Genomic DNA, 206,196 nt, shown 5'->3' with positions numbered 1-206,196 from the left:
TTTATAAGGAGCATAACATGCAGTAGGCTTCAACTGTGTCTCTTGCTACAAATCAGCAACCAGTTAACGCATGAGTTGAGGCTCCTAAAAGAAACACTTTATTAGGCTGACCTGCGCCTACTAAGAACTGCACAACTTCGGGGCAGCGACAGCAGCAAATGTGATCGGCTGTCAACGATGAACAGGATGCCCGCCACTCTCGGCCGAGCTCAATTTAGAGCCGGTAAGGAAACTTCAAGATAACATGCTAAAGACAACGACAAAATTCTGGAACCCGCCGCATAGTCGTGCGTGGCTCGGATCAATCGAGATAAATGTGGTCGCATCTCGCGTCACAGAAAAACTGATAATTCGACGTGCCGGCCGTTTTAAGAATGATCAAACAAACAAAAGCAAGTTTCGCGGCCTCATTCTAACCACACAGGGCTGGTACCTACAAGCGGACAGGTGCATACTTTTCTCCTTCCTTATCCCGTGGAAAGCGAAAACAGCGCATGCCTTTCGTTGTTGAGCCGGCACACGGTAGCACACAGCACCCTGGCATGCTAGTCTTTGTACGACGGCGCGCTACATCGAGGCGCCCTAATCCTACCCATATTGGGGACGAGGACTTACGGAGTCGCCATCTGTCGGAAGCGCCTCCCTTGCGTAGTATGAGGGATCACGCGGCGCGCTCCTCACAGGTTTCGCTTACGGCGCTCAGTAAAAACACCACGCGGCAGCCCTCCTGGACATTTCTGTAAGTACTCGCAAAACGAGGGAAGTTTTTTTTTTTTTTTACTGTCGAAAGAATGATCATGGGCAAATTGAAAGCAGAGAATCGTTTACAGACGCTCTTTGCCGAATACGTACAGTGAGTGCCACTGCGCGTGGTCGCCGCGATGGAGTCTCCCGAACCGGCTTCTTGCGTGAAAGGTAGGCAAACGCTGAGAGAAAACCATGTGAAATATGCTCTTTTAGTGCGCTGTCTGTATAACTAAATCGAGTATAACAGAATGAGGCCTCAGTGCAGCGATTGCACGGGTCTGCGGTGACCGACAGCGCGCCCTGCATCCATGTACGCGCACAATGTTTCCCTTTCGCATCGTGCCGCGGGCTTTATGCAGCAGCACATGAGCATTTGACAGCACGCAAGCAACAAGTGTTGCGTGGTAACTATCAGAGCTGTTCAAAAATAATTTCGTTATAACTACGGACTTCGACAACTACCAGGGCGACTTTGGATGTTCCGTCGCGATGATTGAATCTTTTTTTTTTCTATATAGCCTTGGACCTTTAAATACCATTATTTCTCAAGTTGCCTCGCACTGTACGTTTATCGGTCTTCTCAGGGAGCAATTACCCACTGCTTTTAATTCGTTTATTTAATGCAGTACATTTCATTGTTTGGTGCTACACAAGCGTGAGCATGTCATGCCTCTCTTTATGTGCTTTTTATGGTTCTCTTTCCATTACTGTGAACTTGCCAGTATCTAGCATCAAAAAGTTCATAGACCAAAACTTTATGACATTAGCCGGGCAGCGCGCGGGCAAGCGTCTCAGTGCGCGCTTTGTGCTATCACGGAACATCGCAGCCCCGACGCCGTAGCAGAAATATTCCTCGCGTGTCACACTCGAGTTGTAGCCGATGGGTGTCTGACGAGCCAAGCTTCACGCAGCTTCTTGTCCTGCGGCTACGAGTCAATAAGACTGGCACCGGGCTCCGTTGCGTACGTCCGGCACTGCGGCACCGAGCAGTAGCCTACCATGCTGCATGCCTCCAAAGGCAGCCACTACCTATTATAGTGCTTTCAAATATCGTCAACCAGACACCCAAGGCGGAAAAGATTCACCGCTTAATCAGAACCGCAGCGCAGGTGGGACTTTAAACTTTCGTTTTTAGTTCGCTTCGGCACTTCCGAAGCAGCCGACGCGGTCGCTGTGTCCACGTTATCCCTCATGCCATGTCACGCCGACGGCGTCGCCAGTTTTTCCAGTGGTGGAGCTCGCCCCGTCTCGCGTGTCCTCCCCGCGTGCTCTCATCTGCGCAACCTACGTGTCCAAGCACCGAGTTTTTATAAAAAGCACGGATCATTATAAGTGAATGTGTTCTTAGAGTCTTGTTGAAAAACCGCCACATAGAGAGATAAAACTTTTATGTCCAGATGGGGTTAGGGCAACACCCTCTAGAGAACTCTAGGTTAGGGAGAAGGGGGGAGAGGGAGAGTCGCTCCTTCCTTCTCGGGCGGCGGCCACAGTAGAAACGTAGATACGTAGACGTGACGTAGCTCGCGCCTACGTAACGCCTCGAAGAAAATGGCGGAATGTCCAGAATATTGGGGGCGAGCTCCACCACTGGAAAAGCTGACGCCACCGTCGGCGTGACATGGCATGAGGGATCAGCATGAAGGTAAGTTCGCTCGCTGCTGCTGCCGCGCTTCATCACTCCAGTGTTTTGATAGCGCATTTCCGCAGTCGTCGAGGGAGATGTGTTCATGTTTACCTGTGCGCGCGTGACACCCTGCTTGTTAATTTTGTTAGTAAGCGAATATTTGCAAGTTTATACGGCAGATAAAACTAATATCCTTATTTCGTTTAGCTATCTACTAATTTGCAATCGCAATAATGCTTCGCGTTTCGTGCGACACTGCGACTTTTAAAGCGCAATAAGGACTGCACTAAAGGAAGGTCAAACACAGGACAGGCGCCATGTCCTATGTTTCGTGTTGTTCTGGTATCGACGGGGCATGCACGGCTCATGCGAATACAGGGCCCCGCTACACACAATAGCACTCCCAGAAAGAGCTGACTAGCACAGAAATGCATATCTTCTGAAAGAAAATAAGTTGTAATGGCCTTACATGTCTGTTTTATTACAATACACTCGCAGTGTATTGTAATACACTGCGAGTGCAGGGAGACTTTAAGCCCTGGATTGAAATATCATACCTCTTTCTTTGAGTGCAGACAGACGATTATATGACTGCGAGGTCACGCCGAGACAGCATTGATACTAACAAAGAGTAAGTTAATTCGATTCACTACGAGCCGCGAAATTTTATCTTACATTTTGAAAATTCATGATGAGGGGCCCGTTCACCCTCTGAGATCATTTAAAGGAGCCCATCTGACAATTTCATTGAGTACGGATCCATATATTGATGAGCAACACTCTCGACTTTATCCGTCTCTGCCACGGAGGAAGGAAACTAAGGAGAGGCCCTGACGTCACTCTTTGTTAAGCAAAAGTGAAGCCGGAAGTTGGCGTTGCTCATGGCGATGCTCCGCCTTTTGGGCCACCCTCCTCTCTTGTTTACATCTTTCGCGAAACCACGCCGCGCTGCGCGTGGTTTCGCGCGCGGAGCGCAGCATCCGGCAGAGCACGGTGCAGGTAACACAGTGCAACAAGACACGGTGACTAACGCAAACCCGCCCACACAGCGCCTTTGCCACGGCACGAAACCTACCAGAGCAACACGTGTGAGCGCTCAAAACCATAACAACGCCGCCATTGTGGCCCAAAAGGCGTGGCCATACAGCAAAAAAAAAAAAAATAAAATAAAAAAACAGCAAAAAATTCAGAACCTACTACGTCATTTCCGCCACACTTTTCTCCTAGCGCGCGGAGGGGGTAGGGCCTCTCCTTAGTTTCCTTCCGTTTGCTATCTGATCCAAACCGCTCTCTTTCTGTCTCTTAACTTTTTGTCTAGCAATCTTCTTTACATCGTTCTCAAGCTTCTTTGTCAGTTTCCAAGTCACTGCCCCATATGTCAGTACCGGTAAAATGCACTCATTGTACACCTTCCTTTTCAATGATAATGGTAAGCTTCCAGTCAGGAGCCGACAATGTCTGCCGTATGCGATCCAACTCATTTTTATTCTTCTATGAATTTCTTTCTCATGATCAGGGTTCCCTGTGATTAATTGGCCTAGGTAAACGAACTCCTTCACAGACTCTAGAGGCTGACTGGCGATCCGGAACTCTCGTTCTTTTGCCCGGCTATTCATCATTATTTTTGTCTTCTGCATATTAATCTTCAACCCCACTCCCACACTCTCCCTGTTAAGGTCCTCAATCATTTGTTGGAACTCGTCTGCATTCTTGCTGAATATAACAATGTCATCGGCAAACCAAAGGATGCCAAAATATTCGCCGTCGATCCTTACTCCTAAGCCTTCCCACTTTAATAGCTTGAATACTTCTTCCAAGCACGCACTGAATAGCATTGGAGAGATTGTGTCTCCCTGTATGGCCCCGTTCTACATAGGCATCTTCCTGCTTTTCTTCTGTAGAATTAAGGTAGCTGTAGGACCTCTGTAGATATTTTTGAAAATGTTTACGTAAACGTACGGTTCTGCACTCCTTGATTACATAATGCCTCCATGACTGCTGGTATCTCTACTTAATCAAATGCCTTTTCGTAATCTATGAAAGCTATATAGAGAGGCTGACTGTGCTCTGCGGATTTATCGATTACCTGATTGATGACATGTATGTGATATACATTGTAGAGTAACCCTTCCTGAAACCTGCTCTGTTCCCTTGGTTGACTAAAGTCCACTGTTGCCGTTATTCTATTGAAGATTATTTTATTAAATACTTCATATAATACTGGGAGTAAGCTAATGGGCCCATAATTTTTGAATTCTTTAACATCTCCCTTTTTGTGGATTAGTATAATGTTTGCATTCTTCCATTTTTCTGGGACCCTTGCAGTCGATAGGCACTTTGTATAGAGAGTCGCCAGTTTTCCAAGCGTTATGTCTCCTCTGTCTTTGATTAAATCGACTGTTATTACATCTCCTGCCGCTCTTCCCCGTTTCATGTCTTGCAAGGCCCTTCTGACCTCATCGCTAGTTATAGGAGGAGTTTCTGTATCCTCTTCATTACTGTTTCTAATGGAGGTATCCTGACTCCTTCAGCATAGAATTCTTCCGCTTCTTTTACTATATCTTCGAGAGTGCTTATCATATTACCATGCTTATCTTTCAGTGCATACATCATGGTTTGTCCTATGCCAAGTTTCTTTCTCACTGATTTCAGGCGGCGGCCGTTTTTTACGGCTTGTTCAGTCTTCCTCGCGTCATAATTTTGAATTTCACTTATTTTCGCCTTGATGTCATCTTCATCTCTTTGTTCTAACGCTGCATATTTGTTTGCAAGTACCAGCCTGAATTGGTCTGCTTTTACCCTTACTGCCTCTAAGTTGACCTGTTTCTTCTTGAACAATTTTACTCTTTCTCTCTTCAAATTGAGGCAAGTCCTGGCCCTCACTAACCTATGATCACTGCAGTTTACCCTACCTATCACTTTTACATCCTGCACTATGCTGGGATTGGCAGAAAGTATGAAATCAATTTAATTTCTTGTTTCAACATTAGGGCTTTTCCAGGTCCATTTTCTGTTGCTACGCTTCCTGAAAAAGGTGTTCATTATCCTCAGCTTATTCCTTTCTGAATTCTACCAGCATCTCTCCTCCAGCGTTCCTAGAATCGACGCCGTAGTTGCCAACTGCTTGTTCACCAGCCTGCTTTTTCCCCACTTTTGCACTGAAGTCGCCCATTACTACAGTATTTTGAGTTCGCGCTTTTCTCATCGCTAATTCAACCTCTTCATAAACTGATCAACTTCCTCATCATCGTGACTGGATGTTGGAGCGTAGGCTTGCACTACCTTTAATCTACACCTCTTATTAAGTTTGATTACGACTACAGCTACTCCACAACGATGCACGTGCTTCATAATCAGATTGTGGTTTTGGCGCACTTGAAAACCCTTAGCGACCATTATCAGCCGTCGAAGAGCGTTAGGATCACACCTCGTCAGCAAAGAGCCATTATAAATACTACACTAAGCAATATAGCCCGCTGGTGTGACATATAGGGAATGGAAATTAATCTTAAGAAAAACACAGTGTATGACCATAACTCATAGAAAGTCGATCTTTAGCTTCAATTACACATTAGTGGGCAACGATTTAATACAAACTGACACAGTAAAATATTTAGGCATAACCTTTACAAGCGCGTTAAAATGGAATACCCATATCTATAATACATGCACGAAGGCCTTCCGAACACTCGGTTTCTTGCGAAGAAAATTAACTGCAGCACCATCCTATGTGAAACTAACAGCATATAAAGCTTTAGTAAGGCCAATTCTTGAGTATGGTAGCACAGTGTGGAACCCGCACCAGAAAGGACTCTCATAGAAATTAGAAAGTATTCAAAATAAAGCGTTGCGATTTATATACCATAAGTATTCTCGACACGAAAGCGTAAGTGCTCTTAGAAGCCAGGCAGCACTGCCTACCCTTGTTTGTCGGCGTCGTGTGGCTGTCATGAAATTTCTTTTTATGCTACGTAATGACCACATTAATATAGATAAGCGAGATTACGTGCAGCCACCACACCGACACTCCAATAGAACCTGTCATAATAAACACATCAGGCAGTATCCGACACAGTGCGGCACGTTTAGATATTCATATTTCCCATGGGCAATTGAAACCTGGAATTCGTTGCCAAAGGAAATTGTAGAATCAGATTCTGTGGATGGGCTTTGTCGCAAAATTGGAGCCATATTTTGGCTGTTCATGAAAGTATTTGAGTGCGTAGTTCAAAGGTAATTCGTTGGTTGAGTGATTGGACACTAGTGCACGTGTGATTGCATACTGCCTTATGATATCAAATGTAAATATTGCAATGTGCTGAATAGTGGTGCTTTATAGATCCACGATAACTACAAGAATATTATACGACTAATATTGCAATTGTTTTGAGCACCTTTTGTTATTCCTTGATTCATGAGAAACAAAGAAAGTGTCTTGTGTTGAATACCAGTGCTGTTGTATGGCAGTTTTTTTTTGCTTTATATATATATTTTTCTTTTTTCCTGTTTTTCCCATGCTCATGCGTATATTTTACAATCCGCTTCCTGTTTGGGCCTGTGCAAAGGCCTACAGTATTGTTAAATAACATAAAATAAATAAAATAAGTATGTCAAGCAAAATTGCCCAAGGGCCGACCATATGTTCTCGGCACATGATCATGGCGGCATGCAGAGCCGTATAAAAAAGGTCGACCTATGTTGCCGACCTCGCCGGGAGGCATAATGGCGCGCGCGAAAGTTTTGGCTGAGACATCGGCTTCACGCTGGCCCGACGCTGCTGTGCACACTCTAAAAACAGTTGCACCCTTTGGGGTGTATATTTGCCACACAACCATAATCGTCATCTGTCTTGTCCGCATTTCCTTTCTTTAACGCGGCGAGCCCGGTATTTTCCAGTGACGAACGGCATGCGCGTTATCAGCATGACATAGCATTCCCGACAGGAAAGTAACGAGCACAGCGTTTTCAAGAAAGGAAATGCGGGCAAGACAGATGACGATTATCGTTTTGTGGCAAATATGCACTCCAAAGGGTATAAAATTTTCTTTTACTCCAATCTTAGAAATATTTACACCCTTTGGGGCGTAACTTGTCCCACAACAATAATCGCCATCTGTCTGGCCCGCGTTTCCTTTCTTTAACGCTGCGAGCCTGGTACTTCCCAGTCACGAACGGCATGCGCGTTATCAGTGTGACGCAGCTTCTCGAAAGGAAAGTAGCGAGCGCCGAGCTTTCAAGAAAGGAAACTCAGGCAAGTGAGATGACGATTATCGTTGTGGGACAAGATAAGCCCCAAAGGGTGTAAATATTTCTAAGAGTGCAATTGCTTGCGTTTCCTTTCCTGAAAACTCGACGCTCGCTACTTTCCTGTCGAGAATGCTGCGTCACACTGATAGCGCGCATGCCGTTCGTTGCTGGAAGTACCGGGCTCGCAGCGTTGAAGAAAGGAAACGCGGGCAAGACAGATGACGATTATCGTTGTGGGACAAGATACGCCCCAAAGGGTATAAATGTTTCTAAGAGTGTAGAGTGCTCTCTAAAAAAGTTTATACCCTTTGGGTTGTATATCTTCCACATAACGATAATCGTCATCTGCATTGATGCGTTTCCTTTCTTGAAAACGTCGCGCTCGCTGTATACTTTCCTGTCGGTAATGCTATGTCATGCTGATAACGCGCATGCCGTTCGTTACTGGGAAGTACCGGGCTCGCAGCGTTAAAGAAAGGAAATGCGGACAAGATAGATGACGTTTATCGTTGTGTGGCAAGATACGACTGGAAGAGTGTAAACTTTTCTTACACTCTTAAACTGTTGCACCCTTTGGGGTGTATATTTGTCCCACAACGATAATCGTCATCTGCCTTGCTTGCGTTTCCTTTCCTGAAAACTCGGCGCTCGCTACTTTCCTGTCGAGAATGCTGCGTCACACTGATAGCGCGCATGCCGTTCGTGACTGGGAAGTACCGGGCTCGCGGCGTTAAAGAAACGAAACGCGGGTAAGACAGATGACGGTTATTGTTGTGGGACAAGATAAGCCCCAAAGAGTGTAAATTTTTCTAAGAGTGTAAAGTGGGTCATCGTCCTGTCTTGCCCGCACTTCCTTTCTGTAACGCTGCGAGCCCGGTACTTCCAAGTCACGAATGGCTTGCGCGTAATCAACATGACGCAGCATTCCCGACAGGAAAGTACCGGGCTTTTTTAAATAAAGGAAACGCAAGCGAGGCGGATGATAATTATTGTTGTGGGACAATTATACACCCCAAAGGGTGCTACTGTTTAAGAGCGTATATGTCAAAGTGTACGGCAAAAATGCCTTGGTGTCATCGCTATTTTCCTGGTGCACGGCGAATATAAACAATGCTCGAGGAAAGTAATCGGGACACCAACTTAGTTTGCTGACTTTGACTTGCTATATCTCGAAATTGGATCGAGTTGGTTCCAAATGAATAGGTCCGGCATGTTGACGGGCTCTAATTCCGCCATTACAACTTGTGCCCTAAAGCGATTAATCAAAAAGATTATTAGCTACATTTTTGCCAATTAAATGCTTCTGCACTCGTGACTTACCCACAAGTTCACTGCCAATTAAGATGACCCAGTTGAAGCAGCGAAATATGCTGGTAATATCTGCTACAAGGGGCCTTAAAAATGTTGACCCGAGGAGCACTCGGTATACGTGGCTAAAAAAAGAAACGTAAATATGAATACCGGCAAAAGAACGCTGGCCGCGGACAAGCAATGCTGCTGCCGTTGTAGGGAAGTCGTCGGCCACGATGCTGTAACCGGCGGTGATGACGCCGGCCCGGTGGTCGCCACACGGGCTGGCCACGTGCAAAAACCGAGCAGATGGCCCAGATCGGACCGTCTAGTATTTTTAACTGGCCGGAGCCCCGATCTTACGCGGGGCTCACTTTCTTTTTGCTTCATTTAAGCTGCAATGCGCGCGTTTTACGTGCACACGACACGACGATGATGGTGATCGACCTTGATGTGTTTGGCGCCTAACCACTCACGGGGATCGACCAAGAGTCGGGCAGACTTTACATATGTGTTGAGGTAATAAATTTATCAATCTATAGTTTTAATGAATAAATTAAAGCGAGGAAAGTTCAAAACGATTCAGTAGACAGTCATTCAATCAAAAAGAAAGAAGTATATGTAATATAAATGAGGCAACAAAGGAGGAATGAAATTAATAATACGGTCAAAATGAAATCGGTTTGATTCAATAAAATTTTTTTCTAAGGCGACGCATACATTCCTGTGTGAGTGCCCAAGCACAGACGCTCCGAAAGACAGCAGTACCGGAGTGTTCAAATTTATTAAAGAAAAAAAATGCTAACAGTTTCTTCCCAACTGCCTCACTTATACATCTGCACCCTGCCCAGTCGTGCGCACCAACCCATGTAATATGAGATCGGGCCTGCAAGCTGGTAAAAAAAAAAAGGAAAGAAAAAAAAGGAAAAGAAAATAGAAAAAGAAAACCGAATAAAAACGAATATTCACACTTCAAAAGCTGATAATGCCAAGTGAGCACTATCTGTGATGACCTCTTCCAATACACGTACAGAAAGAAAGAAGATGAAATTAGGAACGCTAGCAGCGCAACAAGAGCCCATTGCGTGGCGTAGATAGCGTAACGGCGTAATTTACTAATCAGGTAAGTGGTGCCTATTGCAAATTAAGCTCGACGGCGATAGCATATGTTTTAAGACATCATAGGCAGCTGTACTGGAAATGTGCGCCTCCGCTCGCCAAGTAATTAGTAAAATTAGACATTGGTGTATTCCTCCTCGACCCCCAAGTGTGTTCTAGCATACCGGAATTTACTAATCAGGTAAGTGGTGCCTATCGCAAATTACGCTCGACGGCGATAGCATATGCTTTAAGACATCATAGGCAGCTGTACTGGAAATGTGCGCCTGCGCTCGCCAAGTAATTAGTAACATTAGACATTGGTGTATTTTTCCTCGACCCCCAAGTGTGTTCTAGCATACCGGAACCATACTGCCGTTATCGTAATGGATCTCTGGCATCTTCACAGGCGCTAACTAATCCGCGTTGTATACAACGGGCAGATGACCGGCGTAGTAATGGTAACACTAAACGCCTTATTGTAAATGCGGGTGTCAATCAGGAGCCTCAATGCAAGCTTTTATTGCGCTTACGTTCTTCCTTTCCACGCAGAAACGGTGCACACTGGACGCGCAGCAGCGATAGAATTAGTCTCCCAGGCGAGACAATTTTTTTTAAATGTTTAGCAGTGTAGACAATGTAGACGCAATGCGTATTGAATGGATGGATGTTATGAGCGTCCCCTTTGGAACTGGGCGGTGGGTTGCGCTACCAAGCTCTTGCTATTATACTCTTTAATGTCGTACCCAAGTTAAAAAAAAAAAAAAACACTACGAACTCCCACAACCACATTTTCTGACCCCCTACTGCGAACTTTGCTTTCGTACGTCTCTGTTTTTTATTTCGTTTCCCTACTTTTCATCCACCAATCTTCCAATCGCCTCTTACCAATCTCTTTTGCGGACATGTTTACTTTTCCCCTGCTCTCGCTGAACCCAAGGGGTTCAAGGAAGCCAGTGGTGCCTAAATCGACCGCTGGGCATGGGCAGATGTCTTCATTGGTCTTTCGCACGCAGCGCCTCAGCGCGGCCATTCAGAGGTGCTGCCACTAGTTCCGTATTCCGTGCTCGCAGCTGCGTACCTAGGCGTGTCTTGCTACTTTAAACAGATGGCGCAAACGTTTGTACAAGTTTAAACCATACTACGTAATAAGCACAAATTAATTTTGCAAACGTTATGAAAGTGAATAATCGGGGAAGACGAGCTGCACAATTGCCTTACGTTTCGTTAGATACGTGGAGACACACCCACGTGACCAGTAATGGCGAATCAGCTTTCAGATGGCTCCCATTTCGGTTGCCGCTCAGTGGGGAGGGACGCTGGCTTTCTTCGGTGGACGGAGCTTTTACTTAAGAGCGCGTGAGACGGCGACGCTGGGACATATAATTCAAACTCTGTGCCTACCGTGGATTTTGGACACACATTCACCTGAGTATGCCCCTCGGTTGGTTCGAAAAGTGCAGAAACGTGAAGATCGGTGGTCATGTGATCCGAACTGACCAATGGGATATTCGCATTTGAACGTCCTCATATAAAAGGCGACCTTGCACTGCGTAGCCATTGCTGTTTGCAGATTCTGATATTCGGGAGACTAATCCGGGTGGAAAATGGATATTGCGAGCCATCCGACAGAGAAAGGCTACCTGCAGTCTGCGCGCAGCGTCAGCAAAGGGTACTATGCTATTATTTTCAACTTGGAAGGCTATTCGAATGCTCTACATGGGTTTTATGCGAGCACGATTCCTGTTGTGGCCCCTCCGAAGGACAGCCATTATTGATTCAGCAGTGAGGCTTGCTAGCGTGTGCCGAAATGTGCTAAACTTTAATAAAGTAGTGTTTTTTTAGCGACGAACCGTGTATCTTGTGATTCTCTGGTTCTTAAGGCACAAGAACGTTGCAGTTGGAACTCTTAACTGTGCCTGCTAATTTGACACGGAGCGAAATAGTGTGAAGCCTAACGTCGGTGGCGTTTTGTTCCTGCGAAGTGTGTAAAATCCGCCATATTCTGGCGCGCCGAGTATGCGATTGCTCGCCGCTTCATGCCTGCCGGCGGTAAGCGTGTTCGACGTCGCCGGGACTGCCGCCTTGCATGCCCGGGACTCTTGGCGGGCGATTGCGCATCCCGGCCGGCGGGCCCGAACCGTCAACCGCCGGGGGCATGATGCGCCCAGTGATTTCTCGCGCTGTGCACCGTCGAGGCGGCCTTCGCGCCTCCTTGTTTAACGTGCACTACCTTTTTTTCCCTAGCCCGTGCAGTGTATGATCTGCAGCGAAGACCCTGGGGAAGCCCTCTGGAGCGTCTTCCCTCTCGTCGCGCGCCCATCAGCACATCACTTCGGGAGATATGCATGGAGTGAGTAGTGGTTTCCCGCCCTCGTGTATCGGAGTCCAAGGGTTTTTCGTGCAACAGTCTGGCCATTGGTTGTGCGAAAAACTCTAGGCTGCGAAGTTGTTTGGCCGACTTAGCCGCTCTGTGAAGTGCATCTTTTGTGTGGTGGGTGCATGTGTAGTCGAAGCGTTGTGCATGGTTTCTTGCTAGGCTATAGCAGCCACCACGGAGGTGCCAAACAGTGAGGGAGATAGCAGGGCATCGGCGACAGCACTGACACAGAGTTATACTGGGTGTGTGTAAACACATGTCCTTTCAGTGCATCCTCGTCTGTGCATCATGGTTTCATTGATCTTGATATATGCAGGGCAGGATGGTCGCTGCCATTTTATAATCCCATCGTTGCCACTTGTGGCTTTTGGGGTTCGCATGCAATTTTTTGTTCATAAATGTTTTAGATGTACATCATGGTGCTTTATAAAACGCATGGCAACACCAATGGAATAGACAACTGGCACCAAGTCTGACAGGCTTTCTCTCACCTCACGCAAATGACAAAAATTTAACAATGAATCTCCGCTCTACTTGAGAGTGAGGGAAGGCTTGTGTAGCCTACAATCTGGGTTGCTTTGGCTGGTGACAGCAGTACGAAGCTCAATGAATTGTTTAGCGTTAATGTCGTCATCATCAGCCTATGACGTAACATTTGTCCACTGCAGGAAAAAGGCCTCTCTTTTATCTTATGCCTGCAAGTTTGCTAATTTCATCACACCAGGTAATTCTGTCATCCTCGGCTGCACTTCCCTTCTCGTGGCACCCATTCTGTAACACTAATTGACCATTGGTTATCTGCCCGATGCTGGTAATGCGTTAACGCTTGAAGTTCCTGATGAAAATTAAAATATGTATGCCAAAGGCACTTCAGTGATTTACTATTTATGTAGCCAGAGTGAGGCTTAATTTGTGAGATGCTAGTCGTGTAACCCTGTGAAATGCCTTTCCCCAAAGTATGCAGTGTGGTTTCTCTTGTGAATGGACCTGATGCTTATGAGAAGTGTGTGTGTAGCAGCAAAGGATGTAGGTATGCATGAGCTGGGGCTACTCTGGTGCGTTTCAGCTTGAGAATGGCACAGGGGTCTCGAGACTACTGCTTTTATTGATGTGAAGCAGTCGCATTGTTTTAAATGCAGAACACTCTGTGCGCATGCATAAGCATGGTGAATTGTTGCATTTATAACATGGTATCCTGTTGAAGACAACCACTTTGCAAAGCCAGCAGTTCAGGCATGTGTGCTTGCAGCTGCTATAGTGCTTTCACAGCCTTCCTCCTCGGCAGCTTGGAAGTGCGTCTTGGGTGTAATTGGCATTCTGGTCGGCAAGGGATGCATGCATCAGTGTCTGGATGTCTCAAGTCGTCTATTGGGTGCATGGCACAAGGGTCTTCTTGGTGGTCTTTCCCTCAAGGGGGGCCCGGTGGGGGGCTGTGGGTGAAAAGGGGAAATTTTAGAGTGTGATAATTTGACCTACAAGTCCCAAAAGATAGCATAAGCAGCGATTTTTGCAAAGGCCAAGCAAGACTGTATACTTCTTTATTTGGGGGGGGGGGGGGTTCAGTAATGCAAGTACTTGTTTAGATTTCTCTCCAGATGTGGCATAATTGAATGTGCAGTTAGTATGTTTGAAAATGCCAAGGTAGCTGCTCTTGGCTCTGAATTGCTTGAAACTGCATTGGGCAATGTTTGCTTGGAGGAGGGTGAAACAGTTGTGTGGCACGAGGCTTGTTAATTGGTCTATGCTGGCTAATTCAGTTTTATGGTCCCTGTTGGTCTACCTTATCATCAGACCTACTTGACTGGTTGGCTGTAACATGCCTGACCTCGGTGGTGTGACTTTTCTGCCAAAAATTGCCTATGAAGTAGAACTGCATTGACTGCAGTCTGCATAATTGCCATCGCAAGGTCGTGGCAGAGCCCATGTAGGATGGATGACAAAGGAGTACCCACCAAGTCTCTATAAGTTTAAGAGAATTTGGGCTTGTTTTTATGAACATAGCACCAAGTTTTACCAGCCTTCCTTTGGAAGTCGTTTTGCTGTGACCTGAAGCAGGCAACAGCCAAGTCAGACATACAAATCTAAATAGAATGTGTTTACTGTTCTAAGCTTGGTGCTGCTTAATTGCTGTTTGTGAAAGTAAGTCATTGTTAATAAAGTGCATATGTATCCCACAACAGGCTGATGCTTAAAAGCAAGATAATTGCGCTACCCTTCCCCGTCTTTATTTTAGTACAGCATTTTGCAAATGTTAAAGTTTGCAGGTTAGCAAGTATTAGAAAGCTCATTTAAAATATGATTTACATGCTAGCCAGTGGCAACGCAGTTGTTACATGTTTTTCCGTGTTCCATAGAATTGTCTGCATTGCAGCTGAACTTGCCGTGGGCCATCATCCCATGTGCAGTTGTTGCTAAGTCATCGGATAAATGGGGAACATGAAGTGCGATAGTACGGGGGACGACATGTTGAGGTCCATAGATAATGGTGAAGTACCCCCTGACAATGGGCATTAAGTATGAATTCCCATTCTGTGGAGACAAAATGAGCTGATGTCACTTTTTTTGGTGATTTCCAGAACCGGAGGCATGCTGTATTTTTCCTATTGAAAAATTCGGTCTGCATTAGACTTCGTTTGGAAGCTGTCATTTCTTTGATAGTTTCTAACCCTTTCAGTGTTGGGTGTATTTGAAGGTGACTCAGCCGCAGTGTCATTTTCTTTTTGCTGATATTGTAAAATGAACATAATTTTTTTTTGGTTATGCAGAAGGGAAAAAAATAACGAGGGTAATGGTAAATATACTGTTAGTATGGTCGTTATATTCCTATCTAAGTTTTGTATGTTCTACCTAGTTATGACGCGCATGCTTTCACGATAATGCCGCTGAGCCAGGTAGCAGAAACGCTTATCATGTGCGAACATTTAGAATGGCCACGGTATAGTGGTGCATAAAGTTCAAGAGCCAGCTGTGCCATCTGCACGGCTTAACCCACGGAGGGGTGGGTTTTTCAGCGCATTGACAAAAACCCAGACTGTGCTTCTTGAAATACACAACAGATGCCAAGTTTGTGTGACTGGTGCCACTGGATGGTTAGTGACAATGCCTTTGGGGGGTCGTCAGAATACTGTTGTTCCTTCATCATGAAATGGGGAGGGGCCTCATGTCATCTAAGGAGTGAGGTGTTTCAACAAATCTTGTAGCTAGTTTGATTTGGATGACTGAAAATGAACCTGGGTTGAAACGGCAAAGTACTGTTTGTAAAAGCGCATGTCTGACATAGGTCACATGGAAAACAATAAGCCAAGCACAAATGTGAAAGGATCGTCCAGCATGCCCTCCCAATCGTGCCTGTGTTGTTCCAACCCTAAGCTCCTGCAAAGGTAGTGCCTCTTGTTTTCCTAGCTTCTCTGGAGTTGACTTGTGTGTTTTTTCTTCTTCCACTCAGGTTGGCAAGAGTTCCTGCAATGACTGGTCAAAATTACTTCCCATTTGACCATAGTAGCTGACGCCAGCTTTCTCAAAATCCACCGTGCAACGATGGTAAAACCTCCCTCACTTCTATTCGCCTCTTCCCCCCAAGACCAGTGGTTGTAGGATCCGTGGCTTTGGATGACTTTGCATGGCTCTGCCTCATGTGAACTCACTCAAATGCGTTATAAAGGAGGAGGAGGAGTGCAGTGCTTCTCGTGGTGTGCTTGTGGGAAGCACTAGATTGCTGCATCATGCTTCCGTGGTATTCCTTGCACCTTTTATATAGTGCAACATCTGTTAGGAACGCTGCATTATAATGCCACACTGTTACCACATGTTTGGATCTAACAACTGAAATATGTTTTTGCTGCACTTGTGCATCACATTTTTTTTTAAAGCAATTTTCTTCGAGACAAATTTAGCCAGGAGATGTCACAGTACAGTGCGTTCTCTAATTAAAGGGACTGACAACTAAGGACCTAGTATTTTATGGCGCGACGTAAGGACTTGGTAGTGTTTACACCTGCAGCGGTTACTTCCAAAAGCTCATGGATATTTCGTAGGCAAAATTAGTCGATCTGAGCAGCCTCTAAAAAAAAAAAGGAAAAAGTAAGAGTCCCTCCACCAGCAATGCTGAGAAGTGAGAGCGATGTTCATAGCCTGCCTCGCAATTTGAAAGCTGCCCATCTTTCTGCTTCCACAGGAGTGAAACTCTGGTTAACCACCTACATTTTGACCTTTTCATCCACTTTTGAAAATAAGTTCTCATTGTACAGACGTTTCTTATATTCCTACCACGTTTTTCCCCAAGTACACACCTACGTCATGGCTGGCTAGCCCCCATCGTCGTTCTGTTTATATACGAGCCGAGCCAACTCGTTGAAAACGAAGGCAAAGGCAGTGCCATTTTTCTGCTCACTACAAAAGGAAGCTTATCTGCACATTGTAAGTCATGAAAAATTATAATAGTAAAATGTATACTGCATTTCATTACTAAAAAAAAGACCAAAACCGCGTACACTAGAAGGTCCCGTGATAGACCTCTTAGGCAGCTTTATGATTTTGCCGCGTGGTGCGCCAAAGGTCATTTTGTCCTACCTTTAGTGATGAATTAAAAAAAATGAATCCATATTCAGTGAGAAAAACATGGTTCGTTTTAGCCACTATGATAGGGAATCATTCCATCAGCGGGGTTATTGCGACTCGTGTTCTGAGCGGTTCTGTCCCTTTAATGCAACTGGTTCAGTAGTCTAAAGTGGGAGCCACACTTAAGTCGGTCAGTGTTGTCTTTTCACCAAACAAAAACATCCGTGAAAAAGGTATGTTTGTGGGAAAAGCAGCTATCATTTCTTTGTGAAAAATCTTCTGGAACCAAGCCCACTTCCTTTTTTTTTTATTCTCTCTCTCTCTTCTGCTGATGTGTCTTGCGAGGGGAGATGCATTTTGTGAAGCACAGATCTGCCCATGGGAAGTGGTGGGAGGGGGGGGGGGGAAATTGTGGGTCCACTTCAAAAATGCATGCCCACTGGCTAAGGTAGGGAACCCTGCAAATTTCTGGACTCAATCCACAATGGCCTATGGGCACGTCAGCCTGTCCAGCCCACTGTACTCGTGGACCACTTTTTGTGACAATGAAAAGAAAGCCACGGAGCGCACACAAGTAAGAGCGCACTTGAATATAGTCTCACATTCTCATCCGTGCAAGTTTAAGCTGGCGAAGACAAACATCTTATTTATGACAGTAATACTTGACTGTGCATTAATCGATGGGGGCGAAATGCGAAAACACCCGTGTACTTAGATTTAGGTGCACGTTAAAGAACCCCAGGTGGTCGAAATTTCCGTAGTCCTCCACTATGGGCTACCTCATAATCAGAAAGTGGTTTTGGCATGTAAAACCCTATAATTTAATTTTTAATTTTTTGACTGTGCATTGAGTTTAATTATTTTCCACTTTTTCGCATGTGGGCAAATGCAAAAATGTTGCATGTGAAAGCTATGCCGTTCCAAGGAGTCCCGTCAAATTAAGCCAGACTACTTGACACAGTATGTGCTCTGCCCCCACCCTTCATTGCCTTGGAAAAATGTAGCTGACATCGGCTGGGCTCTCCCCATGACAAGGGATGTCACATCCCGAGCAAATTGCACTAATAGTCGCTTTCATAAATATACTAGAGGTGGGGAATCCTACGAATAATCAAATGCAGAGACGCGTGTTTACAGGTGGAATATTTATTTCTGTATAATTAGTTACATACCTGTACTGACTAGTTGGACAACAAAATCAGTTTTAAAGGGGCCGGATTACCCATCGGAATTGGTGGAAATGCAGTCTGCGGATAGCAAACACTGCTGTGAACATTTCGGCAAAATTTTGCAGTCGTACGCGGCGCGTGGATCTTGCAAGCAGAGAGCAGTCACCTTTCTCTTAAATAACTCTTTTCAACAGAAACGTGCTCTTCAGTCTTTTCTGGATGCTTTATTTCACAATATAGCGGATTCCCATACGTGGCTGCTGTTGTCCAGTAGCTGACATCAATCAAGCAGGGTGTTTGGATTAATGCATATCTTCCTACTGTTACTGTGTATATTTATTGACACAGTTAATAAACAGGCTGAAGTCAGCAAAAATCTGCTTTCGTATTTTGTTAATAATTGCGTACTTCAGGAAGAAGCTATTGTCTGCTCATGCTCGGCCATGGCCACCCGTGTAGGAATGAAAACTTTGGCCACCCTGTTTATCTGTGTTGTAGCTGCTGCGTCTTTACACTTTTGGCTACTTTTGAATGCTTGGCTAGCCTTGAACCACGCGAAAGTTAATTTCGTACCACATGCACGCTGGCTCCTGGCTTTATCTGGTTAGGCACCGTGGCAGACTTATTGGTAGCGCTTCAAAATGTGCAAGTTGGAAGTGGCTATTCTCTCTCTGTCAATCTAGTGTGCAGGACAAAGCCGGTCCACACCACGTTAGCACGGTCAGACCGTAGCATGCGATCACACTCTAGCCCCGTTGTGCACAAAGCAAACACTGCAGTTGCATGTAGCTACAGTCTGCAATGTAGCATAGATGCCGCAGGGTGCCGCAAAGAGTCCACTGGTTGAGTGCACTGTGGCTCGCTGATTTGGTGCGTCGTAGGCGCCAAAATGGGGAAGTAGTATCTATGTGAGCATCCGAAATCAAGTTTGAAGTCCGTGCCACAGTGACTCGCGTTCAGTAGGTGGAGCGTTGTGGGCACGCCCCGCTCTGCTGTAGTCTTCGCAGTGGAAATTGAAGGAGCGGAAGCACCGTGAACAGTGCATTTGATTGCCAATAACTCTGATTCTGCTGAATGCATTGAACTTTTTTGTGGCAAAGTATTTCTGAAATAGTCTAATTCAACTTCAAATGTATTTCTCGACTTAAAGTGGTTCAGGGCCGCTTTAAGCATCACTAATTGTCATTAAAGAAAACACTAATAGGCACTCGCAAATACGCTTTTCAAGAATAGATGGCTGCTGTATGGAAGGGAGCTTTACAAAAATGGTATATAAATGGTTCCCAAAAACGATCGCAAGTTTGGGGGGGAAAAGCTGCTAAAGGACTCTTGTGCCGTAAACGTGCGATAGGGGCCGTCGCAAAGAAAACAGCTGGTCGTAGCGTAAAAGATAAAAGTTCTACTATGTGGCTAGGCTGCCAAAAACACTAAATAGACTACAAGCAGAACCTGCAGGTTGTCACGGCTTCTGTTGTAAAACCGAAAACGCTATTGTGTTTGCATTCTTTCGAAAACTGTTGTTTTACTTGTGTGAATTGGTTATACTTTACTCAACAGATGGAGAACAGTAACCAGACTTTTAACAGTTAATTAACTGCAACTAATTAACAGCAACTTGCACGGTAACGTACACCACACGGAATCGATTCTGAATGTTCACAGTCTGTTGTTAGCTATAAATAGTTATAGGCCATTTCGAAATGAACTTACACATTGTCAAACTTAGCCATAACAAATGCCCAACTTTATATTTTTCTATTATCAAGTTGGGCATTTGTTATGACAGTTTGACAACTTCGCTACAAAATCGCCGAAAACAACTATTTATAGCTTACGACACACTGTGAACATTGAGAATCGATTCCATGTGGTGTACGTTACCGTGGAGGTTGCTGTCAATAAGCTCATTAGGCCCTAAACAAAGAAAATCCCGTTTTGGAAATCTTGAAAAGTATATCTAGAAAAAAACATTTTATTTTTGAGATCAGCTGGTGAAAATACATTACCTGTGCAAATTTCATCAAAGTTGTTTTAAGAAAAAGTTCTTTACTGTGCCTCGTACCTCCTTAAGAGGGAAGGGTCTGTTCTGTAATGGCTGGTTTTCTTAAGTCAGAATTGCTGCAATATAGCAGTGTGATGCTGTGAAGCAACTAAAGAGTGGAAAGGGTCTTCTGTCACGGGCCAGTCTCTGTTCACGGTACGATGTGCTGTGAATGAACGCAGCCATTCAGAGCTGCTTCTGCTGTGGCCCAAGATGAGCGAATTTTGTTTTGTCGGTTAGGTTCCATGTAGTGATGTAGGCAAGGCCAAGAGTGAACCGATTTTATTCCTGCTCTTCTTGCCTGCAAGGCACCAAAGTATCCAGTGAGCTTTGAGACTTTCCCCTTGAAGACATGAGTTCCCAGTTCTTCACTTAATTTGATCACTGTATGTGGTGATGAAAATGGGGCTTTGCACAAGGGACAGGTGCTGCTGCACTGCAGGAACACTATGACAAACCTGAAAGTGTCCGTGCAACCTGTGTTGGCAGCCTGACTCTGTGGGATGGCAGCTGGGTTAACAAAGTAATCACTCCCAAACAGTGTCTTGTATTCTGGAGGGGCCTGCTTTAGCAGGTCGTCTGTTATCTGAACTTGGTTAAATGGGGCGGAGCTCACTTGGTTCTTCACTACAGTAACGGTATGCCAGGTATTCACTAAATTGACGCTGGTATAGCAGAAGCCACATTGAACTTATTCTGCAACTCATCTCGTCAGTGCCGGTATACTGTCACCGGTATACAACAGAATAAATTTTCTGTTTAAATGTTATTGTGTGCGCAGTGCAAGATCACTTCTAAGGTATGCCTAGAAGCGCACCAATGCTGTTGCAGGTCACTTGAAGCCTTTGTTTAGGCTGCCCAAACAAACTTCATTTATCGACAGAAACACATGGTTGCAGTTCTAAAACCTAATGTCATTGCATATTGTATATTGCACACCATGCAGTTAGGGGTATATTTAATGACCATAACAGAAAGGCACTTGAACAGCTGAAAAACCTGCAAGAAATACCTGAGCCATTGATACGTGGGTGTAAAAAAATTTTTTTTTTTTTTATGTGAGAGTGTCAAATGGGCCCATTGAGTGAAAAAGCTGGCGTCTAGCAGTGAAATGGCTCCTAAAATCCCATTGGCTATGATGCCACGTCACCCTCGCTCTCTGAAGCCTGTGTTATCCGTGCGTTCCTTGTTCGTGCAAGCTCTCACCTGCATTCTAATTGCACCTCTGTAATTGCTGTAGAGATATTGATGTATAAGAAAAAGCAATAAATTCAAGAGGAAAAACATTGGCAGTTGTTTCGAACCTACGACCCCGCGCTCGGAAGCCAACTGTCTTGCCCACTGGGCTAAACCTGTGCCTCGTGGATACCAGGCCTGTGCATTGCAACATCGTGCTACTTGGACCGAAATTTCCATTGCCAAGCCCGTCATGACGAAAGCGGTGACATCAACATTGCCACAGCTTACTTCGGAGCATCCATATTAGATTCTGTGGCAGTCGGGCAAGGTAGCACAATATCACGTGTTCAAGTGCACCGGCCTTGTGCTATCTAGGAGGCATTGTTCAAGCATCTCAATGCGCTCGCTTGCCTGCGAGTCGTTCATGACTCTGACTGCTCAGTCGTGTTCAATTGGACGTAATGCTTTTGCATTCACAATTCGTAAGTGCTTAGGAGTCCTTGGATTTTTCTTGCAGTTTGGTTGAGTACAAGTTTAAAATGTCGTCCGACCTTTATTGTGCTTGCTTTAATGCTTTTTTTTTATAAAACGGGCCCAATTCTCTTTTTTTTTTGTGAAAGCTTTACATTACTGATGTATGAACAGCAAGCAAACACCCTGGTATATTGCATGCTGATTTCGTGAGTAGAAAATGTTCATTTATGAGCTTTCTGCATGTTCTGGAGCACGCTGTCACCACATTCCAAGAAAAAATTGTTCAAAAATTGCTTCGAGAGTTAAGGTTGCTCTGTATTTAATTGGCAGACATGGTGTGAACTATGGGCAAATCTGTGAAATTCCCTTTTTGATTTCATTAAGTTAATTGTTTTATGTGTACCATATATGATACACCATGTGGGAAAGGGTTGATCTTGCATAGTATCAATCTAACCCTTAAATGTAAAGTTGTGATGCAGTCTGAGCTTACTGCATGTTATTTAGGTAATTTCTAATTTCAATTGTTGAAACACTTGATATATCAACAATTACACCATATGCTGGTTTGGTGGCATCCTCTGCCAATATTTGATACGTGGATATACTTGGTGTAATTGCGTAAAGTGAGCTTTTTTCATGATTTTCATTGCTTGAAGTCAGCCCTTACATTACATTTGAATAGTGTAAAAAATGACCAACTTAGAAAAAAATTTTCTCAATGTCTCTGTTTTTAGTGTTTAGACCTCTACCTTTGTCTCGATCCAATCGTGAATGGTGATGCAGTGCATTTGGTACGATGCCTGCTTCGAGAGAGGAGCAATTTGGATGACCGATTTAGAGATGGCCAGGCCAGCAGGAGGTTTTCTTTAAATGTGAAGCCGGTTAGAAGGGGCTTATCCTGGCGTAGTTTCTGGAATGACATGGTTGTAGTCTTTGAAGCAGTGCTTCGGTGGCACTCTATTTTCAGGCAATCATTTTCCGATTCTGCCCATCCAGTCACTGAGCCCCCTCTCGGGAGTGTACTCGTGTGGCCGAGAGCGCTCTGGCACTGTGCGAAGGAAGGTGATGGCACGGCACTGTTCGGTGTTGATTCGTGCGAAAGTGAAACCATCTCTGAAAGCGATTGCCCAAGAGTACAGCTCAAGCTCTTTCTGACACGAAAACGATGAGTTAACTGTGTACCTTTATTTGGGGAATCGATTCGGGAACATTTTCTGTTCATATTGCATTACATTTGGTTTTATTTTTCGGTCTTGCATGATGTCGCACCTTGCAGTCGTGTTTACGGTATAGCATAAGCTTTCCTCTGCATGTGCTAGAAAGTGGAAAAAGGCAGCATTTGTTTGCTTCGGCTTTACCCTCTTTTTGATCTTCCTTGTGCTCTTAACAGTAAGTGTTTGGGTCAGCATTGTTTTTGGGAGCCTTTGCTGTTGAATCTGTAAGCAGGCTTTCCCACAAGGCTAAATTTCCCTAACCAAGATGGTCACGTTTCTCCTAGTGGTGCTGTTAAAGCTGAGACATGCGTTTTGTAACCTTCGATGTGTGGGGAATGGACGGTGGCAGGGATGCTACTGACCCACAGGTTGCTAATACTTCATTTACAATTCATCATATTGGTTGTGTCAAAAAATGTGTGAAGCACACGCAGGTTTTGCTTATTGTCTATTTGGCTGTGAGGCAGTTTCACTAATTAAACGCTCTTGCATGCGTTTTTTCATTAAAGGAATACTCGCAGATATTTGTCTGGTTTTTATTTTTTTGCGGACCCTGTAATGGTGCTGTGTGGAGCCACAGTTCCTCGAGCGCGCGACATATGATGTGAGTTTTTAGTGCAACCATTTATACTGCAGGGTGTAAAAAAAAAAAAGGTACGCTTTCACGAAACCGAAATGGGATGTTTGTGGCACTGCTGATGTGTTTACACCCTATGACTGTGCTGCCACTGGACAAAGGGGGGGGGGGGGTTCCAGAAAGGGGCATTGTGTATGAACTGACATTGGGCACTAGAGTGCTTTCAGTGGTTGCATAAAAAGGTGCTGCAATTAATTCTGTTGCTCTTGGGGATGCTTCTTGAACCATACTTCTGGGGGAGGCACAAAATGTTGGTGGTTCTTTTCTCCAAACCATTAAAATGCGATAGAGCCCTTTTAATGAAAAAGCGGTAGAGGGGCTTTAATTATGCATTGAATGTTGCGCATACCCACAGCAAGCTGGCAAAGTGCGTTCGGTGTGTGGTAGACTATGTGTGACAACACTGAGTGGTGATAAAAGATTTCAAAGGCTTTCTGTGCTGCAAATACCGGAAGCGACTGCTGGAGCTGGAAATAGTTGTGGCCACAATGCATCCTTTTGTTTTAGCATGTGTTTGCTGCTGATTTTGATCATGCTACTAAAGGAGTTGTGGAGGCATTTCAAGGGCAACACTCTAGCTGTTGAGTGCTGCAGTGTGTGGAGCATTGTGCCTGGTGTGGCCTGACGTCGCACAGTGCATAGGGGCAGTGATTTCAAAATGTGCACCACTGAGAAGAGCCCAGTGTTTTGCTGGCCCCTCTGTCTACCCCTGGTTGTAGGCTGCAAATTGGTGGATGCTGTGCACCTTTTGAGTGTCTGCATTCATGGCTGTGGTTTCAAATTCAGATTGGTTCCTCCATTGTTGCCGTCATCTTCATATTCCACGTGCATAGTGTACTTAGATTTAGGTGCACGTTAAAGGACCCCAGGTGGTCGAAATCTCCGGAGTCCTCCACTACGGCATGCCTCATAATTAAAGTGGTTTTGGCACGTAAAACCCCATAATTTAATTTTATTTGGAGCCACGCTAACGGAGACCAATTTTAGAGAGCAACAAGAGGGGCCAATCATTTTGTGAACACAGCTGCTCACATGATTTCACTGCTGTGATGTGAATGCAGACATGTGAGATACATTATTTTTGGTTGTTTTCTCCATCCATGTACGCACTTGCAGTGCTGTCTTTTCATCCTTAGTTCGTTGTCCAGTGACGCCAATTTTATGCAGATGCGAGTTGCCACCATACTAGACAGGGTCAATAACCTTTAGGCATCTTAAAACCAGTCTTTCCCACACAGCGACCCTGCTGCTTTGCTCGCAGTGGCTTCCGATAGGCGGCGATGTATGTCTATGCTAGCGTGGCCCTGGCAACGGCTGGCATCCCAATAGATGAGGACCAAAATAACATTTTTTATAGAACAACCAGGCAAGAGTTCCAACCTTTATAGTCAGCCATGTGGCCAATAAAGTGCTGTCTTTCAGTAAGCCAAAGCAGAAGTAAGCGAATATGGCTGCTATTCAACGGGGTCCAGTGGCACGCACAAACTTGGGACTATGAATCTTGATGGACTTGTGTCCCTTTAAATGCAGAACGCTGATCCCTGCTTCAGCCAACTGTTCCGATAGATGCTGCCCATTCTGTTTTGTTGCCTTAACAATGTTCGATGGTAAGTAGAATACAGTTTTCATGTTCAGCTAAAACTGGGGATGTGTGCTCATTTTGATGCTTATTGTGTGCTCCACATTTGTGTACTGACAGTGTGAATGCCCTTTGTATACTTTGCTGTGGCATCGCGTATAGCAGTAGGGAGCTGGGAGTCGAGCCTGTCCTTTTCACTCTCATTGTCATTGGTCTATAAATGTCGCCTGCTAATTGTGACCTTCAGCAACACTATTGGCGCTTTTGAGCTGGTGTGATAAGACTGTGCGCTGTGTCTGTATGAGCAGCCATCTGTGCCCACAGCATAGTTTCAGCGAGATTGCGGCTTCATGCTTGCGCTATGTAAAAAACAGATACCCATGATTGCTAGGAGTCAGTCATGGGCATCTGTTGTTTACACAGCGCGAGCATGGAGAAAGACATTCTACAAGAGCAGACACTCCCATAAATCCCAGCCGCTGAATTGACACCTGAACTGCACTTCCGGTTTCGGTTTTGGCCGTGCGTATTGAGCACTATAGCTGTTTTGCATTACGCTGGCTGCTCTCATCAGTGCGACATTTTCTTTTTTTCGCTTATAGTGCTGAACTGCGTGCTGTCTTGGTGAGGAATAATTTTTTATATTTGGTAAAATATGATTGCGAGCGACCTTTACAAGCCTCAATCGAATCTTTGTATCTTCTGTGGAGCGTTCAATTTCATAAAGTTGGCGCAAGATGCCTTGTGAAATAAGGAAATGTTAATTTTGCTCTATATCAATGCTCGTTCTGGGCTTTTGGTGCGTTCATTCAATGTTGTGGCACCGGGTAAGCAGCAGTAGTTCCGGTACGGAGCTCTACCGGACGGCATCATTAGAAGAAAGTAAATTACGAGCATGTGTCATTTTGGTGCATAAATTTGGCAGACACACTTAAGACTTCTTACGTGTGGGAGTGCGGAGGCATTATGGTACCTATGGTGAAAAGCTTTTTTTGTGTGTGTGTTCCTTGTCTGCTGTCTGCACAAGCCCTCGCCTGTGTTCTAACTGCGTCTCGGTAAGGCCAAATCAAAGCACGCCCAGCATCTCGATGCGCTCGCTTGCCCGCAAAGAGTTCCTAACTCGAAGGACCGCTCGGGACACTCATTTTATACACATGACGTGATGCCACCTCCTCCCCATTGGCTGTGCCATCACGTGTGCAATGACGAACGCACTAGGCACACCTTTAGTTAACGAGGACCATGGAGCCACCATGGCGTTGAGGGCATGTGCTCGTCTTGCACCCTGGTGGTGCGAGTTCGGTTCCCACCCAGACTGAAATTTACCAAATTTTCTTTGCAAAGCCGTTAATTCACATTGTTTACATGAACCTTCCTGAGAAATTTGACATCATTCCGAGCATTTTGTGACCTGTTTTTACTCCTTGCACTGTCGGCCATTTTTGGTACCTTATTTCGGTCACACTGACGCGTTTTCGCATAATGGGGCATATAATGCTCTAGCATTAAAACCGCATGTAGAGGCGAAACGAGCCACAGGAAAGTGCCACAAACTTGTCCCAGTAAGATTCAGCACACGCCAAACTGCGTCACCACAACATGGCCGAGCTGCTTATTGCATCATAACGTTTAGTGCCGTGCTTTGTCTTAATTGCTTGAAATGCAGTGCAGACGACCTTCAAACAAAATCCCTTGCCTTGCCATAGCCCAATAGCGCAGTCGTGCTGTGTTGAAGTGCACAAGGAATGCAGAATACGTCGGGAGCGCAAGACACCAGGCTACATCCAAAAAGGACAGACTGGTTGCCAAACAGGTGACCAGTTAGTCTGATGTGCAGCTGACCTCTTTCGCTTTGGTGGTGTGTCTGGCCAATAATCTGGCGCATGACGCATACGTCTGGCGTGTCATTGTCTTGTCGCTAGGTGATGCAAGTAGGTCGCAAAGTGATACTTCTTTTATAAGCACAAATTTTTAGTTTTAGCAGGAAAGAATAAAAAGATATATAAAACATTGTCTGCAAGTTCATTTGACATTCTTTTTTTTCCCATACTCGCATCAGCTAATGGATGGGGTGAACACTAGGTGTGACGTGTTTCCTGTTACCAGTTGTTGTTCAGTGTCCCCTCTTGTTGAAGTTCTTTCGCTATTGCACGAGCATGACACGAGCTATGGTATCTTGATGAAACTATGTTGTGAGCGGACACGTTTGCGCACAGTGCATGGTCTGATCACACCAGCTCAAGAACATGAGCCAGTCATGGGCATCTGCTAAAGAAAGGTGTGATAGTTGCAATCTTCGTCAATTTAAAGGGGCCCTGAAGCGCTTTCTTACGAAGTGGAGAAATGCATTTGAAGTGAAAATATGCTATTTCAGAAATACTTTGCCGCAAAAAATACTTCAGTGCATTCAGCAGAAGTGGAGTTGCTGGCAATCCAACAACAGCCTTCACTGTGCTCCCGTTCCTTCAATTCCTTGCACTGTGAAGGCTACGGTGGAGTGGACCCACAACGCTCCGCCTTCTAAATGTCACTGTGGCATGCAGTTCGAATGTCATTTTAGATGTTAACGTAGACGCTACGACTTCCAATTTTGGTGCCTACGACATGCTAAACATAAGCCAAACACGGTTGTCCTGGAGCTGTAGTGTGCTTAGCCTGTGGACTCATGTTGGGACATTACGGCGGCTGCAATATCTACGCTACGTAGCCGACCGCAGCTACCTATAGTAGCCGCTTATAGGAATTCGCTTTATTACGAACTAAAGCGCACAGGAGAGACGAGGCAAACTTCTGTTGAGTGTTTGAAAGAAAGGTGACTGTGGTACACTTGTGAGCTCTACACACTGCGTACGACAACAAAACTTGGCCAAGAGGTTCACAGTAGTGTATGCTATCCGCGAACTATGTTATTTCACCAAGCTTGAGGGGTGGTTCAGGGCCCCTTTAAGTTTTCTAAGGGAAGTTGTCCAGTATTCATAGCTCTTCAAAAATGACCTCTGTCAATTTGCGCATCATACCGGTTGTGAACTCGTAGTTGGCGGCCTTCAAGTTTAGGATCAATCTTTTTCAGTGCCAAGCCATGCCGTCTTGTGGCAGAAAGGATGTTGCCCATCGATGCCATTGTGTCGTGAAGGCGATTTCATCTCCAGCAGTTATTGATCGAGAATACTGCTTTTGTAAGGAAGTTGTTGGTTTCTGGCATCATTCTGAAAACACACTGTGGTCTGTGCTTGGCCAGCGGACTTTTGTCATCTCGCTTATCTCCTGGAAATTTTTTCCCCGCTTTTACTAATCATCAAAGGCACTCTCGGCACCATATGTGCGCTCTCACTTGTGTGGGGTGTGGAATACTTTTTTGCACTGCAATGCCACTATCCTGTACAGTTCGCACAAGCCCCTTCCTCTGAGGCTGCTCTTGGGAGTACCGCATTGGAGCCAGTAGTGCCATCTCCTGTGCACTTTTTTCAAGCTGGTCCACAGCAGCTTTACGCTTGGCTGCAGTCGCTCAGTGTGACTTGGTGGGAATGATTCTTCTGGGACGTGCTGAAGTGGTTTAACTCGACAGGGCTGGAGTTGCTGCTGCCCGTGAGGCACCTAGCGTGGTGCATGTTTCAGATGAGTTGTCTTGCTGACATGCCCTTATGGCAGCCCTGTAGTTCACCTGTACTTTGCAGTAATGAGTACTCTTAAGAAATGTACGAGGCAGTTGTAACGGTGGGGGTGTTGTTCACTTTGACAAACATTTAAGCAGTTATAAGTGCGACTGCTTGGTACCGAATGAAGGAGTTTTTCTCATCTTAGGCCTGTCCTGCCCGATAACCTTGCAATAAACTTTTGCATTTATGCTGTTGGATGTTGCAGCTTTACAGGGCAAAAAGCCAGGGCTCACAGGGAATTTAGCATGCTGGTTTGGCAACTGCAGCAGGATATATGCAGGATGCCAAATATAGGCCTAGCATACTAGACGTAGTTGTTCCATGCATTACCAATCGGTGTGTGCACTATTGGTGCTTGTGTAGGTTGCATAATTTGTGCTTGTGTAGGTTGCAAGTGGCACCAAACGAGATTTCCGTCCTGATAAAACCACAAACCCAAGTGTGCCAAAATGAACGACTGCAATATGCGTGTCTGCAAACATGCATAGTGTGCATGACTACAGCGGCTTAATAAAACCAAATCGCGTTGCCGATCGATAATTAAGGCTTGAAGGTGATTGCCTTCCAAATAATTCGAAGTCGGAAATATCCAAATTTGCCAGAAAACAAGTGAATTCCGCGATTGGCTCAGAAGTGTGCCATATTCTCGAATGGCCACTTTCAGGGATACATTCACTTCCGCAGGATTTTGTGTTGCTAGCATCACACACATTGGCACCTATGAGCGATGGCATTTTTGGCACTGTGCCAAGAACGCTATGGTTTGTTAATGTGTTCAGCGCTGGTCACGCGAAATGTCGTGAAAGCTAACTGTTCCCGAAAGGGATTGTCCAAAAATAAACGCCGCTTGTCAACGTGTTGCTGTGCGTATGAATGCTTGCCTACGATCAGGCCAGTCCTTATACCTCTACCATTGTCATGCAACGTAGGACCGCGATATTGTGGCACTGGCTTTTCTGGTGCCACTCCTTTTCGTGCTCTGTCAGTGGCAAGAGCCACGCTCCGCCTGCCTTATTAATAGTATCGGCCAGCTGCGAATGGTGGCTCATAAGTGAGGCATATTGAATTGAGTGGAATGCGTCGCTACACAATTGCAGCCCAAAAGTTGACCGTGCTATCATTGTTGAATGACGGTGCTTTTCTTATATTTTTAATGTTTATGTTGGCGCAGACATCGAGGGTGGAGTTGGTGTCTCTTAAACAAGTTGAAGTCGCTGGGACCGTGTAACTATTTAACATTTGAATGAACAAATGCTGGATGCACGTAACCAACACGGCGGAACTTGCGAATGACCTGCTGGGGTTTGCTAGTTTAGTTTTTGAGGTGGTGTCGGCAACATGGCCGACAACCATGCCATGGGCGATGCCAGCGATGTGTCGGTCAGATTAGCTTGCAGCCTCAAGCTGTCTCAAATTTCGGCTGTACTTGTACATTAAATTTATGGGCCAGTGAAGGTGCCTCGAAGGAGTCTGAATAATTGAGGTCGTCTAAATGTCCAAGTAATGGGTCCGTTCCAGTTGAACAGAGGCTTTGTGAGGAAAAGTAGATTATTTAAAAGCGGCTGGTGTTGTTAAAGCAATGCTACCAGGCGAGAGCATTGATGACCTTTGTCTGGCCAGGTGTTGCTGAAAAGATAAGCTAAGCCGGCAGCGGAATAATCGTAAGATATAAAAGGCAACGTCTGAGCAGCTTCAGTCAATTCAAAATGAGCTAAGTACAGCACACTTTGTCAAAATGTTTGCTGTCTTCGTTTAACTTAAAGGGATAATCAAATTTAGGTTTCCCTTCTTTTTTTTTTTTCTTAAGAGGTACAGCAACATTGTTTTACAGCAAGCAGGTACTTTCTAGAATAATGTTTAAGTGTTTCAACTGGTCTATGATGTGTCGAGCAGTTGGCATTTATTTGCTCCAAACTGCTCCGAATCTAATTTTGTTACTGGCGCCACTGTGAGCTCCACTGTTATAATTCCAACCAATGAACATGCTCGCAATCTACAGATGCCGTGGTTGAGTGTTGCAGCCAAGAGTAGTTGTGGGTGATGTGCATACATTGCACAGCACCACCAGGGTGGCTTGATGCAAGACGGAACTGTGAAAAAGGCACACATGATCAATACACAGCATCTAATGGAGTTTCCGCTGCTGTTTCAAAAAGTTCATTCATTTCAACTACTGCGTGAAATGCCATTATGGCAGCACTGTGGCTGAATTGACACACGGTTTGCAAATGCTGACCTATTTAATTAATATTCATGAGCCTAAGTGCTTGTTTTTAGTAAGCAGTTTTAATTGCACTGATCTTTATTGTACATGTAGCTCTGGAATAATGCTAGCAAGTACTCTGTAGTGCGGTCAACATATCTTTATGGAAGCAGCAATTTTGCAGTGACATTGTGGCTTTTCTCGTCTGCTGGGGGGTCCAGGCCTCAGATCTCCCAGTAGTTCATTCCCTCCTGGTTGTGGCAGTTTTTCTTGGGGGGTCATTTCTGGCCTCGAACCTCCCGACGAAAACTGTCCCCCCCCCCTCCCCCCCACCCACGACCCTGCTGATGCCTTGTTTTGTCTTTCTGTAGGTTGTGCTGCACGTCTCCTCCAGATTGCTCCCTCCCCGTAAGGAAGGTGCGCTCATCCCAAGAGGCACTTAGAAAGAGCGCGGTATGGATGGCTTTCTCCATTGGTGTCCATTGCTGCTGCATGCTTTTGTCCAGAGCTCCGTTGCGAGTCCTTCATAGGTGAAATCCATTTCAAGTGAGGCAGACTAGACATGGGCACCTTCCAGGACTGTTGGTACGAGTCTGCTTTGGTGATGTCGAATGTTCCAGTTGTATTTCAAGTATTGCAGTGGACCGACAAAACATGCATTTGTAGTTTTAAAAGTAAACAATACCTTAAGCCAATGGTTCTCAAATAGGTGTGCAAAAGCATTCTTGGGGTCTGCGGAGCCCTCGTGTGCACGTGCGTACTTGCCTTGACTTGCGCCCGTGTCGAATTCACGGGTAGAGTGTGCAGAGCATCACACCTTTCGCAGTGTTATGCACGGTGCTTACAAAAGGGTAAGCCACCATCATTGCTATTGCTGCTACTAAGACGACGCCGTACCGACTGGCTATATGATGCTAGGCGCGTACTGAGAGCCCTTTCTCTTGGTAGTGTTGACAAGGTCTCTTGTTATGCTAGTGTCGGGCGGGACCCACACACTGTGCACCATCACAATGTCTGAAGTTACGAGGGTTGAAGGATAGTTTCCTGAAGTTTGGGCTCGCAGAAATTGGTGCCAGGCCACAATGCATTGTGTGTGGCGAAGTGCTTGCACAGAGCTCTCTCATGTGAACCCACCTCAGCACAAAGCACCCAGCCTATCAAAAGACAAGACAAGAACCTCGACTTTGAAGTGAAGCAACGGAAGTGGGAGTTCCAGAAACCCAAGCAGAGTAAAGTCGCATAGTTAGCCGGTTTTATAAGAGGCCAGCGATTAACCTTTTGTCGATGAGCAGCGGCACATTTGCTACGTTTCCTGCGTGCTTGTCACAGCCGGCATGGGAGGTGCACAACTGTAGTGACCAGTGTGTGCTTCTATTAATTGACCCTTTTGCTTCTTTAGTGCGTGGCTTATTGTCGGTACCTACGCCGCATTCTGTTATGAACATCCCTGCAGACTACAGTAAAAGCTTGTTAATTCACAACTCGTTAATTCGAAATTTCTATTAATTCGGAAGTCCAACAATGTACTGAAAGCAGTATGTAGCGCATCCCGCTAGTTCACACTGAAAGCCGATGCGCCACCTATAATTCGAACTGCGTGCCATCGTGGATGGGGAGAGTGCTAGTGCGCGGGAGCACGTTCGCGACGCTGGCGACGCCGCGTGGGCTGTGCAGCTTTTCTCTTTATATCTGCGGCCCTACGCCGCATTCTATGCACCTACGCCACGTGCCTGGTCAGGCATGGCCTACGCCTCTGTTGCAGATCGGTTTTCTCCCTCCCTCAAGAGATTCAAGATAAAAACCTGGACACGATGCTCTGTGTTTATTTTCTTTTTATTTCTTTACATCTTTACATTTTTGTTACATCTTGGAGGTTATGCTCTTTCTGTACGAGGCATTCTGCCGAAAAGCGCCACCAGGTAATGTCTGAAACATGGTGGCCGTGACGTTCATTGATGCTCGCAGCATCAAAAAGCATAGCCTGTGCGATTCGTCGCTATTACACGGTATTCCAGCATCGCTAGGATATGTGTTTGTCAGCCACCTGTACATACAGTGGAACTCCGCAGTGTGCATCCGGTGCAGCTACGAAAGTACAACGGAGACCAATGTCGCAGCAAGTTGGGGTGTGTTTCGCGAGTGCATTTTAGAGCGCAGCTTTTTGTCTGGTACGAGCGTCGGCGGCGCAAAAGTGCATTTATAGTCCGACGTTTTTGGTGCGCGATGCTTGCGACCAGTCACGCTATGCTGCTTGCACTGCGCCAGCCGAAATTCCGTCCCCTCTAGATGTTGATGTGCGCGACGTTGGCTGCTCTTTTTGGAGCATGCGCAGAACGATCCCCAACCCGGCCGCCGCTTTGAACACATTGAATGGCTGTCTGCGACCATCGGCGTAGCGGCATGGGCACCTTTTTTTCTCTGCGCCATGCATTGTGGGTCAGCGCACTCGGCGTGACGAACGTGCGGATGGAGCAAGAACCATCTCGACATCGGGCACGTCTGTACAGTAAACTAGTAACATCGGGCCACATTGGCCGTGTCCTGTTACGTTGGCTGCACCAGTTCTTCAAGCTATATATGTTGTTCTCGCCAACGTGATGTAGCGAGTGCGCACGTGTGCTAATGCTGCATTGGACTATATATGCACCTTAACTGAGCAATGTTTGTCTCCGACTTTCATTAGTTTGAATTTTGTATAATTCAAATTTTCGTAGCATCCCCGCGGAGTTCGAATTAACGAGCTTTTACTGTAATTTACGTCATGGTGCTGCATTCGACCCAAGCTACTTTTGTAGATTTTACTGTGACACTTTTCGTTCCAGCTGGCGAGCTCTGTAGTGGTAGTAAAAGCCAGCTGCGTCATTAGTTGCAACATAGTTACTAGTGCGAACAAGGCAATGGTTGGGACAGGGCAGAGCATTAGTTTGCATTAGTGACTGTTGCAGCAAATGCATGGACACCAACTAGGGCAATTATTCTGCATCATTAGCTGGCACGTAGCCAAACAGATAAAGCCTCACACCATCTCTGAGATACCGCTCAAGCCTTGCACGAAGGAAGTTGTCGGCACTGCTATAGGGAACGCGTGCGCGAGAAAATTTCAACCAATGCCACGCTGTAATGGCACGGTTGCACGAAGAACTAGAGAAACGGCGCGTGATGTGCAAAGCCAGATAAGCTTATACTTGTGAGAGCTGCGATCTGTCTGGCAGCCGACGGCTCATTGTGTTTGTGCAGTTAACTTGGTCATCGCCTGAGAGTTGCATTTGTGTAAATAGTTGAAACGACAGCGAAAGGCTTCGATGCTCTGAAGTTTTTGTGTTCTGTGGGACTTGTGCACTGATCGTGCCCGTGCAATGGTTGGCAGGTTTGGTAGACCTTGTCAAGCAAATTAACAGTTCAGTTGTATGTATACATTGTATTCTTCACAAAGGAACTGAGCCAAGATCCAGCAAGCATGATGCAGCGTGTTGTGAAAGTTGTCAATAGTATCAGAGCAAGGCCAGTCACTTTTTGAAAGTGCTTTGCGAAGAGATGGGTTCGAAACTCCAGCCATGGGCTCCTACACATGGAGGTGTGTTGGCCGTTGCTAGGAATGGCCGAGGTTTTTGAGATCCAAGAAAGTGAGCATTTTCTTAGAAGACAAGGGGCTGGGAGAGCCTTTCCCTTCATTTCTCCCTAAGCTTGCCTATCTCTGTAACATGTGGAGTAATGTTGCATTGTCTGGTGACAAAGCGAGGGGCATCTCTGAGGTTGGCAGAGTCGGGTGGGAAAAGGTGATTATTTTTTGTTGCTAAGTGGCTTTGCAACAAAGAGGCAGTAAGGACACATTGGAGCAGAGCACACTCAGGTTGCCACCTAATGAGTTAGTCCCAGAGTCTGCTCCAGACCAGGCAGGTGTACAAGTTGCTTTGCTCATGGAAAGTGTTAATGCTCAAAACGAGCTCATGCATGCTGTAAACATTTTGGCTCAGGACAGCTGAACCCTGCCCTGCATGAAGGCTTAAGATTTTTGTTACAGTATTTGACAACCTATGCATGTGAGCGAGCATTTTCAAGACTTGCTTAGTGAAGAGCAAGTATTGCAACTAGCTTAACGTCAGTGCAGACGTGCAACTATGTTTAAGTGCAACCATGCGACGAATTGACAAGCTACCAAAAGCGAAGTTAAAGGGGACTTTTGATGTGTTATTTGTCCATGCCAATAAATAGTCAGTTTCATGTTTGTGAATACTTGCATAATTTGTTGCAGTATCATGCACAAATTGCTTCTTATGCAATTGATAGCTGCATTTACATGAATGCAGCAGAAGCATATCGTATTGACTTTCACGCTTATCGCATCTCATGTAAACGTCATTTGCTAGGAAGGCGTATTGCATAAAATGTGCTAAACGGGGGATTGAATATGCACATTTCAGTAGCACATGCAAACAGAAGTGTATTGTAGCACGAATTATGGGAAAGCATTTGCTGCAGGGTGACAGGTGGATGCGGCCTGCGATCCAAACAAAAATGGTGATGAATAGAGCAGGCCGCAGGCGATTTTTCGACTCATGGGTACATTTCCGTAAGTCTAAACAGTGCCTGCCTTATTAATAATAAGTTGGATTAACGTCATCCAACTATTTGGTTTGTGGTGTTAATGTAGGCAGGTGGCAGGTTTCCTTTGATAGAAGCTGAGTTGGCCGTGCTAGGCTACCACTGGACATGGCAATAATTGTAGAATTACTGGAAAATTTTAATGTGGTACATTTGCACAAAATAGTGACGCAAATTTGTCTACAAAAAAAAAGAAAAAAACTGAATGTAGTTGACGTGCAGGTAGTTCCGGCACTGCCGGTACAAACGCTATAGCAAAAGCAGTCTTACTTAAAGCGCTAACATTCAAATGTGATACTTGGTGACGTTCGCCAGCTGTACAAGAAAGTTCATGCAAATGTTGGTGTACAGGTATAGGCGATATGATACGCTTCTACTGTAGCTATGTAAACGCGATCATCAGAATCGACAAACAGTGTCCGTTTTGCCTAGCATGTGCTTGCATTCTTCATTGCAACATTGTGCACTAACTACCCCCCCCCCCCCCCCTCCCGCAGGGGTCCCCCATTACTCTGTAAAACCCACAAGAGGCCTTTGACACACCCATGGTTGAGAACCACTGCCTTAAGCTAGTGCGAACTAGTGCGAACAAGCGTTCACAGGAAGGAGCCTGGGGCAGAATATGTGCCAGTTGTCTGCAGTGTTGCATCTCTTACCTGCACAAGGCACAGGAGAGAGTGGGAGAAGCATTGGTTGCCTCACGGTGGTTCCAAGCACAGAATGATTGGTTAAGCTGTATAGATGTCTAGCGATTGTGGTGCCTGCTTGTAGAGGATTGGCACAACAAACACTTCTGTTGTCTTTTCAGCATGGGAGGTACCCAGGACAGCAGTAGCCATAACGAAATGGTGAGTCTTCCTTGCATGTTCGTGCAGTTTTATGCAACCTTAAACTTTGGTGGCTCACACAAACTGCAAGGTGTGTTGCTGCTCAAATGCCTGTTGCATACTTTTAGTATGAGTTTGTGTACAACTGCAAACAAAGACCAGCAGAGTGTTGTGATCCTCCCTGTGCTGCACACCTTGGCAGCCAGCTTCTAGTAATGCTGCAACAGCCTCAATATAAGGGCAACAAAGAGGAAATAAAGCTTTGTTTATGTATGTAGTACTTCATGAAACGAGACCCATAAAATGGGCAACTTGGTAGCCGCTGGCATTAAGTGCTTATCACAATGCTCTGAATGAATGAGCACAACATTGGGCATGTGCCACACCGCAAGTACAGCCGGCAACCGAGAATTCAGACAAGGACTGCTAGAAGTCCGAAATAATCTGGAGTCGGAAATACTGGAGATATATACTTTCGTGGATATCTTCAATTTCGTGTGGCTAGAGCAAGATTCATCAGCATCTAGGATCAACAACATTCTTCGCACAGTGCCAAGCATGTTATCTTCCACATGGCGAGCAAAAATTAGTGCAAATTGCAAATGCAGCCTTTATAACTCGGTGGCTTGGCTTGTCCGTTGGTTTGGGTGTGGTCGTAGACTACTAGATAGACTAGGTTTCGCTAGTTTTCATCCTCCAGCGACATGGCCAACGACATGGCTATTTCTGCTGGACTGGTTTGTGGGAGGTGAGGTGCGGTAGATTCCAGCCAAAGGTGCTCTACGCAAGCATGATGTGTAATAAAGCGACACTTCCTACGAATTTCGTAATGTAGTCTGCCAGAGGTGTTTAATATGTGTCACAGGGGTAATGCTAGCCCGCATGTTTCTTTACACATTACAGTGAAACCTCGTTAAACCGTAGTTGGCTGGAGCTCGGAAAAGGTATGTACTAAACAGTAGTACTGTTTAACCGAAATAGCATGAGATTGCCCACTTACCTGTCGAAAACGGAACTCTGAGAGAGTGCGATGAAGGGAAGAAACATGCAGTATTTATTCACTTCGCGCGACAAAAGTGTTATTTTGGTTTGATGCCGCGGTGGCCTAGCACGACGACAGCGGCCTCAAACTTACTGAAGCTGCGTGCCAGCTTTTCAGCCAGCCCCCTCTTCTCTGCAAACACTCGCATGGCAGATTCCTCGTTGGCGTTACATATTCTCCGTGCACGCGCGCAGCAGTGCTGCAGACCTGTTTCATTGCTGGGTGCTGGAGTTTGGAATAGAGTTATGTTATCGCGCCCCTGTTCTCGTCGCGACGATTGCATCCATAAGGCTGACGTAATGCGCAGCTTCTGCCACTGTCGAGCCTGAATCGCCCGTGCTGTCGCTTTCCGTGTCGTCCGTGTCGCTAGTCGATACTTCGGCAACAACAGAGGCAACGACGGCAAAAAGTCGAACCTCGTAGCCGACACCTCTTTCCGGTCGCAGCAGCGCTGCCGAGCAACTTCTTCGCATTCCAAATGCCACATACCGTAGTCAACAGCAGATCCCTGTCGTTTGCCAGCGCTGACTTCTTCGTGTCACGTTCGATAGCACGGATGATGTCTAATTTTTCTTATATGCTGAGCACCCGACGTCTTTTTTATCCGAGCTTCGGCATGACGCGAGTCTTCGCTAGCACGACGACGCAACGCTCTCTGGCATGGCGTCGAAATGATGATGTGGCTTCAAGCGCAAACGCATAGGGCGCTTGGAGGCCGTTGTTCCGATCACTAAGGCTTGCTGTTCTGCCGGGCCGCCCGATGAAGAGTACGTAATGCCGTGTTTGCACGACAAAAAGTGGAAATGCTACGTTTTAACCGATGTGTACGCAATAAGCTGGTACGGTTTATGCGGATACAAAACGCATCATTTTCAATGGCCGCTGAGTCGGGGATTTGACTTTACTACTTTTAAAACGAAACTACTGTTTAAGCGGGTACAGTTTAACGAGGTTTTACTGTACTGTCCAACGTGAATGGTTTCTGCCAACCACAAGGTTTCTGCCATCCGTTAAGTGATTGTACGGGGGTACGCTGATATCAGACCCCTGAGAAGCACAGACAGTACCCTAAATGAGTCAGAACTAGCAGAGCATGAGCACTTATTTCGTGGATGTCTTTTTGTGTGTTTTTAGCATTGAATAGGTGTATGGGTGTATATTCTGGGCGCTTTCAGACCCCTGAAAAACGAAAACGATCTCAAAGACGGGTAAGTATTTACGGGTGGTTCTTTCTTTTCTGGACGGGTGGCAAAACTGTGTGCATGCAAGTGTTCCAATCCTCTTTTCAGACACCTGAAAAACGAAGATCGGTAAGTAGAGTTGAGACCATAGAGTTAAATCGTGCGCTGCAGTTGGTCATAGCTTGGGAAGAATGATGGATTTGCCTCTGCTTGTGGCTTTTTGTTCAGTACTACACTTCACCCGCGATAGAGCACGTGGGAGGCTTCGTCACTGTCAGTTGTGCCACATCTGGTGACCAATTTGTAAAGTCTCAAGCCATTTAGAGAATGTGGCAGTAAAACTCTCCCCGTGTGCAATGCAGAGTGGGACCGAGCCAAACTGCAACAGTAGCAGCAGCAGCGGTGGCGGTGCCGCAGCCCGGGAAGAGCCCATCCTGGAGCCTGTCAACGGGGTGGTGCAGCCGCCGTTTGTGCCACCGGCCTCACGGCGGCAGCGTACCACCAACCAGCTGCAGCACCTGCTCAAGGTGGTCATGAAGGCCCTGTGGAAGCACCAGTTTGCCTGGCCCTTCCAGCAGCCTGTGGACACAGTGAAGCTGAACCTGCCTGACTACCATCGCATCATCCGTCACCCGATGGACCTTGGCACCATCAAGAAGCGCCTGGAGCACTGCTACTACTCCTCGGCGCAGGAGTGCATCGAAGACTTCAAGACCATGTTCACCAACTGCTACGTCTACAACAAGCCGGGCGAGGATGTCGTGCTCATGGCCCAGGCCCTGGAGAAGCTGTTCCTCACCAAGATCACCGAGATGCCCAAGGAGGAGACGGACCTGCCCTTGCCCCCACCCCGGGCGGGCCAAGGCAAGGGCAAGAAGGGCAAGACTGGCAGCAGTGGTGGTGCCAAAGTCGCCGCTTCCACATCCAGGGCTGCCGCTGCCAAGGGTGCGTTGTGGGCTTGCTGGGTTTTGGGCTGGTTGGGTCGCACTTGTTATTTCCCGGTGATATGTGGCCCTACTTGCCTCACTGGGTAGGCTCAAGTGCAACACTACCCAAGGGCTTGGTTATGTGTGTCCTCCATTCTGGAGGCCACCCTACAAACGTGGCCCACATAAGGCTGTGACAGTGTCATTACTGAAGGAGCATAGCACTGCAAGCAGAGGTTGACTCAATTCCACTCTGAACTTCCATTGCACGGCGCGTAAGTGCGTTGACACAGACGGCAAACGGGGATGGAGCTGGTGTACGATTCTGAGTGACGAAACATTTGTAACGCAAGACCAGAAATTTATCCGAGATCATGTCACTGTTTTGTGATAATCATGAAAGATCAGCGCGCCGTACATTCAAACTGGCTCACCTGCCCTGGCGTGGCTTGTTCCATTGACTTGTCAGGCAATGACTGGATTGACTAGGCAATTTGCTATGACCAGGCCGGAAGCCTTGCTTCAGTTTTGAGGAGGCACTGGCACATCTTCCTGCTTCCAGTTGCCCGCGAATTTTCACGTTCTGCAGGTATAGACCGAAAGATGAGCGCGGCGTGCTGTAGGGTTTTCAGTTATATACAGTAAAACATTCTTAAAGGGGTTGAGACACCAAATTTTGAGGCTATAAAAAGCATGTTGTAGGCTGCTTCCGTATGCAAGGACACCCAGAACGAGGTATTGGACGCTGCAAACATTTCAAAATAATTTTAATTGAGCTCCAAAGAGTCATTAAAAACTCCTTCTCGTAGTCGAGACCCATCGCTAGCGCGGCAGTTACTACGTCACAGAGGAGGAACGAAAATATTGACGTCATAGCACACCAGCACAAAAACGTGACGTATGATGAGTAGCGATGAAATGCCGATTACGGAGCCTGCTGAGCCGAGCAGCCGAGCATAGCCTCCACTACGACCGAGCTACAGGCATATAGAAATCCTTTCTTAATGCAAAGAAGGGGTAAGGCGTGCAGACACGGACACAAGAGGAGAGAAGTGGACAACACGAACGCCGCGCGCCGGCCCGCGAACGGCAAACTGCGTGCGGCGAGTTGCCCTGCGGACGGGCCTTTACACGTTTGAGTGTAACACTAGCCGGCCGACTCCGAAAGGGACCAGGATATGCGGCGTTCGTGTTGTCTGCTTCTCTCCTCGCATAGTCGCGTAGTTCGGCAGCTCGGAGCGGACTCTCCTTCGCTTGGCCTTTCCACGTTACCGGCGCGTCCAAGTTACCGGCACGGAAACTCACCGCACGCCGTTTGCCGTTCGCGGTCCCCCGTGCGACGGGGGGGTTTGCTCGCGAACGGCGAGATTTCCTTGCCGTAGAGAGGACGGGCCCGGGACCCATTTGTACGGCAGCCGTACGGCGAAGCGGCCAATCAGCGACCGAGGAGGGGTCACTCTGGCATCGACGGCAGCTTCACCGCCTCTGATCGTTCGGCGCCGCCGATATCGTCGCTAGGCCTTTTCCGGTTCACTTCAAAGCTAAAGCTTACGGCGCTTCGGAATGAATCACCGACTCTCACAAGCCGCAATATTTTCTTACCGTTGTTGTCGCTCTTCGCAATAATTATAATAATCGCGACATGCACTTCGAATCGCCAGTGGTTGATCTCTGCTGGCAGAGCACGCGTATGCGCGAGCAGACGACGCAGCATAGTTTTACGTCACTATTTTTTGTGGGCCACGTGACCAAGCCATGTTGCGTTTCCTCCTCTGTGACGTCATAGCATCCCCCCGGAGCCCAGAAACCGAAACCGAAATCGCTCGGTATAATAATGCTATTATTATATTATTTATCGGATATATATGAATCCCGCTGTGTGTATCGTGCTCCCTGAAGCATGATGCAACGTTTGAATCAACAAACGCATGAACGAAAATTTTGATGTCTCCACCCCTTTAATATGAAGTTAGTGAGGAATGTGGATCGGGCACACACTAAGCTATTTACTAATTAACTTAGTGACAGATCAGCAGCTACAGACTTACTGGCCAAAGAAACTTATTCTCACTCAAATGGGCACACAAAGAAATTTTATTTGTGAGCAGGCAGCGAGAAATCAGATTTTCACTTGCTGCCGTAGCGACTTTGCAGTGATCACAGCATCCTCAAGCTCACCAGGGCCGCGAGCCAATTTCTCTGTCAGTCCCCACTTCTCTGTATACGGCCTCATGACGGTCAACACACTAGCTGCATCGGATACAGAAGGGCCATCATCAGCATCGTCTTCCACGATGATGTCGTGGAAGCGCTAGAAGCTATAGGAGCAGGCAACCTGTCATGGCTACCACGTTTTGACATCAGTACCGATGGTGACTGCAGTCCGGGAAAGGTGTGTGCTGTCTATGGACTGCGTGCACATTTTGCCAATGACATGCTTGTACGCGCCACAAAATGAAGTAAATACTACGCATTGACCGTTTCGCATGCGTTAAGCAAATACAGTTTAAGCAGTCGGCCAATACGTTAGGTTCCATGGCGGTAGGGGCGGGGATTCATCACAACTAAATTTAAACAGGAATCGCTTATTAAGCGGGTACATATTAACGAGATTTTACTGTATGACTTGCATGGGGTGTAGTGGTGGTGCCTCAACCATGTCCAAATAATCAAGCATATCTAAATTCAGTTGGCAACTGCAACGACCTCTAAAAGTTTAGTTCATTCCTAATCACATGTAAAAAAAAAAAAAACCTTGTAAAATAAGTGCATTCTTGAAAACATTAATATGCTAAGTACCACACTTGAACAAACACATTCACACAAACAAGAATGATGCACACGTTTGTGTGAATGTTTTCTCAGGTGTGCTGCTTAACGAAATCATGGATTGCTAACTAGCCCCCATCAGTACCCGTATTTATCCAACATGCCCCCGAATCTAACGTGCGCCCAATGTTTGTGGGCTTGGAAGTAAAACAATGTGAACAGGAATGGAACATGCGCCTGATTTATGAAATACATATGTTGCATGTCCCCATGTGGCAATCAAAAACAACAATGTGCAGAATTTACTTGACATAAAAATTGTAACAGCGCAAACACATGCAACCACAAAGTAACAAGGACGAGACACAGTGCTTGTGTCTCATCCTTGTCACTTTGTGGATGCATGTGTTTGCGCTGTTACAATTTTTATGTCAAGTATGCACCAACTCGCCCAGAAAGAAGTTTTAATGCAGAATTTACTTTCACAGAAAAGATACATATATAAAAAAACTTCTTATAATGAAAGCATCGCGTTGTCACCATGTTTACTTCATTGGCCACAGATACCAAGCATACCGGGGAGGTACTCTCGAGTAATCACTTTTAGTGATTGCAGTTACTGTTTTTCACACTCTTTGCAATGGACACTGCAACTGTCTCGCTTGAGGCGGACACCTGAACTGTACCAAAGTGTAAGCGACATCTGGAAGGGGTGAAACTGTGTGGAATCGCCATGAGTACGGAGGTTTACGTTTCTCGACATGTGGCCACAGAAAGAAGCGCAAAAGAGGCTTGCCTCCGTTGCAGGGCAACACTTTTCTAGGCGCAGCATGGGCTCGCGAAACCCGATGCGTTGTCACCCCCACAATAGATTGGAAACAAATTCTCGGCCGCATTTCTTTTATTGGGCGCTGTCTTAGCTTGCCTGAACCCATGTGCCGCGCCTTGTCTGCTAGCCTACTGTTCTGGCTGGCGTGAAGGTTACACAAAAATCTAAGAATCCTCAGATTTGGGAATACACTTGGAGCCTCATTATAATGAGGCAGGATATAATGAAATAATAGACATAACGAAGGAAATGTAATTCCCCCTTGAAATTTCCATAGAAATACATGAGCAAAACGTGAACAAGGTGAATGCAGGAGCCAACGTTTCGACAAGTGGACTTGTCTTTTTCAAGGCGACGTATGCTTTCCTCCCCACAGTATATATAGGTGGGGTTCTTCGAAAGGGGAGAGGGTATGAGGCAGGAGGATGCGGAAACGAGGGAAAATGTGTTAGCGTGTCGAATTGAGAGTAAAGGAACGCTGTGTACATACATGTATTTGCATGTATTTAAACCTCATTTTAATGAAGTGCAGTTCTGCCAGTGTATATAATGAACTGTGTTCATCTCGACCATGTGCACTGAGCATATCGCTTTCCGCCGGATTTAGCTCTCGTTCAGCGCAGCAGCTCAATATTCCCGCTTCGAATATACTGTCGAGCAACACTGGTCTCTCTCACCGTTGTGTGCATGGTGGCTACGCACAAGCAGCACTTCTTTATCTTATCTCGCCTGTCTGTTTCTGTGGCACGTAGCTGGCAAAAGTAGGCCGCTAGGTGCAATCTCGGAGGCCACACCTAGCTGCATTGCGCTACGTATCCATGATGCTTCTGCCTAGCATGCCAAATAACCAGTGTCTCCACTATCTCCAACTGCGGTGCGCCGAGCTGGCTGACGCAGCTAGGCGTGACCTCCGACATGGCGTGAAACCAGCGCGAACTGGCCAAGCCAAGTCAGCGTGCTCACATAGCAGTACACTTGCAGCATGCGCGGGAGCGGCAGATCAGATGGTTTCGCTTTTACCGGCCGAATGCATCCGCGTGTATGGCTGTGTTACCGGCACTGTGCCAAGCTCTTTTGGCCTACCCTTGGATGGGTTTGCACAAGACGCGAAAGTGAAACTATCTCCCAATGTCGTGGAAGTCGTCCGTGCATACTGTCCCAGCTGCATACTACAGTCAAGAATCCATATGTAACAATTCAAGTGCCACGAAAATTCCATTGTTATAATCGGTAATTGTTATAGCTGGGTTGCATGAAAAAATCGAAATAGGGGGATGGCAGAGCTGATATGAGAAAACTATATACCGTATTTACACGAATGTACTAGTCGACTCGAATGTAAGTTGACCCCCCCCCCATATCGCGTGTGACAGGAAAACAAGAGTAAGCCCGAGGGCGCATTCCATAACGAAAATATATTAGTAGCTGGCATGGTCACTGGACTACTAGTCTTCACTTGTGCCGTCGTTCTCATTAATGCTGCCATCGTCATCGCTGCTACGGTTCTACACTAGTACAGTCGCCGACCGATTTTCCGGACTCCAAAAATTTGGACATGCTCGATTATTCGGTCAGCTTCGCGGCACCGCCATTCTCCCCATAGACCATAATGTATAACAACTGCCGAAAGTTCGGACACCTTGCAACCTCTCGACTGATTTTTCAGACACTCCTTGAGCCAACTCGGTCGAGAGCACCATGCACCGACTGCACCGACTGCTGAACGCCATTTTTGTTTTGAACGGAGCTTCCTTGCTGCCCCACGAAGTGGCGCTACTGGAAATCCCCGCTCATCATCATCGTTTCTGCCTGGTTCGATAGAGTGGCTCTGGAGCAGTTCCGGTTTCAGCTTAGTAAGCCATGTCAAGACAATCCAGCAGCTGATTTCTTTCTTTCACGCACGACGCTGCGAGCAGCACGTTTTTCGTTTGTGCGACTGGTGTCGGCACGGTGGTGTTTGCGTTGTGTGCTGTGTCGAGGTTTCGGTGATCCAAAGCGGCATACAGAAACATCGCGTCAAGTCTCTAATGGCGCCGACAGTGCCCGCGCAGACTGCGCTGGGGAATGCCGGCAAGCGGGTGCCGGGAGGCCTAAAATTTATCGCGTTCCGATGTTCTCCCTACTGACGCGGAAAATATTTTGCCGAGACCTGCGCAGTGGTCGCATTGCGACTCCGGACACCGTCTCATTTGACAGTTTCACAGGTGCTGACACTGCTGTACTGACGTGTACAGAACTCGATGACGGCGAGATCATTCGTCAGGTTTCTGCTGCACCGCCGGACGATGACTCTTGAGTCGGAAGATGACGCACCATGTGCTACGCTGCCGTCGCATGCGGAGCGTGTACAAGCAGTGACTGTTCTTTCAGCCGCCTATAGTGACCGTACGACCCTCTCAGAGATTCAGGCTTATCTGATTGCGCATGAAGGGAACAGCGTGCAACGGCGCATTCACGATTTCTTCAAGCCTACTGCCGAGCTCAAACAAGTGCTTGGAAATAAAGGATTTCATTTTTGTTTTAATCTACTTTTTCGGACACCTGTTTATTCGGACATTTCCGCAGTCCCCGTGAGGTCCAAATAAACTGTCGGTGACTGTATTAGTATAACCTCCTTGGTCCCACAGCACGTCGTCGTCCAGCGAAATTCCACATTTGGAAAACGACCGCCCCACGACATGTTGTGGAACAGCAGCCCACTCCGAATGCACCCAACCACACGCAGCCATCAGGGAGGCATTTTTGACAGGTCCGGTTGGCGTTATTTCGCGGTCTTCTGCCGCCAGCCACTCGTTGTACTCACGGTGGAGCAGCTCCTGAATTAGCGGAGATCCGGGCTTGTTTCATGACCATGTTGCACTTCACTGGCAGGGACCGATCATGCATTTCAGCGATGTACGCCGTAAGCTTGGCTTACAGCACCGGAAAGCGTCCAGACTTCGGCACGTGGGAAATTCCTCATGTGCCATCACAGGTGAAAATTTTGCTTTGCTGCAGTCACCACTATCGCCCCATCCGTTCAGAAACATAGAACTTGCGGCCCATTGTGCAGTGATTTGTTTCTTTGGCGTAAAGGATGGCAGCTCTCTTGAATGTTGCTGTGAACGAGTGCCGAATGTTTAGTGGGCCCGGAGCAATCATGACGACCGAGGAAGCATGGAAGTAGCACGTAGCCGGCAGTAGAGCCGAATGCATCAAACTAAGAGCTACAGGGAAAGAGAAACACGTGAGCGGTCTCTGCTCTTTAATGAACTATCGATATTCTCTGCAAAGTGCTGCCGTTCTGGGGGTGCCACTACGAATAGAACAGCGGCGCTTCCATCAACTATCGACGCCCCCGCATGAGTGTTGCATGCGCTGTAAAACTCACAAAAAATGTTGAAAAACCCTTCCGAAAAGCAAACAAGCGCATGGGATAGCGAAAACTACGGGTAGGGCCATAGAGAAAACAAAATCGTAACTACATTGTTGCTCCCCTGATATCTCGTTGGTCTTGATTTTTTGGCGGTGGAATGTTTTCGTTTCGACTGTAAGTCAACCCTCCACTTCAGATTTTCAAATTAAAAAAAAAAAGTCGACTTACAATAGTGTAAATACGGTAGGCAGGGCTGCCAGTGCCCCTCCCCACCACCTTCCTCTGCCCGGCTGCTGATTGTGTTCACTCGTTTAACTGCTTCCTGGGCGCTCCGATCACGTGTAACAAGCTGCGGCTGGGGAAAACCTTGTTTGGCTACGTTTGACACATCGTAGATAGCAAAATTTGGAGTGGTGGTGTCTACGTGAACTTCCAAAATCAAACTTTAACTGCATGCCACGGTGACGTTGTAGGCAGAGCGTTGTGGGTATGGCCCGTTCCACCATAGCTTTCGCAGCGCATCATTGGAGTGGAAGCACTGCTGAGCGGGGTGTTTGATTGCATTGAAGTAGTTTTTGTGGCAAAGTATTTCTAAAATAGCCTATTTTAACTTTGAATGCGTTTCTTGAGTTTTGTACAAAGTGGTGCACAGCCACTTTAACGAGTGCATGCGATGTCCTGTGACAATGGTCCCTTTTCCATCTTCGTTAAGCTTCACTGTAGTGCATTGTGTATGCTTCACCGCATAAGGACTGTATTGGGGCAAAGCTGACTTCAGGGAACCTGTTATTGCGCAACCTTTTTAGACCTTTGCCACTTTTGTCATGTTGCAAAGGAATGAAGATTTGGTGCATGCATTGACTGTACTTTAGTCTCTTTGTAGCGACAGCATAACAGTGGTCTAGATATGGGCTGCGATTTTGTAGATTTGATGCCTCTCTTATCTACTATTTACGGTCGTCGATCAGCAGTGGCAGTACTGCCGTGGAGCAGTATTCTTGGTCAATTGCTTTCCGAGATACGATCACTTCTGCGAGATTTTGCGTAACTTGGCACTGGAGGCAGAGCAACACCGCTGCATGCATGCATTTCTCCAGCGCACACTGTTGTCTGTAGACTCCTATCCGTCCAGTGCCGAGCGCGAAAGTTATCGTATCTCTTATACCCAAGGGCAATCTATCAAGATTACAGCCTCTTTGCATAAATCTACGTGCGAATGCACATGCGATGCCTATCAGGTGGCAACAAAACCAGGATTCTTGAAACAAGGGATGCGTATTCCCAAACTCGCTCATTCACGGCCCGGTGCGGGGCACTCCATGCTGTGACCGTCATCTCAGGCGCCATAAACAATTCTGTGTCTGTGGGATGTGGATTTCCTTGTTTTTGCTGCATTTTTCTCATCGAGGTGCACATTACGCACTGCACTAGGTGTGCAAAAACTGTCATCACATGTCGGTAGCAACATGCGTGCCACTTCAAACGGGCGATCATTAAACAAGATGGTGTCCATGACATGTTTCCAGCGCACGTGATAGCTTCTGGCGCTCGGTTCTTTTTGTAAAGAAAATGGCGGCACCCCCGCTAGTGTAATGTGGTCTTATTTTACACAATTTTAGGGCAAAGCAACCGCATTTGAGCACATTTTGGAGCCTGCTAGCCTTGCGCATGTAGGTAACACGCGGGCACATTTAGTTGATGTGGGATGTGGCTCTAGCTGGGCGGTCCGTTGCGCTTCCGCGATTTCCTCGAGGGTATTGTGTACCTCCAGGCTCAGGAGCTTGTTGGTGTTCGTACACTCGAATAGTCCGAGCGCCGCCTTGTAAGCTCGGCAAGTCTGGGTGTTGATCTTATTCTTTTCACATTGCATCCAGTTGTGGAAGGCTGCAACGTAGGTGACGTGGCTGATTACGAAGGAGTGCACAAGCCGAATCAAGCTTTCCTCCTTCATCCCGGCCTTGCAGTTAGCGACCCGTCTGATAAGACGTATTGCGTTGGTAATCTTGGCTGTAAGGCGGGAAATAGTCGCCGTTGCCCCGTCGCTTGTCTATAATCGTGCCGAGCACCCGGATTTTGTCGACCTCCGGGATCACGTGGCCGTTCCTCATCACGATCTTGATGGCCTCGTAATCCCTCGCTTCGCTCTTGTTACGTCTGGCGTACTTTGGTGGCAACACCAGCAGTTCTGACTTGCTCGGTGAGCAGATCAAACTGGAACAGTTCAGCTGGTCTTCGATCGCGTCGACGGCTTCTTGCAGCGTGCTCTCAATGTGACCATCGCTGCCCCCCGGAACCCACAGCGTGATGTCATCAGCGTAGATGGTGTGCCAGACGCCCTCGACGCGAGAGAGTCGCTTGGCCACCCCGATCATAACGAGGTTGAATAACAACGGCGAGATGACTGAGCCCTGGGGGGTCCTGACACTGCCGAGCCTCTTCTCTTGGAGCCGTAGATCGCTGGCACAGAGCTCTGTAGTCCGCCCCGTCAGAAAGTCCTTGATGTAATTGTATGTTCTTGCGCCCATGTTGAGTCTGGACACCTGGGCTAGGATCGCAGAGTGCTTCACCTTGTCGAAGGCGCACTCCAGTGACCCTGCACTCCAGCACTTGTTGTAATAACTGGTGAGGTTTTCGATGGCCACATCGCTGAGGTTCTGGAGCGCTCTGTTCGAGATGTGATCCAGGCCCGCCGCCGACTTGCTGTTTAGTTCGTGCAGGGCCGCTTGCGCCTCCTCGACGCTGATGTTGCAGTCAAGCTTCTCGTTGGCTTGACCACCGTACTCGGGATGCCTTTCCGTGGGTGTAACCGGAAGGTACTTGCTGTTTATGCGTCTGGTTACTTCGGTTTCCCCGTTTTCCTTGACTGCTCTGTGAATGATCTTTGCGAGGTGGTCGCGTTGGTGGGATTTTGTTTTAGTCTCGTCGAGCAGATGCCGCATCAAGTTCCAGGTTTTGCCGCAATGCAGCATTACAGATTTCATTCCACTGTTGCGTGCAGAGCAGCCGACAATGAACTTCGATGGCGCGATTCAGCTCCGCCACCTTCTTCCTTAGGCGCCGATTTAGTCGTTGCTTCTTCCACCTGTTTAGGATAGATTGCGTTGCTTCGAATAAGTGCGCGAGGTGGCTGTCAACCTTGTCGACCTGCTCATCCGTTTCTATGATTTTGGTCGCCTCCTTGACCTTCCCCGCGATGTGGGCTGACCATTCTTCTATGTTCTCGATTTCCTCCATCTCCGTTGGTAACAGGCTACGGAAGGCATCCCAATCTGGTGTCCTCCGAGGCCTTGACCTTTTCCGGTATGATGACCTCTACGATGTAGTGGTCGCTGCCGAGCTCTGACCTCGTGTTGCGCCAGGAGATATTCCCCTTCTCGTCGTTCTTCACGAACGTGAGGTCTGGCGCCGTATCCCTGGACACAGAGTTCCCAATCCTTGTAGGATCAGTCATCAGTCGGGTCTGTGATGAGGGTGAAGCCCAGGTCTAATGTGCCTTGGAACAGGTTTCGCCCCTTGGCCAATCGCTTGTTATATCCCCATGCCGGGTGTGCCGCGTTGAAGTCCCCGCAGGCGACGAGCCTGTGAGTCCCCGCCACGGCGCTGGCTCTGTGAAGGAGAGTCTTGAATTTTTGCTTCCAGTGTGAAGGGCTACTGTAGACGTTAAGCAGAAAGGTACTGTTCTTTTGTTTCTTGCCCGTAACGACCTCGATGAAAGTGTATTCAATTTTACTAATCCAGAAGAAATGCTGGGGCGAGATCACCTCAAGCGTCTCGCCACCCACACACTTCTCGCTCGCTTGCACGAGAAAACCCCATGTCTGTCGGCTTTGCCTGCTTTACGTGAAGCTCGGCGACATTCTTCTCCAGAAATGACGCCGCGGAGGGACTGAATCATCTGCCGGGCCTCCTGTGTGCAGGCTGCCTCCTCCTGGTTGAGGCAGCCTGCGCTACTGCACCATCGCTGCTGTCATTGCTATACGATGCAAGCACGTTTGCAATGATCATCTCATTGGTTACAAGCACTTAAATTTCAGATCTATAGCAGTGCGCTTTCTTTTCACTGGCACCATTGTGCATTGCCGATCGGCGGTCGGATGAGCCATCTTCTGTTTCGGCAGCGAGTCAAAGGAGGCCGAGAAACCATGGGCCTGGAACGACTTCGACGCAACCAACAAAAACAAGCACGAGCGACTTAATCAGTTGACAGAACTGTGCAGATGGAGTGGCCAGTGCAGTTGGTGGGATCCATTTGTGTTTCAGAGGGTGGCGCGGCGCAGAGCTATGGGCGCAGCCCATTTGTGTTTGGAGGGGTGGAAGGGCAATGGGAGAGAGGCATGCGGAGATGGTTGGAAAATGAGCATGCGGCAACTGTTGGGGCAGTGGGCCATCGTGCAACCGCTCGAGTTTTTTTTCATTTTCTTTTCAAGGAGTTCACATTTCATTACCTTACGGCACGACACCCAGTAGCCAGTCTTCATTGTTATAACCTATAATGCATCGTAGGGCATTGTAATAGGCAGGCTGTTTCACCAAGGGAAACTTCCAAAAGTTCACGCTGTAGCACCTCCTCATTGTTATAACCGATATACAATAGAACCCGACTATATCGAACCCATTTGCATCAAATTATTCTATATATAGAACAATTTCTGGACACGATATGGTTGCAGTGAGTATATATATAGCAAAAATTACGCTTACAAAGAACAAAAATAACAGTGACTCCCTATATATCAAACGTCAAGTGGCGGAAAAGTGCTCCCAGAAGTTGGCTTTCCCTTGCGGTGGCGGGGAAACCCGGCGACGCTGCTCCATCCAACCCCTCTCCCTAACGTGACCATGCTGCCTAGGACGAGCCGTCGACACCCCCCTGCAAAAAATTATCCTCGCCCACCCACAGCGCTTGCTCAGACAGCCAACCAGAGAGGGTCTTGTGCCCTCGTCGTGCAAGATGGTGAAAGTGCAAGTTGTCTCGGTATTTTTATGGTTCATTGTGTGTGCGCATTGTGGGCCTTCTCCCGCAGTGTTGCCGTGATGAAGCGGCAGAGTTTGCCTTTCGTCGTGGAGCTCGAAATAGTATATCGGGTCAAATGCGGTGAGAAGGCGGATGTCCCCGCAGTGTGCAAGATTCCGAGCAGCTCTCATGAAGCAATGGTTGTCAGGTCGGGGAGCATGCAGCAGCCTCCTCATACTTGATTATTTCGTTATCAGCTTTTCTAGGCAAGCAAAGGCGGCTCAGTGTGTGTTCAACTGGTGCTGGAGCCTTTACATGCTTTGTTCATTTCTGGTACAGTGCTGTACAGAAAATGTTGAGGGTTGCACAGTATTGTACAGTAACGAAGAAGGGCACTTTACAGGTGGTGTTAAAAATGTAAGAGCTTACACAGCTATTCAAGCTTCGTCGAAGGTCAGCCTGTAATCGACTGCATGCTCCTGTGCGAGTGAAAACCTTGCATGGACAGGAAGGATTGCTCATAGTAACTTGTACATGCGTTGTCGAAACCCCGATAAATAAAAGCAACCCACAATGCGAAACATAAAGATGCACTTGATACGCACTTGATATAAGTCCAACACAATTGACAATATAACAAGCACTTATGAGCATCTACTGTTGAGGCATTGATAAAACAGCCTAGACATTCAAACTGAAAGAAGTTTCAATGCCTTCACTGCTGCTGTCATGTAAAAATTCATGTTGCCGAATTGACCAAAGCACAAATTTTTATTCAGGCCTTGGATGAGCCCATGAGCCTTAGATTGCTTATGGGACGAAAATTTGATCATCCGGCGTTATGGCACGAAAATTAAGGGTCGAACCCTCAACTTTTGGTGTTAATTATGGAAAGTGGAGTTAAGGCATAGGTAATTAAGATAGTAATGACACTCGAACCTGTGATCTCTGTTGTTAATTAGCGAAGTTAATTAGCTCTCTCCCTACCATGGGGAAAATAGGTGTTTTTTGTAGTATACGCCAGGTATGTTTTTTCTGGAACTACTGCACTCAGTATTTTATGTAATACGTAAACAAAAGGCAGAATGAATGCACTTTTCACGCATAAATGTTTTATTAATGAGATGTATGTCATAAAAAAGATATAAATTGCCAGGATCAAGATTGTGGGATAAAATTGAAATTTTGTAGAGACTCACTTGTATCTACTAAGAAAAAAATATAACAAGAATGATGAGATATACAAAATGTATTGCAGTGTAATAGTTACTATCTTGGAAAAAATGATTAATTGTAAAAAAATTTAACTGCAAGCACTACAGTTGGGCGTAGCGGGTTGCGACCGCGGATGATCCGGGCTGGTTTGCGTCAGCGTCGCTCTCAGATTTGAAGTCCGACGAAAAGGCAGCGATCTCAGACTCGCTGCTGCTCGATCCATTGATAAAATCAGCCCCAAACACAACAGAATAGCGACATCTGTGATCTTTCAAAGTGCGCATTCTGCTCCGGGAGGCGACCTTTTTTGCTTTCTACTTTGACGATTGCGAAACTTCGGAGTGTGTTCAAAAATTAACGCCCGGCAGGGAAAAAGTGAACTGCTGAGAAAACAAAAATATAGTTATTCTTGTTCACGTCTATTAACACAGTGCCGCTAAGTGGCGTGAAAGGTCTCGAAAGCGGCGTTTCAAACCATCTATAGGTTAGCGATGCGCACTTGGTGTGGTAGGGAATTAAGGTTGCAGTTAATTGAAGTAGTTAGTTAAGGCACTCGAACCCACAACCTTTGGTGGGAGAAAACCAGTACTAGTGAGTAACAGTGCATTAGAATGAATGAATGCCTCGAGAGTGCGCAGGCTTTCACCCCATTTTAGCGTATGTCAAAGTTACTGTCAACTCTTGAAGTGCAAGGAAACGCCTCAGGCAGGACAGCTGAGGTTGGGGACTTTCCAGCTGCTGAAAGAGAAGCTCACTTGTTACAAAGTTCGGACTTCACACTAATGAGCTTGCTATCAGTTGTTAAAAATAGCTCATATTCGAAAATATTTCTTCTGTATGCATCTTTTTTTTTTAATCGTATTTGAAAATGTTCGACTCGATTTGCAATGTTCTTTACCATTTTTTCGAAGATACTTTATTTGCTGTGCATATTACTAACCCCTCCCTTATGTTTTCTTTTGAATAAATAAACACTACTCCTTACTATTCAAACTGGATAAAGTTGTCTTTTTTAAAATATATTTTAACATGCTTACTAGAGAGTGACAGCATCGGGCGACATAGTGTCAATCCGTCTGTGATACTCGGGCAATTCTCCTAAGGCACTCGGGGAAAACCTGGAAAACTCGGGGAATTGGCAAATGTCAATTTGGTAGACACCCTGAGATACCCAAGGGACCGAATTGTGTTAATTATGTAGTTAATATGAGTGCCAAGAAAGATGAGAGGCAATATTAATGCCTAAACATTTATAATCTGTGGGGGCCTTGCATCTCGCAGGGGTATACCAACCACCGCGGCTTCGAGCTTAGCGTGCCAATGGGTGGCGACGGCTGTCTCCTCTCTTAGCCTAGTGCGCTCCCCTCTTTTGTGGCTCTGGTGGAAAAATGGGGGGGCACCTATTGTTATGCACGCAGGAACTTCTCTCTGGCGGCACCCAAAACTGCACAAACGCCTGGTCCCAGGCTGGTGCGGAAATCAAAGGGCTGCCACGCAAAGGGGAAAAAAATACACACAAGGGGTACTGCTAGCATATCTCTGCAAGGAGAACTCTGTTGACGGAAATGCCGCTGAGCGAGCGCAAATCGCTTCGTGGCCAATGCCACCACCGACGACCGCCGCGAGTCAAGAGGTGTAGGGACAACAGGTGAATGCCTGCACTGACTGGCGCTATGGGGCGCACCTTAGTCCCCACAAATATGCGATGTTTTCTAAAATACAGCTGTTAACAAAATGTTACAATTGGTATAATATGAAAGTTGCATGGCCTTCTATTATGGGATCAAGTTGCATGCTCCATTTTGCGCCTCGACAAAATTTCAGTCTCTTGTTGAATGAGGTTGGCAGCGCTATTCAAAATAACTCTGGAAATTATGCCGACAGCAAATGCTTGAATTGCATTGTATTAGGCAAGTCATTAATCTGTATAAGGAACACTAGAGGGTACAGGAGCATCTAAAGAATTGCGGTTATTAGCAGTTATGAATTAAGTCCATGGAGGTGTATTAAGGCCAGTGCTCAGTTTGCTAAGCTTAATACACAGTAACTGATGATTACATCAAAAGCTTTTGAAAAATCAAGAAATGTGCAATCCAGAATTGTCTTCTGCTGCAAAAAGGTCATATGTAAAAGAAACTAGTTGTCTTGCATGAGAAATGTTTACGAAATCCATATTGATAGGGTGAGAAGTTAGTGTTGAGAAGTCAACTAGGTGGGAATAAATGATATGCTCGGGGATTTTACAGGTGGGATAAAAATTGGTCTACAACTCAAGGGATACTGCCCATCAGCAGATTTAACACCTTGCCTACTTTCCAATCACGTGGCGCACAAGGACTGAGAAAATTTCGATATCACAGTAGATGAGTAAACTTCCTTGCTTTTTAAAAAAACTTACAAATGATATCATCCACTCCACAAGAGACAGTTTCAAGCCAAAAATAAGGTTTTTGAAACAGATGTTAAAAAATAAATTCTGAAAAGACAGTACAACACTAAGCAGTCGAAATGGCTACACAGTTATCAGTTAAAGATGGTGTCTTTTCTTTTTGACCACAAATAGTATTACAAGATTTCTTAGTGTTTGTGACAAGCAACGAAGGTAGGGTATTTGATTTAAAAAATGGTTGCTGTTTTCTACAGCGTCTTTGTGTTGTGTAGCAACTTCGCAATAAATACACCATTGACTTGGTTTGTTCTTCAGTTTGGCATTCTGGAACACATGCTGCTTTTTATTTAACAGGTGCTTTAAAGATGTTCCGAGTATGTGCTTTTAAATGGCTGCACCAAAGTCTGGCATTTTCGTCTGTTTACACGGCAGTGGAATGTTTTCAGTAGTGGTGTGCAAAATACTAAAATACACAAATTGAATAGTGCATGTTCAAATTCAGTTTGCGAAACAATTGCTTACTATTCAATTTTTCAAAGTATGAAACACCCAACCGACATCAGTACCTTGCATGCAGCCTATCCACTGAGCTCGTTCTGTATGGGTGCAGTATTCATCCAGGTCTGCAACACTGATCACACGTGCACAGACATGTACACACAGAGAGAGAGAGAGAGAAAGCAGTGCATCTATGGAAAGCATGTTGGCATCTCCAAAGATGAGACTAATTGGCTATCAGAATGCTGTATGCAATACGTGTACACAGTTTAACTCATTCGGGCATGTAGTTTGGAACTTACTTTTAACGTGTGATCTTGAAAGGGTCCCTGAAACGGTTCGGACAAATTTTGTAGACGTATAGGATGCAGCTACAGTAAAACATTCATGCCACACTTTTAAGTGAAGCGTCCTGTATTAAAGGAACACTAAAGGCAAATACTAAGTCAAGCTAAAGTGATAGATTAATGCTCGAGAATCTCTAAAGGCTAAACCCCGTGAGCACGATTTTGTGCGCGACAGCGACGAGCGAAAGCTTCGAGCGATGGCTTGGGCCGTCGCTTGAACAGATCGCTCGGTCTTGTCGTGCGATTGCTCTGATCTGCAAATCTAGAATTCGTCGCTCGTCGCCCGGAAGTGCCATGAGCAACTAGCGAATAGTAGGCAGCCGGAACGGGATGTACATTAGTGACTTACTATCGGTTTGCGCACGTGCACGCTTCTCAGTATACAAATGGAACGAGCAAACTGCCAAATTTTGATGTGTAAACAAAATAAACCTATTGCAAGACCTTCAGAAATACTTTGTGTTGCTTTGTACAGCCAAACAAATCAACTTAAATAATTATAGCAAGTGCCACGCGAGGTTTGGCGCTAACTTGATCGCCTAATACCGGCATCACTGGAGAGCTGTCGCGCGAAGCGGTCACTCGCTTGGAGTTTGGCTTCTGGGCAACGAGTGAACGCGACAGCCATCTCCATCGCGTCGCTGTCGTGCAAAAAACCGCTTGCATGGGGTTTATACTTAAGGCGTCAGTATTATCGCGAACAGAGCCTTAATAATCTAGAAATCGAGGTAAATGTAGGACATGATTAGAGACCCCCGGGACATTCAAGCATTTGCACGATGACTAAAGCACTCCTCAGTCAAATTGTCACTAGTACTCAACTACTCGTAGCAAAAAACATCCTCGTATTGTAATATGAAATAAAATGCTGAGTGTCCAGTTACATTTCATGTTTAAAAAAAAGAACTCGTTGAAATTACTGGTGACGATGCGGGCGGTCGAAAAGTATCGTTTTCACTCGATTCTGCACTGCCCACGCTTTCGCGTTTTAGTACTTTCCTGATCGCATAGTGCTGCGCTGGTTTTGCTGGCTCGCGGAACTCGCACAAACTGAAAGTAGCAGAGAATTCAACTTCCATGTGAGGTCACGGGATGCCCGAACGGTCTACGGCACGACCAAAAAGAAGCTGCAGCAGCGAATCCGCCACTCCATCTTGGCTCGGTGCCACTGTCTGCCCGGGGCCGTTTACTCGCCGGCCACAGCAAAGGGTGGGGATGGCGTCTGCAACGTCAGCACTCCCCTTGTTGGGTGACGGGAGATATGAATTTCGAAAGATATTCGGACCCTTCAGATACAATTTTCTCGTAAGCTTACTCTTTTCTTGGCACGAAACAAGCGTTGCGAGGTTTCTGGAAGGGTATTGAAACGGTCCATGTCGGCTTAGTATTTGCCTTTAGTGTCCCTTTAAGAGAGCTATGGATGATTACAAGTTATCCTCCTCTCTAGCGATTCTTTTTCTCAACTCGTTTGCCGAGTGATTGGGGCTAAGTTCTGCCTTCACTGGCTCTGTGTCATGATTTGACGTCACGTTTACTTCCGGTGTCGTGGTGCCAACGTGTGAAGCCTCTCTGCTAGCCACCTGGCCATCAATTGCCAGCGAGAGCTGTCCAGGCAGTGAGCGTTCTGTTGCAGTGCTGAGTGTGTCCGACTGAGTATGACTGACTGAATGAGTATGTGCGGAGGTATAAACGTGAGCGATCGGCAGGGTGCATCCACCTGGTGGTGGTTGGGTGGCAGCCATTAAAGTTACCTTTTGGGAGTACATGAGTAAATTTTGTACCAGAGGCCTCGCGACACTCAGAAAGATAAACCGCCTTGCAACGAAAGCGAGTGCACGGCATGGTACAAATGTTCACGGCCGGTGTCGCATTACATTTTATTGTAAAGTGACAGCAATTTCCACGTTGGAGACAAGCCCTATATGGACAAGATCGAAGAATGTATGGCCCCCTTCCAGCCTTTCTATTGTGTGGGGTGTCGTGAAGGTCACACCAAGAGTGCTTGTGCAGAGAAAGGTTTCATGTTTAGGTTATACAGCCGAATCTGGCTATATCGAACTTGCAAGAAAAATGCCTATCAGTTTGATATAGGGCATAATTTGATATAAGCCTGCTTAAGAATTGGATGTAATAAAAGCACATACCATTTATAAAATCATTTTATTGATGAAACTAGCTTAGTTTCGCATGAAATAGTCCTGTATTTTCTTCTGTTCAGGCAATTTTTCTGCGTGCGATGCAGGCACTTCTCCATATTGTCTAAAGCGTCAGAGCAGCTGAGGCCACAACCTTTCACATTAGCGCAGAAGCACCAAACTAGTGAGTGTGCACCAATCATCTCTGAGGATGTGGGCAAAGGACCATCGTTGCTTTCCTCGTTGTGCCCACTTTCACTTGTGCTCAGTCGATCTCGGCAATGTAGTCTTCGTTTTTGGGCTCTCCTGTGGTTGCAACACCATCATCTGCACTCACAAACTCTACTGTTAATTCGTCAACGGCTTAAAAGTTCGGCAACGCCGGCAATGGCTTTGTTGCACTCATCAGAATGTTCAGTCACCACTGGGCATGCGGAAGCCGGCACGTCTGAAGCAATTTTGGATGAACCACTTGCACACGGCCGCCTCGACGTCTTATACACAGCCATGCATACGCTTCGGGCACTGGGTCGCGAGTTTGTCCTCTTTAGCCTTGATCTCCTGCTTATTCTTCAGGATAGTGCTGAGAGTGCACCTCAGAATCTTGTATACTTGGTGACATCCGACTTCTTACCGTGTTCAACTCGATTTAGGATTTCGAGCTTCATGGTGAAAGGCAACTCGGACTTGCACAATCTTGCACGACGAGGGTACAAGAGCCTCTGATTGGCTCTCCGAGCAAGCGCTTCGGGCAGGCTAGGATACTTTTTTTGCAGGGGAGGTGTAGACTCGTCCAACGTGGCGCGGTCACGTTAGTGAGAGTGGTTGGATGGAGCTGTGCTGCCGTGTTTTCCCGCCACCGCGAGGGAAAGCTAACTTCTGGGGGCACTTTTGCACTGCTTGACATTCGATTTATTGGGATAACTGTTTAAGGCTATTAGCGCAGCTCAGGACGAGCAAAAAAGGAAACAGGTAGGGGTAATCAAAGGGAACGGAAAACAGGGTGAGCCCTGTTTCACCCTGTTTTCCGTTCCCTTTGATTACCCCTACCTGTTTCCTTTTTTGCTCGTCCTGAGCTGCGCTAATAGCCTTAAACAGTTATGACATACCAACTCGCCCAAACTGCCACGCTTTTGATTTATTGGGAGTCGCTGCTGTTTTTGTTCGATGTAAGCGTAATTCTTGCTATAGGTATTCATTAACTATACCGTGTTCAGAAATTGTTCCATACACAGAATAATTTGATGTAAAGGGTTCGAAATAGTCGGGTTCGGTGGTAATGCTTTCATTTGGCAAGTTTTCTTTAATAGTGCAGCTCTTAGCCCCCCCCCCCCCCCTTTCCTTTCTGGAGTGAGTGTTGTCTATCGGCATAGCAAAGAAAGGAAATGAACACACTGCTGCTTGCGATGAAAGATGTCTGCACATCTGCGGCGCCGGCCTAGTGGAAGGGGGGAAAAGAAAACCAAAAAGCTCACCTTGCATAGCGTTCACCACAAGTTTCCTGGTACAGTAAAACCTCGTTAAACCGTACCCGCTTAAACAGTAGTTTCGTTTTAAAAGTAGTAAAGTCAAATCCCCGACTCAGCGGCCATTGAACATAATGTGTTTCGTATCCGCATAAACCGTACCAGCTTACTGCGTACGCATCGGTTAAAACGTAGCGTTTGAACTTTTTGTCGCGCAAACACGGCGCTGCGCCGTCTCCATCGGGCGGCCCGGCAGAACAACACTCCTCAGAGATTGGAACAACGGCCTCCAAGCGCCCTGTGCGTTTGCGCGTGAAGCCACATCAACATCATCATTTCGACGCGGTGCCAGAGAGCGTTATGGCGTCGTGCAAGCGAGGACTCTCGTCGTTCTGAAGCTTGGATAAAAAAGACGCCGGGTGCTCAGCATAGAAGAAAAATTAGACATCGTCCGTGCTATCGAACGTGACACGAAGAAGTCGGCGCTGACACGCAACAGGGATCTGCTGTTCACTACAATGTGTGGCATTTGGAATGCGAAGAAGTTGCTCGGCAGCGCTGCTGCGACCGCGAAGATATGTCGGCTACGAGGTTCGACTTTTCGCCATCGTTGCCTCTGTTGTTGCCGAAGTGTCGACTAGCGACAGTGACGAGGACGACATGGAAAGCGATAGCACGGGCGATTCAGGCCCGACAGTGGCATAAGCTGCGCGTTGCGTCAGCCTCATGAATGCAATCGTCGCGACGACAATAGGGGCGCGATAACGTAACTCTATTCCAAATGAAAATTATTCCAAACTCCGGCACCCGTAATAAAAAAGGCGCCCCCGGGACTTCTGCAGCACTACTGCGCACGTGCACGGTGAATACGTAACGCCAAAGAGGAATCTGCCGTGCGTGTTTGCCGAGAAGAGGGGGCTGGCTGAAAAGTTGGCACGCAGCTTCAGTAAGTTTGAGGCCGGTGTCGTCGGCGTGCTAGGCCGCCGTGGCATCAAACGAAAATAACGCTTTTGTCGCGCGAAGTTAATAAATACTGCATGTTTTTTCCCCTTTCATCGCACTCTCTCTGAGTTCCGTTTTCGACAGGTAAGTGGGCGATCTCATGCTATTCGGTTAAACAGTACTACCGTTTAGTACGTACCTTTCCCGAGCTCCGGCCAACTACGGTTTAACGAGGTTTCACTGTAAAGGTTATGGTTGCATACCCTGCAGTGCTCAATGTATGTAATATAGCGCCAAACATCGCAGCTAAGCCAGTCAGTGGGATGCCTCAATATATCACAAAATGAAAATACAAGAGCTGCGCTCAAATGTCGCATTAGGGAATATCGCAATCGTTGGTAAATTTTTACAGCGAAGCTGTACATGGCTAGGGCATTTCTGTCATCCGCAAACAACCCGCAACCTAACGCATTTGCCCCCCTTGAAGCAACTGTGGGAATGCGCTCGTGCCACTCACTGCTTGCGTGTTGTCTCCTTCCACAGCTGGCTCCGTTGCCGCTTGTCATTCCAGCGTAGAATTTCATTTCTCTTATGTTATTGTAATGGGGAGATGGCATTAAAAATTTTATTTATTTACAGCGATATCAACCATTGCTTAAGGGGGTATGAGTCATTCGTTCTCTTACGTGAGGGACGCATTTAATAACAGGTGATACGAGAATGTGTGTGCATACATCTTGTCACGATAACCACAGATCAGGACAATAAATATGTTAGCATTTTTTTGTTGAAAACTCTATATCGCCTCTGTGTCGTCTGCTAAAGAGCCTCGCTGGTCATCCACCTTCACAGGGTGGAATGTCTCGTGACTTTTTTTCTCTGTACAGAGTTTTGTGCCTAATATAGTCGATGCCAGATATATCAAGGAATCATGAAATAGTTCAATATATTGATAGTAATTCAACATGTAAAATATGCTTGCAGGAAGCGTGTCTCAGATCTCTGCATGTCTCTAACAGTTTCCAGATATATTTAATAGTGGGAACTTTGATACTGAAGTGGGCTTGCTTCGCTAAGGCTGTGTTGAACACACAAGTTACGTTTTGCTCACGAACATTGCAAGTTGCTCGCATCGCAGAACGGTCTTTTATATACTGATCGCAACGCTAAGCCTAAATGCCTGTGTTATCCGGATGTAAGACTACGGTGAGCCTTGTGTGCATTGTGTGCTTTGTAAGTCCTTGCGGTGTTGCACATGTTTGTTCAAGAAAATATTGAAATGGGCGCACTGCAGAAGCAAACTGGCCTGTATAGATGCATGCCTTGGGATCATCAGTGCACTTGTACTGAGAATCGCAGGTCAATGTGCCCATCCGTGTGTCCGTTACAATAGCATCCTTATGCGCCGCCTAAACAGCTGATCGTCAATGTGGATGATTTGAGCGAGGTGAACTGCTGCTGTCGGGTCTTAAATAGACCTCCTGTTGCAAGCGGTCGTCCTCGCTCCTCAATCGCTCTGAAAAGGCCTTGCGTCTCGTGTGCTGCTCAGTGCTCTGACGCGCCTTGCGCCTGGCATGCCCTTTTGCTCTTTTCCTCCTGCCCCTCTGTCGGTGATGGCTGACTTTACACACATGCTCCCACTTTCGAATGGGGCTCTTAGCTTGCTGAACATCCGAGTTCATTCTCCCTTCCATGGGACCGTCCAAGCATGAATGAAAAGTGTTCAGTGTAGACCCACAATCACACAGCGCGATGAGTCTTGCATGTGCTGTTGATGCAATGATCTTTTCACGAAGCACAAATGTGGTGTTATATTTGTTGTGGCCACTTGCATGATCCTAAAATACCGTTTGCGGACAGCCCTTGGCTGCAAGAAGACAAACCTGTTAGTGCAGTGTCTCGTGCACATTGCCACTTGGTGGAAAGGTCGAGTGTCATCCCCGCTTTCTTGTGGAACATGTATCGTACCAGAAAGTATTTCTTTTGCGTTTGTGGAGCAGATTGTGGCCATCTTTCTGCTCTTTACCAATAACGAATGGTCATAGTTTGCATGAGCGATCCATATGTGCAGTAAGCAAACAGAGCCGTGCTCATTTTTCCACCGCGGCATGTGCATTCAGATTCATATTCTACTCGTGTTCGACAGCGTCTACCAAAACAGTGCTGTTTCATATTTGTCGCATTATTCTTGATGAAGCGTGAAGTGATAGCGTACCTGTTAGAAGTGCACTTTCAGGGGCGCGGCACAGCGTTAGATATATTAAATGTGGCAGTGAGTGGGACTTGGATGTACGCGTAGTACATGGCCCCCTTTCTTTTTTTGCATGGGATTGTTGAGGGGATTTTGCAACTGGTCTGATATAGGCAATAATTCAGTATATCTGGGATTGCCTGTACCCACTTTTTTCTGTGCATTTTGGATGTTGTTCCTTGCTTCAGTTCTTTCAGTTGCTTCAGTGTGCTATGATTGGTGCGCCGTGAACCTGCGAAGCAATCTTGAGAGAAACTCGTGGTAGAGTGTTGTGCACAGTACCGTGATGTTTCTTGTAGGGCCCAGCCCAGCAGTGCAGAATGCGGCAAGTCCGGCGACCAACTCTCACTCGCCCGCCGAGAATGTGCCCGGCAGCACTAACACGCCCACTGCACTGAGTGCAACCTCCCCGACCCTGCGGTCGAGCACCTATGCACAGCAGGTGAGTTTCTAGGGTGCTCCTGCTTTTGCTTGAGTCATCTAAAAAACAGTGTGTCCTGCTGCTGCATCTGTGTATCCCACAATGGGGCAATGTTCTCCTGAAAAGTACGGGTGTGCGAATACCAAATGCAGTGGAACCCCGAATATACGACTTTGAGGGGACCACGCAAAACTATTGCATAATCGGAAAACTGAGAATACAGGCAGTGATGCTTAGTTTTGCCCAAAAATGGGTACAGACCACCTGAATAACCTGCACTGCTTTAACGAAGGTAGATAATTTTAAAATAATTTAATTCACGAAGGTGTGAGGAAATCTTTAAGCTTCCTTTAGCCTTCCTTTTACTAATGTCTGCTGCCGGGCTAGTTGGTACATAGCTTTTAGAAATGGATTTAGGCACCAAAAATAAGACACGGACAACAGAATAAAAGACGTGGACAGGCGCTCACTTCCAGCTGATATTTATTTTCCTTATTCTAATTAATTTTTTTTGCGCCTGAAATTATTTCTAAAAGGCATCAGCTTCCGCTCAAGAGCTGCAACATCTGTCAAGTCACCGACATCGTCATGTGCACAAACTGCCAAATGTTGTCGACGCTGCTCATCATGTCCGCATAAGTGGGAACTGGTGGTCAATCCAGAAACAAGTTCTCTTTACTGGTCGTCTGAGGTAGAGACCTTTCCTCGGGCGGTATTCTTGGACGAGCCCTTTCGGAGGCAGTTTCACTTTCGATAAGTTTTGTGACTCGGCATGGAAGGCGTCCCTGACAACTGTTTTTGGCTCTGTGCCAAGCTTGTTATCAGTGCCAAGAGCACTGTTGGCCGTATGCTTTGAGGGCTTGGTGCTGGGACGAGCTGAGTCTCCAAAAGCAAAACTATCTTTGTTAGTGATTGTACAAGATGACATCACCTTCAAGCTTGTTTGAGATTAAGTACTTCTTAGAGGCCGCACAACCATTTGAGTTGGGGATGGTACGAGGCCACTACGAGGTCCACAGAGACCTTCCAACTGGCCTCACATTTTGGGACGCGTGTTCTAAAAAGTTAAAAAAAAGTCTGAAAAATTTATTTTGAGAAAAATTCATTTTAGGAATGTTTCTTTCTGCCTTCGAGCACCTGCAGTCAAATTATTAATGCTGATGTCGATTGTTAAATAGGACAAAATCTGCTTTCAAAACGCTGCAGGAGCCACGAAACGCCCTGCGGCAGGTAAAATTTGTTCAAACTTTCCCGCACGCACCGCAGCCACCAGCCGGCTGCCACCAGCCGGCTGCCACCATCTTGGGCTTGTTTTGAAGCTGGTTTTTTTGTGCGCATTTTGTGCCGGCTCAAAATGATGCTGCTCAAACAGAACTACCGCTCTCGCCGCTTTTCTGAAGGGTTATTTCTGATTGGGCGGAGCGCACGTGCGCAAGCCGAGCCCCCTCTTCTTGCGCCTCCCATTAGCTGGCGCGACCGAAGCAGCCATTCTATGTGCGCCGCTGTTGCTGCCAGTTTGCGTGGGTCGCAGTCTTCTACTTTCGCTTCTGTTCAAGTGGCTGGCTTTTCGTCTCGTGGCGTGTATGGCGACGCTTGCGTAAAGAAGACATGTCAAGCTTACGGAAAAAAATGCTAGAGCGTCAATGGTATGAGAGGCTGAAGGCCGCGGACAATGGGACGCTGCCCGAATGGCAGGCACTAACAGATGGAACGGTAGGCATGCTGATGGCATCGAACATGTGAGTTGTGTGTTCACGCACGCATCTTTGTGCAGTTAGCTCTCTACCTACATGCGAGCATGCAGACGAACTTGGCATGTGTGCTCTCAGCAGTTGCAGGCTGGTCGACTGTGTACCAGAACACCACTCCAACGGCCATCAATCTAACCGTACACACGATTTTGCACCCGATCACTGCTGAGCCATCCATAGGAACATATTAACGACAAGGTCTTCGCGACTGTTTGCGGCCTGTTATCACATCGGCCGGCAGCGAATTTTCGTCACAGCCACACCTTTAGCCACTTTGTCAAGCCCGTTATGCCTAATCGGAGCTGCGTCGTTGGGTGTCGGCGACTGAAGTTACGGTTACCAAATCAATGCAGATCTATTCACAACGGTTGCATGACCCTCAGAAGGCCGCCTAGCCAATGAAAGTGCGTGCACAGGATGGCCATTGCAGGTTCACGGCCTCCATCTTTGCGAAATATTGTATGGTGGGCCCTCGTTACGAATGCCATTAGTAGGCGGACGTACATTTTTTTGTAGTTTTGAGCGAGCTGTCACAAGACTAGCATAGCAGGCTCAATAATATGTGACAGTGCGCTGACCCCCCGGCCACAGACAATTTATATGGACAGCAGATGGACACGGAAGGAAATAATGGGGGAGAGGTTAGGTGAATTTGCCATGGGCTTCCCGATTTGAGAATTCTTTAGCGTCAGCGCCAAGTGTCGTCAATGCATGTGGCACTGCGCGAAAGTGGTGCCAAGTGACATGATACACATTCCCCGCTTTTGTCAGTCACGCAGATTGGCCTTATAACGAGCTGGCCCACAGAAACCACCTATCAATAAAGAGGGAAAGACCCTCCTGTTTTCTTGAAAATTAGACAGCAATATCTTCTAAGCAATAGAAAATTGCCATTAAGCGCAGTATGGCCCACTGTTTAACTTAAAAAAAAAACTCAATTCGTACTTGGGACAACTTTGCTATTTCTTCAGCTTCAGAGGGAAAAAGCACGTAATTTTATTTGGCAGATATTCTGTCTGTAAAAATATTTTGCAGACCTTTGTATATGAACTCGGTTATAAACAGTACAGGTACAGTCAACGACCGATTTTTCGGACCCTCTAGGGAACGCAAGAACGACCGAAAATTCAGGCAGTCCGAAAAAATGAATGCATGCAAAAAACCGCACCTTTTTTCTTTTTTTCTCAGATCTAGAGGTAAAGGGCGAAGTACCAATCTTCCAAAACCCTGCCAAAGCATCAATGAAGGTGCTATAAAAAGAGGTGTTCAAAAACTCTGTATGTAGCCGACTGCCGGTTTATTATGTACATGTGCATCGTCGGGCAGCCAGTGTTATTGCTGCAGTGGCTTGAAGAACTTGTTGATTGTTGTTTGGACGGCGTTCCGGTTGCATGTGATCATATTCGCCTCGATCTGAGCAAGGGTCATGTCAGCACTGTGCACCGATGAAAAAGTTAACAGTGCTCGCGTCAACTCGGCGCTTGTAGGCAGCGCAGGCATTGGCTCCTCATTTTCAACATCGGATTCTTCTGAATCCCCCACAACCTGACAGACTATTCCCTCGTCAGTCAGTTCTGCGCAGAAGTTGAGCTCGTTGTCAGCGTCAACAAACTGTTAAAAAGTTATTTCCGTGGGTACAGTACTGCTTTCCGCGCTTCGATGCCATCGGCGAGGACGACGAAGACGGAGTGGGGGCCATCGAAGGCAAGCGAAATCCTCAAGTTGCGAACAGTGGAGTTTGCTGACGAGCGTCGAAGCACCTAGGCCTAGCGTCGCAGAGCACACTTGACACAACAGCACAACCACACACACCACGCTAGCCAAAACGTGGCCTGCGCAAACAAACGAAATAGCGCCGCTCTGGAAACTCCGCCGGAAGGGGAAGTGCGGCCATTTGTGGCGATGAACATAGCCAGCGTGGCCAGTGTGTGAAGGCTAGATTCGGCTAGTTGTGGTTCAAAGCGGTGATATGCTTCGGTTGCAAGTCTACTTCCTTCGCAAGGGCGCTGCGCGAGGAGCCAAAGGACCTACCGTCGCGTCGGAAAGTCCAGAAAATTGGACAGCGGGGGGTTTGAGCGTCCGAAACGTCAGATGTCCTTATACATTGACTCTATCGGGCTCGTGGCGGTGCCGCGAAGACGTACGAAATATCAGGCATGTCCGAAAATTTGGGCGTCCGAAAATTTAGTCGTTGACTGTATACTAATTTAGTGTATGCCTGCACTGGTAATCGAGAGGCATGGCCTCTGAGATGCGAGGATGGCACGTGCTTTCGTTTGATAGTTTGCATGTGTGAATCTTGGAGTCTATAGAGCAGACCACTGGAAGTCAAGCCTGGCCAAGCCAGCAGAAAATCCAACATGGCGGCATCCAAGATTGGGCAGCGTGGCTTGGAATGAGCGATTTAGTCCGGAGAATTGGACTTTTAGGCCTAAATTCGCCTGATGAATCTGCCGTAAAAGTGCATTGGCTCTATTGGAACCTCGTGATGGATATTTTGGACTTCTTAAATGCGCCAAGTCCGAATTTATGGAGTTGGAAAAATCGTCGGCTGCTCTAGTTAAACCTTGACACAACGAAGTTAATAATATCGGCTTTAGCTTTGCTGTATTGAAATGTCTGTATATTGAAATCTTCTATAAACCAACTTCATTATATTGATATTTAAGTTACTTGTTCTATGGGCATATCATAAGAAGCCAACAAACACTGACACCAAGGACAACACAGGGGAAATTACTTGTGCTTTAATAAATTGAATAAAGAAACGATAAATTAATGGAAATTAAAGTCCCACCTGCAGCAAGTTGTTTTTTCATCCACTTTAATTTCCATTAATTTATCGTTCCTTTGTTTCATTTATTAGGCACAAGTAATTTTCCCTATGTTGTCCTTGGTGTCTGTGTTTGTTGGCTTCTTATGATATGACTAATAAAAGTTGGGCCCCTCGGTCAACCACCTTTCTTCTTGTTTGTTCTATGGGCAAGAAGTTATAAAAGCTAAATACTTCATTATACTGAGAATTTTGTTATACGGTTGCCGACTGATTTTTCGGACTCCAAAAATACGGACCGCGAAGCAGATCGATTATTCGGCCTGCTTCGCGGCACAGCCATTCTCCCCGTAGACCATAATGTATAACAACTGCCGAAAGTTCAGACACCTTGCAACCTGTCGTCTGATTTTTCGGACACTCCTTTAGCCAACTCGATCGAGGGCACTTGCACCATGCACCGGCAATGACCGGTGCATGGTTAGACTTGCTGACCGCGTTTTTGTTTTGAATGAAGCCTCCTTGCTGCCCCATGAAGTGGCACTAGTGCAAATCCCCGCTCATCGTTTCTGCCTGGTTCGATAAAGTGGCTACAGCAGTTCCGGTCTCAGCTTAGTAAGCCATGTCGAAGACAACCCAGCAGCTGATTTGTTTCTTCGTGCACGACGCTGCGAGTGCGTCACATTTTTCGTTTGTGCGACTGGTGTCGGCGTGACGGCGTTTGCTTTGTGTGTTGTGTCGAGGTTGCGGTGATAGAACACTGCATACGGAAACATCGCGTCAAGTGTCTAATGGCGCCGACAGTGCCCACACAGACTGGACAGACTGGAGGGAACGCAGGCAAGCGGGTTCCAGGAGGCCTAGGATTTGTCGCCTTCTGATGTGCTCCCTACTGACGTTGAAAATGTTCTGCGGAGTGGTTGCATTGCGATTCCGGACACCGTCTCAGTTGAGTTTCACAGGTGCTGATACTGCTGTACTGACATGCGCAGAACTCGACGACGGCGAGATCATTCGTCAGGTTTCTGCTGCACCGCCGGACGATGACTCCGAGTCGGAAGATGACGCACCATGTGGCTACGCTGCCGTCGCATGCGGAGCATGTACAAGCAGTGACAGTGCTTTCAGCCATCTATAGTGACCCTACGACCCTCTCCGAGATTCAGGCTTATCTAATTGCGCGTCAACGGAACAGCATGCAACGGCGCATTCACGATTTCTTCGAGCGTACTGTGGAGCCCAAATAAGTGCGTGGAAATAATGGATTTTTTTTTTATTAATCTGCTTTTTCGGACACCGGTTTAATCAGACATTTCCGCAGTCCTCGTGAGGTCCGAATAAATGGTCGGCGACTGTATTGAAGTTTTTTGTATTTATGTTTAACTGTAGAAGAAGAAATTATGCACAATCGAGTAAATCGGTTCATTGAAGGAAGCACAAGCGCTGAATTCAACCGTCAACATCAGGCTAAAATAAGGCCTTGTTTAAATTATCACAAGCACTAACATTCTGTTGGTCTTTTTGGTTGAAAATGTCGCATCATTGGCGAACAATAATTCACCCTGAAACCGAAAACAGCGTTTTTATGCATTTACTCAGTATGTCTCTGTCGGGAAGGGGAAGCCAGAAATCACTCGATGGTGGTGCAGTCACGTGTGTTCAAAGATGGCAGTGCCCTGGCAGTGGCACTGTAAAGGACCTATACGTAGGTCTCTATACGTAGCTTATTCATTCATGCATGAACCAACTAGCCCAAGCAAGAGTTTTACTATACGTAGATCACATCTCTGCATTTGCTTTCGATGGTGAGGCAGTTTGTCAGCTTCCCGAGCAGTGTTGCCAAATTGTTCAGTGCGTCGCTAAACTGAGGCAAAGCTGTTGCTAAAATTTCACCAAAGCTTGTTCCAAAAGTAGCTTTTGGACAAGTGGGAAGAGCCGCTGCCCAAAAAATGCAGGACAGCAGCCCCCGAGCAGCCTGGACTCGAAGAGGCCCCGACAGGCAGCGGCATGTCATCAGCCGCTCTGCTGACAAGCTTTGACATGACATGAGCGGCTGACAGCGCCTTAGGGAAGTCCAAATAAGCTTGCAGGTTCGAGGAATGAGGCATTGGAAAAATCAGTTGGTGAATGTATTCGACATTTTTGTTGCCCGAATAATGTTTGAGCCACATGCAAGTTTACTTTGCAACGACTGATAATGTGTTGCATTCTGCATTTCCGGCTTTATTATAGCCGGAGAATGCTCAATAAAAATAAAGCATGCACAATGAAATTTTCAGTTTGCTTCAATATATCTGATAATTATATTGATGTGTATGAGGCTTGACTATTCGCACACCCCTACTAAAAAGTAATGTAGTAGCATCGACTTCTATCACCACATTATACATGAATGTATATCTTAGCATGACTGCTGTGCCGTGGTGGCCATCATTTCGATGGGGGCAAAATGCAGAAATGCCTGTATACCATGCATTCGTAGTACGCCAAAGAACCTTGGGGGGTCAAAATTAATCCGGTGTCCTCCACTGCAGCGTGCCTCATAACCAGATCGTGGTTTTGGCACGTAAAACCCCAGAATTTCAATAATAGTGTGACTGCTTCTTAGTAATACAGTAAAACCTTGTTGAATCAACCCTCGTTAATTTGGAAAATCGAATCATTCGAACTCGTCCTCTGCTCGTGGCGAGCGTGTGCATTATTTCATGCAATCAAACCTTTTTTAATTCGGACACATTCGACCGCACATCTGTTTGTTCGGGCAACTGTCAGAACTCTGCAAGTGCAGGGCATTGCAAATGCGCAATGCAAAAGAAAAAAACGACGCTAACGTCCAACCAAAAGGAAGTGGCGGTCATCAGGGGAACTCGTACGTGAATGACAGCTACGCTGGAACGCTTAGTGCCCATTTGTGCCTTTCAAGTCTTTATTCCTGAGTTTACCACCGTGCATAACACTGCGCTGGCCATTTGCCTTCACATCTGCATAGTCTCCATCCACGATGGAGCTGATAGCGACCGTGGTTTTGTCCGCAGTTGCGGCAAAGAGTAGTTTGACTCAGTCTGCATGTGTGCCGCGCGCCTTCACAACTGCATATTTGCCACCCATGATCGCGTTGATAGTGACCGCAGTTTTGTCCACACTTGTTGCAGCAAGCTTTGGTGTGCGTGCCTTCAGAACAGCAACGTTGCTACGATTGTGTAAATAGCGGCCGCGGTTTCGTTCATAGTGGTTGTGGGAAACAGTAGTTCGTTTTGACTCAATTGCACCTTCCGCACAGCTTTTGTGCAAAATGCCTTGTGCCTTTTTTCACATTGGATCTAGCTGACGGAAAACGTATAATACAAGCTCAGTTTGGTGATGTACTGATTGTGTTCTCCAGGAATGTATTAACTGGTAAGACTGTAAATGTATTAGGTAATTTATTGCATTCTCGATCCCAAAACAGGATTGTATCAACGAGGTTCTACTGTATACACTTATGAAATGCGATGCATAGAAAGAGTCACGGACTACTACTAAAGATGCAGTAACAGAAATGCTGGCTTTATTATACAGCAACAGGAAAATTCATTGCAGCCGACATTGATATGGTACTCACCGACAAAAACATGTAAAAAATATTTAAAAATAAACTTCAGCGTGTATGTCCAAGTAGTGAATGCACACAGGCACAAACACACTTTGCTTGGCATGCTGATGAACTATGACAATTATGCACGAACACCACCAAATACAGGAACACCTTAGAGATAATGGGTGATAGTTGAACGGTGATCATTATTTCGTTAGAATTTGACATAACCTCGATGAGCTCTTGGCTCAATTCGCATGCTTTTGTTTGACGAGAGCACGAACAAAAAAAGCTTATCAGAATTGTTGGCTGTTAGCCTTGTAGCTTAGTCGTATTTGCGGTATACATGCTCCACGGCAGAGGAGCGCAGTGCATGTGTGTTTCCATGCATAGGGGGGAAGGTGGCTGAACCATCCCGCTTTGTGTGGTGGTGGATGCTGCTTGTGTGCTTGTCTTTGCGAGGCAGTGTGTGTGTGGGGGATGCAGGCGGCAGCTGCGCTGGCGGCTGTGCCTTCTGCTGTGCTGGGGGGTGGTGGCGGCGTGAGCCCCGCTGCTGCTGCCCCCCCCGAGCTCCCTGCCTCCTCGGCCATGAGCAGCGCCCCAGCACCCCCTCCTCCGCTCGTGCAGATGCCGGCCTCCAAGGTGAGCCCACCCATTGCTCGGGACGACGGCCGCTGGCCCCAGAGGCGACAGGTGTGTGTGTGTGTGTGTGTTGGTGTGTGTGTGCGTGTGTGTGTGTGTACTTTACCTTGTGCGAGAAGGTGTATAATTAAGATCTTGCCATTCTGGGTGTTGACAAAGGGGCCCGATTTTTGTTAGTTGCAGTTGTACCAGTTGTACCAATGAAAGCATAGGGGAAATTGCTTTTTAACTGAACTGTTCAAGTGTTAAACGGAAATGAAAGTGTACGAGTGGCAGTTAAATTGCCAATTGCGCAACTTGCTTGGGCGTATCTGTGTACTGAATCTACCCCTGAGAGTTTGTTAGCCCTTCTCCCATGTTACGTAGTGCATGAAGCCTGCGGTTGAAAGGATGGCCTTGAGTGTACGCGAGGATTGGATTGTGAAAATCATAAAAAAAAAATAATTTTGGGAAACCTCTTGCGTTGGTATTTGCAATGCCTAACCTACATTGTTTACACAATACCCCGAATTTGGCAGCGCAGATGGCACAAAGAGCTCAAACACAGCCAGCCAAGATTTGCCATCTTTGTATCATTCAAAAGCTCAACAACACGCAGATGCCATTAGTTTGGAGACCTTAGACTATGCACCGCGCCTCTCTGCTCAGTCACAGGTTCATGTTGAAAGTATATGAAACCCTGCTGGAAAGCCACGTGTGTCTAATGCCACAATCAGCGAAGGCTTGTCCCTCCTAGAAAACGTAAGGATGTGAGACAATGTCTGTGGCATAGTTTGCATGAGGTCAAACATAGTTGCCAGACCTCTTTGACAGATTTGTGGCGAGGGTGTGGATTTCCGCACATGAAAATGAATGCTTTGGTGTAATTAGCTGCCAGAAATGATTGTGGGGCTTTGCCAAATGGATAATACACTAGCATGCCTGGTGTGTCTCACCACTGCCTGCACAGATCCTGCAGCATGTTTTCATACAGCATTATGCCTTTGCACTTTGAAGGGCTGCACAAAAGCATCTGGGGTTAATGAGAGAGGCTCCTGAGCTGAATGAAATAGAGCAGAGGCCTAAAAGGTTGCCTGCTGGCAAGGACACACAAGTATTAGTCGTGACACAATTTAGTAGGGGTCGACTGCATCCAAAACTTTGAGGCCCATTTTCTCAAACATGTAATTTTTTTTTTTTTTTGCTTGCCACCTTGGTTGTGGAAAGCATAACACAGTGGTGGCTAGAGCTATTTTGGTACCGTTGGTTTTCTTGCCATCCATCTGTACTGCACATCAAGACTGTTGGGATTTTTGTTTAAGAGGAAGCTTTAGCTCAGGGGCTCCTACCTAAATACAGCATAGACTGCTTATAGCGTAAGTCGCCAGAGTCTCGAATATCCACACCATTAGCGGTACTGCACTGTAACCGAAATATTTTTCAAAAGCTGCGCGCATGCAAACCATGTAGACCAAGCAATCACGTGTATCTGTGACTCGAAGCATGCAGCAGGGATATTTGCATTTGTTCAAATTTATGAACGCTTAACTAAATTTTCAGGCCTGCTTGATTACTGTACTTGCATGATTCTAATGCACCCCAAAACTAACATGCACTTTAATGTAATATGTGCCGGACTTATAAAGGAAAAATATAGTATGCACTCATGTTCACGATAAGAAGAAACGAGACGTGCAGAATTTTCACACAAGGGAAACTTTAAAGTAAGCTTTCACAATGGAAGCGGGGCATTGTCGTCACCATTTGAGCTTTGGTGGCCACAGATCTTCAACTTCAAGTAACGAGCAAACAGGTGGTATTCTCTCATTTATGGATACTACTTTCACAAGATGTTACATGACTTGGCATCGGACTTGTTGTGACGTGCGGCCAAGAGCATTCCTGGCGCAGCGAGCTTGGCGCAGCGAGCTTGGCACAGCGAGCTTGGCACAGCGCCAGAACTGCATGTGACCGAGCACAAAATGAACCCACAGCAACCAAGAATATGTGCACTGCTGCCATCTTGTGATGGCGCTGCATATGACGGTAGACTGTTGTCAACGCCGTGAATGTGCTTTTGGTTTTATATCGGCTTGTAATGTGCAGGCAATATTCTGACCAGTTTTTCTGAGGAGAGGTACGCGTTAGATTTGTGCACATGCGAAACCAAAATTTCGGACGTTTTGCAGTCTCGTTTGATTTCTTGAACTGATCCGCGTGCACCGATTACAGAAACATGAGACCGCAAACCCAGTGTCACTCGAGTCCTTGTGCCATCTCTGCCCTCACTTTCGTTTTAGAGGTGGTTCCTCCGCATTCCAAGTGCCGTACAGCCATTACAATGCAGCAACCCGTAAATTGTGTCGTCGACGAGGTGCGCTGGTTAGGCTTATCTGGCAATGGTTCGTGGTGGCATGCCGTCGCAGGAAGCTCTCCCTTCATATGCTTGCACCCGTATGTGATGACATAGAGATTGGGCACATGATCATGAGTCGAACCGGTAGCATCATGTGTGATGCAAAGTGCGATTCTCGGGCGGCTGGGAATGCCTAGCAAGTTTGTATGTTTGCGTGCAGGTAGGAACGGTGGATGCTCGCTCGCATGTGGGCATGAAGCCTAGAAGCTTCCAACTAAATTTTCGCCGCCTAAACTGGCAGCAGTGAAGGTCACAAGCACGATATCTGCACTTCACCATGTGCATCGCAGTGGGTGCACACAAACTGAAGAGCCACGAAAGAGTGATAATGCACACGCACGTTTAGTGCAGAGGGCACACCGCTGATAAGCAAAAACATCGCCTAGGCAACCCCTGCGCATCCTCAAAGTGCTGCGGGCGCTGTTTTTTAAAACATGTAAGCATATCTATGCTTACCCAATGAGGAAAGCCGTTCGTCCGTCCCTTAAGACTATCGCTTTCAAGAAGTGACAAAAATGCAGCGCTCACGGGGCTCTTGGCACATGCTGCACTCTTTACATTTTGCAGATCACTTTCAAGATACTTCCCCGCGCGTCTCTCTTCAATGCTAATGGGAACACAGCGGGCAAAGCTTTCGGCAGTTGTCGCTCTGTGTCGGCATTGCCGATTGCTTTCAAGATGAGGTCCATGAGGCCATGCCATACGCAACCGTTGCCGGAGTGCATTTCATCACCGTTCATAATGGTTTGTTGTGGATGGATAAGGTGCCCAAGAGCAATGACAGCTTAAAATGATCGGAACATCATCTGCGAACCTGGTGCCGCCACCTGCAGTGCCTTGCTTTCGTCGTCAATGCACCTTGCGCCGCTGTCCGCAGCAGTCGCTGCAGTGCTGTCGTTTGTACTGGTCGGATCAGGGTTCCTAGCATTGCCTGCAGTGCTGTCGTTTGTACTGGTCAGATCAGGGTTCATAGCATTGATAATGGCATCGGGCTGCTTCCAAAGGAGCAAGTGGCACATTGCTTACGCATACTTGGGTAACTCTTGCAGAGGAGTTTCTGCGTGAATTTTTTGTTGGCTCACTCTGCATCACCCGCGTCACCCTCCCCTCCCTTTGGCCAGCACACCTCATTTGAGAAGCGAGCATATGCTCAGTATCTTTGCATGGAAGCCGTATTATATAAAACCAGTATTTTGTCTTGCGTGACTCCACTGATATGCGTATACATCAAATTCTTTGGGAGGTTTCTTCACTAAAAGCGGTTATGTAACAAGTGGTCTAAGATTTCGTGGGAATGGAGAAATCTTTTTTGGCGACCAATACGCTGAATTTGATGAGGTTTGTTGCATTTAAAAGGAAAAGTTAAAATCTAGTGCCTGTTCAAAGCACAATATTGATTTAGATTGTCAATATTTTAATACATATTGCTATTGGTGCATTATACACTGTAATGAAATATACCATTGTCATGCGAGTAGGACTTTTGCAAAACACTTGTAAACATTGTAACAAATTCACTTGTAAAAGACGTAAGCGGTCAATTTGTACATAAAGTTTCTCCACTTCAGATGCTCTAACAAATACAATCTACAGAACACTGATATCTGTTTTTTGAAGAAGGATTACTCATTTGTAAACTTCAGTCCTTTTTTTTTATTGTACCAACTTTCTGCGCTTTTTCTAAAATATTCCTTGTCCCAAATAAAAAAGCTGCTTGCAACAGTCACTAGACTTTAACTTTCTCAAATGCAACAGATTTGTCACATTCGTCCGGGGTTGTTCATAAAAGCATTTCTGCGTTCTGTGTACAGTCTATGTACAGTCAAACCTTGATATAACGCAGTGGTAGAACGGCTGGCCCATCCTTTGCCGAGAGCAGCGCTTTAGCGGAAAATTGCGCCGAGCCTGCACCAAAGCATGCGTGAGAGTGAAACCCTCCTCAATGCAAAACTGTATTTGCATCTAGTGCATGCGCAGTGGCGCTGACGCTTTTTCTTTTTTTTTTTTTTCAGCCGCAAAACCTTTGTGGCTCCCATTCGAAAATTTCCTAATGTGCATGGCATGAAATGAGTATATTGCATGATATCATGTTCAGTCAATCGGTCTTACGCATGCTTAATCGGTCTTACGATGGTGAGCCCTTGCGCACAAGCCGTGACTGTGGCACTGTGTTTCATCCTGGGTTAATAAATGTGCGTTTGTTGACGATGGGTCTCTGGTGTTTCCTCTGTGCCATATGGACGAACCCTTCCGTAGCGCCCTTTGTTTGTTGTGCTTGCAGGGGGAACCTCGCACAAACTCGTCTCCACAGCATGTCGACTATGTCAGTTAATATTTGCTTGGTATATGGTTAGCATACGTGCATTGAACCCTGTGCCAAAAGTGGTTGCTGCTGCTCCAAATTGGTATTTTTCATGCGCCAGGACCTGCGCCAAAAGGTGGAATGGGTGTTCCACCACTGTATAACGAACCTTGGTTTGGCAAAACTCGCGATATAACGAACAATGAACAAATTGAATTTCCCATTGTTAGGTGCATTGTAAACAGTGTATTTTTTAAGATAAATTTAACAAGTAATTTCGTGACATCATTTCAATTTCGGCTATTTCAAGCAGATACTTGGAGCTTGTATTGGCCTCGAGGGCCACCACAGGAGAGACTGGCGCTGCTATTGCCATGATGTAGAAAGTTACATGACACATCTACCGTTTACGCCTTTCCCACAGCCAACACAGCTTGTAGGCTGGGCAATTGAAGCCTCGAATCTAGGGTTATACAGTCGAACGTCTTCAAAACAAACTCAATAGTTCTGCGAAAAATGGTTGTTATATCAATAGTCCATTATATATATGCTCGCCCTTAAAAACCCTAAAAAATTAACAGCACTGAAGGTGATGTCAGCAGCTGCAATTTGGCTGCACTTGGGTCCGAAAACCAGATTTTCAGTGTAATTTTTGTTCCCCGTGCATTTCGCACTGAGCTGTAAACTTTTGTTAGAAACCTTAATCTAAAGAATTAAAAGCGGCATTGTGTAGCTTTTTCAAAACGGTGCCCAGTTCTGATCGCCTGTCATTTCAAAACTGCAAGTACTGCCGCCATTTTTTATTTGAGAGCGTGTGATATATTTTACCACCAGCGGGACATGACTGTCATAGTTCGCCGGAAGTGTAAACCTCAAAGAATGCTGTGCCACGCCGCCATTCCGTTAAGGCCTCGGACATCATGGTCTAGGCATTACGACTGCGCGTCAGCCACGGAAGAGCCGTAAAATTATGTGATCTATGTTTCTTTGGGGGAAGAGGGGCGATGTTTTGAAAGGTAAATCATTACCGCAAACCGTTATCAGGAATTCGCAATGTGTGAATGAAGCGCCGCCGAACCGTGATTTCTTGATAACGCAGTAGTAACCTTTGCAGTAGTACTCCTTTGGAACATTGCGGGGCGGCAGCGCGTGGTGCAGTGTTCTCGCCGATTTAGGCAGCGTCGACAGGAGCGCTTGACTGGCCATTGTTCCCATCGTGCAAAGACATAGATGGCCATTCCAAATCGTTGAACCAGGCGTAATGTGCATGGTGCCACACAGTCAGTTGTGCAAAGACTAGTGGCGCCGTGCTGTTTATGCTGTGCGCAGTATGCGTCTGCCCTGGAGGTGTGCCTTGAAAATGCGTGATATTTGCAGCTTCTGAAATCCGCGCGAAGCAGTTGCTGGCTCATCTTGAAAGCCGTGTCATTGTTGCGGTCAGACTGGAGCAAAACACGTGCTGCCGTGCGCCCAGGCTGCACTTCGCATGTGCCCTCTTTTCACCGTGACCATGTTCGTTGTAGCTGTTTGGTGACTTTAAAAAACGTTCGTTATATCTGGAAGCAGTTTGCATAGGGAGGGTCGGAAAAGTGTGAATTCACTGACGTGGGCTCCTTATAACCGATAGATCGTGATAAGTGGGTTCGACTGTAGATACCATAATTGATTCCGGAGGTAGCAATTGGCTGCTCTTACAGCATGTTTTACTGTTTGATGTTGGACGTATTTGGCTGAGACTGCTATGAGTTTTCATGCGTTACCGAAAACGAAGTTGCATCGAGATGCTTGACCAATGAAGTCACTGACAATTATGGTGATCGTAAGAGTCGAGATTACAATGCACACAGTGCTTGTAGTGTGCTCGCTTGATATAACATCAGTCAAAAACACCCTGTGCTGAGATTCACATGTGGCAGAAGCACAGATTGAGGTGACAAAAATATAAAGCGGTTCAAGTTCCACATATTATAGACCAGTAGTAAATTGCCTTGCAATAATTCTGGCGAAAGTGGCAAGCCGTCCTTCTGACAAATGCTGTGAATATTACTGTTATTGCAGCAAAAGTGCGTGTAACCACTTTTATGAAAGATTATGCAAACTGAATAGCCAACATTAAAGTGTCAGGTTGCTTGCTCGCTAAAAGCCTTTGCTGCCGTACAGTCGCAGTGGTGGTCCAACTGCACCATTTGCACCATTGTGCTACAATTCGACTTGTCTGCTCCTGGCTGCGCCCACTCAAGTGCCATTTGTGCCAACTGTGCATAAGTGTAGTATTTTCGCGTTTTCATGGCAATGCAATGTTTTAATTATGGTTATGCAGCTACAGTCAATGACCGATTTTCGGGAAGCCTGATTTTTTCGGACGTACCCGACAATTCAAACGCCTTTGGTAGCCCATACAGTCAATGTATAAGAACGTCTCAAATTTCGGACACAAAAACCCTTTGCCGCCCAATTTTCCATACTTTTTGCGTGACCGCAGGTCTGAAATGGCATTGATTGAAGCGACCACCATTTTGATTATCTTGCCGCCTCGAACAGGTACTGTAGCATGCATCACCGCGGCAATGCTAAGCCTAGATTCTTGCTGTTTGGTGCAGTGTTTTTCATAAAAAGAATTAGCTGCTGTTAGCAGTGGTGCTGAATCTGCCTTTGTAATCCTCACCAATGGCTTCCAAGCTTGGAAAGCATGACGTGTTGCATAATGCCGGTTCCCAAAAGTCGGCTTCTTCTCAACACAGTGGTGTTACGCGGCGAAGCATGTGGGAAGCATTCGGTGAAGCATACCAAGAGTGGAAAGGGTCAATTGTTACTGGGCACACGCAGAATGTATTCCTTATACATGCATGCACCTGCAGTCTTGTGTCGCAGTACGAGCATCAATACGCCTAAAAAGTGTACTTGAGCCCTTTGGGATAGAATTAAGGCATGGATTCATATCTTCTGATGTTTTCACGGTCCCTAGGGAGTCAGAAAATTGGACGTTGACTGTACTCTACTACAGTAGCCGACGAGTTTTCCGGACCTTGCAGGAACCGAAAGATAGTCCGAAAAATTGAACAATCCAAAAAACTCTGTTCACATGCGCACACACAAAAAAATTATTAGGCTTAGAGCAGCTTAAGAAAATCTTTAATGATGCGTGGAGGTGAATCAGATTTGCTTAGATTTGGGCATGAGTGATGTCTCAGTATGCAGTCCACAAGAGCGCCACTGCGTTGGCGATCTCCATGAGATCGTCATGGAGGTAGAAGAAATGAGCCACGTTTATTTGCACCACTTGGCTCTCACGAAGGCATAGGAGGTAGCTCCGATCACACAAACACGAAGCTGCTCAAACACCCACAAAGATACGGCAATGTCTCCAACACACGAAGAAACAAGCCGCGTTTCTTTGCACCAGTTGGCTCTCGCGAAGGCATAGGAGGTAGCTCCAATCACACAAACACAAAGCTGCAGAAACACCCACAAAGATGCAGCAATGTTGACTAACTCTAGCTTATTCACAATTTATCTTGCAAAACACCTCCAGTGCCTTCACCAGCACTTAATGATAATGCTCAAAATTAAGATTTTCCTACTTAAGAACGCTCTAGAATCAGGATGTTGGCTATTGAAGACTCTGGCACTTGCCTTATGAGGTGTCTACACTGTATAAACATTGCATTCTTAAAACTCTTTGGCTGTTTATCAAGTTGAACCTTAAAGTATGAAATAAAATGATGGGCGACTTAGGTGGATGCATGACACATTGTGGGAACCAATTTTGAGGATGTTGTAAAGATAGCCTAAAAGCAAGTTAAAATCTATTGTTTTTCATAGCTGTAACACAATTTGTTCACGGAATGTTGCTCTGTGTTTCTCATCACTGAAGTTGTTAGCGACGTTCAAGGCTTTGCATGCATTCATGCGATGTGCTTTGACACAAAATTAAGGTATTGTGTCTGCGACCTTGAATTGGTGATACTTTCATACCGTCCAGTACGCGTATATTCTATGTGGCATCACTATTTAGTGCTTTTGAAGGTAAGGCTCATTGTGGCCGACAGTGTGGTTGAGTTTGTGCAAGAAAACATATGTACAAGTTAACGCATCTCATTAGCAAAAGAGACAAAGGGGCACCAAAATATCGTGAAACCCTGTAAGTGCAATCGGAGCTGCAACTAAAAATTTGCAGATGCCTGTAAGAGATGAAGACAGTAACAATTTCGAAGGAGACGATGTGTCGCGGTACATCAGATGTTAGGGATCACTTGGGCAGGAAAAAAAAAATTTGTAGTCCATGCTCAACAAGGAAGCCCGAGAGATTTAATGAGAAATCTTTTGCTAGTAAAAAGCAGGATGTTCCTAATAACATGGCAGCAGGACCTGATAAAATCCGAATACAGCTAATTAAACAGCTGGGTCCCTAGAGCAAGTGATTAAAAGACATTAAATCCTGTTTCGCTGGTGCAAAAGCAAGGTGATCCTCATCTGCAGAGGCAAAGTTGATAAGGAAAAGAATTACAATAACATCCGTGGTATCTAGAATTGCAATGCAACCCATAAAATTGAGTTGTTGCAATGGGTGGAAAAAAATTTGCTGGGAGAAGTACAGAATGGTTCACATCAATCTGACATATAGAGGGCAATACTTTTGTGAAAACTCAGTTCATAGAGGTTTCAATAACTCAGGATAGACCTTTATCTATAGAATGTCTATATGTTAAGGGAGCTTATGACAATGTAGACAGGGAATTGTTGTGGAATATTTTCAAGCACGAAGGCATATATGACGATTTTGTAGAACTGCTGAGTAGATTTAAATGTTAACACAAAGGGCAGCAAGGCGCATTCGATGTCAAGCTGTTCGCTTAAGGACGAAAACATACCGGAGCAAATGTTTACAACTAGATGAGGCATGTGCATGTTCCAGCAAAAATCCGGAGACCACTCAGCGTGTCCTAATGGAATGCGAAGGGATTCACCCAGTGACACCCATAGGTAACTTACGCCTTCCAGAAGTGCTTGGATTTAAAGTGGACAGAAGCATCAGCGTGTTGGCAGTTGAGATGAGCAAGACACCTTTAGAGTATTGGTGGAAAAAAAGATTGATGGGACGGGATCTGTTGCAGGCATAGGCAGTGGTACAAGTTATATAAAGAAGTTTTGAGGAAGAGAGAAAAAAAAATTAAGGAGATATGGTTAGAATGCATGGACGATAAGCATGTATGGCATACGTGATTGGCTCAAGCCAATAAAGTATCAGCTTCATTTCCTCCTTCGCGAACTCTATATCGGCATCACCAGCTGCGGCTGTTGTTAACTGCATCTCGTTTGCATGCATCATTATGTGCGTTGTTTGGCTTTTGTGTGCCATTTGCTTTTTTTCTTTCTTGACTGATTGCCGCTGAGTGTTGAGCATGATAGGTGAACACCTTAACTCTCTCCCGATCATGGATAAAATAGGTGTGTTTTGTAGGTTATGCCAGAACTTTTTCGTTCTTTTTTTTCTGGAGGAAATACTGCACTCAGTATGTTATGTAATACGTAAGCAAAAGGCAGAATGAATGCACGTTTCACGCATAGATGTTTTATTAACGAGATTTGTGTAATAAAAAAGTTATAAATTGTGAGAATCAAGATTGTGGGATTAAACTGAATGTTTGTAAAGACACGGTTGTATCTATTAATAAAATAAATGTAACAAAAATTATGATATACAAAATGTAGGCACTGTCTCCGAAAAAATACAAATTTTTCGTTGAACAGGTATTTAACTACAAGAATTTACCTGTAATACACCAGTGTTACACGGTATTGCAGTGAAGTATTGCCTGTTAAGAGTGGGAAGAGGCAATTGTTATGGGACACAGTATGTATTCTTCAATTATACATGCGTGCACCTGCTGTCTCCTGTCACAGTACAAGCATCGATACGCCTAGTAAGTGCACTGGCAGGCCTTGTGAGCTATCTTGGACGTGCCTGTGGCCATTGGAGCCATTGGCGGCCAGTAATTGCAGGCATTCATTTTTTCGAACTGGCCCGATTTTTCAGTTTTTCACGGTCTCTAGGGAGTCCCCAAAATTGGATATTGACTGTAATCAGTAAGGCACGATTTTTAAACTGAAGATACATTCGCACGTTCGGCAAAACTGTGTAAAATATTATGGTGGGAGCTTGCAAATCTATTGTAATTTCATCAACTTTGCTAAACAACGGACAAAAGAAACCGAGCAACGAGCTCCAGATAAGCGGTTATATGCCGCCGCCATCTTTGCCAATCTTGGTGCCCTAGTTTCCCACTCTTTTCTCACCGCTGCCGCGTCCAGACAAGTTAAAAAAAGTTCTGGATAAAAATCAGTACCCTTAAAAATTTATCACGGCCTTCATAAGTTCTTAGAAACTTCTCTTTGCGAGAAAACTCCTAAACACTGTTTTAAAATGTTTAAAATGTAACATTACTAAAGAAAGCGATAAGATGAGTAATGAGATCACTACTGTCAAAATAGCGAAAGCTCGGTTCGTCAGCAAGACGGACTTGAACGACAGCGTAAAAAATGCAATTTGGAAGTATTTCTCAAGCTTCCCTCTAAAAACAAAGCCCAGTGTTTCCATATATATTTGTGGTCTCATTTTTGCAAATTAGTCCACTTAATAATTGCTTGTATCCAATAGTTATTGTGCATGTCACTTTGCATATTCGTTTCGAAAATATTTGGCCAAAGTCACCATTTGCTTCGAATACTTCGAACTCAAAATACACTATTCGCACAACCCCAAACTACATATTTTTGTTGTTGTCCTCCTGCCATACTCTATTCTGTTTTTGTTTTATTTAACTGTGTGTCTATCATCCTTAGCTTTCTTCCCTTCTTCCTATTGCCTTCCTCCTTTTCTTTTTCGTCTTCATGAATTGTATGTATGTTTTCAAGCTGAAAAACAATTTTTGAAGATCTTGTACATATACTGTAGAACCTCGTTAATTCGAAGTCCGTTGGACTGCAAAAAATCATCGAAAAAACCCGGTTTTCGAATGATCAAAAATGGTCGAAAAATGAGAAATAAACATATGAAATGTGGCTGTATCAACACTGCACCTTTATTTCGCCTGAAAAATGGTCACTTGAAGTACCGTATTTACACTATTGTAAAGCGACTCGAATGTAAGTCGACACCCCCATATCGTGTGACAGGAACAAAAAAAAAAAAAAGCGTACCCGAGGGCGCATTCGACAACGAAAATTCATTAGTAGCTGTCATGTCACTGGACTACTCATCTTCACTAGTGCTGCCATCCTCATCGTTGCTACGGTCCCACAGCGCGTTGTTGTCCCGCGGAATTTCACATTTGGCAAACGACCGCACCACGAAATCTTGTGGAAGAGCAGCCCACGCCGACAGCACCCAACCACACACAGCCGTGAGGGAGGCTCTTTTGACAGGTCCGGTTGGCGTAATTTCGCGGTCTTCTGCCGCCAGCCACTCGTACTCACAGCTGAGCAGGTCCTTAAAAGGCGAAGATCCGGGCTTGTTTCATAACCATGTCGCGGCAGGGACCAATTGCGCATTTCAGCGGCCTACGCTGCAAACTTAGCCTACAGCTCCGGAAAGCGTCCAGACTTCGGCACGTAGGAAATTCCTCACTTGCCGTCACAGGTGAAAATTTCGCTTCGCTGCAGTCGCCACTCTCGCACCACCTGTTCAGAAACATTGAACTTGCGGCCCACTGCGCAGTGATTTGTTTCTTGAGCGTAAAGGATGGCAGCCCTCTTCAACGCTGCTGTGAATGAGTGCTGAATGATTAGTGGGCCTGGAGCACTCATGACAACTGAGGAAGCATAGAAGTAGCACGTAGCCGGCAGTCAAGTGGAACACGTCAAACCAATGCCTTTCGTCAAACTATAAAGAAAGCTAAGCGCAACAGGCAAAGAGAAACCCACGAGCAGTGCTCTTCCATGAATTACGGATACTCCCCGCAAGCGCCGCCCATTCTGAGGGTGCCGCCGCGAATGGAACAGCGGCGCTTCCATCAACTATCAACACCCCCTCATGAGTGATGTGTGCACTGTAAAACTCTCAAAAATGTTGAAAAACCCTTCCGAAAAGCGAACAAACACGCAGGATAGCGAAAAGCTACGGGTAGGGCCATAGAGCAAACAAAAATTTTAACTACGTTGTAGCTCTCATTGGTCTCGCTTTTTTGGCAGGGCCATGTTTTTGTTTCGATTGTAAGTCGACACCCCCACTTCAGATTTTCAAATTTAAAGAAGTGGTCGACTTACAATCGTGTAAATACGGTGGTCATCGATGCGTGACTGCTTGGCCCGGTAGTTAGCAGCACCGTTGGCTGCGTCCTCCAGTCTGCTTACAGTGCGCAGCAATTCACTGTAACCACCACGCATCATGGAGGCACGGAAAAATCACGAAGGCCATGGTTTAAACTGACGTATTATCCGGATATGGGCACGCTGGCTGTTCAAATTATCCGGCAAAATTTGCATGCAAACTGTTGGGCTGAAAACCTTCGAATTACGCAGGATTTCGAATAAACCTCGTTCGAATTAACGAGGTTTTACTGTAGTATGGGCATGAGCCCTCTAATAGAGGGCCTTGAAAATTTTCCATGGGGTGCTTGAAATTTCTTGAAAATCCTTGAATTTCCTTTTCAACCTGTATGAACACTGCGTTATATACTCGAGGAAAGCACAGTTGCTCACTGATTTTTCAGAGTTTGGCAGTGCCAACTACTCCATAGAATGAATTTAAGATTATGTGTGATGTGTAGCTCAATTGTTTGGTCTGATCCATGTGCACAATCTTTCAAACATGGCAGCCACGAAGAGAGTTGTCACCATTCAGCATGTCGCTTAAGCCCTAACTTGGTTGTGGAGGTGGTTCCTTCGCTTTTCGAGTGGGATATCTTTGCTGATGAAACTTTTTGTCGACTCTGCACCAAAGCAACTTTCCTCGTGGTTCTGCCCAGAAGGCAAGTGGTTAGGTGGCGTGCTGCTTTACATGCACACTAAAGGCAAATACTAAGTCGATATGCACTGTTCAAATAGCATTCCAAAAAGCTCGCAACGCTTGCTTCATGCCAAAAAAAAAAAGAGTATGAGAAAATTGTATTTGAAGGGTCTGAATAACTTTCAAAATTGAAATCTCCCGCCACCGAACCAGGGGAGTGGAGACGTCGCATATGTTAACAGGACAAGTGAAGAAACTTGTCCTGTTAACACCCAGTTGGTAACTACGTGAAGATAGGTTGAGAGATCGGACACACGGGCTGGACTGACGGCAGCGCTAAGTTTTGCGCTAAAAAGTCTGTATACGTGCAGACATGCAGCTCTGAACAGATTTTGTTGAACTGAAAGTGTCCTGCACTCGAGGTCATGATTTGTGCACATCGTGATGGACGAAATGCTTTGAGGCTGTCTCAAAATTTTGAATGGGCATAACATGTACAAATTGTGCAAAGTATTTTTTCTCAAGGCCTTTTAATTGGTATGTTCGACCTGCCTGATGGGGTTGAGAACTGTTTACTTTCTGCGCACAAACTGTGCAAGCGTTGGATGTGTTGCCGACAAGCAGAGGCTTCTCCCCCGTAAACAGTTCTGTTTACTTTCCCATGCACATGATATACAGTGCTGCCTCGCTTGTGCATAGGATACGAGGGCCATTAGGAAAGTCTGTGGCCCTGTTTTCTTTTTCAGCCAAATTACGGCTGTAAATGCGCAGTTAGCATATCCATTCTCAGCGGTGTATCTTAGGCTGGGGGCCCTGCCTTATCTGCCGGTTGCTTTGCGGCACGGCGCTGCTGTCAGTTGTTGTAGATGCCGGTTGTGCTTCACACGGCATACGAGCAACGAAGTTTGATTAGTTTCCTATGGCAGAAGGGACGAACACCCATCGAAATCCACAAGGAAATGCAGCCCACGCATGGGGAAAGGTGTCCCACTTTGAGAAGTGGGAGGTGGTGGCATTGAGAGTTCGCAAAAGGCCGTGAAGACTTGCATGACAGCGTTTGGGGAGGCTGCGTGCGTCGCTGACTGATGACAGCGGCATCTTAAACCTAGTGCTGTGATGGGACAAATGTCTGAAACAGTGTCGGGAATCTGGAAAAATAGTGTAAGATACATAGAATAGTTCGTATATTTGCAATGACCTCTATGTACCTTATGTTGGCTAATGTAAAATAGTGGCAAAGACTCTGATTCGCTGTCGTAACTCTACACTGGTGTGCGTAGATGTAGAGTTGTATGGGAGGAGTCTGAAATGACTGTGTTCTAAAATCCGCTCCTGCGCTATGAAGTGGTGCTCTTTAACTGTACAATTGCTTCTATCGAGTGCAGTGTGAATAAAGGTTAGATGAAAATGGCTTTGCTGTTGTGCAGAGTGAGTGATGGTTGTGCAGGTGAAGAAGGGTGTGAAAAGAAAAGCGGACACGACGACTCCCCTGCCTCTGGAGCCTGGTGCCTATGCGCCCCCGGAGGCCAAAAGCTCCAAGGTGTCAACGCGGCGGGAGAGTGGGCGGCCAATCAAGAAGCCCAGCAAAGATCTGCCCGACACGCAGCAGCACAGCTCCAAGCCCAAGAAGGGCAAGCTCACGGAACAGATGAAGTACTGCAACAGCATCCTCAAGGAGTTGTTTGCCAAGAAGCATGCTGTGAGTATTGCACTGTTGCCCCCCCCACCCCTCGCCCTTATTTTTAGTGTTTTGAGTGTGTGTTGTTGTTGTGTCATTCCATGATGGGTTCTAACCGGAGGTCTGCACGGGGGCATTGTTCTTGAAGGGGCCGAGCCTGAATGCGAGACGTCCACGCCGGGCGCAGCAGCCCAGGCCCGTGAGTTACCCTTCCGTTGTTGCTCTGCTGGGGTTGTGGCCCTCTTCTTCCCTCTGTCCTCTGTGCGCCCACCCGTGCAGACCTCTGGGGGGAAGAGAGAGGGCTTGTGGTTGCATGATGCTCAGGAACACGCAAGCGGTGAAGGAGGGTTCGACAGGGAGCTTCTGAATTGAGCTGCCGACGCCAAGGCCATCTCGTGCAAAGCACATTGGGCTGTGCAAAAACTTGTGTGGCCTCAGCCATCACGAAACTTGAGGCCGATGTCACCTGAATGATCACTGAGCAAAATGCTGATTAAATTTTCCGTACTGCTGGTATTGTAAAAATAAAGTTGATTTATGCTTTAAAAAAAATTTCATACTGCCTAATTGGGACATTTCTTTGCTTCCTTCATGTATGAGAAATTGGCCAGCAGCTGTATTTGCACAGAAATGTGTCTATTGCCATGCTGTGATAACACTCAGACGGTTGCCAACAGTGTGAATGGGGTATTATTACATGCAGGCAGTTTTCTTAGAATGGAAAGTGCATGCTAGAATTAAACAAATCTGTTGAGGTAGGTTCCATTTGGCTGGTCGAGTGTTTGGGGCTCGCTCCGCTTCCTAAAGAGTCGCTGCAAACTTGTTTTTCGAACTTGGGGTACACAACCGCTTTCAGTCTGTGAACATGCTTTTGAAAGGGTGGATAGGTGGGCTAGTCGGTAATGCATTATCATAAAAACTTAAAAGTGCTAAAAACACAAAGGACGTAGAAAAAAAAACCACGTGTGGTGTTTTTCTTTTTCTACAGCCTTTGTGTTTTTAGTGCTCCAAGTTTTTATAATGCCTTTGAAAGATGCGGTGACTCAGACATGCCAGTACAGAAAACTTTGTTAATACGTACTTTCTTGAAATGTACAAACAGTGGAGACATATTTGTGTCCAATCCTTCACTCCATAGAGTCTAATGGTATGGTGTAATGCCATTGACTGTTTCAAGCAGTATCGTATGCTGCCCGCTGGGTAGTGGTCACATTGGCACAACTATGCTGCCTCAGCTTGTGTTTTTCTGTGCTGCATGTGGAAAGTGCACGTCTACCGATTGCTGTGGTGGGGACTGTACGGATATGCATTGGAAAATGCACGGTGGTGTGATGGCAGCATGGAATACATTATTTTCACCAACCCTATCGCGATCTTCAGCTATCTAGCACTTGTGTAATGGTGGTTCTTAGCCTATTTTTAATAGGCAATAACCCAAGTGTGCCGCTGTTCTCTGCCACCCCTTTTGGTACAAGTGTGTGTCATCAAAAGCAGCCTGCAGATGTGGGAAGCAAAACTTCGGAAAAACTAATCGGCGTAAGGGAGTGGGCAAAGAAAATACCATTGTCTTTGCACAGCCCTCCTTCCCACCTTAACATATGCAAGACCAGGTTGCAAGACACGCGTCCCGCCTACGTGTTCCTGAGCACACAGGCCGTTCTTGAAGTGATCTTATTTGAGAACCTCCCTGCAATGGCTGCTTCCCTTGCCTCCTAGGGGTATGCATGGCCCTTCTACAAGCCTGTGGATGCTGAACTGCTGGGACTGCATGACTATCACGAGATCATCAAGCACCCTATGGATCTGGGCACAGTCAAGGTACGGTCGATCGGTCGGTTGGTCGGTCGGTCGCACTTACACCACAACGTGTCACTTCTGTGCAGCAAAAGATGGACAACCGGGAGTACAAAAGCCCCGAGGAGTTTGCTGGGGACGTGCGGTTAATATTCACCAACTGCTACAAGTACAACCCGCCTGACCACGAGGTGGTCGCCATGGCACGCAAGCTCCAGGTACCTCTTTTGCATTTGCACAACTGTTGGATTGGTCTGCACAAACGCCTGTATGCATGTTGCAGGATGTGTTCGAGATGAGGTATGCCAAGATGCCCGACGAGCCACCACCAAGTGAGCCTCAGCCAGTGTCTTTGGCAGACCGGGTGGACTCTGAGAGCAGCTCCAGCTCACGGTCATCCTCAAGTGCCAGCTCATCTTCCAGTGATTCTGAGGACAGCGACGAGGAACGCGAACGGAAGCTGCAACAGCTTCAGGAGCAGGTGCGTTCGTCATGATCGCAGCGGTCGTTCGTGCTCTGTAAGTGCGGGTTGCCGTTTGGGTGCATCGGAACATTGGTTATGCCACGTGTTGCCTAGATATGTCAGCGTAACTGTGTGTGGAACCATAGCAGCAGCGTTGCTTGTCTATATATTATCAAGACTTCTTTGGTGCACAACGATGACCTTTGAAGGGCAAGTTATACTCTAGCGTAATGTACATGCACGTCAGATTTCACAGAGGCATACAGCTGACTTTTGTACTCCTGTGACACAATGCAGCCATGTGGGTGTGCTCTAGTGCCGTTGATGCATGGATAGCTCCTTTATTTCTCACCTGCTGCACTGGGCTGCGTTGGCCAAGTGTCCCGGCATTCCTCACATGGATCAAAATGGCAAGTTGAGCCAGTTGGTTAGAAATTCCTCGCATGGAGCTGAAAAAAATAGAGCGCCCGCTGACAGTGGTGGCTGGTTGTAACACAGAGCACAAAATTTTCGCTGAGCTTGGCGCGGGTGTGCAATGTAGCTAGCTTCGGTTGTTATAGTTCTGAAAACAGTAAAGTGTAACTTGCCCTCGAGACTAAAGCCAGAATGTGAAAGTTTGAGAACCCCTAGTTTATAGCGACAGGCGTGCCCGTGCAGGCTTTTGCAGATGCCACAGGCACTGGGTGGTCCAGGTGTGAGTGTTATAAATGTAGATGTAGGTGTAGGTGTAAATGTGCTCTGTAAGTGCGGGTTGCTGTTGGTGTGCATCGGAACATAGGTTATGCCACGCGTTGCCTAGATATGTCAGCATAACTGTGTGTGGAACCATAGCAGCAGTGTTGCTTGTCTATATATTATCAAGACTATATGACCTTTTTGTCGATGAGGTGGTATGTAGCAGGTACCAGTGCACCCCGCTGCTCTCCTTCTTGCACCAGCATGTGCGGATCACCGTTTCTCGCATCGGCAGCTTGGAACAGTAGTGGTGTCATTGCGAATTAGTGTGATTCTAATGTGTTCCCTCTGCAACTGCGGCAAGATCAACAGACTACCACTGTGCCATGTTCAGCTGCAAAAATAACTTTCAGAAGCTAATGTTAAGTGCCTCATGAGCCACGGCAACTCCGTTGACTCTGCTGCTGTGGTTTGCAGACAAACTTCATAGGGGTGTAGTAGATTGGGCATTCCACCGGAAACGCTGTCTCCGTGTATCTGTTTCTTTCTACGTCCTCGTTCAGTCGCGCTTATACACTCTTATCATGACACCATCAGCTTTTTTGTGCGTATGTTCAGAAAATTTTGTTTACAGTGAGTGCATGGCAACGAACTCTGCATCAGTGATCAAACTGGGATGTGAATGAGAGGTGCGTATTAGTTGGTCAGCTATTCCCAATGTACGAAGTCAACTATTTCTGCATGCACATTAAAATTCTTCTGTTCAAGTGTGTGCTAAGATTATCATGCTTGGCAACCAACGTGGTGGAAGGTAAACAGGGATGAATTGTGCAAACAGTACGTGCTAAGAAGAAAATGAAGGTGTGGTCTTCATTCTGTAACGAAAGGGGTGCCTGCAGGGTGCCGGCCACCCCACACAGTCTCTCCTATGCATTCGAATCTCAGCGGCGAGCTTTTTGGCTTTCAGGGGAGTCTCAAGCACCATCTATGTTTTACACACATATCAACAGTCGATCAGAATTCGTGACTAAAGGGGATGTTCGAAAATATTTGTTTCTATATGCATCTCTTTTTTTATTCGTATTTGAAAATGTTCGACTCGATTTGCAATGAGTTTTACCCTTTTTTTTCGAAGTTATCTTTTCAGTGTGCTTTTTACTAACCCCCTCCCTTCTGATTTCTTTTTGAGTAAGATAAATGCTACTCCTTACTATTCAAGCTCGATTAAGTTTTTTTCTTATTTTTTTAGCATGCTTACTGGAAAGTGGCAGCATCGGGTGACATGGCGTCGTGTGTACGTGACATAAAGCAAAGTTCTGTGTTACGCAAGGAATTTTGCGAAGGCAATCAGGGAAAACCAGGAAAATGCTGTGAATTTGGAAATTCAAACTTGGTGGACACCCTGATATCTTTTAATCTGTGCTTGTTGCATTGAAAATTGCTGCAACAAGAAGGAAAATTGTTGCTATTTGCTGAGCTTTTCAAAGTCTTTCCACATTGCTGACGTGGAAGGACCCTCCTCAGAAGCTTTTGTTGTTGAGGGCATATCTAGAGTTCTTGGTGCTGAAATTTTCTTTGGTTCTTCTAAAGCCAGGTTTTTAATCCACTTTGGAATCGAAGCATCCTGGTGGTTCTCAAATACTTTAGAATGACAGTCTAAAAACATTGCCAACCTTGCTAGTTGGTCAGATTTGTAGCTGTGAAACCATGTTTTTAGACACTTACCTAGATTAGTAGCAGAGACAGATTTCCAGCTAGCAGCAGGTGTTGTCCAGATGTATGAAGAGACAGCACAGTGTAGACATTTGAGCTGATAGTTTTGGGTAGCCATAAACACCTTTGACAGTGCCTCCTTTTGATATGCTTTGTTGCATAACACTACTGTACTGCGGCAAAGCTAACTCAGTGGGGCCCCTGAAACAGTTGTCTAACTAATCATATAATGCCCTCACTAATGAAGTACAAATTTCATGGCACAGAATTTTTTTGAATGCTTCAACCATAAGTGGGAGTTATCACTCTGATACCCGGCTTTCTCTCTCTTTATGTCTCTGCTAGCATGCTGGAAGCTACGCAGCGAAGCATCTAGGAGGGCAAAGCGCCAACCAAAAGTTACGTGTTACGCTGGCGAAAGGGGTCGTTGTGCACCATGGCAGCTGCGGTAGACTGCGCTGTACACCATGCCACTGCCATCTCGGAAGCCACGCATAGCTGGCACAGCTGCGCACAGTGCAAAGATAAAATAATTTTTCTGCTTTTTTGAGAATGCAGACATCAATGTTAATTCACTTGAAATTATGTGTTACTGAGATTGTTCTCGCAATCACAAAATCATCCAGTAGTGCAGTCGAACCAGACTATATCGAACCCGTTTACATCGAATTATTCTATATATCGAACAATTTCTGGACACGGTATAGTTACAATGAGTAAATATAGCAAAAATTACACTTACATCGAACAAAAATAGCAGCGACTCTCGATATATTTAATGTCAAGCGGCGGAAAAGTGCCCCAGAAGTTGGCGTTTTCTTGCAGCGGCAGGTAAACCCGTTGGCGCGGCTCCATCCAACCACTCTCCCTATCGTGACAGCGCTGCCTCGGACTAGCCATCGACATCCCCCTGCAAAAAATGATCCTGGCCCGCCCGCAGCTCTTGCTCAGACAACCACTCAGGGGCTCTTGTGTCCTCGTTGTGCAAGATGGCGAAGTGCAAGTTGTCTCGCTGCTTTTTGGTTCATTGTGTGTGCGCCTTGTGGGCCTTCTCCCGCAGTGTTGCCGTGATGAAGCGGCAGAATTCGCCTTTCGTCGTGAAGCTCGAAATTGCAAATTGGGTCGAATGCGGTGAGAAGTCTGATGTCTCCGCAGCGTGCAAGATTCCGAGGAGCACTCAGCACGATCTTGAAGAATAAGGGGGAGATTAGAGCTAAAGTGGACAAACTCTAGACTCAGCGCCCATGGCGCCCGACACATACGCACGGCCATGTACGAGTGGTTGATCCGAAATTGCTTCAGCCGTGCCGGCTTCTATGTGTTCGATGATGACTGAAGCCATTGCCAGTGTTGCCGAAGTTTGGAGGGTGCTGTCAGAATTTCTGGAAGCTCTTGACGAATCAACGGTGGACGAGTTTGTGAGTGCAAATGATAGTGTCGCGCCACGGGAGAGCCTGGAAATGAAGACTAGATTGCTGACATCGTACCGAGCACAAGTGAAAGTGGGCACAATGAGGAAAACGACGACGGTCCTTTGCCCACATCCTACGAAGTGATTAGTCTGCTCGAAATTGCCAAAGCAGAAGAAAATGCAGGACTGTTTCATGCAAAACTAAGCTAGTTCCATCAATAAAGTGATTTTATAAATGGTATGTGCTTTTATGATATCCAATTATTTAGCAGGCTTATATCGAATTATGCTCTATATCGAACTGATAGGCGTTTTTATTGAGAGTTCGATATAGCAGGGTTCGACTGTATTGGTCAGCCAACTGTTTTCGACATTGTGTATGCAAGACCAAGTGTCTGTTTACTGCTTTTGACACGAGATTTGTAAATGCATGCAGTGCAGTAATATTTGGCTCATAGGCTCACAGGAACATTGTTCACAGATTGGTAGTTCTTTTTGGTATGTTCAAAAAAGTGTTTCAAGGCCCCTTTAATGAACTCTCTGGCCATGATAGTCCATGTTATATAACTATTCAGAGTTTTACATGTATTACAGTTTCTTAATCGACCTTCAGGGAGGCCTTTGTCACTGCGTCTGAGGATGTTCAGTGAAAAAATGTGTATCCCAGTCTTCGACCATTGCCTAAAAGCTCCGGCAAATCCCTTTCTACTATGGCTACTACGGCTTTTGTAGCAGCCAGAATGTGACTGCCCATTGCTAGAAGCAACTTTTCTTTAAAGCACTTTTCAGGGTTTAGGCTATTCTGAATAGTAAAAGTATCTTTTGAACCGAATGGAATATTGAAAGTTTCAAATATTTGCACACTGCTACCAAAATGTTGTTGCAGGTGTCCTTTTTGCAGAAGGCAGATTGGAAAATTTGTGCCAATAGCGTGCACCTCGTGAACAAATCTTGTGCTCCACTGCTGCGCAGGGATACACCACTTGCCAATGGCCTGTGATGAAAAGCTTTTGCGTGTCATCTGAACTGGTGGCAGCAAAATCGGTGATGCCGTTTTTCATACCACCATGCATGATCTGTGAATGGCTTTTCTGATGGCTTCTGTTGTGTAATGGGAGTGCCTTAGGCTTTAGAGGGTTTTTCTTTCCACCCCTGGAATAGCCCTCGCAGGGCTGACAGTGTAAATAAATGAAATGAGCCAGCTTGGGCTGCACATTCTGCACGTAGTGAACCTTGCTATGTTGTCGTGCTGTGCAGCTGCGCAAGGTGACCGAGCAGATCAGCCTACTGGCAGCCGAGAGCCGTAAGAAGGACAAGAAAAAGAAGAAGAAGAAGGCCAAGCGTGACAAGGGTGCTGTGGTTGGTGACGTGGTTGAACCCAAGGAGATCAAGATGGAGGCCGAGCCTCCGGCAGCTGTGGCACCTCCGGCCTCAGAAGCAGCCTTGGGCACGACGCCCACCACCCCTGTGGCTGTGACCAAGACTCTCAAAGCCTCCAAGGGGGCCAAGGGTGCCAAGGGGGCAGCAGCCACGGCCACAGCAAGTGCAGGGGCCACTGCCGCTGCTGCGGCGGCGGCGGGGGGGCCAGCCACGGGCGGCGCCAAATCTGGCGGGGGCCAGCAGAAGCGGCAGCGGTCGAACAGCAAATCGTCCAAAAAGAGCAAGAGCCTGCCGGCCTTCGACAGTGAGGATGAGGACAACGCCAAGCCCATGTCGTATGACGAGAAGCGTCAGCTCAGCCTTGACATCAACAAGCTACCCGGTGAGTGCAGTTGAAAGGCATTCTATTAGAACAACAGTGCCTGTATAGACTATTAATTGCAGGATATATTGTATGTGATACAAATAGAACAATGTCTTCTAGCATGGCAGAAACGAAAAAATCCTACACACTTACCTGGAATCTGTCCTCTTTAGCAGGGAGTCATTTTTTCTTTACTGCAACAGCTTGCCGCACAACGTTAGCAGATAGGCAGGTTATTTTGACAACTTATACACACGAAATCTGTGCATAAAAATATTAGACTGTTTATGTGTGGTTTATTTAACCTACTGAAATGCTTCGATTGAGAAATGCATTGGGGTGTTTTTCTTGAAGCAAGCATTAATTGCTGTATCATGTTATACAGCATGTAGTTATGGGTTTTGTCTGGAGGGGATCAGAGATTTGTTTACCCATGAAAGAACAAGTTTAGGGCCAAGATAGTGTATGGGTGGTACTCTTTCTTTAGCACCATTATTGGTGAAGGATAGGTAAGAACAAGCATGGGACATGCCACATTTTCAACGCAAATTACAACAGTAACAACAAATAAGTCTTAAAGAAGGTTATCTTTTGGTTTGTATCAAACTGCTTGTCGTTAAGGCTTGCTGTTGGGCTAGTTTGTTCTCATTCATATTTCATTATAAAAATGCTAATGACTATGCAAAGCAAAAATTGACGTGAAACCAAGCTCTGTAAATAGTCCGGCCCAGGTATCGAAGCATTTAATGAGTCAATCAAGGATGACGTCATCAAAGTTTAAAGAAACTTTTGCTAGCTAGAGCTGTGAAAAATGCGCTCCATTTCTTGAAGCATTGTCTAGTTTTTTTCAGTGGTGTTATTTTTAATGAGAGAGCATCACATGGCCCATTGTGTGACCCTGCTCTCATCAGAAAGCTGTGGCAGAAAAACTGCTCACAAATTAAATTGGCTTCGTCTTTAAAAATAAAGTGTCCACAGTGAGGATTCAATCCTCCGGTCCACTGCCACTGCTACCACTCCGTAGGCAAGTGTGCTAATAACCACTGCATCACCGTTGCAGCAGGTGACGGTTACATATCTTTGAGGCTGTGCACCTGGTTGGGCTCTGCCTCGCGGGCAATTCACTAGATGGCGCATGATAGGAGTGGCGCCACTGTCGTGTTTTCATTGCTCTGCCTTTCGAATTGTTGGGGAGATGCACCTTGCCTCGCTGCAGCAGCTCGCTTTGCAAGTTTTTCTGCATTGCGCTGGTCTCATACTGTTAAACTTCAGTATAACGAAGTCGGTAAAATCTGCATTTTGCTTTGCTATACCGAAATTTTGTTTCGAAATTCAACCGTTCATGCAAATATGTACAGTCGCCGATCATTTTTCTTGCACGGAAAAGGGCCGCAGAATTTTTTGAATTATCGGGCAATTAAAGATGCAAATTTGAACGAGAAAACGATTCCTTTTGATGAATTTGGGAGTCGGCGAAAAATGATACGCGCTGGGCTGTGGGGCCAGGACGTACTCCTATATCAGAGATTTCCTCTCAGATAGAAAAGCCATCCTAAAGGTCGGGGACAAAGCCACAAACCCCTTCCTACTGGGCGGGCGCGGCACACCACAGGGCGCAGTGTTATCCCCTCTCCTTTTCAATATCGCCCTAATAGGCCTACCGCCGCTCCTCGATAACATCCCAGGGATCCGGCATGGCCTATATGCCGACGACATTACCATCTGGTCGTCCACAGGGTCCATCGGGGAAATGGAGAACCGCTTGCAGGAAGCCGCAGACGTGGTGAGTGACTATGCTAAGTCATGCGGGCTCAGCTGCGCCCCCCAAAAGTCGGAGCTACTCCTGGTCTCACCGCGAAAGAAGCACACATCCGACTCGCCCACTATCAACATACAACTGGAGGGACACACCATCGTTCCGTCTCAGAGCGTAAAGATATTGGGAATGGTTTTCCAGTCGGATCGCACCAATACAATATTAATTCAAAAGCTTAAGAATACAACAGCCCAAGTTACGCACATGATCCGGCGAATAACAACCAAGACAAGAGGCATGGGGGAGGCGGACACGCTTCGGCTTGTCCAAGCCTTCGTCGTGTCTCGAATAACTTACGCTATTCCATACGCACTACTCAATGAGACGGAACTCAAGAAAATCAACACAATGATCAGAAAGGCATATAAGCAGGCGATGGGCCTGCCAATCAGTACGTCCACAGAACGCCTACTACGACTAGGTGTGCACAACACGGCCGAGGAGCTGATCGAGGCACATTTATCCAGTCAGCGAACAAGGCTGGCGATTACGGAAGCAGGGAGGTCCATTCTCTTACGCCTGGGGCTCTCTGCCCCTCTGAGCCATCCGCCGCCTCAGACTGTGAGCTTACCCCATGCCACCCGGAGAAACATCACCGTACGTCCTCTACCTCGCAATATGCACCCAGTGCACCACGCAGAGCGAAGGGAGGCCCGGGCCCTGGCCATACACAAGCGATACGGAACTTTACCCTCTACAGCCTACACGGACGCGGCTTCTTACTCTAGACGCGCAGCCACAACAGCCACCGTAGTCGTCAAAACAGAACATCGGAGCAGCATTTCGCTCACACGAAACAATCCCCTCCAAGCCGAGGAAGCTGCCATAGCCCTCGCCGTAGTCATAGTGACCGACTCCCAACAGGCGTGCCGCAACTTTGCTAGCGGCAGAATTCATACCACTACGCTCCGGATCATCAATCAAAAGCCGCCGCCGAGATCAGTCATGATCATCTGGGCGCCAGCTCATCAAGGCATTCCTGGCAACGAGGTCGCCAACCACATGGCTCGCGATCTGACCCACCGAGCCGACGCTGAGGAATCTGAACCTGAGCGCATGCACCCTCTAGTCTCTTACCAAGACATCACACAACACTACACGCTAACCCGCAGAACATATGCACCCCCACACAAGTCACTACCTAGAGAGCAGGAGCAATTCCTCCAAGCTCTACAGGTTAATACATTCCCCCACCCAACCAGAAATCACCTCATACACCCTACAAAATTCTCTCCGCAATGCCGCTTCTGCGCAGAGCCCGGGTCCCTCAGGCACATAGTAGGGGGTTGCAGAGCGGCACCATTAAATCCTCCGAACCCTTACCCCACTAACGAGCTTTGGGAGAGAGCCTTGGCCAGCTCCGACCTCGAGGATCAGCAACGGCGGATTGCGAGGGCCCAGGACGCGGCCCGAGCTCAAGGCATTCTGGAATGAGGACGCCTCTCCAAAGCTGCATTTACCTAATAAAAATGTTTATTCTCTCTCTCTCTCTCTCTCATGCCCTGCCGATGGTATCTTCACATCAGTGGTACGAATTAACCAAAGCCAGCTACGCTCTTGCGTGCACTCCGCCCCTGTGGCTGATAGCGTCGCCCCCACTGGGACGACACTATCATGAAAAGCACCAGCAGTGGAGAGTGAATGCTTAGTCTGCCTCTCGCTCCAACGGGTCACTGAAACTCGAGATTACGCGACCTTCAATATTAAACGCGTGGGACAACACCTTATATGATGCCACACAGTCTCAGCATGCCCACTCTTTGCATATGCGGCAGATTACCTCTAAAGCAGGGTGCGCAGTTGCTTATGCGCTCGGCCGTACTTACAGCCATGTGCAGCCATGGCCAAGACGCGGGCTAGAAATTGTGAGCACGCCAATTTAACCTCCCCCCTCCCCTCGCTCACGCTTGATCACGTTACCGCGAGCTTGCTCCCCTTCCCATCTTTTCCCCCTGCTCGTGCAGGGAGGCGGCACTCGTGCTTGAAGCCACCATCTTTCTTTCTCACCCGTGCACATTTTCACTCGTACCTGAAGCACAAAGTGTGTAGGGCACGATAGGTTCTTATAGCACTTGGACTTTATACAGACATGATGCAGCTCTACTTCGGTGGTCACACTTGTTGTGGCTTGCACGATTTGAGAGCTGCATTAGCAAGAAGCCGCTTGAAATTCAATAATTTGACGATCTGCATCCCAGGAAGCTTCCATTTATTGTCTTGGCATTCCTTTGCAGCTGAAGCGAAATTTTGTTATATTGAAAGCGCATACAAATTTCATTATATTGAGGTTCTAATTACTTAGTGTTCTATGGAAACGAGGTTATGAAAAGGTTAATACTTTGTTTTATCGAATTTCGTTGCATTGAAGTCGTTATATCGAGGTTTAAGGGGGGACCCTGCACCTGAAAACTTTTTTTAAAATCCTTTGTCAACTTTGATGAAACTTGCTAAGTTTATGTATATCAATGCGCTGGTTTTAAATATACATCCGGTTTTCTTGCAAAGTAAATAACTTTGCAGAAATTGAAAAAAATTCAGCTTTATTGCATAATTTGCTTGCCGTGAGCTATCTACCAAACTATACATGGGATCATAACTATTTACATACGAAAATGATGTGGAACTAACAAAGAGTGCAAATAAGCAAGTGTTGTGTTCTAGCCCAATCTTATATCAAACAACAACATTGCAAACTTCAGTGAGAGAAATCTGACTGTTAAAAAAAAGAAACATTTAAAAAATGCTAATAAATGCAACGTTTTTTCATATATTTGCACTCTACACAGCTTTGCCTTTTGGAAAAAAAAAAAGAATTAAAGTGATAGCACAAGTAGAAGCAGAGATAATGCACCTCCAATACCGCATCATCATCAAAATTGTGGTTTTGAAAAAACAAAAAACATTTTACAACTGATGTATTGAAAGAAAGTTTGAAAAAATGGCACCAAAGGCCATCAGTAGGCACTAGGTATAATTCATGGCTGTTAGACGACACAGCATGTACCGCGAGTACGTTCACTTCAAAAGGATTACACGTTTTCGGGCCCTCAATTTAACGATTCACGGAACGAAACTTTATCGGACCTCCAGCATGTGCAGCGTTGCAATCACGAGACTAAGACAGCATAGCAGCTCAGGTTATGCGCGACGAAAATCGGGTGTGATTTGTCCCCAATTTAAAGTTCAACGCTTGTGGATTCGCATCTTTAGGTCACGATAACGGAAAAATTAAGTGTTATTTTGTAACCAAATTTCGAAAATAGGCTCGGAAACGCATCAGGAATGCGGAACATAAAAATTGAAAATTCGAATTTTGAGCTGATTTTCGGTCCCAAAGTCCCAGGTCCCCCTTAATTGTACTTCGTTGGCGACATAACTCGGTGCCAAGTAATAGTCTTGTGTTTACGTATCATAAGTATTTCTTCGATGCCTCCATAGTTTCTCTTTCCATCCCATATGGAGAAAGGAAAATAAAAAAAGGGGTAGCATTTTTTCTTTTTTTCTTCATATTTCCCGCAATGTAAATGTCTTTCTGCAGGGTCATAAAAGACACCAGTAACTTCATGGTGTACTGTTAGATTTGCCTGCACCACCTGAACCAGTAGGGATCTGCCATTCATTTCAGTGGTGCAGCAATGGCGCTCTCTTCCATTAGATTTACAAAGTGTGTAGGAAATGTGCAAAGCTGTATTTTTTCTGCACCCTCATCACTATTGTTGGTGCCAACTTGGTGGAGACGTATACAGGGTGTTTCAGCGAACATTTTCAAAATTTTTTAAATGTTGCCTGTGGTAGATATCACAATTCAAGTTTATGACCTGGTCTACTTGAATAGGCGGACAATACTTGCACAAAAGTTTAGATGCAAAATCGACTAATTAATAAAAATTCAGCAATTATGTTTTTAACTAATTACATTCAGGGTGTCTACCAACCGGAAAAACCAGGAATTCTCGGGGATTTTGAGTAGTCTGAAAAAACTCTGGGAAAACTCGGGGAATTTGTGCCTCTATCAGGGAAAATTAGGTGTAATTTCATTGAAAGGGTTGAAAGTCGCGGTAATGCTGGCTCGAGTAACAGACAGGAATCGTAATAATAGTTTTTGACGCCCTGTCGTCGGCTGAAGGAGTTGCCAGTGTACAGTCAATGACCGACTTTCCGGATGCCCGATAATTTGGGCGGCTTCGCGGCACCCACAGAGTCAATCTATCGGAATGCTGAAATTTCGGCCGAAATTTTGAACCCTCTGGCCGTCCGATTTTCCGGACTTCTTGCCGTAACCGCAGGTCCGAAACAGCATTAATCAAAGCCACCACTGCTGCCATTTTTATTACCTCACCGCCTCGAACTGGCACTTTCGCACGCAGATCAGCTGGCAGCCGTAGCCACCACTGCAGCAACGCTAGACCTAGCTGCTTTGACATTCGCTATTAAGCTTCTTGCCGTTGGGTGCAACGTTTTTCATTGAAAGAATTTGCTGCTTTCAGCAATGGTACCGACTCCGCCTTGGTGGTCCTCTTGATTGGCTTAGAAGCTTGGAAAGCACAGTGCGTTGTTCGTGCGCTGGTTCCTGAAAGTCAGCTTTGCCTCTCTACACAAATGTTACTTGAAGCATGCACAAAAAGTATTGCAGTGAAGCATAACAAGTGTGGGAAGGGGCTGTTTCCACGGGACACAGTATGTATTCCGTAATTATACATGCGTGCACCTGGTATTTCCCGTCACGGTATGAGCACCAATATGCCTAATACATGCACCGACAGGCCTTCAGAGCGTTTTCGAATGTGCCTGTGGCAGTTGGAGTAAATGACATACATTTATTTTTTCCAACTGGCCGGTTTTTCGGACGTGGACTGTGCAACTGACCAAGAAGATGCTTCAGATGGTCTGTGGGGCGAACGAGTGCCGGAATGAGGACAAGAACCGGAAGGACCTACGCATTGAGGAATGAACGGGAAAGGAAGCATGCTGCCGCCGTTTTGAAGGAGCTTGAGCTCAAAAAAGAAAGTGTTGGCTGATGCTAAGATGCAGACGTCCCTCCTCATCCAAACCAAAATAAACTCTTTAACGCAGTGAAACAAAACACTGAGGCGTCGTGCGCTGGTTGAGAGTATGTCAGGACAGTTGAGGTTGACCTACGAGCTGTTGAGAATCTCAATTGTGGCAAAGTTAGGGCCTCATATTACTGAGCTTGCTATCAGTTGATAGAAATAGCTCATATTCGAAAATATTTGCTTCTGTATGCATCTGCTTTTTATTCGTATTTGAGAATGTTGGACTCTATTTGCAATTTTTTTCGTATACATTTTATTTGCTGTGCATTTTACTAACCCCTCCTGTCTATTCTTTTTGAATATCATAAACACTACTCCTTAGTATTCAAATTAGATTAAGTCGTTATTTAATTTTTTTCATATGCTTACTAGAGTGACAGCATCAGGCATTGTGGTTTCAGCCTGTCTTGACATAAAACATAGTCCTGCATCACTCACAGAATTTTGCAAAGGCACTCGGGGAAAACCTGGAAAACTGGGAGAAATTAGAAATGTCAACTTAGTAGATGCCCTGACATTGTGGCCCATATTGCAATTTACAAATTCCAGCCGTGGAGTTCGCAAGGCAGATCCACTTGGAACGAATTTTTAATATGACATCAGTTTCAAGACATAAATTCCTGAACTTTGTGGAGAAATGCATTGGCATTCCGGTTAAGTCGTTAAAAAACATAATTTCATGCACTGAAGCACAAGTAACTGGTACGCCTATGCATTTCTCCGCAAAGTTCCCATTGTTCCCATTTCTCCATAGCAGAATATTACAGCAAAATTGAGTCATAGCTCAATAACAATAACGATAGCCGCTTCGGACCGCTACTGAGCGTTATCCCGCGGTCAATGCCCGGATATCTCTGGGGTCGAAACTCCACGCTTCTTTGAGCTGGTGGAAGCACGTCTTGCCGAAATGAAGTGGACACCCTATAAATAAATTGTTTGGACACCAACAGGGCAATTGAACCGGCTCTAGATATCCATGCACAAAGTGGACGGCAAATCCGAAACTCACCTGCGGGTCACATCTGATGTTCCCGACTGATCGGCTGCATCTTCATCTCAGCTGAGCTCCGACGACGTGACATCGATGCCCATGTCATCTGTGCTCGATGAGTCTAAAAGATCACTTGCCGGATCATAGGAATCGAGCGAAACTGCGATCTTTCGAGCGCGTACGATTGCGGATGTTGGCACCATCGCGCCGCTCAAGTGCACCTCAACCTTTGAGCTTGTGCGCCCTTTAAAATTTGCCGCTGCGTGGTAGAAATGTGAACCATGCAGAAACGGAAACACTACTTTGTATACAATCACCGAGATGGCGCCACAAGCCCAGGGGCGCAGCAGTTCTTTCAAAATGTGCGCTCGAAAACTTGTTCACCGGTGAACGATGCCTAGTGCCGTGGTAAGGAAAGAGTTAAACAGTAGTTTTGTTTTAAAAGTAGTAAAATCAAATCCCCGACTCAGCGACCATTGAGCATAATGTGTTTTGTATCCGCATAAACCGTACTAGCTTATTGCGTACGTATCGTTAACACGTAGTGTTTCCACTTTTCGTTGTGCAAACACGGCGGTGTGTCGTCTCCATCGGGTTGCCCGGCAGGGCAACAAGCCTCTGAGATCAGAACAATGGCATCCAAGCACCCTGTGCATTCCCAACAGCATCATTTCGGCACCGTGCCAGAGAGCGTTGTGGCGTCGTGCAAGCAAGGATTTGCGTTATTGCCGAAGCTCGGATAAAAAAGACATTGGGTGCTCAGCATAGATGAAAAATTAGACATAGTTCGTGCTATCAAACGTGACATGAAGATGTAGGTGCTGGCATGCGACAGGGATCTGCTGTTGACGACGATGTGTGGCATTTGGAATGCGAAGAAGTTGTTTGGCAGCGCTGCTGCGACCACGGAAAGACGTCAGCTACGAGGTTCGACTTTTCGCCATCATTGCCTCTGTTGTTGCCGAAGTGTCAACTAGCGACAGTGATGAGGGCGACGGGAAAGTGACAGCACGGGCGATTCAGGGCCGACAGTGGCAGAAGCTTTGCGTTACGTCAACCACATGAATGCAATCGTCACGACGAGAACAGCACCCCGAAATGAAAAGGGCGCCCCACGACATCTGCAACGCTATAGCGCCCGTGCATGGAGAACATGTAATGCCAACGAGGAATCTGCCATGTGAGTGTTTGCCAAGAAGAGGGGGCTGGCTGAAGAGCTGGCTTGCAGCTTCAGTAAGTTTGAGGCCGCGTTCGTCGCTGTTAGGCCGCCGCGGCATCAAACGACAACAACACTTTTGTCGCGCAAGCGAATAAATACTACATGTTCTTTCCCTTTCATTGCACTCTCTGCGAGTTCTGTTTTTGACAGGTAAGTGGGCGATCTCATGCTATTTCGGTTAAGCAGTACTGCCGTTTAGTACGTACTTTTTCCGAGCTCCGGCCAACTACGGTTTAACGAGGTTTCACTGTAAAAGAATGTCACAAATTTTAGATGCTAAAACCCTTTGCTGTCCGATTTTCCAGACTTCTTGCCATGACAGTAGGTCAGAAACGACATTAACTGAAGCCAACACTGCCGCCATTTTGATTATCTTGCCGCCTCAAGCCAGTGCTCTTGCATGTTGGTCTGTTAGCACTAATAGCCACCATCGTGGCAACGCTCGACCTAGCTGCTTCGATGCTCGCTACTAAGCTTCTTGCAGTCAGTGCCTTGTTTTAATGTGATTAGCATTCTTGGGGTACCTCACACACTTTCCAGGGGTTATCTGTATGTTTCTATGTGTCTATGCTTGTATCGAACCATTTCTCCCCGCCTGCCTGGGTCACTGGGTTGTCCGTGGTCGAATGGGTAGCGCATCGGGCTGCTGTACTGAAGGGACAGAGTTCGAATGCAACCTTTGGGACAACTTGGTATGTGGCAATGTGTATGTACTCATCAATGAGTTATGTGTCAATGTGTACATACGTGCCACTCTTCAGCAAGCTTCTTTCGGACGTGGGTCACTGTAGGTGTAGGACTGTGTAGGTATCGCGGTTCAGTGAAACCCTTGATGCCGTCTTGGAGCACTGGGCATGTGCTGCTTTTCAATGGACATCTTTCTTGCGAATGCTTTAGTGAACTGCGCCATGAATGCATTGGGTAGGTGCCGCTCTTCAATGAACATCTTGCCAACTTGGGTCTGCAGGACCACTAGATGGCGCATTGTGTCCAGAAAGAATAATGGAAGGAAACATGGATGAAAATAAATGGGCGAATAAAGTGCACAAGTATCTACCTGAATCTATTAGCCCCTCCCCTCTGTAATGCTTCATGTAAACCCTGAGGGTACTATAACCGAATAAAAAAAATAAAGTGTGGACACAGATAAAGGAGGTCAAGAAAGTTGGCAACCAAGCACAGGTTAATTGGAAGTGTAAATAGACAGCCAAGAGTCATCGGAAAGTGAGAGAAACGGAGACAGTCAAGTGGATGCAAAGAGTAGAAACAAAAAAGGCCATGGAAAATTAGAAGAATGGGAGGAGGAATGAGAAGGGACAATCTGTATGATAACACAAAGGGCTATGCCTTGCCGTTTGAGGCTTTAGCTGGTTGCCTAAAGACAAAAACATACAGGAGCAAATGCAACATGAGGCATGTGCCTGCTGCAGCAAAAATCCAGAGACCGTTCGGCACATTCTAATGGAACGCGATAGGATTCACCCAGTGAGACGCACAGGTGACGTACACCTTCCAGAAGCTCTTGGATTTGGAGTGGAAGGATGTATCAACCGTTCAGCAGTCGAGATGAGCAAGACACATTAAAGTATTGATGGAACAAAACAAAACAAAGAAAAGGGGGGAAGCGATACAAGTGGATCCATTACAGGCATAGGTAGTAGCAGTACGAGGTAGATGCAAAAGTTGTGAGGAAGAGAAGAAAGGATATGCATAAAAATGCTAGGCTGAACAGCATGGATCAACTCAACCAGGCTCATTTCAAAGGGGATCGTCAGTGAGAAGCTGCCCGCTTTCCATCTGTTGGCCTGCATCGGCACGCCATGCAGCTTTGCAAAAGGCTGCTCTGCTAGATGGTGCTTAGCGTTCTGAGTGAAGTTTGCTACAACACACGCCTAGCTTGTTTCGACGGTGGGTATGCATTGTCGCTATGTCGATCCACTGCTAAACATTACTGTCAAAGGCATCATGAGGACGGTTCTGCTGATTCTTTAATCTCTGTCTGTAACCTGATGGCCGCAAACATGGGTCTCTAGGTAGTCCACGGACGAATAGGTAACCTGTCAGGCTGGCGTGTTTAGGGAACAGGGTTCGAAACCAATTGTCAGACTAACTTCGGTCACTGGGCATGTGGCACTGTGTACCTATGTGCCGCTCTTCAACGAACCTCTTTGAGGCCTACATGGGTCATTGGGGATGCCGGACTGGGTATATACAGTTTTTCACTGAATCTCTTTCAAGCTGATGGGGAACTGCAGCACTATATACATGCCACTTAGTCTGTGCTGCTCTTCAGTCGACACCAACTCTGGCCACTGAGTATCTGTGCCTTTTGGTGTTTGACCACAGAGGCAACAACTCTGCGTTGGCATGCAATGGCGAGCCACGCATTCGACAGGTCATGTGCGGTCTTCTCGGCCATGCCACTAAATGTTGCAGTGTGTACAGAAAAAAAAGCGCAAGAGAGGAGCTCAGCTGCTGCATGATGCATTTCTCAGCGCATGGACCGGTGCGCGATGAATTTTTTAGGCCACATGCAGAAGCCACTTGCAGGCGCTGCAGCTAATGGCACAGAGTGTTCATAAGGAAGCCTAAGAGAGCAGTCCTGCTGCAGTGTACGACTCGTACATGAGGCAGTTCAGTGGGGTTGTGTCGCCATATTGCTTTAATGCTGAGCGCATTACCGTCGATAGTTGTGATGGGATTGGTTCTTCCGAATTTTTTACAGAAGGAATTCACTACAGTCGAACCCACTTACAGTCGCCAACTGATTTTCCGGACTCCGAAAATTCGGAAATGCTCGAATTCGTACTGCTTCGCGGCACCGCCATTCTCCCCATAGACCATAATGTATAACAACTGCTGAAAGTTCGAACACCTTGCAACCTCTCGTCTGATTTTTCGGGCACTCCTTGAGCCAACTCAATCGAGAGCACCATGCACCGACTCTGACCGGTGCATGGTTCGCCTTGCTGAACGCCATTTTTGTTTTGAATGGAGCCTCCTTGCTGCCCCACGAAGTGGCGCTACTGCAAATCCCCGCTCATCATCTTCGTTTCTGCCTGGTTCGATAGAGTGGCTCTACAGCGGTTTCGGTTTCGGCTTAGTAAGCCACGTCAAGACAATCCAGCAGCTGATTTGTTTCTTCGCGCACGACGCTGCGAGTAGGCCACGCTTTTCATTTTTCCGACTGGTGTCGGCATGGTGGTGTTTGCTTTGTGTGCTGTGTCGACGTTCCGGTGATCCAACGCGGCATACGGAAACATCGCGCCAAGTGTCTAATGGCGCCGACAGTGCCCGCGCAGACTGCGCTGGGGAAATCCGGCAAGCAGGTGCCGGGAGACCTAGGATTTGTAGCCTTCCAATGTGCTCCCTAGTGTCGCGGAAAATGTTCTGCCGAGACCTGCGCAGTGATTGCATTGCGGTTCCGGACACCGTCTCATTTGACAGTTTCACAGGTGCTGACACTGCTTTACTGACATGCGCAGAACTCGACACTGGCGAGGTCATTCATCAGGTTTCTGCTGCACCGCCGGACGACGACTCCGAGTCGGAAGATGACGCACCATGTGCTACGCTGCCGTCGCATGCGGAACGTGTACAAGCAGTGACTGACTCCCTCCGAGATTCAGGCTTATCTGATAGCGCGTAAACGGAACAGCGTGCAACGGCACATTCACGATTTCTTCAAACCTACTGCCAAGCCCGAATAAGTGCGTGGAAATAAAAGAATTTCATTTTTTTTTCTTAATCTGCTTTTTCGGACACCTGTTTATTCGGACATTTCCGCAGTCCCCGTGAGGTCCGAATAAACGGTTGGCGACTGTATAACAGTATTCAAGTGCCACGAAAATTCCATTTTTATAACCGATAATTGTTGTAACTGGGTTGCATGAAAAAATTTAAATAGGGCGATGGCAGAGCTGGTATGAGAAAACTATATAGGCGGGGAAGCCAGTGCCCCTCCTCACCACCTTCCTCCGCCCGGCTGCTGATTGTGTTCACTCGTTTAACTGCTTCCTGAGCACTCCGATCGCGTGTAACAAGCCGCGGCTGTCGGCGTTAAAGAATGGCACTGCTATAACAACTGCAAAGAGGTGTCACGGGTGGCAAACGATATGCGAGCACCGCCAAGGCATCACTTTGGTGGCCTCAAAAGGGGCCTTTTAAAAATTGCGAGAAGGCTGCCGCAGCAGCCTGTCAGCTTGAGAAATCAAGAAGAAACACTGAGGAGAGATCGCCACAAGCATCACGGCATGTACTTCTCACTGGCTTGCACGAGAAAAGCCTATGTCCGTCAGCCATGCATGCTTTACTCGAAGCTTGCCAACATCCTTCTCTATGGCATCCAGCTGCTCCATGTAGTGTAATGGAAGGTTGCTCATGAAAACAATGTCCCGGAGGGACTGAATGATGCCGGGCCACTGTGCGGGCAGCGTTGAGGCAGCCTGCCCTGCCGTGTCATCGCTGCTGTCGCTATCCGATGCAAGCACGTTTGTGACAGTTTCATCGTTTAGAAGCACTTGGTTTCGAAATCTATAGTCGTGTGCTTTCTTTTCACCGGCAACGGCGTGCCTTGCCGATGATGAGCGGGCGGACCAGCCATCTTCTGTTTCGACGGCGAGTCAAGCGAAGTTGAGAAACAGAGGGGGGTGACAAGGAACGACTTTGACACAACTAACAAAAACGAACACGAGCAATTAAGCTGTTCGCAGAACTGCACTGAATGAGGAGCCAGCGAACAACATGCGAGCAATCTGCTTGCGGAGGGTGGGGCAGCATAGAGCTATGGGTGCTGCCCATTCGTGTTTGGAGGGGTGGAAGGGCGATGGGAGAGAGCCGCGTGGAGATGGTTTGAAAATGAGCGCGCGGCAGCTGTTGGAACAGCGGCTCATCGTGCAGCGGCTTGAATTTCTCCTATTCTTTTTTTCTTTTCAAGGATTTCACATTTCACTACCTTTAGGTTCGGACACTCAGCAGCCAGACTTCATCGTTCTATAATGCAGCATCAGGGCATTGTAGTAAATGGGTTATTTCATCATGGAAAACATACAAAAGTCGATGGTGCAGCAGCTTTTCATTGTTATAACCAATATATTGTTAAAACAGGTATCGTTATAAGTGGGGTTCAACTGTATCAGCAATGGTGCCAGCTCTGCGTTCGTCATCCTCACTGATGGCTTTGATGTGCAGAAAGCTTGGTGGGTTGCATAATGCCAGTTCCCAATAGTTGGCTTCACCACAGTGCAGCTGTGTTACATGAATAAGCATATACAATGTATTGTGGTGAAGCATATCAGTAGTAGAAAGGGGCCACTGTCAGTTTGCACAGTGTGTATTCCTTACACACGCATGTATTTGCTGCCTCCTATCCTAGTGCTAGCACCGATACACCTAAGAAGTGTACTGGCAGGGGTTCAGAGCTATTTGATCAGAACTTTTTGATGTTTTCGTGGCCCCTAAGGAGTTGGAAAAATGAAACGTTGACTGTATAAGATGCAATATGATTACAACTTGTAAAATCACGCGTTTCTTTAGGCATATGTGGCCTTAACATAGGCTCGTTTAATTTTTTCATAAGAGCATACAAAGTAATACAGTAAGGGGTTAACAAAGTGTACATGTATCAGAAATGTCAACCCCTCAGCAAATCGTTACACAACATTCTTCCATCTCGTAGAAGTAACTTAGCATTTATTTGAACAATTATTTCACCCGCCGTGGTTGCTCAGTGTCTATGGTGTTAGGCTGTTAAGCACGAGGTCGCCGGATCGAATCCCGGCAATGGCGGCCGCATTTCGATGGGGGCGAAATGCAAAAACACCCGTGTACTTAGACTTAGGTGCACGTTAAAGAACCCCAGGTGGTCGAAATTTCCGGAGTCCTCCACTACGGCGTGCCTCATAGTGAGGAAATGGTTTTGGCACGTAAAACCCCATAATTCTTTTTTGAACAATTATTTGTAATTTTACTGCCCATTAAAGTTCTGTGTTTCCATTATCAGTAGTATGAACAAATGGGTGGCAAACTATTGCGGGCATCTTTCAAAGCTACTGTACACTTTTGAAAGTTTAAAACCTCTCTTCTTCTGTTCGCCGAATTTATGGCTCGTAGCAAACTGAATTTGACATAGTTTCAAGCCATGTTTCGTATGCCCGAGCAGACGATGGTGAAACTCTGCTAATGGCATGGTGTGCTTGCGATCATGTTCCTCAGTCTGTGAGTGGAATTGCGCATGGGGACTACCTTTTCATGGGCTTTCTCTTCATAGCCATTCAGCGCACAGTGCAGTGGTGGTGCAAAAATTAAACGAGGAGAGTGACTCTTTCAAACAAGACTAACGAACGCTAACATATGCTCTGCAGTATGATTGTTTGCAGACGACTGCACAATATACAGATAAATCACTAATACAGTCAACGACTGAATTTTCGGACGGCCAAATTTTCGGACATGCCTGATATTTCGGACGTCTTCGCGGCACTGCCACGAGCCCCATAGAATCAATGTATAAGGACATCTGAAGTCTCGGACGTTCCAACCCTCCGTCGTCCAATTTTCCTGACTTTTTGACGCGACGGAAGGTCCTTTGGCTCCCCGTGCAGTGCCCTTGCGAAGGAAATCGACTTGCAGCTGAAGCACATCATTGCTTTGAACCACAACTAGCCGAATCTAGCAGTCACACACCGATTTGTTCTGGCCACGCTGGCTATGTTCATTGCCGCACTTCTGCCTCCGGCGGAGTTTCCGGAGTGTGGCGCCATCTCGTTTGTTTGCGCAGGCCACGTTTTGGCTAGCGTAGTGTGTGGTTGTGCTGTTGTCAAGTGTGCTCTGCGACGCTAGGCCTAGTTGCTTCGACGCTCGTCAGTGAACTCCACTGTTCGCAACTTGAGGATTTCGCTTGCCTTCGATGGCCCCCACTCCGTCTTCGTCGTCCTCGCCAATGGCATCGAAGCGCAGAAAGCAGTACCGTCAGTTAGTACCGGCGCAGAACTGACTGATGAGGAAATAGTCCGTCAGGTTGTGGGGGATTCAGAAGACTCCGATGTCGAAAATGAGGAGCCAATGCCTGCGCCGCCTACAAGCGCTGAGTTGACGCGAGCACTGTTAACTTTTTCATCGGTGTACAGTGCTGGCATGACCCTTGCTCAGATCGAGGTGAATACGATCGCATGCAACCGGAACGCCATCCAAACAACAATCAACAAGTTCTTCAAGCCACTGCAACAATAACACCGGCTGCCTGACGATGCACATGTACATAATAAACCGGCAACCGGCTGCATACAGAGTTATTGAACGCCTCTTTTTGTAGCCACTTCACTGATGCTTTGGCAGGGTTTCAGAAGCCTGGTACTTCGCCCTTTACCTCTAGATCAGAGAAAAAAAAAGAAAAAAAAGTGCATTTTTTTTTCATGCATTCATTTTTTCGTACTGCCTGAATTTTTGGACGTGTTTACGTTTCCTAGAGGGTCCAAAAAATCGGTCGTTGACTGTACTTCGGGTGTTGACACGTTCTGGGATGATCTAAACAAATTTAATAAATGGTGCAAAATGTGGCAGATGGAAATGTTTTAAGAACAAAAGCCTTTGTATTTACTACCATATACACTCGACTAAGGGCGGCGCTCGTGTAAGGGCCACTCTCCCCAACTTGGCAGTCCAAATTTTTGGGGGAAAAAAGTGACAAGCTGAGCCCGAGCAGTGATACTGATGAAGACATCTAGCAAGGATGTCCGCAGCTAGATGCCAGATATCCCATCGTTGGGCATATATGGCAAGATTAAACAGGTTTTTCCATACGTGGATCGAAAATTGAACAAAAATTTCGCACTTCCGTGGAAGGGCCGCACCCCACCAAAATTGCTGAAAAAAAGTGCGGCCCTTACACAAGTGTATACAGTACATCAAACACCGCAGTCTGATGCCGTTACACAATAAATAACATGTTCATCGAAACGGTGCCTAATGTAAAATATTTAGGAAATAATTTGACATCGGATATTTCATGGAATCGCCATATTGATAAGGTGGTTAACAAAGCATCTCGCGCGCTTGCGTTCATTAGGCGCAACCTACACTCTGCTAACACTGATGCAAAACTACTAGCTTACGCTACATTAGTACGCTTGAAAATAGAGTATGCATCTATAATATGAAACGCTCATAAATTATACCTACACTCGCGGACAACTTTCCTTGGCTATGAAGGGAAAAGCTGCGGGGCCGGAGCTTCTGCACATGACTGTATTCGTACACAATGTAGTCTATGCGCGCTCAGCACCGGTTTTGGTTTCGCCAACTTCGCACAACTTCTTTAGTCACAGCAGATACAACTAACTCGGCATGAATCAATGTTTATGCCACTGAGCATGTACCAAGTTCTGAACAGCGAGCATCGCAGCCGTGTGGTGTCGTTAGGACTTTGACGTGCAGCCGATGCTGGCGTCGAATCTGGCACAGCAGTTTGCTCGCACGCTCACTTGTTTGTACATCGTTGCAATTTCCAGATGGGTTCACTAGGGTTCCACGCAGACGCTGCAAACACTACTTTTTTTTATGCTTTGTGGGATTGTCTCTCACCCGTGCTCTTGGGACAAAGGAACGACGACACAGTAGTGCAAACAATCACAAGGGCATTTATTGCACCTTTCATAGATCAATGCCTGCTAGCCGAGTTGCTATCCACAAAACATGCCGATGGGTGCGCGACAAATCTAGAAGTCCGACTCACCGCGACCGGATAGTGAGTGAATATGTTCGCCCCATGCTGGATCCCAACGCCTGGTCGTTCGCGCGTATGGTCACGCGAACAGTGGCGCGCTCGAAGGCAGCCACGTGAGACGGTCTCGCAGAAACGTGGATCGGCGCCTGCGCGGGACGTCCACCGCTTTCTCCGGTCCGCCGCTCAAGACCCAGCGTGTTCTCCCTTGCGCCCAGGTAACCCCTCCGCAGCGCAACACTCGCGCCATCTCTCGCACTGCGCTTCAGCCACTCCGACCGCCGCGTGCGCGGCCAAGCCGCACGGAGACGGGGCCTATGCGGGAAAACAGATATCAAGGGACGCGCGAGAGTCGCGTATCCCCACAGCTTCAACAGTCTTTTGCTGCTAAAGTTGGTCAACATCCTCTCAGGGGAGTTGATTGGCCGGGCAGCATACGACAAACACTCACCAGAAGACACGGGCGCAATTTTGCGTTTGATGAATGTGCAAAACATGCGACGGTTTTGGGTGTGCAAAAACTCGAAAGAGCAAATTAAATTACAATAAAATACCAATAGCTGACTGGTCAATGTTAAGTATCGTTTCAAACTAGGCGCTGTAAAATAAAAAAAGGATATTTTCAATTTCGATTCACGTAAGAAAATGTCAACAAAACATCCGGACTACTCCCAGCAGTGGTGAAAGAGGTGCGCTTAGTTTCCGTAGCCTTCGCTTCATAGCCAAGAAAAGTTGTCCGCGAGTATAATCAACAAACTAGAACCACTTCAGAACAAAGCCGCTCATTTCATTGCAAGGAAGTACTCTCGAACATTTAGCATAACAGAAATAAAAACATCGCTCAAATTACCTTTACTTGCAAATCGCAGGCATTAAGCACTGCTATCTTTTTTCTAAAAACTTTATCACAGTCATTCACCCTTTGCCACTCGTTACATCACACCGGCTTATCGTGTTATTCCTCGACTAGACCACCGCTTTGAAGTGCAACCTATATATGCGCGAACTAACTTTTTTTACTCACCACTCCTGTAGCTATCAGGCACTGGAATGAGCTATCGGAAGATGTTGCATGTCTTGCCAATTACAATACATTTGTTAGCCATGTAAAGAGCACATTCTTATGAATATTATTGATTTTGTTTCCTACTTCAATCATTTCAGGTTCAGTTGATTTGCTTCATGTAACTGTTTTATTTTCCTTCCCTGTAGTTTTAAGAATTGCAGATCCTGTCTTTGGTTCAGTGTACTCAGTGCAAAATACCTGGAAAGTGCAGGCCCTCTTATAGGTTATTTGGTCATTTTAATTCTTGCTCTGTTTTTTTAAATTCACTATAATGTGTATAGGAATCTATACGATGTTTGCTGACAGTTTTATGTTAGCTGTAGTATATACTATTCATTTTCTTGTATCGCGCTTTCTCCTCCTCCTCCCTTTTTTTATTGCCGTCACGTAGTTGTTTTCAATAAGTTACAATGTATGCTAGCTTTGTTATCATTTCCCCTCTATGTTATGCCCCCACCGGGCCTTTAGGGTAACTGAATAATTGATGACTGCGATTGGAAAGTTGGAATGGCAACTACACTCAACGGAAAAAGGCCCTTTCTTGTGCATTCGTTAGTAAAAAAGTTGCATTACAACCAAAATATTGGTCTAAGAAGCATGAAAATTTCTGAGATAATGCATCGGACATTGTAGAACCCGAAAATAATGTATGCAAAAAAAGAAAAAAGATTTTTCCGCGATTTTTAGGTCTCCTAAGACCACTGCGCCCCCTTAACAAAGTAAATCCATCTAAAGGAGCCTCGTCTGGGCAAGTTTCGGTGATCCAGTTTCGACCAGCTGTGGGCGGCCCAAACTGGAACACAGGGGCACAGGGGAAGACAGCCTGTAGGAATGTAGTGTTTGTCATTATAGGTCAACCCATTTATAATGAGTTTCATGAAAAGTGTTGTTCTCTATTGTCGTCCTTCCAAATGTGTGATGAGTAGCACACTCATTCTGCTCTACTGAAGTGACAGTTTCTTACGAATGAATTAAACTGTTTGTAATGAATCGAATGTGCCATTACTGGAAGAACTTTGGCAGAAATTTGTGTCTTTTAGCTCAGTGCGAATAGTGCAATGGTTTCTGAACTAAGTTTCGGTTGGCAATTGCTCCTTGGTTCACTTTCTGTAAGTAGAAACCCTAAAATCGGTGGGGTGTTGCCATACTCCCTTTCGCTTCTGCATATTTTATCATCATTTTGGTATGCAGCAGTAAAGGTAAGCTGAGTTTTGCTAATTTTGCAGTCCGAGGCAGTAGTTACACATTAGCACAAAGTTTGTGAAACTCGCGCGTAAGGCGGGGGTTACTACAAGAAAAATAAAGGCCTCTATCTATATTTAGTTTTTTGCGACAGTTGCGAATTTTCATTCTAAAAATCTGCCTAATGCGGGTGTAAAGCCAATCTCAAGAATGAAATCCGGCATCATAGTGCTTTCAAAATGTTGCCTAATGCCGATCACCTGTAGTTTTGAAACCGTGAGCACAGCCACCATTTTTCTTTGAGAGCTTGCGATTATATTAGTCAGTGGGATGTGGGTGGAATCTGGGTGCAAGACCAAAGCATTACCTGGAAGTGAAAACTACTGCGGCATCCATGCTGCCATTTCGCTAAGGTGTTGCTGTTGTGTCCTTCGTGACTGGCACGCAGCCGTGTGATGCTGAGTGCATTAGCTTGAGTAGCATTGCAATCCGTTACCAGCAACAACGTAAACAGTGCCGGTAAACTCTAAAAGAACGATGTAGTAACTTTCGCTGTGTGAAGGTTGACGGCAGCTCTTTTCTGAAATGAGGCGCTCGCTTATCTGGGAGCTCATATCTTCATTATGGTTTGGTTATAGCAGGGGCCTTTTTTCATGCTACGGGATGCCTGTAATATTTTTTTGTCATTTCACTTAAGTCCGATTTTTACCACGACCATGTTCCAAGTGGTAGTTCAAACAGTACGGCACTTTAAGAAAATGTTTGTTATACACTCACAGTCTGATATTTCAGAGACATGCTTGATTATTTCAACAGCTTCGTGGCACCGCCACCAGCCCTGTAAACTTAATGTATAAGGATGACTGAAATTGGGGCACCTTCCAGCGTGCCGTGCAGAAATTCAGACTCTAACTGCTCGGCTGTGTGCGAATTTGGCCACAGAGTTGAGCAAAAATAGCGATATTTTTCCTTTTGCACATTGCCAGCGTGGTTTTCGGCCATGTCACGGGGACCTCCTGGAAACCAAAATTAGCCAAGCCTGGTCTATCCAATCGTCGTCGACAAACGTTCGGTGCATGCATTGACCATACTTATCTGTAACCACAGCATGAAAATGGTCGAGGTATAGGCTGCATATTCGTAGCAATGCCTTACGCTCGATTCTATGCCACTCATATCGTCCAACGTTCATGGCCAGTTGATCCTATTGATAGTGGTTGCGGAGTGTCGCTCTGCATTTCGACGAAGTGTGAAAACTGCAACCATGGAATGTCTAGGACTAAGGCAAGCATATGTGTGTGCACCAATGCATTGACTAACTTGGGCTGTATTCTTGGACGATTACTTTTGAAGATACAGTACTTTTTTTCATGTGATGAGCACTGGATGTGTAGACAGGTGGCAGTGTTTGCACACTGTGATAAGGTAGCCTTTGGCACCTTGTCAAGGATGCTATTGATCGCAGACGCCAATGCATGTTCCACTGGTAATGTGACATTGAAGGTGCCCATGAAAGTGATGGTGTGCCATACATATTCTTGGACCATTTTCTTTTGGACACTTGTGGAGTACAGTCACTTATTTTCGGGTGAATCCAGTATGTCCAACTCCCAAACATTTCAACTCTTTGGCAGGCCCCCTCGAGTTCGAGTTATCGGTAGGTGACTGTATGTGGATGCAGTTTCAGTAAAGTATGAAAATCATAAATACACTGATTATGATGGTTACAATATATAGACCGTTATACAGCATAGACCTCTTATGGTGCAAATTGCCAGAGTCTCGAATATTTGCACTATACGTGGTACTGCTGTGTCAGAAAAGAACATTATTCAGTGGCTGCACATGTGCAAAACATGTAGACCAAGCAGCTGCATACATAGGTTTATGTCAGAGTACCCCGGTCTTCATGTAAAGCAGACAAATGAACACGGGAAAAATAAAAATGGCAATAAAGGAAAGTAAGTCCAACTAATTTTTTGGAACTGCTCGATTACTCGAACTTCCCTGCGTCACCTTGTCACCAATTTCACAGAAGTAATGTAGAACGGCTAGTGATATCCTGCACGCCGTACAGTACTTTGTTTAATTTCTAGGACTGATCCTTGTGCATGATGTCAAAAACATCGTAACCGCAAACCATGTTGCAGCCATTCGAATGTTGCGCATGCCGCCCTCAGTTTTGTTCTTGAGGTGGTTCATTTCATTTCATTTATTAATACTGTCAGCTCATTTTTGGGCTGTTACGGCCTGGTAAATATTTGTTGCAGTGAAGAATACGCTGTCATTCACAGCCTTAGGTATGTACATACAAAATAAAATAAAAATGTGCACAACCTGAGACTCAACACAATACAAATGTGCCAGTAGGAGAAGACGCAGCAACATCAATATTTCTGAGTAGTTTAACTTCGTTAGAAAACTGTCTTGGTTAATTTGGTAGGTCAAGGTAAAGATGTATAGACTTTTCAACAGAGTGTGCTTGTGTTATGTGTTCTGGCAGCAAGTTCCATTCAATTGTTGGTGGGAAGAATGAGTATTTGAATGCGTTGATCCGAGCTTGGAAAGGTGCAAGTTGCTGATTGTGACTGTTCCTTAATGTTCGGGCTGAGTGCTGCTTTATGTACAGTCCAGTGTTCACATTAAAAAAGTTAGCCCGCAAAAGATAGAGGAACTTATGTCTAGCAACTCTTCTCTGCTCTAGCGAGGTAATCAGTATATGGCGGGTTGCAGCTAGGTGTGCGCGCCTACCTGGGTGTGTTAATGTGCGATAATGAGGCGTGCTGGCATGCGCGGCGGTGTGGAAGACCAGTGTTGGGGGCTCGAGGGTGTATTTTATGTGGGAATTCTTAACTGATGCGCCAATTGAATGCTGAACGCGGCAGAAAGCAATATGCTCCGCTCCGTGCACAATGAATGGTATGTTTTTTTTTTTGTTTCGGAAATGCATCTAGTTTGCATGTCCATTAGCAGGACAAATTAATTTTGTTGTAACTAGGTTTTAGATATAGATATCCATGTGGCTTTCAAAGAGAAATGCATTAATTATTTCTTTACACAGTTAAACCTCAATTTAACAAATTTCTGTACAATGAAATTCTCAATACAATGAAGTATTCAACTTTTTATAACTCGTCTGTAGAACATGTGTTTAGAACCTTGACAAAAGGAAGTGTGTTTATACACGATTTCATTATAATGAAATTTCAATGCTGCTGCAAAGGAATACTGAGACAATAAATAGAAACATTGCGGACGCAGATGGTCAAGTAATTGAAATATACGTCGCTGCTTGTGAATCTACCTACCCGCTGTGGTTGCTTAGTGGCTATGGTGTTGGGCTGCTAAGCATGAGGTTGCAGGTTCGAATCCCCGCCTCGGTGGCTACATTTCAATGGTGGTGAAATGCGAAAACACCTGTGTACTTAGATTTAGGCGCACACTAAAGAACCCCAGGTGGTCCAAATTTCCGGAGTCCTCCACCATGGCATGCCTCATAATCAGAAAGTGGTTTTCGCATGTAAAGCCCCATAATGTTTTTCTTTTTCCAAATCTACCTCTCAAATTGCGTGCTGCACAATTAAGAGCGACCACAAAAGCGCAGCAGTGTCATGTTCCCTGTGAAGTCAAAGTGTGATAAAGATACGATCATGCCATGTAATGTATGCTTTGTGTAAGTGTGCAAGTGTGAGTCGAGGCGGAGGTAGGCTTGGTGGTCTTCCTGCACTGGCACAGGGAAAGGAGGAGGAGGGAAGCAAGGGCTTGCGGGAAGGGAGGGGGGGGCAGGTTGGCACATGCCTCCTTTTCTAGCACTGTTGTGACTGGACATGGCGGTCAGCGGCCCACCTGCCTTGTTTTAGAGGTAATCTGCCGCATTTGCAAAGACTTGGCGAGCTGAGACGGCATAACATCATGTACCGTCTGTTCGCGCGTTTAGTGCTGGAGGTTGCGTTGTCTTGAATTTTGGACTTGTTGAAGAGAGACACCCACTAAGCATTCGCTCCCCGCGGCAAGTGCTTTTCATGATAACATGGTCCCACTGTGGGCGACAAGCCGCAGGGGTAGAGTGGACACGAAAGCGTGACTGGCTTCGCTTCATACCGCCAATCTGAAGATGTGGTTATATGAAGATGGTATTTTCTTTTTCTGATTCAGATTTACTTGTACCAATTGCTTGATAATTCGGACAGTCTTGTGGCCCCTTCCATGTAAGAAAAATTTGTTGGCTACTGTACTTATTTGCATAAAATATCAAATTTCAGTCTGAGCGTTAGTGGTTTCGACTGTACTAAAGCAGGGCGGGGCACTACAAGGCATAGCCATCAGCAAGCTGGGTGGTGAAACCTGGCAACAAAAATGTGTACAGGTTGTGCTATGTTTTCACAATTTGTAATGCTGTATGAAACACAAGGATAAGCGATCTATTCTATAATTTGATGTAATTTTGATGAGATCTTAATGAGGTTTGACTGGCAAGCACAAACTACAAATATTTTAAGTAATGACAGTTGAGTATAGTTCTCACAGGCAAGTTTTGTGGACGCAGGTGACAAGCTTGGCCGAGTGGTGCACATAATCCAGTCGCGGGAGCCATCCCTGCGTGACTCCAACCCAGACGAAATAGAGATAGACTTTGAGACACTGAAGCCGTCAACGCTACGGGAGTTGGAGTCGTATGTGGCGTCGTGCCTGCGCAAGAAGCCCCGCAAGCCATACTCGTCCAAGAGCAAGCTGGCCGCTACAGCAGCTGGCAAGAGCAAGGAAGAACAGGTGCGCGAGAAGAAACAGGAGCTGGAGAAGCGGCTGCAGGATGTGAGTGGTCAGCTTGGCACCACCCCCAAGAAACCCCTCAAGAAAGGTGAGCAACTATTTGGTACCCCCCCCCCTCCTCCTTTTCCTGCTGCTGCTGCTGCATGCCTCCCCCCCCCCCACACCATCAACAAGTCCCAAATGCACAACCTGTCTCGCATGCCTTTTCCTCCTCCTCTGTTGCTACTGCTATGCCTGCGTGGCATCATGGAGACTGAGTTGTGTGGGTGTGCCTCTTGCACACTGTGTTGCAGATGCGGAGAACGCGCACGTGGATGTGGTCGGTGGCCGTAGCACGTTGAGCGCCAGCAGCTCAAGCTCATCGGACAGCGACAGTTCGAGCTCGTCGTCAACGAGCAGCTCCTCGGACAGCTCGGACTCGGAGTCAGGTTAGGCTCAGCCCGGCGGGGGCGGGGGGGGCACTGCCCCTCGTGCTCGGCCCATCTGCTGAGCCCATCACCGCGGCACCATCCGGCCAGGGAACAAACAAAAAGATGCGCGCACCCTTCCCTCCCAAACCCCCCTCCCCCAATGCCAAATTGTGCGTTTGGGACTGACAACACGCGCACACACGCGCGCGCACACACACACACACACACACACACACACACACACACACACACACACACACACACACACACACACACACACACACACACACACACACACACACACACACACACACACACACACACACTTCACAGGGCATTTGGGGGTAGTGGGGGCTGTGCACTTGTGGCTGGGCACTGTGTGAATGTGTGGGTAGTGTATTTATTTCCCTGCTGTCAGACAGCGGCACACACTGTTTTTGAGCAGGAGCGAGTCTAGTGGTAGAGACCCTCTTCATCTGTATATACAAGGCCATTGCTGTTCCCATCACCGTTTTTTTAACCAAGTAGTAGCGAGTGTGTATGTGCGCACACAGTGTCGGCTTTTAAAGCATCCTTCTCCATGGTGAAGGGTGAAAGCTGGTGCTTTCACCCTTCACGGCATGCTGCCATTGAGAGAGCCAGTGTCCTTTGCTGCCCTATTCATTCCCACACTGAGAAAGGTCTGTGCACGGTTGGTGCACATCTATAGCCCATGAGTGCAGTGTTCTTCCTCGAGGCCAGCCTTGTGTAAGTGATGTGCAAGCCATCCCTGGTTTAGTGTGTGTCATTATTTATTTTTGTCTCGGCAGGCTTCTGTGGGGCACACACAGTAGGTAAGCATTCGAGGCGCGTAGGGAGGAGCCATCATTGTTCTGGGTGGCCAGCGTTGTCCCCTCACCCCTCCCCCCTGTCCGAACAAAGCAGAGGCCTCGGTGGTGGCTCCTGTTTGAGACAAAGCTGGCCTCCGCGTTGATTGCTGCTATAGCACGTGCACTCTGTGGCTAGGGGTGTGTACGGCCGTGCCCGAGACTGGCTCCTCTCTGCGCAACACCATTGTTTTCGCGTGTGTGTGTGTGTGTGTGTGTGTGTGTGTGTGTGTGTGCGCGCGCGCGCGTGCGTGCATGTGTGAGTGAGTGAGTGTTTGTGTGTTTGTGTGTGTGTGTGTGTGTGTGTGTGTGTGTGTGTGTGTGTGTGTGTGTGTGTGTGTGTGTGTGTGTACCCCCCTCCAGAGTTTGTTTAGCACACATTGTATTCCTCGGCTGTACATTTAGGGCTTTTTTTAAAATTTTTGCAACTCTGTTGGAGAAAGGCCAAGAGTGTAGCAACCCCACAGACTTAACAGCATTTCTTGTGCCAGTCTGGATGGGTGTTATTTTTAGAGAAAGCGTGGCGTATGGTGCAATGATTTTATTTTGCTTCTCTGGTCGTAATTGCATTTTATCTCGTACTGTGTATTGTGTACGCATCCAAATGATGAGCAAGCACTCCTGGGACCTTTTCCTAAATGGTGTACTTTTTATATCTGAAGACTGCGTTGTACAGGTGGAGCCTAGTGCAAGGCTGCCACAAATCATTTTGATTTAAATGTCTTTGCATTGTTCTTAGAGCTGTACATTTTTGCGACAGAGCAAATATCATCATCCACAAACCCATGTGCGTGCGTGTGTGAGTGGGTTTACACAGTTGTGTTCAATAAAGTGTGGATGGATGAGCCTCTTCGCAGAGAGCATTGAATAAAAGATGGAACCTGCAGCGTTGTGGTTTTGTTGTTGGCAGTGCTTGCTGCTGCAGTACACGCTACACAATGTTGTGTTGTCAACAACAAGGCTGGCCTGATATACAGAACACTGCACTTGTTTGGGCAAATAGATCTCTCTCTCTCTCTATCTCCCCCCCCCTTTTTTTTTTGTGTGTTGAGTGTGTGGTCGTATTCTGAGGGCTGCAAAGGACCTGGCATGAAAGGCAAGTTTTGTTATTGCTACAAAGGAGTGGCATGCATTGAATCCTCCCTTGACAGCATTTAGTGGTTGGCACCCAATGGTGCATGAATGAGAAGGAAGTCATTTGAGGTCATCGGAGCAGCCTTTGTAGGCCATTGCTTCGTCAAGCGCTGTGCCAAAGGCTCCTTTAGCTGACCCAGCCATAATGGATGCATGCATGTTTACGTGCCACACTCATTCACATCTCTACGTAGCAGTGAAAGCGAAATGCCGAGTGCCTTGCAGAGCAATGGGCCGAGCCAAAAAATATTGAAGGTCTTGCAGGTTTACTAGCAATATAAAACTTTTGTGCTGACGGTAACTACAAAGAGAAACCGAAGTGGCATGTACATAAGAGAGTCCACTGGTGAAATCCGAAATGAAGGTAGTCTCGATGATGGGGTGGAAGCGAGTAGTTGTGGCATACATTGTTTAGGTTGTTCCTTGCCCCAGCATGAGCAGAGTTCTAAAGCTTCAAAAGATCTACTTGATTGACTTGGAAACAAGCTCCCGATGGATTGCAGCATGCCTACCTTTTGGAGATTGCACCTTTTTGGTTGTCATGATAAAGTTGACCCAGCTAATGTGAAGCATTGAAGTCAAGGCCAATTTGCCTTCTTAAGGAAATTTTGCAACATGCTCCACTAGAGCCCTATTAATATTGTTCCATGAAGGGAGGCAGTCAACTGATGAAGGGAGTATGTTTTCATTGCATGCAGCATTGAGATGCCATTCTGGGCTCTATCCAGAAATTATTTTCGGGAGCAGTTATACAGGCATAATGGGAGCCATCTTGAAAGATTTCTATTCACTTAGTTTCACCGCTGAAGGAGGTACATAGCCAACACTGAGTACTATAAACGTGCATTTCACATGCAGACATGTACAGGTCGGCATGTGAAATGCACGTTTATAGTACTCCACTGTTATGCTCCGTGCATCGGCATGCATGGGAAGTGGCTAAAGCCAAGCGCATGTGCGAAATGGCGCAGGAGCGGTGCTTGCCACTGCTCATCTGCTACCAGCTTTTCTGGTGCATGGCTTTGCTCGCGTGCAGCTGCCCTGCCTTGTGATTGCACGTCAAGAGCCCAGCAGTGAGACAGAAGGCAAATTAGTACTCTTGCTTCTACTGCAGTGGCGTAGAATGCAAACAAGCACCAGCAGAACTATGTTGTTTCAGAGTACAGCATTTTTGGAGAAGCTAAAGAACATTGCTGTGCTTCGTCTTGCGCGAGCATTCCGCTGATGGGAGCGCACTCGCAACAGTCGGCAACTGCAAATGTTTCACTTTTGTGATTTGCAAACGGTAGCTTTACATTTTTTATCTTCCAGCAATTCGACAGATTGAGCACGATGTAGCCAGGCACGGAAACATGCCGTAGCACTAAAACATGTCGTGCACAACAGTTCCAAAAAAGACTGCAGTGTGACTCTTGGCTGTTTTGTTCAGTCGTTTGCCACAAAATAAGCATTTTAATCTCTTGTGATAACGTCCAAACGTGAAACCTCCTAAAGAAGGGGGCGGGGGGGGAGGGGGTTGATGTCCCCAATAATGTTCTGAAAACTGGATAATTTCCATGCTTTTTGCATCCAGATGGCTGGCCTACCGAGCGCAATTTTCTACTTCAAATCTCATTCATTGCAACTGTGGCTCAAGATGAGTGGTCGCCCAGCCAAAGGGCCACGTGCAGGCGGAGCAAAGTAGGCGTTTGACAGCAGGCGATGCACGGCCTGCACCCGCCCCTGCATCGTTTTGCACTTAGTCTTCGCCGCTTCTCGTTGATGGCATTGCACGGAGCATGGGCCACACGTTCCCTCTAACAGTCGACCCACCTGTACATATAGTGTGATATATGACACAAGCTCTGCGGAGCTGCAGTGCGATAATATCAAGGGGGGGGGGGGGGAGGCGTGTTGGCACCCCCTGGCCTAATGTCGTGGACAATGCCAGCCTCTGTGCAACTCTCTGCAAACAATGGCCTCTTGCTGATAGGTAGAATACATCGATTCTCATTGCGTGGTGACTAAATCAGGTCTGACTGATTTATTTTTAGTGCAAATCCGATTGGCACTGTCATTTAAACGGTTGTGGGTGGGTCTTGTAGGAATTTTCTATATACTAACTGAATTTCTGTTTTCTCTGTTACCTGTCTTTGACACTGAGCTGAAGTACGTAACTGTAAAGTAAAGCCTGTTTCAGGACGTTTTTATGCTCGTGTGCTCAATGTATGCACATTTAAGATTGGCATTGAAATATAAGCGTGATTAGTAGCCATGCCCGTGCTAAGGTTGATGCAATGTGCTGTGCTTCCCATATGCATTCTCTTGCCTTGCTAGTCCTTTTCAATTACTTGCACAGAATAGCTTTGCGTCACTTGCAATTTCGCGTTTGTAGTCAATGCCCGTACTGCTGTGCCTAAAGCTGACAGCTATGCATCTACTGCCGCTTTTAGAAATACTTTTGGAGCAGTGGGTGCTGCCCAGGAACCTTTGATCACACAACACAGTATATTTTGGCCAGTTATTGTTCGTTAGTTTTTTTCCAGCTCTTAAGGCCTGTGCCGGGTCACGGGGTGCATCCATAAATTGTAAATGGAAAAGACGCGACTGTTCACGTGTGCATGGCTTGTGTGAAGGCAGCGAGCCTCTGGGATGTATAGCAGACTCTGGTTTAACGGAAAAATTGCTTTAGTTCCATTTAAGCGAAGGAGAGAAACGTCGCCTAGAATTCAGTGATCATCTGAGTATTATTCATATTTTACTGCGGTTAATAAAGGGAAAATTACGCATGCACCCAATCATAGCAGTTGCTACAAAGGAAACCCTTATGGGTTCCTGGAAAGAAAAAGAAAAGCCTTGTGGTTGAAAAATTCTTTCTGGTCCGGTACTCGAGCCCAAGACCACCGCCTTTCTGGGGCGGCCACTCTACCATCTCAGCTAACCAGGTGGCGGCTTCTCTCCACCTTGCGGGTTTCTGCAGGTCTATCACTTATTACTGTGGCGAAAGAAAAAAAAAAAAAAAGGCTGGTGTGCTTCTTTCTAATATTGTAGCTTCTTTTGTGCAGGGTTACGTTCATGTGCAGAAGGATTTCTAATAACTCTGCACAGTCCCATTGTTCACAATATTTCAACTCCATCTCTTGTTGTGTGGTCCAAAACAGTAATGTGCACTAGCACAGTAATAGCCTTTGCCACAAACTTAAGTAATATTTTCAACTGCCTCCTTGGAGCGGGTAACAAGGGCATCATTTGAGGTAATATTCCTATCTGTGTGACCGAAATGGTCGCAGCGCGACAAGGTCCTACGTACTCCATAGTGCTTTCTTTGTCACGGATCATCACTCGTGATGAAAACACCGTTAGAACTTCGACATTGTTATTTTCTTAAACTTTCCTGAAACTGCCTGATGGATTGGATTTTCTTCATAACTTAAAGCATCACATTTTGACATGTTTGTACGGCTTTTCCTGTTCTATACATCAATGAGGTGGTCACAAAAAGATGGGTTTCGTTTCACCCAAGTTTGCCAACACTGTCCCTGTGGTTGGCTAACCTAGAGTTCATACCAGTGTTCCATTAATCTGGCATTCCGTTCGTGAGTTTCATTTATCCGGAGTCCAGTGTAATGCCAGACTGGTTGTTTGTGGCATCCTCTGTAGGTGCTCCTGGGGTATAGGGCAGTGCATTTCTATTGAACCATCTGAAAGGAAAGTAAATATTTTTCTGGGAATATATGCTTTAAAAGCTCTCCAGCGTGTTGTCTGTTTTGAAGGAACCTTTAACCTCTTTAGCCTGTTGTCGGGATTTCGCAACATTCCAAATATGAGCTGATAAATCCAAACTTGACATTTAAGTGAAAGAAATCCTCATTTTGACGTGTTGTGTAGTCCAGCAAAAATGCTTTGTGCATAGTGCTTCCAACGAGGGTGAATGCTGCAAGAGACGTGCATAAATTGGAAGTGGCCATTTCTGTAATACTGGCCTCCATAGGATGCGAGAGCATTCATCTAGTCTTTGTTCTATCCAAAAACATTCGATTAAGGCATGGTTTTGTACTAGATGTCCATTTCAGTTTTCTTTATACGAGTGCAAGTAGGCAAAGTATGAGCTAGAATGCGCTTTGTCATATGCTTTTGCGTTATAGCTTGAATACTGAGGGCGATAGTACAGCCGCTATCGCTGGGTTTTTGCTGAGTGCGCTCGGAACTCCTTAATAAAAGAAGCTGAAATATTTAAATTGTTTTCTCTGGATTACTTTTTTCACAGAGGCACACATTTGAACCTAGTTTGATGTCATTAGACAAGTAATTATGCAAATTAGATTAATTTTCCAAACAAAATAGCCATGCATTGGTCCAAATGGAAGATCTGAAGCAAAACTGAACTGTGAAGAGCGCAACTGTCGTGCCCTTAATAGTCGTTTTTGGTTGGCAGTGGAATTAGTGGTGTTGGAACTGCAAGACTTCCCTTTCCTTACCCTTCTCTCACATGCTATGTCCGTCATCGCACTCTTAAATGTGTTCCAAGAGGTAATGACAGCTCAGAGGATGAAGGCATTCTGCTGAGGGATCCAGCTTAGGTATTGGAGAGTGTTTAGCACAGTTTTAACGGCTAAACACGAGGTCGCAGGATCAAATCCCGGCGGTGGCGGTAGCGGCGGCCGTATTTTCATCAGGGCAAAATGCAAAAATGCCCGCGTCTTCCCTTGCATTGGGGGCATGTTAAAGATCCCCTGGTGGTCAAAATTAACCGGGAGTCCCCCACAACAGTGTGCCTCATGATCAAATCGGGGTTTTGGCACATAAAAACCCAGAATTCATTCTGCCCCAACTGTGCATGCGCAGTGCTTAGTGGCCTCCAGTAGGTTTACTGGAATGACTCCTGGTGGTTACCTTGACTGCATAAGAACATGGCAGTGCTCAGGCTTTGATCCTAATTAGTCAGTGTTATGTACTCTCCATTGTGACAGCATTAAAAACTCTGCTTTCGCTTAGTCTGTTTCTCGCTCTGACAAAAAAGTAGGAGTGATGTTTAGTAGTTGAAGTTCTATCCCGTTTCGTGCAATATCTGGCGGCAATGTTCGTGATTGAGAACAGGAAGCATGATCCAATACAGTGAGGCTTCTTTTTTTTTTTTTTTTTAACTGGTTAATAGGTTCCCGGAAAATGTGATTTTTTTTGTTCCAATGTTCAGATCGTCAACCTGCGATCGCATAATATGTTGTCTGGCCACTAGATCCCATGGGAACGAGAAAAAGTGCTAGGCGCGCACGGTCGGTAGCAGTAGCTGCCCACTTTGGCAGCTTCCTTGGAGTGCTCACCTGCCCTTGTCGTGCAAAAATGGTGACACGCACTTCGTTTTCTCCTCCAGTACCAGCAAATCTCTTGGGGAGTTTCCCTGCTCCATGGTCGTCACATTCACAGCTATCGTGATAAGCATCTTTACCTATCTGTTTGAGAGAGTGTGTGGCGTAGTGTCGGTGGAAGTGTAGTGCCTAAATGTGCTGCCGTTCCTTGCGCCCTTTTTGAGTGGGACCGTTCTGAGGATGACTGAACAAGCCACCCTCGTGCATAGCCAGGAATGACACGGGCACGAAGACACTTTCATTGCGCAGCTGCGGCGATTCTTTGACCCTGTGAGCTTTGACTGCCAGCATCAATATGCGCACCCTGCTCTGCCAGCGACCTTGGCTCTGCCCGCGTGACATTTTGGTGGTCACATAATCTTTTTTGGGTGTGAGGCTGATAAGCCTTGACGCATGCCATCTTTCCCCACGGCAAATGTTGGAGCTGACACTAATGACTGCGCTTGGCAGCAGAGCGCATTTGTGGCCTGTGCATCATGTATCGGAAATCACAACTGGGTGGGGCAGCTCACAAAGCTGGCAGTTTCAATGTGTGCCCATATGTCACATGATCTGCTGAATTCTGGTGTTGAGACGACAGACTGCAAGGAATGCTCGTTTTCGGACAAATACACCCGCACGCTTCCTGGTCCTGGCGCTTGTCACGCCACTGATGGCAAAGATCATTGAGTGAACTTTGCTGTGCATTACACCGTGCTTTAGTTAGTAAGTGTATATTTACTGCAACTTGCACTGCCCATAGAACTATGAGGTTTACTTTGTGTAATAGTCAAATACTTGGCTGTCTTTATCAATGCTTTGTCTTCTGGACAAAACTGCATCATTTTTTAGATACTTAAGATCGTACGTTTTTCTGTGTGGCACAGTTTTTTTCTCATTCTACTCCAAAATGTATGTATGAGGTTTTACTGTGTTACAGTGAAACCTCCTTAAACCGTAATTGGCCGGAGCTTGGAAAAAGTACGTGCTAAATGGTAGTACTGCTGAACCGAAATAGCATGACATCGCCCACTTACCTGTCAAAAATGGAGCTCGGAGAGAGTGCGATGGAAGGGAAAAAAACATGCAGTATTTATTCACTTGGCGCGACAAAATTGTTATTTTTGTTGGATACCGCAGCGGCCTAGCAGCGACGACACCGGCCTCAAACTTACTAAAGCTGCAAGCCAGCTTTTCAGCCAGCCCCCTCTTCTCGGCAAACACTCGCATGGCAGATTCCTTGTTGGGGTTACGTATTCCCCGTGCACATGCGCGGTAGTGCTGCAGAAGTAGCGGGGCGCCCTTTTCATTTTGAGGTGCTGTTCTTGTCACGACGATTGCATTGATGAGGCTGACGTAATGCGCAGCTTCTGGCGCTGTCAGGCATGAATCGCCCATGCTGTCGCTTTCCTGTTGTCCTCATCACTGTCGCTAGTTGACACTTCGGCAACAACAGAGGCAACAATGGCGAAAAGTCGAACCTCGTGGCTGACATCTTTCCGCGGTCGCAGCAGCGCTGCCAAGCAACTTCTTCGCATTCCAAATGCCACGCATCGTAGTCAACAGCAGATCCCTGTCGTGTGCCAGTGCCGACTTCTGCATGTCACGTTCGATAGCACGAACAATGTCTAATTTTTATTCTAACAACCGATCCCTGTCGCGTGCCAGCGCTGACTTCTTCGTGCCACGTTCGATAGCACGAACAATGTCTAATTTTTCTTCTATGCTGAGCACCCGGCATCTTTTTTATCTGAGCTTCGGCATGACGCGAGTCCTTGGTTGCACGACTCCACAACGTTCTCTGGCACGGCTCCGAAATGATGTGGCTTCACACGCAAAGGCACAGGGTGCTTGGAGGCCGTTCTGATCTCTGATGCTTGCTCTGCCGGGCCGCCGTGTTTGCACGACGACGCACCGCCGTGTTAACGCGCCGAAAAGTTGAAACACTACGTGTTAACCGATACGTATGCAATAAGCTGGTACTGTTTATGCGGATACAAAACAGATTATGTTCAATGGCCACTGAGTTGGGGATTTGACTTTAATACTTTTAAAACGAAACTACTGTTTAAGCGTGTAGGGTTTAACGAGGTTTTACTGTACTGAAATAAGTAGTTTGTTTTGACACTGCTAGGCCTACACTTTGTTTCATACGTAGCAGGCAACATTGCGCAAGCTTTTACTGAAAAAGTTTGATCATAGATTTCTCATCTGCGCATTTAATCGACGCTTTCTATGAAATCGCTATTACATAAATTGAAAAGTGTCAGGTACGGGGTTACATCAAATCGCTTATTGTGCCCCTTCGTGCTCCTGCCCAGTGGTGTTGCAGTGCTCAGCTTGCGGGTTCAGTCCTGCATTTGATCATGCAGTTGGTTGAAATTGATCCATATTGTGGTTTTGGGATGTACATCCCCAGAACCACATACACGCAATGTTATGGTCGCGAGTGCCAGTCGTGACCGTTGGTTGCACGCTGTCCTTCTATATAATAAATATCTCATAATGGTACGAAACAGTTATTTACTAATTGAGCAGCCTGTCATCACTGAAGAGATGATGAGGACGACGATGACATCACCTGGCACAGACTATTAGTTCTTGGCAGGGCTACATGTTTATGCGCTTGTCAATACAGTTGAATCCACTGGTAATGATACTGGTTTTAACAATAAAAAGCTGCTGTGCCATCAACTTTGGTATGATTTCCACGGTGAAATAGCCTGCTTACTGCAGTGTCACCATGCCACATTATCGGTTATAATGATAAGTCTGGCTGCCGGGTGTCCATGCTGAAAGGTAATAGAATGCAATATCCTTGAAAAGAAAAAGGGAAACATGAGCCGCTGCATGATCGTGCCAACACGCGCTTTTCTCCATGAGAGATGCACGCCAGCCTCGCACGCTTCTCTCCAGTCGCCAGTCCACCAACACGAATGGGATGCACCCATAGCTCTGTGCCGCACCGTCCTTCGAAACACGAATAGACCATGCCAACTGCGCCGACAACGCTACAGGCTCTGTTCCCAGGTTGCTTGCTTGACATTCACAGTTGGTTCTTTATTCTACGACCCTCACTCTGTGCAATTCTGCTAACAGATTAAGTCGTTTGTGCTCGTCTTTGTTTGTTGTTTCGAAGTCGTTCCTGGCCACATTGTTTCTCAGCCTCATTTGACTATTCACCGAAACGGAATGTGGCTGATCTGCCCGCTGATCATCGGCAATGCACACTGTTGCCGGTGAAAAAAAGCGCACTCCTATAGATTTGGAAATAAAGTGCATCTAACAAATGAGGCAATCGTCACAAACGTGCTTGCATCGGATGGTGACAGTGATGGCTACGACGGCAGCGCTGACATGCCAGGGCAGGCTGCCTCAACATTGTCTCTGCGGAAGGTCCTGTAGATGATACAGTCCCTCGTGGGCTTGTTTTCGTGAGGGACCATCCGCTTCATTCTGTGGAGCATCTGAATGCCTTGGAGAAAGATGTTGGCAAGCTTTGCATAAAGCAAGCAAGGCTGATGGACATGCGGTTTTCTCGTGCAAGCCAGTGGGAAGTACGTGGCGAGGTGCTTGTGGCGATCACGTCCCACGTCTCCAAGTTTCACGTCTCCGAGTTTGTCAAGCTGAGATGCTGCCGTGGCAACCTTCCCACATTTTTTAAAAGGCCCCTTTTGGGGCCACCAAAGCAATGCCTCAGCGAAGCTCGTATGTCACTTGCCGCCCGTGATGGTGACACACACACCGTTTTCTCTAACAGTACCAGCAACTCTCCTGGGGAGTTTCACTGCTCCGTGGTTGTCACATTCACAGCATTTGCGATAAGTATCTTTACAGCTGCAGCTTGTTAACAATGCGATCAGAGCCTGCGGGAAGCAGAGTTAAACAGTTAAACGAGTCAACACAATCGAAAGCCGGATGGAGGGAAGTGGTGGCGAGGAGAACTGGCCTCCCCGCCATTATAGTTTTCTTGGAACAGCAACACCATCTGCCATTTTGGATTTTTTTTTTCATGCAACGCAGTTATAACAATGGAATTTTCATGGCACTTGAATGTTGTTATAAGTGGATTTGACTGTATGCCTCTATATTCAGGTGCACCTTTATGTTTGGTGGAAGTTTGCAGTCCCTGTCCTCATCATGGAACTCTGCAGCGTACGGTCACTCAAGATTTTCACCGTGGCCTCCGGTTAATCCACCTCAACCACACCGATCGCCCTGCCTACCACAATGATTTTCGTCATGCTTCCCGCTCCCAAATATCTTGGCATATTCTCATTCCTGAATGGTACCGACACTGATCACTGGCTGGACCTCTACAAACGCGTCGGCACTAATACAGCTGGGACCCTACTATCATGCCTGTTAACATTATTTTTTACGTCGGCTTCTTCCAGTATAGTTTCAAACCCGTGAACACAAGCTCACAAGAAGAAGATGAACGATTTATTTGGGAACCCCTTGTGTCGACAGCTCGCTGCCAAGAAGGAATTATTTAATCGCATGCAGACTTCAACGGAGCGCTATGTAAGCTATGTACAAGATGTCTTAGCTCTCTGCCACAAAGTCGACGAAAACATGGCCGAGGCGGACAAAGTGGCGCGCGTCCTTATAGGTATTACCTTTAACTTTAAAGGATATCTTTAACTTGATTGTGCTTATGAACATTATTGGCGCTCTTTGGCCATACACCAAATATGTCATCATCATTACAAATGTTACGACTGTTGACACCATCAATAAGAATGCTGCTGTCTGGAACAAGCCAAAAGCCAACGCATCGCACATCAGTTCCAGCGACTGCCAAATTCCGCACCAACACGATCGTGTAATGATCTCTTTCGCCCAGCCAGCAGTTGTGATAATCTTATGCGTATCGTTCGGTGTGACTGAACTCAAGGTGTCTGTTCCAACTTCCCTGGAATCTGTCATTTGGCCCGCCTTCGGTTCCTCTACCCTTATGCAAGCTGTCTTCCATCAGGTGATTGCCAATATGGGTATCTGCTCCATTTTCTCCGCTCCTCGCTCCGTCCAGCCACATTTTGCTACTTCACCTCTACCCACATCAGATTTTCCTCCATGGTTCCAGAATCCATCCGCATGGTGAACTCCCGACGACAGGCCTTTTTGTTTTCATTGTCACCGTGTCGGCCACATCTCCTGCCCCTGCCGAAGTTGCTGGTGTTCTACAGCACAAATTTCCCAGTTACTGTAATGCACCTGGCTGCTGTCACTCGCACATGTCCAGCTCTGACCAAGTTGCCCTTCAAGAATGTGTGGCCCAGCACTGCTACTCCCGTTCATCGTCACCCCATTGCCGCCAGTCTTGCTTCCCCCAGCCCCGCCGACCATCCCCGCCAACCATCCTCCCAGTCTTTTCTACGACATTCCCTGATGGAAAACTAAATAAGGCAGCTCCTAGAGGTGGCGCTGCATTGCTTCAACCAACTGAAGATCCCCTTTTGGTGATCCCTACCAAACAGAACCTCCTGGATGTGCAGATCGACCGTGGGCAAGTTTGTGCACTCATCGGCACTGGGGCACACCTTTATATCATGAGTGCTCATTTGCGCCGAAAGCTCCAGAAAATTTTGACGCCTATGATGCCTCAAGTCAGTGTCGCCGATGGGGCAACAGCTGCCGTCGTTGGAATGTGCACCACTCGTGTTTTGAATCGCTCGACTTCCTTCCCACACACTCTGTTCTTATCGACTTTTCGTCTTGGCCTTCCCCTTCCTGATCTCACTGACCAACTCCCGAGCGACCCACCTCCAAGCTGCCTCTGTTCCATTGAGTACGCCCGCTTGCCACTACGTACGTTGACTTACGTCAACTTCGCGTTGTCGCGGTTATTTCCTGGTGGTGACTATGTTTTTACGCCCATCACTGACGTCTTCCTCACCCATGGTATCATTATACGTCATACCGTTCTGTCTATAGTGACAAACTGCATCTGCCTTCCTGTTGTTAATTTCAGCTTGGCACTGCAAGTGCTGCTAGAAATCGTCTGACTTGCCCTCATTTGCACCTTCGATGGTGACGAAGTGGAAGCTTTCACAGTGGCTGCTTCTCTTGGTTTCCCAGCTCATCAGCGGTCTGTTTCTTGCCCTGACAGCACCATTAAGTCGATGATTGCTTCTGACTTAATACCTCAGCAGACTCCGCAGACTTCCACCACGCTCTGCTTTCCTACCTTGATATCTTCGACATTAGGGGCCGTCCCTTGGGCCAAGCCACAGGTGCCCATATTGGGTGTCTGTCCCTGAATGTCAATTTATTCAAAGTGAAGTTGACAAGGTGCTTGCGAAGAACATTATCGAGCCATCTTGCAGCCCCTGGGCATCACCTGTCGTAGTCAAAAAGAAAGATGGCACATGGCGATTCTGCGTGGATTGTCAGCACCTTAACACAATTGCGAAAAAGGATGTGTGCCCTCTGCCATGTATTGATGATGCTCTCCATCGACTTACGCTCCGGATACTGGCAGATTGCTGTGGAGAATATGGACCGTGAAACAACGGCATTTGTAGCATGTGATGGCCTTTACCAATTCAAGGTCATGCCGTTCGAACTTAAGAACTTCCGGTTCTTAAGTTCTTAAGTTCTTAAGTCTGTGCATGACAGACTCTCTGCTCAGAGGCTTCAAATTGTCCATGTGTTTATGCTACTTGGACAACGTCACCATTTTTTCATCAATTTTTTAGACATACAGAGCACCTCTAAGCGTCCTCGACGTTTTTCGTCAGGCCAGCCTGCAGCTGAACTCGTATAAATGTCACTTTGGATGCCGCCAAATCACAGTGCTTGGCAATCTCATAGACTCTAATGGTGTATGACCAGACCCAGGAAAAATCTGTGCAGTCAAAACTTCCCTGATCCCCAATCTGCAAAGGATGTCCGTAGCTTTATAGGGCTATGCTCATACTTCCATCACTTCGTGAAGACTTTTGCGGACATAATAGCCAGGCCAGTTACTGAGCTTCTGAGGCATGACATGCCTTTTTCATGGGGTCGAAAAGAAGAGGCTTCTGCATTCTCGCACCTCATCAGCCTGCTCATGACTCCTCCAATACTTACCCACTTTGACCCGGCTGTGCCTACCGAGGTCCGTATAGATGCACGTGACCATAGAATCGGTGCAGTACTAGCCCAATGCCAATGGGGCCATGACCGTGTCATCGCTTACGCTATCTGCCTCCAATAAGCCACTGAGTGCAGTTATTCTGTTATAAAGTGAAAGTATTTGGCCCTCATTCAGGCAGTTGGGAAGTTCAGACTCTACTTATACAGATGAGCCTTCTCTGTAGTTACCGACCACTGTGCCATGTGCTGGCTGCCCTCTTGCCAAGATCCTTCTGGACGGCTAGGTCTCTGGCTCCTGTACCCACAAGAATTTTCATATTCGGTTGTCTACAAATCCGGCCGCCTGCACCTGGATGCAGATTGCTTGTCCAGGTATGTGGCTGACAACCCTGAGAACGCTGCTGAAGACACCATAAACTCTATTTTTTCTGTGTTGGACCTGATTTACATCGGGGAAGAAAAAGACCATGACCCTCCATTCTGAGAAATCATCAATCCCCTACAATCGTCTAATGACACATCCGTCCGCGAATTTATGATTTAGGAAGGTGTCTTATAATTTTCAACCTGATCGACTTGAGCTCCTTATTGTTATGCCAAGGCACTTAGGACAGAGATTCCTCACAGAACTTCACGATGCGCCCACTGCCGGACTCCTTGGCATATCTCGCACCTATGAGCGTGTCCGGCGACACTTCTTTTGTCCAGGCCTTGCACGCTTCGTCCGCCATTACGTGGCCACTTGTAAATCATGCCAACGTCTCAAAACACCCTCGCTACTACCTGCTGGTTATCTTCAGCCGATTGACATACGCACGGAACCATTCTTTTGTGTTGGACTAGATCTGCTTTGCCTTTTCTCACATCCACCTTTTGGAACAAATAGATAACAGTAACTACCGATTAAGCTGCGTGCTATGCAATTACCCGAGCTTTGCCGACCAGCTGTGCAACTGATGTCACAGACTTCTCATTATGTGATGTTATATTGCTTCACGGTGCCCTGAGTCAATTGCTTACTGACCTTGGCTGCTACTTTCTCAAGTCATTTCTGACATGCTGCGTTCCTGTTTGACTCAACTCAAACTGACCATTTCTTACCATTCTTAGACCAACGGCCTCACGGAACGCTAGAACCACGCTCTCGCAGACGTGCTTGCCATGTATGTTTCGCCGAATCACCATGATTGGGACCTTGCTCTTCCCTATGTAACTTTTGCATATAATTCCTCTCTTCATGATACATCTGGATTTTCACCTTTCCACCTATTGTACGTACGAGAGCAGAGTTTATCTCTCAACACTATTTTCCCGCCATCTGCCGCCTCCACTACTGAATACGCATGTGATGCCATCATGCGGGCTGACCTCGGCCGCCAGCTTGCCCGCGCTCAGCTTACGGTGTTGCAAAGCAACAAGACTTTGCTATCATGCTTCGCACCGCAAAGCGACTTTCTCTCTTGGTGCACTTGTGCTTTTTTGGTCCCCTTCCCACTGTGTGGACCTCTCCGAATAGCTTCTTTCCCTGTACACGAGACCATACCATGTGCGGTGCCAGGTAACACCTGTTACCTATGAGATTGCCTCTGTCATTTCCAAGTCATCATCTCACCTTCTGCCAAGTGACGTCTTTCACGTATCAAAGATCAAGATCTACCACTGTGGTTCTGACGACTTCCTTTAGAGCTCTGGGGCGGTGCTTCTCCCGCTAGGGTTAATGCTATGGAACAGTTGTCATTTATCAATTGAGCAGGCCTATCATGATTGAAGAGACAATGAGGAGCACGACGATATAACCTGGCACAGACTGTTCGTTCTTGGCATGGCTGCACGCATGTGCGCTTGTAAGTTTACCCGTGTATAGTCATTCCCGTGCATCTTCATACGAAAGAATATTTTGCAACATGAGAATGAATTCTACGTACAAGATGCGTATCTTTCACTCCATTGAATCGCTATTTTTTAGTTGCAGATGCAAGCAGTAAGGGAAGAGACTTAGTAGCTGCTATGCATGAAACTGAGTATAGTGGGAGAGCATCGAGGTAGTGAAGTGGATTAATTTCCACCTAACAGATAGTACCACAGCACTGTACACCCTTGGTCAATGCTGAATGATTTGACATTGTCTGTTAACAATTACCTTCCTTGATGTAGCAGTGTTAGAACAAACTACTGATGTCAGTAATAACCACAAGATCTCCTCAGTATGAGATGGTCTTGCTGTCGCAAAGGAAGAATAAATAATGAATTGGGATTGAAGCATGTAGCCTGGGTACACAGTAACCAATGAGAGCCGTTCCGGGAAGCTTGCTGGAGCCCAGTAAGCTTGAGCAGTTGAGGGAGGTCAGTAATGGTAAGACTGTAATGCTTTGTTAAATCTTTCTATTGAAGCTATCATTTTGTCTGCCAAAGATGGCATTGTCATATTTTGAAGAGCCTTGTACTAGCTTGAGCTGCGAGAAACACGCTTGATTTTACAGATCTTGTGCTATTCAAAATGTCTTGCTGTATGGTCAGACACGTAAATGCATTGTGTCACTGTCATGGGAGGTAGCGGCACTTATGCTAGATGGCATCATCTTTCGGCCGTGTGTGACCTTGGGAACTGAGTGGCAAAACTTGGACAGATGTGTTTCCTTTTTGAAGTGATGACAATACTGTACAGCCTGCCAGTGCATCCTCAGTTTAGCACGTTTAGTGTAACAGTGGGCATGTAATGCGCATGTAAAGCTTGCTAGACTACTAATAATGCTGAACAACCACAATGAGCCGTTTAGTGTCTGCATGCCTTTTTTCAAATTTAGCATTACCAGTGTTGCGTGATTTACTCGAATTGTGTGGCAACATGGCGCCAGTCCTGGCTGCCTGCTTCAAACTGAATATGTTGTTGGTGTTGTAGAATTCACTTTGTTCGTGCAAATTAGTGTGTAGAATGGCATTTTGCTTAGTTTCTGGCTGCTTCGACGACAGTATTATGGACAACTTTGCTTATTTTTCGAGATTGCTCCTCATTTAGAACGGTTTGAAGCCTAACGAACGAAATGTGTGGTATGGCAGTGCCACCTATCGACGAAGTCGAGAGCTAGGCGTATGTCGGCACATGTCCTCCAAGATTGGATGATCTTGAAGGCCATGGACAGCAAGCTTCTATTGACTTTGCCGTGGATATCCAGGCATGGAATATGACCCTCTCCCAGTCGTCATTCCTCTGCTTCTTGCACTTTATGCACAAAGCTTGGCAATGCGCTCCATGTATTCAAAATATAAAGTGTACATGAATAGTGTTCTCAGGACGCGAACAACTCTAGCACGCTATACCATAGTGTGTCCTACCATATTTTCTTGAGGGAGCTTTGGCGCTGCAATTGTTCAGCCACCATGGGAATTATGGGTAGTACATCGATTTGTCTGATTTTCGTGTTTGTGGATTCAGACATTCTTGTGGCTTTGTTTATTATGCTTCATCCGCCTTCATTGTGATAAATTTCAGAGCAATCTATACTTTTTTAGGTGTATAAGACTCTGCGAACACGTACAGTCGCTGCTAAATGCAGCGGTTCAGCCTGTTCAGGTGGCTAAACTGAAATGTGCCAATCATCTCAATGCCCTGGCTTGCCTGCGAGAAATCCATAAGGGCGTTCTATGCCTCTTGTCGCTGCATGTGTCTGTGGCATAATGGTTTCAATATCGAGCTTTTGTGCCAATGGTCCTGTGTTCGAAACCTTCCATCAGACAGTTTTAATAATGTCTATTTAATTATTTGTTACACAGTAGATTATTTAAAATGACAAGTTTTAGGCAAATTCACATACTACCCATCATTTCCATGCTGGCTGAAACATTCCGTTTGCAGCTCCCATATGCTTTAGCTTCAGAGTTCCCTCGAGTAATTATTGTATGAAACCCTACGTGCTATGCTAAAACACTTCCTGCAAAGTTTGTTTGCAGAATGGTGATGCTATTTCGCTGAAGTGCGCTATTGCGCTAACAAAGCTAAACTATCTCTTGGTAGAAGAGGTTTGCTCAAGCATGTGTGGTCTCTCGTGTGTAAGGCTTTCAACATTCTGCAACCTTAGTGAGGCCTGCCCAAATCAAGGGTAGTCGGGTGTTGAGGAGGTAAGCCTATTATTATGCACAGGAGTCCGCGTGGGCTGCCTCCTTGAGTGCAGTCATTGAATGCCTAGGCTAGTTTGCTAACCGGTGGCCACTGCAGGAACAAGCATTTGGCAAAAATGGGAAATAGGAAGAAGTGGAAACTACTGAACCAGTGCTGCTGCAACTTGTGCACATGCTATAGCACATAACACAAAGTGGCATCGTAGCAACATATTTGCATGGCAGTTCATGAAAGAAAAATGGGTGGAGGTTGTGTAAACAGGCACTGGGCATATTTTATCAGAAATGTGATTCGTGCTAGTAATTGCAAGAAACTTGCTTAACTGCAGGCCGGAATACAGCTGAATTGCATAACATCATGGCATGCAATCAGTGGCAGCACGAGATTCCTTGTTGTAAGGGCTTCGTGCTGTAGTCCCTTGCAGCAACCATATGTAGGCAAGGTTTTGAAGCAAAGCTTTCTTGCCGCTGCTTTGCAGGTGCTGTCTTGCACCATTGACCAATACCGTGCATAGTGCAAATGGGCACAGGATATAGTGTAAACCGAGGTGAGATAAGTGCGGACGTGAGCTGACGCTGCCAGCACAAAAATTCCATCGTCAGTTAATCAGCTTCATTCTATTGTGGTCTTCATGGTCATGGTTGCCATTGTTCTGCTGTCTTCACACATGTCACCATTGCATTGTCATTTCATTGTTACACTGTCGCAATCACTTCGTCGTCACTTTGTCGTCTTGAGCAGAACCGAACAACATAAGAAAGGGACAGACTCAGTTCGTCTCGTGCGTCCTGTTCTTTTTACACTGCATCTGTTAAAGTCATGAACCAACCAGCCGAAATATGTATGCTACTGTATACCATTGTCATCACACTGTCCTAATCGTGCCGCCGTCGTCATGCCATCGTCATACACTCATCATGCCACCATGGTCATACAATCATTGTTGTTCGGTCATCATTCCAGTGTTGTCATCCCATTGTCGTCATGCTGTCTTCGTAGCATCGGCATCCTTCATCATCCCTTCTTTGTGGCAGTCGTGATTCGAGCATCGCATCCCATTGTCATTATGCCGTCATTCTCATTCCATCATTCTCATTCCTTTGTTACCATGTGCAACAGTGCCACAAGTAAATGTTGAGCAAGGCGTTTTCCAGTTGGAATCTTTCCAACTTAATCATGGGGCACAGATGGTCGCTGAACAAGAATGTTCATCACAAATGCCAATGAAAGCTTTGCTTAGACCAATACCCGCAAGGTGTGAGAATAAATTTTTTTAAATGTAAAAATAATTAGGGATAAGAGACAACTTTCTGCCACAGGTGGTGTTCTGCATCTACATCTGCAATGCTCAGCACTTCGCTCCCATCAACTTTCTTGGTATTTGGGTATTAGATCTAGTCCAGGGAGTGTTCAAGCACAGACATTGCTTAGGTCACAAACTTGGGAGCAGGCAAGTGGCCTATAAACCTTCACGTGCTCATGGCATTGAGGATTTATTTTTCAGTTGTGTGAGTGCCACCAGATGCTTTTTGCGTCGTCTTGAATACCAGCTGGGGAGTGCTGCAACTCAGTCTCCATGGTGACCATTCTGCAAGGCTTCCAATTCCATTCTCAGCAGCAAAGCTACCATTGATTCACACAAGAAGAACCTGTGTGAAGGCTTGTGAATTGTTGGCATAGCCAACAATTCTGTTCTTTTTGTGTACAGGAACTGGAGCTAGAGGCAAAATTGAGGCAGCACTAGCCGCATGACAAGAATAGCATTCTGTTGAAACAGACAGAGGAGACAAGATGGGTTAAATGTTCGCATTTTGCTTGATGGATAACTGGCCTGTGAATGCTGCTACAGTGTATCGGTTTGTTCCTCTTTTCTAGAGCCCTTGGTGAAGAAGGAGAAGACAGATGCTAACCAGGTGAGATCCGTGTTATTATGTCTGTAACTGCTTAAATTGTTGATGTACACTGGGCAACATGCCCTTTTAAAGTTTGCGGAAGTATGCCACACCGGCTGCATCGCTGGATGGTGGCATGCATGCATTGAAATGGATGTGGTAGCCAGCTGGTCTGTCACAGGCTCCAACACTGGAGCCACAGAGCCTGCTGGGTCCTTCCCTTCCGGGTACCATGCCGTCACTGACGCCCGTGGCTCCACGACAGCCTTCTTCTGCTGCCGCCTTGTTGCCAGTCAGCAGCAGCAGCAGCAATGGCGCAGCCTACTCACTGCACAGCCCAGTCGCTTCAGGCCTGGCAGCACCGCAGTCGTATGCTCCAGCCATGGTGCCCTTTCCAGGACTGCTAACCCAGGCTCCAATGCCAGACCCAGCCCTGACAGCTGCCTACACGGGCCTCACAGGTATGTCTGTCTTCCAGTGACTGCTTGAAGGTTGTGCTACAACAGTACACTGTTTGCTGTGCAGCCCCACTGGGCAGCCTGTCTGCTGCCAATGGCGTACCAGCAGGCCGCCCTCCAGTGGTCGCTAGCCACAGTAGTCTTCCCCAGCAGCCCTCGCGGCCCACGGCCACGGCGACAGCAGCTCCTGTCAAAAAGAACCCACCACACAGGCCGACCACCACTGGTGAGGGTTTGGCGCTGAGAATTCAGTGGCAAGGTCAAAACTATGGCAGCAAAATGTGATAACGGCAGCAGAACTGATAGTTGGGCAAGTTGGTACGAATTGGGATTCCCGGAACACATTACAGTCAGAGTGGCTGAAAAGGTAATAAAAATAGTAAAGGGTGTACAACCCACACATTCAAGGAACAGGCTTAGCACGAACAAAAAACGCCTTGCAATTGTTCTTTACATACATTATTTTTCCCATGGGCTAAAGAATGTTGCCAGCCGGTATGGCGTTGAAGTGGCTTTCAGCGCTCCTAACAAGGTGCAAAAACTGTGCCAAGCTATTTCCAACAAATTAGACAATAGGGTAAAAAAATGTAGCTGCGGTCTAAAAGACGATCAAAAATTTAACAAAATGCAGAATAGGTGTTGTGTACCGGCTTCCATTGACCTGTGGCAACATGTACATAGGGCAAACTGGTCGGTGCATAAACACCCGTCTAAAAGAACATGAGCGTTCTCTTGGTAAAGAAAATCATTCGCACTTGTCAAACCACTGCAATCTATGCCACTGTGATCCGATATTTTTTAACACTGACATTTTGTTTTCAGATAAAAATAAACTAAAACGTGAAATCACAGAAGCATTTCATATAAAAAAGTGCGCTGAAAGATGCATAAGCCAACCATCGGTTGTAATCACTGAAAATGAATTCGCTTTTTTAAATACTGGTTGAACCTTCTTCATCTGTTTTTTAATCTGTTTCTGTTTTACTGACTTGCTCAGCATATGCTCAGTGCTGATAGCTGGGGTATATATGTTCTATATCTTTCCGAAAATAAAATAGATGAGTAAGCGCTCGTGTGTCCCCCCTTCACTGTGTCCTTGTCAATTGTGCGCGCAAAAATATTTTACTATGAAAATGTGACGAGACACCAGTTTATTCTTTCACCCCAAGCGAGCCTTGTGCTTTCCTCTTTATCCTAAAATTTGTGGACCGGCTGTGGGAAGCATAACCATGGCACGTAAAGTGGGAGTTTTAATTGAATTTGCTTTTGGGCAGGAACTGCTCACTGTAGGGGGGAGCTCTCCTTCCAAAGGTGCTCAAGTATCTCTACGAAAGAAATGGTTGCAGCAGAGAAGAACGTGACTCGCACAGGAATTAAGTACAGATGTTATTCTGACGCATGCATTTGGGGAAGAAAATTATGCACTGACATCTGATGCGCATCCAATTTTATTTTTATCGCGTCAACAAAATAAAGGGGGGGGGGGTGCCCAATAACCTGAATTTAAATATACTAATTGTTTTTTGTGTCACTCTCACACGCCCCTTGATCGCTGTGGACCTCAACCTGTTTTCCTAGTGGCTGCACATGATATTCCGCATTTCTCGGAATGGCGCTGTAGTGAATGTACTGGTGGTCTGCAACCAAGTATAGCCAATTTGTATATCTAGGAGATATTTGCTGAGGCCACAGGTTTGACTCCCAGATGACTTGAATTGCATAGCTTCAGGAGCCTTTGCAAGCCACTGTGCAGTTTGTGGACCCTACCGTTTGAATTTTAGATTCCCTACTTCACTACTGTAATGAAAGTAGCGCATTGTTGTCATTTCTGTGTGGGTTCTATTGCCATCTTGTGGCGACAGTGGCGATGACGTTGGCTATGGCACCAGGTGAAGGGGTGTTGTTTGGGGCATCGCCGCCAGCAAGGAGAAATGTAGTAACCCAACGAACCAAAGAAAATGAACGGTTTTTGCTGGAAACGGCAGTAGAAGAATAATAATAAAATGATGTTCTATTGCTGTCAGTCTCAGAATGTTACATTTGCGCAGTCTATGACAGGATTCAAAGCGCAAGTATGGGAATCACGCTGACTATATTCCCAAGTTCACGGGATCGGCCACATATTTCAGTGTGTGAGGTGGATGAAGACACCAAGCATGATTTTCCTGAAAACATCAAGACTTCTCAACTGAACGAATTCATCACTGAAAACGCCAGAAAGACTGGAGAAGCTTGACCTTCAAACAGCAGTGAAGCTGAGACTGAAGCACTCAATAGTTTCAAGAAAACGTCGTGATGCCGCTTGTGCAAGCGTCAGCAGAGGTTTCGCCAAGCAAACAAGGCTTTTCTGCTGACTTGTGCCTCCTAAAAATGCTGTTGCCAGCAACAGCACGCAGAGTGACAGCAGCAACTCGAGGAGAATCTTCTTGCCGTCATCCAAGCCCAGCACGAATCCAACAGAAAGATGGTTAAGCCTGTATATTCAATGGGTAAAGCTCAAGACCAGAGATTTGGATCAAGTTCTACGAGCAAACATGTGAGGACAACTCGGGGTAAGAGCCCGGTGAGGGCATCAGGAACATGCGTCTATTTCTGACTGGACTTGCTAAGAAATGGTTCAAGCTTTATTTCGCTGGACACAAGACGGACACGTCGGACGAGTGGAAAACGTAGCTTCCTGGAAGCTTCGAAGAAAACCCAGCTGAAAGGTGGGATCGTGCATTTTTGTTACAAAAATAGATCAGGAATTCCCCTAGAGTATCTCTGAGAAGAAGCGGCTTCTTCAGATGGTAAGCCTGGAACATCCGGAGTCTGCTGTCGTTCCGCTTATTATTCACGGCTTATCTAAGGAACTCCAGAGACAGGTGCCTGTGCAATCACCCAAAACTGTGGAGGAACTACTAGGTTTCAGAAGCATCTCCATTCATTTGACTGCGCAGAATCTGCATCGCCCAGGTTATGCTCCCGAAAAAGTACCATGGAGGTCGTGCATCCTTGACAACTGGCATAGAAGAAACCAAGCTGTCAGTTTAATGTCAGATGCCAGTAATGAACCACAGCCTGTCGCTTTTTTCGCATCCAGAAGCAGTGGAATGAAGAAAAGAGAATATTAGAGCGTGCCCCAGTCCCACCTGACGCCAAAATTTAAAACTGTTTTTCTGACGGTGCCTATCCTTCTTTATTCAAACTAAAGATAAATCTTGAAGATACTGATGCATTGGTGTATAGTAGTGCATCCATGTCTGTCGTAAATGAGGAATATTTGAAGAGGCAAGAAATTATTTTAGGCATGCCGGTACAACAACAAAGCTTTGATGGGACGAGAAAAATTTATGATGAATGGGCGAAAGCAAGTGTCTCTTATCAAGGCCAGAACATTCACATCGACGACCTCGTAGTGAAAGGGTGTGACCATTTTTACTTTCCAGACCAGATGTGAAGGCCCTAAAGTTAAACCTTTATTGGAATGATGAAGTGACTATGACTTAAGAGATTTGTGCTTCGCTGAGCATAGCAGATTGCCTTGTTATGAGCAAAGATGTCCATCGGAAATTTACTGAGCTTGTCTGTTTTGGTAACCATCCGCCAGCAACTATGAAATTTTCTGCTCCTTTCAAGCTGAAAGATGTTACACCGTTTAGGAGAAAACCTTATAATATTTCCAGTGAGAAGAAACTCTGGTGGAAAAGCGAGATCGAAAATATCTCTGATGCTGGCATAATACAACCATCGGTGTCCACATTTGCCTCACCGATTAGGCTGGCTCCAAAAAAGATTATCTCTGCGGCTATGTACTGACTACCGAATCCTTAAGGAGGGATGAGGTCCTTTAAATTACTTATTTTTTTATACAATTTTAATGAAATTTGTACTGTTAATGTATTTTTACCCGCTGATTTCAGAAATGAAATTATTTTTTTTCCCGTGATAAATCTCTTCTATGATATCCAAAAGAGGATGTTCTTTGTTTAGGGCCTAATGAGCTGATTAACGGCAACCTGCACGGTAACGTACAGCACACTGAATCAATGCTCAATGTTGATAGTGTGTCGAAAACTATAAATAGTTGATTTAGGCCATTTTTGAGCGAAGTTATATGTTGTCAAACCTAGTCGTAAAAAATGTCCACCTTGATAATAGAAAAATATCAAGTTGAGCATTTCTTGTGACTACGTTGGACAACCTATAACTTCGCTTCATAATGGCCTCAAACAACAATTTATAACTTGCGACACACTATGAACATTCAGCATTGATTCAGTGTGCCATACGTTACCGCGCAGGTTGCTGTTCGTTAGTTAATTAGGTCCTAAACAAAGAACATCCCATTTTGGATATATTAAAAAGTATTTATCACGGTAAAAAAAATATTATTAAAATTGTTTAAAAAATAAAATTTTTTGAACTGCGTCGCCCGTCTTTAATCACTAAATGGACCTATTTTCCCTGTAAACCTTTGCAAAGGATTTTGGCAGGTACCACTTGAAGAATATAAGATGTACATGGCCTTTATCATTCCCTTTGATGTACATCAGTGTAAATGCTTACTTTTCGTGTGGAAGAGCAGTACTGCCTGGTTCCATAAGATGATGAATGGTGTTTTGAAACCCTTTCTTAGAATATTTTGTAACGTTTATGTCGACGATATTGTTACAGGCCATTCCCGCATTATGAAGGAGGCGCTCAGTAGGACGACGAAGACGACGGTCGTAAGAGCTCGTTCATGGTTGTGCTTATTCTGCCGTCTTGGCTGTGACTTCTCTGTATGCATTTTGTAAATATAATTTTGCCTACTCGTTATCTTCGTCACATTTTTGGTGGAGGTGCGGGGTAAGAACTCAACGACGGAATTCCGCAGTGGCAGTCGCTTGGATTTTGCCACAATGGCAGAAGAGGCAGTCTCTTCCTCAGCAGTGGCAACATCACCGGTTGTCCTTGCACAGCAAAGAGATCCAGGCACGTTTTCCGGAATGGATGATGTCAATATTGACGGCTGGTTGACCCTATACGAGCGTGTAAGTAAAAACGACTGATGGGGCGATATGGTCATGCTGGTAAATGTTATATTTTACTTACAAGCAAAAGGAAAGACCTTGTTTGGGAATCGGGAAGCTGAAATCGGAAGTTGGGATTCCTGCAAGCAAAAGATGAGCGATCTGTTTAGAAAGGCCATTGGTCGTATGGCTGCAGCGAAGAAGGCGCTGGCGTCATGTGCCCAAACATCTACGGAGTTCTATCTTATATACAGGATGAGCTGGCCCTTTGTCCCCAAGCGGAAGATGACATGATGGAGTCAGACAAAGTGGGACATGTTTTAAAAGGGATAGCAGATGATGCATTCAGTCTGCTCATTTGCAAGGACGGCAATGCGGTCGACTCCATCATACGGGAGGGCAAGCATTTTGAGAACGTCAACAGCTGACGCATCGCCCATCAGTTCGTGCGACTGCCTAACAGAACAGCAACATCATTGTGCAAAGACGTACCTGCACGACAGGTACTGCTCACTTGCGGAACATGTCACAAAGATTATCCAACGTGAAATTGAGGCCATGTTTCCTGCTTCCACATGCTCCCGCGCCTTTGAGTCTACATCCCCGATGATACCACTTGGCCAAGCCATCGTTCGTCAGGAGCTGTCCAGTGTTGGTTTGGACTCTGTGTGTGCCGTCGCCTCTTCACACCCAACTGACCCTCTCTAAGTCTCCTATACTCAAGGCCCGAGGCCCCCGCTATGTCGTCACAATCTGGCCGAATGAAGGACTCCCGATGACCGGCCTATTTGCTTTAGCTGCCATCGTATAGGTTGCGTCACCCGCTATTGCAACAGCCGTTGGCCCTGGTCTCCTTATGTGCCCTATGCCCATAACCGTCGCCCTGAGAGCAAGTACGTTTGAGATTCAGAAGCTTTTAATTTATATTGACATCAAGTAGGGCTGGCATCCTGAGAGTTTTTTGTTTAACGTAATGTTTTTACTCTGTGGCTGATCTGCCTGGACACTGGTCTGACAATGATGGGAGACTCTAACAACCAACGGCAGTTCATTTAGGATGACAGGAGACTCCGACGACAATTAGGAGCTCATTTTTGTTGGCAGCGTTACGATCGGCCAGCGGGGGAAGTGACCTTCCAGCCTCTCCTGCCCTACTGCGACGAATCGCTTCATGAGGCTCACAATACATTGACTTGGGCAGACCAGCGGCGACACCAAGATGAGACAAGTTTGACAGCTTTGGGGTTGATGGATGGTACTTGGTCGTCGACTACAACGCTGAGACCAAGGAACTTCTGTGAAAGTGCATTATGCACCGCTTCGTTACAGTCCCTACTGTGCCATACCAGGGGCCAAGACGTGCAAATGGAATCAAGCATGGCACCCCTGTCTGCGAGCATCCCCTTCTTTCTCTGGGACAGTGAGCTGTGTGTACCCAAAGGTTTTTCCAGATGGCGTTCATTGAACAAAGGTGCCAGAGTGATTGTGCGCACTCTTGCCCTCAAGGCACTCCAATTGGAAGATGGTGTGACTGTGGATTTCCCTGGCCTAGGCATCCACGGAGGACAGAGGGTAAAAAGGGGACACCTTTGGTGTGCTGGTGTGTTCTGATGTGTGCTCGCCAAAAAGATGTAGCCTTCTGATCTGTAGCTCATGCTACGAGACCAATGTATTGCGCTCCGTGCTCCAGCCAGTATGATATCCCTTGCTCTATGTACATAAGTTTGCAATGCCAATCTAAATAAAACCTCCTGTTCCATTCCTCATTCTCTCGACCTAGTAAACTTCACAAAAGAAGCAACCACTGTCGCGAAAACTCGGATGATGGCATGGACCCACTTAGCCTCCATGTGAAGCCTCGGTAGCGTAGGCCAGCTACCTGTTACGAGACACACCGGCAGCGCAGGCCAGACTCCGAGGCCACAATTCCTGGCTCCTACAGCAAGAAAGCTGGCTAAACTGCGACTATGACTGTCATGCTGGTATTGTCATGCTGGCATTGTTATGCTGGCATTGTCATTTGCACAGTATGGCAGTTTGATAGCATATTTGCTTGCATTATGAATGCACCTTTTGTTCATAAAATTGACGCACAGTTGAGAGTGTCTGTTTTTTGTGCAAGGTAAAATTTCTGAATAAATTTTTTTTCTGTGAGCACTGCTAATCCTAATCTACACTCACTATAACATTTCTTCCAAGAAACGGCTAGCTATGAATGAAACATAGACCGAAATTAAGGGAACAAGCCGATTTTTTTTTTTAATTTTCTCACCTTGAAAACGTTCATTCCAAATCAAAATCTGTGTACAAGGAATCCGCGTTGCAGCTATGTCTTCACTTCCTTGAACTTGAATAGCATTGTCCCGTAACAGGTGGTCCTTGGTGGCATCAAGCAAGCGGTCACCATTTGCTTTTCCACGTCTGTTGTCTTTATTGGCATGCCTGGTGCACCTTCCTGCTCAACAGTCATGTTCCGCAGCATGTTAAGAGATGTTTGCCTTCAAGGCAGCCACTGATACATCCCCCTTTGAAGGGCCTCCACATGAAGCGTATCATCCTGGCTCTGAACACTTGAGATACATTGAAGCACCGCATATATTGTGGGTTGCAGCAAGTTCGTGGAATGCCTGATGTGTCTTGCTAGTTGCCTTCAGCTTTTCAAGCTGCCGTTTCCAACAGCAGATGTGGGCTGTCCATGCACAGTTGCCATTCTCATCGGATAGCCTCTTTCATTCTCTGTGTTCTGGCAACTAGCTAGCAAACAATGTCATGGTCACGTGGGCTGGGATACCGGAGCTCCTCTAAGTATTGCCATTATGGTCTGCTCATTTGTACACATAGAAATACGTGGTGGTGTTTTTAGGCTATGCAGAATTTTGAAAGATTGCCTGTGCCTTTGGGCTGTATTGTGGCGGCAAACATTACCTGCACAAGAAATCTATATATGCATAGTTGAATCATTAACAAAATTTTGCTAATTTAGTTTTTAATTATTACTTTATGGAACATTTTGCAATTTACTAATTGTAGCTGGTGAGTTTACAAGGCACATCCACTTGGAATGTACTCTGAGAATAGCTTCACGAGGGCCACTTTGTCTGGCAATGAAGACGAGTTTGACTCGGGAGGAAACATTGCAAGTAAAAATGAGAAATAAAGGAATGTTAGGAGCCAAAACATTTTTATAAGCGCATGAGCTCTCATAAGCTTATGTGCTTGAAAGAGCTTATAATTCGCTACTGTGTTGATGAGAATAAACAGCTGGTAGTATCAGCGCTTGTCCTCGTCTGTTCCATGTGTCTGCATCTCCTTTATTTGCACTTAGCTTAGCACAAGTTTCAAGATATGTATCATCAAACTTGCAGTAAAAATGCACTGTCGTTCCACTTACTCTTTAAACTAAATTCCATAGAAGCATAAGAGTAACTGGAACACCCATGCATTTCGTCCCACACTTTGAAAAGGAATGCAGTTCACGCTTGTTACAACGGACCTGTGTACAACAGGCTTTCGGATATAACTGACCGTATTTCAACCTTAGTTTGCTCTAGCTATTTGATTAATACAACGAAGCTCGGTTTCAACGGACCATGCTACAACGGACTATTGGCTATGGCGGGCGAAATTAGCGGCCATTTTTTATTCAAAATTGGGTGTATTAAATGTACTTTTAGCCATGCCAACACAGGCTGACAACTGACTTTCAAATGTTAGCTGACGATCACGGCTTAATATCGCGTGTCTGAGGGAGGAAGGTTTGGCAGAAGTTTGCCGTCTTCTCTCGTGTGGGAGGCACGGGTGGAAGGTGAGGGAAATGTGAGAGCATTCTACTCTGGCAATACTCCAGAGGTTGCTGCTTACGGCACAGTGCGCCGTATCTTGAAAGCGGTCTGCGGCGTGGACAAAGTGCACAGCCATATCTTGAAAGCAATCTCCGATGTGGACAAAGTACGCTTCTGCGCGGCTGCTGTATGTTGAAAGCGATCTGTGATGTGGAAAAAGTGCGTGCCCGCGCCGGTGCCATGTTTCGAATGTGATTTGCTATGTGGACAAAGTGCGCCTAGTGCCCGTAGCTTCGTATGCGCTGTGTTTTCGACGTTTAGTTAGAGGCAGCATGAAGATCAGTTCGCTCACTGCTGCTGCCGTGCTTCCTCACTCCAATGTTTTGACAGCGACTTTCCTTGGTCATCGAGCGAGATGTGAATTGCTATCGCAGTCGACGCAAGACGTTAACGAAGTAGCACTGCCGCTGCAAGTGCATGTGGCCTCCAACATTTGCAGTTCAGCATGTTATCTTTAAAAGAGCCATAAGATGCAATTTTTGAGCTTGAATTATGCATTGTATGTTAAACAGTACATGCCCCACACATAGCAAGCTGGCAAAAGTTGAACGCATTCAATGTGGCAGAAAATTTGTTTAAATTTTTTAATATCACGGCTGAGCTGTAGAGTGGTACGGCAGTGAAATTAATTGGTGGCTAGTGGGAGGGGTTTAAAGGCAGCGATTTCAAATTCGAAGTTCCAGTTAAAACGTGCACTGAGAGATGTCTAGTCTCAGCTACAATAATAAACTGAGAATAGTTGGAGGACCCTGTCAGGGCCTCTTTAATATTAAAGGTCATCGCTCTTGATGAGGAAGGTCGCCAAGAAGACGATCAAAGCTTACAATGCCCGTCTCACAAAAATGGAGTGATAATGCCCGTCCGGGGCAGCAGGACGTCAAGCAGCATTTGGGGGCCCTGGAGCGGAGCAGAGTCGCCAAATGCAGATGCATGACCGCTGAGGCTTCTGAAGAATACCATGAGCATCTCCTACGCTTGCAAGGTGGCCAAGAAGAGCTGATAGGGGTCGACGTAATTGCACATGTAATACGATAGGATTAAGATGCAAAATAAGTCAATAATCATGAAAAACACGCAGAATAGAGATATAATGAGCATTTAATCATTGAACCAATTGATGAACTGTGTATGTCATATTTTCTGGTCTGTAAGTTTCACCTTATTATAAGTTGCACCCACATGCTTGCAGCGGCCACCTCCTCCACACACTTCCCGCAGTAGGCACTGCTGACATGTGTGGCAAGCACTTTCCAGTGCCTAGACGGTACTTTTTACAAGTATTTTCTTCCGATAGCATGAATACTGATAGCTTACCTGACGGTGTTTAGTCAAGGTCATCCAAGTCCTCCTTCGAGTTGCTTACAAATAATGCAGCTACTTCAGGTTCGAGTTGTGCTGGCACATCACTATCGTCTTCTGACTCGCCAGCATCGCCATAAGCCACGAACGGGATCAACCCAGCCTTGTGAAGTCCTGCCATAATTGTTTTCTCAGAAATTGAGCTGCATGCCTCTCTAACCCATTTGGCCACTTCTACAAACTCCATCCGTCGCATGCATCCCAGCATTGAGTGCAGTGAAGCGTAGCTGCTGTGCATGGCAGAAGGTGACGGGCGGTGGAGTGTCATTTGATGCCCGCTCTCTACAACAGGTGTGGCCAAAGCATCCAATCCAATGTTGACTGTATGAAAGTCGCACCGTTCTATATGGCACGCCAACAAAAAATTCAGACAAAAACCTTGAGTTATCCACTGAAAAATATGGTATATGCATTGGGGAAAACTTGACATGTCTGCTGTGCTTCCTACCAGAGTTTTGAAATGCTGATTGGTGTCTTTGGACTTGAATTGTTTTTGATTCCTTTGAATAAAAGAAAGTGTGTATCTGATGCAACATTTGCTGTGACATCTTTTATATACTTGCCAGTTAGTTCATATTAGGCTGCATTCTCACCAAATAACTAGTTTCACTGCAATTCACCGGAAATAAATATTTGAGATGAGACCCAGAGATTATACCATCTGAGTTAACGTAGCAGATTGAATAGCTATTGAAGTGCAGGGATGCCTGTGTGTGTTCTGCACAGGGGTACTGTCATTGAAAAGAAAAGTGTGCATTCATTGCATTCTGTTGGTGCTAACATGAGGCAGAAACTTGGAAGGGTAAAAAGGGAGCTCGAGAAAAGTAAGGACTGTGCTAAGAGGAAAGGAATGAAAAATGTTAGGCACAACATTAAGAGACAGGGAGAGAATGGTGTGAATCAGAGAACAAACGGAGATCATTCATATTGTGGTTGACATTAAGAGAAAAAATATGTAGCTGGGCAGGCTAGATTCGGCCTAGGGCAGATAACTGGTGGACCATTAGAGTTACAGAATGGGTGCCAAGTGAAGGGAAGCGTTCTTAATGGCGGCAGAAAATTAGGTGAAGTGATGAAATTATGAAATTTGCAGGCGTAAGCTGGAATTGGCTAGCACAAGACAGCGCTGGAGATCGCTGGGACAGGCCTTCGTTCTGCAGTGGACATAAAAATAGGCTGATGATGCTGGTGCTGTGAATAATGTGCAGGAAGGGAATCATTCCACCTAAGGAAATGCAGCTTCATGTCCTGGGATTGCAATTGGGCACATCTTTGTTGAGCTAGGATGAAAGTGTCATGACAGGCATCCTGTGCCCTGCTTGAGTGCAGTAACGAGAGTCGCAGTGTAATGCCCAATGTTTGGCGACCCGCCGTGGTTGCTCAGTGGCTATGGTGTTGGGCTGCTGAGCATGAGGTCGCGGGATCGAATCCCGGCCACAGCGGCCGCATTTCGATGGGGGCGAAATGCGAAAACACCCGTGTGCTTAGATTTAGGTGCACGTTAAAGAACCCCAGGTGGTCAAAATTTCCGGAGTCCTCCACTACGGCGTGCCTCATAATCAGAAAGTGGTTTTGGCACGTAAAACCCCAAATATTATTAATGTTTGGTGACATGAAATAGCTGTCTGGGAAACCTGACTACCTGTGAATATAATTGGTCCCCTTCATATGGCTGCAGTTGCCACCACCAGCACAACCACGGCTGTGTCCCCAGTGGCATCTCCACAGCAGCCAGCCCGGCCCCCGCCGGGGTTGTCCCCACTGGCGTCCACCTCGCCCCCCCTGGCGGATGCACCCAAGGCACAGAGCCCCTCCACACGACCTCCCCCAACTTCTGAGGCAGCCCTCAAGCTGGATGACCTGTTTGCGCCCGTCAACAGTGGAGGAGCCCCCACATCGACCACAAGTAGTCAGTTTCCTTGTTATCATTGAATGCATTGCAAACCATTTATTGTTAGACATTGCTTATTTAATTGAATTTACTCATCACATCGGATTTCACGGGTCTAGAAAAAATGTTTACTGAATGCCCACTTATAGGAGGTCTCAAGAAGGCAACCTACAGTCGCTGATCGTTAATTTGGACACCAATAAATCGCACACGCTTGATTATTCGGACAGCTCCGCAGCACAGCCACTAGCCCCATAGACCTAATGAATCCTCACCAATAACTACAAAGTGCAGAAAGCACGGCAAGGGTCTGAGAAGCGTTGCATACCCCTATTGCGCAACCAATGGTCAGCTTTGCCGCAATTACACAGCAAGCATATGCACTGTGTAGCAATGAAGCATACCAAGAACAGCAAGGGCCTACTGTCAAGGGACATAGTATGTGTTCCTTAACCATACACAAGTGCACCCGCCATCTCCTGTCACAGTACGAGCACTGATACTAATAAGCATATATTAGCAGGCCTTCAAACCTATTTTGCATGTCGCTGTGGCAGTTTGAGACCTTGGGGACAGTAAAATGCATTTTCACAGAGATTTTTGCAGTCCTGTGGGAGTCCGAGAATTGGACGTTCACTTTGGTTTGGATACATCACCAGCTGTGCATGGCCCGGTGTGGTCTCGCATACAGTTTGATAGGGTGGGCTAAAGAAGGGCTCAAATCACGACAGCCACTTCCAAAATAGCTGTCAGTACAGATTAATAGAGGTGTGCAAATACCGAATATTAGATTTTGAATTCAGTATTAAATTGCATAAAGAACTTGAAGAAACAGCACTACAGTCGAACCCGACTATATCGAACCCGTTTACATCGAATTATTCCGTATATCGAACAATTTCTGGACACGGTATAGTTACAATGAGTATATATAGCAAAAATTACGCATACATCGAACAAAACTAGTAGCGACTCCCGATATATCGAACGTCAAGCGGCGGAAAGTGCCCCCGGAAGTTTGCTTTCCCTCGCGGTGACGGGAAAAGCCGGCGGCGCGGCTCCATCGAACCGCTCTCCCTACGTGACCGCGCTACCTCGGAGCCACCGACACCTCCCTACAAAAAATGATCCTGGCCCGCCGCCCGCAGCGCTTGCTCAGAGAGCCAATCAGAGGCTCTTATGCCCTCGTCGTGCAAGATGGCGAAAGTGCGAGTTGTTTCGCTGCTTATCTGATTCATTGTGTGCGCTTTCTCCCGCAGTGTTGCCGTGATGAAGCGGCAGAATTTGCCTTTCGTCGTGAAGCTCGAAATCATAAACCGGGTCGAACGCGGTGACAAGTCGGATGTCCCCGCAACGTACAAGATTCCGAGGTGCACTCTCGGCACGATCTTGAAGGGGGAAATTAGGGCTAAAGCGGCCTAACTCGCTACCCGGTGCCCGTAGTGCCCGTGGCGCCCGACGCGTACGCACGGCCGTATACGAGTGGTTCGTTCAAAATAGCTTCAGCCGTACCGACTTCCGTGTGCTCGGTGATGACTGTAAATTCTGATTAATGCGACGAAGCCGTTGCTGTTGTTGCCGAAGTTTGGAGCGAGCTGTCAGAATTTCCGGAAGCTGTTGACAAATCAACGGTGGACGAGTTTGTGAGCGCAAATGATGGTGTCGCGACCACGGGAGAACCCGGAAACGAAGACTACAATGCCGACATCGTGCCGAGCACAAGTGAAAATGGGCACAACGAGGAAAGCAACGACCGTCTTTGGCCCACATCCTCCGAAGTGATTGGTGCGCTCGCACTAGTCCGGTGCTTCTGTGCGAATGCGGAATGTTGTGGCCTCAGCTGCTCCGACTCCTTAGACAACGTGGGGAAGTGCGTGCGTCGCAGGCAGCGAAATTGCCCAAGCAGAAGAAAATGCAGGACTATTTCGTGCGAAACTAAGCTAGTTTCATCAATAAAGTGATTTAATAAATGGTATGTGCTTTTATGACATCCAATTATTTAGCAGGCTTATACCGAATTATGCTCTATATCGAACTGATAGGCGTTTTTTGGCGAGTTCGATATAGCCGGGTTCGACTGTACAAAGATGTGGACTAAAATAAGAATATGCACGACAGACAGGCCCTAACTTCCAACTAAATTTTATTTTAAGAAACAGGGTTTATATAGATGGAAACACGAATAAGTGCCACCGTGACATCACTACCTATCGCATCACAAAAGCAATTTCTTTTTCGGCAAGTGCCACTGACAGGCAGCTAATGCACGTGCCTTCGGCCTTGGCAATGTAAAACGCTTCTAATATCTCCCTTTCTAGTCTATCTCTAGAATGTGCCAGAAACTTGGTGTCGCGAAGATACAGACGACGTATGTGACGTTTGCAATGTTCAGCCAGCTGACCTCCCGCATTGTTATTTATGGCCCAGTTGTGCTCTCATGCCCTTTCATTGTAACACTGTCCCATTACTGAACATCGAATTGAACGTAGCAAATTTTTATACAAAAGTTAATGCTCACCAATTTTGGGCAAGAAAATACAGTGCTGCACATGACCGGGAGTCTCCTAGCATAGCATAACAAGAATGTTGCAAGCTATCAGTAACTTAGACATAGAAATCTAGGTATTGCCATTGATACATCGATAATCTGGACATGCTCGGTAATTCGGATATCTTTGCGGCACCGCCAACGGCCCTGTCGACTTCATGTGTAAAGAAAACCAATATTTTGAACAGCTGCCAGCTCTACATTCAACTATCCGACTCCGTCTGTGGCTGTAGCGTACGCCAACTCTGCCGCCATGATCTCCTCCAGCAACCTTGGCGAGACATCAAGTATGTCCTCGGAGATTACATGCTAGACGGTAATGTGCTAGACAGTAAAACAGCCTTGCGTTGGTCGCAGCACTGCACCTCAGAGATTTAACTGCAAATGTTTGGAGGCTTTGCTTGAATTATGAGGTTGCATCAACATTGCGATCATCACAACCATTCCGACACCACCACGCATAGGGCCTGCTTTTGTTTGTTGAATTTGTCTTCTGGACAGCGTTCCACCATTCTGTACTTGTTTGTTTAGTATGCATTCCAGACAGTGCTCTGCTGGCTCTAAGAAGTTTTTCTTGTGAAGTTATTGACCGTTCGTGTCAAATGGCAACAACGGTGCCCTTGCAGTCATACTCCAAATGAGTCTCGAGTCGCACTTTGAGTGAGCCTGACTCCTTAACTGAAGAGGCTGAACTGCCACGTACCACAACAAGCTCAAATGCAGACATTATTGATGGCCTGCTGGGCAGCTTTGTGCAGATTCCTGCCGCCTTTACATTTGAAGACTTTGGAGACGTCGACAATGCGGTGCCGTCATGTGCCGAACTGAACGATGACAAAACAATTGAACAAGTTCTTTTACCGTCAAACAGCAACTCTAACTCGGATGATGATGATGTGCCGTGTGCTCCGGAGTCTTCACATGTGGATCTGACTCGAGCCTTAGTAGTCCTTGCATCGGCATACAGACAACACAAAACTGGCAGAAAGACAGGTGGACTTGGCTGCACATACGTGCAAGTGCATGCAGCAATGAATCGACCACTTCTTTCTTGCACAGGAGCCTTAATAAGGGGGGACGCGGCTTTAGCATCACGAAAAATTGCCAAGAAATAGATTTTTTGAAAATCACATTTTCAGTTTCCATAACGTTTTTTCTATCTGATACCCAAATATCATCACTGTGAACCACTTAGACATGTTCTAAAAAATTCGTTTTATCAGCCAAGGTGGCAAAAAATCTTGCGGAAATCAAGAAAGAACAGCGTTTTTCAAGCCACAATATCTCCGGGATGGCGCAACTGGGTACATTTCTCTCTCTCAAATCTCCCGCTTCAGCGATCTCCATACAGAAACAAGCGCACAAAAAGCAAATGATTGAAGGTAGTGCCGGAGCCTGCGATTGGCCACGCCCGCCACGTGACTCCAGCGCGGTTCACCATTGGTCTGGCACTTGCATCATCTGCTCGGCTCTTTGCACCTCACGAGTCTGGAAGTCTCCATTTGCCGTAATCTCGACGTGTCAAAACGGGTGCTACACGGACATCGCAGTAGCGTGGCCGATCCCTACGCTTGTGGACGTTTCAGACTCGCAGCTAAGCATTCCGAGCATCGGCGATGTGGACTTCGCGACCAAGATTCACGCACGGAATCCACGGACATGCGGCTAAGCCTTTCAGCACTCGGTGTTTCAGTATTCGTGACGAAGCAAATCGCGCACGCAATCCTCGGACATGTGGCTAAGCATTTCATGTATAGGGAGTCTCCGACTCGGCGATCATGCACATTGCACGCGGACTTCTCGGACCCTCACCAAAGCATTTTGTGCATCGGCGCCTCCACTGCGCGAATAAGCGCATCGAGTGTCCACTCCTCGAGCCCGCGGCTAGGCATTTCGCACGTCGGCACCTCGGACTGCACGAATAAGCGCACCGAGGGTCGACTCCTTGAGCCCACGACTAGGCATTTTGCGCGTTGGCACCTCGGACTGTGCAGCTAGGTACTTCGCGCATCGGCACCTTGAACTGTGCGACTAAGCACATCGCGCGTCGGCTTCTTGTATCTGCAGCTAGGCATTTCGCAAATAGGCACTTCGGACCCACAACCAAGCATATTGCGTGTTCACTCTATTATCATGTTGTCACGATAGCTCGTAAGAATATCTATCGTACCACCCCTTCATAAAGAGAACCTCATCATGAGCTTATCATGGCAGTGATAAAGCAATTAGTTCTCCTGTAAGACACCGAACACATTCATGAAACATAATTTTGGGGGTTTGCCGTTCTTGCATTTGCTATGTTCTTGCCCATGGCAACGATGTCGGGTATGCACCTTTCAGCCTAGACAGTACAGTCAAATCTCGATAATTCAAACTCGAAGGGGCCCAAAATTAGTTCGAATTAAAGGAAGCTAATGATATGGAGGACAGTGGCGCATGTGCACTGAGCTAACACGAGTGGGAAGTTCCACAAGATTTAGTTGCACGTATTTACAAATTACAGACAGTTAGTAGGCGTATCGGTGCTCGTACTGTAATAGGAGACGGCAGGTGCACGCATGTGTAATCAAAGGAAACATACCGTGTCCCGTGATAATTGCCCCTTTGAATTTTGGTATGCTTCACCACCTATGACCGCTGTATTTGTGCAAAGTTGACTTTGCACAAACTGGCATTATGCAACACGTGCTTTCCACGCTCTGAAGCCATTGGTCGGCACCATTGCTAACAGTGGCAAATTGTTTCAATGAAAAACACGGCACCGAACAGCAAGAAGCTTGATTGATAGCGAACGTCGAAGTAGCGAGGCCTAGCGTCACCGCATTGTGGCTACGGCTGCCAACGGATCTGCGTGCGAGAGCACTGGCTCAAGGCGGCGCAATAATCAAAATGTTGGCAGTGGTGGCTTCGATTAATGCCGTTTCGGACCTGCGGTCATGGCAAAAAGTCCGGAAAGTTGGATGGCAAAGGTGTTTTTGCATCCAAAAGTTTAGGCGTCAGATTATTTCAGGCGTTTCAGATGGGTTAAATCGCGGTGGCGCGACACTAACAGAAGTAATCGGTGATGCACTCCTGCACATGGCTGTGCACAAATTTCTGCCACGGCTTTTTTTTTTTTTTCTTCTTCTTCTTCACACGCAATGTTGAGAAGTCTCTCCTAAGCTTTTCCTCTGTGGCGTGGTCAGAGGAGTGCTAGTCAGTGGTGCCGCCGCGTGATTTGGCCCACTGCTGAGAGCATTGTCGGAGCGTGGTATGTTCGAATTAACCGTCGCAAATGCTTGCGCGTTTGTATTACCGGGCGTTTTCGCCCATCGGAATACACACAACTTTTACGGGACCACGGCGTCAGTTCGAATAAACCGAATGTTCGAATTAACGAGATTCGACTGTTTTAAGGCAAAGAAGGCCTTCACACCAGAGATCACACCAACACATGTTCACGTCTTACCATGACTTTTGTGGGCACTGCAGCTCTCTCAATCAATTCGATTGGTCTGCTATGTGTGACACATGTTTTCAAAAGCGAAATTAGCCACTGCTGCACATTGTGCATTTTTGCCACACACAACATGGTCTGTTTCCTGAGCTCAGTGTACCGCAAGTACCTTTCCCAAGAAAAGGTGGTGTCGCTGAGCACATGGTCCAACACATTCAACAACATGGTTCACAATTTATCACACACCTGCATGCAGATGTTTTCCAGCACACACAGCTAATAACCTGGCTGAGAAAACACAGAAAGAATACGCACAACCTGCACTGTATTGACTTTGCTTTGTCTTCAATGAAATGTCATGATGGCACCATCATGTTGGCATGAAATATACCAGCCTTATTCCTTCCCATTTCACTGTTGCAGGTACAGCAGCAACTGTGCCGGTTGAGTTTGACCGAAAGTTGGACACCAAAGCAGTAGCGGCACAGCAGCACCCTGTGGCCCCACATTCCACAGCCCCAGCCACGCGGAAGGTGTGTTGGTACCGAACATCCTGCGAGTTATGTTTTATTATAAGAACCGAACTTCGGGCTATGGTGGCTAAGTCTGACACTGCCGGAGCCACAGAAACACCCCAAAGAATGTGCAGTTTGAAAAATTCAGTTTAAATGGTATTACAATTTTTTATGCCAGCAGCACCAAAAATTAATTGCCAGAATTGTACTTTGTGCTGTGTTTCATTGAAATTGCATCTTGGTTATGGTTGGGGCCATGGGTGAATTTTGCCTGTCATGCAGTGTGCCATGCCATTGTCATTGTGCAACCTGGAGAGCCTTAAGTCGGTCACTTTAGACGCTCGGCGAGGGGTACAGCTCTTCTGGGAAGCCCAAGCCTGTTGCATCAGTTCGCAAGGAGTCCGCTGTTGTCGAAGGGGAGTTCTTGTTGGGACCCAGTATGCAAGCAGCTCTGTTTCTGAGCATTCACTTGTCCTCTCATAATTTGCCGGGCGCTGCGTTTTCGTTGGAGTTGGCCATTATGGCGGGGTGGGACCACAGATTCTGCACGCATTGCACTCCTGTAAATAATTGTTAAAGCAAGTGTATCGTCTGCTAGCAGAGGAATGGTTGGCAAGGCCATTCTCTTTGGGATAACTGGCCATTGCGCTCATAGCAGATGATGCGCTTGTCGTCTGCTTGTAAACTGCCCCTCTCGTCACCTTGGCGTCACTCGCCCGACTCTGCTAGCTGGTGTCGCGGGATATGTTTCTCCGTACCACTGCCACTTCTACTTGGTGGACATTCTCTCAGGTGAGCTAGTTGTCTCAGAAAAAGGTCTTGTGCTTTCCATTTTTCCTGAACTGGCAGTGTTTCAAGTCCATGGGCAAAGTGTCAATCTTTTTGCCAGTGTCTGTTTTATGTGGTGTATAAGGCACGCTTTTCCCTAAAAATTTTCATCAGTGCCTTATAGAACAGTGCGGTGCGACTTAAGGGGGGACACTGGTTCGAAAATATATTTTTTTAATTTTCAGTATTTCCAGCTGAAATTTTTATACAATATGTATTTTTCACAGCTGAAAACAAATATGCAACTAGATTTGGGCTATCACTCCCAGATTTTAAAATATTGACTGTTCCATAAACTTACATTCTGCCCAGCCTTTTGACAGCTTTCCCATAAAAGATTGCTACTAATTTGGTATGACAGCGCTCTGTGGAGACCACGGAGTGCAGGAAAACCATAATTTTATTTTTAGCTTTATTGGTTCAAGAGTTATGGCCTTATCAAGTATACTCATCAGAAATCTGAAACTGTTGCTTAATTTTATTGTTAATCAAATCACTGTTCTAAATGAAAATATCAAAATTTCTTGGTTTTCCTGCACTAATCAATGTATAAGCTTTCAAATGCTGCAAGAATTATCAAAATGCGACCGCTACACCAAAAGATAATGCGGGTAATGGCCTACGATGTGATTAAAAATGTTGTTTTGAGAAAACAAAAAAAGAAGTTTAGGAACATGGTGAGCATTTTTATTCAACAGGAGAAGGTGTGAGTCAGTGTAGTAACGATGCTAGAAGCCACCAGGAACGTATTCATCATCATTTTCCTTGGTGCACTTTCTTTTCATTGCAAGCCTGAAGTTTTCAGCATGTGCATGCTTCTTCTCGGATGCCACTAGTCGACGACTGAGAGGCTACGGCATTCTGCTGCAGGTACAGTTCATTTAGTATTGCTGCATCTGCTCTCCCTTTGCCTGCGTTAAACCTTGTGACTGCTTCAGCCACAGCAGCTTCCACAGTGAAAAGGGAGGCATGTTTGTTTTTGACACGAGCGACCAAATGACAGAGTGCAGGCTCTTGTTCGAGTTTTGTGTTTTGCCTCTCTGACAACGCTTCAGCAATTTCTTGTCAGAGAGGCGTGTGTACACAGGCCACAAGGCATCAACAACATGCTCCGGCAGGTTGTAGCGATGCTTTGGAGGTGTCTCCTGCTTGGCAACAGCCCTGTTGTACTTGCACCAGGATTCTTCACCACTTGGGCAATGTGAGTGCTTTGGGCTTGCATCAGTAAAGGCTACATGGTAAAGAGTTGCCCAAACAGCATTATGCGTGGCTTCTATGTTTCCTTGATGAGTTTTCAAAGCCCATCCATAATATGTAGTGAGCTTCGTGACCGGCTCGCCCGTGAGTTTGCCCTTACCGCCAAGGCTTGGCTTTCCATCAGCTCTTTGTTTCTGCAGGAGGTTTCGAAGAGCTGTGCCCATGCGCTTATGCACATGGTTGACACAGTCCTCTTTTTCTATTGGCACTAAGCCGTATATATACCTGTGCCTCCTCCAAGCTATTGAAGGCCCGGCTGTCTCCATCACATAACATAGTTGTGTAGCGGAGCCCATGCCTTTCTAATGAGCGGCCAAATAAAATTTGTGCCGCTTCCACCTCCATTTGGTCTGGCTTACTGGAGGTGTTCTTTTGGCAACTCTGGCCAATTAGCCACTAGGCATACCTTGGGTCGTCGTCCTTTGGCCCTAGCTGGCACCCCAAACAGAAGTTCAAGAGGATGACAAAGTCAAGCACATATCCCATAAATAGCTCGATCACTGTCCCAACACAAATATGGGATGAGTGGCCCCTGGTCAACCAAGTCCCATCAAAGGAAACAGCTATGTTTTCAGGATTTCCATAGTGCAGATCAGCATGCAGCGTTTTCACGGAGCTTGCGCAGTCGTCATTAACAAACGCGGCAGCCTTCTGTGAGGCAGGGTTCATCTTCAATTTGACATAACCTTGGTAGGTCTTCATGTGCATGCCTCTCCACGAAATGTTCAGGGTGGAAAAGATATAATTTAGCCCAGTTTGTCCGTTCCCTGTACTCATTGCCACGCGAACCGCGAGCACGTTGATTTCGAAAGGGCCACGCGCCGCATCCCCCCCCCCCCTGCTTTCGGCGAGCTCCACACAGTCTTCAGTTCTTCGCACTCATCACAGGTCAGCACAAGTTTCGTGGCGATGCCATATTCTCGGTCTTCTTTGGAGATGCTGCCACGCCCGCCACACACACGGCACTTCCTGCACTGAAGCAGTTCATTCACCAATGCTATGCTTACGACGGTGAACGGCGTTCCAGTCGTTGCGGCTCCTTCCGAGTCTCGAAAAAAAGATCGCTTGCGTCGTGTGGCTGACGTTGACGAAAGGTCTTGCTGTATATCACTCGCACGACACTCGATGGCCACTTTTTCAGTGTCAGAAACCAGGGGAGTGTCGACATGCACAGCTCGCGTGTGATATTTGGTCGCGGCTATCGCAGGTGCCGCATCATGATAGCGCCGGCACAGCCCACTTCTTCCATGTTCTCGGCGGCAGAAGGTCTCGCTGGTGATACGCTGCATGCTCTCGGACACCGTTTTCGCCTCTTCCTGAACGCATGAACAGTCCGGAACTTCCGATGACCGCCTGCCATCGCACCGATCGCACAGCCGTCGCTTAGGCCTCTTTGCAGAATGGCGGACTGCGCACCGCTGTCTAGCAGATGAATCCATTGGCATCGAATAGGGAATCAGGAACTGCCTCAAGGGATAGAAACGCACTAATGTGCGAGTATTTAGCTTTTTTTTATGCGCGATAGCTGTGCTGTTGCCAGACGGAAAGCGCTCTTCCGCTAGGAACAGACAATAGAAGAATGCGTCTTTCAAATGAGGCCAAAATGGCCGCGCTACTTGACGTACTTCTCAGGCGCTGCAGCGTTTACTATGATTGTTTTTTTAGGTGGTTTCGCAAGCGAAAATGGCCTCGAAACTGACTTTAAAACCGAATAACTCGACAAATGCGCATTACATCGCTATAGTATTTTAGGAACAGTTTCTTTAGATCTTATTGATCATGAAAAAAAAAAAATACTTCAAAACATTGATTTTTCAGAAATTTTTTGGCCTCCCAGGCCCGTGTCTCCCCTTAAACAGTGGAACCTGGATAAATGGGAATCGCTTAAACGGAACTGCCTCTTAAATGGAACACCGTCCTCATGGTTGGTTGGATTTGTATTCATGGAGTTGTGTTCAGCTTTGTCTCTCTGTAAACGGAACTCCTGATAAATGGTGGCAGTTGTTGCACGACAGCTCTCGGAGCATGCGTGCTTGCCGACACGTGCAAGCTCGCATTCTATACAGCTATGCATGCATGGTAGGCATGTGCGAATAGTAGTGTTTCACTTTGAAGCAAATGCGAAGCGAATAGTTATCGAATTTGAGTAATTTCAAAGCGAATATTTTCAAATCGAAGTGAGTATTTGGGACCCCTAGTACACAACAGAAAAATTGATGGAGCAAAGTACATAATCTTGTTACAATGATCTCTGCTGGCTGTTTTATCAAGTATGTATTCTGAACTATTATAAATTTGAGGCAACGAGAAACAGACATGAGGCACGATACTTTTTCATTTTTCAATTTATTCACACCACTGTGCACTGCTCACCCAGCCTTTCATCCTAGTGCTTGTTGCTATGTATAAACACTAACTGCTCAACATGCTCGGGTAGAAGGTGTTCTCTTCTAGTAGTGACAACATTTCCTGTTGACAAGAACAACCTCTCACTTGAAACTTGGGTTGCTGGCACTGGCAGGTATCGCCAAGCTAACTTGTACAGTGACGGCTACTTGACTTTGTCGAAATTTTTCCACCATAGGAAAGAATTCTCCAAGAGGGGCCGAACAGGTGCTTGGAGGTACTCTTCCACCTCCTCCTCCAGTCGCTGGGAACCAGTGCTTGAAGTGGTGGTGGAGGCCAAAGTTCCAAAAACATTCCACACATCACTAGAGACAGCTTGTGCTGGTGCACTGGACCCTTCCTTGTCTCTACCCTGAAGCAGGCTCTGCTCCACAGCTGAGCAGAGTAGATTTTTCAGCCACCATTTCTCACTTGTGGTGTCATAACAGACTGCTTTAAATGGGGGGTCCATTGCCGTGCTCAAGGCATATGTCACCTGCAATTTTATGTCCATAAACCTGAACTTTCATGCTATGAAGGAGGTTTCCTGCAAATACAGACTCCTCCCCACAACTCTGCTGTTGCTCGGTGAGCAGAAGTTGCATGCAGTGTATTAGTGGCACCACTTGCGAAAGAGTTGGGTGCTTTTCGGAGCAAGATTCTCTTGTTGCGTCGTTAACACATTTCAGCACTGATGTGATGGATGCCATCAGATGCCATTCACTTGAAGTTAGGTTTTCCAATGTGTCCTGTTCTGACAGGTTCAAGGAAATTGGCAGATGGAGCTTTAAAAGGCAAGACATCATTTCATATTCACTGTTCCATCGCATTGCGACATCCTGAATCACTTCAAGGGGCTCTAAGCCCATGCTAACTTGAACCTCTTTGAAGTGACTCCTGGCCTGGGAACTCATCTTGTAGTGCCCTACAGTTGCTTAGGCCTTGACACACAGCTGCTCAAAATTCTGAGTGTCCTTCTTCGCACACTGGATGCACACTTGTAATGTATGCGCGAAGCATTGTATACTTGTCCATCCCGTTCGCGATGCAGCACCCAGGAAGTTTCTAGCATTGTCAATGACAATGAAAACTGGAACATCTTGAGGCAGTCCCCACTCCTTTGGCAAGTCAAGGAGGATGCGCTTAAAGTTGTGAGATGTATGGTCTTTGGGCATGTGCCAGCATGCAAGCTAATAATTGTGAAGCCAGAACTCTTTATCAACGAGGTGGCATGTAAATGAGACATAGCTATCCCTGGGCCTTGACGTCCACCCGTTGGTCCTCACCGAGTAGCATGGGGTCCAGTGGGTAAAGTGATTGCACAGCTCACTTTCGAGTAGCATGGGGTCCCGTGGGTGAAGTGATTGCACAGCTCACTTTTGAGTAGCATGGGGTTCCGTAGGTGAAGTGATTGCACCGCTCACTTTTGATCCATTCTTTTTCTTTGGTGTAAAGTTCTGGCATAACACTCCGAGAAAATGTAGTCCTCGGTGGGACCTTGTACTCGGGCACAGCGGTGTGCATCAAAAACAAAAAGCCTGGCTCCTCAACGATAGAATAAGAGTGCAAGCCAGTGGCCAGCAACTGCGTAACCTTCGTTGTTAACATTTTTGCGCATTGACTGTCGCCTTTCAATGTCGGCTTGAAGTAGCTACAACTAGCAGCACTTGTGTCAGCCTTGTTGGTGGCCGTCGTCTTTTTCGGGCCTGCGGCCTTTTTTGAGCATTCGGCAGCACGTAGCTTCTCGAACTGCTTCAATGGATCAGGGTGATGCTTTAGATGATTGACGAAGGTGGTTTTCGTGCCCGTGGGCATCTTAAGGCGCATCTCGCACGCGCTGCATGTCGCATCACTGGTTCCGCGATCGAAGAACTCCCAGATAGCTCTCCAGAACACCCACTGCACCGATTCGTCCGTGGTTTTGCTACTTCGGCCATGCGCGCAATTGAGCAGAAAGAACAACTAAAGCGTGACTGAAGATGATAGCGTGAAGCGACATAGACATCCGGCAACCACGTTTGCAAGTGCAAACTTTAGGAAGCACATGGCTGCTTCACCGAATACCTACTACCATTTAGTTGACTTTTTTTTTTTTTTAGGATTAGTAGATGCTAAGGCGGTTTATATTATATCTTAAGATTACAAGGTATAATATATGCTTTTATGTAGATAGATGCCAACGGATATTATGATGACGTTACAGTTACATTACATGTGCCTAAATATGCAATAGTATAAATGCTTTCTTTAAAACTTCCGAAAAGCCATCGTTATCATTATCAATATTGTTTACGTTCGTGAATTCGTTTGCTTGGTTCAAAGCTCGGTCACAGCTATGGTCACGGCCTTGTTTCCTTCGAGCGGTCGTGGTTCCATCAGCAAAGTGGCATGAAAATGCTGTACCCAGGGCAGGTATAGAAAGACAAACTTGCAAAAAATGTACGCATACCAGTACACTTAAACTTCGAAAGACTTCGAAGATATTAGGAGTTTTTGAATAGCCTTATTCGATTCAAAGATCGAATCAAATATGACATTATTCGCTTTGGTATTCAAAAAGTTTCAAATATTTGCACACCCTAATGCACAGACAACATGAAATAGGTTGTTTGCGTCGAAACACATCATGATTTTGGCCCTTCCTCCATTATTTTGCGAGGGTGTGAGATCGCGCAAACATCTGACTTGCCGAACGTTTGTTTTAGCTCCCACGTCACTGGGTAGGTGATGTTAAATTTGCACTCCTGCCTTGCTATGCTGGCAACCACTGATGAAAGCGTGCGACACCAGCTGACCATGAGAGGCAGCAGGCAAAATGTACAGGGAGCGAGATATTCACCCGATATAATACCTAGCCCACCTTTGATATTGAATAGTTACTGTTCAAAAATATTGACCGCCAAGTAGCAAGCAAGGTAATTATTCGTTACTTGCAATTATTAACCCCACAAAGCCCAACGGATCATTTTTGATATTGATACATGCATGTTGCATGTTTCTTGTGGACGATGCACGCGGGCACCCCGACGAAGACAATGAACACTCTCTGGCTCTCAAGCTGTCGGCAGAACTGGCCCACACTGCATTATCCTTTGTAAATATACTTTGTAAATAGTCTCCAATTCTTAATCCTTCGTTCGTGTAACATTTTGGTGGAGGGTGCCCCCCTTAAAAAGCTCAGGAAACATGATTATGTTCCACGATGAAGCTTCAAGTAGCACATTTCTCTTCTACATTTTCTCCTTTGACCAGTAGTACTGTAGTAGTAGTATAAACTTTTATTTAAAAAAAAAAATCACACTCAGGTCCAGTGGGTGGGTCCCTCAGTCCAGGGCCCCACTGGCGATCGCGGCACGCCGGGCTTGGTCAAGAAGGGCCAGTTGGTCCTTTGACCAGAAAATGTGTTGCCTTTTCAGTGCATGTAACTTGATATAAGTCTCTGATGCAAACAACTGTGTCAAGCCTATCACTTCTGTCTTGATGGTGCATTCAAGTTCTTCACTCATACGACGGAAGGCGCCGAGAAAACAGGCATCTAAGAAGCCATAATGCTCCTGCCTCCCCTTCTAGCCACCATACCGAAATGGACGCTGCTGCTATTGGAGTCACCACTGCAGTCACAATTGGGGTTGCCTGCATGCAGGATGACTAGCCAAGTTTGAATTGTCCGACGAAGGCTGATTTCAGGATGGAAATAACAAAAGTTTTTCCCCATAGAAATGTATGGGCACCGGCCGGGATCGACTGTAATCGACTAGGTGCAAAAGTCAGTTGGTGACTGTAAACAAATATCATTTTTGGCTCTTCTTGGCTATGAACCATGTTATGGCAGTAAGACCTGCTCACTCAAACTGAAATTGGCAATTATACACATTTTTAATTTTATATCCAGAAATTTGAGCCAAGGCAAATATTGAATAGCGTAATATTCGGTCGAATATTGGAAAGTATTGCACAAGCCTAATCTTTCAGACTATGCCTACATGACAGTGAAAGTCGGGGGCCACTACGAGAGCAAGGTTTTTGTTGTACCAGTGCCGCATTGAAACTGAAATAGCGCTTCTGGCCTATCCATCACCTAGTCAATCTAGTAGTCGCCAGTCAAGTCAAAGCAACAAGTCAAGCCAAGCTGGTGCTGGCAAGCCACGTATGGAATTTGTATGTTTCTCTTTTGCTTAATGCAATAAACAGCAATGTGCTCTTCTGTGACAAATGTTTGTCGCTCACAATTGTTAGCCAGCGCCGCTTGTACTGTTGTCAACGCAAGCTGCGTTGAAGCACAGCGCAATGGAACCTGTTGACCTCTGTTCTACGTTCCCAGGATATGCAAATTTGGTGTAAGCTCTAGCCATACTTCTTCTGTTAGTAGTGACAGTGTGACAAAGGCTAAAATGCAGACTGCCATGGTAGCAGTTAAGCGTGTACATACAGCACCGCATTCACAAGCTTTCCTGGCCACTTGCAGATGAGAGAGTTTTTTTTCTTCCTGGTGAATGATTTTAAGAATCTTGGCGCTGAGTATTATATAATGGAATCTTCATGGGTGCAATGTTTGTTTGTCGTGGTGTCACAGGGTGGTGAGTCGAAGCTGAAGAACTATGGGTCCTGGTCCAGCCTGGCCCAGTCAGCAGCCAATAGCCCCGGCCAGGCACTCAAGACAGCCCAAGTCAAGGACAGCTTTCAGCAGTTTAAGAAGCAGGCCCGCGAGAAGATGGACAAGGTGAGTGCAGACACAAGAAATAGGTGTGCCAATAGTTTTTAATATTCGCAGTAGAGAGTTGATGTTTATAAAGCACCAAGGGAGTGCTTGTCAATTTGTTGATCCACTGGAGAATCACAGCCTTAATTTGCCATTACTGCCCAGTTGCTTATAGGAGGAAGCTGCAGCACGTTCGAAAAGCTGACCAGGTCTGACCATTAGGAGCTGACAAGCGCAGTGAATACAGTGTGCACTAATGATCGTGTCTGCTAAGTATTACATTGCCACACGCCGTGGAAAGAGCTGAAATTTCAAACCAAATGCCGTTTGCCCTTCTCCTCGCTGGCGCCACACTTCCAGCCGGAGAGGTGATGTACCGTAAAAACCCGCGTATAATACGAGGTTTCGGTTTCCTATTGCTACGGAACAGTGTTTACAATGACGAAGAGGCGAGCAGTGAGAAGACGACGACGACGATTAGAGGCTAGCGCGGGCTGTTGCCTCTTGGCGAAGTGCAGCGTAGTCTCTTGTAAATATACTTGTATATAGCTTTTTGTCTCCGTCTCCCTACGTAACATATCTGGTGGAGGTGGACATTCCCTGTACCTCATCACGGAGCTTCGCAGTGGACGGTACGTCGAGCCTTCCTTCATGGCTCCACGTACTGCTTCCCGCTCGCACTGATTGGGGTTGACGAGGGAAACATTCGTGGGTGGCGTCAACAGAAGGAAGCCCTTTTCGCGTTCAGCGGAATGCAAAAAAGCTTTCGTGGCTTCGAACTCGCCCTGACGGAGTTTGTACGCCAACAGCGAGCCACGCATCTAGCTGTGAGCATGGAGCTTATGCAAGCAAAAGCTAAGGAGCTTGCAAGAGAAAAAGGGCTACCGAGCACCGCCTTCAAAGCGAGCAAGCACTGGATTTATCGCTACATTTATCGCCGAACTGCGATTTTGCAGAAGCTGCCCGAATCGTTCGAAGAGCTGCTTGTGGCTTTCCAGCGCCACCTTATTTCGCTGCGCAAGGCCAAGAACTTTCAGCTAAGGCAAATCAGCAATGCTGGCCAAATGCCAGTTTATCTGGACATGCCATTGCCCCCCACTGTGCACGAAAGGAGCCCTAAACAAGTTTGTCTGGTCCACTGGCAACGAGAAAACACGAGTTACCATCATGTTGTCGTGTACGGCAGAGGGACGCAAGCTCCCGCCCTATGTCGTCTTCAAGCGCAAGACAGTGCCTAAAGGTGAAAAGCTGCCAAAAAAAATGTGGTCGTGAGATGCCATGAGAAAGGCTGGATGAACAAGAATCTTGTGCTCAACTGGATAAAGTCCGTCTGGTGTAGACAGCCCGCCACACTATTGTCATTCCCGTCCATCCTTGTGCTGGACGCATTTTGTTGCCATTTGGCCGACTCAGTGAAGAGGCCGTTGCGCGAATCCAGCACTGAACTCGTCATTATCCTGGGTGGGATGATGTCTCAGCTGCAGCCTTTAGATGTTTGCGTGAGCAAGCCGTTCAAGGACTGTCAAGCGGTGTTACGCAGATTTGATGCGCTCAGGTGAGCCTGCAGTGACGCCGACCGGGCGGCTGAAGCAGGCTTTGCCAGCCACGTTGTGCAAGTGGATTGTGGAAGCATGGGCCAGCATACCAGAGGACCTTGTGCATCGCACATTCAAGAAGTGTGGCATTTCGAACGCGCTCGCTGGAACAGAGGATGAGTACCTCTGGGAAGATATGTCCGACAAGGAACTATCCGAAGGGAGCACAGCTGAGGAAGACAAAAATTGAAGTGCGGAGTGCAGTTTAAATAAATGTTTCTCTCGAGTTTTCCTAACTCTTATTATACGCGGAATAAACCTTTTTTTTTTTCCCATTTCGCGTCCCAAAAATTTCACCTCGTACTATATGTGGGTTCGTGTTATACGCAGGTTTTTACGGTATATGCGCAAATTCACTACGTACATGTCTGTGCTGCGAAATCATTTATAGCGACACGTGACTGAGAATTATTCAAGGCAATGTCTGTTATTTGTGTAATCTGTTGCATCAGTAGATGAAGTAAAGTTTAGAGAAATAGTAAAACAGACTAACCGAATGTATGCGTGTTTTTGTTTTACATCGTACCCTAACAATAGAGATGTACTTCTGTTTCGTCTGCTTGTTCCCATGTCATTCAGTCACGCGTGCAGACAACCAAACTACAGTAATGCCTTGTTATAACGAAATCACTTTACTCAAAATATCGCTTTATTTGAAATTTTTTCCAGTCCCTACCCAAACACATGCATTTTGAGCTGCATTACTCGAAGCGCACAAAGAGCCTGACCCACATAGAGCGAAGTGGTGAGCGGAGGCATCGGCGCCGCTCAGCGGTAGCAACCCTTTTGCGCATGCAGTGTCAAGTTAACACCACTGACGAATTAGTCTCATACAGGCACAGAACAGGCCGTAAAGTACGAAACCCACGGCCGATGACCGCCTAGTGACGGGTACCAAGCGAGTGCCGAGTGCTCCCAGCTGTTTACTGCGGAGCGAACGGAAGTTGTGAAATTCCATGGTGCAGCACGCCCGAACCGTTAATCTCGGTTGCAGTCGTATTGCTGTTGTCCGCCGTGATAGAATCCACACGAAAGTACAATTTTCCTGACGGTTTGCGATGTCAGAAAACTGTGGTCTCTTGGATGCTGAAAAGTGGCCAGAAGACCGCAGGCAGACTTGTGCCGTAGCATTCCATGTGGTGCGCTCGATGAGCAAAGTTTTACCACTCTGTAGAGCACTTCTGGTGTTGAAACGTGCCGAAAAGCACAAACGAAGTGTCCCTCCGAATATAAGTGCCATGCTCGACACAAGGAGCTATGTTAACAAATCGGCAAGACGACTTTTGGGGAAGCTGGTCTAGAAATTTGCTCGCTGCTTGCCATAATCGGTTTGCATTTCAATAAAACACCACCCCTAGCTTCGTTGCACTTTTGGCGGTGCGAATCGACCAATAACTTGCCGAAAACGCCCACCAATTTTCTCGAGCCGGTCATGCTTGATTCGCGCCAACAGACTTTAGACAAATGGTTTAAATTCGTGGTAGGGTCATTGAATTTTGTTCCTAGACATTTTTCAATGGTGCAGACGCGACAGTGTGCGAACACCGACACTCGAACCGTAGAATTACCATAGCTTCGTCGACAATGGTGCACCAAGAAACTCTCGTTTTGCAAACTTCACAGCTGCATATCTCGGGAAAAAATTGCCCAGTGATCGTGCAAAGCCCCTACTGCAAAACCGTTGTTTTCACGATCGCACTGCATACCCACAATGAGCTCTTACTCGCCGTCATGTTAACTCCTCGCCTCCTCGCTGCCAGTTTCGACGTCGCTGCTCCTCCAAAGCTGCCCTCTTCTGGCCTGCCCTCCCAAGCACAGTCTTCCTCCTTCTTGATCTCCAAAACTCCAATCACCTTTCTTCCGCTACACGTGAAGCCGATGCCAAGCCCGCCATTGCAGCTGTAGCCAGCGCACACTGACAAGGAAAGCGAGATGCCCTGATGAAACTTCTGCCTTCTGCGTCGCCTGCCGCATTGAGTCACTTTGGCACAGACGACGTGTGCGTTTAGATCCGTGTTGCAGGCCATGTGATTGTATGTTATTTGGAGTGCTTCGTTACGCATGCCTCGCGTGTGCTTTTGTGGTCTGCAGTGATAAATGGCTCCGTCAGTCTCAGGGCGAAGGTGTCCGACTTTGGAGCAGAAAGTTCTGCTGAGAAAAGTGGAAAAAGGCGGCCGGTAGAAAACTGACATCATGAAGGAATTCGGCATAGCGCAGTGTACTTTATCCACTGTATTGGAAAACAAGGAAGCTGTGCTGGATGGCTTTCAAAAGAGCTTCTCGGCAAAGAGAAAGAGGGATCTTAATTCAAAATACCCCGAAGTGGAAGGTGCACTTCTATAGTGGCTGAAGAATGCCAGGAGTGAAAATCTCCCCGTACATGGACCTGCACTTACTGCAAACGCAGAAGCTCGCGCCCTCCAAACGGGCCATAAAGATTTCAAGTGCAGCAATGGCTGACTTGAGGGGTTCAAGAAACGACATGGCGTGACCTCAAAGTCGATTGTTAGCGAAAGCGCAGCTGTGAACCGCGACACTGTAGACTTATGGCGCCAACATCGGCTCCAAGCTCTACTTGAAAAGTATGAAGACAGACATCTACTACAACCTAGATGAGGCTGCATTTTTCTACGAGATGCTACTGAATCGCACATACTTGCATTCCTAAGTTCCTCTTATACGAACGATGCGAAGACAGGGCAATACGTTTGCCTACACGCATTTGTATCTGCCGCCATTAACTGCGCAGTGCGTTTCGCCTGTGCGCCACAAGATGGCGCCAGCCGCCTCACGTACGCGTCGCCCACAATTGAGCTATGTGTGGGGAGAAAAAAAAAAAGTGTGAAGTGAAGCAGCGCCTACTCTTTGCGAGCGTGGAAATGCGCCATGGAACTAGCAGCGGACAGCCTGATTGATAGAAGACTGTGCTAACGAAGTGCAATGTCGTATCGCTTGAAACGACTCAAAGTACGAGCTCGCGCAGGGCTGCCGTAATCATGACGGCTGCAACCAGGGGCCATGCCGATCAACAGAAAAGGCGGGCTTTGTGAACCTGGGCGAAAGCCCTGGATCCAATGTGGTGGAAGCCACTGACATTACCGAGCTCTGGAAGCATGTCGCTACTGACGATGAAACAGGTGGTGCTTCGATGGAAGAGTTTCTGAGTGCAGATAGTGCAGCTTCGTTATGTGAAGATACCTTCAACGGGGCGATCATTGTTGCAACAGACGGCGGCGTTGTACGTCGGGGGCAACGAGATTGACAATGACCGACCCGTCTTTGACACCAACCCCAATGCTCACGCGAAGTGCACTGTCGTCGATCGAGTTGCTCATTGATTTCGTGCATGCTTAATTATTACCGCTAGTGTTTGCGCAGCAGCTGCACATCGCAGTTGTGAACCTGAAACTCTTGCAAAAGTGCAAGTGCGGATTTCTGACTATTTCAGCGTGCCTAACGCTTGATACGCTGTTTAGAGGTATAAATAAAGTTTTTTTCCGCCGGCTACTTTATACAATGCCTATTTTTTGCGCAAGTGGCAAATTTGGTTTCGGAGCTACACAGGTATGTTCGGCAGCTTATTTTTACATCAGTCCAGATATAGCGATGATCGGTTATGACTATTGCATTTTTCGTTCTTGATATCGTTATAAGTGGACTGCACTTTATAACACAAGATAGTGTAGATATGGATTTTGAAATACTGTATTTACTCGAATCTGACGCGCACCTTTTTTTCCGATAAAACTGGTCCAAAAATTGCATGCATGTTAGAATCGAGTACGACCCTAAATCCACGTTACCATATCGCCATCGGCATTCGAAAAATGGCCGCCTCGTATGCGCTTCTAGCCTAGCCTGCCGTAGCTTCCTCCACGTTGTACATGTAACCAGGTGCTGGTGTAACCTAGTCTACCGCCTGTTTTCCCGTTTTCTGCATTTAATCAATCAGCATGGAAGCGCTGACTGCGAAGACACGCTGAGTCCACCATGATGCCACATTTAAAAGGAAAGTTATCATGTGTGCGGAGACGGACGAAAATCGGGCCGCATCACGGGCGTTCTGAGTTCACGAAACTTCCATGCGGGACTGGCGCAAACAGAAGGAGAATATTTTAGCCAGAAAAGCAACAAGGAAGGGTTTCAGTGCACTGAAGCTGGACCGCTTCGCCGAAATAGAAGAGCTGCTCGTGGAATACGTGCAAGAGCCGCGAGCGGCACAGCAGCCTGTGATGACTGATCTGCTCAAAGTACGGGCAATGCAGTTAGCCCTACAGAAAGGGCTAATGCGGAGTGACTTCAAAGCGAGGAGGTGCTGGCTATCAAATTTTATGAAAAGAAAAGGCTTTTCTCTTTGAAAACGGACAGGGATGTGCCAAAAATCGCCCGAAGAATATGAAGAGAAATTTCAGTTTTCAGCGGTATGTTTTGAAGTTGCGCCATAGAAACGGCTACCACTTCGGACAGATTGGAAATGCCGATCAGACGCCGCTATACTTTGACATGCCTGCCACCACAACCATTTTGTCTTCCGGACACGATAAAACTAATCACTGCAATGCTTTGTTGCACTGCAGATGGGCACAAGCTGCCCCCGTATCTTATCTTCAGACGAAAGGCGCTCCCAAAAGGAATCATGTTTCCGAGTGGAGTGATTGTATGCGCAAATGAAAAAGGTTGGATGACCACGGACTTGGTCGCTGACTGGATTGATAACTTTTGGCGGAAGGGACCCGGCGGCAGTTTGGTTCTGCGTGGGATGCCTGTGCTCGATGCATTCAGGTGCCACCTTGACCAGCGCATCAAGGACAAGCTTGCTGCGTGCAGCACCGACCTTGTCGTGATACCGGGTGGCATGACATCGCAGCTCCAGCCGTTCGATGTTTGTTTGAACAAGCCAGTGAAAGATAATATTTGGGCGCTCTACACCGAATGGCTTGTCAGTGGCTGCCACAAATTCATGCCCGCCAATAAATTGAAGCTTGCCTCGCTGCAGGACTTTGCTGGATGGGTGAAAGATGCATGGTGCATGATCACGTCTGCCATGGTCAACAAGGCCTCTAAATAGTGCGGGATTTGGAATGCCATGGACGGCACTGAGGATGAAATGCTTTGATCTGTTGATAGCGATAAGGAGTTGTGTGATAGCGACGATGAGTGATATCTATTGCCCCACCCGACTTGTACTGGCGCAGTGAAAATCTTGGCGGCAAGGTACGCCGCTTCCATTTGTGTTTTTATTCATCGCAACTTTTGTGTATTGGGAATAAATCTGTTTTTCCAAATGAGAGAAAATAGTATTTCAATACGAAAGCACAAGGTGTGCGGTATTTTACTCTTTTTTTTTTTTTTTTGTCATGGAAAACGGGTGCTCGTTACAATTGAGGTTTTCATTTTTTTAATTTTTTGGTCACGGAAAATGGGTGCACGTTACAATCGAGGGCGCGTTAAAATCGAGTAAATATGGTAAGAGCGTCACAACAAATATAGCCGAAACTGAAGATCATAACTTGCTGGAAACGACGTTGAGCTTCTCAGCATGACCTCCGCGCTGAAAAATCTCAGAGGCTGCATGCTGGGGGACTTGCGTTGTAACGACAACCACTAGGCGCACACTTAATCTGCTTGGGTGTTGTTTAAAGGCTGCTAACAAGAAAACTATGCAATAACCAGCATTGCGACTTTGCCGAGATTACTTTAGCAGGGTATAACAAATTGTATTGATAGCAAATTTAGCCAAAGTGAAATTTCGTTTCAGTTGGCCTTTAACCTTTCAGTGTCGTGTTCTCTCTCTCTCTTTTCCAAGGTGATGCACTCCAGTGTTCGGGGGGGTCTCGGATACAGTAAAAGCTCGTTAATTCGAACTTCAGTAATTCGAATTTCGGGATAATTCGAACCGTACTACTTGGTCCGGCCTAGCTCCATAGAAGTCCATGTATAAAAAAGCCCGTTAATTCGAACGTGAGTTGGTTCTGCCATGGTTAATTCGAACTACGCGCCGCCGCGCCTGGGCGGCGTGCCGCCTGGCACATGGCCAGAGCAGGCCTTGTCGCGAGGCTGCAGCGGCTGAGTTGCCTCCAAAATGGGGAGAGAAGGAAAAAGCGGGTAAAACCGGTGCCAGCACCCGGCGCAGAGGCTGGAGGGCAAGGGGTGACAGCTGTGGCAACAGCTATGCCCTCTCTCTACCTCCGAGAACTGCGGTTTCCGGTTTTGAGCCGCCGATCTCAGAGGCCTAAGAATCTTGTCGTATAGCTGCAGTTGTTAACCGATGGATGGCGCAACCAGCACAAAAAATACAGCGAATCCAGTACATCGCAGCGCCGCTAGCGCTCGAGAATTGAACGAATAGGAGGAGCCTTCGTCAACGTCTTTGTCCTGAACTCGCGGTGGTCTCGGCCGCTTTCGGCAGCCTCGAGTTTTCTGGTTTTCGGCGCGCTTACGACCTTTGTTGTGCGGATCGCTTGAAAAGTTAGGCCTCGGTGGTGTGCTTCGCCGTGCTGACGTGCGGTTTCAGAATGGCGTGCGCCCGCGGTAAATACTACTGCGCCAAAACACTGAAGGATAAATGCGACATCTTACGGGAAGTGGACGCCGGGGTCTTGTCGAAACAAGAAATCGCCAAGAAGCATGGGATACCGAAGAGCACGCTGTCCACTTATATAAAAAATAAGAGGGCGATTGAAGACGCCTTAGAGGCAGAAGTTGCCAGGGAAAGGAAGAGGATGCGGCTGGCAAAGTACCCCGACCTCGAAAAAGCGCTTCTCCTCTGGATTAAGGAGATGCGTGCTCAGGACATACCGCTGAGTGGCCCCGTCATATTGGCGAAGGCAGCGGACTTCGCCCTGCGGCTGGGCTACGACGACTTCGCAGCTTCAGATGGGTGGCTGCACCGCTTCCGTGAAAGGTACGACCTTGTGTTTCGTGCGGTGTCAGGAGAGATGAAGGCTGTTAACTTGGAAACATGTGAAAGTTGGCGCTCCGAGGTCCTGCAAGGCTACCTACGGAAGTACTCTCCGCAGGACATTTTTAATGCTGATGAGACAGGCTTATTTTTCAAGTTACTGCCCGCCAAAACGATCACGTACAAAGATGACAAGTGTACGGGGGGTAAACGAAGCAAAGAGCGAGTAACGGTGATGGTTGCGGCAAATATGACCGGAAGTGAAAAGCTACCGCTGTTTGTGGTAGGAAAGTCGAGCAATCCTCGCTGCTTCAAGAATATCAGGTCCCTCCCAACAGACTACGCGGCAAACAGGAAGGCTTGGATGACTGGAGAGTTGTTTAAGCAGTGGCTCATGAAGGTAGACAAGAAGTTCGAGCGCCTTCTTCTTCTTGTCCTTCTTCTTGTCGATAACTGCTCTGCGCACAAGATTGAAGTTCAAACGAATGCCGTTGAGTTGGCCTTTCTTCCAGCCAACACAACGGCAGTGCTGCAGCCCATGGACCAGGGCATTATAAAAAATTTGAAGACATTTTATCGGCGCCACATACTAGAAAGAGTTATTCTATGCCAGAATTACGAAGTGACGCTCTTGAGTGCACTGCATATGCTTGTGCGTGCTTGGGAACAAGTGACAGGGGCTACAATAGCCAATTGCTATCGCCACTGTGGCTTCACCACGCAAGGCAAGCACGTGGACGAGCCACCTGCGCACGGAGACTGCGTCACTAGCGTCACCGCTCCCATGTCGGACGTTCTGAAAGACGTTTCCTTTGCCGACTACGTAGACGTGGATGCGAGCGCAGTTGTCTGTGGTGTGACCACAGACGAGGACATCATTTCCCAAGTTAAAAACATAGAGCCTGTCGCTGCCAGTGACGACGACGAGGAAGACGACGAGGCACCGGTGCGGCCCTCCGCTGCGGAAGTCATGGCCGGACTTAATGCCGCCCGCCTGTTCTTCAGTTTTGAAGAAAGCGAAGAGGAAGCCTTCCGCAACATTCGCTCTTTAGAGCAGAAAGTGCTTGCTGTTGCCTTCAAAGAAAAAAAGCAGACCACAATTACGGATTTTTTCAAACATTAAATTGAACTGGCGCCATGCCCTGCTGCTTCCTGGTCGCGGTGTCCTGTTTTTCTTCATTGCTTTCGTTAGTTCGAACTTCGTTTAATTCGAACTGAGATGGCGTCCCCTTGCGGTTCGAATTAACGAGCTTTTACTGTATTATCAGACGAGCACAATGGTTTATATTCAGTTATTCAAAAGGGAAAATGTTATGCCGATAATGGCAAATGCACTTTTTATATGGTTCTTGCATTCCGATCTCCTACTTAATTTTATTTTGACGCACATGCTTCCACGATAATACTGCCATGGTGGAGTCAAAAAAGAAAAACCCACAAAATTGCGACAGATGGCAGAAACGCAGAAAGTTGTGGCTTTGCACTACGGTGCAGATATTTGAACAGAGAATCACCACGGTTGCGACGAACAATGTCGCCCCTCCCATCTGGCGATGTGCGTTCTGTGCGCTGCAACCACACCCACAAAGGGGGGGTGCATTCAGCAACGTACTAAAAAACCAGACTGAGCAAACCCAGAGCGATGAGAACATACACTTTTAGAAATATACAACAGATGGCAGAACTACCTCAGAGCTTGCTAAGTTCGCCCCACTGTGCCTGTCCAAATGGAGACTGCAGAGACTGTACTGGTACAACATGGCGGCACAAAAACACGGAAACATACCGTTGCATCAGTGATGCTTAAATGGTCAATATGGCCGACTTGTCTCCAGTTAAATTGATTTTGTGGCCCATTTGACCCCAACTGATGGTCCTTCCTTGTGCGCATGCTTTCTATAGGCCAAGATGATTATTTTGACCCTGAATTTGACCTTTGTTGCCTCACTTGACTGAGTGAACCCAGTGGTGTTGGCGGTGCTCAAAATGCAGATTTTTCATGTGCTCTCAGCAGATGGATGGATGGAAAAACTTCATTTTCGTCAGAACGCATGTGCGGACGATTCCGTGCTAGATGGCCATCAGCTCATGGCTGACGGCGACCTGGGTGGCCCACTCCACGGCCCTGGTCTGAACGACCGGGTCTGGGCTGGCCAACACGGCCTCCCACTGCTCGAGAGAAGGATCACGCATAATATCCGCTGGTGGCGGCGCTATGCTACAGCTCCATAATATGTGGTCATAGGTGGCCAGTTCTTGGCACCATTTGCATTCCGGCTGAACGTCCGGGTAGGTTTTGTTTAACATGTATGGGTTATAGAAAGATCTCGTCTGCAATCTTCGCCAGACGCTTTCCTGCGCCTTCACCAATTGCTTGTCCGGTGGAGGGTAAATTCTCCGCTCAAGTGTGTAATGGTTAGTAATGTCGTGAAAGGACACCAGCCCATCTCTCGTGGACCTCCCCGGAACGTCCGGCTCACATGCTCGGCTGACGAAACCTCGAGCATTCATGTGAGCCGCCTCGTTCCCAGGGTTCCCAGAGTGTGCCGGCACCCAGACAATTTCCACCTCCATAGTCCCTCGCCCCGTGGCCCGATTTAGTAATCCTGCCGCTGTGGCAGAGATTCTGCCCCTCGCCAAATTTCGGATGGCTGTTTTAGAGTCGCTGAAAATCAGGTCAGCTTCAGTATTACCTATAGCTAGCGCTATCGCCGCCTCCTCTGCAGTTTCTGAGGAGCGGGTTTTGACTGATCCAAAGGTGACTAAACGTCCCCGCCTGTCCACCACCACAACTGCAAATGCGTCCTTGTGCTTATACTCGGTGACATCTACGTAGACTGCCCCATTGTACTTACCGTACTTAGCATGCAAAGCTCTGGCTCTTGCCTTCCTACGGTTCTTATGATGTATCGGATGCATATTTTTAGGCAAAAGTTTTATGTACAAGCCCTTGTGCATTTCTCGCTTCACCTGAATTTTCACGTCCCCGGCTGAAGGATCAACTCCAATGCCGATCCTCTCCAATATATCTCTCCCTACTCTCGTTTTGGAAAGTCTACTGAGTTGCATCGCCAAGTGTGCCTCCCGCAGTTCTTCCAAGGTGTTGTGCACCCCTAATCCCAGCAGCCTTTTGGTAGAAGTATTGTTAGGCAACCCAAGGGCCGCCTTATACGCCTGTCTAATCATAGCCTCCACCTTGCCTTTCTCCGTCGCATCCATCTTCATATAAGGCGTCGCATACACTATTCTACTTCGCACAAACGCCTGTACCAGCTTACACAAGTCCTTTTCCTTGACGCCTTGCTTACGATTGGCGATTCTCCTGATAAGTCTCACGGTAGCATTGACCGTATTTTTGAGCCTTTCCAAGGCCTCCCTATTCTTCCTGTTAGTCTGCAGATACAGACCCAGGATCCTGATCGTTTGGACCTCAGTGACTGGTGCACCCCCCACTTTCACCTTCAGCGGTGGTGGCGGCACATAGTGCCTCGCATGTATCCCTCTTGGTTTATGCCTAAGCACAAAAAGCTCGGACTTGGGCTGAGAGCACGAGAGTCCTGCCTCCCCCGCTAGCTCCAAGTTTCCTCCAATTGTGCGTCGCTACCTCTTGTTACCCATGGAGTAATGTCATCCGCATAAAATGTATGTTTAAGTCCCGATAACCTTGCCAGCCTGGGCGGTATCTTGATCAAGGTGAGATTAAACAAGAACGGCGATAAAACCGACCCTTGTGGTGTCCCCCTGCCCCCCAACGGGAAAGGATCCGATTTAAATTCTCCGACTACAACCTCCGCAGTCCTGTCCTCCAGAAATGATCTGATGTATCGGAAGGTTCTACCCCCCGGTCCTATGTCCGATAGGTTCCTTAATATTGCCTCGTGGGTGACATTGTCAAAGAAAGGCCTTTGTGAGGTCGAGCCCCAAGATAGCCTTGGTGCCCGTGCCGTACCCAGGATCAGCAGAGGTTCAAGCAAAAGCAGCAGCTCATGATGAATGATTACCATGTTTGCCAGATTGTAATGCACACATATTTTCCAAGAGAATGGGTTCACATTTGCTGCTGCATTACAGTGGGGTGTAAAGCGGCACTTGTGTCGTTGGCAACTCTGAGATGTGATTACTTTCATCATAAAATCTCAATCAAGAGGTGCCAGCCAGGGCCCATGAAGCCATGTTGCATGTGTTTAGTCTTGCATCACACAATGAATTTCAGTGTATTTCTTAGCACGTATTGAATACCTTGAAAGTGGTGCCATTAAGCAGATATGGCTAGGATTCAGTGACAACATAATCATGAGCACGTTTTGGGTAAACTTCGCTTTTTCCCTCTTCTCTAATTCGCAGCAGCGGCAGCTCTTTGAGGCCCAGGAGCAGCGGCGGCAGAGGGAGCAGGCCGAGAAGGAGCGCCTGCGGCAGGAGCAGGAGAAGCAGCGCTCTCTGCCAGCCCGCCTGGCTCCTTCCACCAGTGTCACGGCTGATGGCACCACCACCGAGGATGAGGGGCGCCGTGCAGCACCACCCCCTAGCCCAACCGAGAATGCTGTCAGTGAGCGTGAGCGGCAGCGCCTGCGGGAGCAGGAGCGACGGCGCCGTGAGGCGGTCAGTTTCGGCTTTTGCAGTTCGCCCTTTAATATAGTCGGTAACGACACCTTCATAGACACTGCCGCACCTCACAAAGCCAACCTATAAAAACAAACGAAACTTCAGAGAGCTGGAAGCCTTTGCCTTTGGGCCTGTACAGCCACTGAGGCGTGCTTTGTGCGTGACGGGTCCAATTACCAGCAACCCATCTTTGCTTCCGTGCGAGGGATGGCAGCGCAGGTGCCTAGCACTGCACCTTACACCATGGCTGCCACATTGTGTTCTCACTCCAGACAATCCCGGCATGTGGTTCCAAGCAGCAGCATTTCTGGTGCTGTTCCACAAATGCTTTTGTCCATCTACTTTGATGCGTGTGATGTAGAGGAGCGAAATCTCTTGAGGATGATGTATCATTGAAAGTGATGGCTCGAGAATATCTGCCCTGAGTACAACTTGCCTTTGCTCTTTGTACGCCATCGCGGCTGGTTATGGGCGAGTTTGTCACTGAAAACCGCTGCACACTTCTTATTATGGTGTGTTTTGCCTGGTTGTCTCATCAAAGCTTCCCCTAAACCAATTTCCATAGTGCATGAGATCTGCAGTCTTTTCTTTTTGGTCAGAATTCAGTATAATAGCCTGACACGGAAGAGGTTAATCGCTGCCCTTGTCAGTGCAGGTATACAGTCGAAACCACTTATAACAATATTCAGGTGCCACGAAAATACCATTGTTATAACCGATAATTGTTATAACCGGGTTGGATGACAAAATAGGGTGATGGCAGAGCTGTTGTGAGAAAACTGTAATGGCAGGGAGGCCAGTGCCCTTCCCCACCACCTTCCTCCATCAGGCTGCTGATAGCGTTCACTCATTTAACTGCTTCCTGGACGCTCTGATCGTGTGTAACAAGCCGCGGCTTCTCCGCGTTAAAGAATGGCACTGCTATAACAACTGCAAAGAGGTGTCATGGGTGGCAAGCAATATGTGAGTACCGCAGAGGCATCGCTTTGGTGACCCCGAAAAGGGCCTTTTAAAAATTGCAAGAAATCCAGAAGAAATGTTGAGGGTGAGATCACCACAAGCATCCGACACATACTTCTCACTGTCTTGCACGAGAAAACCCTACGTTCCTCAGCCTTGCTTGCTTTACGTGAAGCTTGCCGACATCCTTCTCCGAGGCATCCAGGTGCTCCACAGAGTGAAGCGGAAGGTTCCTTACGAAAACGAAGCCCCAGAGCAACTGAATCATCTGCCGGGCCTCCCGTGAGGACAACGTTGAGGCAGCCTACCCTACCGCGTCATTGCTGCTGCCGTCGCTATCTGATGCAAGCATGGTCGCGACGATCGCCGCATTGGTTAGAAGCACCTAGTTTCCAAATCTACAGCCGTGAGCTTTCTTTTCATGGGCAACGTCGTGCATTGTCGATGAACAGCGGGCGGATCAGCCATCTTCCATTTCGGTGATGAGAAACTGCGTGGCCAGGAACGATTTCAATGCAAACAACGAAGACCAACGCGAGCGATTAAGCTGTTTGCAGAACTGCACGGAATGAGAAGCCAGCGAGCAACATGCAAGCAGCCTGCAAGCGGTGCAGTTGGCGCAGTCCATTCGTGTTTCGGAGGGAAGGGGGGGGGGGGTGACGGGAGAGAGGCATGCGGAGATGGCTAGAATATAAGCGCACGGTGGCTGTTGGAGCAATAGCCCATCGTGCAGCGGCTTTAATTTCTCGTTTTCTTTCTTTCTTTTCAAGGATTTCGCATTTCACTACCTTTCGGCTCGGACACCCAGCAGCCAAACTTCATCATTATAACGGATAATGCGGCATCAGGGCATTGTAGTAAGCCGGTTATTTCACCGTGGAAAACATACAAAAGTTGATGGTGCAGCAGCTATAACCGATATATTGTTAAAACCGGTATCGTTCTAAGTGGGTTCGACTGTAGCGGGTAGAGTTAGTGCCACTTGAAGCTTCTTGATGATACTGACGAAAATTCACAATAATAACCAAAGAAGTGACCCAGGACCATTGTGTTGCTACTTGAATTGTTAAAACAAGAAAAAAGAAAGAAACACTGCATACATGGAACTCGCACGACAAACTGCAGATGCAGCCTTTAGGACTTTGTTGCTTGGCTTGGCTTGTCTTGTTCTTTGGGCAAGGCCAGTGACGGCTGGATCAACTAGGCTTCATTAGCTTTTGTTTTGAGAAGGCAACGTGGCTGATGACCATGCTAGCAACCTATCAAAATAAATACAGGCGAATCTATATAACTAGAACTCGAAGGGGCCCGAAAATTTTTTCGAATTAAAAGGACTTGTTCTCGAAGTAGTGCACCATAGCATGATGCATGAACGGTGCGAGTCGTGAAATATCGCGGCGTGCAAGCACACAGCGAGCGAGGACCACAAAACTGCCCACGCCAGCCAACGCCCGCCTCCCGATAACAGCAGAAAACTAAACTTCAAAGAGCAGTGGGCGCCGGCGCGGAGACCGTCAAAGGTGAGCAAGTTACGAGGGAGTTGAGAGGGAGTGCGAGGGGAGCGTAGTTGCGGGGAAGGGCAGGAGGGATTTGCTTTCCTACCAGCGTGATGGATGGCGCTAATTACCTCTGCCACCTAAGAAGTTGAGTTGCCAAGGACGAACTGGGCCTCCGCCGCTGCATCTCTCTGCGTGCTTGCGTGCTTTTTCCTTTGTCTGCTGACATATCAGCGCTGTGTTTACATTCTTCGTCCTGCGTTCTTAACGCGAGTAATGTCTTATCAAGATGACGAAGCCGTTGCCGCTGATCATCATCATGTTGGTGTGCTCCCTTCTGTTGTGGCGTCACCGCGTTCAAAAGACGAGAATGAGGTACTGGGTGTCGCCTTCGTGTCCTTGTATTCGGGGTCTGTCTTGTCATAGAGAATTGGATGTGGCGCACTGTCTCCAATTACCTTTTCATCGGGACGCCTCAGTTTATACTTGTCATTGTAAAGAAACAAGCGCAAACGAGACCAAACCAAGCCAACGAAAACAAGCGCGAGCGAAAGTTGACTCCAGCAGACGACAGTACGAAACTAGCGGCCCAGCGGAACCAGACGCGAGTACGAATAGTGTGGTCGGGCAGGTCCGCATGACACCAGTTTTCTGCGTGTATGTCACTGTAGGAGCCACTTATTGGTGTCCTCCGCTCATGGCGAGCCGTGAAAAATTGACCCACGACCGATGCCTCGCGTGGCGCGCATTTTGCCGCTAGTGCAGCTGGGGCATTATTTAGCGCGAGACACGTGATACGATTTTAGGTGTGATCTGTCGTACGGCGCGTCGTGTCTGACTTGCCACATACGACGATTCGGGACAAATAGTATGAGTGAGCGGCGCGTAGCTCCGCCAAGAACCTGCCAGCGCCCCTGCATGGACACCTGGAATACTGCTTAACTTCGCAAAGAAAGTGAAAGCAAACATGTTTGCGCAGCTATCTCCTTTTAACCTAACGATGGCAATATAAGCATGTCAATGCATACACCATAGACACATTTCCACAAGGCTGCGTACATAGTGTCTGCTTCCTTGACAGCTACCGATGGCTAGGAGCCAGCAGGCATAGCTCGCTTGGCCGCTGAATCCGACACCGGTGGCGCTTGCAACGTGATCGTATGCAGCTCGTGGGAAACACTTGGGAAGACAGCTTACATGATGTCACGCCGTCTCGGCATGCGCACTCTTTGCACACACAGCAGATTACCTCTAAAGCAGGGTGCACGGCTCCGTATGCGCTCAGCCGTGCTCACAGCCACGGCAGAGATGCGCGCCAGAAAACACGACTTGCGCACGTAAGCTCGCTCCTCTCCCCCTCTTTTCCTTTGCTCGCGCAGGGAGGCGGCACCTGTGCATGAAGCCACCATCTTTCTTTCTGACCCTCACACACTTTCACTCGCACCTATAGCACAAAGTGCGAGGGGTAAAATAAGGTCTTGTCGCACTTGGACTTTACAAGGAAACATGATGCGGCATCACTTCAGCAGTTGCTCTTGTCATGCCGCCTGTAATTTGAGAGGTGCGTTCGCAAGCAGCCTCTTGTAATTCAATCATTTGACCATCTGTGTTTTCGTGGAAGCTTCCATTTGTCTCCGCATTCCTTTGCTGCTGAAGTGAAATTTCGTTATATTTCAATCGCATACAAACACACTTTGTTATATTGGGGTTCTAATTACATGGTGTTCTATAGACAACAGGTTACGAAGGGTTAAATACTTTGTTATATCAACAATTTCGCTGTATTGAAGTTTGTTATATTAAGGTTTAACTACAATATTTGAAGTAAGTGTTGTTGAATCTATAAAAGTGAGTATCATGCCTTGAGGCTCCGAAATATTTCATGTACAGGAACAAAAGATTGTTTTGTAGATCATTCTGCACAGAAAAAACTTGAGTATGCTATAGTGTTGCCTAATATGAGTCATTACGATGAAAAACTACAAGTGAACAGACTGGAGTGTTTAGGCCATCAGCAAATCCATCTCGTGCTCATTTTTATGACACTCGTGAGAAAAGCTTTTATGGTCAAGTTTTAATAGAAAGCTGAGCATACTGTCTCAACAAGCTGCTTGGGTCTGCGTGTTCTCACCTAGCTGAGCCTTTCTTTTTTTTAATTGTGTGGACAGAGCTTTACTGTCAAAAATTCGTGCTTGCCACATAAGATTTCTACACTGCTCACTCGTGTGCTGCAGTAGCACCTTTTGCAAAGCACAAGTGTTCAAGGTGACCTGTGTACTCCTTGCAGATGGCTGGCCAGATTGACATGAACCGACAAAGTGACATAATGGCAACTTTCGAGGAGATGCTGTGATTGGCCAGGAAGCACCACCGAGCATAACTGGCCCACCCCATGATGACGATGACTGTGCCTCGTGAGTGGTGGTGGTGACTTGTGATATAAGACTGCACCCATGTTTCCTAGCATCCTGTGCAAGGCCAAGACACACTTGCCAAGTTTCACCCCGTTCTGGGGGTGCCTCTCTTTGCCAACCACCTTTAGCTCAGTGGCAAACAGCGCCACCCTTTCATGCAATGGGACAGTCCTCATGGTGTAAATAGGGACAATCAACGCTGTCTGTGTGCGCGTGTGTGTGTGGCCAAGCTGTTATCAAGCCCCCTTTGTTTCAACCTGGCATACCATGGAGGTGTGCTTTGTCATATTCGTGTGGCATGCACAAGCATCCTTATGGAGCTTGTCAAAACTGTCTCCAAAAGGTGGCTGCGTGCACGCATTGTTCGGGTAGCAAGCAACAACAAGATGTGTTGGAGAATTTGTTTCTGGCGGGCGGGTTGTTGAGAAACTTTTGTGTTGCAGATGTTCTTTTTTCTTTTTTTGAAATCTTTTGCTGCATAGTGAGAGTGTCTGGAAAGTTAACTGGATATTCATGCACTGTGTTGTTTTGAGTTTGCAGTGGCTGCATGGTCATGTAGCCTCTCTCTTTAGCTCCATAATTTTTTATTTCTGCTGCCACAAAAAGAAAGCCATTACAACGGTCACTTGTGTAACTTTCTTTTTCACATTTTAGATTGGGCACTAATTTTCACATCCGTTACTGTAGTGCTATTGGCTGTTAAGTGTGCTTGTTAATGTTTGTCATTGCACTCAAATTTTTCCCGGTTAGTGGCTACATGATCATCTGCATAAAAATTGTAGTGGCACATGGCAGGAGTGATTGATAAGTTGTACTTGTTATTTCCACCACTGGATGTTTAGTGCAATCGGCTATTTTTGCAATGGCTGCATAGTGATGCAACTATGGTCAGAGTTCAAATTGCACACAACCGGCGATGTGTGAACTTTCTTTTTTTTTTTTTTTTTTTTGCAATTGTGCATTGTTTTCTAAAGTTGTGCTCGTGACTGCACTTGAAGTTTCTCCTGTATCCGTGTGGCCATCTCTGTATCAAAATTGTGGTTGACAGCAGCAATTTGTGTTTCATCTTTGTTCAAAAACCTTTAGCAAGCTATCCCAGCTCGGCGTGGTAAGTAATTGCAGCCCTGCTCTACACAAGGGTGGCTCGCCATGTGACCTCCGATCAAAGCACTACTGGCTTCACTCAAATAGGTGAAGCCAGAGGGCATGTTTGACAGCCTGCCAAGATAATCGTGGGCTTTTTTTTTTTTTTTTTTTTTTTTTTTTTGTCACCACAAAATGTGGATTCCACAGACAGTGGTATTTTGTCCTTGTCTCTGGATCCTGATAGGTGGGATCTCTTGTCACTGCAGCATTTTGGTTTTTAGTTTCATCTGCTTCCCACAATACTCTCACTACTCTTTGGTTCAGTTTGATTTTATGTTTGGGGAAGGTCAAGGTGTGTTTTGGAGCTGGTATCCAGAGGCAAGTGTGGGTGGATGTGTGTGCATGTTAGGATATCAAGCCCAGGCCTGGGTGGTGTGTGTGTGTGTGTGTGTGTGCGCGCAGCACGTTGATTTCCTTCACATGGTGTTTTTTTCCTCACCCAACATTTCTCTTGTGCGAGAGGCTTTCCAGGCACCAAGTCTTGTTGCACCCGTGGTGGTATACATACCCTCATTGGATTTTTACTGCTCATCATTTTGACAAGGTCTTAATCCACATGCATTGCCATGCCTGCAGCAGGAGGAAATTGGATGATAGCCTGTGGCTACAAGTCAAGCTGTCTCTTTTCAGAGCATATCAGGCAGTAGCAAACAAATGTGGCCGCAACATTTAACTATGGTATGCGTGCTTGCAGTCTTTGTAGTACCATTCAAGGAAGACTTGGGAAGGGGGGGGGGGGGGGTGCTGTGCCTGGAATGTATGTAGGCTAGGTGTGACAAGCTGGGCTGTAGGGTTCTAAGCGGTGCATATTTGACAGATTTGTACATAAGCTACGTGTGCATGCTTTCTTTTCAGGACCTATTTATTTTGCTGTGGTTGTAACAACCTAGAGGATATATATATATATATATATAGATGTCTATATATATATATACATAACATATATATATAAATATGTTTCTATTTGCTTGTCCTTTTTTTTTATTCCCCTGTAAATACGAGTGTCCACTGCATTGAGGCAATGGAGGCAAATTGCTGTTTCCTGCTCTTCTCTCTCTGGATGTCTGAAAGAATTGTGGAAAGTTTTTAAAATACAAAAGCAGCGGCAACTTTTAAGTGTACTGTGTTATTCTGTTTTCTGGCCTGACGGCATCCTTCATTGTTGCATAGTGTTTCGCAAGTGCCTCTTAGAAACAGAATGCATACGTGGCCAAGTATTGCCAAGCTACACTCAAGAAGGCTGCCCAGCCTACGAAGTTGTGGGTGTTGGCACAATCGCACAAGCAGCTTGCTTCGCCTCCTACATCACTGAGCCGGTAGTGTGCTGCGCAAAATGTGCGAGAATGGATGAGCAGGTGCACCCCCTGCAGGATTCCACCGCCAATCAGTTGGGTTGGGTGTGATACATTAACAACATAATGTCTCCAGCACTTACACAAGTCTTGGGTTAAAAAACTCCTGCTCTCGTAACGTATAATTTGCTGAGCAAAAGTTGTGTGAAAGTTAAAACAATCGAATAGTCTCACTCTTTTTATTTAGCCGCTAGGTGGTATCGCACACAGGCAGCATTGTTTGTCGTCCGCCACTACATGTGGGCATATCGTCTGCTCTTCTGTCGTGTCACAAGAATGTTCAGCTGTCATCAGTTCAGCTGCCATCAGCCGTCAGATACAAGCGGAAAGCCCAGCTGTGTTATATCACCTTGGCCACTTCCTCAAACTTTGAGGCAAAAGCCGATCGCATGACTCACTCTCGGAGGAGGAAATGGCAGAGGCGAAACGACTTGATTACAGCAAGCATCTGATTTTGCCTTGCCAAAGCCCATTCATTGACTTTTTGCTTAAAGGGACTGACAGCCAATTTTCATGGTACCTATATATTTTAATGCAATGGAAAGGTTACCAGTCAGAGTTGTCTAATCATGAAGTGGTAACATGGAAAATGCCGTGGAACAGGTTTTATCAGAATTTTTTGATCTGCAGTGAGAATGTAGTCGTTCACTGAAAGCATGCTGAAAACTGTGATAAGTGAGCACGATAGCAATTATACGCAGGCATTAGTGGGCAGCAGATGACGAGTGCGGCCATAACTGTGAGAAAGTATTTTGTTTATTAAGTTGATTTTCCTGCGATTCATGTTTTCCAAAGTGTTAAAGTATTTCTGCAATAATAGCTACGTGTTTCCTACGTTTCCTGTCCAACTGCTTTGGTGTTTAACCATTCAAAACGAAACCAATCGGATTGAAAACGAAACAACGCTTTTGCATGTGATACGCAGTTCAGCGTGTCGCCATAGCCATGCATGTGCTTTTGATTTCCGAAGCACAGGGTAAAGCGCAAGTGTCTAATAATATAATACATGCAATTTTAAGCAATAATTATGTTGTACTTGATAACACAATTTACGTACGGTAATCTCGTAGACTACATCCGAAGTACCAAGATTTCACCTCCAGGCCTCGCTTCTTGGGTACTTGTTTTTGAATCTCTGCTAATTTATAATTCCTACTTAAATCGCAAACAGTGTGCTGGATTCTGTCATTATAAGTTGTGGTCATTTCATTTCCATCACCGTCTCGCAACACATTCTGGCCAGTTGTCAGTCCCTTTAAGATGGTGGTGAAATGGTGCAGCGTCTGCCTCTTGTGCAGGAGGTATTGGGTTCGAATCCTGGTGCCACCAGAAACCCGCTGTTTTTTTATAATGGATAGAGATGGTACCACAACCTGAGCCTCAGTTTTTTGTAATTGTTCTCAACTCGAAAGGAGGCCCTATAGATATTTGCGAGGGACTCTGGGTGCCCCTTGTCCCTCCGATAGCTTTGGTGAAATAATCTGCCACTGCTTTGGAAGGCAGACGAGTGCTGTCACCGGGTGCTACTGGTAAAATGGGTACAAGCGCACTCCCGGCCTGGTGCTCGGAAACAATGTGAGCTCCAGACACTTGGAAGGACATCCACCTATTGGGAAGTTGGTGGCTCGTGGCTGCTAGACTCCTTTATTCCTGTCAGATGGCCACTGCAGAAACTCTGCCAGGGCAGCGACGATAGCACAGGATTAAGGAATCCTTTCATTCATGGCACTCGATGAAGCGAGGGGACGAAGGACCACGCAAAGGTGGAAACGCCACAGAAGAATCTGTGAATAACGCGACAGCAGTATTGAGGACCACTTTTCAGGCTGAAACTGTTCTAAACTATTGAGCCCAAAGCGTGGTTTACGAGGCCTCTCCCATACACACCCTAGAAGGCAAGCCGGGTGCCAGGCCAAGGTCTTAAGGTCCGTCTTAACCGGTTGGGTCTCTGGTGGCGGGTTTCGAATGAACCACCTCCCGAAGCCAAAGTGGACACCCTAACCATGGCTGCAATGGGGACCATGGCACTGCGTTTTTACAGCGAAGCTGTATATGGTTAGTTTCCAGCGGATCGGTGTCCGTAGACCAAGAACTGTAGGTTGATCCCGAAGATAGTGCGATACCGGGCCGACCCACAGCAAAGATGAAGCAGGCTTGAAGCACTCCACCAGCTTGTAAAAATAAGTTTAATATCTTGGGTCCAAATATAACCTTTATCAGATACTAAGCTGATAACAACAGATACTACACTTTGACCCGCGTCGGCCATGTCTACATTCGCACCGCCCTCTCTTTGTTGACGTTCCAAGCGTTTGCGTATCTCCTTTCCTTCCACTCTCTCGTGGTACAGGTCCCGTCAAAATGTCACGTGTGTCTATAATAGTTTCCTCTGGCTCCTAGGGGCGTCGGTCCCGTTGTCCACGCGAATGTATATAAAAATCACGATAAATGAGTCCGTACCCATGTTCAAAATTTTGTCACCCCTGTGTCGTGCGCTAAACAGCTTCGCTGGTCATCCACCTTCACAGAGTGGAATGGCTCATGATTTTTTGCTTAACTGGTGGCAGCGCTAGTAGTATGGAGGCGCTTTAGCCAAAGCCATCAGTGCTGCCGGGGAAAACAGCATATATGCCGTTGTGACAAAGGTTTGTTGAGACACCAGCATGCAGTTGCCTGCGTTACGGTGAACCGTCGCCAACAGCGGTGACGCTGTATCGTGATGCCGTGAAAGTAAGTATTCTCAATCTTAATGGCTGCTCCGATGACAGTGCTCGTAGCATCTGAGAGCACTCTATGGGGAAGGAGAGTGATTGAAAAGTACCAGCCAAATGCAAGGCACGCGCTCCCTTTCAACCAGTCAAAGACAATGCTGCTCGTGAGAGCGGTCTAGAGTGCTTCGAAATGACCAGCCCAAGACTCCGTAAGTGTGCTGTGCCAGGTCGAGCTTTGCAGCAGCCGGCATCTGCTTTCTGGTCTAAGGCTATAGTGCAGATATAGAAGCTTTGTGCAAGGACACTATCTCCACTACTGCCAGCGAGGAAAAGGAGGAAGAGAAAGAGAGAGAGACAACTTTATTTATCCCATCTTAAAGGGGAAGGGGTTGCGGTAAGAAAGCGAGGGAGGTTATCCTACTCGCAGTAGGCCTCCTCTACCACCTCAGCCCAGCTCAGGATAGCTTCCTGAAGTTCGGGGTTGTAGCTGCGCATGGCAGCCTCCCACAGCTCCCTACTACTTGAAACACTACAAAGGTTAGGGGGAGGGGAGTGGTTCTTGCATTGCCACATAATGTGGTTAAGGTCCGCTCTGCTAGCAGGACAAAACTTGCACGCTGAAGTAGGGTATATTCCCTGGTGAATTTTGTGACGTAAGGCAGGAGATAGAAAAGTGCGAGTCTGTAGTTTACGCCATAGTACCTCGTGTATGCGTGATGACCGAATCATTAAAGGAGGGAGGGTTAGGCGACCTAGGTGGTAATGCCCGCAAATGTCGTGGTTTGTAAGTAATCTGTCTTTGGAGGTGATTGCTGGAGGGAGATTATTGGCATCTGAACTGTCCCCTAGTCTAGCCTGTGCTCGGTTCGTGAAAGCTCGAGCACTTAGGTGGGCCGCTTCATTGCCGATTAGGCCTGCGTGAGCAGGTGTCCAGATTAAACTCTGAAGTTGGGTTGGCGGATTGTGAGATAGAATGGCTAGGGCTGGTCCTGCAAACCCTACCCGCTCCGAAGTTGTGTATGGCAGTTTTGGAGTCACTTACTATGACAGAGTAATTAGGTATTGTTGCGGCGAGTGCCACCACCGCCTCCTCCTCCGAAGAGGCTATAATGGATGCTCCCGTCACAATACTGCCAGTGGAGTCAACGACTGATATGGCGAATTTGTGTCCACACAGATACTCTGCGGCATCGACATAGAGCACGTCTTTGTAGTTAAATAACTTTTTCTGCAGGTCTTTAGCTCGTTGTTGCCTTCTATGTTCGCGATGAACAGGGTGCATATTCTTAGGGAGAGGAGGGATATGAAAGTGCTCATGTATAGAGTGGGGAATATTGAATTTCTCATTGGTCATGGGTGCTGGGGCAATAATTAGGGAGTTTAGGATGTGCCTACCAGTGTGGGTGTTCGATAAGCGCTGGTATTGAGTGGTCAGGTGGGCTTCTGCAAGCTCACTAAAAGTATTCAAGGTACCTGTAGCCAAAAGTCTCTCAGTAGAAGCTCTACTTGGCACTCCAAGGGCAAATTTGTAGAGTCTGCATATCAGTGAATTAACTTTATCTTGCTCGGCCCTGGTTAAGTGGAGATAGGGAAGGGAGAATGTGATTTTACTGACAAAAAACGCCTGTATCAGTCTTAGCAATTCTGCCTCGTGGAGACCTCCGTGCTTATTGTACACCCTTCCCTATTAGCCATGTGGTGTGACCTACGCTGGCAGTAACCGTTTGAAGTGTATACGTATTGAGTCGGTTAGATTGAATGGGCATGCCAAGTACACGGATTTTGTCTACTACGGGAATTTGCTTCCCCTTAATGTTAATCTGAATGTTCGGTGTAACGCGTTTATTTGCGGATAGAAGTAACAGCTCAGATTTGGTGGGCGAGCACTCAAGGTTCATGAACCCGGCTCTCGTAGCCACTGCATCTGCAGCCTCTTGTAAGGTATCTTGAATGTAGCCATCCGAGCCACCCTTAATCCATAGGGTAATGTCTGCATATAAAGAATATTCGAGATCCGGTATTTGTGCTAGCTTCCCAGCAATAGACCTCATAGCTAGGTTAAATAGAAACGGCGCGAGCACAGATCCCTGAGGAGTGCCAAAGCTACCTAGGATGATTGGGGGTGAAGTTTGATCATTGAGACTTATGACAGCTGTCTGATTGGTAAGAAATTCACGGATGTAGTCATGCATTTTTCTACCACAGTTAATAACATTCAATTCACGTAAGATAGATCTATGATCTATGTTGTTGAATGCACCGCGAAGGTCGAGTCCTAAGATAGCTTGGGTGTCTTTACTAAACGTAGGAGTGAGAAGGTCATGCTTGAGCCTTAGCATGGCATCCTGGCAAGAAAGCGACTGGCGAAAGCCAATCATCTCTGGCGGGAATAAGTGATTGTCTTGCGCGCATTTATTGAAGCGATTAAGCATGAAATGGTTCGAGCGTTTTGCCCAAGCATGACGTCAGGGAAATAGGTCTAAGATTAGCTATGTCAGAGGGTTTATTGGGTTTGGGAATAAAGATTAGCGGTTTTCCATGAGCTCGGAAGAGAGCTGTTATCGAAGCAATGATTATAGTATTCTGTGAAGGCAGAGATTGATTTGTCGTCCAGATTTCGGAGCAATTTATTATTTACATTATCTATATTGGGAGCAGATGTTTTAAGGGAAGCTAAGGCATGTCAAACTTCTACCTCCATTATGGGGGCGTCGAGAAGTTCATTAACCTCGCCTGTATAATCTGAATTCTCATGAGTTGTGGTAGGAGGGAGGTGTAATCGTGCAAGCTCCTGAAAAAGATGGGAAATATTATCCTTGTGTTTGTGCAATAATTGAGCAATGTAGTGACTGTGTTGCGCGTGCGAGGTTGAGGGATCAAACAAATGTCTCAGCAGTTGCCAAGTCTTTTTACTACTGAGATTACCATGCATGCTCTCACATACTTGGCCCCATTGTTGATTAACTAGTTGGGTTGCATATGCTTGTATGTCTTTGTCAAGTCTAGCTACACGGATGCGAAGCCTGCGGTTATGGCGGCGTCTTTTCCACCGCTTTAATAGTGATTCCTTCGCTTGCCACATGTGTAATAGTTTGGCATCAGCTGTTTGAAAAGGAGCAGCAGGTGGCACAGTTGTAGTATGATTGTCAACGTCCGTTTGGAGTTGACTAATCCATTGCTGTAGCTCAAGTATGGAATTGGGAGCGTTATTTGCGCGAGTTTTCCAAAATTTGTCCCGATCCGTAAGTTTGGGAGGCAGAGTGTGAAAGGGCTTGTGAGAGAAAGTAACAGAAATCGGTATGACGTAGTGATCGCTACCAAAATTGATTTGAAGGTTTTCCCATTTAGTTTCCCATTTCCCGAGAGGTGAGGGTGAGATCTGGTGATGTATCTATGGAGACACTATTTCCTAAGCGAGTGGGTGTGTCGAAGTCATTGTGGAGGGTGAGTTGATAATCCTGAATGTGGGTCCATAAAGCTTGTCCTTTAGGTGTGGAAGTAGTGTGACCCCATAGTTGATTTGGAGAGTTAAAATCCCCAACAATGAAGAGCGGGTTTCTCCGAGCTTCCTGTTTAGCACGAGCAAAAACAGTAAAACGGTGGTGTTTACAGCTGGGACTGCTGTAAACGTTAAGGATGTAAATAGGAGCCGACCTAGTCTTTTTAGGAAGTATTTCTACGAAGTCGTGATCAATGTCGATACTCTCGAAATGGGAGCAAGTAACAGTCAAATGTTTTTGTGCTAGGATCGCTGTATTGGGACGTTCATATCTTTTGCATTGGAATGTGTTGTATCCGGGGAATTTAACGTAACCATTCGTTTCTTGTAAAGCAATGACTGCGGGCGGTTGTGGGAGATTGGCCATGTATTGTTGAAGACTGGCCTTCTTTTTCGAAAATCCCCTACAATTCCACTGCCACACAACTAGGGTGGAGCGCTTAGGGGATGCGGCCATGCAGTCGATCGAGTCTTTCGATAATTTGATTGAATCGCTCATCAATTTGGGTAAGTCGCGCGTCATCCTGGTTAAATTTAGCATTTATATGGGCACTGAGGCTATGAACGTTAGTAGTGAGGGACTCAAGCTTGGCTTCTACGGCATCCATGCGTTTTTCAAGGGCCTCAAAGCGATTGTTAGAGTTTCTAATGTGTGCGGTGAGTTTACGACTTAGCTTATCATGTTGCTCCCAAGTATCTCTCCCATCATCAATAGATTTGCACTTTGTGGCGGTTATGGTAGTGGGAGGAGAAGTGTCCATGGTTAGAGTTTGATCGCCATTCTCACTGACAGGGGGAGGAGTTACAGTGGTTTGTTCATCAGTAGAGGGTTGAGATCGAGTGGTAGTAGTCGTACATGAAGAAGGGGTTTGGAGGTCAAGAATTTGTTTACGCAGAAGACTATTTTCTTCCTGAAACTGCTGTAGGAGGGCATAGATTGGGGCATCAGGTTGCTTAGGTTTAGGTGAGCTGTGGGAAGCTACCGATGCCCAGCTTACCTGAGGAAAGCTTGATTTTTTGTTAGATGGAGCAGCGGATAGCACAGGCCAATCTTCGTCTTGTTTTTTTCTTAGGAAGAGGTCCCTGCTTCTTGGGCGAAGGAGAAGACTTGGTCTTGGATTGAGGAGGAGTCTTGTCAGCCTTTGGGAGTGAGGTTTTGGGCTCATATCGTAGTGCACACTGAATGGATCCAGTCTCATGACTTCCACGACATAGTACACACTTGGGAATGCACACATGATCAGTCGGAGGATTCACAGTTCCGCATTTATGGCAAGTATCCTCATTATGCGTAGGGCACACGTCCGGTCGATGTCCAACTTTCCAACAGCATGTGCAGGCCTCCATTCTTTGTCGAAAAAGCTTGCACCGGAGCATCGCCATTTCATATTTGACCCAAAAAGGAATCGTTCCCAAGAAAGTCACGAGGACTGCGTCAGAAGTTTTTCCCATTCGTCTGGCTTCTAAAAAGTGCATTTGTGGGTTGCGCTCACGAAGCATGGGTAGAATGTCTTTTTCATAGATAACTTCTCCCAGGCATACTCTGTCGATGTAGATAATGCCTTTGCACGTCTCGGAGTTTGGAACGCTGTAGGAGGTGACTTCGCGCTCTTGGCCATCGGCCGTGAGCGACTTGATGGCGAGATATTTCTTCAAGCAATCGCAGCTTTCCGTGCTGAGGGTAACTGTGTTGGTGGTGGGATTGATGGTAGCGATGTCTTGGCGCAGCTCCGCAGTGGCTGGAAAGCCGGCTGCCGTAGAGAGAATCTTCGTGAGTTGGAAGTGGCTGAAACGGGAGGCGTCGAAGCCTCCGCAAATGCGAAAAATAGCCTTGTGTGAGCCTTCGGGTAACTTGGGAAGCCTCACTTTGTTATTCCTGGAGATCATCTGTTTCCATACAGCAGCCTTGGCCGTGGCAGCGATGGCGTCCTTGCGGAGAGAGTCTTGATATGCGGCGTCGTATATGTGCGTTTGTCGCCACTTGAGCATCTCCTCCGGGGAAAGATGTTCCCCTTCTACTACCTCAACCAGGTTCATGACGGCCGCACGAGGCGTGTCAACGCCTACGGTGTCGGAGAGCCACCAAGCTCTCGTAGGCGAGGAACCACAAAAGTCACAATAACAAGCGTTCTAATGCACAGACCTCTTCAAAAATAGTCTCAAAACGTTGCGGAAATCTTCACACATGTCGCGTGAAAGAGCCACTAGGATATAACAAAAAGAATGGGCGCAACTTGTAGCAATTGTAGCAATTGCCTTTGTAGCAATTGCTTCAAATGGTTGGATGTCTGATTTTCCCTTTAATAATTACTTCTCTCCACCTTGCGGGTTTCCGCAGAACTACTATGTCAAACACTTGCCTGTGCTTCATGTTGTCGACAAATTCGACTTCGCCCTGCCATCTGCTAGTCCCTGGTTAGCTCAGATGGTAGAGTGGCTGCCCCGGAAAGGCGGTGGTCCCAGGTTCGAGTCCCGGACCAGGACAAATTTTTCAACCCTGAGGCTTTTCTTTCGAGGAACCCGTATGGGTTTCCTTTGTAGCAATTGCTACGAACGGGTGGATGTCTGATTTTCTTTTTATTAAGTAATTATTCCATCACATTTTGTTTTGTGCAGCAGGTTTAAAATGTACTCCAAGTGTAGCACTATTTTGTATGTGAAGGAGTAGACTATTCACATCACCAAAACCATAGTTGGAATTCGTGCGGTATCACAAACAACTCAAGCATGAGACGGTTGGCTCAATACAGTAGTTGATGATGATATAGGAGTACTCCCTCCCCTGATATTTTGTTGAGTGGTCTCTGTTTTTGCAACATGGTCATAGTGTGTGTGTACACATCAATTGTGTGTGGTACCATGAGATTGCCACATCGAGTATTGGCGACATGAATAGACTTCTGTTTCACGTCCAACGCCACACTACACTTTGCGCATGTTTTCAGCTGTCACACAAAAAATAATGTATTAATAATATATCTGTATTGTTAAACCAGTAATCGTATATTAAACCAATAACAGTAGCGAGCGCAACGTTTTCAAGGAAGGAAAGGCAAGCAAGGCAGATGACGATTATACACTTTTAAAACGGTTGCACCCTTTGGGGTGTATATTTGTCCCACAACAATAATCGTCATCTGCCTTGCTTGCGTTTCCTTTCTTGAAAGCTCGGCGCTCGCTACTTTCCTGTCGAGAAGCCGCGTCACACTGATAACGCGCATGCCGTTCGTGACTGGGAAGTACCAAGCTCGCAGCGTTAAAGAAACGAAACGCGGGCCAGACAGATGACTATTGTTGTGGGACAAGATACAGCCCAAAGGGTGTAGATTTTTCTAAGAGTGTAGTTGTGTGGCAAATATGCACCTCAGAGGGTGTACATTTGTTTAAGAGTGCACTCTGAAGAAAGTTTATGCCCTTTGGGGTGTATATCTGCCACAACGATAATCATCACCTGCCTTGCATGCTTGCGTTTCCTTTCTTGCAAACGCCGCGCCCGGTATACTTTCCTGTCGGCAATGCTATGTCATGCTGATAACGCGTATGCCGTTCGTTACTGGGAAGTACCGGGCTCGTAGCGTTAGAGAAAGGAAATGCGGACAAGACAGATGCCGTTTATCGTTGTGTGGCAAGATACGACTCAAAGGGTAGCGTAGCGATAAATAATTTAATAATAGCATTATTATACTGAGCGATTTCGGTTTCGGTTTCTGGGCTCCGGGGGATGCTATGATGTCGTTCGTTACTGGGAAGTACCGGGCTCGTAGCGTTAGAGAAAGGAAATACGGACAAGACAGATGCCGTTTATCGTTGTGTGGCAAGATACGACTCAAAGGGTGTAAGTTTTTCTAAGAGTGTACACTCTTAAATTTTCGTTCATGCGTTTGTTGATTCAAACGTTGCGTCATGCTTCAGGGAGCGCGATACACACAGCGGGATTCATATATATCCGATAAATAATTTAATAATAGCATTATTATACTGAGCGATTTCGGTTTCGGTTTCTGGGCTCCGGGGGATGCTATGATGCCGTTCGTTACTGGGAAGTACCGGGCTCGTAGCGTTAGAGAAAGGAAATGCGGACAAGACAGATGCCCTTTATCGTTGTGTGGCAAGATACGACTCAAAGGGTGTAAGTTTTTCTAAGAGTGTACACACTTAAAACGGTTGCACCCTTTGGGGTGTATATTTGTCTTACAACAATAATCGTCATCTGCCTTGCTTGCGTTTCCTTGAAAACTCGGCGCTCGCTACTTTCCTGTCGAGAATGCTGCGTCACACTGATAACGCGCATGCCGTTCGTGACTGGGAAGTACCGGGCTCGCAGCGTTAAAGAAAGGAAACGCGGGCAACACGGATGACGATTATCGTTGTGGGACAAGATACGCCTCAAAGGGCGTAAATTTTTCTAAGAGTGTAGAGTGCACACTCTTAAAACAGTTACCACAACAATAATCGCCACCTGCATGCCCTGCTTGCGTTTCCTTTCTTGAAAATGCTGCGCTCGCTACTTTCCTGTCAAGAATGCTACGTCACGCTGATAACGCACGTGCCGCTGATGACTGAGTGGTACCGGGCTCGTAGCGTTAAAGGGGTGGAGACATCAAAATTTTCGTTCATGCGTTTGTTGATTCAAACGTTGCGTCATGCTTCAGGGAGCACGATACACACAGCGGGATTCATATATATCCGATAAATAATTTAATAATAGCATTATTATACTGAGCGATTTCGGTTTCGGTTTCTGGGCTCTGGGGGATGCTATGATGTCACAGAGGAGCAAACGCAACATGGCTTGGTCACGTGGCCCACAAAAAATAGTGACGTAAAACTATGCTGCGTCGTCTGCTCGCGCATACGCGTGCTCTGCCAGCAGAGGTCAACCACTGGCGATTCGAAGTGCATGTCGCGATTATTATAATTATTGCGAAGAGCGACATCAACGGTAAGAAAATATTGCGGCTTGTGAGAGTCGGTGATTCATTCCGAAGCGCCGTAAGCTTTAGCTTTGAAGTGAACCGGAAAATGCCTAGCGACGATATCGGCGGCGCCGAACGATCAGAGGCGGTGAAGCTGCCGTCGATGCCAGAGTGACCACTCCTCGGTCGCTGATTGGCCGCTTCGCCGTACGGCTGCCGCACAAATGGGTCCCGGGCCCGTCCTCTCTACGGCAAGGAAATCTCGCCGCTCGCGAGCAAAACCGCCGTCGCACGGGGGCCCGCGAACGGCAAACGGCGTGCGGCGAGTTTCCGTGCCGGTAACGTGCCGGTAACGTGGAAAGGCCAAGCGAAGGAGAGTCTGCTCCGAGCTGCCGAACTACGCGACTATGCGAGGAGAGAAGCAGACAACACGAACGCCGCATATCCTGGGGCCGAATCTTATAACGGTTCGGAATACGAACCGTCCGCTTCGCCGCTTACGTCATTAGATGTGCCACTCCCAAGCCGGTGGTGGAAGAAGGGGAGTACGTCACCAATAGATGAGAGGGTGCCACCTCTGAAGTGTACGTCATTATATGACGAGCTAATCGAGGAATTGCAGAATGTTTCTGCTTCCTAATTAAATGAATGTAAAATAAAAATTAAATATTATACGCCAAGTTTTGAAGCATAAACTTGTGGTGTCGGACGTTCACGCATTGCAGAAGTAATTTATTAACGCGATAGCGTTAAGGAGCTCGTGTCGCAGAAAAGCCGGTGTCGTCGGCGTCCGCGGCGTTGGCCGTGAGCGTTAAATCACGGCAGGCACTTCATAAATAAAAAGCAACTTCCAAGATGGGCTGGGTGGGAATCGAACCAGAGTCTCCAGGGTGTGAGACGGAGACGTTACCACTGAGCCACGAGTTCGATGCTTCAAAGCGGTACAAAAGCGCCTCTAGTGAACGCGGTGTTGCCTTAGAAACGAGCTGTTTCTAAGGCTCAGGCGTGCGTCGCTTGCTCAGGCGCACATTTCGTTGTCGCGCCGAACGCTGCGTTGCTCGACGCTCACCGCGTCCGATGCGGGGCGCGTAGTCGCTGCGCCGTAGCCCATTGTCTTACACCCCTTGGCGGGTCGACGGGAACGCTGTCGCGTTCCACTCTTGAAGGCGAAGCTTAAGCGTCCTCCAATTTTTAATGTCATTCTTTTTCATTCTCAGCCCACAGGCGGTATCGTAAGCGTAAATGAGTTGGCCACGGAGTTGGCAGAGCGCAGGGCGATGTCGTCTGCTACCAGGAGCTCGCACGATGTCTGCAATGGGAACGCACTACCAGCACTTCTCAAGTAGCTAGCACGACAAAACCGTGAACTGGTTCTTAGGGACACCTTTACTAGCCGACTATATCAATTTTCCTTCTTTTTTCGCCCCTCGTCATCGGCTCGGACATGACTCGCTCGCCGTCGCGCTGCCGCTATCCCTGCGATCTGCCCCACGGCGCGTCGCGTGATAGAAGCAGTGGAACTTAAATCGAACATTACGGTATACGGGCCCTGCATTGCCTGCGCGAAGTCAAATCGAAGAGTGTGGTGCTGACGGTGCGCGCTGTGCCGTGAAATTGAGAAACAGCACTCCCGAACTAGAGAAAAAAGGGCAGCCAAATAAGAGAGCTCTACAATACCTTCCCGTCCTGACTGTATAGTTTTATCAGCCGAACGAAGGAAGCGCTGAACCAGCCTAGGTTGAACCCTCCTGACTGCTGAACGGCGATCTGCGAGCTATTCACACTGGCGATAGCACTGGGAATTCGATCTCACTATGCAAATATCTCCTTGGCATTGACTTTGAAGCTGAAGTCACGTACGGCAAAGCTGACCCAGCCCTTCAACCGGCCAACACAGTTCTTCGAAAGCGTATCGCATTTCCAGCCGTGGTCGACACCGAAAGAGCAACGCCAAGCAGACGACGAAGGCAAGTAATAGCCTCCGAAGCAACCAACGCACGCGCGCGCGATGCCCGCGCGTCTCCGGGGGTGCGCGACCGCCGCGCGCGGCCAGGGTCACAAGCCAACAGCCAAGCCACAGGAACGGAACCCAAAGCGGACTACCCCTTCTCCGGTTCCTATGACCGGTTCGCTTTGAAGATGATTGACAGATGCGTGACGTATTCGAAAATTGCGATACCGCCCCGCTGCCTCTGACGACCTGTGACGTAATCAAAATTTTAGCCAATCAGGTGAGGCCAAAAGAACGGTTCCCCAACCGAACCGTTATAAGATTCGGCCCCTGGTCCCTTTCGGAGTCGGCCGGCTAGTGTTAGACTCAAACGTGTAAAGGCCCGTCCGCAGGGCAACTCGCCGCACGCTGTTTGCCGTTCGCGGGCCGGCGTGCGGCGTTCGTGTTGTCCACTTCTCTCCTCTTGTGTCCGTGTCTGCACGCCTTACCCCTTCTTTGCATTAAGAAAGGATTTCTATATGCCTGTAGCTCGGTCGTAGTGGAGGCTATGCTCGGTTGCTCGGCTCAGCAGGCTCTGTAATCGGCATTTCATCGCTACTCATCATACGTCACGTTTTTGTGCTGGTGTGCTATGACGTCAATATTTTCGTTCCTCCTCTATGACGTAGTAACTGCCGCGCTAGCGATGGGTCTCGACTACGAGAAGGAGTTTTTAATGACTCTTTGGAGCTCAATTAAAATTATTTTGAAATGTTTGCAGCGTCCAATACCTCGTTCTGGGTGTCCTTGCATACGGAAGCAGCCTACAACATGCTTTTTATAGCCTCAAAATTTGGTGTCTCAACCCCTTTAAAGAAAGGAAATGCGGACAAGACAGATGACGATTATCGTGTGTTATACGACCCAAAGGGTGTAATTTTGCTTAAGAGAGTAGTAACCCTCGATACTTACAGTTCGAATTGTTTATCTTTTTCGGCTGAGTGATTTTCACCGCCTAACAAATGTTACCGCTCAGCGCGGGACGCGCCTGCATGTATCGGACGTTTCTGGAATGTTATCGATACTAATTCTATCCGCCGTCTGTTGCCACCGAACATTGTGTAATCTGATTGCATGTATGCGTGACGCAAATGGCGTAGAACTTTCTGAAAGACACGTGGCACCAGCGATTACTCTGGAAGGTTCCATGCCTCGTGTATAAAAGCCGACGCGCTTGACCGGCAGATCAGATTTCGACGTTTCGACGATCGCCGACTGTGTTCGCCGCTAGGGCGTTAAATTAAGTGTAGCCTGTTTTTGTGGGCACAGGTTCGCCCAATAGAAGTTAGTTTCGTCATAGAGAAAGGAATACAACAAGAGCGGACACTCCCATTGGCGGCGAGAATTTGGAGTAGCGCCCTCTCGCGAGTGACGTCACGGCCAGGATGCCGCTCGCTCCGACTCGCCGCGCGCGCTCGTTTTCTTGCTGCGTGCTTGGGGTATTGGCGGCTTGAGCCGTACTTACAGAAGGTTGTTTAGGATTATTTATGTTGTCATGCGTGGACCGCAGTTTATTCTTTGAAACCGCGTGAGTCATGAAAATTTGCGACTTGGATATCGCAAGCTATGTAGCGCTGAAGGGGTCTACTGGTCTTGCAATGCATATACACTCTAAGAACAGTTTACACCCCTTGGAGTGCCCCTTCTGCCATACAACGATAATCGTCATCTGCCTTGATGCGTTTCCTTTTTTTAACGCTGCGAGCCTGGTACTTTCCAGTAACGAACGGCACGCGTGTTATCAGCATGATAGCATTTCCTGTCAGCAATGCTATCATGCTGATAACGCGCGTGTCGTTCGTTGCTGGAAAGTACCGGGCTCGCAGCGTTAAAGGAAACGCATCAAGGCAGATGACGATTATCGTTGTGTGGCAGAAGGGGCACTCCAAAGGGTGTAAACTGTTCTTAGAGTGTATGCACCCTGTCTGTTCATAAATGTTGCTTAAAAATAACGTCTGCAAGTTCAACACGCGAAGTTATTTATGATGCTCCTCTAAGAGAGAAATAACTTTTATTTATATAGCCGGCAGATTGGTGGGGGGGGGGGGGTGCAACCCCGCCTAGATGGCGGCCAGAAGCCCTGAGCTCTAGCGGCGTCCTCGGCCTGCTGGACAGCCAAAAGTTGGTCTTCGGGGGCCGAGCTGAGCAACACGGTCTCCCACTGCTTCCTATCCTGAATTTTTTAGCCCTGTCGGGGCGCCCGAGGGCAGGCCCAGATAATGTGATCCAGGTCCGCCCTTTCTTGACAAAATTTACAATTGGCCGAATATTGGTCTGGGTAATAATGATTATAAGTCACCGGATTTGGATATATATTTGAAGGAGGCGCCATGCCACCGCCTGCTGCTTATTAAGTGATGGGTGTGCGGAAGGAAAACGCACCCTCCCCAATCTGTAATGATTAGTTATCTCCCTGTAGCCAACCATCCGGTCCCCTGTCAGCCCCAGCCCCAGCCGCGGCGTCCCGGTGGCTCGGCTTGTGAGTCCTCGAGCCACGGTGTCGGCCGTCTCATTGCCGGGGAGGGAGGAGTGCGCAGGCGCCCAGATGATATGGACAACCCGCTCACCGCGGAAGTTTGCCAGGATACGTTGTGATTTCGGTGAAATGCGCCCCTTTGCGTAATTTAAAATGGCGGTTTTCGAATCACTGACTATTATCATGGCCAGTGTGGAAGCCATTGCGAGAGCAATGGCCGATTCCTCAGCCACCTCGGCTCTGTTGGTTTTAATAGATCCGCTGACCTTACGCTCACCTTCCGAGTTCATGGCAACGATACACATATTCTGATTAGTCGTGTACTCTGCCGCCTCGACGTACACCACGTCGTCCTGAGAGCGTTGGAATCTCCTCTGTATAGCCCCTGCCCTTTCCTCCCGCCTTTCCCTGTGGTGTTCGGGATGCATGTTTTTGGGTAGCGGTGGGATAATAAGCTGCTTCCTTATGTCGTAGGGAATGTCTACTTTAGTGCCATACTGTGATGCGTATGTTACTCTAAGCTTGTTAAGTATGTGTCTGCCAGTAGGTGTTTGTGAGAGTCTTTCATATTGCGCTATCGTATGGGCTTCTATGAGAGTTCTTCGAGCGTGTTGTAGACCCCTAAGGCTAGGAGCCTGTCATTCGGTATGTTTATCGGCAAACCTATGGCTTGTTTGAATGATCGTCTAATGATGCCTTCGATTTTTGTCTTTTCTGCTACTTGGAGATTTAGGTAAGGGGTTACATATACTATGCGGCTGATGACAAAAGCCTGGACTAGTCGTACCAGATTGTTCTCTTTCATCCCATAATGGCGATTAGCTATTCTCCTAATTAGTCTCATTGTTTGTTGTGCGCTGTTTTCTAGTATTCTGATTGTTTCCCCGTTGTGACCGTTCGCTGATACGTGGAGTCCGAGTACTCTAATGCTGTCGACAATAGGTATTTGGTTGCCATTTACAAAAAGCTTGATGTTTGGTTTATCCGTAGAACTCTTACGGCCCCTGCGTGTCGGTCGGTATAGAAGTAATTCTGATTTTTGCGGCGAGCATCTCAATCCTTTATCCACGACATATTTCTCAACCGTGTGTATGGCTGTTTGGAGTATTTCCTCAATCTGCCCATCACTTCCACCTTTTACTCAAAGGGTGATATCATCAGCGTACAGGCTATG

General features: G+C 46.7%; 1 protein-coding gene and 1 pseudogene across 19 annotated transcripts; one reads left to right on the top strand and one right to left on the bottom strand.

The window, feature by feature from the left end:
* Positions 1-11,269: 11,269 nt before the first annotated feature.
* On the top strand, positions 11,270-189,190 carry LOC142567954 (bromodomain-containing protein 3-like). Of its 19 annotated transcripts, XM_075678039.1 has the most exons (26): positions 11,270-11,678; positions 12,254-12,359; positions 15,832-15,926; positions 31,470-31,551; positions 36,509-36,548; positions 38,745-38,777; positions 38,859-38,879; positions 39,113-39,695; positions 63,126-63,268; positions 71,832-72,038; positions 87,079-87,330; positions 87,431-87,508; positions 89,026-89,127; positions 89,193-89,321; positions 89,387-89,584; positions 94,623-95,127; positions 119,703-120,014; positions 120,220-120,354; positions 140,736-140,773; positions 140,934-141,213; positions 141,278-141,436; positions 153,084-153,314; positions 159,704-159,813; positions 168,839-168,985; positions 181,805-182,059; positions 186,806-189,190. In XM_075678039.1, the coding sequence occupies exons 5-26, from the start codon at positions 36,510-36,512 to the stop codon at positions 186,869-186,871; spliced, it is 4,023 nt and encodes a 1,340-aa protein (XP_075534154.1). In that variant the 5' UTR covers positions 11,270-11,678; positions 12,254-12,359; positions 15,832-15,926; positions 31,470-31,551; position 36,509; the 3' UTR covers positions 186,872-189,190. The 19 variants fall into 19 exon arrangements, with proteins under 19 accessions (XP_075534154.1, XP_075534155.1, XP_075534157.1 ...); XM_075678040.1 differs by lacking the exon at positions 15,832-15,926; XM_075678042.1 differs by lacking the exon at positions 31,470-31,551.
* Positions 189,191-191,519: 2,329 nt separating this feature from the next.
* LOC142568017 (U2 spliceosomal RNA) lies at positions 191,520-191,699 on the bottom strand (annotated as a pseudogene).
* Positions 191,700-206,196: the final 14,497 nt, after the last annotated feature.

This window comes from Dermacentor variabilis, unplaced genomic scaffold (assembly GCF_050947875.1).
Source record: "Dermacentor variabilis isolate Ectoservices unplaced genomic scaffold, ASM5094787v1 scaffold_15, whole genome shotgun sequence".
NCBI lineage: Eukaryota > Metazoa > Arthropoda > Arachnida > Ixodida > Ixodidae > Dermacentor > Dermacentor variabilis.
Note: the sequence above shows the minus strand (reverse complement) of the source record. Positions and strands in the feature narration are given on the sequence as shown.

Coding starts and splice junctions, on each gene's coding strand:
- LOC142567954 (XM_075678036.1), top strand. CDS start 31,661: ATGGGCACCTTCCAGGACTGTTG. Junction 63,269..71,831: donor CGAGCACCTATGCACAGCAG/GTGAGTTTCTAG, acceptor TGGGGGATGCAG/GCGGCAGCTGCGCTGGCGGC. Junction 141,214..141,277: donor TGCCTACACGGGCCTCACAG/GTATGTCTGTCT, acceptor TTTGCTGTGCAG/CCCCACTGGGCAGCCTGTCT.